The following is a 220599-nucleotide window of genomic DNA, read 5'->3' on the forward strand; positions in this document are numbered from 1 at the left end:
CATACGCTTCTGTTCCTTCATCCAGGTCTTGTTTCAGCATTGCCGTGGCCGAATTGTCACTCGGTGACGCCGTATTGCTGCGTATTGTCGGATCACTTCTTAACCTGTGTGTGTGTGTGTGTGTGTGTGTGTGTGTGTGTGTGTGTGAGTGAGAGTGTGTGTGAGTGTGAGTGAGAGAGAGAGAGAGAGAGAGAGCAGTGGGAAAGTTTATTTTATTTTCTTCATGATTAGTTGCTCTTTATGGCATTTTCTTCATTTTTCTTTTGTAACAATTGGTTTCACTGTAACCTGTCACACAAAAAACATAAAATCAGAGTAGGAAAAAGTATATATATAAATTGTTGTTGCTACATTTGGACTCAAGTTTTTTAAATACACAAAGTTATATACAACTATTTACATTAAGATGCAGGTAATGCCTCAGGCTCAGGTCTCCCTCAGCTCCTCCCAGCTTAAAGAAAAGCTGCACTTCCTGCTCCACATTCAGTAGCCGTCTCATTGTTTTGACACACAAAACAAGAAAACGACTACACTACACACTAAACACACTACACTACACACTACACACACTACACTACACTACACACTACACAACACACTAAATATACACCGCTAAATGTCACAAATCTCTCAACTCTCAAACCTCGCTATCAGTAACACTATTGCCATTGCTGTATCTCTTTTGCTGCTGTCACTGCTGACTGTAGTCCGCTTTTACTTTTTCCTCCTACACCTTTTCCTGTGTGGTTTTACTTGGCCTATCAACACAATCTAAAAACTGTTATATAGTTTGAAGTCTGCACTTTCAACACAAGTTGAAATGGAGACTCAGTGAGGCTGCATCTTGCTGCTACGTCACCTTAAATCGGTCACTTGATTTGGATGCGCCAGTGCGTCCGTCGACCCCAGAGGGTAAATATTATGGAAAACTACTCTGCAAAACATGTTATTCTGCTGGCTAACTAGCAATGAGTTAGATTCAAATACACTATCAAAACAATGTCTGGATGCTTACAAAGCTAGCTTGACAGCTATCAGTACTAGCAGCTATGTTTGTTGTTTACATTCAATATGATAATATAAGGTGTTTACTTACAGGTGACTGAGACATGAGGTAGTTACTTGTAGTTAGATGTTGTGATGAAAACGATGCACTGATCTTCTTCCCACCACTCGTGAGGAACAGTTTGCGTTCATGGTTTTGGGGGAGGGTTTTGAGAGGAGTCGAAGTACAGGGGGCAGGATTTACTGGCTGGATACTTTCAAAATCTAGCCTTTGTTTGATGGTTTTTCCAACTTACTGACCCCAGCTTTAACTACCTTAAGTTAAAATGAATCAATCTCAACAAGTAATTACACATGGAACTCGATCCCTGGGGTCCGTTTCACAAAGCAGGTTCAACAAACTCTGAGTTGATCTACTCTGAGATAGGAAACTCTGAGTTTTCGGTTCCAGAACAGCTGATTTGAGTTAGTTTGATCAACTCGGAGTAGTTTCACCTGGAGTTAAGCGTGTGCACCGCAAGTATAAAAAGACAGCATCAATGGAGCCCCAATTCGACGAGTCACCATGGCAATGGGGAAGAGGAGGGCTACGTTTTTCACCCCACTGGAAATGTAAATATTAATGCGCTCATACGGTGAGTTTGAGCACGTTTTTAGAATGAAGTGTAACACCGCTGCAGCAGCAAAAGAGAGGGAGACGGCGTGGGAGAACATTGTTGCTCGGGTCAATGCGTAAGTTTAAATGTAGTCCTTTGCAATCACAATAATATTACAGGGGGAAACTTGAGTGGTAGCCTATTAATGTATTTCATTTAGGTGCAATCCCGCGGGGGAGAAGCGCACTTGGCAGCAACTTAAGTTGAAACATAAAAACATTGTTCAAACAGGTAAAACCTCGGCATAATCTCATGGGGGTACCTCATTTTGATCATGTTTTACATTGTAAAGTAAATATTAAGTGGCTGTTTGACTGTACAGTTGTTTTATGCCCAACATAATGCTGTTTTCACACACATAAATGTCTTCTCATCTATATCATGTTCTGTTAAATAATTAAGCCTATTTAAACTAACACAGACTTCTACTCAGCAAACAGAAAGAAAGCAGATGCCCGTAAAACGGGTGGTGGCCCAGCACCGCCACCTCTAATGGGGGCAGAGGAGCTGACAATGATAAAGATGGGTAGTAGCCGTTTCAGGGCGAGGCACACTTTTCTGACCGCTCTGCATACAGTTGCCTTGCTCAAGTGCTCTGCATCTCCGACGTTGTATAAAAAAACTCCCATTTGCAAAAAAACGCAGCGCAACACACAATATCTGCTGGGATGTGAGAGCATGACTTCGGTTGGTACTGTTGGAAATGTAAGGACGGATCAGGTTGTGTATGTAAATGATGGACTGTGACGTGAAACGGTACCGCTCAAAAAGATAACTGTCTGGAAATGCAAGAACATCTATGCGCGGTCTGATAATCATCTCCCAACGAATATTTAATTCTCTGCGCAGTAATGCTGCACCTTCATCCACGGGATTATTATCAAAAGGACATGCCATGGTAGTGAAAATAGTCGCCACCTAATATAACTTTTAATGTAGGCCTACTGACTGATTTTTGCAATGATTTTCTCAAAAAACAGACGGCAGAACTATACTACGCCAAAACTCACCTGCTGACTGAATGAATGAGGAAATCAAATACCGTGTGTGGCTGAAAGAGGGCGGAGACAGAGAGAAACTCGAGGTTTGTTGAGAAAAACCTGGTCCGGACCAGGTTAGGTTCAGAGAGTATGTTACCATGGTAACTGACCAAGAGCTTAAATTACCTCTCTCTGTGAAACAGGCTAGAGTTACCCCTCTTTCTCTGGTTTGAGTTACCTCCCTTTGTGAGTTTCCCTCATTTCAGGGTTAACAGACTCAGAGTTTTCACTAAACCTGCTTTGTGAAACGGACCCCTGGTGTCCTGAGGGAAAAGTCCTGTACAACCCCATAATTGAGACTATTTTTGCTTATGTATTATTGTACTAAAGAAATTATGCTAGATGGTTAACTGTAGTGTCTGACTTCAAATCTTAGGGCCACTGACCTGGCTGCTGCAATTGAAGTGTTGCGTGTGCAAACAGGCTGATGTATCATGATACTCCAAATGACCTATTGGTTTTAAATGTTATATGGTTGTGTGGTTGAAACTTATATAAATAATTTGGACCTCATTTGGATTTTGTGAAACCTAGATTTTACTGACCTTAACATGAATTGTGCCTCCAGAAAAATGTTTGTGGACTGTTTAATCTTTGGGAAGAGGTGTGGTGGTTTTCAGAAAGGTCACTCCCTCCTTTGGGGGAGTAGTAAAGAGGAATTTGTCAATAGGAATGGAATATGAGAAGCCAGAGCCTTCTTTGTGACAGAGCACTTAATGTAATTGAAGCCTTTTTTATCAGGACAGAAAAACAGGACAAAGATTGTATAATCCTCATCATTATATTACAACCAGTGACAACACAGGGTACCTGCAAATCTAAGTTTTGTCTGACACTATCTAGGCTGGTTGTCTGTCACTGAGTAGCAGCCTCTCACAGCATATCCAGACATATAATGAGGTGATTTTCCATCTACCTCTTTTATCCTAATGTTTAATTTGCGCATAAAAAACCTGAGTGAAATTCCCAGAAATTTTAAGATGAAGTTGTGTGTTCATGGGTAGGATAACTACCATGGTTGTAACACTATCACGTTTACAGAATCTCTCCAAAGAGATATAAACACCTGCAGAAGTACTAAAGCCTCTATAGTAGTAAGCGCTACAAAAATGCCTCCATAAGCACAAATTTGGGCCAAGGGGCATAAAGGTGGGAGTGGAAACCCTACTTCTGACACCCTCGTTCAGACCATGTCCATCTTTGAACTCAACTACACACCTGTAAAGTCTACTGACTGTGTCCACACTGTCTTGTCTGAGAGACAAGGTGAAAACATTAAAAGCACACAAACAGACAGACAGATATAAACACCTGGTAAAATACTCAAAACCTCCTTTCTGTTAGTTTCCACTGCAAAAGGTGTCACCAATCACATTTTAGATCACACACACACACACACACACACACACACACACACACACACACAATAATTGATCAACAGTAATTGACCCTCATTCATTTTTGCAGCAAATTCATTCAAGACTTTTGCTAAAGTACCTTGCTTTGTTCAAACAATTATTGCCTTTACCAGGATTTAAAAAAACATTAATCTTTCTTTAATTCATGTGCAGCTGATAGGATATAAAGGTCTCCAGCAAAAAGGTATGCAGTATGCAGGGAGCCTCGATTGTGAGCAGATGCGCACCATAATCCAGTAGTTGATGTAATAGCTACTTTTTACATGGCTGTGTGTGTGTGTGTGTGTGTGTGTGTGTGTGTGTGTGTGTGTGTGTGTGTGTGTGTGTGTGTGTGTGTGTGTGTGTGTATAGCAGCAGGAATCCTCTAGTCACTGAGCTCTATATACCTTGAGCAGTTTGGAACTTTTTTCATGTCAAGTCAGGTCATGTTTAATGTACACAGAGTCCCACTGCAGAAATGACACCATAGACTGTGCTGAAAAGAAAAACACATGGCTATCAATTCCATTGATGTATAGTAAAGAACACATAAAAAAAAGAAAAGGACCATCCATCACAGCCATGACAGGACAGTATTCATCACCTGAAGCTCTTTCATAACTACAGTTAGCTTCTAAACATTCGTCTGAGACAGCTCAGAAAGTTTCAGAAATCCAGTTATGCTAGTGCTCAGAACATGTCCTGGTACATTTTACAGGAAGTGTCATGTTGACAAAAGCAGAAGGATGACCTCATTCACACATTTCCATGGAAGCACATGAGATGCTTTAAATAAACACACGACCAGAGGGAACGAGGAAACTTCCCATCATTGTGAGTGAGAAACAGAGAGAGAGAGGCAGGTCACCTGCTAACTAGAGGGTGAAATGAATTAAAATATTCAGTGGTTACTAAAAATAAGCCTGATCCCATACGCCCTTTAAAATTACATTCTTATGTCTTGTATATTACATCATGCATATTTAATCAGCAGCTCTGTGTAGTTGTTCTCAGCTGCTCCTGCTTTGAAGTATCCTTTTTATTTTACATTTTTACATTTGCTTGACTTGTGGGAGCTCTTGCTGTGAGAGTGGTACTAATTTGCACGTGGTAATGCATTGCATTGATGTTCATACAGTAATAATAATAATAATAGATTTAATTTATATAGCGCCTTTCATGGTACCCAAGGACACTTAACAAAGTGGAACAAACATATATGAAAACAAACAAATCAAAGAATAAATGGAGGGCCTGTCAGTCAGTACGGAGGGAACAGCCGCACAGCCATCAATACCGCTGTATGCACAGCAGGGAACAGCACCCTCCGTCTAGATGTGAACTTGCGTCTGGAGGCTCCGTGCAGGCAGCGGGGGGCGACGCAGGAGACCCAGAGATCCAGGCCGGTAGAGACCACATCAGCAGAGGAGTGCGACAACGGAGCCCGGAGGTGAATAACCCCAAGGTTGTGGTGAAGAGAGGACCAGCGGAGCAGCGATAGACAGCTCACAGAACATTGAGTACGTCTGCTTGTAAGTTAGCGTTGTTATGCTAACAGCTGATCGGTGAGGCTAACAGCTGATCAGCGGAGAAAGTGAGTCCATGGAGCCAACTCTTCAGGTGTGCAGGCTTTAAAGGTAGTAGCAGGGCCTCAGCTTGTAAAGACAACTTGGCTTTCTTCTTTGAACAGAAGAAAAGCCATTTTGTCACGGATCGCGAAGCGGCGATATTCACGCCAGCATCCTCTCACATCCGGGTTGCCAGTGTAAGTCACTCTAAGTCACTCTACTCTTCGACCAATGACACCAATGTGACAGAAGTGTCTACGCTGTGACTTGCTGATTAGACTGCGACTGTCTGTCTGACTTTTCATGGAATAATTACATGTCACGACAATTTGTAAAGATTGTATTAGTAATGTCCTGAACCTCTCGGATTGACGTACAGCATATCACGCAGCCTGTTGCTGTCAGCTGTGTATTTCAGTATAGCAGTGGAAGCAAAAGTGAGTGAAAGTGACAGTTATTGGAAGCAGAAGAATGAAAGGGAAACAATTGAAGCTGTGTCCCTCCAGCAGCCTTATTGACCTTTTAAGATGTACTCTAAATTAGTCACACCCGCTACTTTTAACATATCTTGTCATTCTGTGCTATTTAAGGTGCAAGATGTAAAAATCTGTCACCTGTCAAATTCATGCTCAAAACAAATAGGAGGCAAAATAACCTGTAATTGCTGCTCACTGTAGCTTACGTTGGCTAGTTGGTTCATGTAAGGCTCATTTATGCTCCTTAAAAATGTATTCTGAGGGCGCTCCAGTGGCTCAGTTGGTAGTGCATGTGCCCCATGTATAGAGGTTTTGTCCACGCTGCATTGGCCAAGGGTTCGACCTGCAGACCTTTCTTGTGTGTCATCCACCCTCTCTCTTATCCCCATTTCCTGTCATCTCTGTAAGCTGTCCTATAAATGAAAGCCATGAAAAGGCCAAAATATATTAAAGTTAGCCTTTATGGAACAGCCTTCTTGAGGCCTCCTGGGCATGAGTTTGAAGCCCTGTGAGCTAGTGTTCGCTGCTAACCATCTGCAAAGGAAAAAGGAGTAAGTTATATTTTGATCTGCATGAGTAATCAGGTGATATTCATGTGTAGATTCCTATTTAGGGGAATCACAGCTACTATCAATACCCTTCATTTTCATTGCACGTTTTTTTGTTTTCTGTTCCTTTAAGCCTTCTCGTCCTTCTCCTCCTGCTCCTCCTCTACCTGTCTTTTCATTCAGGCTCCCGCTGCCTCACATATTGATGGATCTGGATCGTCATACCTTGGGCTCCCATGGATCCTTGCTCTCTTCTGTTGTACTACTTATATCTGTACTTCTGTAAAATGTAAACCCTTTCACATTTGTGTTTTGTTTTTGCTGATTGTCTTGTTTTGCCTGTCCTCTCCTGATCACCATGGTGGAGTGGAGGCCATGTGCCTCTGACACCACTTGGCGATGCTGTGGCCTGATCAGCCGTCCTCCTGTATCCATACTCTTCACATAACTTTTATTTTTTTGTATCAGATATTCTGTAAATGATATTCTGTACATGCCACATCTATTGCAGGTCTGTCCATCCTTGGTTGCTTCTCCTGAGGTTTCTTCCATAGTTTTTTGTTCCCTGTTAAAATGGCTTTTGTTCAACATGGCAAGTTTTTTTCTTCACTCAAATCGAGGGTCTAAGGACTGAGAATGTTGCTCACTGTATAAATTGTAAAGCCCACATAGACAATGTGATCATAATCTTTGGGCTATATAGATACAACTGATTTGATTTGACATAGCATAGATTGCCACCCTACCCTCTGGTCTCATTTGTCTAAGCAGAGACATAAGCCCAGTCACATAGCAGTGACTCTTCTGCGAGCCACTCAGGACCGTACGACAGATGTTTCGTCATTTAGCTGGAGTTGTTACGTTGGCTTCATTGTAATCAGAAGACTTGATAAGAACACTTTCATATCCTCCACCTATAACAGAGCTCCGAAAGTGTCGAGAGAGAGAGTGGCTCGGGAATAATGTTGGTAGGATAGTGGGAACGAGAGGGTTGCCAAGGCAACTGGTTACTCAGCGACAAGCTCACCATAGAAATACACATATGATACTTATCATATTACGTATTTCTGATTACTCCATTGCTCCCCTCCCCCATCATGTCAGACTGAGAGCTGTTTTAAAGAGCAAAAATCACATGTGTGATTAAAGCCTTTATTAAACCTCATGTATTGTAACTGACCATGGGTACCATGTATTTATACAAAAGCCCAGACCCTCATTAGACACGCCACAGTTTGACTAAACCATAACCAGTTTTAACTTAAAGAATCAGCATAGTTATCTTTTTTTTCTGAGCTCTGTATCAACAGGAAAAAAAATTAGATCTGAGATTGACAAATTCTAAGCAGCGCACACTCCACAGTTGTTTTTAGTGAACTTAAAAGAACAGAAACCTGCAAGGACTGCATTCCTTCACGGCTTGAATAGCATTTGGGTAACCATAGAAACTCGTTGAGCAAAACTGAAATAAAGGCAGTGGAGCAAAGCGACCCTTTACTGGGTGACAAGGGAGTGATACTCTCTTTGTAGAGGAGAGGAATGTGAAATGCCTCATCTGTATTCTGGTATATGAATCAACCCAAAGTTATCCTATGCATAATTGCAGTTGCCCAAGGTTACTTTAGAGGGATAGAGGGATTTTTCTGCTTCATTTAAAGCCTCAGCACTTCATCTTTTAGTACTTCATGCAATTTTCATTAGATCACCATCATTGCGTTGCACCACCCTCGAAGAAGGGAAAAGATAGCCAAGTCACCAAATCAGTTTCATAAAAAGCTCTACTTTACTCTGACTAATAATTAACTTATAACTATAACCAAAAATACTATAACAGCTATTAATAGTCGCAGGATTTCAATATTACATATTTAGCTAATATTAAATAGACATGAAGGTTCAAAAGTCTTTTTTAACACAAAGATGAAAACATACAATCTAACCAACATGTACTATATACAGGTGTGTGTGTGTGTGTGTGTGTGTGTGTGTGTGTGTGTGTGTGTGTGTGTGTGTGTGTGTCTGGAAGAACAAAAGCAACATGGTGGCTAGGGTTCAAGGTGTGTGAGGCATAATTCAACTAATTACCTGAGATCACAATAACACCTAAACAGCGTACATAAATTGATCACATGTGCATTACATCAACCAGAGTTCAAAAGTTTGGTGCTTAGCCGTGCTATGCTATGCTGTGCGCTATCTAGGCCCAGTTCAATGTTACTAGTGCAGAAAAGTTGCTGGTGGTTCCTTGGCTGATGAGCCAAGCAGAAGGTTGTAGTTCCACTGTTGAACATTGTTGTTCTTGCTATGCAAGGTCTGATGAAAGACAGCAGATGGAGGAAACTGTTAAGAACGTAGAGAAGGTGGACCCAAAACACAGGACGAAGATCTCAGAGAAGGTGTTTAATCAAAAAGGGTTCGGTACACAGGTGATCAGTCCAGACAGGCAAACAATACCAACAAGGGTCAGGCAGAGGAAAAAATACACTAGGAGCTCAGGGAAAAATAATGCTGGAACGCTAGACAATCTAAGACGAACTGGCACAGAAGGTGGGGGAGACAGACTTCTTAAGCACACAGGAGGTGAGACAATGAGACACAGGTGAAACACATCAGGACGGGGCAGCTAATCACACAGGAGGGAAGGACACAAGGACCGGAGGTGATGGACCTGGAACAGAGACAACATGGCGAGAAACTAAATAAAATACAGGAAGCACAGGACAGAAACTGACAAAATAAGAGGGGAACACTTAGCTGGGGCGATGTGACAGAAACTGGTTGCTCCTTTCCTTTGCAAGTATAGCAGCTCGATGCTAACTTGCTTCGTGTTCTTGAGATTGTGTAGTTAGCTGGTAAGGTTTGCATTACAGCTTCTGGCGCTAACTAAGCTGGGGTACGAGCAGGACCTCGCGTCGCTGCTCAAAGCTGAATTTACACATAGGCATGAAGACTGGGGAATTGATGGAAACTGAGTTCAGTTCATGTGAGGTGTTGGGCTAGATGAGCCCAGATGTTAATGGATGTTAAACTGTCTGGGGCGAGAGCTCAGTACTGATTGGTGGTTCATTAGAAATGAATGATCACAGCAACTCCTGGTACTTCATAGTTTTTATTGAGTTTGTATTGTGTTTTTATCAAGTTTGTCTTTCGTCATTGTACACAGCACTGTGGATTTATAAACTATCCACGCATCAAGATGCTTTTTCACCGGTTTGGATATCTCCTTGTTACTTTTTTCGTACTTGGGTCTTGAATGGTGACTGTAAGCCATGCCCGCTGTACAGCCGGCACTGTTTACAATCGCAACCAACTGATCGCTCTGAGGCCCCCAACCCTCTTAGCTGGGGAGAGACCCACAGTACCGGAGGAGCTAAGGAGGAGACGGCAAGGCAGCAGAGGGGGGTTAAACAGAGAAGGAAAAGTAGGAAGTTTAAACCCTGCATCCCTGCAGTTATTACGGGAAATGTAAGGTCCCTGGCTAACAAGATGGATGAACTTGAAACACTCACCATCTCTGACTTTTACAGGGTCCGAGCAGACAGAGATACCACCGCAGCAAGAAGAAAGGAGGAGGGCTCACCGAACTCGTGAACAGCAGGTGGTGTCACCCCGGGCACATCTCTGTAAAAGAGCACTTCTGCAGCCCGGACATCGAGTTCCTTGCCATCGGACTGCTTCCATGTTATTTGGCACAGGAGTTAACAAGTGTCATTGGCTAACTGTTTACATTCTGCCATCTGGAAATGCAGAAGCTGCACGTGACGTCATCCAGGCTGTGACCGCGGGACTTCAGACGAAACCCCCCTGGAGCCTTCATCATCATCACAGGTGACTTCAACCCCGCCTCTCTCCCATCCACACTCCCAATGTTTTGCCAGTTTGTTAAATGCACAACAAGGCAAATAAAACTATAGATCTGCTGTATGCAAATGTTGAAGATTCATACAGCTCCACTGCCCTCCCCCACTGGGCAGGGCAATACCTCTTCCTGCTCTCCACATCATACAAGCCTGTGGTTCAGCAACAACCAATGACAGTGAGGACTGGGAGGAAATGGTCTCTTGAGGCCATGGAATCACTGCAGGGTGCCCTGGAAGCCACTGACTGAGATGTCCTGTACAAACTACACGGCAAGGACATTGATGGTCTTACTAGCCCCATTGACACTGCCATTTGGATGCGGGGATCCTGCACCAATTCTCTGCCTCCGCCTCTGTGTGAATGTCTCTGAGGCGGCAAGGGGTGAAATTTCACTCCAGCACTGATCCGCCTCTGGAGGTAGTATCAGAGGCGCACTATTTGTGAACCGAACCAGTGTGAATGGATTAGCCGGCTGCGTGTATCGAGGGCATATCAATCGGACAGTCTGATAACAACACAGGTCCCTTACTCAACTAAATAAAGAGAAACGGTCCCACAAAGCAACGTTACAGGACCAAACAAAAGTAACATTGTAACTGTCTTTGGCAACTTATGAGGTAAAAAATATCCGCGACAGTACGCCCTCCCGACTGAGACTTCAGTGAACTTTCCCCCAGAAAACAGCCTCCATTCCTGCAGGTGACAGTCAGACAGTGTCCTGTTTACTGATGGAGATTATATAATTACATAATTATTATGTAATTATGTTTTTTGTGAAAAACGTAACTCTGTCACTTTCCAGGATGTTTGATGGGTCAGGATCTCAACTATAACACATTATAACAACATCCATATGATTATAAACTATCAGTGGGTTTAGATTGACAGGAGGACACTGGGGAAACACATTGAAAACACACAGATGTCATCATCATGCCGTGTACCGTCACGCCTCTTTAGGAGCAACAGCTTTCTGTGTGAATTAAACAGGAGTTTGTCTTTAAGGCAGAGATGCTTGCTCTGTGTGAATGACCAACAGCGGAGAATTGGCGAACCACCACTGCGGTGATAATGCAGCTCCTTTGTGTGAAAGGGGCTACAGATTGCATCTCAGAATACATTGGGTTCTGCATGGACAACTCCATCCCCATTAAAGAGGTCCGCTGCTACCCCAACAACAAACCCTGGGTTACCAGCGACCTAAAGGGCCTACTCAATGAGAAAAAGAAGGCCTTTAGGTCAGGGGACCGAGCAGAGCTCAAGCGTACTCACAGAGAACTGAGAGACGCATCAGAGAGAGCAAGGAACATGTCAGGATAAAACTGGAGAACAACAACACCAGGGAAGTATGGAGTGGGATGATAGAGATAACTGGCTTCCAGGAGAAAGGTGGAGGAGCAGCTAAGGGAAATGAACAACGAGCAAATGAGTTCAACTAGCTGCTCCTCTGAGCAGCCACTCCAGGACACAACCCCCCCTGACAGCCCAAAATCATCCCCCACAACCACATAGCCCCACACCAATCCCCGCAGCGGACACCAGCTAGCTGATTCAAGCACACCTCAGACCCCTGGTGTGTCCATCACAGGACCCCCTAAAGTTTGCATATCAGCCCCATGTTGGGGTCAATGATGCAATCATCTAACTGCTGCAAGAAGGCTACTCCTCCCTGGATAGACCCAACACCTTAGTCCACGTCATGTTCTTCGACTTCTACAGCGCCTTCAACACCATCCAGCCCAAGCTGTGGAAGGCCAAACTGGAGAACATGCAGGTGGATTCTCCCCTCGTCACATTGGTGGATGACTATCTGACGAGCAGACAGCAGTTTGTGAGATTCCAGAATTGTGTGTCTGACCTATACTGCAGACTTTTAGTACCACACTGAGTCATATCATCTGCAGAAATTCTCTGACGGCCATTGCTGGATGTGTAGAGGGCAGCATTAACTCATTTTCCTATAATATATCCAAGCCCTTAGCCAGCCACAGACTCCTAGTTGCTTGGTAACACTCAATACCACATAAAAACTTGCAGGATTTTGCCAACAAGGTGAGAGAAATGACACTGGAACCAGATGAAACAATGGTTTCTTATGATGTTACATCACTGTTTACATGCATTCCCACTTAAGAAGAGGTTAAGATAGTGACGAAATGCCTGCTACAAGACAGCACTCTGTTCAGCAGAACAAACTTTACCCAGACCACAGATGTCCCTTACTTGACCTCTGTCTGACGACCACCTACTTCCAGTACGGTGAAAGTTCTAAAGACAGAAGCACAGCTGTGCCATGGGCTCACCGGTGTTCCCAAAAGTGGCCAACCTCTACTTTGAAGAAACTGTGAGCAGAGCGACTAAAAACAGTCGCTCCATAAACAAATGACACAACACAGGAGGGCCAACTCCTCAGGTCAAGACTCTGCTGTCCACTTACATCTGAGGGAGAAAAATTCATTCCTTTGAGGATAACGATAGCCGTTTTTAAACTGGGCAGCAAGCCGCCAATTTGGCTGTCTTTTTTGTGGCTAGGTCCGCAGATTTAGACAGAGGGCGGTAAATTGGGGGTCTGTTTTGGTCCCCCAATTTGCTGCCTAGGAGATTACACTTACTTCCGCCTCAACTGCTATCTAAATCCGAGTCATCAGTGTGCCGGCAATTGCTTAAGATGGGTTAGCTTGTTGTTGTAACGGCAAGCTACAAACGGTCACTACTTTCAAATTAAAAGCCCCCCGCTAAGAACCCAGTTCTAAACTCCAATGGGGTGCAATGTAAAGCTCTTATTTTGAAGACAAATTCGTTGTCACTGTTCACAGCCCAAATTCGTGCTTCACGTCACGTCACATGTTTACGCCTACCCCGGTGGCCGCTTTTGGAAAAGAAAGAATATTACGCCTCCCTTTTAGAAAGACAAGGCGGCACATTGCCGCCCTTACCTTGGAGCAAATGTGCCGCCTTTTTATATCTAAAAAGGGCTAATGTTAACAACTTGGGCAGAGAAGACAGATGTTTTTTTAGGGGGGAAGTAAAAGAATCCATCACTATTATTGGGTCCTGGGATTCTATTGGGTTCAGACGAAGGTGATTCAAATTCAGCTAACAATGGCACTGATCAACAACAATGTTCCAACTAGATTTGACAGGCACCATTCGGCAAAGTTGAGTTCTGAAACTCAGAACTAAGCATAAGTAAGTTAAGCAATTTAACTTACCTCAGCTTATCGCAGCATTTTCTTTTCACAGCTACTCACAAGTAGAAGACCACATCTGTGTCCTGTACTGTTCATCACTGGACCTTACTTAAGGAGGGGCAGCACAGTATTACCTCAGCCCTAATCTCATTATTCAATTTTCATTATGACTCTCTCTAAAAAGAAGACAAGCAGAGCTCTCTTTTGTAGTCTACACAGCAAGCATGACCAACACTACTGTGAGGGAATCTTAATCGTCACATTCCTCTGATGGCATCAGTTTGCTCCAGGCAAATTGAAGTGAAACTGGCTCACAGTTGTTTTGTCTATATCGTATTGTAATAAGCCCAAATGAACATGCTGGAATTGGAGCCACTGGAAGCCAGCAATTGTCTGGGTCCAAGGGCGCATTATGTGACATTAACATAAACCCCTGAAAACTTGCCAATGCACAAGAGTTTTGATTTTACTGAGGGTACTGAGCTGTGAATCTGTGTCCTCTGGTCAACTCTGCTTGAGGTAAACACAGCCGGGGCACAAACAGGAATGTCCATTCTTGTGATAACAGTGCACAGATGCCTTGGATTCCAGATATTTTCAGTGTGCCGTATTTAATGGTGGCTTTGACGTCAGGGCCACACACATTCCCTCCTGTACTAACAACTGGAAATGGTCTGTCATGATGTTGCACTTCAAGACTTCATCCTCCTTCTCTTTGCTCTCCTTCCTCTAATATTTTACTTTCCCCTCTGTCCCAGCTCATAGCTGACCCACAGCGCGTAAACTGCTTCTCTGGACACAATACCCTTTGATACCCAATGTTGGGAAAGGGAGCAAAAGGGGGCTTGTTGCACATTCAGCTGAATTTGGGCAGCCAGGGCCGGAGCACTTGCAGCCCTTAAATTGATGCTGCCATGGTAAAATCAATTTGGGATGGTGACAGCATAGCAAGGCTGCAGACTGTAACAATCCCAGATTACAACAGTACTACACCCCTCCCCCAACATAACCTTCCTCCTCCAAGCTCCATCTCCTTGCACTGCCTTTTTAGATAAAGTGTGGGGACGTCAGAAGGGTTTAGAGGGGTGGAGCTGGAGGGTGAAGAGGGACTTTAGACAGAAGGGGAGGGTTTAGAGTGACAAAAGAGAAAGATCTTTAGTGAAACAGAAGAGGATGAGCGGAGAATTGACACATTCAGCGCAGCTCAACGCACAATGCTGTTTCATTCTTTTTTTGAAAAAAAGAAAAGCTGGCACATTACTCAGTGAGAGAGAGCTGCCTCACTCAGCTGCTCTTTCCTCCTCCTCCTCCTTCACTTTCCATCCATTCTTGCTGCTACACATGCATTCATGCATGCATACCAGGACACATACACACACAATATATTTTTTTTTTCCTGTAAGTGATTTGGTAGTTATGGCAGGGGTCAGTAGGGTTTAAATTCCAGCCAGGGACTTCTAGTGCAGGATGGGTGGTCCTACATTCATAGAGTGGGTTGTGACACTGCATTTTTGTGTGGATTTTTTGTGTTGTCAACAGGGCTGCACAAGAACAGGCTCAAGGCTGCCCTCTTCAGACAAAAACTGAAAACAATCAAATTGGAGATCTATTCCGCTATCTAAGCATTTTTCTAATCTAGTTTCTAGAGACAAAATAGTATAAGAAAAATCCACGGTGATTTTCATGTATTATGTTTGACAAATGTACCTTAAATATTTTGATTATTTTGACAGCAGATTTTAAAGGATTTCCCTGCTGATGCTGACAAAGCAAGATGACAGTTTGTTTGTGTGTGAGAATGTATGCGGTAGTAGTGGCTGACAGATGCACTAGAAGCCAGAGGTGGTCTATGGTTGCCATGGCGACTATGCGGGCTGAAGGACATTTGAGCAGATTGAGTATGCATAAAACTGGTCCCCTGAGATCTCATAGTGCATTTAAGATGACCGTCAGAATGAGATGTCTGTGGAGACAAACTACAAAAGGATTAGAACCTAAGCACAGTGTAGACAATCTTTTGATAAATCAAGTTCAGACGCATCTTCCTTTCATCTACAGTGGAATTTTATTATGCTGCTTAAACTGTACTACTGTTGAACACTGCCACAGAAACGACATGACAACGCAAAGGAAGTTGATGATATCTTCTCCAGATGTTGTATATACACACACATATATACACACATATATATATATATATATATATATATATATATATATATATATATATATATATATATATATATATATATACACATATATATATATATATACACATACATATATATATATATATATATATATATATATATATATATATATATATATATATATATATATATATATATATATATATATATATATATATATTTATATATATCTATTATAATTTGTGTATATATCTTCTCCTATCTCTTTATCTCTATATATCTATCTATCTATATCTATATATATACTCGCTTAAACTCTTCTTAACTGTTAGTCTAAACCAGAGCTGTACTGTTACACTTAGAATTCCATTAAGCCTTTTTAGAGGCTTTACCACCCCCACACCCACTTCACATATTCTCCAGGACTTTTTTCCCATTAATCAGTGGGATGATGTTTGTGTGCATGTGTCTTCTTCCACAGAAGGGCTGTAAATATGTTGAAATATGTGCGAAGTACATAGATGATAGTCTGGAGTTTAAGATGCATGAAAAGTAATTTCTTTGGCCCTTTGTAAATGTGGATGGGATTCTCTTTGGTTGAAATCAGGCCCCGCTAGGCTTGAGACTGTCATAAATGAGGCTGATTGAATGTGCCACGATATTTGTTATAGTGACCTGAGTGTGTTCATAGAACTGTTTAAAATAACTGAAAACAGCCTCTCAAATAATGGTGTAGAACTCTGTGAACCCACCTGTGTAGGTGCATCTAAATCTATTTTAAATAGGAGGAAACAGACTGTGGTTTTGACCTTAGACCAGCTTTTTGTTGGTCTATGGTGCTGTCTCTTTCTGCCGTCGAAAGATAGCAATCTGCCTTCAGTGCACCTGACCACACCTCATTTTAATACACCCAGGGGAGCACAGGTGGGTGCAAGCACATTTGTTATTTCCACAATGTGGCCACTGGGCATGAAAATGAAAACTGTGTCTGTCTGAAACTAGCAATGACACTGGTGCTGCACTGTGAGTGTAAGATAGAGCTCCTGGAGTCTAGCAGAGCTGCAGCTATCAAATGCCTCCCTTTTCAGCAGTCATGTGCATTTGTAATGACGCAAGCTCTCCTTTGAGTTTGTTTTTACTGTGACTGAACTTGTAACACTTTAAAGTTATTGCAATAAGGAATTTCTATTTTGGCATCTGAAAAGAGTGACAGAACACTAAAATGACACAAGAGGCCACCTGGATCTTCCCTTCCCCGAGTTCCAGTTTGCTGCAAGTGGCCATTTTTCTAGCACAAAAGGATCAAAAAGGAGCCTTTCATCTAGCGGGCCTGTCTTGAACATGAAAAAGTTGCATTCACACTCCTGTGCATTGCTAAAACAGCTGTGAAGTTATGCAAAACCACAGCTCCCTTTTATAAAGGAGAAAGACAGTTAAGTAGCCAGGACCCTTTTCTTCCTTCTGTTTGTCTGTCCTGCATGCCTGTTAAGAAGAGCAAAGTACAAACTTTTAATATGTAGATTAAGAGCTTCATGTGAACCGTTTACTCCTTGATATTACCTTAGTATAGATTTGCAGAATTAGGCAGTTCAGTGAAAGGTAAATCTCACATTTATCACTTGTCAGTGTGTCTGTTTTGTGGCTTAAAGTTCCCAGTCAGTGGCTAGTGGAATGCTATGTGCCTCAACAAAGTTACGTGTTTCCTGTAAAACAAAGCAGCTAGGGAGGGATATTGATTGCTGTTTACAGTAGCCAATACCACTGACAAAGTAAAACTAAAGCAATGTACAAGAAAACAGAACCTGCTGAGCGTGCATTTAAATATGGAAATACGTATCAAATGTGTCAAGACCTAAACACATGAGATATTAATGCATGGAGACTTGATTCAAAAAGCGGTATTCCTGGAAATACACTACAAAGTAAGTAAGTCTCTTCAGTATAGGCTTGAGTCAAGAAATAGACTCAAAGATGATAACTGGAGAGGTGCAGAATCTGGAAAAAATTAGTTTATTGCATGAACTGAATCCTGGTACATGTATATGGTTTTGATTGGCTCGGTCAACTACACTGTTCAAAAAAGATGAAGGGAACACTTAATCGTCATGGTATAACAGTCAGTTAAACTTCAGGGACATCAAATGGTCCATTAAAAAAGCACAAGTGATTGTGGATCAAATTCACCTGTTTTGGTTCAAACAGTTGCAATGGAGAGGCAAAAGCAAGACAATCCCAAAAAGCAAATGATTTTGCATGTGAGACAATTAGTCTCTCCCTATCCTTTCTGACTGATTCTTCTCTAGTTTTGTGTTCTGCTAGTGTCCTTGTTACAAAGAATAACAACTGTGAGATGCAACAACAGTTGTTTTTCCCATAATCAGAGATGACAAGCAAACTGAGGTTCCTCTGATCGGACAGAAATACGATGTACTGTGATCACACATGGTGGTTGGAGCATAATAACACATAAAATCAACATACAGTGTCCATACTGCCCATGCAAAAGCCCCTTTAGCCTCTACTAGGGTCGCTCTTTGCGACTAGCATGTGTTCCGTCCAACTCGAAACTCCAACTCATTTTGGAAGTGAGCGTGGGGTCAGCTGCAGCTTCCTGTCAGCGAGTGATGGCAGGCTGTCCTCCCATTAGTGGAAGTAAATAGCGGGATTGAACATATTGAAGGACAGTACCTTAGTGGTTCTGTCTCCTTAAGAAGAAAATGTTCTTCCTTCTGCAGGAGGTGAGGAATGACTAGGTTGTACAGTGTTTCTCTTTGGATACAAAAAAAGGTAATAAAGAATATTCTAACAAAAAGAAAAAGAAAAACAGCCTCTGTCTCATCCAGCAAGTTAGGAACTACAGCCCAGGCCATAGCAAACTGAAATGGAGTCTCTTCACAGAATCATGTTACCTTGGAAATGCGATGGGAAGCGAGGCTCCCTGATCTTTAAGCCCTGAGTGACATCATGGCCGTCTTGCCAGAGTTTTATTGACTGCAGCAAATGTGGTCCAATATGGAGCAAATTAAAATTTTGGGACGGACATTGCCTCGAACTACAATTTGCCAGACCTTTGGGGCATTGGCTCAGTTCCTTTGATCTAAAAATCATGCTGGTTTGAGAGGGTCTTGGAGTAAGGCTCCTGGTTTTCCTTTGGGCCCCCTCTTTTGTTTGCAATATGTGGATAAAGCCCAACAACACTACTAAGTTATATTTTAAGTTCATAAGAATGAAGAACGCTGTTTTGGGTGAAAGTGCGGGAAGTCATCAAGAGATGTTTTATTGCTTCACTGAGTTGAAAACTGACACTGGTATAAAGGTGAGATATAGAGAAAGACATATGTGATGCGAACATTTCAATTTTGTTTTAATGGAAATTTTAATGACATGACTCCCAGTGCTTTGTCCTCCATATCTACTCTACCAGTGGTTCCTCCCTGATTCTATTCCAATTACCAACGCTGTGCCCCACAGGGCATAGCTAACATAGCTTAGTCCTTTGAGGTGTATACATACATTTACCTAGGCATAGTTTATGGATTATGGACCATGTTAAATGCCACGGGCCTTGAGTTTAGCTCTCTGCTCAGGTGTCACACTGCATAAATACCATCTCAGCATTAGGCAGCATACCTACTGCACAACTTGCATGGACAGTGCTCGACACTATAAAACCATTATTAGGTAAATCTTTGAGCAAATAAACCTAATACATTAGCTGCAAAAAATATTATTTAGATTTAGATGCTGATCAGACTTTCCCTTCCACAAGTGCAACTGACTTTCATTTTGGGGAGTTCACATCAAAATAGTGCCCATACATTTACAACAAACGACCACATTTTGTGTTCATACTGACAAAGACCCATTTCTTTTCTGTTTCACACAAAAAATAAGTGGATCTAGGCTCCCTTTAAAACTTGCATAAAGGCTTCTATCTCAAGTTTTAAGGCCACAAAACTGTCCATGATTTAATTAAGCAAAGGAGCTACTCTCCTTGAAATCTCCATGACATTGGAGAAAAATGTGCTTTCACAGGCCCAAGGGCAATGTTCAGTCAGTTCCTCTGTCCACCCTTTCACATCCTCCGTGGGCTTGTCTCTGCAGACAGCACACAGTGATCATTACAATTCATACATTCCAAAGTGGTTCAGCTTCTTTCATTGTGTGCACAGAAGTGCCCTGGACCGTAACATTTGCATATTGCTCTTTTTCCTGTCATCTTACCAAAAGGTCTTGTCTAGACTTAGAGTCAGCATTAAAGCTGGGGTCGGTAAGTTGGACAAAATGTCAAGCCCAAGCTAGATTTGAAAGTATCCAGCATGTAAACCCCGCTCCCTGCACTCAGGCCTTTCTCCAAAGCCACTCTCCCTCAACCATGAACTCGCAACCGTCCGATAACTACCAAATACCGCCGTCGGAGTCTGGGTCCTCACGAGCAGCAGGAAGAAGAGCACCAGTGCATTGTTTTCATCACCACATCTAACAACAAATAACTACCTTGTGTCTCATTCAACTTGAGTAAACACCTAATATTAGCATATTGAACATAAACAACCCACATAGCTATTGCTAGCACTGATAGCTGTCAAGCTAGCTTTGTTAGCATTCAGACATTGAAAGTGTATTTTTGTTTTGTAACTCACTGCTGGTTAGCTAGCAGCTGCTGGCTATGGTAACATTAGATATGGCTAAGCTAAAACATAAGAATGAGTGGTGGGCCTCATCTGATGAACATTCCTGTATTTTTTCATATCGCAATATATATCGCAGGATTAAAAAAGAATCGCAATGTCAGTTTGTTCCAATGTGGTGCAGCCTTAGAACAAAGCACAATTAGGTCTTTAAAGAAAAACACACGAAACACTAGATGAACTCTAGTAGTTGAACTAGGTTGAGCCATATACCACACATGACTGACGAAATCATCTGGCAGCAGGTAGCATGGAGAGCGGGGCTTATCAGCATGTGCTGCAGGTATGTGTGTCTCAGCATCTCTCAGTGCACCTCTGCAGGCAAAAACAGAAAAAAATACTAATATTTTTTTTACTTTGGATGGAGCCAGCTAGAAATCTGAAGTATAATTAGAATCAATTCGAAAAAGAGGAGTTTCACATAAAAGAGTTTTACAAGTCAACAACTGATTAAAAATAGGAACATTAAATGCATTAGATCTCTATCATCAAAAGCTGTTTTAGTAAATTATTTAATATCAGATCATAATATTGTCTCACTGAAACCTGGCTGTGTAATGAGGAATATGTCAGCCTTGACTAATCAAATCCCCCAAGTCAAATTAATACTAACACTGGTTGAGGAGTAGGAGTTGCAGCAACATTTGACTCAGTGATATATTGTTCAAAAACCTTATTCTTTGTCTTACACTGTTGCAGACACTGAGCCCCTCTCTCGTTCTCTCTATCTGTACACATTTATTAATACATGTTACTGACTTGGCTTGGCTGATGTCATGGCCTCAGACTTCACACTCAGCTACAAACTGCTCCAATGCCTGCTGGATGTCAGGGGCCGAAGAAGCCAGCAAAACCATGTCATCTGCAAAGGGCAGTAATGCAATTTTGAGGTTCCCGAACCAGATACTTTATTACCCATGACTGCGCCTCCATGTCCATGAAAGTTACAAACAGGATCAGAGACGAGGGACAACCTGGGTGAAGTCCAACACCCACTAAGAACAGGCTTGACTTGGTACCAAGTATATACACAGCTCTCACTTTGGTCATACAGGGACTAGATAGCCCATAATCTTCAGACTCTGCCCCCACTTCAGAAGATGTGTTAGTTGGATTCAGGAGCTCCTCAAAGTGCTCTTTCCACCGCCTGCCAATATCCCTGGTCCAGGCCAGCAGTTCTCCTCCCCTGCTGAGCACAGCCTGGGCTAAGCCCTGCTTTCCCTTCCTGAGTTGCTGGGTGGTTTGCCAGAACCACTGACAGGTTTTTGCTTCTGGCCTCCTGGTACCTGTCTGCTGCTTCAGAAGACCCCAGGGCCAACCAAGCCCATAAGGCCTCCTTCCTCAGCTTGTCGGCCTCCCTCCCTCACCATTAGTGTCATCCAATGGGTTCTTGGATTACCGCCACAACAGGCACCAATGACCTTCCTATCGCAGCTCCTAGCAGTCTCCTCTACAGTGGAGGCTCTGAACATGGTCCACACGAAATCCACTTTCCTAACCTCCACCGGAATGTGCAAAAAGTTCTTCTTGGGATGGGAGTTGAAGACCCAACAGACTGGGGACTTCACCACGCTTTTCCAGTTCCCTCTCACTAATTGTGGGGGTTTACCTGGTCTGTCCGGCAGCCTCCCATGCCATCCGATCCAGCTCATATCCAGCTGGTGATCAGTTGACAGCTCTGCCCCTCTTCCTCCTCCTTAAGCCAAGACTCCAAGACATGTTGCCACAGATCAGATGATACAACTATGGCCTGGTACCAAGTACACTTATGGACCACCTCATGCTTGAACATGGTGTTCGTTATGGCCAGTCCATGACTAACACACAAGTCCAATAGCAAAGCACCACCCGGATTCAGATACTGCAGGAGTAGAACCGGTAGTGTGTTTGGAGCTGAGCCCAACTACAGTATATCTAGTTGGTGCATCTCTGCCTCCCACAACAGCTCTGGTTCCTTCCCATCCAGAGTCGTAACAGACCACGTACCAAGAGCTAGTCTGCGAAGCCAGGCATGAGGATGCTGAGGTCCCCGACCATGCACCTGTCCCCATTTCTCTCCCCTGCAGCTCCATGACATTTCTAAGGGTTGAGCCTGACTGGGCCCCATGGATTAAAGCCCAGCCAACAGGTGGCTTGTGAGAAGAAATATGAAATTCAGCGTTCAGTGACAACTGTGAAACATCTGTGATAGAGGTAAAGTGGAGAATTAGGCTGGGTTCGGGCCAGAGGAGTGCCCTGATGCCCCAATACTGGGTGAGGTACTCCATCCCTTATGTCACAAAATCAGGATTTCTTTGAATCTCTGTCGAGTCTCTCCCCTGAGTACAATTGGCCTTGGGAGAACCTAGAAGGAGCTAATGCTCCTAACAACATAGCTCTCAGGATTACAAGGACATACAAACACCACCACCATGTAAAAGTGACGATTCTTCAATTATTGAAATGCAAAGTGCATCCTGCCGGGATGTTTCTAGGTGTCTGTTAGCACCAGAGGGGCAGACGAGAGAGAGGACCGTGATTACATTATCAGGGGTGTATTGTTATTTGTTTACGTGTGCATGTGCATGTGATGGCCACTGGCATGCACACACATGGTTACTTTCCTTTTAAGAATTAACAATTAATTCACAAAGATTAGTGGCATATTTTATGGTGGAACATTTTCTTGCATGCAGGGTTGTAGCTACGATTTCATAAATACTGAGGTCATGCGTCGTAGAAGGAGCAGCATTAAAAATAAAATAGAAATTATTATAAAGATATTTAAAGACAGACAATTTATGAAAAAGTGAAAATTATTATTTTTACATCTCAATTTTGACTTAGTAATTATGATTGGAATCCATACTTCATCTTAAATTAATCTGATTTTAACTTTTTTAAATCTCATTATTATGGCTTTTTCTTTCATTGTTATGATTTACTGTGGGAATATTTATTAGTCAAACTTATTTTTCATCTTCTGGTTCTCTATAAGGGCAGCAATGGGTTGCATTGCAGGACTGCAGCAGACATGCTGATTTGTTTATTTATAAATGTAGGTTCATGGTCTGGCCCAGGTCCTTAATGCACTTACTGGTGCTGTACAAATAGTTACTTGTTCTGAGTGCAAGTCAGGTGAAATGCAGCCCCTTGGCCTTCTCACACAGAGTGAATGACAGGATAATACTGTTTCTAGCTCGTTTCAAATACTGTATGTCACATAATGTAATGAGTTGCGCATGCTGAGCTGAACTTTGCTAATGTGAAGATGCCGACCTTTGTTTCAAGTATGACATCCAAATTAGCAACAGTGTATAACTTTTATATTCTAACATTACAGTCATAAGGCAAACTGCAAACATTTTAATTCCTCTCTTTGAGAAAAAAAAAATGGTCAAGCGGCATTCCGGTGTGCTCTGGCAGTTTTAAACCTACGTACATTAGCACTGTACCAGCCTAAAATAACCAAGCATAGAACAAATGTTGTCACCATGCCTTGACAAGCTTCAGAAATTTATTTATTGTCTAAATCTGGTGATAAGAGTTTCATATTCTGAAAATTTCCTGTAACTATAATACAATGCAACTCAACAGTGTCAGCGAAAATGTTAGAGTTGATAAGACATGCTGTAACAATATGCTTATGAAATTAAGTTACAAATGCAAGCTACTAGCTAGTGTATAGCTATCATTTGTTTCCCTACCAAATGACCCATTTGTTGTCTTAGGTATAGAGAATTGTTGAGTAATGCACATAGTGATTGCCCAGTTGGAAGAAACTTCAAAACTCAAATTCAGTGAATGCAAAGCAGCTTTTTCACTGAAAAAGACATACGGTATGTCCTTAAGTACAACAAAAGGTTAAGATAATGTCAAAAGAGTTCAATCACACATGTAATAGTTTATAGAGCGGATCATTTAGGACTCTGCTACAAGCATCAAGCAGCAAACTGTCAATAAGCTGTTTGCTAAACTTTTTAGTGGGCTGGCTTTGTTGGGGAGGATTATGGAGAAGTGATAAATTGTAATCTCAGTTTCAGTCATGTACAAAAGGCTTGGGACAAACTCATGAAAGAGATAGTGATTGCTCTCTGGTGACAGTCTGTCAATGTAGAGCACTTCTCACTTTCTAACACCAGACCTGGACAGAAAAGAGAGATGTGAAACTGCTCTGCTTCTTGTCACCACTTTGGCACGGTGCTATAGTTTGTTTCTGTCTAATACATTGTTTGGATTTGTGGTCAGCTCATGTGTTATGGGCGTAGAGATCCATTCACCTCCCCCTAATCTCTTCCTTCACTGCTTAACTCAGCACTCAAACACATTTCCATAAAATGCACTTTGGTAGCTCCTGTCATCATCAGCAGCACTGATTAGACATTAGAGTAGTGTATTAGTATTAGAAATCTAATTCTCAAGGACGCAGTCAGTGACCATCAAATGGAATTTACAAAGACCCACCTTAAAAAATATATATATATATTTATATTCCTGTGTAGTAAAATATCATGTATGTGGAGGTTTTCTCCCTCAGTTTTTCACCACATCCAGTGTGATTTATGCACCACATACATTTTCCCTCTCTTCCCTCTACAGCTGTGAAAATATTTTCTCCGTCAAACATCTGTTGGAGGAATGTGGGGACATAGCCTATCTGCTTCCTGTCAGTAAAGCTGCTGAATGGAACCCTCCCCAAAACACACACACACACACACACACACACACACACACACACACAGCTATCCTCTGCTATTTTGGCTACGTCCAACAGTGTATTCCCAAACCAGTGCAGCATCCTACTTATTTTACTACCATCTACAGTACTGTTCCTTAGTTAGCACCAGTCTGACCCCAGTGTTCTTGACTTAAATCAGATATATCCTCTATTTTTTTATAAAAAGAAACAAAAAAGATACAGAAAACATGGTCACTTTAGGGACAACCAGTTAACCTCCTGTTGCCATGTTACCAAGGATTCATAATTAAACCCTGTTTAATCATATTTTAACTTTGAATTATGCTACACCAAACTTTGAAACAAAAATTAGTAAAAAGTTTGTATTCATCATCAAAACAAACATGCTTCTTCACAAAGTGCATTTCAAATGTCATATGCCTACTTCATTCATGTTTGCTACAATTCTCAGTCTTTTGTGTGTATACATATAACACACATACAAACATACTGTCAGGTCGGGTAAAAAGGGGGAAGCTAATGAGATAGGAGGTGGACCCAAACACAGTTATTCACAGGACACGAGGCAGGATTGAGGGAAACAAAAGGCGAGCTTTTATTTAAATATGTCTGAATGTCACAAAAAACCAAGGGGCAAGAAACAAAATAAGCCCAAAGACCAAAAAACAAAGTAGCAAAGAAAACAGTTCTGGAAGGCACGGAGAAAAAGGCAAAGTTCAAATCAAACAAATGCAAAATGCAAAACTCAAGTCCAAAAACACATACCAAGGGGAAACTCGAGACAGAAAGGACTATGAAGGAACATGAAGATGAACGGACAAAGACAAGAGGGAAAGCAGAGACTTAAAACACAGACACTAACGATGAGACAAGGAACAGGTGAGGAGAGAGAGGCGGGAGGAGGCCAGGTGAGGTAACGAGGGGGAGGAGCACAGAGGAGAAAACATGGAGGGAACAATACTACAGACAGAGGGAGACAGAGGGAAGAACATAGGAGACACTTAAGGGACACAGTGGGGCATGGAAAATCAAAACACAAAAGAGTCATGACACATACAAACAAACAAAAGAACCATGAACCTTTAGGAAATGACATTTTCTTTGTAACCTTATTATTGGTTGGTAAACGCAAAATCAGGCCGATGGGGCTTTACGTAGAAAACCCATTTTTGCCAGCAGGAAGCAAATTGTTCTGATTTGACAAATGCTGTTATTGAGTCCAGTTTATAAATGTCCATCATAGTTTCCATCCATGCATTACCGTGGTTATTATCCTTCTTATTCTGGTAAGAGTTTTTTTTACCAGCTACCAGCAGTGTATTCATTAGGAATCTCCTTTTGACCAGTTTTGAGGTATATATCTAAAATATATGGTTTTACTAGCATAGGGTATTTCACATTAAAAAATGTCTTGTAGGACCTTGTGTATCCCTCTCAAATAGTCTTTAATAACAGAGCAATCCCAGAAGACATGGTGATGGTTCACTGTTTTTCCAGCAAACAGGGGGGTTACTATCATAGTGGGATTTCTGTGAGGGTGTGATAAAATATCTTATGATTCTTAGGTTGATATCTTAGATTTTTTTCAGCCAAATTCCCTCCATTTCTGTAAACTGTTTCACTTCCATTGGTATCTCCATATTGTTGTCCAGTCTTTATCAGATATAATAATTACTCTTTCCCTCTCCCACTTTGTTTTAATATACAAGGTTGAGTCTTTTTTTACGATTTAACAGACGCTTATACAAGCATGAGATAATCTTGCCACCAGTATCTGAGTTATATGCTTTCCTAAACAATTCTATCAAGCACGCACCTGCTTCAGTAACTTTTTTCATTTTCAAACAAATGTAATGCTGCATCTGCAGATACTGGTAGAAGTTTTGCTTTTCCAGTGTTTCTCTTTAAGCATTTCATTGTTGACTCAGCGGGCTCCTTTAGCATTTACCATTTTATCAAAGTCTGTCTGGCGTTAGCTAAAGGATGGAGAATCTGCCATCAGTCACTGTAACTAAAAAATAAGCATGATTTGTCAGTTGATGAGTACATGTTTAGGCTGTTGCAAATTGTGACCCAACAAAGACTTATTTAAGTGTCAGCTCTGCTAGCATTAGCAAGTTCAGCCAGTTAGCTTGATACTCATACTGTTAATTAGAGAACAGTCCATGGTTCCTACTTAACGTTAGTGTTACTGCTAGAAGTTAAAAATGTTAACCTCACTGGTAACCTGCCACCTACTCAGCAGTAGCAGTGAAAATTTAATTTATGACCCAATTTATTGTACTGAGCATAAGAGTAGAAATCCAAGACACATTAAATCTAAAAGGGCTGCAGTATCCAAGATTTGTGATTAATTCATTACATCTTATTCCCCATTTCATATATATAGGAGAGATAATGTGCTTTGTATCTTGGTTCCTCAACTTTGCAGCAACAACAATTAGAAATAATAACAATAAAATAGCAATATAGCAGCACAGTAAAAGTGCTTCCAACTTGGCCTCTAGCCCGACAAATGCACAACGAATGCTTCTTGCTCCATGGCTTTTTTGCTGTTCTCTGCTCACCTGCCATTACCTCTGGAAGGAGAAACAATCCCCATTTTCATAATTCATTATGTTATTCATATGGTCTGAGACAGTCCAAAAATATTAGTGAACATGAACAACTCTCCCAACTACAAAAACTAGTGCAAAAACTGTGTTTAAGGTGACACAGAGTGCCCAGGAGTATATGGAACAAAACTCAGAAATGTAAGATATACATGCTCTACCTATAAATGTTTCCTCCTCCAGAAATGTAAGTTTAAAAAAAATAAATAAACAGTGGTCAGTACTGATATTGTGGTTGGCTGCCACAAATAAACTATGTACGGGTTAAGACTGTATTGTTATGTTCAAATCTCCCCCTAATTGTGTCATTCTTATTTAGGCAAGACTGACAATAGGAGGATGCCAAGAGATACCACAAGATAATGAAAGCTAAAGTAAAGAAACGTCTACCATACAATATCATACGATATCAGCTGTACCTTTCCACATATTTCTCACCCATGTTATAGCTCTCATTCTATGTTCAGCTTGACAAGGATCAAGAGGCCAAGAACCAGGTGGTGAGGGCAGAAGCAACAGACCAGAAAACTCTCCTGCAGCCAGCATCAGAACCTGCTCTACAGCCTGATTAGCCTGGCTTCAGAAAGAGGGTGAAGGCTCCTCCACTGGTACAGCAGATGGCTGAGAACAGGATAGCCCAGATCAAGAGCGGGCTACGGGCTTAGACCGTTGGCCAATGCCCAAGCAGTGTTTTTGAAATGCTTCTCTTGGTGCAAACGGAGGTCAGAACTTGAGACGAACAGGAGAAAAAAATGGTTAGGCTTGTCTAGATACGTCTGCACAGGTGATTGGATTAGAAAAGGCAATTAATGGATGTTGCATGGAATGGACCCAGGTGGTTGTGGTTAGATGGCTCAGGTGGCAAATTAGCCAGGGAGAGAGGCGTGGTCTAGTTCCTGAACTTTAGTTATAGTAGCTTCATAAAAGGAGCACCAGGTACTCAATGGCGAGGACTGAATCAGGGTTAAATAAATATATATGAAGTGCCGTGTCCTGGGGTAGGAGGCTGGCTTCAAAAAGACGCTGTCCTTACTGATTAAGGTGTTTTATGGCATCAGGGACAGACAGTTTTTTATAGATCTGTCTCTTGGCACAGGTGACTCTGTACCTTTTGCCCTGAGGGCAGCAGCTGAACATGGTGGTTTAAGTGATTGCTGCCATGGAGGTTTTAAATCTCAATGAGTTTTTTTTACCTGGTTAAATAAAGGATATTGAATTGAAATTGTCTAAGATTTTGCCACCTAAGCATTGGACTGCATTGCCATGGTGACAGGACACTTTGCAGCCTTAAATTGTACTGCCCAGTCTAATTACTTTGGAAAGCTTTGTCTTGCTTTTGACACTTGAGCACTAACCATTTTACTTGCAGTCTAGAGCCTTGCGAATCTGTGGTGGGACAGAGGCGATCTAATTCAATTCAATGCTTTAATTCGCTGGATGCATACTAAGGCTGTCACTTTTCAATTGAAGTTTGAACTTTCATTCGAAGCATTTTGAAAATTTTGAATTGTAATGATGTGACCGAATTCAAAATTGGAGCACTGCATATAACGCTTGCACCACTAACAATTTAATAACCTGCTTTCCAGAGTCCCGGATTCACTACAGGCAAAAATGTTGCATGCAATGTTTGTGTGAAGGAACTTTTAAGAGCATGATACATATATTTTCTGTTTATGTATTCTCAGGACGAGGCTTGGTGAGATTCATTTCAGAGGATCATCGCCATCGTTGGAACTCTGAAAGGAAGAGGGTCACTATCAATCAGCCATATAAACTTAAAAAATGAAGCATGTAACTAGAGCAGTAACATCACAGTTATGTCCAGTGTCCCTATAAAATGCTTCTCTATTGAATAGCACAGACCACAACGGCTGCATAGCAGCAGCCATAACATTCTGTAAGCGAGCCATGCCAACTCTACAGCTTTGTAATCTGTCTAATTTGCCACAGTTCTTGAATTTCAGAGGAAGGCTGGCAAGGGTCCCATCTTGCAGCAACCGGGAAACAAAAGAGGAAGAGAGACTCCTTCCTCCTCACATGGAGGCCCTCCAGGAGACACCACAGCTTGTTGTTCTAATTCAAACTGAGAGCAACACTGCCCCCTAGAGTGTCTGCTGTGGTTGCTGCAGCTGCTTCAGAGGAGGGGGTGGGGAGGGTGGAACACAATCAGCATGGTGTGTGCTGTCATAGAAGTGGCGGGTTAGAGGGCGACAGTGGTGAGGCACACTGCCAATGAGAGTGTGTAAGCAATCTGATTTGTAATAAGCAAAGAACTGAGAGTTCTGAGGTTAATTGTTAGTTTAGGATGATGTTGATGATAATGATAATGATTTCAAACCATGTTCACGGTTGTGATTGCAATTTTGTCTGATTGGGTGACAGTTGTAGACTCATAAAGATCATTGAGACCTCTTGCTGACAACTTCTACCTTTTTTCTCACATTATTTCTTTATAATGACATTAATGAATGATAAAGTTATAGTTAATCAAACTTCAGTTAATCATTATTTTGCTGCAAACAAACAAAATGGTTTATGAAGCATTTATTAAGCATATTAAAGGTTTATGAACATCAGTAGTGACTTTATAATCGCCATCCAAATAATGTTTATGGATGAACTCCATAGAATTTAGTAAGTATTTATAAAACATTATAAACATCAGTTGCAACTTTGCATAGACATTTGCTTTATGTTTTATAAATCATTTTGTCATGATCCCATCATGGCAGCCCTGCCTTCTCCCTGGTGTATGTGTTGTTTCCCCTGTCTGTATTATTCCTCCTGTGTGTTGTGTGTGTGTGTGTGTGTGCATGTGGGCGTGGTCTCTCTCCACAGGCAGCAGCCAGGTGAATCCACTCTGCAATCAACCTCCTATAAAGCCTCTGGATTCCCGAGTTACACCGAGTGAATACGCTCAAGAAGACGGACCTCACCACGCCGTGCCGCAACACCGCCACTGCCCTGCAGCAGACGCCACATCATGACACCTGCACCCTCGCCCTCACTGATGACATCACAAGCCAAGACGGGACCCCGAGACCTCGCACCACCCCTCCTCTCTCGCACTCATTTTCACATTTTGAACATTAAAGACTTGTTATTCACTGTTACCTGTGGTTTTGAGTCATGCTTTTGGGTTCGGATCGAGTACAAATCATGACACATTTCATTCTTTGATGACAGTGAAATAACTAATAACTAATCAATTCTAAATTTACCATTTATTAATGATGGTTGCTATAAAGTGCAATTGTTTTTTTCAGAGTGTAAGCAGAGGACTGAATGCTGAATGTACGCAGAGTTTACAAACAAAGAAGGTTTTTGGACATTTCACATTAGCAGTAGCACCTCCAACGCGCCACCGTCATGGCAGACAAAAAGTGTTGATTCCCAAGTGCAACCTAACAGGTAGGAGGTCCACCATTACTCTCCTGCCTGTTAGGTCGCACTCGGGGATTGACACAGAAGCTTTTTGTCTGCCTTGACGGCGGGGCGCCGGAGATCCAGCTCCGACGGTGAGTAGTTCAAAAACCTTCTTTTTAGTAAACTCTGCGTACACAAACAATGTGTAGGGACCCTGGTGATACTACGATCAAAGTTTCATGTTGTGTCGAAAACAAAACTACGGTAAATCTTAAAAGTGCCTCTTTTATCATAATTATGCATTTACATGAAGGTTTGACTTATATTTAATCACAAATAAAGCCTTGGTTGCTTTTTGGCGAGAGTTTCACTTTAACTAGGGTGGTGATGTGACATGACCATGATGTTCTCTATGATGTTGATTCCCAGGAACTTAAAACTGTACATCTGCTCCACTTCACCTTTACTGATGTAGTCAGGGGTGTGTGTCTTTGCCTTTTTTTTTTAAATCAACAACCAGCTTCTTGGTTTGCTGAACAGTGAATGGTTTTCTGTGCACCACAAGATAGTTGTTAATATGGCCGATGATGTTGGTGTCATTCGCATATTTCACAATAGAGTTCTCCTGATGTCTGGGAAAGCAGTCATGGGTGTACAATGTGACCAGAAGGGGGCTGAGTACACAGCTCTGCGGGGCTCCGGTGTTGAGCATAAGGGAGGAGGTGTGACTGCCAACCTTAAGTGTCTGGTGTCTGCTTGTGAGGAAAGCCAATTTCCAGTTGAGAGTTTCATGGTTGACACTGTATTGAATGCTCAGGTGAAATCAACAAACAGCATTCACCACTTTGTTGGTGGTTCCCAGATTGATGGAGACAATAGTGTGATTGTGTCTTAGGACTGGATGTAAAACTACAGGACTTGCCACTGTCTGTTTATGGAAGTGCACTGTTTTGCCTAAAACACTTATTCCAGAAGTAATTTGGCCCAAGTCATCTAATCCTCTTATGTTACATAATTGACTGACAGCATTATGTGTATGGCGATAGTCACCTATTGTCATAACCTTTTAGTGTGAAATGATTCATAAATATCATATACTCTAAATGCCTCATTAATGAATGCAATGCTAATGTAAAGGATAACAGACAGTCTAATCTTTTTCATGTATGGAATTCCTGTCACTCATTCAGGTCACTACTGATCTTTTTTGGCCAAATCCATACATTGCCTTATTGCCATCTAAGGAAAAAAGTCCCCCCTCATAGGCTGCCACTAATGAATGCAAAACATTGTATCCAACCGTTTTCTCACTCTTAATGGTGATCGATTTGTTACTTTGTCAGGTGACAGAAGAAGCAACACAGCTGTCCCCTTTATCAGACAGGTGGAGTGGCAGGGTCCCAGCAGCAGGTGAACTTGAATAAGGGCATTGGGTTAATTTAATTTTAAGTGTTAGCTAGTTGGAATATTAAAAGTAGGCCCAGTGAATACTACTGATATTTCATTGGGGTGCTGCAGCAATCTTGCCTGGTTGTAGGCGAGACCAGGTGGAGTTACAGGTGAGGCTTCAACATAGGCTATAACACTGTAATGTAATTCAAATGTAAATTTGTTTACACACAAAATATAAAATGTGTAATTATTAACTTTATAAATGTGATGTTGCCTGCCTGCATATTTTCACATGCAGTCATAGAGAGTGGTTCATTATATAATGTGGTCTATTTCTAAGGAAACTGGTCCAGCTGTAGACAGCTGTTGTTAATGTATGTATAATGCAAAGCTTAATGCAGTGGTTTGCACTATGATGTAATGTAATGCACTATGACTGAAGTAAAGTTCAGACATCGTTTTTACACAGCCTCCTCGTCTGTCATTAGTGTCATTACGCTGCTTAACAATGTATACAATGTTTCTCCCCCTGGTGGGGGGTGACTGGCTATGTCCACAGCAAAATGTCAAAATCAAACCTACACCCTTGTAAATAAGCATTATTTTGGGGGAAACACCGGGCTGTATTTTGGGGGGCTTGTATCCTTTTACTTTGGGGGATTCACCCTGCTGCTGCTCAGGTAAGGCGCCCTTTGATCATGAAATCTCCGTGTAGAGTGTACAGGTTCTTGAAGACGTTTGAGGTCTCATCCAAGAGGCTTCTTCAGTTCTAACTAACTGGAGAGGAATTGGAATCTTTTAAACTCTGTGTGGGTGTTTCCTGACAGAGTTTTTAAGGACACGTGAACTCTGAGTTTCAGAGTCACTAGGGCCACTTGTGGTTTGTTGACCCAACCGGCCTTCATGTGTGTTGCTAGGGCCAGGTGAGCCCAGGTGTGAATGGTTGTCAAGCTGTTAAGGATATATACACGCTGCTCGAAAAATGAAGGGAATACTTAAAGCACACATCTGATCTTGATGAACAAATTATTCAAGTTGAAAATCTTTACTTATGTTCATTGTATCATTTGTTAAGAACAAAATTAGGTTACAATGGTCAATGGAAGAACACTTTGACAAAGCAAACAGAAGTGATGCTATACTGAAGCAAATAAAGTGGTTTTGATAAGTAGGGAAAATACTGTGAGAACTGGACCCAAGTCAAAAACAGATGGAGCTTAAGCTGTATGATTTGCTGCACTTAGTCACTGTAACTGTAAGACAGAAATGGAAAACTTGTTAGTGAGTCCCCTGAGAGCAGATGCCTGGCTGTAATGTAAATCACAGCTCCAGGAGATCCTGTAGAGCCATAGCAGCTGTTGTTGGCCTGGTCTGTGATGCAGTAACTCATCCTGTGGGGCAGAACATACTGTGTGAAAGCTCACATTCAATACAGGATAAACTGCTGGACTATAACATATTATCATAGCAAAGTGTTATCACTTTCGAAACTTTTTGAACATCAATTTTCTGCTTACATTCTCCTCCTAATCATTAAAAAAAAATCCTGTTTTCACATACTGATAGTTAGAAAAGTAATCACACTGTCCGAAAGTTATTGAAAATACTGGTGATATGACTGTAATATTCAAATCTTCAAATAGAAGTATTATACATGGTTGTGCATGATGTGCACATGCACAGGTCACAACATTTTTCAGAACATGCATCCTAATGACTCTGGTGATCCAGTAACTTTTCAATTAACAATAGAGCATCAGCTCTATTTTTAATGAGCACATACCTGTCAAACTAATGATATTCCCATCAGCCTCGGCTGTTCAGTGCTAAATTAGAAAATGCTAATGTTAAATGTTGCATATTGTTCTTAAACATATTCATGGGTGTCCCCTTCAGGAATTTCTCTTGAAAATGTTCTGTGTTTATTGTCCCCCACAACAGTGATGTGAAATATCCACCCAGAACAATTAGAAAGCCAGCTGTTCACAAATTCTAGCTACATTATTAGCTACTAAGTTATTATTTATTTTTTTTTTTTTTGTCTTGTTGTGTCAACAAAAAAATGTTTTTTTTCATCAAAGGGACTTGATGAAGGGATTACGTTTCTTATGACTATTATAATTGAAAGTTGCCAGAACTTGATCTTCAAATAATATTTTCAAGTTTGGGGAACTTCTGTCAAATTTTCACATATCAGGTGATGTGGGAATGATTGAAACTGTGCATCAATCATATTGTCAACATTCAAGGCATGTGGCCTGCCATCTGTGTTCTGTTACTCTGCCAGCAGATCTCAACAACAGGCATACATAGAGTAGTGGAATTATTTCCCCGCTCAGACACCATTCGCTGCACTACTCCTTGTCTGGACACATCCAGTGTGAAGCACTTTCCGGTCTTTTCACGGAGCTCAAGTTGGACTACTGCCATCGAATTAGAAGTAATTTTTTAAGAGCTAAGAGACAGATAAGTCTGAAGCGGAGAAAGGAAAGGCAGAAAGTGAAAAGAAGAAATTGACAGAAGACAGGCAGAAAAAAGACAGCATTACAACAGAAGACAGCAGAAAGAGACAGAAGGCAACACGACAAGCCAGACAGGAAGGTCAATAGTGTGTGTGTGTGTGTGTGTGTGTGTGTGTGTGTGTGTGTGTGTGTGTGTGTGAGTGAGAGAGAGAGAGAGACTTTTTTTATCTTTCACAGGTGCATCAACATGGTAAAAAAGGAATTTGTAATGGTGCCACTGCTGAAGGTAAATTTGTGTCTTTGTATGAGGTAAATATATCTATGCATGGTAATGCAACAGGAAAAGTACCATTAAACCACTGTTCTAGTATTTTTGACTGGGAAAAAAAAGTATTTTCAGATGCTCAACATCCGATATTTGAGGAAGAGGTAAATGAAGACGAGGAAGTGGACCCCGGAGACAATGGGACAGACCATGCAGGAGATGGAAGCAGGCAGGCTCATTCTGCAGCAGGCAGCCTGGAAGTTTGGGGTCCTATAGTCCAGCAGAGTCAGTGGAAGGCAACAGTAGGCATTTTGCAAATGATTGCAATGGGAAGACAGTTAAAGGTCCCATATTATACTGTTTTTCATCAATTTCACACAGCTGTCAGTCGTCCAACAACACTGTATTTGAAATGCATTGCCCCAAACCCATCCATGGTCCTGAATTTCAGCTGTCTAAAAGTCGCTCATGTTAGCTCTACTGAAAGCAGGCTGTTTCTGTGCCTGCACCTTTAAATGCAGATGAGCTCCATCTGTCAACACCTGCCTTGCCTGCTACACGCCTCTCTCAGGGAGACGATGCAGCTTACGGATGGATGTAACCAGTGGCGGCTGGTGAAAAATATTCTAGGTGGGGCTGTGTGTGCCAGAAGCTTACGGTAACTATACCAATAAAAGAACCCAAACCAAAAGATACCATTGTTTTAGGCATAAACAATAATTATTTAATTGCCCTTTAGAAATCAACAGTTTGACAGATAATGACAATGATATGAGATGTATATTAGTGAATACTCTTAATACAAAATGTAAGTTCTTGAGAAACATTTACAGCTGGATGATGATTAAAGATTAACACAGAAAAACTGGCAAAGGAGCATAAATTGTACCAACTGGAGTGTGCAAATGCTGAGTTGTATATGTGTGTTTGTGAGTGAGTGAGTGACAGCTCTTATTTGAACACATACTTTGCTCTTCTGTCTTTCTGAGTAGCAAACCTCTCAGTGATTTTGTGTTAAAGACAGGAATGTCTGCATCAGCTTTTTCTCCATGGAGAGCCAGTGCATTCATGGTGTTCCTAAGGAATGTTTTTATCCTCTTTGAAGTAGAGAAGCACCTCTCTGATTCTGCTGTAGTCATCGGTGTGGTGATGAGAATCTAAAGAAGACTTACAGTCTCACTGAATGTGTCCTGGAGGTTGTTTCCATGAAAACCTGCATGAGAGCCAGTGCACCACTGCAAGCCTTTAACTCTTCATTTTCACAGACCAGGGACAATTCTGTCTTCAGTTTGGCCTCATCCAGTGTCAGAGAGGCTTCCACAGTGGTTTCCAGTGCTGAATCCAGGGACTTCATGCTGTGTTGGGGGAACAAGTCTCCTTGCAGCAGAGTGGCACTGATGAGGTGCTTGGTGAAAGAGAACCTCTCCTTGGCATGCCTCAGAACGGTATCACATACCTATGAAATGATACAGATTTTTTTCACTACACATAATAAACAGTAGAATTAAATGTTCACATCTCACCGTGTAAATATCTTCATTATCTCCTTACAAGCTGACCATATAAAATTGTATGGAAAAACAGGGACATCTTATTGTTAAATATCATAAATATGAAAAAACTACATCTAAACATTTCGGTGTGTTTACGTTCTTCAGTAGCTGTATGGTGAATATTTCAGGATATTCAAATACATAGGCTAACTGTCATAATTATACAGGAATTGAACACAAAGATACCAAAGGCAAACACCTCATGAACTGTACAAAACACTGTTACAGCTTACCTCTGATGTGGGATGTTGCCTGCTGCATTATCAGGATCAGCTGATGAGCGTAACAGCGTACGTAGTGGGGTCTCCCGTAAACGTCCTGAACCTGTAGCTCCTCTCATCACGGCAGCTCCGTCATAGACCTGGGCGAGTAGTTTCCCCCATTGTCCCTCAGGAACAATAGTCTTCAGCCTTTCCAACACCGCAGTGGCGACTGTGTCAGCGGTCGCGTCTGGAAGCTGGATGAACTTGTAAAATGCAACGTAGCACAAGCACCAGCTGACAATGAGTGGCAGTGTCTGTTGTTTCATCTGTCTGGATAGCTAGTGGCCGGCTGCATATATAAAAAAAACACCTAACCCTGAAAAAATTCTAACACAAGGTTTCTCAGCTGTTTTTTGTAGTATTGGGTGTCCTTAATAACATACTAAAAGTTTACCAAAGTTTGACCACAAGAAAGGTGTAATTTTCAAGATGGCGTCCAAAATAGGCAGGAAGCCCTTAAAATATCCTAACTCCTTCATTATTTGACCTAGCCATGTAATCTTGGTGTCTAACCCCATGTTTTCTAGGTCTATGAATCCATTGGACTTGTCTAAATTGCATTGGCATGATTACATACTTAAGGAATACATGATTTTGCGAGATTACTGTAAGGTTTTATCTTTGTTTGGAGTAAACCAGAGATGTAAACGATTTAGCCTATGTCATGTAACGCCTACTCAGTATTTTTTTGACACATACACTTTTTTTTTTGCTCTTCACACACTTGACATTCAATGTAAAAGTTATTGCACCCAAAAGTAACTTAAATTGGAGTTGTATAACTTTGATCATAAACAACTGTGAATTTACCCAAACAGAGGCCTGTGTGTGAACCCTCTAAAATGGTCACTCATTTCAATTTGAATAAGGTAATACATATGTAATGCATCCTCTATAGATGTTTTTGAGTCTAAAAGTGGCATTATATTAAAGCCAACAAAACTAAATTCACAATTTTCAGCAATTCAGAAGATGGCGGAAGAGAATACTGACATTTGATATTGCTTGCCTCATTGAAATTACAGCACAAATGTTTTATTCTCAGACAAATGCTTAGTGTCATTTTATGGGGGTGTCAGAGTTAGAACATTAGGCAGATTTTTTCTTTTCTTTTTTTTTTTTGTTGTAGATTTTATATACAACAATCAAAGAACCAAAATAATACCCAAACATATATCCTCAAAACATAATAGACACGGACAACAAAAATAAGAAACAAATGAAACAAACCAAAAAAAATGACCCACTCACAATAAACAAAAAACTACCACAATAAAACAACAACATAAATTGTTACATTTGGATCACACAATTTTTTGCTATGCCTTATATTGACCCAGAACACTTATAAAGGCAAATTCTATATGAGATTGCCAGATTTTTAAAAAGTCTGAGGATCTGCCTTTACTCCTATAATATATACTGTCCAGTGTGAAAGCTTGAAAGTTCATTCCACCAGTGCACTTTTACTAGGGGTTCGGATTCTCTTCATTTTAAAGTTATACATTTCCTGGCTGCCAACATAGCAAGATCTATATACCTGCTTTAATGTTTATTCCACTTGTCAGACATACTAGTTCCCAAAACACATAAACGAGGTGACAATGGAATGGATACATATAAACATTGAGATATCAACTGGATAACAGAATTACAAAAAAGGAGAGTGAGTCACATGATCAAAACATGTGGAAAAAATGCTCCTTTTTGTTTCTTACAAAGCCAGCAGAGAAATGACATCTCACTGTTCATTTTACGTAGTTTCTCTCGAGTGTAATAAATCCTATGTATCATCTTAAATAAAGCTAGTTTATGCCTTAAATTGTAAGAGCAACTTGCCTACGAACGTAAGACCAATCCTCTTTCTGAATTTCCACATGAAGATCTTGTTCCCACTTTTGTCTTACATTATCAGTATTTACTACAGAACAATCAATGAAGACATGATATAATTTAGAAATAACTTTCTGCTTGTCCTGCTTCTTATTGTTTAATATAGCATCAATTTCTGATGGTGTGGGTTCTTGAAGAGAACCATTTTCAATATTTAATGCATGTTTTATTTGAAAAAATCTAAATAAATCGGAAAGAGGTAATCCATATCTATGTTGCAGCTGAGCAAATGAAAGAAATGTCCCATTATCAAACAGATGACAAAATTCTGGGATACCTTTATCTTACCAAAATTCAAAAGTGTCATCCATACAGCATGTAATATTTGGGTTCTTCCAAATTGGAGAAAAAGGAGAAAAGAGAAATCTTATAGCCAGTTTATGATACAATTTCCAAATGCTGAGGCTGTTTAAAATAACAGGATTCTTGGTAATTTTATCCACTGCTTTGAACTCAATGTATGGTAAATGTTCCAAACTGTATGGATACATATCAAAGGATTCTATTGTTTTCAGTGAACATGAAATATTTATAAACCATTGTTTAAACTGGGTAAGCTGAGGTGACAGAAAATAATAATACAAGTTGGGAAGCTTCAGGCCACCAGACTCATATGGCAAATGTAACACTGACATACGAAATTGTGGGGTTTTATTGTTCCATATAAAGGAAGATACTAAATTCTGTACTTTTTAAAAAAAGGATTGTGGGGGAGTAGTCGGAAGATTCTGTAATAAATATAAAAACTTAAGCAACACAGACATTTTAACTCTTAACTCTACCAATCACAGGAATTGGACATGACAGATTCTCTTTAATTCATCTGATATTTTATTAACTAATGGAAGATAATTCAAATTAAAGGTGTCTTCTTGGCATTATCTCTGTTTTATCCCAATAAACCTTGTAGCCTGATAACTTCCCAAATTTTTCAAATAGATATAACATAAATGGTATAGAATTTAAGGGGTCATGGAGATATAACAAAATATCATCAGCATACTGAGATATGAGAAGTTCCTCCCTCCCAATTGTAATACCTTTAATATGATCATGAGATCTGAACATTGCAGCCAATGGCTTAAGAGCAATGGCAAACAATGCAGGGGACATTGAACAACCTTGTCTGGTGCCCCTTGAGACCAGAAATGGTTTAGAATAGTTGGTGTTAAGGCCGTTTCACACCGGTGCGATACGAAAATGCGGCACGGATTTGCGGAATATCCGTGTAGCAATGTTCCGCATGTAAAGCATGCACATTGAGTCCGGTGCGAAATGTTCGCATTCTTGTGCTCTAATTTCGCACCAAACGTAAAAAAGTCGTGGTTCATTATCTGACAGGAGTGCTCAAGCTCTTCAGCACCTACAGAGTCGGCTAATAACAATAGTAATTGGCTGGGTCCTTGATCAAGCATTTGTGTGTTGTTGTTTTTTTTAATAACTCAAAATAATGACTGTATTTCAAGCTAGAAAACGTGCATCTCTCTCCTCCCTCCATTGTTGTGTGTGTTTGTGTCGCTGCGTGGTGTTACACGTGAGTTATCCTAATGCTGAAAACGTGACTTGTCGCACACGTGACATCACTCCCCGAGACGCAAGAAGAAAGCGAAAATATATATTTTTTACTAAGGAAACTGACAAAAATGATAGTAACGCACAGGGACTTGAATAAGTAACTTTAATCTGATTACTGGTTTGGAAATATTAACGCGTTAGATTATTCGTTTCTGCAAAAAGTGGTAAGATTAGAGTAACGCGTTACCGGCATCACTGATTGTGTAACTTAAGTGCAACATGGAGCTTGAAGATGTAAAGAAAAAAATAAAAACAGGAGAATTAACTTTGAGCAAGTTTGGAGGTAAGTCGGAGGTGTGGAACCATTTTAAACAAATCATGGGCAGTGATAATAACGTGTCGGCTTTGTCGAGTGCATCAAGTGTGGCACTTGTTGCATTAATCATTAAGATAATTCTAAACATATTTCTGTGGTTCAAACAAAATGGAATTGTAGTTGAGAACGTCATTTATAACAGCCCACGTATTAAAAAATAAATCGGGCTTGGGCTCATAATTACAGTTAATGGGCCGGGCCGGGCTCGGACACAACGTGCACAGGCTCGGGTCGGGCTTGATTTTTTGGGCCCGATCTAAGCTCTAGCTGGGACACCAGAATGATTCAACTTTTGCTCATTTTATCAGATAAATCGTTTGCGTTGTATGATGTCACTTCCCGTCTACAAAGCAAGCGATTTCATTGGTCAAGCGTGTAGTTTCGCAGACGGAATTCCGCAGACGACAAAGTGGTTCCGGATTTTTTTTTGCCGCACGAAAGTTCTGCCCCGGTGTGCAAGCTCCCATTATAACCCATGAAGTCATTATTTATAAATTTCCGTGCGAAAAATCCGCACAGAAATTCGCACTTGGTGTGAAACGGCTTTTAGGCTTTACAACAGCCATAGGAGAACTATAAAGAGTTCATGTCCAGTGCCGAAACTTAGGACCAAAATTAAACCTTCTAAGGACAGACATAAGATACTTCCATTCAACTCTGTCAAATGCTTCTTCAGCATCGACAGAGAGAATGACATTTTGAGAATTTAATTCATTTGTATGGCAACGAATATCAAAATACCTGCGTAAAATGTCAGTAGAGGTTCGACCATGAACAAACCCAGTTTGTCATCTAGTTGAATAATACTAGGTAAAACCCTTTCAAGCCGTAGTGCTAGAACCTTGGCAATGATTTTGTAATCTACATTATTAACTGAAATTGGCCTATAAGAGGCACAATGAGGATCTTTATCTTTCTTTAAGAGAAGGGTTATAGATGCCAAACATAAAGACTGAGGGAGACAGCCTCTCCTAAAACAGGCATTGATCATAGCAAGAAAAGAGGCAATAAATCATTTGAAAATTGACTATAGAACTCAATTGGCAGGCCATCTAAACCTGGTGATTTGCTTTTTTGAAGTACTGCCATAGTAGACAGGAGTTCTTCTGAAGATATATCTTTATCTAAACCTTGTCTATCAACTTGTGTTAAAACAGGTAGCAAAATATTATCCAAAAAAGGATTTACACTCATCCGGTTCAGACTGTGATGTAGAGGTATACAGTTCAGTATAATATGATTTGAAGACACCATTAATTTGAAGATGGTCCACTGTAATGGACCCATCTCATTTTTTTTTATTTTAACAATTGTTCTATCTTCTGATTCCTTTTTTATCTATCTAGCTAGTAATTTGCCTGCCATTTCCCTTTGTTCTAAATAAGATAACTTTGATTTCTTCAATGCCATTTCGCTAGCGTATGTATTGATGGAGTAATATTTCAATTTAAGATAATCTATCTGCATTAGCAAATTAGGGTCCTTGGTTAAATAGTGTTTCCTCTCCAAATTAACTATATCTTGTTCAATGCATTTCAACTCATTTGTTGTTTTCTTATTTAAAGATGAGGAAAAGGCAATTACACATCCTCTAACTCATAAGCCTTCAGTGTGTCCTATATTATTAATGGGAATGTTGCACTGTTTTGGTGCACCTCAGAAATAGTTTCTAAATGAGCCTTAATATAAGTTGTGAAATCCTCTTTGGAGGATCTCCAGGTTTTGGGATTTGACATAGTTTTACAAATTCTATTTCGAAACTCAATGCAGAATGATCTGAAAGAATCCTTGCATGGTAAAAGCAGTTTGTAACTTTTGAGATAAAATTAACTGGAATAAAGAAAAAAATCTATTCTCGAAACTGTACTTATTTTTCACATAAATATGCTTGTAACCAATTGCTTTAATATATTATTGTACTTATAATCACTTATCTATCATGCAAATATGCTAATTAGATTATTACATGGCCAAAACATGTATCAGTCACCAGTGTTCCTGGTCTAGGAGGAATACAAAGGAGTAATGCTCATTTTAAGGACCTGACGGCCGCCATTTTGAAAATGGGGCCTTTCTTGGAGTCAAACTTTGGTAAACTTTTAGTATGTTTTTAAGTACATCTGATACTACTGTAAACCACTGAGAAACCTTTTGTTAGAATTTTTTCAGGGTCAAACCATATTTGCAGCTGACTATAGATAATCTGCCGTTTTTACATCCTCCAGAATGCAGTCTCGAAGGACCGATAGCACGCAGTCCAAAAGTTTGTTTTGAACTGTCTTTGAGGTGCATTTTAAGACGGTGGCAGTCTTCAGGTGTTCCTCTAACACACAGTGCAGGGACGCCACAAAATCGACTAATCCCCGAAAAATGCTACAAAAAAAATGCCGGGGTTGTCGAAGGATGCTGTCTTAATTGGCCTCACAATGCCAGCTCAAAAGCTCCACAGAATTTTACACAATCAATGATCTTCGATAAAATATGTCTGTCCATGTCTCCACCTCTTCATTGTGTTTTCTCACCGCAATCCTGTGTCCTTCGTCCAGCTGCGAAGCTATGCTAGTCCTGCCTAGCATGGCTAGCTTGACAGCATTGTTCATGTGTACCATCGAGCATTCATGTTTTTTGATCCACTCTGACAGAATTTTTAGGTCTCTGACTCCTGTTATAGTCCATGTAGTATCTGTCCCCAGCATTTTTAAAAGTAAACATGGGAAGCAGAATACTGCAGTTGCAAAAGTACATCCAGTTAACATTAACCAAGCCGTCCTGTTGCACCAACTCAGAGAGAGGCTCCTCTGGTGCACTTTACCTTTCTCATGTGTCTGCTGTGTTAAATTCGATATTTTCATCGCCCCAAGCTTATCAAATTTGACGACGCTAATTGGCGGAATTATCCGTTGCTATGTGTTTATTTGTCTCAGCAACAGTCTACCATTGGCTGAGCTGCTGCAGTGCTGGGGCGACTTTTCTATCGCCCCAGGAGAGGAGGAAATGACCGTGGACGCAAATTACGTATATATTTGAATCTTTCTTGATAATTAAATACACATTTATTTGTAAAATGAGCGGTAATTATTTATTTTAAACGATTATTTTGGAAAAAATAAAAAATAAATATTTTTTAAAAAATCACTTTCCATCAGGGAGGGCGGCGCCCTAGCGCCCCCTATTGGCCAGCCGCCACTGGATGTAACACTATGGCTCGCCGAGATGCTGTCGTTCAACCAAACCAGTTTGACCCAGAAGGAGAGGCTCCTGAAGAAGTACAGACTCTGTGGCTGCAGCAGGACGTTTCAGAATGGTTAGTGTGTCTGAATAATGTTGGTTTGTAATATGTGTTGTTACAGTTACTACCATGTAGCTAATGGCTAACAGTAAGCGAAAGCTGTGTTTGTCTCCAACACAGTCTCTAAACTCTTGGACACTGTTTGCATCTTCTCTGTCTCCAGTCTGCACATGTTTCCAGACTTTTTACTGTGACAACCAAGTAATATTCGTAATATTATTAACATTAAACTCACTTCAAATGCCATTGCATAGTGGACCGAAGCTAACTAGTTTGCCAATTTCCAGCTGACTTCACCATACTCGTAGACAACTCTAAATACTATCAAAACGTGGCGATGCTTACCTGTGGCTCTGGTGCAGTTGCTGGGTCCCGTATGGGTGGGACTGATCCTCTTACGAAGGTCAGTGTCGAGGCAAAGCCAGCTTTGTACTGACCCTCGTTACTGAAGCAGTCCGATGTGAAGTGGTTAGCATGCACATACCAGCTAACAGGAAGCGTAGTCGGCACTTTGTGTTTAAAAATAAAACGCAAGCACTGTCTCTTCTGTTGTTCTGTAGCTGGGACAGAATATAGGCACTGATGTTGATTTTTACAACCAACAACAGAGCAATTTGTGTGTCTAGCTCTGAGCGACGACATTGCAAAACACTGCTAGCTTACTGCTGGATATCTCCTATCATTGGGCAGAGGAGGCCGGCCTATGAACATCTCTCCTTTCGTTACATTATGACAGGAGCTGAATCTGAACAGCGTGTAGGAGCGCCATTTTACCAGTGGGTGGGCTGCAGAGACCATTCAGAACTTGTTTGCTTTCCTTACTCTGGGGGTTGGTTGGCTCAGGGAAGAAAAGTTTATGTAGACATCAGGGAAAACATGTTTTTCATGATATGGGACCTTTAAACAAAACATCCAGGTGGTATACACTCAAAATGATAATTAACCTGTGTAGTTAAGAGTTGTTGAAGCAGATTAACTTATTTTGAAGGGAGGAGGTACGATGCCAGATGTGTTAGATTTGGGGGGCTTGGGGGCGATTCAAAACCCAAACTAGAAAAACAGTCAAAAGAAAAAGGCAGCTGGCTGTCAATCTGTTCAGCTACCACCATCCCACCCAGTTCAGTGGACAGGTGTCCTCCAAGAAATATTAAACATGATAATAAATCAGCTGACAAACCCACCTGTTATAGCATATCTGGACCAGAAGAAGCCCTTAGAGGAGGGCCTAGGTGCAGTTTTATACCGGCGGCAAGACAGAGTACTTAGAGTCAGCCTACAGGTCCAGAACATAGACAGTGGACAAGAAACTATAAGCTACATTCTGGCAAGTTGGAATTCCTGGCACTTAAATGTGCCATAACAGAGCACTTTCCTGAGTACCTGTTTCATGCATCTCATAGGTATATAGTGATAATAATTCGCTAACATGCATATGTCACCAAATCAGAGAAACTCAATGCCACGGGGCATCGCTGGGTGGCAGAACTGGCAGATTGCAGTTTCACTCTCAAATACAGACCTGGATCAGCAAATCAAGATGCAAATTTCCTATCTTAGAGACTAAAGCCGAGGAAATCATGCAAGAGTGCCATCAGGAAGTTGTTGATTCCATTGGGAGAGCCCTGGAGAGTGAAAAAAAAGGGAGAGGTTCATTGGATCTGTGCTGTCACTTGTAATAGAGAAACACTGCCAGAAGGGGGCAGTATCTCTTAAACAATTAAGTCACTTACAGTGGAGGACATCAGAGCTGCACAAAATGCAGATCCAGCCATAAGCACAGTCTTGTCCATCTAATACCTACATGAGGGGATGGAACATTTAGGTGCAGACTGAATGGTAGCTCTCACCTGAAAATGCTGGCCTAAAATGAGTTAGGAAATGCAGCACTAGCACAGTTGTGTTGCTGCATAAAGAGAAAAAAAACATAGCAACCAGGACAGGTAGTGCAAATAGTAATAAGAGAAGAACACTAGCACGCTGAAAGCATAATTCATTCAGTGTACATGGTCATTTCCTTGTCCATTTGTGAAGATTTGGGGCCCACCAATACTTCTATGGACTAATCACCCTCCTATAATAGTGGACTATGGACATTAAGTCTTGTATTATTGCCATGAGATGTATGAAGAAGGAACAGAGACACTGAAAAGAGATAACACAAACTAACCCTGTAATCCATCTGTATGTTTGGATCATGCTGGTTGGTCAGGCACTCAAACTACAATCAAGCAACATTTCTTGGCCTCTACTTCCTCTTTTTCTCATCAGTTGTCTTGGGAAGAGCCTGGACTCAGAGCAGATGATGGGCTTAATTACCTTTGGGGAAATACACAAGAAATCACACCTGCACTGCCAACATTTACACATGTGATTTGTTGTAATAGAATCTGTTGGATAGTTTCAGTTTTCAGTGAGGACAGATTATGTGAGTAGAGATTGAATACATTTTCCCACCAAGTACGACTTCTGCTCTACATTTTTTAAATCGCTTCCTCTCACACCACCTCCTCCTCCCATCTGTTTCTAATCAACAGTCACTGCCAAGACCGACATACTCCGACATCCCTGAAGAATCAACAACTTACACACTGAGAGAAACTGTGAAGCACTTTGTAACCCAGATTGGAGGAGTAACAGCATCCTACAGGAGAGATGCAGCTAGAAAACACACATGGCAGTTGTAGATGTGAAGAGGATTTGGGGGAAATTAAAGAGGAAGCTACGCAAGAGTTTACCACTTTGGGTGGTTACATGAATAGTTGTGAATCATAAAATATTTCATCCCACAGGAAAAGGACTTACCCCAAACACTTTTGACCACTGATACTAATAAAGTCTTTAAGTGTGTTATTTGTAAGCTAGGTCTACGGCCAGAATTTAAGTTTAAAACATTTGAAAAATGAGCTAATATTATCAACAGAATATAAAGAAACAACATTGTTGATGTTATGTGCTGTGTTGCAGAGATGTTCTTTTAAATAGTAATGCTAGCCAGCTAGCCCTGACCAATCCTGTCTCATAATACCACATGTACCTCCAGAGGCGATAGTCTGACAGCCCTATTCATCAACTAGTCATTATCTAAGAAAGACAGAGAAAGAGTTCTAGTTCTATTTTCTAATACAGAAAGTTCAACCACTCCACTGTGGCATGTCCCACTATGTAGGATCGCATTTTATAAACAAAATTCAAAAATAAATAGCGATTTCTTTACTTTAAACAAAAGAAAAACAAAATAACCAATTGTCATCAAAGAGATACGGAACACAGATGTTAGCTGGCAGGTTGCCATGACAATCGATGAAAAAATAGCCTTGCACTGCATATTGTAGGCACCTTATGTCTATATTTGGCATGATAAATCAAAATACATTAAACACTGTTACAATGAACAACAGCATTTTATGATACAATACATCCTTGTTTTAGTGATACAATAAGAACAGAGACTGTACTCACCAAAATCACAGCCAAAATCTGTGGTTGTAACATAAAAGAACAATAGATCCAGGGTGTTGGTAAATAATAACATGTATAAGTCACTTATACCGTCCACCCTGCCATCCTTTTGGTTAGTTTTGAAATCAGTGTGATCAATGTATAGTAGAGAACATATCAGGATGTGAGGAGGGGAGATTCCCCTTCAGCAAAGGTGTTGGGAGTTGTCAGTGGTAGAACAGGTCAGGAAATCACATGTGGGGCCAACAGGATGGTAGATTGTAGGTTGGCTGACATTTACTGTCCAATGAAACATCAGGGTCACTGCCCTGGAAAAGGTATGATCAAAACAAACATCTTGGGGTCATTGTTTGGGGAAGGAGCGATTAACAACTGTCATAAAGTATGTCACCACTGTTCTGTGGTATTTAAGTCAGAAACATTTGGACACTGTGGGTTTTCTCCTCATGCTGCATGTACTAAAGAGATCTGATTCATCACGCCAAGTTTGTAATTCTTCAAGAAATGTGTTTTGGAGGAGTGGCTCTGAAGCAAGGCTTGAAGGGAGGATGTGGGATATTTATTTTCAGTTGAATAATTAAAAGATGTAGCTTGCTTTTGCTGGTTTCTCTAATCTGATCAACACCAGGTTTAATATTACTAACTGCATCACCCTCAACACCAAATTGGCATACATGATACTTAATTTGATACACAGTTTGCCTTGTATGAATAATATATGTGAATGCTGCTTCACTGCTATGAGCAGTTTCTTCCAACATTTAACAGTTATTCGCTGTTAGTTTTACCACCAAATTAAGTGTTTTAGATCAGGCTTTACTGTTTTTATAAATGATAGAAATGAGGGCTAAAACTATACATATAATCAGTATTAATTTGTAATTTTGCAGCGCAGTTTTACAATTTCTCCTCTTACTACTAGTTTCTTAAAGGTCCTGATGCTAAAGAAATTAAAGCATAGTGTACTTTCACCCTATCTCTGTCTATCCTGATGGGTATGCAGCTAAATGTCTAAAGCTTGAATGTGAATGCAAATCATTCATTTTCAAGCCTAAATACTTCCATTCCAATGTCGGACAGGTATCCTTTGATAGTTGTGCTTTTGCTCAGTTCAGATGGATGTCGAACTACCAGTAAGTGTGTGCTATTAATATGGGAAGGTGTTTGTTGTTATCTAGGTTATAGTTTTCACTGGTATGTGTGGAGAGTGTAAGGAGATACTGCAGGCTCAGTGGAGAGGGCTGACCCACTGAACCCTCTGACCTCCCAGCTTTCTGTAGAGGCAGCCATGGCACTCTCCTTCTGCCCTGATCTGGAGGTGAACCTAGGCTACAGGATGCAAGAGTGGGGAGTAATACAAAATAACTTTCAAAATAAGTTTGAATATGTCATTAATTCCTCACTTTTCCTTTTAAGTATCTCAAAATTAAGTTCCCAGGTTCCCATGGTCTGTAAGCTATAATGGATGTTTACAATGGATAGTTTTACTGTTCACCTTTGTTTTCTCCACATAACTTTGTCTAACGAAATCATATTATTTCCAATATGGATAACATGGCTTAAACTTAAAAAATTAGACTTTCTCGGCGTATACGTCAGAATGGACATAAATTAGATTAGAAGATTAAAAAAATGAACTAACCCTATCAACATAATGTGAATAAGTCACAGTTCTGGCATTACGTCTGAGGCGCTTATGGACTGCACTGCAGAGATATCCACTGCCAAGAAGCCATGGTTTGCCAAAGCTGAGCTAAGTAGCCTCAGCCATAATGTTAATGTAATGTAGCTTTATTTTTTTAGGAACCAAACACCAAGGCAGATTCCTTTAGTGTCCACTATTGCAATATTCTTTGTTTTATTATCATCATTATTATATTGGCCTTTATATGGCTTTTATTGATAGGACAGCTTCAGAGACGACAGGTAACAGAATGAAGGAGGGGGGTGACATGCAGCATAGGGACCCCAGACAGGGACTCTAACCAGTTGCTGCTGCAGTGAGGACAAGGCGTCTGTACATGGGATGACCAACCATTGCAAACTGGTCTGTCTTTGGCAAGAGGGAGGAGGGCTCTATGCATCAGCTGTATGCTTGACCAGCAAGTCAAGTTCATAAACTAGTTCAAATGTATGCTCTGAGCTCTCCTCCTGTCTGTAAATGCTCCAGATCTGAGCAGAATACAATGTGACGCTGGATGTTTATTCTTCTAGAAGGTCTGGCCCTGCACCTGACCCTCTCCTTTGTTGCATCGTACACATCAATTTGTGTCTTTGCGTTGAATTTGTATGCATCTTGCGTGAAATATTTGCCTCACTTTTTGTGGGAACACACCACAACACCAGCATGTACATATTCAATGCAACACTTCAGTGCTGTTTCGACAGATGCGCTCAAAAATGGTCTTATTCCTTATTCCTAAAATTGGAAAAATTAACTGTAGTAACATTATACTCTACTTCATACTTACTTTGTCAAAAAGTGACAAGAAGTCCTTTGGACAGCAACCCTGTTTCTGTTTGGAGTAGTAAATATAGCATTGCCCGAGGCCTTGTGTGGATGACATCTTTGCTATACATAACTGGAATGTGACAACCTGTTTATTAGTCACTTGAGACATATAACTACCACATGGTCCTATGGGCCAGCACCACATAACTTGGACGTATTTGGAACTGCATACAACATGGTCTTTGTGGAGAAGTCCCTTCTGTCTTTGAACCTGCATAACATGCCTGCTTAGAGGCATCAGTTTCAGCATGTGCAAAAGTAATTGTAAGTGGCCTTCATAGTATTCAGCAATTCAGATCTAAGGGAACAAATGTTTTTAGTCTGTGATAATACGTTCTTTGTGCTGGAAGTGTCACACTCTGGCTCTTACCACTAAGAGCCTCACATTATATCCTTAAATTTTGCAGCTCTTGTTGGTCTGACCTTGGAAAAAACAAACATGGAGCTCATGTATGGGACTGTGAGTTGCAGCTGTTTCTTTTCTGCCTGTGAGGTGCAGAGTGAGTGTTGAAGCTTGGACCCTCAACCCACCCCGGCCAAGCAGATAGGGGAGGGGAGAGGGAGAGGGGAGAGGGGACAGTAGCGTGAGGAGTGCTGCCTGTTGAGCTCAGAGTGAAAGGGGGTCCTGGTCGTGCAAATTGAGATGGGGAGCTAACACTCAAGATGTGCAGTTTGGATGGTTGCACTGTCTGCTTCAAGCCTGCCTTCTGCTCAAGAGACAGAAGCCCTCTGTTGCTCATTTGCCTCTCTGCCTGTGGTTCTTTCTCTCTTTCTCTCTCCCACTCTCCCTCTTTTCATTCAGTTTCCAGCCTTCCCATCTGTATGTGATTTAGGCAGAGGCTCAGGGGAGAGGCAAGTCCGCTAGGGGAGTGGAATCAGAGCAGGGAGGGAGGGAGAGAAAGGGAGGAAGTCTGTTTGTTTTACAGGACTCAGCCTGGGCCGGGACGAGGTGCAGTGCCGCATCTGGAGGTCAAAGTAGTGGAACAGGGAAGCCAACGGGAGTAACGGAGCAAGAGGAGTTGCCCAGATAGTTTCCTACAGCCTGGAGACATTGACGGAGGCACTGACGGAGGCACAGATCAGTGCTCCACTTGGCAAACACACAAACATGGCTGTTAAATCTTGGTCCTGCCTCTGCCTTTTCTGCATCCTCTCAGGGATTGTCTATCCAGCTTCTGCCGCCAGGCTTGGGGAACAGCAACAGTCAGTGCTGAAAGTAAGTATGATTGCTTTAATCTCTTTATGGCTGGTAAACCGCAAGCACTAGCAAAGCTATGTTTACTTTATGACTTTTTCTGAGGCTGATTATCATGTATGCATATGTTAAGGTGAAGGATTAGGCAGGTTTGTGAATGTTTTGGGAGGGATTAGTTCTGGCTGTCTGGAGAGCCCTCTTATGACTTCTATGTGACTGTCTGGACTTCACAATGGTCCTGCTTTACATTCACATATCTGTGTTTGTGTCATGAGAGGTACCCCAAGGCAAAAGCTCACATGGCCTCTGAGTTACAGTCTACACCACTGTCATGCCCCTCCTGCCCCTCCCTGACAGTTCCATAATGGAAACCAGCTGCCAAATGTTGAACAACAGTCAAGAGAAAGGAGGAGAGAAGGAGAGAGCACAATAAACAGTAGGGCATTAGAAGCCATCTAAGACCACTGGCAAATGTTCCCATGGCTTACTCTACCTCCAAAAAATTCAGACCCAGAGGCAAAATGTTCAACTGTGCACCGAGTTTTCAGCTAAAATTGTAATTATACCTCATCAGATTAGACGTACTGAAGCTAAACTGTACATTTAAAAAAAAAAAAAAACACACAGATTGCCCAAGTGCTTTTTTTGGTTGCATTTCTTACAGAGTACAGCTTCTCAAGGCAAGTTTGTTGTGGTCAATGAAATTGTCATTTTGAAGGAACTCAAAATGAATTCAATTGTATTACGCAATACAATATCTGTTTTCTCAAGAAGTCAATTGTTTTCTCTGTCTTTTTTTTCACCATAGTTGCGATACAACGTATTTCTACCATCAGTATCCACTGGTGTAGCAAAATCAACCAATACTCACATAGTGAAGGATGTAACTCTTGAGAGCCCCATTTCTGAGTCGTCTATTATCCACCCTAGTATTATTAGAATATTAGTATTATGTATTATAGATTGTGGATGACTGAAAATGAAGAGTGTCCTCAAAGCAGCAAAGGCAAAGTAAGGGCCACAGTGCTGCATAGGCGTCTAGGGTCTCATTCATCTATGAGACTTGAGTTCATATTGTGTCAAAAAACTGCACTTGACATTTGACCTTTACATAGACTTCACCCCATAGGTGTATGAGTCCCTAACCTTTTAAATTTTTTTAACTGCTGGCATTGGACGTGAAAAAAATCTTATTGAATGTGATGTCGGGTTTTGCAGTTGACCAATATTGATGTTATTGTCTAGCAGTATCAGTCAGTGTCACTGTAGAGCACCATTTTGTTCTCCAGATGTTGCGATCTTGTTACACTTGTGAATCTACCCAAAAATGTGTCCTGATTTCTTGCTTCATAATAAAATATATCGGTTGACAACCTTTTTGTACAGTTTTGATGTCATGTTAGTCATGCCATATTTGAACGACAACTTTACCCTTTTACAGAAATGTTTCAATACATTATTTGGCCCATGGTTTGGATGATTTTGGAGTAGATTTTTGTCCAGTGGCCAAGTAGGAAAGCCATGGAAAGTCATGACATTATTTTTAAGTTGTACATTTTTTCAGTCTGTGTTAGTCATCAGTACTTGTGCTTGCTGCCTGTAGCAAGAAATAAGTAGAACACGATGTCAGGCCATAGTTAAACTACAACTTTACCCTTTTACAGAAATGTTCCATTACACTTTAGCTGTCATTATTTGGCTGCTGCTTTGGATGATTTTGGAGTTGATTTTTGTCCAGTGGCCGAATAGGACTGTACTGGAAAGCTATGACTTTTGGCAACAGAGATCTAAGTAACTATGCATTGCTTTGAGTTGATTCGCATGAAGAAACACCCTGGGAAAATGGGATTAAGGTCAAACATGTCATAGAGAATGTGGAGGTTATCAATCCCACAAACAATGCTAATGCTAAATTAGTGCATTTTAAACATCACTACCTCACTTATCTTTGTTGTACATTTCTCAGTCTGAGTTCTTTGAATAGGGGGGTCCCTAGGGAAGAGGCCTCGCCGCTGCATCCAGACAGTCTGTTTTACAGTAATTGACTTATGATGAGATTCTCATGACCCAGGGTCTGTAGTGTCCTGAGGATGTTTGGAGGAGTTACCATGAGTAAATCCAGTATCTAAAGCTCTCTTCAAGGGCAGTATACACAGCAGCCAGCTCCAGTTGGGAGGCAAAGCGGAAATGAGATTCAACCTTCAAGCTTTAACATTTAATCCACTTAAATTCTGGGAACAGTCAGCTAGCAGATGTACTGTGGATATAAACATATGCAAGTACACAAGTGTAGGAACAATCACATTTAAAAGTTATCTTTAATAAACTACATACCAGGGATTTAACTCTCTGCCATAGAGCATTCCCACCCGGCATGGAGAGGGCATGGCTACAGTTTTGGCACTGCATGATTAGAGATTGTGTTGACTTTAGACAGCACTCATTTAGAGAGCCCGACCCTGTTTTTGAGCTCAATACCAGTTCCATTTGTTTGCCTCTGTATCGTTGTAAGCGAACCTCATGGTTTATCCTTTTAGCCAGCAGTCACCTCACAGGAAATACACTGAAAAAAACTAACCAGCCGCAGCAGCATTACAAGAAAGAAGAAGAAAACACAGAGTCACCATCATGTCTAGAGGAAGAAAAATGTCTTCATTAATAATTAAAGAAGAAATGCACAGGGGTTCTTTTTCTTTTGCAATGTAGAGTTTCCACAGTTATTCCAGTTGTTTCACTGTAACCTGGGGATTGCGACCAGGAAAAACAATGCCTCTTCCTGTTTTGCTTCCTTTGTGCTGTAATTTGACCTTCATTTTTCAAGCCCATTGGCAGACTGAGAAGCATAGTAAAAGCAATTTTATATAGGGAATCAACCAAATGCAGATGGTGTTATTTTTCCACAGCCATTGCACTGTGCAATTAGCATTCACTTCAGTATTATAAGTGATGATAAGCTGATAAGTTTAAAGATTTGTCAAAATACATGTATTTGCTGTGTTTCTGAAAATAAGATGAGAAGATTGATATCACCCCTGAATTTGTGGAAGTGTTGAGTTAGAGTGAGCCTAGCTTAGCAACTAAGGAGGAAACAAGTAGCCTGGCTCTGTTCATAATAAAAGTAGACTATGATTAACAACAACTCTAAAGTTGTTTACTGGTATTTGCATCATGCATAAGCATGCATGACATGTTCTGGACATTGTTATGTATAAATAAACAACTTGACTCACTTTCGGGTTATATTCTACCTGATATCAACATATTATAAAGTTTGTATGGCTCATTTGTTATCAAATAGTTGCCTATTTACACACCCACATGGTAAGTAGCAGCATTAGCATAGATTTGCTGTTGTGTTTGCAGATAATAAACCAGTGCTATTCAATATTTATTATCCTTTAAGCTCTTCTTTTTAGTCTCACTTATCAGCTTTTTTCAGCAATGGACTATAGCTGAAAACTTTTTGGTGGATGGAGGAACTGCAATTTATCAAAAAATTTGTTCTAGCATCCCTAAAACCATAAGTAGGTCTTTTTACATTTAATTTTAAGCCCTGGTTAAATAAATTCGATACCTCTCGTTGAAATGAATTAGGAGTGTTTTTTTTCAAAAATGTTTTAACTCCATACAGATTATTTACTAACTTCAAACCATGTCCTGAGTCTGTTTCCCTAAATGTTTAAGTGTCATCCAAACATGGGGTGAAAAAATGTTATTCCACAAGCTGTGGGGTTGTAAACTTGAGATACATTCCTTTAACTTAGAGGAGCATAAAGAGTTTATGTCCTTCCTCAACACCATATGCTACAATTCCCTCTAACCCTCTGCCCGCTCCCTGGACTCCCCTGTGTATACACACTGCAGCTGTTTGACCCATCACAACAGCTAATGGGTCTGAGCCAGGGCTTTACAAATGGTTACTAGCACAGAATCTTAGTGGTTTCCCATACATTTGTGGTTTTATAATCCTAATGGCTTGGACCATTTGGAGCCAAAATTCTTTTCATTTATCTGTGAGGAGCAAACCCGCTCGATTAGCATTATTTTCAGGAATTGTTTACTTGAAGGGTTGATACATTGGCTGTTTATATGGTCGTGATGGATGGATCTAGTATTGTGTGTGTGTGTGTGTGTGTGTGCTCTGTTGGTCAGGGAAGCCACAAGAAAAGGGCTTGCAGGAAGAATGCTGCTGTTCACAGGATGTTTCACATTAGTAAGCTATGGCAGCATATCTTTGTCTCACAGCCCATCTGTGAATAAATCAAAGGAACATGTGAGTCATACTGTAAATAAGCATACAGTGCTGGGAGTCTATGGAATGTTCCATTTTCTGCCATTTCTGGATGAACAGCATCAATGTTGTTCAGTTAACTGGGTGGAACAAGGAGGTCAAACTATTTGAGTTTGACTGCTACAATCAAAGCGCCATTGTACGCCTCATTGAATGGTGCTGCTTCAGATGTTCAAGATGTTCAAAGGGCTGTTTGTGTGTGTGTCTGTGTGCGTGGGGGGGGGGAGTGTTGTCATCCAGACAGGATGCAGGTTTCTGTTAATAGGAGGGAACTGATGCATGATGAATTTCCTCACAACTCAGTTGGTGCAGTTTACAGAATACAGCTTATATTATATTTTTCATACAAGAGTTTCAGCAATCTTAACTCAAATTTCAAACGAGTGACATCCGAGCTGTCGAGTGGAGCCTCACATTGCCACTTTAAATAATCGCAATGGTTTTATATATGAGTTACACTGATTTTTAACTGCCTGTTAAGTTTAGACTGAAAATATAAAATACTATTTCTGGTAGTATTTTTTGATTTAACAGATGGTAGGTCAACAAGGTGGATGAGTTTTGGTCATTTTGTTAACAAGTGGGATGGCATCCCGCCTTGCATTTCCTAAATCACATACTGTGTATAGCCTTGATAATACATTCACCTTGATAATGACCATAATTTCCTCTGGAAAAGATGTTGTAGGTCTGTAAGCCTGCTGAGACACTGTCTGTCAAGTTGAACTAAATGAATAAACATGCAATTAACTAGATTTTTGTCCAGTTTCTAAAACAAGCTGATTTAGTTCTGTGCTGTGAATACCTGCTTGGGCCCTATTTAGACAGTCTATAGTGCATGGGCTTAAGCACAGCAGCTAGTGCATTTAGGGTATGTCCAAGACCATTTTGCCAGGATAATCTGGACGCAAAGTGTAATGCAAGGCACAAAGAGGTAGTATTTAGACTCTGAATTAGTCATGGGTGTGTTTTGGGCGGAACATACATCCAACCAATGTGAGTGTTGTCTCCCATTCCCTTAAAGAGCCATCATTCCCATCAACATCTCTGTTTGACTTCATATGAAAAAGATAAACTGAGGAGGGGGAGGAGTGCTGCTGCACGTCCCTGTGTGTGCGCGGATCTCAGTCCATGGATCAGACAGGACGGCTCATAAAAAGTCATCCTTATCAATAATGGTGGCATGAGAGGGTGAAATACGTTCTTAATGAAATAAATATTACCTGACATGACCTGTATCGATCCTCAGCAGCAGAAACAATAGGCTATGGGTACCTCTACATTTATATGTGCATTTGCACACAAGGAATAGCTGATAAACTTTATTGATTATTTGAAACTCCTGACTTGTTTCCTTTGGTGAGTTTATAACTACAGCTTTTAATTGTGTTGATTAAATGTGCCACAATATTTGTTATAGTGACATATTTAAGATAGCTGAAAGCAGCCTCTCAAATCATAAAACCTGAGTTTATGAGTGGTGTGAACCAGGACACAGACCGACTCTTTTGACTTCAGACCAGCTTTTTGTCTATGGTGCAGTTTCTTTCTGCAGCCTCAAGATAGCAATCCACCAGCAGTGCGCCGGACCACACCTCATTTAATGACCAACACATATAGGGGCACACTGGTGGGTACAAGTACATTTGCTATTTACACAAAGTAGGCACTTGGTGTGAAAATGAAAACCGTGTCGGTCTGAAACAAGCACTGACACTTTGCGCCAAGCGTAAGATAGAGCCTCTTGTGTTTTTTTAGCGAAACTGAAAACGGTTAATGCAAAATTGCTTTGGAAAGAGGCACATGTAACCTGTATCTGCAACAAGATGAGACAAACCTCTAGGATATTGATAACCTGCAGATAAGAGTAAACCCAAGCCAAACGATCTAGCTTTCATTGCAGTATTTTTGCCGGCTGCCGGTCGTACCTAATGGTGATCATTAGTCAGTGGGCACTGCCATCAGGGAAGTCACATCACCTGTCAGGGGTTATAATGTTGTGGCTGATCAGTGTTTACTTCTTCATCCGCTACAGGTGTGTATGAAGGGATTTTTCCTGAGTGAGCGAAACTTATGCTTACCCTGTAACTGCAAAGGCCATGCAGATTACTGCGATGACATCACTGGTGTTTGTAAAGTAAGTTTTTCCGACATTAATTGCCATTTACTGAAGTATTACATCAAGCAAGAAAATGTCATTTGCAATGGCAGATTTTTCAATTGTATCAAGTAAGCCGCTCATTTGTAATATACCTCCTTCCAGAACTGCAGGGACCACAGTGCAGGGGATTTCTGTGAAATGTGTGAAGATGGCTATATGCTGGCTTCCAGCCTGGACGGACGCCACACCTGCCGACCCTGTGCCTGCCCCCTCTCTGTTCCCACCAATAAGTAAGCCAGTACATTCTTGTTTCTGCAGCCACAAGACTGTGTTGGCAAGCAGTGGGTAATGTCTGAAATACTTTCCCCTGTGCGTCTGGACAGTTTTGCAGTGCACTGTGACAGAGGAGGTGCCATTCTGCGGTGCAAGTGTCAAGAGGGCTACGCTGGACATCTCTGTGAGAGGTTAGTGCTAAGACGGCTTTGAACAATCAATCAAGAAGGTAAATAGGTCAATGTAAGCTATGATCCTCTCTTGACACAGTCTATCAAAAGTGAAGATCACTCACTGTGGTTGGGCAGAATTTCATGATGATACAACAAGCAGTTCAAAGTATCTTACAGTAGATTACAGTGCAAGCCACCATAGATTGCCTGCAACATCAGTCTTTGCAGCAACTACTGTATCTTCCATTAGTGATTAAACTTCAACAGCAGCTTTTCTTTTTCCAAAGGTTTTATAGAACTAAAACAATAACAGGTGAATTGTAGCAACGACACTACCCAGGGTTTTATATTACTACTCACAGTACCAACAACAGAAGGCATTCAGATTCATTTTATACCAAAAAGTAGGAGTTAGGCTCAGTTACAAATGCATTAGTTTAAATAGCAAAAAGGTTGATGAGAGCACTGAGAAACACCATTCACTCACAGGATTATTTAGGCCTCATCAGCGACGAGTCTTACTGGTGGAAAAGGTGCATCAGTAAAGAATGAGAGGGATCCCAGAGAGGAGTCACATGCAGTCACTTACTTTACAGCTTGCAGATTGATCAGGCTTGCTGTAGGAAGCTATGCTCAATAAGCCCCCTTAGCTTTTTATGGTCCAACAAATACATGCAAAAAACATCAACTCTGTTAAATGCAACATCCTATAAACACAGGTACAGTTATCTTTACTGTTGTGGCTGTCTGCTTTGTGCTACTGAGTTAGCTGCTGAACAACACTCTGTCCCTGCTGCTCTCACCCACTCTTTCTTTGGCAGTAGGGGTTTGCTGTGTGCTACTCTGTACTCTGTAGCACAGTTATTCCATCTTATGGTTGCAGCATCACTGAAGGCAGCCTATCCATATTCTCTCCTATACCTTAGTGTTTTTAGGATGTTCCAATCTTGAGATCTAGTTGCATGTCTCAGGTTGTTGGTTGAAGAAAAAATTCATCTCCATGGGAAGTTTACCAATTAGTACTTTATAGATAAAGAGTTGACTCTGTTGTTCGTCCACTGACCCAAAGAGGGCCAACCAACAGTTCTATACAGAGAACGGTGGTGTGTATGATAGCTAGTATCCAGTGACTTCAAGTCTGGGACTGGTGCATGAGAATGTGTGTCTCTATAGTCCAAAAATGGCAATATTATTGCCTGCAAAATCTTCTTTCTTTTGAGCATGGTTTGTCAGGATATATTCCTGTAAAGAAAACACATTTTAGGTTTATATATGCTCAATGATTTGAAATATGTGACCTAAAGACAAATTGTGATTTAGCCAAGTACACCAAGTATGTGTAGTGTTGAACATGTTAAATGTTTTCATTGTTTATAGTAAACAGGTATACATTAAATAGTTCAAAATGTGTAATATTGTCCCATCCAGGTGTGCTCCAGGTTATTATGGCAACCCAATGGCTATTGGTAATTTCTGTAAGAGATGCGACTGCAACAGCAACTCTGACCCTAACCTGATCTTTAATGAATGCCACAATGTGACGGGCCATTGCCAGCACTGCTGGGGAAACACTGCTGGTGCCAACTGTGAGAGGTGTGCCCAAGGTTTCTACGGTGACGCCATCAGTGCTAAGAACTGCAGAGGTGGGAGTAACTCTTGCAAACTTAATAATAATAAGAATAAGAATAATAATAACATCCATGTTGAAAGGTTATACTTGAGTGAAGATATTATTACTTAATCTTCTGTGAAACCTGAACAATTCCACCTGTCTATCCTTAAGACAACAATCAAGTCAGAAAAATACACCATTTCATGGTGGAATTTATGAGATGGATTCAGGAGTTTCAGAGACTGAGGAAAGAAGCTGCTCTGCAGTCTGGTAGTAAAAGATACAGAAGTATCATATATCTTTACCAGACGTCAGCAGGGAGAACACATCTGGACTGGGATGGGTGTTGTCTGTAAATATATGCAGCAAGAAATGCAGAGTTCATTTATGTTATTAATCTTGTGTGTGTATGTTACCCTGAAAGCTGTTCAGTAGATAAACTAGACAAGGTCACAGTTTAGGATCAGTGATAACCGAATGCCTTTCAAGGCTGTGCTAGTCCAAAAACAACCTTTTCTACCATGCTTGTGACATCATTTGAGTGCTAATGTTCTCATCAGAGAATGTGTCCTGTGTCTGTCGCAGAGTGCAAGTGCAATAAATGTGGCACCTCTTCATGCGACGACAGAACAGGAGTGTGTCACTGCAAGCCAGGCGTCACCGGGCAACTGTGCGACCAATGTGAGGTGAGAGGAACTGTATGGACACTGCTCAGTCCAGTTTCTTCTAGTAATATCAGGAAATTCACATGAAGCAGCAATATAAGATTTTATAATGACATTTCTGTTTGTTTATTTGATAAATAATCATATATATAAAAAATATAATCAGAAAAACAAACTATTCATGGTGGATGTGTTGAGGATGTGTTTTGGAGTCTCACAGCTGGGGGAAAGAAGCTGCCCCTGTAGTCTGGTGGTATGGCAGTGGATACTGCATCTTTTCTCAGATGGGACTATTGTCATGTATTGTCTTAAGTGACTGTTGTGCAGACATCTCACTTCCCTGATATCACTATTTAGTACTAATAGTACTAATAATGTTCTGGGTGGTTTTAATCACCTGCTACAGAGCTATCCTCTCCAGGGCCATGCCCAAGACCATTATGGAATGTTTGAGTGAGGATCCTTTGAATCCTTTGGATCCTCTGAAAATCTTATGTTTCCTTCAGAAAGTAGACGCTTATTTGGACTTTTTACCAAGGTAGTGATGTGCAATGACCAAGTAACTGGTAATTACTTTAATGTGAATGATGTTTATGTAACATAAACAATGTGAAACATTCAATTATGGCCAAAGCTACCATAATAGTAGTATAGTAACAGTAGGAATTACGCACAACAATGTGTTTCATAATGAACATGATAAAAGGTTCTAACAGTGTTCTTCATTCATGTAATCTAGGAGGGCTACTCTGGTTTCTCCAGCTGTCAGGGCTGTCAGAGGTGTGAATGCGGTCCAGCCTCTATCCGCTCCACCTGCCATCCTCTTACCCACAGCTGTCCATGCCGTCCGGGGGCTGGAGGTCGTTACTGTGAGCGCTGCCTCCCAGGCTACTGGAACTACAGCCCCTCCGGTTGCCAGAGTAAGTCCTCTGTCCGTCACATGCCATGTTAGATGTTCCTGTTCTCACCCTCAGACCATTTGTGGAAACATTCAATGCAGATTACACTTTCCCAGAGAAAAAGGCTGTCCTGAGTATTCATGTTCCCACGCCCACGACCACAGTAGTGCGCATGATGTCAGAGAAGCATCTGCTGGGAGCTGTGGCCCTGTGGCCTGAGACTCGAAGACTTGGGCGGAGAACTGAATGTCATCGCCATGCAGCTTAAATGTATAAACGCACAGCTGCTAAAGCCATAAGTCCCACAATAGAGAGGCTGACCTGTTTCCAGCTAATCAAGTATTTCAGATGATATGCAGAGCTTTCTGTCTCACACTGTGTGCATTGCATCTGCTTTTATAGAGTGTGACTGTGAGAGCGGCCATTGTGATATGCATACAGGAGAGTGCCTTCTGGAGGCTGCAACAGTCAACCTGTGCAACATCAGTAAGTGAAGTGACTGTAGCAGAGATTCTGCTACAGCAGAGTGCCCTTTTTAGACACAAATAGTTTGAATTTATAACAGATGCTGTAATTGACTTCTCTTTTTTGCACTTAGGTTGTGATGAGTGCATTTGGCATCTGATTGGGGACTTGCGACTGTCGAATAAAACACTGGACCAGCTGAAAGTGGGAGTGTTGAATATCTCCACGGGTGCTGCTGCCAATGACAGGCTCAAATACTATAACTACACTGCTCAACGACTGCAGGTTCTGTACATACACACAAAATGGATATGTAAATGCAAAGTCAAATAGAAGAACAACATACATTCAATTAATGCTCATTAGTCTTTTTTTGAACAATGGCTCTGAGGACAATGTGTAATCTGAAAGTTTTCACTTGTAGAGATAGACCCAGAGAGAATTCTGACCCGACTGCTGTTCCCCTCACCTGTGAATGTATTATTAGCTGTTTTTTAGCCCATAGCTGTCACGCATGCAAAAACAGGACCCAAATGCAGACACAGGAGCAGGCAGATTCCACTTAAAAAGCGAGCTTTAATGAACGCTGATAACCAGTACAAATCAGGACAAAACACGAGGAACAAAAAAGATAGAAACATACCACATGGAGACATAGGGAGTCGCTGAAAGACACAGGAACAGGCGAACAAAACATACATATGCACACACACACACACACATACATACAAATACATACATGCAGCGTTCTAAGCAGACCAGATGGCATGCAGCAGATGGTAGAAAGCTCATTACAACCACAGGATACTAAAGACTTGGACTTGTAACCAAAGACTTGAAGCTTGACCTTGCAAAACACGACTTGTGAACATCTCTGGTGAGACTACAGTTTGACAGTGCATGATAATTCTTGAAATGTGTTGAAATGTTTTTTTTTCCTTTACATGTTCCTTAACTACACTGAGCTTTTAACCATTTCCAATCTATTATAATGCGGTCTAATAAATAAATGACTTTGCTTTGATCCCAGACTCAGTTTCTAGGCTGGAGACAGAAGTCCTCTGTGATGAAGGCCCAGACTGGGGAGCTGGAGGAGGCCACAGCGGCTGTAGTGTTGGACATCAAACAGCTGAGAAAATTGGTCAGTTAAGCCATCATCATTCATTTTAAAGCACATTAACCATTTAAGAGATGGCTTTAAAAGGCTTAGCCAATGTTTTCCCCCTTGAAATACATGCATGCACTTTTTTTTAAATCGTGTGCATCCCAGCAATCAGATAGAAACTTCAACACCCAGAGCTTGAGGAAAGTTTTTTCAAACTGCATATTGATTTTCTCCTTTACCGTGTCTCAGTCAAATAAAATGTATAAACTGCAGGGACTTGATCACAAGGTTAGGCCCAATATGATTTAGTTACTTCAGAAAAAACAAAATGCGGTAAAAGTATTTAAATACAAGAGACTTCAGTCACACATTAAAGTGGCATTAATCAACTTTGTGGTGGTTTTCCAGGAGAGCGTGGTGAAGACTCTGGGAAACAAGATGGATAACGACACACTAAAGACCTTTACCCTGGCAGAGCAGCTCAGCACAAACCTCACTGATCTTAACCTGCGCGTTGAAGGTACCAAGCAGGTCTACTCGAGTGAAAATGATTCCTCCGTCCTATAAACGTCTGAAGTGTTTGCTGCAATCATGGTTTTTTCCTGCTGGAGAGATGCTTGAGAGTTGATTTTGCTGGCTGAATACAGTCATTTAAAAAAAAACACATTATAGATACACACAGTATCTATAATGTATTCAAGAGTGTTCAACCATATCAAACCATTTCACCTCTACACTTCTGAGTGACTTATGTATTTTGTTTCCCATGTGCACAGAGATGGTCCATGACTGGGAGCTGTACAGTGATCACCAGGATGTGGATCCAGAGGTGGTCAGACAGAACACTGAGATGGCCCAGGGAATAATGACCTGGATGAGGAAACTGGATCTGTCCCCACGAGAGCCCATCGCCACCGATGAGTCCACTGAAGCCCATGACTGTGAGGACACTTACAGCAATTCACAAAACACAACAGTACAAATACAACAATCGCTGAAAAAGTGCACACAATATTGTTCATATTTGTTCCAGTTCCAGATGATGGAAGTACAGTCGGTAGGGCATTTCAGGGGGGAACATCCCCTTTGTTAGCAAAACACATCACCCCAGTTCACTCGCTATCACTCTCCAACGCCCCAAAGGTTACTCACAGGTGGATCCAAATGACTGACTGACTTTTTGAATTAATCATATGCAACTTCTCATTTGTAAGCCACCAAAAAATTCCAAAACAGCGGCAATATTTTTCAAGCTTGAATGCAAAAAAAAAAAAAAAAAAAAAAGAATAGAAACATGCCTGGAAAAGGTCAATTTGTCCAGTCATCTGTTTGAGTGAGGGAGAAAAATAGTGATCTGATAGTGCTGAAATTACAGTACATCTGTCCCTTGAAAGGCAGTAGGCTAATGGACCACTATGAACATTTACAGCAGCTGTACTTAGGCTTAGTGGTGCATTAAGCCAGATGCTAAACACAACATTGCTAACTTTCTTATTGTTCACAACATAAATCTGACAAATGTGATGTTTAGCAGACAATATTTATCGTGGTCACCATCTTAATTTGATGTGTTAGCATGCTAAGGTTTTTAATTAGCACTAAAAAATAAAGTAGTCTGCAGGAGAGGCTGATTTGTGTATGCTTAGTTTTGCAGATATTTGGTCATCAATATTATTGGACCATTGATGGTAAGATAGTGAAGCCAAAAGACAGTGAGTGTTATGGTTAGTATATGGACAAATGCAGGAAACCAGGAATAGTGACTTGTGGGGCCAAATGTATAAACCATGCATACAAATTAAAAGTGTACGTAGGGCATGTTCGGCACAGGTTTCCAAATGCAGAATACCCTATTCTATATTGGTCTGCAAAATTACACGTGTTCTTCAACTGCTTCTTCACTTCTAACAATTCTCCTCAACACTAAGCTAAATATTTGCCCTTTATACGCATACCAGGTCATTGGGGGAGTGTTGAGAGCCATTTATAGTGAATTGTGGGGATAGTCAGACAGCTCATGCATGTTTGTAAGCATTTTTCCCGTTTTGTGTGTACACAGATTTCTACACCTGAATATACACAGAATTGTATACGTTTAGTCCATATAGTTTAATAATGAGACTCAATAGAAACAGAGCACGACTAGCAATATCACCAAAACATCCCTCTACAAAGCCTCTGGCGGATCCACTGATATTTCAGAAACAGGGCAGGATAATATCTGGATGAGCAGTAGACTTAGTCCAACTCAAATTCAGTGGAGTGGAGTTGGCTGATCAGACAAGAATGGGTGGTGACAGAGCAGGTAGAAATGAGCCTGGTATGCAAAACTAGCTTTATGATATTATTTAGTTTCATTTTGATTAGATTATTTAAAATACAACACTGTTGAAAGATGATAGGTGCTGCTTCAAATGAATAGCTCATAGTAAAACAGCATTGCAGAATTCTCCTTAATGACTTAAGTAGATAGGGACTTAAAATCCAATCTAAAATCCAGACTTAAAATACAAAATAAAGATTTCAAATGATGTTACAAGCTTGTGTCCACATTTTAAACCAGGTGTGCACACGCTTTTAGTTTTGGATGCGCAATCATATATACACATAGATGAAGATGCAGTACACATTTAGATTGCATTGTAGCATCTGCAGGGGTCCAATTACAAACCGATATTTGACTTTGACTCAGCAATGGAGTATCAGATATGGTGTCTACAGCAGAAAGTCAAATCATTCAAATGTGACACAAATTATGATATTGTGAAATAATGGCTTGTGTTTCTGAATTGTGTTTCCAGTACTGAGGCGTGTTCGTCAGTTGGAGAAGAAGTTGATGACCACAGATGGCCGCCTTCCACCTGTCAGGGAGGACCTGTCCGGCTTTTTAACCAAGCTGTCTGACGCTCAGGAGTTTCTCCACAGTGCAGCCAGCACCATCCAGGAGACGGACAACAGGAACAGAGCCAACATCCTCAAATTCCAGAGGAATGAGGTGATTTCCCATGACCCCCCCACAGTCCTGTTAAAGAGCCTTCCTGCCTGTTGTGAGGGAGTGTGCTCATCTTCAGAGTGCTGTCTGCTTTAACTACTCTAACAATGTTCAAACAGGGTTGAGATTTGCCTCTTCACACTGGTGCCTGGCTTGAAAAGACGCAAGAGCCTATTATGAACGTGCATTGTACAATTGCAGAAGGCCGCAGTGAGAGAGAAATCTGGTTGCTGAGAACGAAAACAGAAAGCCATCTGTGGGAGTTTTGGATACTTACATTCAGAGGAGGCAAACACTTGGGGGGGGAGCAATGATGCAATACAGTTTTTTCCCTCATGATGATATCCAGAGCCTTCACACAGAAACATTTACTTTATTTTCCCAGCCCACTGCTCAACACATAAAAAATATTCATCTTAATTTCAAGAAGGAAACCCACTGGCAAGCATTTAGACTCCTTAAAACCACTATTTAGTATGTTAGCTAGACAGCCTGAGGAAAGAGGCTGCTTTGTATTCTGGTGATATTGCAGTGAATACTTCTGTAACTTTTTCCAGGTGGAAGCAGGGTGAAAAGACGTGGCCGGGTGGGCATTGTCTTTTAGAATTCTTTGGGCTCTGTAACAACAGATGCAACAGATGCAACAGACCACAGATGCCGCAGTTCTATGTAGGAACTACTTTCTTTCCATGTCACTGTGCAGAAGGAAGTGTCCATGGTCAAGGCAATAGCTAACCAACACTGCTTTTCCAAAAAAATGTGTGGTTCTAGACAGGTTTTTTAAACGTGGGTACAAAGCTCAAAATTGACTATTGACCCCATTCCCACTTTCGCATGCAAGGTACATCAGTGATGTCATGTTTCATGTCACGAATACACCGGAAACAGTTGTAATAATAGAGAAAACAACAATAGACTGATTTCGAAAGAAGCATCTTTAAAACGGTGGATAAATTATTTTGAGTGTCACAACCCTCGCAAATGCCTCGCTTCAATTAAAGTCTTACAATTAAATGATTTTATCCCCCTTCAAGTTAACCAGGTGAGAGACTGGAAGTTAGCCAACTTGGTCTGTGATCCAGGTATTTCACAGCCGGGAAATACATTTTTGGGCTTCAAAACACCACTGAGCAGCTTTCGTGGGAATAAATGCGGCTCCGCCTCCATCACTGTGTCCAGTAATAAAACATCCATCAATAGGTGCATTTCAAATTCTTTTTAATATAGATTTTTATTTACGCGCAGTGTTGGGAAGATTACTTTGGAAATGTAGTTGGTTACAATTACAAGTTACCCTGTTGAAAATGTAATAGTAGTGTAACTATTTCAATTACTTTCTCAAAGTAATGTAACTAATTACATTTGATTACATTTTGATTACTTTTCTTAATTTTGAATGAAATCTCTCAACTGCTAACCATTTTCACATTTTAAGACCTATAGTGTGATAAGCCTTTCAGTTCAAAGGTTTAACCATATATTATGAGTCTGACCTTAGGCCTGTACTGCGAAGAGGCTCACTTCCTCACTAAATGGAGCGACAACAGGCTGATTTCAGCCAAGAGGAGCAGGTTGTTTTAATGGAGAGAGTATGAGCGATACAAAAAAGCCTGATCACAGCCTGAAGCAACAGTGTTGCTCCAAATATGACAAGAGGAGGCTGATTTTAATTTCTGACAGCTCTACATTGAGCTGCTTTTAAATATGAAGCTTTAGAGCAACAACAACTGTTGTTTTGAACTGTGTTTTATATTGTTTTCATATATTTCACTGATCGCAATTATAAAATGCCAGTGTGTGTTTTATTGAAAGCGAGGCTGGGTGTGCGTATGAAAATAGGTTACAGTGGGTTTTTTAGGTGCTGTAGCTACAAGCAAATCTCATGTTGTCTCTGTACAAAGACCTTCTTAAATGTGAGAAAACAGAGTAGACCTACTCAGGATTTGCGTTTGGGCAACACATAACAGGCGAAACAATTAATTTATTCATCGCCACGACATTAAGTTAAAGTATCTGTCCCGCTGCGAGCGCACAACTTCTTTCAGTGGTGACTGACTGTATATAAAAGTAAATAAATGACCTTCTGACGCGAGTCGGATCAACAGCTGAGCAGCGTATCCCCTCAGCTGAACATCTGTAGGCGGAGACGCTCAGAGAGAAAGTAAACAGCAGCGGATCAGCGCGATCTCTCCCTCCTTACAAATGCTCCGTTCTGATCCAGCTCGACTGGACTTTCAAAGTAAAGGTGACGTCAGCTGTAAATGAGTTGAATAGTGAAATAGCGGCGCTTTTATAACCGATTTTATGATTAAACTCTGAACAGAACCTGGTCGGGACCAGGTTATGAGCTAAGCATAAGTTACCATGGTGATCTAGCCGGGTAAAAAGAGAGCCACCTTTGTAATACGGGGAAGCCTGGCTTCTGTCTGTATTAAGTGTTTTTTGTATTTCCAGCCCAGGAACATCTTGTGCGCCGCCGACACTGTTGCTGCTGAGTCTGACTGCCGCCGTACGGTTTGTCGGTTGAGTCGAATGGCACGTGACCAGAGAGAGCCAATAATAAGCGTCAGATTTGGAAGGAGGATGTTGATATGAAAAAAACTAAAAACAAACATGAATCCAGGGGGGCGAAAAACTATTTAATAAATCCGAGCTTTGGCGGCGATTTTTCAAATGTAACTTAAGTCGTAATCATTGAAATTTCCAAAAGCAACTGTAATTTAATTACATATTTTCTCCCAGTAATGTAACGGATTACAATTACGTACATTTTGTAATTAAATTACGTAACGTCGTTACATGTAATTCGTTACTCCCCAACACTGTTTACGCGCCACCAACAGATTATGATCACACATCATTACTTAGCGCCACAGAATTTACTGTGAGTCCTTTTTGGAGACTTTAGTCTTTAGACCTGAGTCTTCCATTTAGATCAAAGCCGAGCCAAGCCGAGGTGATTGAAACCTGTTTCTACTGCAGAGTCGATTGACCTAGGTGTAAATGCTGAGTTTTCACATTCCCATTGCAAACAATAGCCTGATCTGAGTGTGTTTAAGTGGGATTTTTGACAGTGGAAAAAGGGTTTAAGCTAGCTAATGTCATCTTGCTTTGCCAAGGAGAATGTTATTAATGTTGACATCACACCAGCACAGTTGAATGAGAGTGGTGACACTCCCATAGACTCTTTTTGGAATTGGAAAAAGAAGAAGCGAAGCATGTTATGAGGCTGCCTATAGTACCAAAGACTAAATATTTCCAGGACTGAACCCCATTCATTGTCAGTCCCAAGCATGCTGGCTGGTAATATGATAGGGACTGCATTTTGTTGACATTGTAACACATTAACTTACCTGTCATGAATCTACACAATAATGGTGTTATGTCCCTTTGTTACGTCTACGGGAAACAGGGAACAGCAACACAACAAATCAAGACATTTAGACAGGGAAAGTGGTTGAAAAAATTATTTATTGATGTGAACTTAACACATAACTTGCCAAGGTTTACTAATGTGGGGGAGAAAGATTGAGGTGGAGTGCCAAAGCAATGCAATCAACAAAACAAAACAGACAACCTGTCTGTCTTGTCTAATTAAACGGTTATTCTGTCAGTTATCAGATTTAAGATCATAGTGTGTTAAACAGGCCCCAGCTTTGCTTCCAGCTGTTGTGGTCCAAGAATGAAATGGCCATTTTCATTCCTTGTATGCCTTTCCATTACTTTAGTAAAGGTAAATCTTTGTCTCATCAGCCCATAAAACTTTGTCCCAGAACTTTTGAGCCACATCTCTGTACTTCAAATCCAATCTGGCCTTACTATTCTTATTGCTAATTAGTGGTTTGCATTTTCTGGTGTAGCCTCTGTACTTTTGTTCTTAAAGTCTTCTGCAAATGATGGATTGATACCTTCACTCCTGCCCTCTGGAGGTTGTTGGTGATGTCACTGACAGCTGTTTTCGGGTTTCTCTTTACAGCTCTCAAAATGTTTCTGTAATCAACTGCTGATGTTTCCTTGGTCTACCAGTTCGATGTCTGTCGATTCATTCCAAATGATTGTACTACAATGTTTGTGTGATGGCTCTGATTGATTTTCCATCTTCTCTCAGCTTCAAAATTGCTTGCTTTTCTCCCATAGACAGCTCTCTGGTCCTCATGTTGTATACTGTTTAAACTATAAATGCAGTGTGCAAAGGCAAAACCCAAAGCTGAGACTTAGAGAAGACATGCAGTGCTATTTATTGTTTGAATAGTCAATGTTATAGAACACACCTGGGCAACAAAATACACCTGTCAGTCACATGTTCCAATGTTTTTGCCCACTTGAAAAATGGGTGGGTTTAAACAAAAAGTTTTTTAACAGATCTAGATGTAAATACCTGGAAATGGACGCCAACATACTGATCTCTTGTCTCATATTCATTGTTTGAGTGCTATATGGTGTTGGTGAGTTCAAAGAGTATCACCACTCTTATATTGAAAGGTGCTGCATCACACACTGTTCCAGCACAAGCACCTTGGCCATAAGTAGACGCATTTTTGGGAAATTTGAGCACCATCCAGTTCCATTATATTGGAGATAACGCCAACATGTTTCCAAGCCTCTATAAGTTTCTATTTATTAATAATAATAGTCTAGAGAGGTGTAGAAACCTTGTGCTTCCTGCCAGGTAGGGAAATGGTTTATTTGTTGATTTGTTCTTTTTTATTTGGATCCAGGAACTTGTCATCATGTCCTGGTTTACATAATGGCTCTGTTGTCCACTAGAACTGAATTATGAATTGTGTATGTCAGTATATGTGTGGCTATGTTTTTGTAATTGTGTGAAAAAATGCTGCCAGGAGTGGGGATTTCCATTATCAGGGTCTCGGCTGTAAATCAGTGCCAACCAAACACAGAGCCTCTCCCAATCTGGGACTCTTTCTAGCCTCAGTACAGATTGGTCAACACTAGCTGCAGCCACAGTGTACAAACTGCTGGGTTACTACAGCCAAATGAAATGATCTCATCATTGTGCCATCTTCAGCCGTGCAGTCATATTATCAAAACAAAGATGTTGTGGATATATGCCACAAATCACTTACACTAGGCCACAAGGCTGCCCCATTATTACAGTTTACCTTTAGTCAATTCCACCATGGTGTAATACAAGCTTAAATTGTATCCCACAATTCACCATGGACAGCCAAATACAAACTAAAATTTAAATCTTACTGGAAATCTTAGGCTACTAGAAAAGAAATATGGCGAAAACATGAGTGTGCTCACTTAAACTTACAGCAAGAGTCTCAAACTCAAATTATCTTGGGACCACTGTTGGTATTGTCATCTCATAGGAGGGTCACTAGTTCAAGTACTACAAGAAACATTGAGGACAACAATGTAAACATCTTGGCCAGAGAAGACAGATGGTTTGAAAGAGGAGTAAAAGAATCCATCTATGTCAAACTGGAAAACAAATGTGGTCTGCAGACTTAACACACAGATATGACAGTGGTATCTTTCTCCTCATCAACTCCCTGAAAGAAAGCCAAAACATGTGTTGCCCAAATGATAAACTACACTAAACTTGTGATGATGTGTTTTGAGTCCAGCTGGAGATCCATTTTCTCATTTCATATCTATCTCTACTGTATCCTTTCTATTAAAGACAACAAATAGTACAGTTGAATTGTGGATAAATTTGATCTTGTTTCCTTGTGACCCAGGCTAAGCAGCAGAGGCTGGCAGATGACCACGATACTGTCAACAAAACACTGGATACAGCCCGAGGTTTCATCTCTGAAACAAAGAGGACTGTGGTTGAGGTGGATGCTATAGTGCAGGTGAGGCCTACATAACTGTGAGGAAACAATGGCTGTCAGGAAGACACATGGTGGTTTCATAATCTTGGGTCAACAGTGAGAGCAGAACAATCTCCCTGCTGCCCAATGATGCTTAGGTTTTCTTTATAGTTTACTGAATTAAGAAGTATGTATCATGATATAATAGACGTGATATGGTTCTGCAATATCTCTGCCTCATGCATAGAATTTAGTCATGAAATGGAATCCCGAGATGCACCTTATGTCAGATTCTAAACTGGCCGATCTGATTTGGAAGCAATTTGTGGATTGCTTAAGACTGAATAAGCTGTGTTGTCAAACAGCTCTCTCTTTTGAGTCCTCCACTTTACGCACAAGGATCCTGTGAATGGGAATGAAATGATGAGCAGTAAAATGTCATTGCAAATAGTATGTATATGGATCTGTGTGTTTGCATGTGACTATACAGAACGTGACCGAGTACCATGCAGCAATTGATGGCGCCAGCCAAAAGCTGATAGAGAAGACTGAGAGACTCTCTCTGGCTGACAGAGATCTGGTGCAGAGGGCTGACGAGCACGCTGAGGAACTGGAGAATCAGGCCAACCAACTGGAGGAGTGAGTAATAGGCCTATGAGTTACAAATAATCACACTGATGACAAAAAAGCAAAAGCATCAATCATTTCTCGAAACCTTTCTACCCTGTCTGTGGCACTGAGCACCAAGCCCACTGGATCCTGCCAAAGACATAAACCTTGAAAAAATTAAATATTCCATCTGGTTTAATTTTGAAAAACAGCTCAATATCATTCTGAAATGGGACTGTCATTTGGAGAAAACTTTCCTGAAAGCAACATTATGTAACCATTTTTTAACCATAAAATAAAATCTTCAAAATCATCATGGTGCAGTGTTTTGTAATAGGGGTGAATGGTGTCTTTGTCACAGCCACAGCCACTCTGCTCCCCTATTGCATGTTTCAACAGTATGTAACCTCTGTCAGAGGGTAGGGTCACAGCGTTACATAAATGTTTACCTCAAGAGATAAGTTTTCAACTACATTTACAGATGCTGGATATATGTCAGTGGTGTTGCACTCAGAAACTGTAGGGGGGTTTCTTTAAACAGGAGCACTGTTTATACAACCATTTTCAGTCCCTGATTAATACAAATTTGGTGTACTAGCAACACAGCACACCCACAGTGGAATATAATTGATTATCTTGTCATAATTTCAATGTTCTGCTGGGAAATCTTGGGTCATAGTATTCATCTGGATGCCACTTGACACCCACCCAAACAGCACTCCACAATGGCAGTGCCCCACTAGCAGGATAATGTGCCCTTACACAACAAACCTCTGTGGATTAAAAAAACATTTAACCCTAACCCTAACCCTGGGTAGTTCAACATCTAGCCCCATTCACATTGCCCCTTGAGTCTAGGAATCATGCGCCGATTTTCTGCATCGTCCTCTCTGTTAAAGTTTCAGATGCGGACAAGTGGGAAAGTTTCACTGCGGCTCTGATGCCTCCGGATGTAGTATCAGAGCAATGACTGTAAAAGCAATGTTACATGACCAAACAACAGTAACGTGGTAACTGGTAGTGTCTTCGGCAAATTTAATGAGGAGAAAAATACCATAGATATACGTGGCAAAGCCTCTGTCTGTAATCCTGCCTATCCTACTGACACTTCGTCACATGTCTGCCCGAAAAAAGCGTCTGCCCCTGGCAAAAACTTTAACTCACCATGTGTTTGTCTCCTTCCACTATTGTTTTGCTATAGTTACTGACTTCAGTGAACTTTCCCCCAGAAACCAGCATTCCTCCCTGTGAGTGAGAGAGTCAGTCCTGTTTACTGCTGGCAATTATGTTATTAAGAGCAGGAACGTAACTTAGCCACTTTCCAGGATGCATGGTGGGTAACGATCTCAATCGTCAACACATTATAAATGCATCCATTTGATGATAAACCTCCTGTTTAACAGGAGGACACCGGGGAAACCACACAGACGTGAACATCATGACATGTTCCGTCAAACCTCTTTTAGATCTGCAGTGCTGGCATGCTGTATAAATTGACACACTGTGGTGTGGCTTTCAGGCCAGAGCTGCTTGGTTCTGTGTGAACAAACAAATGTGGAGAATTAGCGAGCCTTTGCTGCGGAGAGAATGTGTGAAAAGGGCTACTGTCTCACTTAAGTCCAATGGTCACCTACTGACCAGCCCCCTGGCACAATGTATACACTGACGTGTCCACATCCACCATCTCTTGAGCTCCACAAGCTCATGCCTACCATCTGCCTCTCTCTCTCTCACTCAAACACACACACACACACACACACACACACACACACGCACACAAGTGCTTGTTTGTTTGATGCCAAGGTGACCTGAATACTCACATGATAATTCTCTGTAGGTTTGTGACTATGAACAAACCTTTAATCATTACTGTAATTTGATCAGTTGTCGATATAAAAATAAAAGTGCAGCTTGAATTCAATATTAGTTCAATGAGCACTGGGGATTCTTGTAGTATGCACAATATCACAGCGCTCACATTAGACTGTAACATCCATCATCCTTTCTCCTCCAGGGATCTGAGAGAGAGTGATGCCAATGGCTTTGTGCAGAGAGCCATAAGTGCTGCCAACGTCTACAACAACATTGTGAAATACATCGATGATGCCAATATCACCTCGCTCACCACCCTCAACTTATCCCAAAGAGCTGAAGATGTATGTAAAATGTCTGAAATACACAGCACGCATACACTGTATAACATGTCTATAACTTTGTTATGTGCTCTGTGTTTTAGGCCATCACTGGAATCAATGTGCAGCTTGGGCATCTGCTGACACGGAGCAACAATGTTTTTAAAGAGTCTGTTTCACTGCGCTCAGATCAAATTGGTACGGGGATTCCATTGAAAGACATATCTGTCAAATATATTATATTATATTGGATGTCCCTTTGATGGTTACTGTATTTCTGTGTGTCAGAGATAGAAACTGAGGTGGAGGACAAGTTGAAATACATTGAGGAGACCAAGGAGACCATGGATAAAAATACCAACAAACTTGCTGAAATAGTGGAGAGCATTAATGGAATTCACAGAGGTAAGACAATATGTAGTTAATATAAAGTTACGGTGTAACATTTGCCGCCAAACCCAGAGACAAATGTGAATATCTAAAAAGAAATAATCACATCTGTGTGTTAGTGCAGAGGGAGGTCGGCACTGTGTTTAGCCTAGCTTAGCACAAAAAATAGAATTAAAATGAAACAGATAGCTCGATGGAGCTTGCTAGTAATTTCCTCTGTCAAGTGCATCCTGTTCTTTTAATGTTGACATTAAAGGATTTTCTCACATACTTCTAGCTATGCTAATGTATTGCTGGCAGTGTCCCATTAACAAGCATAGTTCCAGACATGTCAGAGTGCTCTTTTAATATAACTAGTAAGATATGGCCAGAATTTTAACTTAAAGCTGCATGTTGAAGTATTCTTGAGCAAGATACTGAACCCAAACTTGCCTCTGATGAACAGGTTGGCACCCTGCATGGCAGCCTCTGCATTCAGTGTATAAATGTGTGAGTGAATGGGTGAATGTGACATGTGCTGAAAAGTGCTTTGAGCGGTCAGTAGACATGAAAAGCTCAATTTACTATTTATCACAGGAAACAACATTATTGCCATTATGTTAAAGAGATCCATGAACTGTGTTGCAGACATGTCTACTAAAGTTAGCATGCTAACCAGCTAAACATTGCCCAATCTGTTTACAGCGTTATCTTTCATATATCAGAATTTTGTCTTTCTCATCCTCTGCACACAATTTTAGACAGGACACCGCAGCGACTAGAGTTCACCCTAAATGTGGCTGAGGGAACTCTAAACCGCTCAGCAGAGGTACTTCAAAACATCTCCCCCATCACCAGTAAGGTGGAGGAGTGGGCCAACAACATGAGAAACAATGAATACTCTACAGCTGCTTATGAACAGGCCATCTTGTCTGCTGGGGAAGCAGGTATATTAACCACTGCAGTGTGCTCTGCAACACATATGTACATCTTGGATATTTTAAGTAGCTACCATAACAAACATGTATTAAGCCTGTGATAAATGTCATGCATGTTCTCACTTTCCAGTTTCCTTGTATATATCATCCAGTATAAATTCTTATTTCCTCTTATTCAATGTAATTTACAGTTGACAACCTGAATGTGCTTGTTCCTGAGCTGTTGGATAAGCTGAAGGTAGTTGAGGAGAAGAAGCCTGTCAACAATGTGACTACCAACATCATGAGGATCAGAGAGCTGATAGCCCAGGCCAGGAGTGTGGCCAAAAAAGTTAGTTCATCCCTTTGAACCTGCTTACAATATGGCTGATTTCAGGAAGTCAAATCTGGCTCGCTTTTAGACATGTTTACCACTTACTAAACATCAAGAATTCATGCAAGACCAAAAAAATGTTTTTATTGCATGTCTTAAGATTACTAGTCATCCATTGACTCTGGCTAGCTAGCATTACACTTTGAGTTCCAGTGAGTAATGAGACTCAAAAATTTACTTTTGGCATTGGGATTGTAGGACGCATCCCAATGCATCAGTTTTTGACAAGCTGGAAAACCCAGAGCATCGTTTTTTCACGAGTTGGGAATGACACTCAAAAATCAACTTTTCTTACAAATGGTCATTCTTACAATCTTACATACTTAAGTCATTCTTGTTCGCTTTCTACCCCAGGTCCAAGTGTCCATGAAGTTCAACGGTCAGTCCTCAGTGGAGGTTCACCCTCACAGCAACCTGGAAGAACTGAAGACAGTGACATCCATCAGCTTGTTCATGAGGGTGGACCCTGACAAGGATCCAATAGAGGACCGTTTCATCTTATATCTGGGAGACAGAAGTGTAAGAAATCTTAGGAAAACCAAATTTGTTGGTTTGATGTTTGGTTAATGAGTTACTTTAAAGCAAATGCCTACCAGGAAGAATTCAGAGTGAATATAGATGGAAGCCATTACATCAAGTAAAAAAGCTTTTGCATCTGTCTCTTTAATGACACTTCACCTAGTGATTTCACTGCCATTGTAATTAATGCAGTGGCATTTGCCTTTGTTTCTCATTGTCTAATGGCCTTAGCATGTGCACTATTAGACTTAGACTTAGACTTCTCTTTATTGATCCTTTTGGGATGACTCCCGCAAGGAAATTGGATTTCCAGCAGCTTACAAGTAGAAGATTAGATGTCAAAAATGAAGGATGTTGGTGTCCTCGATCCTTAAGGTGAATTCACATAAAATAATATCATCTCCCTGTTGGTAATTCATGCAGCAGTGGTGAAGCATTGTAAAATCATAGAAAAAAGGCCATTATGGGAAAATGAACAAGGTAGGAACTCACCATGATGCAACATATGATCAGGTTTTTCTGCTGTTTTTGCTTACAGGGTAGAAAAGACTACATTGGACTTGCCATCAAGAACGACAACCTGGTGTATGTGTACAACCTCGGCGGTGAAGATGTTGAAATCGCCCTGAGTTCAAAGCCTGTCAGCCAGTGGCCGGCAGTCTTCAACTACATTAAAGTAGAGAGGTAATTCAATTTAGAACTAATTAAATTAAACTTTAGGTCGTCTTCAAGAATCACTGCAACAAGCAGATTTGTTCAAGAGGCAAATTTAAGTGGTTAATAAAGCTTGTCAAATTATTTTTTCAAACAATTATAAGTTGAATGAATGTGAAATTTAATGTGTAATTGCAATCAACTACAATAGAAATATAAGATAAAATAAAAAAGATCAACAGTAGTGCTGACGTAGCAATGATCATGAAAGGCAGTGGAGAAGAAGAATGCCAATGTGTTTGTTAGAGCTCAAGGACAGACACAATACGTTTTGGTGAGTAATACTGAATGAAGACATAACTTTTGACTGTTTCAAATAAACTCCACAGAGCACCTTTAATCTATAATGTCAAACCATATCATTATCATCATGGCTTGCCAATTTACTTAAAACTGAAGTTTTTTTCTTCTTCTTTGTTTGTTTAGTCTTTCCCTTTGTCTTCTTTTTTTGCAGGGCTATGATTTTGATTGTTCCATTGTGTATCTGCTATAGATATACATTTTTTTGCTTCCTCGGGGCATCTTTTCAGGTTACTTTCCATAAGGGAATATCACCCACTATTATTCTCTAGCCTATCTCGTTCATCACATTCCCCTTCTCCAACCCCTTTTTAATCCCAGGCCACTTTGCTTTATCGTAGCTTCATACCAAATAATTCCTTTTCCTATTTCTGTCACAGCACAGTGCTGCTCTGATAACACATCTATAGCAACGCTGTCCAACAGTTCTACCTGTAGTTTTTTGGTGTTAAATTCTTCTTCCTACTCTTTGGTAACATTTCTGAGGACAAACCGTAATGGAACACATAGCTTTATGTAGTAGTTTGGCAGCACTGATTATAGTAATAATTATGTGAATTATCTGATCTCACAGTAGATGCAGATTGATGCAGCGGCCATTTGCTCAAATTGTGTTACATTGTTGTTTTTTGGGCTTTACTGCTGAAACATGTACAGCCTATGTCAGAAATAAACTCATCAGCTTTGGAGAAGAAAGCGCAAGTTTTGGATTAAAGCAACATTTTGAGACGGTCACTGTCTATGGCATCTTTTGACTATCCTGCTAGACTGCCAAAGGGAGGAAGAGAGTTTTGATAAGAGTATTGCTAGTCCATCTTGGATTTTAAGGCTGCTCCTGGCCTCCCCTCCGGTGGCAGGGAAAAGAAATGGACAAGTGGGACACGCTGGTCAAACTACAGGAAGTCAGAAACTGTTGGGCTCACATCTTCAAAGAGACCGGTCTCCACCACAGCATTCTGAATCAAGCTGTAACACTCAACAGATGGACTGTGCTCCCAGCTGACTGAGCACACATGCTCACATGCACTCACAGTTGATCTGATGTTGAACATTTAATGTGAAATAGCAGACTGTATTATCGTCACAATCTTGTTGCCACCATTTAAAAGAAATCTCCATTGTGCTCTTTGCTTGCAGACTGGGCAGACATGGAAAAGTCTTCCTGACCATCCCCAGTCAGAGCTCTACAGACGAGCAGAAGTTTATTCAGAAGGGAGAGGCTCCAGGCACTGACTCACTGTTTGACATCGACCCAAAGGATATAGTGTTCTTTGTTGGTGGTGTCCCACCAGATGTCAGGGTAATGGCTTTTTCCAAACATTCCTTGATACAAATGAATACTTATAAAATCATCCTGTTCTTCCTAAATGATGACATGTTTGTTTTTGTTTAATTACACAGCTTCCACCTCCACTGAGTCTTGCTCCTTTTGTGGGCTGCATCGAGTTGGGTTTGCTGAACAACGATGTTATCAGTCTGTACAATTTCAAACAGACTAAAAAAATCGATGTCATTACATCAACGCCGTGCCCCAGGTACAGATTTGCATGGCCGAATTAACCAATTGAAATGAAGGGCTCTAGGGCAAATAATTGCTGTTGGGCCCCTACTAGCCCCCCACCTGTCACTTTCTGTATGGTCTTTGCTCCCTTCAATTCATCTTGAATGGCATGCACACAGCAGATCAGAGAGTTAGCCTCTGGTGATATAAATTGATAAACTTTATACAAAATTTGCAGAATGTGAGCACAATATAAATTATGTAATTATTAATACACCATGCACAAAAATAACATTTTACAAGCACCATTAATAACTTTAGTTGATAGTTATTTGACTGTTAACAGACAATGTATAAACATCAGCAACAACTTTATAAGTATCTAAAGATGAAATGCACAGTATTTACAGTATCAACTAGTTGCAAAGTATTATGAACATCAGTTGCAGGATTACATTAAACAGTTGCTTAATGAGTGGTTTCTAAACAAATATTCATTGTTGAACAGGCACATCAAATGACTAAAACGACCCACTGATACTCAGCAAACCTGGAACTTCTGGCTAATTCAGCCCTCTCATTTGACTTTTTATTGTTGTGTTACGGTATAAGAGATGCACACGAATGTATTGTTCGAAAAACAGACAATTTCAGAATGTTTTAAGTGTTAAATGATGTTTCTTCCTCTGGCCTCAGGTACAAGTTGGCTTTTTCCCAGAGTCGTGTTGCTAGCTACCTGTTTGATGGAACAGGCTACGCTCTCATCAATAACATTGAGAGGAGGGGCAAGTTTGGTGTCGTAACAAGATTTGATATTGCAGTGCGAACTGTCGCAAACAGCGGTGTCCTTTTCCTCATGGTCAATGGGGTAAGTCTAAAGACTACAAAAGACACATTTTGCACTGACATAAGAACAAGTCGGACAGCTCCAGTTGACTTTTCCTACAGAGAAGAAAAGAGAATTGACCATTGGTAGATGGAGTGTCACTGTGACCCACTTATTTGACAATATTTGACCTCAGTGTACTTAATTGAGATGATCTACATAAAAATGCCCACATATGCTGTTTTTTTTAAAATGTATACACTATAAAGTTAACTAAGCCGTGAAATTAGGAACATATTCCTGAAAATAAGAAAAATGATCTACCAATAGACCCAAAAATTTCACCTGCCAAGTAAAAATATCTGGTCTTAAAGAACCCACAGTTAAGTAGCTATTACTTGAATCAAGACTTGATTCAGGACAATTACAAGTGAAATACATAAAATATAAGCAACACATTCTTGATTCAAGTATTTCTTAGTTCTTAATCTTAGCACAATCTCAGAAAAAAAAAACATTTTTAAAATAAAATACCACATGTCCACATCTAAATTTGAACCCACAACCCTCAGACTAGTAGATATATTCACTTACCACTGTTGCTACCGTCCTAGCTAATGCGTCATATGGTGGCTTTCATAATAACAATAATAATAATAATAATGTCTATCAAAGGGCCTTACAGTTTGTTACAAATCATAAGATCCCATAAATAATGAGATGGATTGCCACGGCGCACTGATGACGGATTGCTATCTTGAGGCAGCAGAAGGTGACAGTGCCATAGACGAACAGTCCATTTCCTGATATTTAAAGAAAGCATCATTCAAACAATTAGATGCTTCTACACTGGCAATCATGTACTGTAACAAATTTTGTGGCACATTTAATCAACAAAACTGTTCCTCGCACGCAAATGTTGACAGATACACACATCCTTTCTGCCGCTGGAGGATCGCTGCACATAATGTCTTCAATATTTTCCTAATTAAGGACATATTTCACCCATCTCATCCCACCTGTTATTTATGATCCACGGACTGAGACCTGCACATACACAGAGGGACGCGCAGCAGCACTCCTCATCCTCCCCATCGTAATATCAGTTTATCTAATAATATTTAATATCAGATACTAAATGTTGAAGTACACCACATTTCTATAGTGCCGCAGTATCTCAATTGGCAAAGTGTGTGCCCCTTGTGTAGAGGCTGTGTTCTTGCAACAGTGGCCTAGGTTTTTACTCCACCTTTTGGCTCTTTGCTATCACAATATAGCAGTCAAATGGGCCAAAACATTTGAAAAGACATTCCAAATCCCTCAAGATTTATGGTTTTTATTTTACTTTTATTTACACATGTTGGCATACACATACACATTGCTGTCTGACATAGTTGCCAAGAAGTTTGAGCATACAACTCATGCCTATGCACTGAACTGCAAGGTTACTGTTTTGAATGCTGACTTTTGGTAAGGCAGTGTTAGGGAATTTCTGCATTTCCAGTAATTGCATTTCCGAGTTCACACTGCAGTTCTAGCAGGAAATGCATTTTCTAGTAACAACTGATACAGTGTAGAAAGAAACATATATTTATCTTTCTTTGCTCAGTTTAGCTGAAGTCTCACAGATGAATCTTAATGTATTTTGACCTCTACTTTTCAGGATAAATATTTCCTTTTAGAGTTAAGGAATGGCTTCCTGCGCTTAATGTACGACTTTGGCTTCAGCAGTGGGCCTCAACTTTTGGAGGAGAACTTACCAAAGCTGCAAATAAATGATGCACGATACCATGAGGTAGATTCTTTCTTCTGATTTAGCTTGTCAGACAATTTCAACTTGCACTTGTAAATGAGTTATGTGTTACTGTAACTGTTATTGTTGGGTTGTTTGCACAGGTATCAGTGATCTACCATCAGTCAAAGAAGGTTATCCTACTGGTGGACAAGAGCCATGTTAAATCGATGGAGAATCCAAAAACCACTCTACCTTTCTCAGATATCTACATAGGTGGGGCTCCCTCAAGCATTCTTAAATCCAGGTGAGTTTTTCTCCCCAGAAACCAGATGCATTACACTCAACACGACAGTGATCTGTTTCCAGGAACATGTTTCTCATGTGTAGACCAAAACACTGACAAATCCACAAAGAATTATTACCAAACTCTGCAGCTCTGCAGAACTTTTTAGACTTTTTAAGATCATTGAATTGTTTTACAACCCTCCCATTCTGTTCTCATCAACTCTGTTCCCAGCAGCAGCAGAAAGTTGTTTTCACCCAAAAGGAAAGGCCAGAAACATGACTCCAAATGATGTTGCTCTGTCCCTGCTGGATATGTTTGCTGACATGTGTTGTGAAGTTCTTCTGCCCCCAAGTGGCCCAAATTGCAGCTTTTAAAAAGAAATGTTGGAATTCACTTTCATTCACAAAAAAAAGGAAAATTCAATCATTATCTAGTCACCCACATGCTGATAGAAAGTCATCATCATCATCATCACCATCATGATCATTATCAAAAACAACCATTATTCAGGGAAAGAAATGTTTTACAATAATTCCCTGAATTCACATTCATACAGTCAATAAAAACAAAAAAAGAAGAGTAAAACAGCCAGCCATAAAAACAATGGAATACAGAATATAGACAAATAAATAACAGTACTATGTTCCATTTGTTTGATGTGAAAAAACTATAAAGCTAATTTATCAATCACGATATCTATATGTGGGACATCAAGGGACAGAAATCCTTGGGAGCAATTGCAATGACAAGTGGACTGGACACCTAGAAATGCCTTATGAATAAAAAGAAGGGCAATGTCTTTAGCCCTAACCCTTTCTGTTACTAAAAGAAGACCAACCAACAAAGTTGATCAACCAAAGTCGATGAGGTTTCGTTGTCCACAACACAACATTTCTTAAGCTTTACAGCAAAACAGTGTTGTTGCATTGTCCTAAACAACTGAAGAAGGTGGGGACTGGTTTTAAAAAGTAAAAAACAACTGAAAAAAAAAACAAAAAACATAAAATGGCTCCATACAGCTAGTCAGGCATTATCCAAGGCTCTAGAAAACCCAGAGATCCCAATATTGATCTGAAAAGACATTATTTACGTCTTTTCAGACCTCATGCACCAAATTCAGATGTGTGTGCTAACACTTTTTCGAGAGGAGGATTAAAACAACTGAGCAACTCATTTCAACTCATTGGTTCATGTTTGGCAGTCGTAGTTACTTTCCTTGACAGTAATAATTTGAGGCAAATATGTGACTCCTATAGGTTTAGAGCCCAACTGACACCACAAGAAGGATATATTTTACATACATATGTAGAATTTCACTATAAGATATTGACAGTATGTTTATCACCACAGGCCTGAGCTGGCTGCTGTCACAGGCCTGAAAGGTTGTGTGAAAGGTTTCCAGTTCCAGAAAAAAGACTTCAACTTGCTGGAGGAGCCTGGCACAATTGGCATCAGCAGCGGCTGCCCTGAGGAGTCCTTTGTAAGTGCTCCCTCCACCACTACAGACTTTAACTGCATATGTCCTTTGGGATCAGTGCCAAATTTGAATGAGATGAAGATTGCACACATAGGCTTCTGTGTGACACCAAAGTGGCACAATGAGCAGCGCAAGTGTCATTGTGCCACTTTGGTTAGTTTCAGAATGACGCAGGTGTAATTTTCACTTCAGCGCCCATGTTGTGTAAAAAGCAAATGCACTTGTGCCCATCTGTGCGTCACTGGGCATGTTGGTCTCAAAATTAGGTTTGTTCAGACACACTGATGGTGGATTGCTTTCTTTAGGTAGCAGAAAGCGACTGTGCCATAGACTAACAAAAAGCTGGTCTAAAGTCAAAGGCTGCAGTGTGTTTCCTGCTGTATGAAGAGAGTGTTATTCAGATAGTAAGATGCTCGTGCATAGACGGGTTCAAATTGCACGTACACAGATGGTCAAAGAGGCTGTTTTTAGTCATAAATGTTTCCATGTGTGCAGTAATGTCACTAAAGCAAATGTCATGGCACATTTAGGCAAAAAAAAAACAGAATTATGTTTTTTTTTGACCCGTCCTCTCTGATCCACAGACTGAGATTCACACTTTACTCTCACACAGATCGATGCGCAGCAGCACTCCTCCTCTTCTATTTAATATCAGCGTATTTTCTCGTTTGGAGTCAAACTGAGTTGATGGGACAAATGACTGTGAAATGGTGGAGGCGGGACCAGAGGGTCCACTCAGCTGAGACTTCCTCCTTGTCCCTCAGTGTAGACAAGTGTCACTCTTTATAAGCAATGTGCCAGGTCCTAGTGCTCCTGGTTTTTCAAAGGAATGGGAGATGACACCCAGATTGGTTTAATGTATGTTAACACACCCATGACTACTGAATAGTCTACATACAAGCGTTGCCACCCTGTGCCATACTTTGTGCCCTGATTATCTGCCATTCAACTAGCAAAAGGGAGTTGGACACATCCCAAATGCACTTGCACTATGTGCTTCAGACCAGACCATTTAAATAGGGCGCACAGTCTCACAACCATCTGCACACAAACTTTGATTCTCAACTGAGAGAAAAAAAGTGGCCGTTCTGAGCTTCTGCGAAAGTCAATTGATATTTCCTTTGAACTGAACTGTAAGCCTATTGGAGAATGAAAGACAATAGCTGATGTGTTTTTGTTGTGACAGATGTCCCGTGAAGCCTATTTCACTGGAGAGAGCTACCTGGGTTCCACAGCGAAGATGTCACCCTTCGACAACTTTGAGGGAGGACTCAACTTTAGAACACTGCAGCCCAGTGGGTTGCTTTTCTATCACAGTGAAGGGGTAAGTGTCAATCTATGTCTGGATGCTAATGGAAAATAGTTACATTTTACAAAGTGGTAAAATGCTGAATTTCAAATGGTAGGTGGGAAGATTGGTTTTTGGTGCAGTTTTAATTTCCTAAAGAATTTGGGGTTAAAACAAGAATACTCACAATTATCATAAGTCAAGACAAGAATTTACCATTGATATGAGTAAAGAAATCTCTCATTGACTTTCCTGTGCTACTAAGTAATAATTATAATCTAATTTTCTACTCTTCAGTCTGATGAGTTCAGCATTTCCCTCGAGAACGGAGCAGTTGTGCTGAACTGCAGAGGCACACGAGTTAAATCTCTCAAGAAGCAATACAATGATGGAAGGACACATTTCTTAGTGGCCTCAGTGAACAATCAGAAGTAAGTTTTCATCGTCACAGCTGCAGGGTCCTTATGACAACTTTTGTGCACACCTGTGTTGGGTTTTGATTTTAGCAATATCGTGTTTCTTCTTAACTGCAACACATTAGATAGACGTCACTTCACTTAAAGAGAGAGCAGAATTACTGTTTAATAGAATAGTTATTATAGTTATCCCAACATGTGTGTTGAGCAATTAAACAATCTTAAAATGTAATTACAAGATTGTTTAATTGCTCAACACATATGTATATAAGAGGATGATAGCCGCAGTAAAAAAAAATATCTGAAAGAAAAAATTCTGACTTTAAATTTAGAATTCTGTGTGGGGAAAAAGGTCAGAAATCTGAGAAATGTTTGCCCTATTCCTTATCTGTACAGCTGAGCATTTGTTGGGTAGGTCTAGGTTAGGATGGTCAAAATTGGCTGAAAAAGAATTACATGTGATTGCTCCTTCTCACAAAAATGTCCATGTCCACAAGAGAGCAAACCGATACACGAGAGACGTGTCTGATAGTGATAGTGATACGCTAGTTGGGTGGTTAGAAAAGAAGCTGACTATAAGCACTGCTGACTTAGGAAAATAATTGTTAGAATAAAAGAACTGACTGGTTCAACTTTTCAACTTAGGTATTCACTGTTAGTTGACGACAAAGACAAGCAGGAAAAGAAACGTCCATCATCAGCTACGAGATCCTCATCAGGCTCTGCAGTAAAGAAATTCTACTATGGAGGGTCTCCAAGCAGCAGCTTCAAGAACTTCACAGGCTGCATCAGCTATGCCTACATCAACAGGTATGATCGGTTGAAAACTACTTTGTTCTACAGGTTACACCAGGCCACATTATCCCCTTCATATCTCTTCAGACTGCAAGGGAGTTGACACTGAGAGCTCTCTGTCCCATCTCCCTCAATGTGGGGAAGAGACTTAAAATAAAGCTGTGAGCGACTAGTTAGGGACATAGAGTTTGTTGCTATGGAGACATGTTGGTGTGTTAAAAGCGTAAAGTCAGCTCTCTGCCTGTCACTCCTTCTACCTGTATATCTGTAGACAGGACCGGGACATTGAACCAGAGGACTTCCAGCGGTACACAGAGAAGGTCCAGACCTCCCTGCAGGACTGTCCAGTCCAGCGCCCCCCTGCTGCTCTGCTGTCGAGGCACAGAGAACACACCTTGAAAGCCAAATCACACAAGGTAAAAACACTGGTTTTATTGGGATCTTTATTTTTTTCTTTTGGTTGCATTGATCTTAGTCACCCTGACATCCAATAAACACCTTTTTATAGGTGAGCAGGGAGAGGTCCGGCCTACCACTGGGCCTGATGGAACCAAAGAGTGATGAGCAGAAACCATCAGAGGGGAACACTGAGCCCTGCTACCTCTCTACAAGTCCTAGAGCAACTCGCCAAGCATTCCACTATGGTGGCATTGCCAACAGCAGGCAGCACTACACTGACCTTCCAGACTCCCTTTCTGAGAGGTATGTAAAGTAACAAACTCTTTTTAAGTAACCTCAAGGTCAAGTCTTCTTAAAAGCTTGATCTGCACATGTACCTCCAAGGTTCCTTTCTGTCTGCAAATATGACAAAATGCACCTACCACCCCCCAGGTCTCACTTCTCCTTGTCCCTGAAGACACACTCATCCTTTGGCCTCATCTTTTATGTATCTGATGTCCAAGAGCACAACTTCATGGCTCTCTTCCTAGCCCACGGGAAGCTTGTATACACCTTCAATGAAGGAGACCAAAGAGTAAAAATCAAGAGCGAGGAGAATTACAATGACGGTGCATGGCACAATGTAAGTTCTTTCAATCTGTGTGCATGGCTGGATACATGTTTAGCTATGTGTCAACAATTTCTCCTCTCCCCTCAGGTTATTTTTATCCGTGATGGGAGCATGGGGCGGTTAATAACTGATGGGCTCACAGTGCTAGAAGACAGAGCTCAGGGAAGCAACGCCTCTTGGCATGTCAGCAGTCCCATCTATGTTGGAGGAGTTCCTCCAGGAAGAGCCCTAAAGAATGTTCAGGTATTGTTTCATTATAGTTCATGCAGCAGATATATAACATAAAAGACAAAGCAGGATTAACATGAAATGTATGAATATTCAATAAAGGTCTGTAGCTCTGAAATAAAAACAGTAAACTCTCTAATTTATAAACTTTTGGGATCTTCCAGAACATATACGTTCATACCAGCAGACGTCCAGCTCCACTGAGCTTTGACTGCTCTTCCCACAAACAGCAGAAACTACAATGTGACAATCCTAAAACTCAATAGAAAGGCATTTTCTGATTCCTTTCAAATGGTATAAATTGTTTCCATATTACAAATAGTCCTTTGACCCATTGTTAAAGTTCCAATGAAATCTATAAACCAGTTTCAGGCCCAACAATGACAAAAAGGTTCTTTTGTGGGTATTGATGCCTCATCCTGCACTTAGGGATGTTTATACATTTGTATGCTTTAAGTTTTTGTGGTGCTGTTATGTATGAAAAGAAGGATGCTATCAGAGTGGAGTTTATCTAGGGGCCAAAGAATCAAGGAATACAGTACAGAAACACAGTGTCAGAGGATGATGGAGGCCAGTTACAGTACTGAGTGGCTCCGAGTTTCCTGATTGACCGGTTCTGTTGCTTTGTTGCTAAAGTAATCTAAATGCTGCTACATGTAGGATGTGTTTGATGTTTATAAATTCAACTTCTTGTAAAAGAGACAATGCTTTGTTTGTCTTTCATATTTTACACCACTTAAATATCTACTTCCCTGTGTCTTTCTTAAAACTGAGTTTTAAACATGTGATGTTTGTGTCTATATAGAAAAGGTCTGCATACAGCTTAACCGGCTGCTTAAAGAACCTACAGCTTGATGGGCAGTGGCTGTCCTCCATGGCAGGGAATTTTGGGGTCACTCCATGCTACGAGGGACTCTCTGAAGCGGGAACATACTTCTCAGAGGAAGGAGGATATGTTGTGCTAGGTACAATTCTACTAGTTTTTTTTATGAAAAAGAAAAGAGACAGGCTTGTTTTACACCAGCATCTAACTAAAACTATGGAATTGTACAATTGTATGAAAGAAAAGTGTTCTTTTTGTGCAGTCTCTCTTCCCAAATGTGACACCATGTGCATCTGTTATATTACATGGCTCATGAGATTCCCCTTTGGAAATCTCACAAGCCACTCTGGTCTTTTACCATTTTGTGAACATGGAGAGGGTTTGATTGGGAGGGTGGAGACCCCAAGGAACTTCGGTACTCAGCTGTAGCTGTTGCGTGAGATGAGTTATTTCATATGTGCACACACGGAAGAGAAAAATGGTTGATTAATATGACAAAAAGGTGAGGTCCAGAGAGGATCAAGTACCCAGAACTCACCTAGTCTCTCTCTCTCTCTCCTTCTCTCCTTCAGATGAAACATTTGAGCTCGGGCTAAAGTTTGAGCTGGTGATGGAGGTGCGCCCCCGTGTGGCATCTGGAGTGCTACTGCATGTGCAGACAGCAGAGGGCTATTTCACTATCTACATTCATCAAGGGGAGGTAAGTCATCGGTACACTCATCCAGAAAGATATACACTTCCAGGTCAAGTTATGATAATCAACCATGCATCTTCTGTTCAGAAAGTATTGATACAGTATTGGTGTGTGTTTCAGGTGGTTGTCTTTGTGAGCGATGGCTCTCATGAGTACTTCACAAAGGTGTCACCAAGACCTGGTGTGTGTGCTGGCGACTGGCACAGAATCACTGGTGAGCTTTCCTGATTTAAAACTGTGAAAAGAAATAATGAAAAAGAATAACACTGAAAAGCCATGGCTTGGATTTGTTATACAGATATGATGTTTTTGTTGGTAACTTAACATCACATTTTTAAATGTGTTCAGTACCTGATTCCAGTCTGAGCAGGTCACAGTGTTGAATGGATCTGCATATGCACAATTGGCAGAATAAACATTTGCCATGGTGGTCACTGCAAACCACTGATTCGTAAAAACTTTACATTTCCTTATAATGCATTTCTTCAGGTTCACAAACATGTAATGTGAACATGATATGACATGTTTTGTTGAAATTTCAATATGACATGACACATATAAATGAGAACGCATCAGTGGTTTGCAGAAATGTTAATTGATAACATTTTATTTTGGAATCTGGGCTGTAATAGTTGAACCAAATGGAGACCTTTCACAGATCCTGGTCTAAAGCTTTGCAGGAGCATATTCTGCAAGGGCTGGAATATAAGGTTATCATTGCAATGCTTCACTGTTGTTGTTTTTTAAAGTTTATTTTACAGCTCTTAACTTTTTAAGAACTTGTAAATTCTGTAGAGCTTTTTTTCTAATCTGATGCATTCTGTCCTGCTTGATGTCAGTGATCCGGGATGCCAATGTTGTCCAGCTGGATGTGGACTCTGAGGTCAACCATGTGGTTGGACCTCTGAACCCCAACTCCACATATACCAGGAAGCCAATATTCATTGGTGGAACTCCAGGTCAGCCAGGAGCACATTCCTGTTGTTCTCCTGTTTTTCTAACCCTACACCTTTGTGATCATGTGGTGTACTCTTCTCTCACTCAGATCTTTCCCTCCCAGAAAGCATCACCCCCAGAAAGGCCTACGTGGGCTGCATGAGAAACCTGACCATCAATCACATCCAAGTGAGCTTTAGCAAAGCCGCTCTGGTCAGTGGAGCAGTCAGCGTTGGAGCCTGTCCAGCAGCATAACACTTGTGTCCACACAATCACTATCCCTTATCCAGCACTGACCAAACACATTAAAAACTCTCTTTCTGTAAGACATAACCATTGAAAGAATTATTGTCACCGCTCTTTTCACTCTGTTTCAATGATTGTGAACATTTTGTTATTTTACTGTAATTTGTAATTTCTTGCTCATTGTTTGACGTGAAAATGTCTCACACCAAGGTTGTGACCAAATCCCCAAGAAGTAAAGAGAATATAAACTGATTACAGTTTCAGAACCCTCCTAAAGAAACCTATAGTTTATCCAAGATTTAGACTAATTATTTCTTAAATAAGAAGGTCTTTACTGTAATTCTTTATAACCTCAATGGCACATTTTTTTGTACAAGCTCATGTTCAAAACTTTCCTTTTTACTTTTTTATTTCTGATGAATAAAAAAAATTTAACATCCATGTAAGCATAGCATTTTTCTTGTTTCTCTTCATATTACTAGTATTATTATTAATAATAATATTATTATTAATATTCATATTTTAATACATGAGAGGGGAAACGTGTTGTTTTTACACAACTGTTTATGTGTCAGTGGTGCACACAAAGTTGTCTGCTCTATCGTTGATGTTGAATTTTGGTTACATAAACTACTGCCCAAAAAACTCACTTTAAGTCATCAAATGAATTCATAAATAAATACAAAATAAAGTCAAAACACTGGTGAGGTTAGAAATAATGATTTTAACTTGAATTAAACTTGTGTCCTTCAGACTTTGCATTTGTCATAGAATCCTCCATTTGCAGCAGCTACAACCTTGTAGCCCTTTGACATTCCAGCTATCAATTTGTTGAGGTATCTGAAGAAATGTCACTCCATGCTTCCTAAAGCAGCTCCCACAGGATTGGCTTGATAGGCAGTTTTACCATGGTCAAGATGCTCCCACAACAATTCAATAGATTCGAGATTTGACTGGCCACTCCATTAAAGACCAGCTGACTGCTTCTTCCCTATATACTGTAGTTCTTGCATAATTTAGAGATGTGCTTTGGTTCCCTGTTTTGGGATGACATTGGCTCCAATCAAGCAGAAACCCCTGGATTTGGCATGGTGTTGGAAAATAAAATGATGACTTTCTTATTCAAAATCCCATTAACCCTGTACAAATCCCCCTTTACTAGCACAAAAATGTTCCAGACCTTCACATTTTGGGTTAGGGTTAGGGTTCCACCATGTTTAACAATTGGTGTTAAGCACCCCTTTAGCATATTTTCATTTGTTCTGCATCTCATCAATGTTCTAACTTAATTGAACAAGAGTTTTCTAATGATCAATTAGCCTTTAAACACGATAAAGTTGGATTGGCAAACATAATGTGCCATTGGGCGACAGTATAACTTTGTAGAATTATGTAGCTATTCCACTGTAAACCAGCAATTTCCTGCTAAAATAGCTATTTACTACACTAATACTGTTTAGATATATTTATGATTCCCTGAATGTAGTTTTAGCTTGAAAATAGGCTTTTCTTTTGTTGGGGCACAATGGTAGGTCAGGCTTGGTTGTCAATCCCTATGTTTACAGGCTCTGCGTGGAGGCCGCATGTTGGGCTTTGGTTTACATGTAGGCCCCTTGTTAGTGTGGTGGGGTTGCAACATCCCCATTGGTCCAAAGAGTGAGAGGCTGTCCACAGTCTTTGGAGCAACCAAAGGCCGAACAGTCCATGTGGGTGGTAACCTTGGGGTTACACAAGTCCATGTATCCTCTGAACAAGGAAGGTGTTCAAACAGTTCATGTTTATTCTTAAAAACACAAGACAGGTAATCTGCATGTTCTTGAGAGTAATACAAGGGTTGTAGAAGACCATACAGTTACGAGAGGATTGGAACTAGTCAATGATATGGCTGCAGACTCTCCTTGCTGTGTTTAGTGCTGCTTGAAATATGATCTGAAGTGAAATAAGCTGTTACCACTGTTGGTCAACAGTAAAAGGTTATCAGTTCACTGTTCCAGTCACCCATCTTTGATGTTATTGTGTCTGTTGCATTCATTTAAAGTTTTCATTTAAATGTCTTCACAGTTGTTCATGTGAAACATATTATAATATTTTTCTCACTAATATCTAAAGAATACTAAATAAATGTGTATTATAGAACAAATACCCTTTATAAAAAACAAACAAATAAATAGCCTATGTATTATCAGAACATCAAAAACTATGATGTTCATGTCACATTCTGTTCTCCCCCTTTATTGGCAATGATATGGCTAGTATATTTCAGATGCCTTTTTGTACACGGGCCCCCTCGGAAACGCCCACTTCCATGTGCTGGGCAGGTTTAGGAAGTATTAGGGGTGGAGCATCAGGAGGTTGCATGCAATGCATCCTGGTACATGTAGGAAGACTGTGCGAGCTGGAAAACTTTCTAGCCCCATGTTCTATTTCAAGATACCACACACACACACCGAGGGTTGTATTGCCTCAATCAACTACATTTACCATCAACACTAAGTCGAAGTCTAAGTTTTTTGCGGTGGCCCATGCTTTGTAAATAGATTAAGTGAATTGACCAATGAATGAAAGTAGCGAACAGGATATACTTAGGAGCATACAGCCTGTCGAAACGGCATTTGAAGAAGAAGACGAGGAACTCCACAGCCGCAAGTGTAAAACTAGTCTGAGTTGAAGCAGAGACGTTCTACTATTGTAGTGTGTACTGTGTAGGATCGACGCATCGTCTACCGTTCATGCCGTTTCCATGGTTATACGTCATCAATACTCGACCAAACAGAGCGGAGGCGCGAGTCCAAGGCGCGAGCTTGAAGACGTGATCTGAAGTTTTAATAGACAGCTGTGAGTAGCATCAAGTATGCCTCAGGTCCGCATTTTAACTGTATTGTTGCAGCCATGACGCAGTCAGTTGTTGTCCAAGGTGAGTAAAACCCGAGTACAGGTCATTGAAATGGAGAAGTTAGTATCCAAAAACAAACTTATAGCTGAGCTAGCTGTCATTTGCTGTGTTGTTGTATTGTAGATATAACGTTAGTCACGTTAGCGCCAGTATAAGTTGACCACTCAGAGTTTAAATATAGCGTCTCGACAGGTTGAGTAGGTTTACTGCGGATTTAACCAAACATTAGCACAATGCTAACCTATGTTAACTAAAGTATAAATGTGTTGGTTTTTTTTTCAGTTGGACAGTGTGGCAACCAAATTGGCTGCAGGTTTTGGGATCTTGCTTTGAGAGAACATGCACATGTCAATAAAGTAAGTGCTTATTCACACACAATGCAGCAAAGGCACTCTGTCCACCTAGACGTTACAATCATAAACTACCTTCAAACAGAAACCCACGGACAGTTTACTTGCAGCCTAACGTTACACTACGTTTGCCTACATTGTGTTTGATAATCTGAGTTGTTTGCCAGGTCTTTTTATAGCAGACATTTTGATGTGTCATAGCAGCAAAGACACAAAGACAAATGATATTAATGAAGGCAGAATTTCCTTTTTTTCTCATATGGTTTATGTGCATGAGATCAACATGCTCATCAGCCCCTCCACTCTGATGTTCTCTCTCCTACACATTCTTACCCTGCCAGAATTAAGATTAGGTTGGAAAGAAATCTGATACATCACAGTGCAAGTTGAAGATGACGTGGGCCTCTGGGAAATTCATGAGCAATTTTCTGAAATGCTGGAGACCAAACAATCAAATAGTAACCCACAGATTTGACAAAAATGAAATTGTCTCATTTACATTATTGCACATGTATATAATGAATGTATACTAAAACAAATCTAACTATTAACATTTGATGGTGGTGAGCTGATGAGAGAAGCTGCAATTTAAGGGCACCAAACAGGAGAGACTATGTTGTGCTGATATGCTCAGTAAAGCATCATTGTCATGAGGGATAACAGAATCGATCATAGCTGATTATTCTTGACGGCGGCCCAGTTAGTTTACTCACCAGTACCAAGCTTGTAGCTTTGCTTGTTGAATCTGTGTGTGTCAGGGACTGGTCATGTTGCAGCAGAAAGTAGCATGTCACGATGATTGAGATATTAATACAATATGCATACGGTCTGAAATGGTGACCAGCAGATTTTATTCTGTCTTGATATCGAGTTTCCTTTTATAATTATTTAAATATGAGGTCTAGAGGTGTGCATCTTCACTGGCCCGACGTTTCGGTTCAATTACGATTTGAAAGCAAAATGATTCTTCAATGCATTGTTATACATATCAGTGTATGGCATGCTCAATCATGTATATCACTGCTTGTGGCTACTTTCCATCATTTAAATTCCCTTTTATTCAGATAATCCTACCAATTATCAGCCTATAGCAGTCTACAAAATAAAAGCTGCATCTTTTCAATACATAAACATTACAGAATCAAAACATTTATCCATTTGTAGTGGGTTACAAGTTTGTTGTTGTCTACAATAATATTGTTTTAACATAACAGCTTTATAGATGAGGCATGTATCGGCTGCACACACCTCTCTCAGAGTTGGACGGCATAGTTGACAGAGCCTCCACAGATCTTGGCTGATTAGCTGGGCTTGCAGTAACAGTTATTATTTATGGCTGCAAACGTTAGCTTCAGGTGGAAATGGTTAACAGGAATGTTGGTTATGCTCTGTCCCTGCATCAATGCCAGAATCTACCACATCTGCATTGCATTGCATCTTACAATCGAGAAATTTCCACACCTCTAACAAGTTCACAATGTAGCATTATCAGGGACAAAATCATGTGCGTTTACTGGAATCACGGAAAGTGGGTTCACTGCATCCTTCAGGATTTTGATGCGTCAGAGACACAAGACACATCACATGGCAACATCACTGTAAAATACTGAAACATCAGAGTAAAAACAAAAATTAAAGTTGTAAAGGGAGTAAATGCTGACATCAGTGTCTGCGTGAATAACAGTACAAGATAAAATATGATACATTTTGTAAAAAGAAGTAAACTCTGGCAGGCTGCTGCCCTTGACGGTGCCGAAAGATTAATACAAGCATAATACATGATTTAAACTGATGCAGGTTTATTACGAACAGCGTCTTTAGTAGTTTTTGTGGTTTGTTTTCAGAATTTGCTGCAGAATTTAATATGTTCTACATGCCAAGGAAGGCAACATACGGGCACTAGCATCTCCACTCAAAGACTTTCAGAGATTTTCCTTCTTCTATTGCTCTGGAATTTACAGTACTGAAGTCTTCAAGCTCTTTTATCGCTTTTGAATGTGTCGTCCCACAAACCTTGCCATTCAGTAAGGAGGTGCATGAACGGGTGCACCTGCGAAGAAAGGGTACCTGTAAGTTCATGTAGTGTGGTGGTTATCACGTTCGCCTCACATGCGAAAGGTCCCCGGCAGGGCTGTAAACTAACTTTTTGGCTCACCTGCCAAGGGGACTGGTAGATGAAAGAATCTACCGGCCAAGTAAATTTTTTACCGGCCAAATAATAAATTGCCTCTTTTTGTTGCATATACATCTGTTTCAGTACTTTTCATGGAGATAACAGTATTATATAACAATACATGCTTAGAAAAGAGGCCAAAGTATTATTTAGAAATACATTTTAATATTATTAATTAAATTTCACAACATTGCAAATTGAAAACTTGAACAGTGCAAAACTTTGACAAAGGAAACACTCATTAATTAACTATCAGGCTCTGTAATAGACTTGTCAGTGGCGACTGTACCATAATAACATTTACACTGGATTTGATAGACCCGTGGTTCTACACGTTTTGTGACGTGACAACTGTTCTCATATTAAGCCACTTGATTATCATACTGAAACCAAATTGAAGGAAGTCGTTTAGAAATGATGCGCAACTTAAGTACAACTTCCCTCAGCTCATGAGTTAGAGCTGTTGTCATTGCTGTGCTCGAATCACAGTCACTGCGCCAAACTTTTAAGAGCGGTGACGCGCACGCTACGTTGCTTCTGATGGGGAACTATTTTCTACAGCGGTGACGTCTGGGGAGCTACTTCAGTGCGACACACAACAAATAGCTGGTTTAGCAATAATGTTTGCTTCCGTCATAATTTATCACTTTACAGCTACTACAATGTTTTGCTATGTCATGCATAATTTGTTGCAAGAGCACGACTATCAGGACAAACATTTACCTGCCCCCTGGCATGTATCCCTCCAAAATTCAGTCGCCAGGGGAATATTTTAGTCGCATTTGGCGAGTGGCGACCGCTAGTTTACAGCCCTGGTCCCCGGTTCGAAACCAAACAGAAAACGTTGCAGTGTGTAGCACTGGGAACACCTCGACATGTCCTCGTGCTTTTTGTTAACAGGGAGGCTTATTTGTTGGGCACAAGAACATACGTGGTGATGCCGTTTTACAGTTTCGGTCAGTCATCAGTAGCTGGTAGAAAAGACAACTCTCCCCGTTGGGGAATCGAACCCCGGTCTTCTGCGTGACAGGCGGAGATACTGTAGACCATACTAACGAGGATTGATTCTGCTTGTGAGCGGGCTGCTCGGCCCGTTTCAGCACGATGACATTTTGGCGATGGTTGTTTCAAGCGTGGCAGATTTGGACGGGGTGTGAGTCTGAGTCCAACATTTTCATCTCATCCGTGAAATCGAGGAGGGGGGGGGGGAAGAGAGGGAGAGGCTGAGGCTCAGTAGCTGGTAGAAAAGACAACTCTCCCCATCGGGGAATCGAACCCCGGTCTTCTGCGTGACAGGCGGAGATACTGTAGACCATACTAACGAGGATTGATTCTGCTTGTGAGCGGGCTGCTCGGCCCGTTTCAGCGGTTACTGAGAATATGCCGGGATTTACCGGGAAGCGCTTCCGATGAAGTGACAGTGCTGCCATTCAGTAACGAGGTGCATGAATCCGAGCACCTGCAAGTTTCCGTAGTGTAGTGGTTATCACGTTCGCCTCACACGCGAAAGGTCCCCGGTTCGAAACCGGGCGGAAACACAACCGTTTTACAATTTCGGTCAATCATCAGTAGCTGATAGAAAAGACAACTCTCCCCGTCGGGGAATTGAACCCCGGTCTTCCGCGTGACAGGCGGAGATACTGTCCACTATACTAACTGTCAGGCCCCTGCTTTAATGGCAGGTGACAGGTCCTGCACAGACGACCTGTTGGCAGGTGCTCTGCTGACTTCCTCTTTGCCCTCCCCTCTGCCACCTTCTTCCACTCCGCTCCCCTCTGTCTGGCAGCCTCCAGCTCCCGCTCAAAAAATGGAGATGCCGCAAAGTCCGCAAAAGACATCCTGGGGTTTTGGAGGCCTTCGTCCTCATAGGTCTTAAAGACCTTGGTGGAGCAGTAAAAGTATTTGACTGCTGGAGTCTGATAAAAGAAATGAACTGAGGAGCCATCGCCTTGCTAGCGTGATTTTGGCTGACCACAGGCTAAACAGTTCCTGGTCTTTTTCTGCTGCTGTTGTTGTTGTTGTTGCTGTTGTTTGTCCAGGATCTCCTTCACAATGTTCTCCACAGAGGCCCGACTCATTGACTCCTCTTTGGGGGAAGCCACAGATGGAGGGTTAAAAGATGCAGGAGGCAGGGTTGTGACAGGCACACTCACCGTCTGGCTACCTGTAGTCAAACTCTGCCACAGCAGCTGCGTTTTGTGAACCTTCTCCACACTTGTGTTGAGAGAGGAGTTTGTATTTTTTAATTTGGCCACATTTTTGACATATCTGGAGATATGCTGACATGTGGTTGGATGAAGGAGGCTGTTGGGATCAGTGCAGGCTGTCTGTACCATGGCAGCATATTCTCCATCCACCCGCTTCAAAAGATCCTTGGAGCCATGGTGCTTAATCAGGAGCCCGTCGATGGCGGCTTTCATGGGTGGAGTCCACCGGCTGTGGTCCAGGACTTGTATAAGACCTCCTGTCTTGATGGGTCCGGTGCGGGTGGCCCGAGTAGAAGAGGACATAGGCAGCGGTGCAGCGTCTGTCAGGCCTGAAAAAAACAAACAGAAAAAACACATTTATTATACTGTTTATTATAGGTTTTACGTTTTGCACTCATTAGCTCAATAATTATTACAGATTACAATGTTTTTCATGATATTAATTCCAGTGATGAGGTTGATCCTGGGCATGGTGCTGCTGCAGCTCCATGGTGTCAGCAGCTGAGGAGTTGGGCTGTGTCTTGTCCTTATCCCAGTTCAAGACAACAGGACGACAGCTTGGCTCCACATACTCCAGTCCAAATCGCTCCCCTGTGTCCCTGTTTGCTACTTGCAAAATTGGGTATTTTGCCCTCCCTGTCACTCTCAGAGAGGATGTGTTCAGTTGAGCGATTAACAGGGGGTCAAACACAGCTGGAAGATCCACATCTGGCCTCTTAAGGTCCACCAGCCTCTGAAAGTTCCAGCGCACCACTCCAGTCATGGCCTGGGCCTGGAAGAGCTCACTGGACACCCTGCTGCCTGTTACCCACTGGGCTTGGTGAAAGTGGAAGCCCTCCTGCTGAGACGTGCCTCTCACAGGGATCCAGACAGGTACAGCAGCTCTCTCGCCCTTGGTGTAGTTCAGCTGCAAGGTGCCACTATACCTGTACAGGATGCCCTCCTCCACCTCAGGGTCGCTCAGGCAGCCTCTCAGGATGTGGATGCGCTGGATTCTCCACACTTTCAACATGGAGGGCTTGAAGAGCAGCACATCATTGGCGTCCTTCGCCAGGTGGAAGTGACAAAGGACATCTTCAACCCTCTGCAGCAGTTCTCTTGGTTGTGGCACCTTTGTCCGACAGTGCTCTCTGATGTGCTTCTTGGTGGGATTCTACAGAAGGTGTAGGCATCTTCTCTCTTACTGAGAATATGCCTAGATTTACCGGGAAGTGCTTCCGCTGAAGTGACAGTGCTGAGGTCTTCGAACTCTTTTATCGCTTTTGAATGTGTCGTCCTGCAAACCTTGCCATTCAGTAGGGGGGTGCATGAACCCGTTCACCTGCGAAGAAAGGGCACCCGCAAGTTTCCGTAGTGTAGTGGTTATCACGTTCGCCTCACACGCGAAAGGTCCCCGGTTCGAAACCGGGCGGAAACACAACCGTTTTACAGTTTGGGTCGATCATCAGTAGCTGGTAGAAAAGTCAACTCTCCCCGTCGGGGAATCGAACCCCAGTCTTCCGCGAGACAGGCGGAGATACTGTCCACTATACTAACGAGGACTGATACGGCTTCTGAGCGGGCTGCTCGGCCCGTTTCAGCGCGATGGTGGTGTCAAGCGTGGCAGATTTGGACGGGGTGTGAGCCTGAGTCCAACATTTTCATCTCATCCGTGAAATCGAGGAGGGGGGGAAGAGGGGGAGAGGCTGAGGCTCAGTAGCTGGTAGAAAAGACAACTCTCCCTGTCGGGGAAAGGTCTTCCACGTGACAGGCGGAGATACTGTCCACTATACTAACGAGGATTGATTAACAACTATTGGCGTATTACTCGCGAGTGTGGAAATCGAACCCTTGTTAGGCAAACAGAAAACCCTACAATGTATAGCACTGGGAACACCTCGACAAGTCCTGGTGCTTCTTGTTAACAGGGAGGCTTATTTGTTGGGCACAAGAACATACGTGGTGATGCCGTTTTACAGTTTCGGTCAGTCATCAGTAGCTGGTAGAAAAGACAACTCTCCCCGTTGGGGAGTCGAACCCCGGTCTTCTGCGTGACAGGCGGAGATACTGTAGACCATACTAACGAGGATTGATTCTGCTTGTGAGCGGGCTGCTCGGCCCGTTTCAGCCGTTACTGAGAATATGCCTAGATTTACCGGGAAATGCTTCCGCTGAAGTGACAGTGCTGAGGTCTTCGAACTCTTTTATCGCTTTTGAATGTGTCGTCCTACAAACCTTGCCATTCAGTAGGGGGGTGCATGAACCCGTGCACCTGCGAAGAAAGGGCACCCGCAAGTTTCCGTAGTGTAGTGGTTATCACGTTCGCCTCACACGCGAAAGGTCCCCGGTTCGAAACCGGGCGGAAACACAACTATTCGTATATTACTGGTGAGTGTGAAAATCGAAGCCTTGTTAGGCAAACAGAAAACCCTACAAAGTGTAGCACTGGCAAAACCTCGACAAGTCCTGGTGCTTCTTGTTAACAGGGAGGGTTATTTGTTGGGCACAACAACATACGTGTTGATGTCGTTTTACAGTTTGGGTCAATCATCAGTAGCTGGTTGAAAAGACAACTCTCCCCGTCGGGGAATCGAACCCCGGTCTTCCGCGTGACAGGCGGAGATACTGTCCACTATACTAACGAGGATTGATTCTGCCTGTGAGCGGGCTGCTCGGCCCGTTTCAGCGGTTACTGAGAATATGCAGAGATTTACCGGGAAGCGCTTCCGATGAAGTGACAGTGCTGAGGTCTTCGAGCTCTTTTATCGCTTTTGAATGTGTCGTCCTGCAAACCTTGCCATTCAGTATGGAGGTGCATGAACCCGTGCACCTGCGAAGAAAGGGCACCCGCAAGTTTCCGTAGTGTAGTGGTTATCACGTTCGCCTCACACGCGAAAGGTCCCCGGTTCGAAACCGGGCGGAAACACAACCGTTTTAAAGTTTCGGTTAATCATCAGTAGCTGATAGAAAAGACAACTCTCCCCGTCGGGGAATCGAACCCCGGTCTTCCGCGTGACAGGCGGAGATACTGTCCACTATACTAACGAGGACTGATACTGCTTCTGAGCAGGCTGCTCGTCCCGTTTCAGCACGATGATATTTTGGCGATGGTGGTTTCAAGCGTGGCAGATTTGGACGGGGTGTGAGTCTGAGTCCAACATTTTCATCTCATCCGTGAAATCGAGGAGGGGGGGGAAGAGAGGGAGAGGCTGAGGCTCAGTAGCTGGTAGAAAAGACAACTCTCCCCGTCAGGGAATCGAACCCCGGTCTTCTGCGTGACAGGCGGAGATACTGTAGACCATACCAACGAGGATTGAATCTGCTTGTGAGCGGGCTGCTCGGCCCGTTTCAGCGGTTACTGAGAATATGCCGAGATTTACCGGGAAGCGCTTCCGCTGAAGTCTTCGAGCTCTTTTATCGCTTTTGAATGTGTCGTCCTGCAAACCTTGCCATTCAGTAAGAAGGTGCATGAACGATTGCACCTGCGAGTTTCCGTAGTGTAGTGGTTATCACGTTCTCCTCACACGCGAAAGGTCCCCGGTTCGAAACCGGGCGGAAACAAAACCTTTTTACAGTTTCGGTCAATCATCAGTAGCTGGTAGAAAAGACAACTCTCCCCGTCGGGGAATCGAACCCCGGTCTTCCGCGTGACAGGCGGAGATACTGTCCACTATACTAACGAGGACTGATTGTGCTTGCGAGTGGGCTGCTCGGCCCGTTTCAGCGGTTACTGAGAATATGCCAAGATTTACCGGGAAGCGCTTCCGCTGAAGTGACAGTGACGCATTTTTGCTAATGTTCAGCTGATGTTATGCTCCCAATTGAGGTCCTGTTGGCCAGGAAGCGAAAGGACAGAACAGTAGGACAGCAGTAGCACTCACCATGGTCATTGGCCCGGAGCAAGCTTTGTAGTTGGGGATCTGTCTGAAACCTCTCCATAAGGAGGCTGACTCGTTAGTGCGGAGCTGCTGTTGACGACTCTCAGAGTACAGTCGTTTACACCTCTCCAGCAGCAAAGATCCTCCACAGCCTCACTGCTCCACTTCTGTGATATCCTCACCACAACTTTAGGGAGCTTTAAGCTCGGCGCGCATGCAGCAATGAGTTGGACCTGGTCGGGCATTTGAGAAACTGTCCCTATGTGGGGAGTTCATGGATTCGATCGCTTTTTTTGGAAACGTTTACAATAACAACTATTGATGGTTATGAAATTTCGTCAACCCTATTCCTAACATTGAAACATTTTTTATAGCACGGGCAACGTTTGCAAATCCGATTTCCCCTGTACATGTGCAAATCCTGCACCCTTCAGGTGGTTTCCGTAGTGTAGTGGTCATCACGTTCGCCTCACACGCGAAAGGTCCCCGGTTCGAAAACCGGGCGGAAACAAAACCTTTTTACAGTTTCGGTCAATCATCAGTAGCTGGTAGAAAAGACAACTCTCCCCGTCGGGGAATCGAACCCCGGTCTTCCGCGTGACAGGCGGAGATACTGTCCACTATACTAACGAGGACTGATTGTGCTTGCGAGTGGGCTGCTCGGCCCGTTTCAGCGGTTACTGAGAATATGCCGAGATTTACCGGGAAGCGCTTCCGCTGAAGTGACAGTGACGCATTTTTGCTAATGTTCAGCTGATGTTATGCTCCCAATTGAGGTCCTGTTGGCCAGGAAGCGAAAGGACAGAACAGTAGGACAGCAGTAGCACTCACCATGGTCATTGGCCCGGAGCAAGCTTTGTAGTTGGGGATCTGTCTGAAACCTCTCCATAAGGAGGCTGACTCGTTAGTGCGGAGCTGCTGTTGACGACTCTCAGAGTACAGTCGTTTACACCTCTCCAGCAGCAAAGATCCTCCACAGCCTCACTGCTCCACTTCTGTGATATCCTCACCACAACTTTAGGGAGCTTTAAGCTCGGCGCGCATGCAGCAATGAGTTGGACCTGGTCGGGCATTTGAGAAACTGTCCCTATGTGGGGAGTTCATGGATTCGATCGCTTTTTTTGGAAACGTTTACAATAACAACTATTGATGGTTATGAAATTTCGTCAACCCTATTCCTAACATTGAAACATTTTTTATAGCACGGGCAACGTTTGCAAATCCGATTTCCCCTGTACATGTGCAAATCCTGCACCCTTCAGGTGGTTTCCGTAGTGTAGTGGTCATCACGTTCGCCTAACACGCGAAAGGTAACTCAACTCTTGGCGTATTACTGGTGAATGTGAAAATCAAACCCTTGTCAGGCAAACAGAAAACGCTACAACGTGTAGCACTGGGAACACCTTGACAAGTCCTGGTGCTTCTTGTTAACAGGGAGGCTAATTTGTTGGACAAAAGAACCAATGCCGTTTTACAGTTTTGGTCAATCATCAGTAGCTGGTAGAAAACACAACTCTCCCCGTCGGGGAATCGAACCCTGGTCTTCCCCCCGGTAACACACAAAAGGTCCCTGTTTCAAACTGGCCGGAAACAACTTCCTCTCTACGTGCTTGCACTGGATTTTTTTGTCAAACAGGCACAATTACACTGGACAAAACACACACACAAAAACCCCCCAATGCTGCCACTGCGCCCTTAATATGTTCTACATGCCAAGGAAGGCAACATATGGGCACTAGCATCTCCACTCAAAGACTCAAAACACTGGACAAAACACACACACAAAAACCCCCCAATGCTGCCACTGCGCCCTTAATATGTTCTACATGCCAAGGAAGGCAACATATGGGCACTAGCATCTCCACTCAAAGACTCAAAACACTGGACAAAACACACACACAAAAACCCCCCAATGCTGCCACTGCATCCTTAATAATTCTCTTAATTCTCAAAAGTCGGAATTCTGAGTTGTATAAAAAAAGTAAGAACTAGTGAATATGATAATATTGTTTTCAGAATAATTACTGAGAACACTAGCTCTTTAAAATCACCTTCCATGACTTTTAAGGGCACCTCTCATATCCTGTGTCTTCTTCTGTTCAGAGAGGACTGTATGATGAGGCCCTCAGTAGCTTTTTCCGAAATGTGGACTCCAGGTAATCACACCTTCTTTCATCCAATAACTGCTATAAGTGCCTCTGTAGCCCTTTCATATTTGCTGTGCAATTCCAGGAAAAGTGAGGGGGTAACCTGTGGCGTCGGTGGCAAAATCCAACATCTGAAAGCCAGGGTAAGCTCTCCCCATGACCAGAAAACAGCTTGATTGAAAAGTTTATTTTAGAATCGGGGTCAAGGTCAGAGTTGGATTCTGCTCAGTGAACGGTTTGGCATCCATCGGTTAAGGTTAGAAAAGAGGAGTTATGTAATGATACCACGGGGTCAAAGTTGTGTGCTCAGCGTATATTAAAACAAAATATATGTGCTGTCCTCACACTCACATATTTGAACCCACAGGCGGTGCTGGTGGACATGGAGGAGGGTGTGGTCAACGAGATCCTGCAGGGCCCATTGAGAGAAGTGTTCGACAGCGGTCAGCTCCTCACAGACGTGTCAGGTTCAGGCAACAACTGGTGAGAGACACACTAACAACAGGAGGCTGGCATCACAAACATGGCCAACAAAGGTGCCAAAAAATAAAAAAGGACTTCTGGTTATGTCGGCATAGGAGAATGACGCAGGGGCTCCCCCATTTCACACTGACAACTATTTGTACACATCGATAAACCACTTCAGCCACAGTAAGTCAAAACTGTTACTGCTTACATTAAACACTGAAAAAGACATATGCCACTCTAAACAGAAAATCATGGCTGTATGGCCACCCCACCCAACATGTGCTAGCTCCCCCACTAACAACACACCAGCCATGGCGTCTGCTCAGCCCAGCACCAAATCAGAGCTGACTGATGACAGCAGTATACTGTCCCTCAAAAAGGTGGAGGCTGGGTTGGGTTGAGTTTAGTTCAGGACACATGGATTCAGTCGGCTCCATCTGACGCAAATGAATTGGAGGCGGTTGTAGTTACATTCCTAGGAAGGTTTAATTGTACTTTTCAGCAAGGCAGGTTACCAGACTGCTCTCTAAATACCATATAACAGTTGTACAGCTATTTACTTAACTGTGATTCTGTTCAATAATCGGGCCTTATAAATAATCTAAATAGTGAGACACATTTTTTGATACAGCCTATGACGCCCTCTCTTACATCGGTATGAATGTTAGTCTTGCTGCGATGGCTATTGTATACGGGCATGTAACAATATATACTGCTCATAAAATTAAGGGAACTCTTTTATCACACATCAGATCTTGATGAACAAGTTAAAAATCTTGAATAAACCTTCTTGCGACCACATGTATGGATGTGTCACCCTGAAGGAGCTGGACTACCTGTCTAACCTGATAGGGCTGCAGGTATCACCTCATGCTGCCAGTAGTGACAAGGACACTAGGAGAGAGCAATAGTCTGTGGGAGGGCTGCACAATATCCCGTTTGAGCATCGCCGTCGTGATGTTCGTGTGTGCAATAGTCACATCGCAGAGCCTGCCATGTAGGACGCAAATGAACTCATCTAATTTCAAGGGTACCTGACCAACACTGTGCATGCAGACTAGGGCTGGGTATCACCAGGTACCTCGCGATACGATACTATCACGATATTTTGCTCACGATAACGATAATATCACGATACGGCGATTCTGCGATAATCGATATATTGCAAGAAATTTCATCCACGATACATCACGATATCTGTGTCACTGAAGAAATTCAGATTTTTTTTGACTGCACTGCATCCATTTCAAAGGAATTACAAGACACTGTCAATCAATTTCACATGAATGACAGCCAAGTAAACAAAGAGTATATTGCACAGTGTCTCTTAACACACACACTGACTACAGCTATCATTAAATATCTATATGTGTGGGTTTCAGAGCTACTTAAACCATTTTTTTAATTTGATTTGGTTGTATACCTATGTTTGAATAAAGATAAAGCTGTCCCCCGAAGAGGGGTGGTGGGCCAAAAAAAAAAAAAAAAAACATTTTTTTTTTTTATTTTTTTATTTTTTTACATTTTTAAATATCGATATTTGGCACCAGCTTATCGATAACGTACCTCAAGACGAAATATCGCGATATATCGTAGTATCAATATTTTGGCACACCCCTAATGCAGACTCTGCATGCAGACCCTGCATGCACAGCGATCCACCAATCACATTAGTTCTTAATCAGTGTGCCGAAGCAGACCAGCCCCTGCACATGGAGGTAGTCGCTGGTAACAACATTGAAAAATGAGCAACAAACAAGAGAAAATCGCGAAAACGAAGACTTGGTGCCAAAAAGAAAAGCAACGTCAGTTATCTGGAATTATTTCGGCTACAAGAAGCATGATATTGACCAAACACATGCTCTGTGGCAACAGTGCCTTGCATCTGTTGCCACAACGAGAGTTAACACAACTAATTTGTTTGACCATTTACGTCGGTACCACACAGCAGAGTCCTACACAGGTCTTATTTTGAAAACCCGCCAGTACACGCCATACTTAAAACTGCATCCGACCCGTTTTCCTACAGTAGCTCAAATTACATTTCGCACCCGAGCCGACCCGCTATAAATTGTTACCGACGCCCGACACGCACCCAAAGGAAAATTATACGGACATAATTTTTGTAAATGAAAGTAAGCCAGCTGTAGCCATAAAGACAAAGCTAAACACAGGAGTTAGCATACAAACTAACAAGCTAGATTTGCCAACAAGCTACGTAGCTCGACTGCAACATTGTTAGGCAACCATAGCCTTGTGGTTAAAACAGAATGAAACATTTATCAAGCAGCAGTCCTTACTAGTCCAGCAGAAAAGCAGCTAACTCTACGTCGCTCTTGGTTTTACATTTTAGCCATTCATTGATAAGCTTCTTCTTTCTCAGGGCAGTTGGACACATGACGTATGGCTCAGCCTACAGGGAACAAATAGTGGATAAGCTAAGGAAGGCAGCAGAACACTGTGACTGCCTGCAGTGCTTCTTCCTCATTCACTCTATGGGAGGAGGTAAGACACAAAGACAGTTGACCCCGTCCATGTATAGACTTATTTATAAATGAAGAAGCTTCCTGACAGTTTGTTTGCCTCTGTAAATGACTATTGCACAGACGGGGGTGTGTGGATACGTTTACTTTCATTCGAAAAGAAAGTAAATGCGTTCATCTGGAATTTTAGGTACGGGCTCTGGCCTAGGGACCAGAGTGCTGGGCTTGCTGGAGGAGGAGTTCCCTGAGGTGTGTCGAATTGTCACCTCCATCTATCCGTCTGCGGAGGATGATGTCATCACATCTCCCTACAACAGTGTCCTGGCCATGAGTGCCCTCACAGAGCACGCTGATTGTGTGTTGCCTGTTGAAAACCAGGTTTGTACATTTGTAAATTGTAATTTTTTTCCCCCTCTCTCTGCTAACATCTGTGCAGTTTGTGCAGGTCAGTTATAATGATTTTCTGTTCTCCCTCATTTCTCTTCCAGTCGTTGGTCGACATTGTGAACAAGATCAATCGTATGTCTCACAGTGGAAAGCTAGGGTCAGTGATCAAGACAGACAGCACCGTCATCTCTGGTCAGGGTGGCGTCAGTGGGGCAGAGAAGCCCTTTGATGCCATGAATAACATTGTGGCTAACCTGCTGCTAAATATTACCAGGTAAAGTATCAATGTCTGGTCGTATACAGTTGACCCCTGTATGTTTAGGGAGAGGGGCCAGTCTTGCAGTGTTTATTTTACCATTAGACATGCTCCCATTTTTTGCTGTCACTATATTCCTTCTAAACTGAATGTTGTTTAAATCAGCTTATTCTTGGTGGAAGAACTCAACTGATGAGAAAAGATCCTTTAGTCACTCGCTATGAAGAGGGCTTACATGCCACAAATTCGAGAAAACAAACTTTCTAACAATCTGAATTCCTATATTTTTTCTTGTTAATTGTTGAATCACTGAAGGGTGATGTGATATTTTTTTTTAAAAGTTAATAGTCTGAATAATATTTGAACTTGTACCCTAACCTGTAAAAAGGCACCAGGTTAAAATCAAGCTGTTGTTGTAAACTTTTTAAAGGTGAATTTGAAAGTGTAAACGACAGTTGTCAAGGGCCTTAAACCAATTACCTTTACAAATCCAGATGTGAGTCTAACAAAAGGGTACAACATTTTGAATTAAATCAAGTTGTGACCCTGAAATCACAAGTCAAATCGAATCATCATCATTTAGATAATCGCAACACCCCCTACCAATACATAGTATTGGTATGGATGTATTTTGTGTGTGTTTGTGAGCCCTTTTATTTTGAAACGTAACTTAAACATTCCTTTTTGGTTGTAGGAAAATATTGATATACTGCCTAATATACACTAAGTGTAAGTAACCGAATAAAAGTGCTACCACTTTTTCTTTGTGCCAGATTTATACTGTTTTATGAACAATAGCATGAGTCATTTATGAAAAGAAGCATCATTTAATTTTGGAGTACCTCCTCCTGTGTTTGAGCAATTCAGTTTGGAGTCAGCAGTTCTCCTGCTAAAGAACTTTCCTGCTAAATCACTATCACATCATTTTTTCTGTGTCTCTATATGTTTTCTTTGTTGCAGCTCAGCTCGTTTTGAGGGATCTCTCAACATGGATCTGAATGAGATCGCCATGAACCTGGTCCCCTTCCCTCATTTACACTACCTCGTTCCCAGCCTCACCCCTCTATACCCGCTGGCAGATGTCAGTGTTCCCACCAGAAGGTCTGCTGTCTGGCTGTCACTGCAGCTGATTTTACCTCACAGTTCTTTTAATGGCAAAGAGGTCAGGGTACTGAGCTCATATGAGCACCATCCTTCCCTCAAGATGTGCCTCATGTTGACTGCAATGATGACTCTGGACACTAGTTAGAAGGATGTATTTACATTGTTACTCCATCTGTCATTTAAAGATAATATTGAACCCCAGGGGGGGATAAAATGTAGATAAGGTATATCATATCTTGTTCTTGCGGTACAATTATCGATACACTGATGCCAAATATAATTTGTTTTATTAAAAGAAGTGGGGCTCTTAACAGATTCCCATGAAAGTTTGATTTATCAGAGTCACTACTATCACTTCTTGTGATGGACACTTCTCTAAACTTAATTTACACTAACTAAAAAGAATTTAATGGGGAGATGTTGAACCCCTCAGTTAAACATTATTGACAGAACTGGTGAAGTTCAACTCAATTTGTTGGTTTCCTGGCATGAACTTGTTCCGTCAGCACATTCCACATGTTCTCTATGGGGTTCAAGTCAGGACTTGGGAAACCATTCCAAAACCTCAATTCTAGCCTGATTTAGCCATTCCTTTACCACTTTATGTGTTTGGGATCATTTTCCTATTGGAACAACCCAATGCCTTGCATGGCAGCCTCTCAGCCCATGTTGACACACAATTCATTGCAGACTTGTGTTTTAGTGTTTTTTCAGTAGACTCTATTTCAGTTGTTTGTACAGTTGATCTTGGGACCTGTAACTGCTTTGAAATGGCTCCAAATGACTTTCCTGTCTTCTTCACATCAATAGTGGGCACTCTCAGATCAATGCTGAGCTCTTTAGACTTTCGCATGGTAGTGTTTATAGCTGAGTCTAGTCGGTGTATCTGACAAGCCCAGAAAAGTCACCAGCTGTTATCAATCATAATCCGTCAGAAGAAGTTAAGAGGCCATGCTGCAAAGAAAAGGATTCACACAGCTTTCTGTAATCACCTAAATTGATTGTTCAAGTTACTGCACTATATTTTTGAACCAGCAGATTTGGTCACAATTTCAGAAGACCCAAATAAATTCTAATTTGAAGCCAACTTCATGAATAATAAGAAGTATGTGTTTCTTTCATTCCATTATAGAAAAATGAGAGCTGTATAAATCATTGAAAGTGTAGAGTGCCGTGATATACATTTTCTTGTATGTCCGCGACTGTATCTATCTATAACCTTTAATGTGTTGCAGATAGGATTTGATACTTTTTTGGTTTAGAATCACTCATTTAGGTTATTGAATTTAGTAAAATGATAACATTGTAAAACATGACTGATGTGATATGATCTAATCAAATACTATTTGAAAAATATGTACATTACCCTGGTGCTTTATATAATTACATTACATCACTTTACTGTGAGGCAGCCTTTAAAACTAAGAAAAGTTATGCCATAATGTGATATATCCTAAGTTTTAGACATTAAGTAGTCTAATGTTAGAATAACAGTATACATCATATATATTGCCCTGCCCAGTTTTTCCTTCAGAGATGATAAAAATGATCTGAGGGCTCCATCGAAGAACTCACAAAACACAAGCTTTTTTCTTATTTTTTTTCTTGTCATTTATATAAAACATGGTGATTATTTTTGGTCTAATCTAAACCCTCGTGTTATGAACAAGAGGCAGCACAAAGGCGGCTTTCATTTTATCACATGGGAGGGTGGCAGCAGGCTTGTGACAGGATAAGCACCATTTCATGCTCCCACCTCCTCCCCAAAAACAGCTGCCATAAAAGTGGCCTTGTGTGAGCCATATAGACCTGCCACTGAGAAGGTGCTCATTGGTCAAAAAGTGTGGTGGTTGTATTGGGCAGCTCCCAGAGGTGAAAATATGTGACTGTATGAATGCAGAGCAGGGTGTTGCTTAAAAATACCTTGCCCGCTCAGCAGAATGTGCCTGGGTAAATAAAAAATGTAAAATTCCTCTTTTTCACTCATTGCCCTGTTGAGAAGTCTAATTCAAGTCCCTGAAAGGCCATTTAAGGAACTACATCCAGTAAAGCGAGACATTATGTGATAAACAAGCAGACAACAGGCAGTTGTGTGTCATGAAGTAAATGTGATGTATGGAAAGAAGTTGCTGCACTGAGATTTTTATTTCTGTATTGTGAAGTCTTTGTCATGCTGTGAACATGAACTCTCCTCTGCCTGTGCCCTCCAGACTGGACCAGATGTTCAGTGACGCCTTCAGTAAAGACCACCAGCTCATACGAGGCAATCCCAAGCACAGCCTCTACCTGGCCTGCGCCCTCATGCTTAGGGGCAACGTGCAGATGTCAGACCTCCGCAGGAACATCGAGAGGTCAGAGCACTTTCTTCTCACTCTACCTCATTCTGCACCAAAACAGCAGAGGAGTCGGTGCACCCATCCGGATAGGCGCATAGATGACCTTCACATTCACTCTCCCAAATAGTAGCCCCATTCAGCACTGACAGCAATGATTCATGACTGCTCCATTCAGCACCCGGCTCTCCTCTGAAGAGAAACTGAAAAAGAAGCTGTTGTGAGAGCAGAGTGCGTGATCGTGGTGTAATTAATGAATGCAATCACGTTTTTGTCCTGTGTTCTTCGTAGTTGCTAGTCTGAGGAAAATGGAAAGCAATTTGGTTTTCTTCGCAACAGCGGAACCATGAGAAAAATCACTTGGAAAGGAGAGAAAGTTGTCTGTGTCATCATTTAAAGGGAAAAGTTCACCCAAAAATGAAAACTCAGTCATTATCTACTAGATAACAAAACTAGGCAGTATATACCATATACATCGTTACCGTGATGTGAGACGATATGCCTTCTGAGATTTAAGATATTGTTATGTCACGGCATAACTGTTGTCTTTTCTTGGTTTTAAAGGCAGCACTTTAGTATGGGATATCATTTTCTGAACTTACCAACTGACTGTTTTACTGCTGACACTCGTCTTTAGCCCAATACCAATAGAGTCAGCCCGACACTATTGTTGCAACATGATATTGAAGAAGGGCCTATTTGGTAAAACATTTTGTGATGTTTAACTTTTTTCCCCGTCCTAGTGTTATTAAGTATTTGAGGAGACTTAAGGTATATGTCGTTTATCCCAATATGCCCTTAAAAATATTGTGATATAATGATAAGATCATTTTGTCCATCTACTTCAGTTGTTTAGGACAGGGGTTCTCAAAGTTTTTGAGTACATGGACCAGACGTGAGCTATAATTTTCCACAGCCCATGGGCTATAAACCATGGTATAGGAGAATACTGCAATGCTGTTATGTGGTAAATTTTTCAGTCAGCATGGGAGTGAGTAGATAATGACTGAATTGCTACTAAGACAGTGGATTAGTGGACTAGATAGTGTAAAATGTCCTCTTTGCTGCACGATAAACACTGTAATTTGTATTCATCGCCCTGCTCTAGGCTGAAGCTGTCGCTGCCCTTTGTTTCGTGGAACCAGGAAGGCTGGAAGACGAGCTTGTGCTCAGTGCCTCCTGTGGGCCACTCCCAGTTCCTGTTAGCCCTGGCCAACAACACCTGTGTGAAGGCCACATTCATGGAGCTGAGAGAACGCTTCACTAAACTCTACAGGAAGAAGGTGCATTTCGACTCAGTCCATGTTTCTAGAGTGTGAGAATGTTCAGCAAAGGAATGAATCATTCAGCAAGTGAAACTATCATATACTTTATGGGAAAGTTTGTCAAATGTGAGGATTTACTCATGTTTTTCTCCACTATCTTTGATATAATTGCATTCTTCAGACTTTTGTACAGATGGTTAAACAGAACAAGTAGATATACAACATAAAGTAGCTCTCTGCTAGAGTCAAACAATTAGTATGAAATATTATTAAAATAAGAATATGACCAATGCAACATCTGTTTCACAAGAGCTGCGTTTATTTTGAGTTGTGTAAAATGTGTCACAAAATACCATTATAAATAAAATTACATCATCATTTTTATATCATTGTTGAAATAATACGCAAAAAACAGTAGACCCCTCTTCTACAATATGGGACTGTTAAAGAGTGAGAATTCAGAATCTAAACCAGACTGGAATACCTTTGTTTATATTCTGACTGCATAACTAAAAAAGCACATTTTGCTCTTTCTCTGTTTTCTGAAGGCTCACTTACACCACTACCTGCATGTAGAAGGGATGGAGCAGAACACCTTCTCAGAGGCCATCAGCTCTCTCAGCTCACTGATTGAAGAGTACAACCATCTGGATGGCACAAAGGGGAGAGTCATGCCTGACGCACACAGACTCAGCATTGCCAGATGAAGGTCCCCTCTTGTGGTGTCGCTGATGGTCTTCCTCTGTCTGCTGTATAGCATGGATTATCTTTCAAAAATGACTTCACACAACAAAATCTTTTGTACATACCTTTATAAGTTATATATCAACATTGCCTTATTTGTGACCTGATTGAATATGAAAAAAATAAGCAGGAAAAACACGGGTTAAAAAAGGGAGGGTACAGTTCACTCTATAGTACGACCTGATATGCCAATTCAAGTTATTAATGTTAAGAGGTACGGTATGAGGTATAAGTCAACTCCTGCTGTTGCAGCTCCTGCACTGGCCATGTTCCTTGTTGTTATTGCACATACATGTCCTGAAGACAATGTTCATAAAAGCTTTTATTATAACTAAAATATTTCTTCATTTATCCACTTCGCAGTTTTGTCTTTTTTGAGATTTCTTGAGGCACATCTCCGCTGCTGAAAAGATCTTAATAACAAACGTATGTTTCAGTACTTAAACTGCCACAGCAGGGCTTGTCACCTGTGTCCCAGTCGCTGAACTTCTTTGACAGATCCGTTAAAGTAACCGCAGGTCAGAAAACATGTCACCTGGATCATTGCACTTCCTCTGACACACGCATGCTGTTATCCACTGCATCTTCCACTGTGTGTTGGAGCCCCCCTTGCATGTAAAGTTGACCTTGATCATGTGTGACTTGGTAGGGACACAGCAGCGCTTGTCTGAACAAACACCGCAGTATGTGGGCTTAAACTTCTTGGTGCTGGTGCAGCCCGAGAGTGTTAGCTTCTCTGCTTTCTTTGCTTGGAAATTAGGCCGGCACGTCTTTCCTTTTGGCACCTACATGTATGAAGGGAAGACAGTGATATAATGTGTACATTTCTTGATATTACATAAAAACGTGTCTTTTGAACAGGATTTGACGAACTTGTCACCTTAACACTCTTCATCACGCTCTTCTCACATGGCCGCAGCAGACACAAGCGTCGGTCCTTCCTCATGTCACACTTGCTATTGTCATTGTTGACACGCACAGAAATGCCCAGGCCGCAGGTTTTGGAGCATGGGCTCCAGGGAGTGGTCTGGATCAGACAGTTCTTCTTCCAGGCTAAAGGAGGATCCCTGTAAGCTTTCAGTATTACATTTAAAGGGCACTGTGTCAACAACATCCTGCACAAAGAGCTAGTCTGTGTGCCAGCATACTGCCAAGCAGACCACCAAAAGACTCCAGATATCAGTTTCCTTTAACAAGTTAATACTGCAGATCAGGGGTGGGCAACATTTGTTTCTGGAGGGCCATACTGACCAGACTGGGCCATGTAAGCAAAGGGCGACAAATTGAGCAATTGTGTCCAAACATTAAACAGAAAGTGCTGAATTATGTTAAACAAATTCTCAGTACAAAATACAGCACCAAATGAAATGAATGTTTCTGATGGTGAGTGCTGTGCTTTATATTGCCCTATGTGTTTTTAGATTCTAATTAGCTGCGTCACCAGCCTTCTATTACTGCTGCGTAACCAGCTTCCTCCCAGTGCCGCTTAATGCACCGCTAGCACTTTTCTCTCTGAAAACAATCCAATGTGAAGACGGCCCCAACACAAAAGTTCTAACAATTTCCTGTTTCTCGACAAATAATTCTCTGCTACTGAAGAATCAACATCAAATGATAACTCTGAGCATGTGAAGCTTCAGTTCACCTTTTCTTCCTGTAAACAGTCATCATTCTCTCTCAAACAGAGAATAAGAATGGGTAAATAGTCATATGTATTTGTAGTATAGTGTAGAGATGATGTACATTTGTAGACTAACCCAGGAGTTAGCAACGCCCTGGTTCCCTCATCAAAAAGCCTCTGGGAATCTTCTACAGGAATTTACAGGAAGAAACTACATCACTCTATTACCATCGCAACCACTGCCGTTCTGACAAGATCAGCATTAGTGATAGCTGTCACTCAAGCAGAAGTTCTCAACTGTACCCTGAACTGTACATTTACTGCCCATAGACACTTCTCTGCCAAGTTGCCCCCTCTGCACAATCACTGAAGCTATCTCTCCTTTTGCTGGACTGCTCACAGACTACACACTGCCCTGTTACTTCAAGAAGCCAAGAACTCACGAAATATCAAAATACACTGGAGGGGGACTTTTCTGGAGGTGGATTTAGCCAACCTGCACACAAATTTGGCACGGTAATGTGGTTATGCCGAGATTGATCAACTGTGTAAAGTTTGAGATGATATGCAATGGAGTTACATGGACCCTTTGTTTCAAGGTGAATCATTGACCTTTGCCACACAGCCACAGCCCCACCCAAAAGCCTTAAGTCTTTTCTCAGCAGTTCTGAGTTGAATGGCCACTCATCCAGCCCAGAGGAGGACCTCATCGTTTAAAAGAAGTAATTTACTGCTGCCACTGACTGTGAGTGAATATTGTCATATAAATGTTTTCTGGCCAGGACACTTGTCAAAGGTGTTAAGTCTGGTGCAGAATAGATTATGTACAGTAGAGTAGGAGCAACTTCCTGTTTAATGGTTAATCATTGATATTTGCTAGCTACAGCTATGCCCTTCAACAAAAACTCTAGCTTTGGATAACTTTTCATCACAAATGCGTTAATATTCCTGTGACAATTTGACATCCTTCGGATCAAAGCTGTAGGAGAGGTTTGTTAAAATACAATACATGCAAATTTCCAAAAATGAGTACTTAATTCAAAACTGCTGACTTCCTGTTGTGTTAAGCTCATAGCACAAATATAATTTATTGTAGGTCTAAGGGTGATACACATATAGTGTGGACACATAAGTGTCATAAATAAAGTAGTTGCTGGGGCTGCCTTTTAGAGGGCGCTAGCTTACAGGGTATGTTTAGCCCCTCAAAAAAGCAATCTTGTTGAGTAAATGTAAGTGTATAAATTCAGTAAATGTGTGATTTATTATAGGAGACATAACCACCTTGAAATGTATTGCTTTTATAAACAGCACAAAAGCTAATGAAATTTGTTTGGTAGATCATTTCTTTGTTGTAACAATGCTACAAAAATTTGCCAAATCTTCTCTGCCAAATAGTTTATCCTACTATTGACTTTTGTTTGGTGGATTGTATAATTGAAGTCTGTTGAAGAACCATTCACAGCCACAACAGCCTGGCAGTGTGTCCCACGATGGCATCCCATTCTTCAATCATTTGTCGCAAGTCAGCCAAAGTGGTTGTGTTGGTCACTGTGGCACTGACAGCACGCCCAAGCCAAGTGTTCCATGGTGTTTAGGTCAGGACTGTTGGTAGGCCATAGCATCCTCTACAACCCCAAATTCTGGAGGTAGTCTCTGAGAAACCCTGCTCTGTGGGGGCAAGCGTTGTCATCTTGGAGGATAGAGTTCGATCCCAGACTGTGGAGATATGGGATTGCCACTGGTTGCAGAATCTCATTTCGATATCTCTGTACATTGAGATTGCCTCCAATGATGACAAGCCTCGTTTTTCCAGTGAGGGAGATGCCGCCCCACACCAATACACTGCCTCCACCAAAAAATGTTTCTCTCGCAATCAGCAAAGCGTTCTCCACACTTAGATCCTACGATCCAACTGCCTGGACTCATCACTGAACATACTTTTTCTCCACATGTTCAGGTTTTACTACATGTGTTGCTGACAGTAGCGCAAACTGGCCTGATGGTGAAGGGCAGTGATGGTAGCCTTCCTGACTTATGGGACCTGATATTGGCTACTTGCAGTCTGTTCCAGATGGTCTTGGCAGTGAGCCGTCGGCCATATCATCCTGCAAATCCTTCATTGCAAATCTGTAGAGCACTGCCTATGGTTCCTAAGTGCTGACAGGGTAAGGAAAAGGTTTTCTTGGGGTGTCGTCTTCTTGGGACTCCTACTTAGCGGCCTGTCTCTGACATCCCCCGTAATATGGAACTTGGTCTATATTTTGGAGATGGTACTAGGGCTCACTCCAAATAATGCTGCAAAGTGGTTTTGTGGAACACCAGCTTGAAGTTGCCCCATCGCACAGGTCCTATCCAGATCAGTCAAACATGGCATGCCGATTCGTGAAGCAGACAAACTGACCACTGTAGCAGGGCCCATGTTCACAACTTAGGGTACTAGAAGCTCAAAACAAGAGTCAATAGCAACAGCAGAATAAGCTGTTTGGCATTGGCAGAGAAGATTTGGCACCATTCAAAAGGGAAATAAAAGTTTTCCAATGGTATATGATTTATTGCCAAGAAGCACTGTTACAACAACAAAAAAATATAGCAAACAAAAATGTCCTTACTTTTTGTGCTAAGTTTATACACTGAACAAAAATATAAACTCAACACTTTCTGTTTTTGCTCCCCAGACCCCCCCATACTCACCGGACATGTCACCCATTGAGCATGTTTGGGATGCTCTGGATACGACACATATACGATACGTATACGACAGCGTGTTCCAGTTCCTGCCAATATCCAGCAGCTTCGCACAGCTATTGAAGAGGAATGGACCAACATTCCACGGGCCACAATCAACAACCTGATCAACTCTATGCGAAGGTTACACCAGATACTGACTGGTTTCTGACCCCCCCAGACCCCCCAATAAAGCAAAACTGCACATTTCAGAGTGGCCTTTTATTGTGGCCAGCCTAAGGCACACCTGTGCAATATTCATGCTGTCTAATCAGCATCTTGATATGCCACACCTGTGAGGTGGGATGGATTATCTCGGCAAAGGAGAAGTGCTCACTAACACAGATTTAGACAGACTTGTGAACAATATTTGAGAGAAACGGATCTTTTGTGTATATAGAAAAAGTTTTGTTCAGCTCATGAAACATGGGAGCAAAAACAAAAGTGTTGCGTTTAAATTTTTGTTCAGTGTATAATACTTGGATAATAAACACTTGAAAAATATTTTTGTATGTGTTCTGTAATAATTGAGTGCTTGCTTTTTATAAACAATTCTTATAAACACTTGAAACATATTAATGTAGTTATGTAATAAATGAATGTACACATAAGGTTTATGTATAAGTCAGCATTAACTCAAGTTAATTAAACTCAAGTTATTGAGTTTATATGAAAAACTTTGAACGTATGTGACAAAATTAGATGAAAAAATGACATGTTATTGAAATACTTTGTCAAAGCTTTTGGCTAATAATTGTATGAAATTACTCACAATTTGTTAAGAAAAAAATATTTTAATTGCACCACAGTAGGGCTGGATAGTATATACAATATATATAGTTATCTATATATCCATAGTTATTTTGGATATCGTTATATGGCACAACTGATTTTGATTTTTTACTGGTTTTAAAGGTTGCATTGCAGTAATTGTTATAATGTTCCCAACTTACCAGATTGTTCTACTTGTTCTGATACTTGTCTTTACCACTTTAGTCATTATATCCACTTTAATGATGATTATTGATCAGAAATCTCATTGTGTTAATATTTCGTGAAAGTACCAATAGTCACCCCTACAATATTGGTGCAACACTGATATTGAAGTAGGGCCTATTTGGTCAAAAATATGATGTTTGTAATTTTCCCCAGTACTAACAGTTATTTACAAAAATCAAGGAATCACAATATGCCCTTAAAATATTGTGGTATTATTTTAAGGTCATATTTGTCAAAATAAAATGAATAAGCTGGACCTTCTCCACAGGTTTTCTCTATAAACACACCTGACATGTAGGTAGTGTCCTGCTGGTTCTTCTTTGGGCTCTGGGCACCGCGAAGTCCAGCTGGCATGTTGCCCATCAGCGAGGCAGGGCCTAAGAGTCCAGCAGGTTTCTCAATGAAAGCAGGGATACAACCAATGGCTCCAGCAATACAAGTGCATTTATAGAGGGGGCTGGGCTGGAAAGCTTCTCCATTCTCATAGTGGACCCCATTCAGGTCACAGCCTATGGCCATCATGTCTGAAAGAAGCAGGGAATCATGTCAGGGCTCTGTTGATCACTAATGGAGGCAATGCTCTTCTCTGGGTGATCTTACTGTGAGTCTTCATGCATATATAAAGTTAGTCTTTTTGTGCTGAAAAGGAAGCAAATGGAGGCATCAAAGCAGTGTCATCGTGTCATCGTGATTTTCTTATTTTTCAGTGTTTTAAATATTCAGAAACTAACTAATAATATCTTAATTGCTGTCTTGCAGGTATTAGTTAATGATGAATACAGTGTTTGCCCTACCTTTGGCTTGGTGTGCGATGTTACTAGCTGAATTTTTGTCCACCCTGAGTCTAATATTTAGTTGCTCATAGTGACAAAATTCTTAGAAAAGTTTCCTTTTTCTTTAAAATTAAGACCAGCGCCTTGTGAAGAAAAAGATACTAACAAAGCATTTCAACCCTAAAAGTGCTCCTTAATGTCTGGACAAACTTTTTTCTGGGGACCCACATTTTTAAAAATGGCAAACCATCATGACCGATTCACAATGGGCCTTGAATGTGAATTTGTGCATAAATCTACATTCCTGGTCCCTCATTTAGAAAACTGTGCATAGGATGTGCACTTACAAAGATTGCATATGGACGACACACAGAAAGTGCTTACAAACATATTCAGATTTATAACATAGGGTGCCACATGTCCTAAGCCGGTTTCCCCTTATAAATCACAATCAGCTCAAAATGGGGCGCACACTTTTCCAGCCTATAAATAGTAGGTGAAAGGCCCCTAGGTAAAAGGTAATGCTGATGCACACTGATACAGAGAGGCAGGGTAAAAGAAGGACATTTCACACAAACCAAAGGAAAAATCAATTGTCTTGCTGTAGAGGTTGAGTCAAGAAAAAAAGATGTTGACACATTTCAAATGCAAAAAATTCAATGAGTCGCAACATGTGACATAATGTATCCATAGGCACTGTGTATAAATTCATTTGGCAACCAATATATAGTCTTTGGCGACCAATGTGTGTGTTGGGACTGAGTCTTTGGGATTGACTGCAGTAGAAGAAGAACAGCTGAGTATTAATAACTTTAAAGTCATTCAAGCAGAAGTTAGCATAGCAGTGAGACAGAAGACAACAAGGATAAGACAGCACCTGGGTGGCTTTCATGTATGTGGAATGCCTTCAATTGAAACGTTTAACTTTACATAATGTCATTGCTCTCATCAGTGACCAGTCACAGCCTGGACAGTGCAGGACAATTGGGCCCAACAAATGTAGGTTGAAGGTGAAAGTGATGCCTTAATTTAACCATATTTGGACGTATTCAAAGAAAAGAGGCACTCACATGCGCACACTCCAACCTCGTATCTTGGCTGGTCAGCTGAGAAGTCGCAGTACATGCCCTTGTGCGGGTCACAGATGTCCCTCTCATTGCAGGGCTGTCCAATCTGCCTGGCACAGCTCTTGCAGCAGCCACACCCATCCAGGACGGAGCTCACCCCCGGGGCACAATAAGGTCTTTGCTGACATTTGCAGGGCCACTGGCAGAACTGCCGCCTCTCAGCCGCAGCCCTCCTGTCTCCAGAAGCTAGCTGCCCATTGTTTTGAGCCTTGCTGAAGCACTGTGTGAGGAGGAGGACAGAGATCTGTTTTGAGTGTCCTGGCAACCATTCGACTGGGTATTTAGAATGGAAGATTTTGGAAAGCTATTAAGCATGCTAAAAGTAACGGTCTGAACTCCACAGTACTTTCTGCAGCCTTTAACCAGGTCTACTTAAATGTCAAAATTGGCAGAGTTTTAGGTGGTATATAGAGTCTGTTTATTCTTGACATAGCACTGCTGCTACTGTATTACATTTCATCACATAACTAGCTTTGAGAAATAAAGATTTGATTGATGTTTATCAGGATCTCCTTACGCTAACTGGCTAATCTTCCAAGAGTCCGTGTTGAACACATGTAAATGTACTTCAGAGAGATATTTTTCATGTTTTTATTACTCTTATCAACATGGGAGTGGACAAATATGCCTGCTTTATGCAAATGTATGGTTATCATTATTGCAATCCAATCCAAAACAATGACAAAGACTGTCCAGAATATTCTCCAGAATAACCTCAAAGGTACTGCATGCTCAGAAAATATGCATAACATGGCACACTGAAGCCCAACAAGCACCAACAGATGGACATATTGACCTGAATTTAACATTCCTTAGCAATACCAACACAATTTAGTGTCCAACTTTACACTTGTAAATCGACCTACACAATGTTAATTGGCCTTGCAAGCTGTAGCCACCCATTTATCTATTGCTGTTGAAAGTTTGTCGCATGTCGAGCTGTCCAGACATCTCCGTTGCAAACTATACAGTGTGGTCTGCCTTTAAGGGGAAGGAGGGCTCTTGCATCAGCTGTGTGCTTTAACAACAAGTGGTAGTTGAGACTCGACATACTCTTGTGGTTACTCAATTTTAATTCGCATTAACTCAGACAGGCTTAAAAAAAAGGGGAACACTTTAACCACAGATCAGATCGTATGAATTAAGTATTCAAGTTGAAAATCTTTGCTGATGAACATTGTACAATTTGTTGAGAACAAAATGACAGCCAGTCAATGGCATCAATCCCTTCATCCAAGAACTGCCTATACACTCTGACCACATGCTCCACAGTGCACCAATGAAGGAACTGACAGTTCTGATGTTCTCTTACGAATGCCAGTCAAGTTGGGCTGTGAGCACAGGTCCCACTAGAGGACGTCAAGCCCTCATGCCACCCTAGTAGGGTCTGTTTCTGACAGTTTGGTCACAAACATGCACACCAGTAGCGGGCTGAGGTCATTTCCTCCTGTTCCTCCTCGCACAAAGGAGCAGATACCAGTCCTGCTGCTGGGTTGATTCCCTTCTAAAGCCCTTTTTAATTTTAAAATTAGGACACCCTATGAAAGCCTCTGTTTTTTTGAACATATTTAGACATATGGATATTCAATGTCAATTTTAACAATACTTATAGAATCAACTAAACAATTTAAACTGAAGAAAATACTTTTTGAAACTGGAGAAAATAATTTTCATTCTGTAAAATGTCATTTTAAAAAATGCAATTTCTGGTGAGGAATAAATGAGGACATGCCCACATTTATTCCCACTTTACATGGCACAAATCACATACAGGTGTATCACATCAGGTGCACATGATTAGAGCATCGTTACTAGCAGCTTATTAGTCTGGTAAGGGATTTAAAATGTTCTCAAAAGAATTTGAAATCAGCCATTCCACTGTCTGGAAAATGGTCTACAAGTGGAGGACCTTCAAAACAACTGCCAACTGGTGTCCAAAGAGGGTGCTTGAGGAACATGTGAGACTATCTGTAAAAAATATTAAAGCTGATGCGGAACTGGACCCTGCAAAATGAAAGTGACCCAAAACATACCAGTAAATCCAGGGACTGGCAAAAAAATAAGAAATGGAGAGTCCTGGAATGGCCAACTCAAAGCCCAGATCTTAATCCCTTTGAGATGCTGTGGAGTGACTTGAAACAGGCTGTACATGAAAGAAACTTCTCAAACATCTCACAGCTGAAAGAATTCTGCGTTGAGAAGTGGGGCAAACTTTCCTCAGACTGATGTCTGAGACTGGTAGATGGCTACAAGAAGCGTCTCACTGAAGTCATTTCAGCCAAAGGGAGGGAAGAGAGCCAGCATCACAGCTAAGCTGACTTAACTTGAACCAAGAACTGTTCTTCAATCAAGCCTTCTTCTGGCTAATGTCCAGTTGCAGGAGAATAAAGAGGATAAGGTGCATCTGAGGCTTACTCAGCAACGGGAAGTCAGAGACTGCTGTGTGCAGATCTTCACAGAGAAGTAGTTAACGCCTAGTGTACTGGATCAAGCTATTGCATTGGATGGGTAGACCTTGCTCAGAGCTAACAGGACAGAGGACTCATGTAAGAGGAGAGGAGGAAGGCTCTTTGTCTAAATGAATAATGCTTGGTGCCAAAACACAGTTAAAGTGGATTGACAGTTTTCACCAGATATTGAAATTCTGAGGCTAAGATGTTCACCACATTATCTGGCCAGGTAAGTCACCAGTGTGGCACAGTCTGGCAACTATTCAAAGATGCTGCAATTCATCAATATCATCATATCGTCTTGAAGAATATAAGTTTTCAGTAACATCAAAATTATACACATCCATTAAGCCAGATGACACTGTTTAGTGAGCTAAACTTCAAGGATATAAAAACCTGGATGACCTGCCATTTTCTGCTTCTAAACTCAGACAAAACAGAAGTTATTGTGCTGGGCCCGAAACATCTTAGAGACACAGTCATTAGTCTTTAAAGAAACTCCAGCTGATCCAGAATGCTTCTGCCATGTCTTATTAGAGAACACATTTCTCCTAAATCAGCTTCTATGCACTGGTTTCCTGCAAAACCCAGAATCAAATTGAAATTTTAATGGCCAGGCACCAGCATATCTTATAGAACTCAAAGTAACGTATTACCTCACTCGAATGTTGCACTCTCAGGATGCAGGATTACTTCTCCTGTGGAGCCATCCTCCCATTTTCATTTGGGAGGCAGACTGTGTGTAAGAGTGGACTTAAAACTTTCCTTTTTGATGAAGGCTATAGTTAGGGCCTACACAGGCTCTTAGCTATGCTGCCTTAAGTTTAGACCTATGATGCACTAAGCTCCTCCTTCTTTCTCTCTATCTGCACACATTCACGTCTCATTATTGAACGTCACTGACTTGGTTTTCTTTTTTCTCCTGCTCTCTCATTCTGCAGGTTCCCATGGATGGAGCTTGACCTCTACCTATCTCTATCTTTATCATAATAATAATGATAATAATGATAACAGTATCAATTGTATTATTAATATATATATATATATATATATATATATATATATATATATCCCTTTGAGATATATATATTCGTATCCAGTATATGAAATGAGTTAATAAATTACTAATGGAATTTAACAACATTTTCCATGATAAAATAACTTCAAGTTATGATGATCTTTAATGAATCCTGTCTAAATAATCATTAATATCTGTGAGGAAATCTGTCAACTGTAGTGGATTGACAACAGTTGCGGTCACTGTACCCCAAGATGAAAGATTAAGAAAACAGTCGGTTTATATTGAATGCTGACCGTCATCAATATTGATCAAACTTTCCAGAGCTTCAATTGTCCAATTAATCCAGTTTACTTGGATCCTGGTTGGTGTTTTTGGCCGAGAGAGAGTAAATAACAAATAACCAGAGCAAAAACTGCACATGACACACCACAGCAACACAAACATATGGCTGGAAGTGAGTCAGAAAGAGTCAATATTATGCATATGTAGTTCAGTATGTACTATGTATTTTTATTGGTTGATCTATTCAATATCTTCAAGCCCTCTTCTGTCTGCCCAACACGTGAGATATTTTGCTCTCCATTATCATTCATATCATTCATTAAAATCTGCATCATGGTTGAATTCAGACTGTAAATCCAAAAATGATTTAAGTAGAGGGTAGTGGCACATGGAATTACCCTCTGCATGTAACCATTTCCACTGTGCTCTGGGGGATGGAAATGAGATATTGAGAAAGCGCTGATGAAATCTAACATTTGAGTTTGTGTAAATCTTTTACAATTGAAAGGTTTTTATTGAATAGTTATTCAATTTATAGTAAGTGCAACAACAAATGACACTGCTAGTTTGAATGTTTATTATGATAACGTGGATCTATAATTAACATTTGATATTGAATCAATTAAATCATAATTTTCGTATGCATATTTCAAGCCCTTTGTTCTGCAACATTTATAAATGAGGCTAGTGTCACATGTCACTATTCTTATAGTTCTTCGTTCGATGTTGACGGAATAGTAACCAGTATGTAAACCGCATTTTGACAGGCTTTTTGTCAAGAGAGAGAGAGAGACACAGAGGAGCGCAAGTTAGTACCAGCAGGCAGCTCCAAAGCAAGAAATCAGAAATAGACGTTAAATTAATGGAGTAGAAACTAACTAAGATATGTAAGAAGACATTCTTGGAAGCTGGAGAGAAGAGTTATACAACAGCCACAGAGCTGCCGACCCGTCCAAACAGCGTGTTTGTTGAGTATCCCAGTGAGTTAGCTAGCTTAGCTGCTACTAAGCACCTCGACAATTGCTGATTATTTTATGTTAAAAAATAAGTCGGGATAAGCTTATAACCTGATTTAGATATTAATGGTGTGATTTTATGTGTAATTTCATGAATATTGTGCACTTAAAGAAAATGTGAAGTTGATATCTTATTCAGCTAACTTCTGGGGCAATCACATGAATGATCCTTTTGTTGTTATGTTCCCGGTAAGCGAGTTCATTGAACGGCACAGACAAGGTTAAATTCATCTTTGAAATGTGTAAGTGAAATGTTGTAAAAACGGATGGTTATTCAGATGTACGTCACGTCACGTTAGCTGAGAAATAATGGAGAAAAACTAGTGAACTGTCGAAGTAGATAATTAAGTGAGTACTCTGCACGTTTTGTGCAGGCTGTTTTTTTTTTTTTTTTACTCCCATACAACTGACAACACACATACACAAGAGTTATTTGGAAGTTTATCTTCAAACAAGGTAACTGCTGCAAGCGTTTCTTTTCTAATGACTGGATTATTACCTTTGAGCGACGAACATCAAGCAGGCCACATTTTTGTGAATACTTGAGCCGTTGCAATTTAACATTAATGGAGCCGCAGTAAGAAACAAGACCAGCTGACACCCACTGATGAGCTAACAAACACACAACGCAGCATTCAGCATGTTAAACAAACTCTGTTGTGAAGAAAATAACTCTGCCCTGCTCAGCATCGTGTACAAAGATAGAGCCCTCTGAGCTCACAGTGCAGCAGAGAGGCTGCTCTCACTGATGGACTTATAACATTAACAACACAGCAGAACACATTCCCTTATTTTGATATTCCCATACATGCATGCGTGATTTCAAATCAATTCAGTCAGGCACCAGATTATTTATCTTAAATTCCTATTGTGGTTCATATTTTATTTCAGCAGAATAAAGACCCAAATTAAGCAAAAAAAACAAACAAACAAAAAAACAACAAAAAACGTTTTGTAAGCACTATATTTTTGTTTTTCTTTGCTTGGTATCTGCTGTAGTGCAGTCTACACATAGTGCTGCCTGTACTCAAATTCCCCTGACTGCTCAGTGCATCCAAGGGTCACTGAAAAAATCTGATGCCTGTCTGCGAGGTTTATTGAATGAGCTCATTTCAGGGTGTGAAAATGGGTCCACGGGTCCAAGACTTTGCTCCCCTTTTGCCAGCTTTTACTCTTGAAAGTATGGCTCACTTTGATCCCAATAAATAACACTACAAAAAAAACAAAAAAACAATCAAGATTCTAATAATATAGCTTTAAGAATTGATTAATGAAAAGGCAAATCCTGAAAAATACACACATTTCTTCAAAAACAAGATAAGAGAATTTTTCATTTCGAGAACATTTTAAATAGCTGGTTCTCTACTTCTGAGAACACCCAAACATCTCAGACATGTGTTTTCCTGTTGCCCTATGTATGGCTATGGTTGAGTGCCTTCAAGTGTTCTCTCATCAGAAACCCCAGCTGACTGTAGCATTAGAATAGAAAACGATTATGCTGTTACCTGTTGAGCAAGGAAAAGCAGGAGGGAACGGCAGAGAAGCGATGGCATCTCTCAAGTGAGAAGGTTGGTGTGATCTGCAGGAAGCGCAGGGGGACGAGGGGAGATGGAAGGTGGGATTTAGGGAGGAAGACTTGCAACGGCAGAGGGAGAGAGGAATGGGGGGGAAAAGATTGGGGGAGCTGACCTGTCAGAGAAGGGGACAAAGCCCCCTCTGTCTCCACTCCAAACTCACCTTTCCCCGCCTTCTGTCTTTCCTTCCTCGCCCAGTGGGGAAATATTTGTCTTCATAACTGCTGGGCTGCTCCAAGGCCTTGAAATCCTGCCCACTTGTTTATTCTTGTATGCTGGCTCACATTTATCTGGGTGCAACTAACAGTTAAATCTGTGGCAGGCTGCTACATAGCACTCAGTAAGGTCAATTTCAAGAAATACCGCTAAGTTCATTCATCAATGGACAAAACCTACATTCATGAGTAGAATTCTACTTCGTAGATGTATTCACTGTGTGTTGTTTGTATAATTTGGTGCCTAAGCTGTAGGGCCCCACTTAATGCGGACTGACATGTATCTGAGTTCACATTCCATTATTATTTACACTGAGTAAAGAGGTCCCTCTGCGAGCTAGCCCTCCACCTCCATCCATGTAAAGTCAACACTCCTTTGAGAATTCACATGGACCAGAATGAAAGCTGCATATTTGCAATTATCTTATTGCTGCGATAGATACTATTATGACTGCATGTATTACTAACAAAGTGAGCTAAACCAATTACGTTATTTAGCATGACTAAATGCCACTGAGGCAACACAATGAACATTTCTCTGTGTAGAGCTATGTTTTACTTGTGATTTACTTATGGTTTGGATTTCTTCCCCATTTAAAAACACATAGTAATGATCTGCCTGGCATCCTGGTTTTTTACTGTTAGCTTGTAATCCATCAATGTGGTCAAGTAATCACAGATGGGACCAGAATGTTAGTAGCATAACACAATAGCAGCTTCTCTCTTCGGCAAACTGATCAGATGGGATTCCCAACACCCCACACACGGACCATGGAGTAACACTCCCACACAGCCACACAAGCCACCGTGCAGCATTGCACTGCACAACCTGATTTGGTCTGAATGTATCCTAAAGTGCAAGGAGGGTCCAAGTCAATATTGAAAGTTAAATGCCGAATAATCTGGGTGCAAAGTAAGACGCACAGCGCAAAGGGGTCTTTTTTTAGAATCTTTATTGGTCATGGGTGTGTTTTTAGCGTAATAAAAATTTAACCAATCAGGGTTTCAATACATGAAGAAAAAAAAACATTTTAAAAGGGCTCAATTAATGAAAAAAAAAAGTTTGTAAAAGGTCTCGATATATGAAAAAAAGAGTTTCACCCACGAAAACATGTTTTCACTTGCCTTGACACATGAGAAAATACACTTTTTTAACAGGTCTCGATACATGAAAAAAGGAAACGTTTTTAACAGGTCTTGATACATGAAAAAAAAGTTTTTAACAGGTCTCGATACATGAAAAAAGGAAACGTTTTTAACAGGTCTTGATACATGAAAAAAAAGTTTTTAACAGGTCTCGATACATGAAAAAAAAAGTTTTCAACAGGTCTTGATAGATGTAAAAAAAAAAAAAAAAGGTTTCACCCATGAAAACATTTTTTAACAGGGCTTGAAGTTTTTGTATTATGCTGTTGAAGTCGGCTAATGGTTTTTGGGGATGTTGGGAAGTTAAGTGGTCCATGATTTGGTCCTTGGTTTGAAAAAGTTTGATAAACACTGATTTCAGTCGTGGCAGCATACAGCAGCAATTGAATATTAGATAAGGAATAATGCTGATTTAATGTTTGTTTGATGAAAATAGCAAGAGAGACTACGGCTGTTTTAAAAAAATATGTTACTGTTAAGTTACATGAAGCTCACTTCAAACAAAATCTGGTGCTCGCAAAGGGGGAATTCAATTTTATATGAAAATCTGCTTGTGTGAGTACAGATGCCGTGTGAAAGAGCCGTGTGTCCCGTTCTGCCCCAGATGAAGACATCCTCAAACATGCGCTGGCTTCACCTTGCAGCAGACAGGGGGAGCTCAAGAAAGCATGCTACTGTTGGCAACCCTTCCCCAAGAAGATAATTCTACTCTCCTGTAATGTCATGGTTGTTCTGGTTGTTCTGAATAATTAATTACTGTTTTAATTAACTGTTATATAAACAGTTCCATGTATTTTTTTATAATGTGTATTTAAAGTTATGCCAAAGAAATAAAACAGTTATTGATTCTATTTAGGGTCGCATTTAATTTTTCCAGTAATACAAGTTCAATGTATTTGCATTTTGTGATGTAATGTAGTTATTTCTGTTGCTAGTTTCTGAAAGGTGAGCCATTTTGAACAAGGCATCTGGAATGGGTCTGGAACAAATAAGCCACTTATTTCAAATGGGATCTGGGTCGGATAAACCATGTAATTAACAGATCCTAATCAGATCTGGGTTGGGTAAGCTACTCCAGTAGAGTCAGTTTGCTATCCGGGTATGAGGCTAGAGTTCAGAATATGTCTGAGTCTGCTGGGGCTATGGCATTGACCTTGACAGTCATTCCGCTCGGCAATTCGCACATGAGACCTTTCCAGCTGTGGGTGGCGTCGCTCAACCTAAACCCGACGCATCATGGACATTGCCAGAAGGGATTGAGATTCCTGGCTTTGCACCCATGTAGAGGCTCAACTTTTCTGAAGGCAGGAGTCACCATATAGTAATCTGGAGTAATAATCGAATGGGCTGGGGAGCCAGGATGAAAAATGGCAGATGGAGCTCACAGCTGGGCTACACCTTATACTTTCTCTAGATTCTATAAATTGGATGTTACTGCACCTACACTGTCTCACACAGTTTTGCACTTGGGTTCAGCAGCAAATATGATTGTCTGATTGGCAGTTTATTAATTCAGTTGTTTTCAAATATGTTTCCTAGCATTCATTTGTTCTGTAATTCATTGTAGGCCAAAACTCGCATATGGGGATTTTGAGTTTCTAAGTGAGAGAAGCGTCTTTTTGCACTGAGAAATGATATGCTGTATTTCACCAAAGAAAGGTTTTCAGGTAAATCCCTATATTCAAGAAACTCTGGATTTCTGATTTTCCTGAATATATTTCAAAAGAATGCATCAATGAATAAAATGTCATATTTATATCCATTACACATATCGAACTTATAAGTAAGAACATTTGGGCAACATTTGAAGAATAACATCTTAACACCTTTAATTATGCAAATCCAACATTTATTTTCAAAATAACCAGCATGATGATGAGATTCATAGGTTACAACTGGGGAAGCAAGGAAGGGATCCTAACTCTGAATATCAGATTCCAGCAGTGCGCCTATGAAAGTTGGTTGAATATGCACAGGCTGCTCCTCACTCTGACAGTTCGGCGCACCGCAAAGTACTATTTTGAATCCTACACAATGTTGATGAGATTCCACTGGGATGGGTGTATATGAAAGATTCCAAAGCATTGGTGCATCTGATTTGGAAAGCGCCGTGCCCTGGCCTGTTGGCTTTATTAATTCATTGGCATGAAGAGAAGGGCTCAGGTGGAATGGGGCTGTTAACACTTGAGAGGGCCTGAGCGGGGAGAGGGAAGATCAAAAATGTATCTTTCTTCCTGGTGGCTACACCTATTGGGTTTTTGGGAAATATCTAGAAGGAGACGACTGAAATGGACCAATAGCATACCTTTTCTGACCTCATTCTTTAATAACTGAAAACTGTTTTATTTTGAATTCAAGACTAAAGTAAAATTTAAGGTCATTACAAAACAGCGTCCTGTGAGAATACGTCAGAGTCCAGTTTTGTTATCTAAATAAACCTTAGAGTGGAACTCAATGAAAAACATGCTAACCATCATATTTATCAAACTTTACACATTCCTGGGCAGGAAACTTGCTGATATCAGAAAAAAGGGAAAGGGAAATTTTCACCAGATTTCTCCTTTTATTATTAGGTGATCAAGGTTACTTTAGCAGGACTAATGCTGGTTGTCTTGGATATACTGTAGATGTAGGAACAGAGTCATAAAAGGAACCAGTGTGGGAGTGAATTTTACAAGTGGTCGATAGATAAGGATGGGACCCGTAGGGCGTTTATCTTGTGTGTTGTTGCTTATGATGTGCCATAAAAGGCAGTCACATGTCCTGAACATTAGCAAACACTGTATTTATTGGTTCTGGCACATTCGTGTTTACAGACAGCAGCATCATTCACAACCAGAGCTCCACTGACACACACTGGTGTGAGCAAAAATTATTTATGTCAGGTTTGTTTAAAAAGCTTAGAGAGTTGATATAGTCTGTGCACATTGATAGGGCACAAATGATGATGTTCAGATCCACACAGCACAGGCTTATCAAGCAGCTGGTGTTCAACATATGGACAGACTTCCTGTGCCCTGTCTACAGATTCTTTATCAAAATGTTGCTCTCATTAAACCTCTTTAACTTTGTTTGTAAAGAACCACAGTCATAATGAAAATCAGATAACCTCACCAGTTAGTCAAAATAATGGCATTTATTCCCAAGTAATGTCAAAACAAAACATCAATAACATAAACTTGTGCTAACTGAAAATTAAAGCCATTTCCAAGAAGTAACCACGGCTGACAGTGTTATCATTATTTGGAATATGCTGCCACCTTCTCGTTCATCATAGGCTTCTTCAAAAAATACTAAAATCATGTACTGGAGCCAAGAGTATGCCTCTGGAATAACTACAGGCTGTTACAAACTTATTAAGATATATTACAAAATTGTTGACAAAGCTATTATAAATATTCAATTTCGCAATACATTTGTCATCTGCTGTAACATTTAAAGTTACCATTTCATGATATCTATGATTCAACAATGTTTCTAATTAAAGCTGCGTTATAGATAGATAGATGGATAGATAGATAGATATAACAGCTATAGCTATATCTTAGCTATAGAACACACTAGCCTACTTTTGTTCTGGTTTTATCTTGAATTTTTTATTTTGCTTTCTTTTAATTGTTATGGATACTTTTGTGGGTCTTCAATAAAGTTTGAATTGAATTAAAATAGCTAGCTAGTCAGCAACCGAGTCATCAGCACATTATTGTCTTATGCTTGTTATAAAGAAAAAGAATATAATATACTGAGGGCCCAAGAGGTTCAATGCGACTAAAAGAAACACATTTAATACAGCTTCAATTTAACAAAGTGTAAAAAATGTACTGCCTCAAATTAAATGCGGTACAACCTACAGAGCAGCAGCAGAGCTTTGCCTGGCCAAACTCTAAACAACTCCTGCCAATACATAACAGCTAGCCCATGAACATTATCAGGGCAAAATAAAACAATCAATGTATAATAGCTTTTTAAAATGTGTCAACATATAAGTCTAATTAAACACCGTAACACCAAAGTACTATAAATATTTGAGTTGCAACCTCCAGGCTTTATATTGTGCGTGATGTTTTTTTAAAGCCAATATTCTGTGTTCTGTGTTTTCATTTTAAATGCTGTCATCAAGTAAGAGGACTGAACAGTTTTTTAAAGTATGTCGTGAGATTAGAATCAGGGTGAAAAATTAATTATAAATCAACAGAACAAACAGCAAAACAAACCATTTTCTTTAAACAGATTAATTCTCCAGTGTCTGTCCTTTTGACTTTTCCTCAGAGTGGACGGACAGTGAGGGTGAGGTCAGCCGCTCGCTGTGGGATGATGTAACGCTCCTCCCTGAGCAGGCGCAGCAGCAAGTCCTGGGTGTCCTGGGGCCAGCGGTAGATCCTGGTGCTCTGGAGCCAGTTTGGGACATGTCTCTGTAGTACAGACAAAGTAGCAGCACAGAAGGTCAGCAGTGGACATTTAGGGAGTCCCTCTGAATGTGAGCTTAAAGATCAATTATGGATGTCATTCGGAAAGATGGAGCCTACATTGTCAAAACTGTCAGTAGATTTTACGGTGTAAACTGAAAAACTAACATAGTAAAAAAAGGTTAACTCTAAAAAGGTCAAATACAATTTTTAGAACAGTGAAGTACCGTAACTTTATATATCAGTCAAAACTGATCTTTTTGGAAAGAAATATATTGCTCCACTGTTAAACTGCACTGTGTTTTTTAACAGAAACATGCTGTTATTTATGTAATAATATTGTACAATACTATAATTTTTGCATCTATTTTTTGCTAAATATACAATTTGTGACTGTTAAGTTTACTAACCTTGTGTTGATAACAGATGCCCTGTCTATGGGGTGCTGATTGTAATGCTTGTTGCATTAAAGAGCAACTTTTCGCTACATTTAGCAACAAACCACATTTAAAAAACATATGTGATTCATTTTAATGTTACTTTTGACCCGCACTACTGTTATTATTCCCATATTGTCTTCAGATGGGCGCTAAACCAACGAGAACAAAAGAACTCAAAGTAAATAGTATTCTTCATTGGCAACAATAATGAAAAAAAAGGGGGTAAACAGAGAGGTGAAGTGCGCCATAAAAAATGCCAAGCTGAATAAGAACAAGGTGGAGGAAAATCTCCCACAACGGAGCCTCTGCCCAGCTTGGCAGGGATAATGAACATGGCTTCTGTGAACGCTGCTCCCTCCCCCCACAGGACAATCCAGGTGGCCGGCAGCAGCCCAGCATCACTCCCGGACAACCTCAAATCCTTTTTTTTTAAGATTCAAAACAGACAACACCATCTGGCTGGAAGTAATCATCCCTATCATCCCTAAAGCCTGCAGCAGCTGAACTCTCCTTCAACACAGAGGAGGTGGTGAGATCCCTCAGGAGGACCGAGGACAACAGAGCAGCAAGGGAGTGTATTTCACCTCCTGTTTCAACGATCCATGGACAGCGGCACAGTTCCCCAGCTATGGAAGAATTCCACATGGTCTCCATCCCCAAGAAGAGCTCAGTCAAAGCCCTATGAGGCCTGTGGCTCTCACCTCTCTCGTGATGAAGGCTATAGAAAGGGTCATAAACAGACACATCTTCATGCTAACTGACCCACTGATGGACCCTCTACAGTTTGCGTACTGTGTAGGCAGAGGGGGTGATGATGCCAAAACACTCATGGACACGGTACACAAGCACCTGTAACACCTCTACACCACGGCCAGACTACATAGTAGGTATCCAAGTAGGTAGCAGCTTGAAGAATTTGTTTAAATTGAACTACCCTGTGCTAATTCAAAAAAGAGAAAGAGTCAGCTGTATGGAGATGAATAATTTGCCCAGAATAATCTTCTTGTCTCAGTCGTCCCCAATCCCGCTCCCACTCTTAACAAAATCACAAGTGGAGAGGTGAGAAGTGACTTCATTTAAAATGGAACCCAAAAAATATTATGAGTATGACCAAGAACTCACTTACTATCCACCTGGTCAGGTCATGGTATGAGGTTCAGAAAATTACTGGAGTGAGTAATGATTTGTCACCCAAAAAGCATGACAAAGGGGGAGAAGAGCATTCCTGAAAAAAGCTTGGGAGATCAAATGACACTACCTGTCCAGACAAAGGTGGAGGAAATAATTCATAGTAATAAAGGTTCAAAACAATTTACTAGGAAGGTGAATGATGGAGGACTGTGCATGACAAAACAAAGAGAGAGGTGGAAATCTGACCTCGGCATTACTATAAATGAGAACCTATGGTGTGACTTCTGTCAGAATAGCTTATTTGCTACTCTAAATGCCACATTCAAACTGGTCAATAATAATTTTCTTCAATAACTTCACCTCACCACCACAACAATTATACCAGTATTATCCTGCAATTCCGGATGTCTGTTTCAGATGTGGGGTTGCTGAGTGTACCATGTTACACTGCATTTTGGTAGGATTTATGTGACACCCTGACTAAAATCACGGATACATCAATTCCATTAGACCCCGAACTCTGTCTTCTAGGAAACGTAACAAACTTGAAACTCAGTCAAAGTCAGAATTCCAGAAAATTCACTGATATAGCCCTTGCTGTTTCTAGAAAGTGAATTGCATTATCCTAGAAGTCATATTTCCCCTTCTCTATATCAAAATGGATATCAGAAATGTAGATCTGTTTGCCCTTAGAGAAGATCACCTATGTCAAGAAGAACAGATATAATGCCTTTTTAAGGATGTGGCAGCCTTATATTGAATATATAGAAACATTACCTTTTCTCAATTGTACATCCGCTATAATCTTCAAACTGGCTCCATTGTAAATGAATGATAACATCCAGGCATCATGGTTGAGTTATTTTAGTGCCAAATGTGTCACAATGTGATAAATGTATACTCGCAGTTAAAAAATGTATGTTTTGTCTTATCTTATTACAATTATTTGTTTCATTAATTTTATTTTATCTATTTAGTTACTATTGTCATTACTCTTTTATCTTACAGTGTTGGTTGAGTTTTTAGGGGGATCAGTTGTATTGCCCTTGCATATTTGAAAGCTTTAAAATAAAGTATTCAAAAAAAAAAAAGATTTAAAAAATGAGGAGCTTCTCCTCTCTCATCTCACCCGTTACTGATCGGGATGATACCTTTTACGACCCATCCCGTCTGATCCACAGACTGAGATCCGAGCAGGGACTCACAGCAGGACTCCTCCTTTCTTTAGTCTCAGTGTATTTGTTTCATATGCAGTCAAACAGAGATGTTGATGGGACAGATGATTGACAAACAGTGGGGTGGAGGTTCCTTTGTACCGTGCATCGCACTTTGTGCCCAGATTATCCACCATTTAACCAGCAACATAGACTTGGACACACCCTAAAAACACTAGCGCTTTGCTATTTTATACTATCTAAATAGGGCCCACATAAGTATCCACTGCTGTAGCACCAGACCAGAGACTGTGAGACTCTTGAACTCATCCACAACAAAAAATGACTATTTAATCAATTAGTCTGCATAGTTTTTGTGTTCTCTAAAACAGAAAATTAGTTGTACAATCTGTGTTGTATAATGACAACATATATAGTCTGAATCTGCCTCACAATGTAATCAGTAACCTCATGTGGTTATCATTCTGAAAAGCGATCTTAAAGAACACTATTAGGCGTTGTTGAAAGTGTAATCTTAAACTCAGATTTTTGTTTAGTAAAACAGGCTGTTTGCTGAGTTGTAGTCAAACAGATAGTGTTGTATTTACCTTGGTTGCATTTGGAAAAAGCACAGGTACCAGTCTGAAGTTCAGGCAGCCTTGTTGGATGAACTCGTTTTGAATCTAGCAACAGAATGAGAGGATAAGTGATAAAACACAAGCTTACACAAGTGCTTTACTTAATAATACAGGCAAACAAGCATTGCACTGCCCCTTCTTTCTTTGGTCAAAAGTGTTAGCTATGTGCCATTTTTGGTCAATTTCCTGGTAAATTATGTTATCTAGGAAATGATTTGCAGTATTTTCAAGTCCCAGGACTCATTTCCTCGTCCTTTTGTTCCTATTGGCATGTGGGAGGAGGGAGATTAATGACATAACCATGCCACAAGAGGGTGATATTTCACACAGACATATCTGCCTCTATTGCCAACAGCTGCCTTGATAGTTATGTAAGTTCCCACCTGATTGTGAATGTACTTGGTGTGCAGGCCATGTTCATCATCTCCATCTCCCTCCACATCCTCCTTGTACTTGGGGCTGATGACCACGATGATGAGCACTGATTTCTGTAGAATGACATCTCATTGTCAGCTGCTGCAGGAGACCAAGATCGCAAGATGAATCAAATTCTGCTCAGACTCAATAGTCAGACTTACATCATTAAGATATCTGTCCATCCATTTGGTGATGCCCATTCTTCGGAGTGGGTTATCAAATATGTCAATCTGTAAGGAGAAAGACAGAGTGTGAATGGTTGTCTGGAGAGTCACTCAGAAACAAAGGTGATGGAGACATGAAAAAACTCACTGCAGGTTCAAATCCCTGATCAGTCAGAAATTTGGCAAAAGGAATCATTTCTCCAGCTATGTCCACAGAATATGTGATGAAAACGTTTCCTGTCAACAAAAAGTCAGTATAACATCTTTAATCAAACCTATTACATTCTATAAGAATATAAAAAGATCATTACATACACATTTTTAAGAGGGACCCCATAAGACTTACGACACTCCTCCGGTAGACTGATTGTCTTCCTGATCTCCCTTGTTGCTGGTCCTGGATCAGCCTGGAAGGAGCGTTGCACGCTGACCTCATGTATCACATCACTAAGAGGGGCCACACACTGATGGACAGATCCATGGGGGGCATTTGGACCACCCTTAATTTGCGACCTATTACGGGGAGGATTCCTGTGAAGGGAAAACATTATCAGTAACAATCTGAGGTTTGCATACATATCCAATGAATCACTGGCAATCAACAGGACAGGACTTGTTCTCATACCTTGACTGCTGATAGTGTCGAGGCTCCTGGTGTGGATCAATGGGGTCATCATTTTTATAATCACGATATTTATTATTGAGACGGGGCAGATTTGCCTGAGGGCAGCATGCACACTGTCCAGGAAAAGTCCCCTGCATGGGAATGGGGCCTGCAGAGAGATGTGTACGAGCAGAATTAAAATTCCTAGTTTGGATAGTATCCAATTCAGCAGTAATGACCTCACTCAACAGATTTGTGGAGGGATCTTGTAAAACAAAATTAATCACAGTTGTTGCAATTACTGGTCTGTGAAGAATCAAATAAAATGTTTCAATTATGGAGATTTAGGTTTCTGAAGGACAGTACTTATGCTTATAGAGTGATATTGCCTGCAGATAACTGTTAAAACAATTATCTATAACCTCCTACACATGACACTAGCGATTAGGCTACGTAAGTGTCACGGGACACTAAAAGTCTCTATTGAGACCCATGAAAATGAAATTATTTTATGGTGAACAGCTCATTAGATGTAACAAATGAAAACCCATCTATTTAACAGTAGGGACAGATTAGAAAATAATTTACAAAACCAAAATATTCTTGCTAGATTATTCTTAGTTTAGCAAACATGTTAAAATGTACTTATTACCACTAAAGTCTAAGCAAGTTATTACAGTTTCTTTTGTGTGGAAAATGAATGAAAATGTCATGGAAGTCCATCCAAATTAATTAATCTAATTATTTCAGTCCAGTGATGGAGTGACTGTTCTTTAAATCATGCTGCTAGCATAGCTAAACCAGCAAGTTCATAACTGTGCACAAAATAGGTTACCTTTTTTATATGGAGAGTAAATGGTTGAAACAAGTATTATCAAAGACAAGCCTGCCGTATTTAATAAAAGGTTAATATCTTCACTTACTAAAGCAACGTGTTACTGTAATTAGATAATAGATTCTATAGATAACATGGGAGTGTCACAGGTCAATGGGGCTCAGTTCATCCTGCTTAGTCTGGAAACCAGACTGCGACTGAAGACTACAAGACTAACAGTGGCCAATATGAAGACAGGGGATGTAGTACGGAGGTGATTTACAGCACCTTTCCGTTTTTCTTTCCGCTTAATTTACAGCACCTATGACTAGAAAAGAGACGCCTCAGACAAGAAGGCGCAACAGGCGGGAACAAGAGAGGCATGAAGCAGTGGGAGCAAGAGAGAGTCACGCATCAACAGAAACACAAGTGCAGACGAGTTATGAAGCCAGCTAAGTGACTCAGTAATAATTAACGTCCTTGTTAGTATCTTAGTCTGCCAGCATTAGCTAACATTAGCCACAACAGGCTAGTTGGACCAGTCTAACTGTGGCAATAATAGGTGTGCTGCATTGAGCAAGGGTGTGTTTATTGCTCATGAATTTACTTTTTCATTTTTTAAGAGGGAGCATTATTCTTCTATCAAAATTTAAGTAGCGGACCAAAGATAGGAATACATGATGAAACTTAATTCTTTTATTAATATTTTGGTGGTTTAATGGAAAGGCTCTTTGTGCCTGTGTTGGAGTGCACAGAGACACACACAGACCCACTGACCTCTGACCTCAATTGGATGGATGTCATTATTTGGAATCTTTATGCAATATTGGAAAATGAGAAAGATCGCTACTGAGCAGACCAGTGCGAGGGCGGACAACGCCAATACTCGGAGTGCTGTGGTCGGGATACGCTCTGACATCTCAACAATCCGCGACTTCGTGATACAGATGCGAGTTGATGTAGCCACCAATCGGGAGGACATGGCGAAGCTAGCAGCGATAAAAGCTGCAGAGGAGACTGATGAATAACATGAAAATGCATTAAAGGGCTCTTACACCATCCCAACACCATCTCAACAAATAATAAATACACTGGACTTTTGCTCTCTCTCAATTGGATATTCTGACTTTGTGGCAAGCCTGGCTATAAGATGAGGCCATAAGATGAGACTGTTGTTCACTCATGATGGACTAATATGGACACATGTGCAGACACACATGTAATCTGTATGTACTGTCTAGAGCTTGAATTCAGCTCTGTATGCTACTGCTGTAATATGTTTTGTCAAAGGTCATAACAAAAGAAAAAAAGAGAAGAAAAGAAAAAAGTAATTTGCAAAAGACAAGAAAAGATCAGAATGAAGATTTTATACTGTGGGTAATGGGGGCGGGACTTGATAAGCTTTGGCTTCTCCCGCTTTTCCCTTTCGGCCATGTGTGTTGTATTATTTGAACAATGATGAAATGTGATGCTTATGAATTGACATGTCCGAAACAAACAACATAAAAAAAAAAATAAATAAATAAAAAAAAAAAAAAAGACAAGGAACAGAACTGGGAAAACATGCCCTGTTCCGCTTATCAAGACATATCAAGCAACCTATCAAGAGTTATAAATATGCTGCATTCCTCATTAAGTTGGTTCCTCTTTATTTAGTCCCCTTCTATTCATCCTAAGTGTCTGAAATGGTCACAACTATCTACTTGAATGTGTAAATAAATATATCTTGTGTTTCAGAAAATGTAATCATTTTGATATTATGAAATGTTTTCTTCAAAATCTGCTAATTTACAAAATACAACTGTGCTATCTAATGAGATTTGGTAATAACTTCAAACAAAATAATATGAGGAAAGACCAGTACCACATGAGTGTATTTGAAGTTTTATATGACTTACTTATGATTTGACTTCTATTGTAATAATTATTTTTAGATGTGCTTCGCTTTTATATAATGCTAAACTACGGTTAGGAACACGTTTATTGGTTATGCTACTTGTTACTCTGTGTTCTTTGATTAATTAATCTTACAAGCTCTAAGTGGCTCCATTGTATCTTATGATATGTTTATTATATTGACGACAGAACGAGTAGGTTTCCAATTTGCCAGCACATATAATTCAAATATTATTTAGTCAAATTAAATTACTCCCCTTTAGGTAGAGGCCAGTTCTCTTTCCACACAAAGGAATTGATTAGTATCAGTAAAAGAAAACATGCTCTTAGACTACAAAACTTTACAACACATGCTGGCTGCCTCTCTTACTGCCTCTTGTCCGGACTCTTGGCTTTTGCTCATCACTATTAATCAATTAATCGATTAACCAATGGATGCAGTGCTCAATAACTTTATAATACAAATAGAATCACATATATTTGTTACCTCATTTAGTTTTAAAGGTAAGTCATCAAAAAAGACAGATCTTCACACTTCCTCCCCTGGTCCCTTGCTATGGAGATTATTTTGGTTATATATTTTTGAGGTTTTGAGATATCAGTCTCTGATTTCTGATTCCCTAGCAACACAGTGGAAATTAATAACATTAAATATCTGTTCAATACTGCATTGAAAGATTAAACAGAAGTGTCTGTCAAAAAGAAGTGTTTGATTTATATACTGTTTATTTTGGAATTTGAACAGCATTCACTGCAGGTACCTCTAGAAAAATGAGAGACACTGCTGTTGAACTTTTAAATATTACAGTGCAAAGATGTAAACACCTCCAACAAAATTCCTATCACCTGTATTGCAGTGGAGCATAGATAGATACTACTCTAGTTGAGAGAGAAAATATTTTATCAGGAAGTACACCTTCGGAATAGAGTTGAAATATGTGCACAGGTAATCTATTTCTTGTACACTAATTATATTTGTTAGCTATTTCCTGTATGACAAGTTGTTATGGTTGTTGTTGCATCACACCAACATACCAAGTGTTTTTCTCTCCTTTTATCTAACCAAGTGTTTTTGTTGCCGAAACCTAACCAAACACTTTTCTTGGCCAGACCTTACCAAGTAAGTTTGTTGCTTTAAACTGTAACAGAAAACTGAAAAGAAACAGAAAATTGAAGTGAACTTCTGTACTCAATCCATTCAGCCACAAAAACGTGCGTCTTTGTCCATATTTCGTAAGTTGAAATGATGGTTCTGGAGCCACATATATGATGTTCTAGGAATAACACCAACCCTGCGCTATCAGATACACTAACAAAATATAACATATAAGGGTCATACACTGCTCAAAATAATTAAGGGAACACCATATCAGATCTTGATGAACAAATTTTTCAAGTTGAAAATATTTACTGACGTACATTATATAATTTGTTGAGAGCAAAATGACATAACAACAGTAAATGGAAACCAAAATCATCATCCCATTGAGGGCTGGAATCAAAATCACACCCAAAATCAAAGGAAAAAATGAAATTACAGGCTGATCCAACTTGTGTGAATTTTATCATGGCAACTCATAATGAGACACAGTAGTGTGTATGGCCTTTATGCACTCTGGACAACATGTGGCCATGCTCCTGACAAGTCGGTGGATGGTGTCCTGGGGGGTCTCTTCCCAGACCTAGATCAGGATATCAGTGAGGTCCTTGGACAGTCTGAGGCGGCAATTGGCATGTGGGTGCCCCGATAGATAATGTCCGATAGGTGCTCAATTTTATTTAGGTCAGTGGAAAGAGAGGGCCAGACAATGGCATCAATTCTTTCGTCATCCAGGAACTGCCTACAAACTGGGTAGCAGTCCGGGTACTGTTGACTATGACATGGAGGTCTGTGAGAGCCTCCAAAGATATGCCTTCCGAGACCATCACTGACCCAGCACCAAAACAATCATGCTGGATGATGTTACAGGCAGCGTTCACCACAGCGTCTCCAGACTCTTCCACGTCCGTCACATGTGATCAGTGTGAACCTGCTCTCATCTGTCAAGACAACAGAGCGCCAATGGCGGACCTGCCAATACTGGGGTTCTCCTGCAAATGCCAATCGAGCTGCAGAGTACTGGGCTCTGAGCACAGGTCCCACTAGAGGACATGGGGCCCTCGTGCCACACTCATGGAGTCTGTTTCTGACAGTCTGGTCAGTACCATGCACACCAGTAACCTGCTAGCGGCCATTTTGTAGGGCTCTGGCAGTGAGGAGGAACAGGAGCCTCCTCACACAAAGGAACAAATAATGGTCCATCTCTCCTTGTGTAACAGATTCCATGCGCTTGAGACTGTGCTGGAAGACACAGCAAAAAGCAAAAAAAATCAAAAAGTAAAAAGTATCTTCTGTGCACGAGAAACGTTTTAGGTTTTTTTCTCATGCTCACAAACTACTTTCTTGTGAACACGCGACACTTTCTCTTTAGAAAAAACCTAAAACGTTTCTCATGCGCACAAGATACTTTCTCATGCTCACGAGAAACGTTTGAGTTTTTTTCTTTACCACCATGTCCCTTTAGGGGCTCTGTACGTTGGAGAGGGCTGACTATCCTGGTGTTTTTTTCTTCAAGTTCCCAAATTATGCGTGACAGTCAGTGGTATCCCTCAGCCTGGAATATCGTTTGAAAATTGAAGTTTGATAAGTGAACACTATTTATTCATTGAAGCGTAGTTACGGTGGACTCTGCCTGCACCATGATTAGGACTAACAATGAGGATATGGAGTGTGATCATTCTGTAAGTAGGGGCGTCAATCTGATGGCTAAACAGATTCTTCATTAATCAGATCAGAGAAGAATCACCCACACAGCAACGCCACAGGACCAGACAACATTAATGTGTTGAATAAACTACCGCAGTTATACATGGAAAAGCCTCTGTCATCCTGTATGTTCTACTGACTCTTTGCCGCATTTGTGTTTCTCCCCGTCAACTATTGTTTTGTTATAGTAACTGTCTTGAAAAAAATAATAAAAAAACAGCATCCCACCCCGCGAGTGAGAGAGTTGGACAGTGTCCGCTGTTTACTGATTTAGACCAAAAAAAGTAACTTTGACACTTTCCAGGATGCATGGTCAGGATCTCAATCGCAAAACATTATAACAGCATCCATATGATTATAAACTGTCAGTGGGTACATGTTTGGATTAACAGGTGGACACAAGGGATTACAATCAGTTGAGTGTAACCGTTTTTGTTTACAGGGCAGACCTGCCACATCCAACAGGCAACAGGCCAACACAGTCAATGTGGCTTCTACTTATGTCAATGTCCCCACCCATCGCTGCCCAGAGATCACGCCTTGGTCCTCGATTCTTGCTCCTCAGATCACAAATAAGAGATCTAGGACAGCCTTCAAGATGGTGGACAGGACAAACTCCCGGTCCAGCCAAAGATCGAGAGGATCGATCAATCAATGGAATGGCCTTACAAGTCTGAATTCCAAGTCAGAATCTTGGCACAATCCGCATAGCCTGAGTTTGCCATTATCGCAGATGCACAAATGCTTTCTACCGCTACAAAACTTTTTCACAGATGTGCAAATTCAGATACATGGATGCACATTTTCTTTATATGCACAAAAAAGATGATGTACAACTGTAGGCTGTGTAATCATTATTCTTTAAACAAAAAAAAATCATTTTACATACAATACACATAATATTTTTTTCATTCGAATGTTAATGCAAAGCCAACACTGACCTGCCATACGTCCTGCAGAATATCGCGATCGGACATAGTGGGTGTAGTTACCGTCAGAGACAAGCGGAAGAGGAGGTTCCAAGCTTTCTGCCTCCTCAGGAGAATGATGTTGGGGATACTTTGAAGGGCTTGCAAATTCTTTGCTGTGGTGCGCCATGGAGTCCCGTTCATAGCGCAGCAATTGCTCACTTAGACCATTAGGCCAAAAGTCTGCAGGGTGGGGGTGTCTCATCTGTCCTGAGTGTGTAGGGGGGATCAAGCAAGGTTGGGGAGCAGCATGAAAGGCTTCTTTGGGTTCATGGTGGTACTGGCTCTCTGGGATTCTCCATCGCCCAGCATTGTGTGCTTCCCCCCTGACTTGCTCATCACCATGTTCTTGCAGCCTTTTGCTGGTTTCTGTATGTCCACTACACTGTAGGCAAGGAGGAGGCCAGGCCAAGTCCAGGTTGGAGGATGTCATGCTCTCATCCATCTCAACAGGAACACTTTGATGGCGGCAAGGCCCTGAGATCAGAATTCAACAGATGAACCATGCAGTTTGCACAATATTTGATAGTATTAGATAGGCTGGACAAATTCATATCTGCAGCAAGTCTGAGAAAGTTGTTTCGTACCTTTAAAAGAATCCATTTTGTCATTGAAGTTAAGTGTCTGTCACCTCTGTTGAAGTGAGAATGAAAATAATGTGAAAATAATTTAACCGAGTATGACAACTTGAAGAGGCACACAGTGTGCCACATTACATAAGCATATGACCGGGAAGAAAATCACTGGTTTCAACTAAAGGATTCAAAGTTCACTGTTGACAACAAAGCCACTACCAACAAGTACAAACAACTCAAGAAAATGCTAATTTTACAAAGAAAATAGCAGTAGTAGTAGAATAGCAATAGAGAATGAACTTACTTATACACTTTGATCAAGAGTAGAGTTACTCACTCTTGTATCTCCCTCACTGCGTAGGTAGCAAACTGCATGTATCTTTTAGAGGTGTGTTGATTGTAACATGAACAGAAACTCCTAAAACTAGTACAAAGGTCAAAATCACTGAGGGTATGTCAGGCATGCCTTCTAAAACAACAGTTAAAACTTACTCTCAAAAGTTTTCAGTAGGTTTTTTTCTGTAAATCGACACACAGAATAAAGCAGACCTTCAGTGTAATCCCACACCTACCTTTTCTAAGGTGTGCTTATCCCCGTCAACCACAGCACAAACCTGTTCTGAAGCAAACAGGAAATGTTCCCACTATGACTCATGACCCATTTATGCAAATAATGCGGGGCTTAAAACTGCAGCTGCCAGATTATAGGTAGATATTCTGTTGCCAGTTGGGTTTAACTGTCTCTTTAATTTGAAAGTTGGCAGTTCATGTTTTCATCCAAAGAAGAAAAGAAGGCATGTGTGCTTCCTCAAGCAGAACAGTGTTATCAGTCACAAAAATAAACAAATGTCTTGACAAGTACATGAATATAATCCAAAGCATAGGTTATTATTACAGTTGTGTTTTTTGGGATGGATCCACTTTAGTATTGAGTGCCATGTAGAGAATAATTTCTAATGGCATTTTCTGTTTGCCATTATCTATTGTAACAATAGTCCAGACACAGGCTTGGGGAGCAACAGAAAACATGTTACAAGAAAACACAACTGTATACTGTTAAAGTTAAGGAAAATGTATATTACGAATACATTTAAGAAAAAAAGGAATTACAAACAGGATTACATTTGTATAATAAAGAATGATGTATTAGTCTGTAACCATACACATGTGCACACATGACAACGTTAAGATATGATATGCGACAAACCAAAAAGTCACAGAAAGTAATCAAGTTACAATTCTTTAATATTGTGATACTTACACATTATTACATTATTAATTACATTACAGGTAAATATTAACTGTATCAGAATACACTTTTATCGTAACCTTCCCAACTTGGTCCAGCCACGTCAAATATATATATATATATATATATATATATATATATATATATGCATATATATGTATCTTGCAGTTTTAGGCTAAATGCTAACATTATAATGCTAACATGATTATAATGATAATGCTAACATGCTTGTATTTACCATTATTCACCACCACTAAACACAAAGCACAGCTGACACTTATGATGAATATTGGGCGTTTGATCATGAACCTAAGCATTTTCAACCTAATGGTGGCGCTAGAAGAACAGGAAAGGTTAACTCAAGTTAATACAGTTCATCCTCAGTGGAACATAAATGTCTGAACCATATATGATATCCATCCATCCCGTAGTTGTTAAGATATTTTACTAAGAACCATGTGTCAACCTCATTGTGGCACTAGAGAAAAAGTAAGCGGATTGTTAAGGAACATCGTCTGGGAACCATGGATGTCTGCACCAAAACTTATGCCAATCCATCTAGTGCAGATATTTTGCTGGATAAGTGAACATTTTGATGCTGGACACTATCTGGGGCATCAAAGTCATTGGGATTCATTCTCTGGGAACCATGAATGCCTGTTCAAAATTTCATGAAAATACATTGTTACAAGTGTTTTCATAAATGTCAGTCTGGACCAACATGATGCACTGACCAGTGTTGTGATTCCTATAGCTATGAAGCTGGGTGGCTATAAAAAAAACGCATGCACAAAATTTTAAAAAGTTATTAAAAAAAAATTGCTTTTTTTTTCTAATATACATTGCTTGGTGGCGATGAGTGTGTATCCAGTGATGAAGACCACAAAATGTGTTGATAGCCCTTAAAAGAATGCTAGTACCTGTGACTCAAGTTAAAAATACTTTGTCAAAATAAAAGTCGAGTGGTTAGAACGCATGCCACAAACGCAGTGGACCCTGGTTCGAATCCAGCTGTAGGACCTGTACTGCATGTCACACCCCCATCTCTCTCCCCTTTGTGATCTATCCACTGTCAAATAAAGGTGTCTATGCCTCAACAAAATCTTAAAAAAAAGGATAATTACATTTAAAGTGTGATCTTTATCTATTGTTCCAGATCCTTTCTACACTGTTTGTGATTGGTTAGGACTACTGTCACGGGGCGACTGGATGGTGAAGCTTTATGATCCACAACTGAGAAAACCTTCATGGTGGCGTGTGTGAGGACAGAGCCTAGTTCACATGCTTTCACCTTACAAGTCACCACATGGACCAGCTCCCGCCGGAAGCGCCGGCTGACCATGCAATAGAGCAGGAAGTTGGTGGTGGAGTTGAGGTTTTGCAGCATGTTGGCCAAGTCTCCAGCCACATTGATGGGAATGTTGTAGTTGTTCCTGTCGAAGTTCTCCTTATTGTACTTTGTCCTCAGGATGCAGTATGTGACAAAGCGGGGCAGGCTGAGCACAACAAAAGCCACAGAAACAGTGCCCAGTAGCAGGATGGTCCTCCTCAACATGCCCCTGGTGCTCCTCCCATGCATGATCCGACGCTCCTCCTTGGTGAAGAGGTTGCTGGCACGACAAAGATAGTACCCAATGAGGTAGTTAAAGATGATGACCAACACAATTGGTATCCCCCCTGAGAGAAAGGTGGTTATCCACACTGTAATAGTAGAGTAGGCTGCATTACGGTAACGACACCTGGGCACCGTAACATTCTGCCCGTCCAGCGTAAAGTTGATCGATGTGACGATGTTAATCCAGCCCAGTGGCACAGAGACAAGATGTGACACTAGGATGATAGCCACACATGTCAGCTTAGTGACCCATGCTTGGGAAAAGTGCTGCTTAACCACCGTGCTACGGAGGACGAGGTAGCGCTCAATGGTGAACACTACCACTATCCAGGACGAACTGTAGAGCGATCCATACTGCAGGAATCCCAAGATGCCACACCAAGGGTAGGAGTGCCAGAAGGGCTGCTGTAGCCAGAAGGTAAGGGTCAGATCAATAAGTATCACCCACACCAGGTAGAGGGTGTCCACAATTGCCAGACAGCTCAGGTATATGATGGTTGTATTTGACATCCCGCATTTACGAAAGCAGATCATATAGAACGTAAAGATGTTGGCTGGAAGACAAGAACACAAAAGCCCAGATGGCTACATTAAATTTGACTGTCAGAGCCTTTAAATGATTATCAATGACTATAAATACATGTGTTGACTTTGTTTTGGCCACTTTCGGGGGGTCGGGGTTGTTTTGTTTGTTTGAATTTTCCTGCTTGCTAAAGGGGGAACAATAAAGCAACAACATATCTTGTATGCTTAAAAATACACACATAAGAAGTTATCATTTTAAAGATATAGTAAACAATTGTTAAACAACAACTATTTCAATCAAAACCATCTTTACCTTTTTTTTTTTTTTTTTTCCTTGAATCTTATTTGAATGTGGGTTTTTCCTGCCAGCGTATATTCAAAATTGCAGGACAATTCCTTTAACAGCAGACTAACTGTATGCTTGCAGTAATGTTAGCAGTTGAATAAATAAACAGTTATTGACCTAGATAGGTCAGCAGTGGGTCATAGTGTGCAGGAAAGATACAAGATGATCTACGAGTGATTGATTATCAATAATAAAGTCAGTAATCTATAAACGTATGCCTGATCATGACTTGTTTAAACATGCTGCTGTGTTTTGTGTCTGTGTACAACATCTCCACATGCCTTAAATTGTCCCCCAGGCACAAATTAAGTATTTTGAACTGAACTGAATTGAATGGATAGGTACCTGATAAAGCCTATTTGAGCATGGACACTCAAAGATCAAACAAGATGACAAGATACATACCAGGAATACCTATAATGCAAAGGAGCGGGTAGTAGATCTTCTGAACAGTAACGAGGATGGTGGCACTGGCTCCCCCCATGGTTCACTGATCACCAGGAGGTTGCTCACGTGCTAATACCTGCAATAAAGCCATTAAGGAGGTGGAAGAAAAGAGGAGTACAAGAAATAGATACTGGGGCTACTTTGTACATTTTGTACTATGAAATTAGTACTAGTGGAGAAATACTGGGAACAATTATCAACTCAATTACTAAAATGTAAAATGTGAAGTCAGGACAACCAGTGCACATGAGGACATTTAATCATACAGCTTTGCTTATGGATCTATTTCTTATTGAATTGACTTTGAAATGATCTGAGAGAGGTCACTCTCTGGTCAATCTTTCCCAGAATGAATATTATTTTGTTGTGTTATGTTGAGATTAAACTCCTAATTAGACATTAGAAAGCTTTGTAAATGTTGTAGAAGACATATTAATCAGCTCCAATGTTAAACTGAACCATACAGCTGACTACTCACAATCAGTGCAGGCTGGAAGCAGTTGCTTGTGTTTGTTATTATCTTTTAAATGTAATTTTACAATTGTCTTAATGTCTTGTTATTTTAATTAACATATTTTTATTGATTTGAACACCCCTGTAAAGCAGCTTGCATTGTCTTGTGTCTGAATGGTGCAATATAAACTTCTATCAATCTCTAACTGCCTGGAAACCTGCTGTCAGATGTTACATAATAACAGTACATAAAGATCCACTGTTATCTTGATCACACACATGTGATCCCCATAGCTTTCTGTCTAGTGGTTGTTTTATTCAGACTTACTTGAAGATATAAAAAAAAACCTTTACACAGAAAGCTAAAAATCCTTCCTTCATCATATTGTTTAATCACAGTGCCTGATCAATAATCTGTTCTAATGTCTGGACTGATCCAGGGTTAATATCTTTATCTGGGTAAAAATCTCAGTTGTTAATATCAAAATGGATCAGACGTACCTGGTGTTCATAGGACCTCTGTGCTGTGTTCATAGCTATGAAGGTGTCAAACAGAGGAGGCTGCTTTCACAGAGCTGCTACCAGCTGGTTGTCTCTACAAGGATAAGAGCATCAATGAGCTCCAGCTGCTTCCTATGAAGCCTCAGCAGGAGGGAGTCACATCACCTGACCAGCTGATATGAATGCTCAGTTGTTCCTGAATAATACTCAGTCTGATGCTGATGAAATGAAACCTAAACCCAGAGTGGTTAGATACTGTTTTTGAAACAATTTCATCATTTTGAATAGTGTTGTGTGTCTTGTGTCTAGGTTGGTTAATTCTTTTATATTGTCTTTGTTTTATATGTATCCTGAGGCAAATGTCTGCCTTTTAAATACCACAGTGGATTCTCTGTTGAAACTTACATTTTATGCTTCAGTAAATTTTCTGTTACATTGTGAAGATAGTCTAGACACGGGTCCTGTTTTTGGTGGAGCCCAGACCCAGAGAAAAGTCACACCACAAGCCTCAGTTACTCTTCCCCTCACATTTAGCCTGTCCACAGTACAATAGTAATTTAACTAACACTGAAGTGTGATGTTTTACCCAAGAGGCCCAGTGTACTGTACAATTAGCCTTTGGCACGTTGACAGTTGTGTACTGAGTCTATGCAAATCAACCCACTTTAGGTCAGAGTCTACTAGACACCCTCCCCAGTGTTGCTAAGCCCAAACCCATTCTTTCTTAACTTTGCAGCCCTGTTATGAACTTTTGTCTTGACTGACCGTTGAATAAAACTCACCTGAACCAACCACAGAATTGGGCCTGAAGGATTTGTTTTTCTGCTACAATATGGCGTTGTCGGCAACTCGCTATCCCTGGGCTTTGGACATCCGACGTCTTGGAAAATTGGTAACCTTTTTTTTTATTCTTCTTTAATCATTTATTTACTTTCTCACAATTTCATTGCTGTTTGTTTTCATTTGTTGTTTTCTCAAAAAAAGGTTAAGGGTTTTTGTTCATTCTTTTTCTTAAGGTTTTGTTTGTTTTGATTTGTTTTGTTCCTCTTAGTTGTTTATTCTTTATTTTGGGGATCCTCTTTTGTTTTTAGTAGTTGAGATGGGTAAAAACCAAAGCAGACAGTGGGATCCTAATAGAAGAACCCTGACCTGGTATATGTCCGTGAAAACAATGTAAATTTGAGAAAGCAGTTAAATTGGGTATGATATATAGTCTCGTTGGAGGAGGTTTAAAGTCAAAACAATGCCACCAAATTAGCCAGTATAAAGGACACAGTTGAAAAACAGCGATAAAGGGACAACAATACTGGAATAATTACAGAGATTGATAAGAAAGTTGATTAAAAGAACTATAAAGACCCACATAAGACAACACATCTATCAACACCACACAGCAAGCGTGATGATGAAGAGTTTTTCCTGCCCCCCATGCACCCTCAGCTAATGCAGACGATCAGCCAGTTCAAATAGTCGCATAGTAGCAATTCTATTCCTGTATGTCTAGTCAGCACAACAGCAAACAACCTTTGTGTACTTAATTCACAGACTAGTGGACAGAGACCGCGACAGAGACCTCGCCTGGTCATCATCCGTCTGCACCGCTACAAGACAAAAGACCCTCTGACCTGGGAGGCTTAACGGAGAGGGAAGCTGGATTACCGCGGCCAACAGATTCACAACCCTGTCCGAGGTCTCCAAATTTCCTCAAAGTCTAAACTGCATGCCAGCAGAGTGAACAAAAGAACTGCGATGTCAAAATAATAATCCACAGTTGTTTGGAAAAAATGGTTTATCCTCTGCTCTGTTATCCTTGGATCCATCTGTGAATCTCTTTCATTCTGCGATGACAGGCTGCTCACATACTCCATCTTGTAGGTAAATCCAAGGTTGGAGAGCGGAGGGAGAACATCATCTCCTCTGTTGCTGTGTTTTTTATACTCTCTCAGCTGACCATCTATTGCTTAAGAGGGAGATTTTGCTTACTTCTTTATAAGGCCATGCAGCCTCTTTCGGTAGCACAATGACATACTGGTCAACTGTTGTTCCACTTTTTTTCTTGCAAACTCATTGTGAAATCTGGACTTTTACCCCACTTCGGCTTTTATATTACTTTTGTCTTCAGTCAATTCCGTAACTGTTTCTCATTTTTATATGTAAATTCTTTGTAATCATGACAACAATCACTACACATTTGATTATTGATACAATATGCTAATAGCATAGCTTTTATATATTTCTTAATCACTTGTTAGAACTAGGTATAATGTCTTTTTTACTTTCTGATGGTATATGGCCTGTGTGTAGAGATCTCAACTCTTTTGACTCTTCAAGTCAAGGACTATTGTAAAATATGTCCAGAATGCCAGTTGACAGCTGGAAAATCCACTGCCCCAGTACCTGCAGTTCCACTTTCCATCATCAGCACTCTGTTTGAGCACATAAGAGTATAGTATAGTATAGTATAGTATAGTATAGTATAGTATAGTATAGTAGACTCAGTGGAGATACCCTGAGACTTTCCCTTGGAGGGATGTGACAGTTAAGCAGATAAGTTCAGCCTTGTTAAGTTCTACTCTCAGGTAGGGATCCCCAAGGTAGTGTTGACAGATTGGGGCCCCACCTTCATTAGTCGCACACTCTCTGAGGTCTATATGCCTAACCCCTCCCACAGTCAGACTGTTGGTTTGGTGGACTGTTAGTTTGGTGGAATGTTAGTTTGGTTTCAACCAAACTCTAAAAGGAATGCTCAAGAAGTTTGTATCAGAGACTAGAAAGGACTGGAACAAATGGTTGCCATTTCTTTTGTTTGCATACCAAGAAGTTACCCAGGCTTTACCAGGCTTTTCACCTTTCGAGGTGTGTTATGCCCACCAGGTCAGAGGTCCCTTGGATGTACCCCGTGAAACCTGGGAGGGGCCTGGAAAGTCTCAGGACATGAATATTGTCTCCTGTGTCCTGAGAGTGCGGTAGCAGCTCATGAAGTCCACAAGTCCGCAAAGTAGAAGCAATGGTACCATCGGTCAGCCAGACAGTATAGTTTTAAACCTGATGAGGAAGTCCTGTTGTTGCCTACATCAGAGCACAAATTATTGGTAAAGTGGCAGGGCCCCTACTAAGCCTACAGAAAACGGGTCTTCTTACATACCAAATCGACATGCCAGACCAAAAACAGCCATTGTAGACTTTCCATATCAACATGCTGAAAAAATGACACTCTCAATCCCACAATTCCACTGCCAGCATTCCACTCTCTGTTCATCAAAGCTGTGAGTGAGGAGGAGGAGCCAGTGGAGCAGTACCTACCAGGATCAGGGTGGGAACCACAGTTGGTCTTGGACCACTTGGAGGATGAGAAGAGGAAGGAGCTTTTTCAAATCCAGCCCTGCACCTGGTCTGGAAAACGCCTGGCTGCACAGAGGTCAAACACTACCACATAAGAGTCCCCGAGCACCTGCAGCCAGCACTAAGGAGAAGGCTAGAGGTGACGAGGGAACTTGGGGTTATTAAGCCATCTTTCAGGGAGTGGAGCAGCACAATCATCTTCGTGCCCAAGAAATATTGAAGCCTGAGGCTCTTTTAGATTTCAGGAAGAAGTCGTGTGCAGCAGCCTACCTCTATGATGTTGTAGAGTTCAACAACTCCTCGGAGGAAAATCTGTACCATCTACAGACGGTATTGAACAAAAAATCAGAGACAGGCCTGACCATTTGTCCTGACAAATGCTCCATAGCCAAAGAAGAGATCCAGTATTTGGGTTTTGTACTGAGGAAAAGGGTCATCTGACCACATGCGGGGGAGGGGAATACCATCCAGTTGGCAGAGACCTCTAAATATAACACACATCACACATCATCACACAACCCTCAGTGACTTTAGCTGGTATGCTCTAATGGTTGTGTTATGTTGTTTTGTCATAACTTCCAGAGTCAAAGAAACATATAAAATCAAAAGAAACTTCTGACAAGATTAAGTGTTTGAAAATATTTCAATATTTTGTTTCCCCACCTCTCCTCCAGCTAGCACTTGGCCTTCCTCTGATTTGGACCCAGTAACTGCAAAAACATTCTTTGCCTGTTCAGAATCTTTTCATCATCAAGTTCCTGGGGAAATGTGCCAAGTGTGGTATGGATGAAGGGGAGGTTAGGAAGTTTTGGAAGAAAGGGGCTAAATTGATGATGTTGTCTGTTTGGAAGATATGTATTGATGTTTTAAATTGGTAACTTATAGATGTTTTCTAACCTGGTCGTTAATTCATTGGCTAATTGTCATCTCCTGCAGTAGGAGGAGTTTCTGCTTGTATAAGCAGGAGGTTGGAGTGGCTTGTAAGAGTCAGTAAATGCAGGTGAGCAGGCTGCAGAGGCTAAAAGCTGCAGGGGCCCCAACTTAAAGGGGGCATATACCGGTAAAGAGTTTTTTCGCCTAAAGTTTTACCTTTTTTTTTCCATTTGAAAATTTCCAATGTATTGTTTATTTGGTTTCATCAATTTGGGCCAAGCTGATCAACATTGTAAATTGTAAATATGCTGCACAGTACTGCTGAAAAGGAAAATAAAAGAAACGGCTGAACAGTTAAAGAGCCTCATTGTTGCCTCCAACCCTCAACCAACCTTACAATTCAAAAACTTAAACAAATTGTGATTTAATAGAAGCCCACAGCAGCTGAAGTCAGCTGCTCTTTGCTGTACTGGATAATGAGTGGCCCCCCATCAAGACCAATATTAACCAGCCACAGACTCTCCAACTGACCAAACTAAGACTGATGCTGTATTTGATCATCAGTATAAAACACTGCGCGAATTTGCCCCTCTGTCAGCAAACTGGAAGAAAAAATGTATCAGTGTCAACAAAATGAGAATAAACTGCCTTAAGAATACCAATTAAGGTTGACTTATGAGTTCAAAGGATACTCAGGGTTGAAACCAGATCAGAGGAGTACACTTAAATTATAATGTAAATTATTATGTGAATGGATTGTTGCGGAGCATATCTGAGTCTTTGAAAGAGTTGTGTGTGTCATGGCAAATTAAAGAGAGTAGCATAAAAGCTGAACATTTACAGATGAAAGAGAAAGAAACCAAAATAGCCCAAAAGTTGTTAGATGTTCAGACCAAAGCATATGAAAAAAATGGGAGAAACAACAGTCTAGAGAGACCGGCGCAATAGAGGAAGATAGATAGGATAAACAACCATTTAAACGGTACTCAAATCCTGGCCAAAACAGACCATGTCAAGGGTGTGGACAATGTGGACATTGGAAGCTGTCCTAATCAGCAACAAAATACTCCACCACCTGAATTTGCCCCCTGGACAGTTGCTAGGCCTTTTTTTAACACAGAGTTTAAAAACCTGCAAACGTCCCTCCAATTAATTAGAACTGAAGAGGTCTCTTGGATGAGAGGTGAAACGTCTTCAAGAAACCCCAGTCCAGTTTCCTACGATGCTGCACTTAGGATCACTGGGAACTTAAAAGATGCATGTAAGAATTCGCCACCACCGGCAGCATATGACTAATGTAATTGTTAACTGCTTTTAATCGTGGCTGCTGTTAACTTGTTAGCTCTACTAGCCATGCAGCTAGTAGTCTGCACAAGAGGTAAGCAGCACCATGGAAGTGACAGTGTTTATACAGGAGCTTTGGTACGGGACATGCATGCACAAATTATTAAAGGAGTCTTCAGTGTGTCACAAGTCTCATGTGCACGTGCACAAATTCCACTAAAAGAATGTTGTCACACAACTGAATGCGGTCTAAATGTCGGAGCTCAAATGCATCCTTCGGAGCATTCACACCTGTACTTGGAGCACACCCAACAGCATGTTAAAGCAAAGTCTAAGCATACAAACGTTGTTATATGGAAAGAAAGTGTCTTGGAAACAGTGTAAAATATTTATTTTTCTTTTCTGAATTGAATGCCAAATCACCAAGATAACAAAACAAGTTATGTTAAAAAATGAAAATGAAACCATATAAAGGAGGAAAGTTAGCGACACTTAAAACCTTTAGCTGTACAACTGAAAAAAGAGGACTTTCCATCGGCCATGAAACCATATGCATTAGGACAAATTTTTAATTCAAAACTTCAGATCTATCCATCCATCCTGAATTGTAACATGAATTGGCTCTGAGCCTCCGCTGAACATACAGTACAACTGACTCTTAAAAAGGTTAAATAAAAACATACTCTGCAAAAAGCAAATACTCAAATACTGATAGAATATAACCTAGTCAGTAAAACATAGAAGACGAAATAACTCAAGAGATGAGGTGGTCCAGGTTCAGCTGCAGGCTCAAGTGGAGGATGGGCAGGAGACAAAGAGAAAGCCAATGTCCACGCCAACTTCCCAAAAACAACCGAGGAGTGGCCTCAGAACGACTGCTCTTATCAGACATACATACTCTCATCTTACATTTACTCAGTATTTCTTTTTGCAGGCTACAAAAAACACTTGTGGTAGAGAGACAAAAATATTTCCACCCACATTTTCTTAAAATTGGAAGCGTGGAAGCATATGATGAAAATCGTTACACGGTGTGAGATATATCATTTGTAAAAGAACCTTGTTCCATACAACAGTTGCCTAACAACTAGTGCTCTGAAGAAGCTTCATGGGGGTGCAGTAAAAGAAAAGGAAGCTGAACGAGGACTGCCTCCTGCTCATCTCCAGAAGCTTTTGCAATACTACCAACTAAAAAGTAATCAAGCAAAAATCTTGGGGTGCGTCTTTTTACATGTTATGGAAAACCAGAAAAAAAATATATAGTGAGGCTTTCAGTTCAATCTCTAGAAAAGAACAGTGGAGCTACAGTATAATACACTTACGGATTAACTGTGCTGAAATAGTTCTCTTCCCTTGTCTTCAGCAGTTATTATTATTATTTTGTTCAGGAGAAAATACAATCTGAAACAGAAGCAAACAAGTCAACCCAAACAAGCCTTTCTTATTTACACTGAATACAGGTATTTAATTTCCTTATCACAACCCCAGTTTAGTCTATCGTCCATCCCACCCGCTCAACTTCCCATTTCTTTATCGCATTTGCAGAGTTCAGACACTAGGGCCGTGTCGGAGACTGAGGTTTGTGGTTTAGGGGTTGTTGGTGGAACTGAAAAGCTCGGTTTGAGCTAAGGAAGCTGTAGACATCCCTAAAATAAAAGTCCTGGCAGGGAGAGCTCCAGAGTTTTGTAACAGCACTGTTTTTTCCCCGGCTCTGGGTCGACCATGGGCGTGCAGGAGAGTGGTTTAGAGGTTGTCCCCAGGCTGGTACTGGGGCTCAGTGGCTGTAAAGTAGTCTTCCAAAAACGCTTGCAGGTATTCGAAGGTAGGCCGCTCCTCAGCGTCCTTCTTCCAGCACTGCAGCATCAGCTCGTGCATTGAGCTGGGGCAGTCCTGAGGGCACGCCATCCTGTAGCCACGCTCCACCTGCTCAAGCACCTCGCGGTTGTTCATGCCTGAAAAACACATGGTGAAGATGAGTCAGTACACCAAGGGCTCTTAACTGCTTTGATTCAGCCTTTTAATTATTATTATTATTATTATTATTATTATTATTAAAATTATTATTTCATTATATTATTTACTCCATTAGTACTTGTTGGAGTAGCAGTAAAGTATACACCCCTTTGGATAGTGTCACCTTTTATTGATTTAGGAATCATCAGCTTTTTGACTAGAATTTACAAAAAAAAAACAAAAAAAACATGTCAACTAATAAAAAAACATACTGTAAAATAAGTGATTGCATATTGTATTCATCCCCTCCAAGTCAGTATTTAGTCTATGCACCTTTGGCCGCAATCACAGCACTGAGTTTATGTGGAAAAGTCTCAGTCAGGCTTGCACATCTGAACACTGCAATGCGACTCAATTTTACTAAATGGAATGTATTCCCTCACTGTCTCCAAGTTTGGGCAGAGCAGTTTCGTGCATCTTCAAATGCTTTATACGGTTGCTGGTGTTGAAATTGCCCAGACTCTTGCGACCCCTTCAGGCGACAAGCCTTGGCTACTAACCATGTTGCCATTTTACTAGTGACATTATCCAGAGAAAATGTTTCCAACCAGCTGATTTGTTGCTCACACCGATGGACTCATGTGAAATCAACTTCCTCTTCGCTGCTCTAAAAACAGTAGTTGTTAGGGGCAGCACAGCTTAACTTCCTATGTTGGCTGTTAAAGCAGCGAAGAAAAATTGAATTTCCGTGTGTAACGTTAAACCAACCTAGCTGGGAAGGGTCCCGTTTCTTCATAGAATTGCCCATACTGACAGCTGCAATTTCGGAAGAATCTGCAGTATTTCCGATACTGGTATTGGAATCAGAACTCTATAATCACTGAACTAGGATTATGTAAGCTAAATGTGTACCCCTTATGATGTTGTAAGACTAATTAAACTTATAAACTACTTTACTATGCTTTTTTAACTTTAAGTACTATTTGGCCACTACCAAGCTGTGTGAAGGACCCACAGCCTGTAGTTCCTGCTAAGCTGCTACACATCTGTTAGCATCATGCTGCTCCTTCAGCTCATTGTGTGTTAACCTTACTCTCCTTCTCCCTGAAGCACATACAGCCCACTAGCACCATCTGGACAAACATGCGTTTCCCTCCTTGCTTGTAGCTGCACTCTGAGTCCACTGTGACTCCCCTTTGCTTTCTCTTTTAGTTTCTGTCTCAAATTCAACTACCACAGGTGAGCAGTGGTAATTAAAGGTTATGTCACCATCAGTCCATGGAAGGTTAGCCGCACCATTAAAGAACCTTTCACTCCCATTAACAGGAGGAGGGGGCTGCCAGTTGTCACAGACAGAGCTGTGTGTGCTTTGGTAACAACACTGTATTTCATACAGAAGAGCTTCCTACTTATCAGGATCTTTATCGTCACTCAGGTTGAAGGCTACATCACACAAGGCCTCTGCTGTCTGTTTAACCCTTCACTCTCCTCACCTGGGTATGGCACCCGACCCTTGGTGACCAGCTCTGTCAGTAAAATGCCAAATGACCACACATCCGATTTGATGGTGAACTTTCCGTACAGCGCAGCCTCTGGGGCGGTCCACTTGATAGGGAACTTTGCACCTGGAGGAGAGCAGATGACATGCGCATGAATGACCCTGCTCATCTGCAGGTGACGTTACATGTTACAATTCAAGATCAGTTGACTTTGTGGGAATCTTATATGTGGGAGCACCAGATATGTGCATTTAACATCATGTGTGCTCATTGGGGGAGGACTGAGAAGACCCACCTTGCCGAGCGGTGTATTCGTTGTCTTCTATGAGCCTGGCCAGGCCAAAGTCAGCAATTTTGCACACCATGCTGTCTCCCACCAGGATGTTGGCGGAGCGCAGGTCTCTGTGGATGTAGTTCATCCTCTCGATGTAGGCCATGCCTGCTGCCACCTGGAACACAGCACATTGAGAGCAGCTGCATCTCACTGAAACATCATCTTAGTATTATTTCTGCTGGATACTGCAACTACGATATGCTCGAGGATACGTGTGGATAGAGCTCTTCTTTCATAGTTGTGGGAGCGCGTATGTATTTTTCAGTGCATCAAAATATGAATAATTATTGCCTGGCAGTGTAAGTTAGAGCTTGAGTTACTTTTTTTTTTTTATTAAACATACATTTCTAATTCAGCATTATATACTCTTCTACAATGCAATAGTTGTGTTGTACTCACTACTATGCTGCTCACAATGTTGTCTTTTATACCTATTTTCATTCACTTATTTGTATGCAAGAGGATCAGAGCCACTGTAAAAAAAAATATTTGAATTCAAAGCACTCTGGTCAGAATTTAAACTGACTTTGCACAACAAATATCTGCAGTATGGAAGTCCAAAAGGGCAGATACTTAATAAGTAAACCAGCAAATACATTAAATAATATTTAATAACTGATAAAACTCTTACTTTTGTACTCAAAAACCATTCGTGTGAAAGTCTTTGGCGATACAAGAGAAATCCTTTAGCCTGTAAGTGTCTAGTTGGGCTATGTATGTACTTTATTGGGGGGGTGTCACAGTCACACTTCTTCTGTACAGTCCATTGTCAGCAGATACAGTATAACATGAAGTGTGTTGATCCAGGTGTACCTGTGCTGCCATGTCCACCAGGTTAGGCAGCTTCAACCCTCGTCCCTCTCCATCTTTCAAGAAGTCCAGCAGGCTTCCTACAGCGAACAGAAACACATGTCCTGTGTCAGTCCACTCTCACATTTAGACATTTTTAGTTTTTAGTTGCAACTTTGTGTTTGTCCTCGCGACTCATTTTGTTTTTTAAGTCTCCTGGTTTTTGTACCTTCCCGTGTGTGTCTGCAGTTGGGTCCTCAACTAGTTTCTCCCCTTGAAGCGTAACAAACTGTCTATAATTCAGTAATTACCAACCACAAGAGCGATGTGACAGCTAAATGTTTTGGAGACATGAGCTTTGTAATTTGCCTACTAACTTCTACTTAAATCAACAACGATGACAGTTGATGTAAATACAGGATGGAGCAACTTGATGATCAACGCAAAGGCTTAAGACATTCCTAAAATTTTACACTGGATCTGCTGTTTGAAAACACTTTCTCCTCTCCAACTCAATGGGCTGACCTAGACGTGGCAGCATCTGCATGCAGCAGATACATTGATGCAAATCACTGTTTCCATTCCACTTTCCACTGTGTGTTCTCTGATGTTAAGTGTGCGTCCACAGCTCGCGCTTGTGAGGTTTCTCGATTCCATTGTTATGGAAGATTGTTTTGAAGGCTGTAATCATGTCTCGTTACTTAATCCGTCTCTTTGACAGAAGGGTTTTTCTAGTATGTTATTCTGACTAGAATGGAACAGTTAAGTTAAATACATTCTGCAAAGTCTACATGCATGCCTGTGCACAGCGCAATATGCTTCAATACACACTAGCACATCAACACTAGCCTTATATTTAGACCATTTTCCACATTGTACTGTGCATCAAATTTTGCTATTGTAGCAGTTCAGGTCAAAGTTTTAAACACCGTGGCCCAAAATATATAAAAATATAAAGCACATTTACTGTGGCCATTCATAGTCCCCAGTGGAACATTCCAAGTAAGTTGTCTTCTTGTACCAAAATCAGGGGGAAATTTCCATTGGTTCAAACATTAACATCTAATGTGCAGATTTCGGTTCAATTTAGTTTAATACATTGCTTTGCAGATTCCTGTTTCATCAGTTTTACTCTTATTTCACTTTACGTGATAAATGTGTAGTCAATTTTCAGTTGTAATATCTGTGACAATGTCGACAATCTCGGTAGGACCAGCATGCTAAATTACCTATCCCATTATGGTGAAGGAATAACCTGCAGATTGAATGCAGAATATAAGGTCAGTCATGGGTATAGTAGCATGGCTAAATGCTACTGGGGGAATACAATTTTCAAATTCCCAAACCATTATAATATACCTTGCATCCTTGGTTGTTATTTTAGTGGACAAGCAAACAATCGCTCGCAGGACCAGGATGCTAGTAGCACAACAGCATAGCAGCTTCTCCTCTGTTGCTTAATAGCAGCTGGCAAACTGCTTTGAGGTGCAACGTCGCCACACTCTGGATTGAGGCACTTAAAGTTAACGTCACACAAACAGGCCATGGAATGACCCTCCCTCACCAATGCATGATTTGTTCTGAATAAGATCTAAGAGTAAACCCAATGGGTACCTACTGTGTCCATATGTGTCATGTGTTATGCATACAGATTCACAATGGGCTGAAGTTTAAATTTAGCCAAAGTTTAGACAAAGGTCTTGTCTTGTCTAGTACATGAATTTGATGGTACAGTTTTGTTAAAATAGAAGAACATTTTTTTACAGAATTTATGAAATGGCATAAAACATTGGCAAAAACTAATTTGGAAGAAATCCTTTTACAAAGATCTGTGTGAATGCCTGTTAATGAGAAGTGTGGACATGTGCATGTGTTTGTGTTCATCTACCTTTGCCCATGTACTCTGTGACGATGTAAATGGGCTCCTCAGAAACCACAGCGTAAAGCTGCACCAGCTTGTCGTGGCGGAGTTTCTTCATGATCTGAGCCTCTTCCAGGAAGGACTCAGGGGACATGGTGCCAGGCTTCAGAGTCTTCACTGCCACTTTAGTGGTGCCATTCCACGTTCCTGACATATGCACACACATGCTACCATCAGTACAGCAGGAACATCAATTCATATTCCAATTGACACTGATTTGACAATCCTGCCGTCTAACCTGAAGACATGATTTACAGCTGAGAGGCAACTGAAGTCAAAAACGGGGAGAAGTTTTTCTTTGAAATAACAATGGTTAATAGTAATGGATCAGGATGCACTCAGAGAACCAGTTCATGTGTAATTATCATGTTGTGCTAAAGGATGATTAAATGGGTATGAGATTTAGAGTGAACCTTGATTTGAAATGGCTTTCACAAACCAGGAGAGCAATCCATCAGTCCCAGCATGTTTGAAATGTGTTGCTGCTATGAAATTCACAATAAGCAGGTATTTTTAAAAAATCAATTGAGTATATGTCAAACAGATTGGCGAATTCTCAGATTCTCTTTTAGTTTGTTTCAAGCAGAGCCCCAATATTTACTAAATCAGTTTTGTGGCAGGAATGCTTGAGAGGGATAAGGTAGCATTTGTAATCACCACTTATTAGGAAACACAATTACAAATTATTTGAAATGAATCAAAATCTTCACATTTATTTCCAGGATAGTCCAAGGGGAAAACTCCCTTACCGTAAAACACATCAGCAAAACATCCTGTCCCAAGCTTTAATTCCAACTCAAGTTCGTCTCTGCTGATCTCCCAGGCATCATGACTCAAGCCCAAAGTGTCAGGGATGTAGTTCACACACACGCCCGTTAAATTAAAGCACAAACCATCCGCACTCTCTACAGGGGGAGGGAAGGCAAGGCACACAGGGTTAACTACTAGAGCATGCAGTGAGGAACACAGAAGGGAGCCATCTTTAGACTGTAAGAGCAGAGCCCCTGAGGTACTGGATGTTTTTCAAGATGATGTTGGGAAGGAGGGCTTAGAAAAGTATTTACCTGGCAAAAGCCCCTGAGGATTATTAAAATGTAATTTCCCCGTCTCATTTGATCCATTCCCCTCCCACGCCAGATTATCTGATGTCTCTGCTGACTCAGTGTGGTCCCTTCCATGTGGCCTCTTTTTCTGGAGGCGACTAGACCCGTACCCATCCAAACCTCCCCAAACTGCCCGTTCCCAAGACGCTTGATGAGCTGCAGCGACTCCCGCGGGATTTCCCACACATCTTTGGTTTTGACAGACAGGTCAGCGAGACGGGGCATTCCTTTGTGGCAGGGAACCACCAAGCGACAGCAGAGCCCAGCCGCTCGGTCTACAGAGGCCACACAGCAATGCACAAATAAGAACAAGAACAAAGAGGGATGTACAAAGAATTAGCAGAGCATTCTGCAAGAGGGAAAGGGTCAAAGCAACTCAGCTACTAGAAACAAGGACGATAAAGAGCAGAGTAAACAAGAAAGCCGAAAATCGCGTCCTCTGTTTACTTCTCCACCTTATGACGACTCCCTGTAGTCAAAATAATTCAAGTCAGATGCACAATAAATAAAACTTGGTGACGTGGGCCCATATTTTTCTGTTTTACCTTTTAAAGTTACTCACTACTCAAGTATCTTTTTTAGTTAATGCTTTTGTACGCAAAACGTCATTTAGTGCTCGACTGTTCCTTTAATTATTTTTCTTATAGCTTCATCTTTATTGAATGAATACACAGTAAAAGTATCTCATAGTGCTGCAAAAGCTGAAGTACCAAAGCAGCAATTACAGATCATAGGAAAAGTATAGGCTCTCTATTATGGCTCACTTTTGTTGATGGCATTTGCGACTCATGTACACTTTTTATACTAATGACAGTAAATAATGGAAAGAGATAGCTTTGGGTGTCAGTCACTTATCTGGGAAACACACATCTGCAGTTGTGGTTAAACACAAAGATGGAGTTCAGGGATTTTATGCACCATAAGATGCATTAACAACCATGCTTGTTTAGGCGACAGTGTGTTGCTCCATCTGCTTCCATTGTAATCCTCTCTATTGGCTGTGTAGGACTATCAATTTAGCTGATGATATCGTAACCAGCGTCATGAAATCACACACCTCCTGCTTTTTTTTCTGGAGGAAACGCTCATGTTTGCCTGTATCGATTAGGCCAATGGATTAGGGCAGAGTTTCCATTGGTACTTTAGACTGTCCTTCCTCACCACTAACAGTGATATGGCCCCAGGTTGTTTGCACAGGGCAGTAAACAGGAGATAACAGCCATGGGAGGATTCAACCTGAAACTTGGCCATCAAAGCCCATCTGCTGCCTCAGATGCTCCACTCACATATCAATACAGCACTATGTTCACTCTACTAGCTGTCATAAAACCTGTCAATACGCGGACTGTATCCTTGCAACCACCATCAAAACAGGCAGTGTTTTCTAAAAAGGTGTGGCTTGATCAGACTTAAGTTCAATCCATGACTCACAGATGAAACCTTGAAGAGTAAACCAGTACACAATTTTTGTGTTGCTGCAGTCAGGGCAATATATTCAACTTGCTTAGTTATGCAATTAATTCGTCAGTTATCTAAACAGTGCTCATTTCTGACTGTGGTGCCACCAACAAAAACCACAACCGGAGAACAAAGGATGAATGAGCTGGATGCAACACACTGACTCCACCAGTTATCGCCAAGATTTTCTCACCATCTTGCAAAAAAGCTTCTGCTATAATCATCATTTGAAAGGTGCTATGATCACAATACATTTAATACTTCAGTATTTAACTCTTGCTAAACAGTGGCCACAAGTAGTGATAAGAGGATTTAACCAATTCAAAATTATTATTTTGTGTGATTTAGCAGTTTCTGAGCTGAACACTACTGTTGTGACTACAAAAAAATAAATTTTTATGACGTAATAAGTTTTATCTTATAAACTTGTACTTTAAGTTAACAAGTATGTAACGTAGTGATCCTGCCTTCTCAATGAAGTGACATGGTGCAGAAACAAGTGGTTATGCACTTAATTTGCATTTAGGGAAATTGAAATTTGACTTACAATCTCATAATTTTGACTCAAGATTTGAAATACTGATGTAAAAATCATAAGATGGTAAGTTTGACTAATTTAGTATCTCAATATTTTTCTATTATTTAATTGTTAGACTTGCAGAAAAGGGGTTTCAAGCACATTCAGCGAAGAGTCATAAAGACAGCAAGCTCTCAATTTTGCTTACATTAACTAACATTAGCCACCACTATCTGCTTGCAATAGCAGACCAAGTGGCTGTAGCAAGAGGTGTTTTGTGATTGTAACAAGAATGCTTTATTACATTCAGATTTGCAGCCTAGTATAGCAGATTTTCAAGGTGCTATGTCTTGTTCCATTCTCATCATTTCACTGGCATGTGAGGAATAGCTACATTATACAGTGCATCAGAATATGCCCTTTAGCTCTTTAGACATGAAAATGGGGGAAAGCGGAAAGCAATAAAAGCACCAGCCTCGGAGAGAGTCAAGGTTATTTAAGTCTTATTGTCAGCTCCATGCGTCATCCAAGTGATAAAATGTAGAGTAACAGTTAATGTGCCATGACACAAATACATACAGAAAATCCATAGTGTTGATTTAAGGGCTTAAACGTCAATATGTCAATGTGCTATTTAGAGCATGACAGAAAAAACACCCTTTTCTCAGTGGGAGGAAACAGGATGTGAGAGATAAAACAGAACAAATGTGAAAATAAGATCACAGATATACATCATCATCACTCCTGGACACGGGGTTATAGAAACAAAGGAGAATAAACTTAATGAAAGGGTCATGTTTCTTGTTCTCTGCTCAACAGATCTGTATTAGGAATGAATGCGAATCTAAATCCATTAAAGGTGCCTGTAACTAATTTGACTTCATAGTAGTTTTCCATTTTTTATGGTATGTGTAACTTTTTAGACTTGTATCTAAAAATGTGCTGGCAGACCATATTCAATTATAGTGCAGTGTTTTCCAACAGAATCTGACTTTATCTGTGGCGGTGGCTTTCCAGCTGGGGTGACATAGAGCAATGCGCACTCGAAAACGCTGCCAACCGAGTTGGCTAACTTCCGGTTTAGCGCCGCACTAATTTGGGTGGGGATAAAATGTGATCGGCGGCTCCTCTAGACTCTCCAAATTTTATTGGATCGAATTTTCCAAATTCTTACAGTAAAACGAGTCATCTTGCGGGGGTTGTGGCGCTTTTATTACCATTTTACAGATGCATTTCATGCATGACGGCCTCTCAGCCCATAGTGATGCAAATCACTTTCTACATTACCAAAATTGGTCATCCAATTTGTTGTATGTATGTTTTTGTTCCCACACATTTGGTCACAGTTTCAGAAGTACCATAAAAAATTCTGATTTGCAAACATTTAACTGGCTTGTCGCCTAATTTTGGGGTAACTCAGACATTCAAAGCTGCTAATGTGTACATTTTCCAAATGCAGCTTTCAGTCTGTCTTATACATGTCTTTAATGGCTGTATTTTCCAGCATATTCCTCTGCTTCTGTGCAGAATATTTCCTCAGAACCATGAGGATAAAGCCTAGATTTAACGACAGTACGTTAACTGCAATACTTCCTTACATTGCCAGGGATAAATCCAAATATTAACCAGAATATGTTGCAAAATTAACTGAAAAAAATCTTAAATTTAACCACAATGTATTGTCAACTTAACCATAAATCTTCCTGAAAGAGAAATGTACAGGTTACATTCTGAAACATAATCAGAATTAGCACTAAACATTCAAGCATTAGTCTTCAAAAACAAATGGTAGTATGTGGTACAGTAAGTGATAAGCTCTAAAATAAACCAAAACATTTGACATAAATAACTAGAAAACCTCATATAATTCTCATCTAAATACAGAATTAGTATAAATTTCATTAAAAAGTGTAGTTGTACCCGAGTAGTGCTGAACCAGCTGCTGCAGCGTTTCAAACTGAGCCCTGGTGGTGATGTAGTAGCCACCGCTGTCCAGCTTACGTATCTTATAGTGCTTGACATGGTCACCTTTCACATCATCCCAGTCTCGTATGGACAAGGAGAAGGCCCCTGGGGGAAACACAGTTGAGTTGAGTTAAGTCTCTGAAAATCAAGAACTTGTCTCAATAAAACTGACAATATCTAAATCAGAAATAACATCTATTGATATAAAAAATTGTAAAAATTGGACTAGGCATTCAGCACTCACTTTGAGTCTTACAACTTGCTGCTACATGAACAGTTCAGTAGCTCACACAGCTGGAGCTCATGCAGGAAATATCAGGTTCTACTTAATTTTATACTATCAGGCTGCTGCAGTCAGGTTGATAGACAGCAGTGACGATAAATCAACATTTTTAACCTAGCTTAAAAAGTAGAAGCAAAAAGCTGAGATCAGTAAAGAGTTACAGTATTTTTTACTCACACTAATACGCAAATGTACTAATTTCACATCAGTTAACATCAACTGTGTCACTTGCCCCACCCAGCTTAAACTGATGCAAATGTACGTTAATTTGAGTCTTTGCACTGACTTCGTATGGAGTCTTGACTTGGGGCAAATATGCATGCCTTCTATTTAAACACACCTTTGCAGTTAGAGTCACACAGACTGATAGTGTGAGTGTGTCTGTGGATTTACCTTTAGTGGTTTCACTCTCCCGGATGAGATAGGTTCCTCGAGGGTTGCCAGTGGACAGCAGCTGTCTCTCTGCATCCTTACGGCCCAGTTTACCAAAGTACCAGCTGCAGTTACAGAAGGAGACAGGTTAACTTAAACAGCAGATTTAAAGGACCCTGAATCACTGGAGCAAGTTTGCTTACTCTTGCTCCATTCCCTATTTTGTTCTAATCGTGTATAATTGGATTGTACTTCCATTGTTGGTCAGAGTGGTTCTGAAGGTCATTCTAAGAAAAACACACAGACTGAACATACTGCACAGTCCCACTCACCAGTAATCATTGTGGTGAATTTAGTTTATTAGGATGGATGTTAGCAGTTTGACTCTGACCCAGCAGCCAGTCTGTAATATGGGCTGTGACAAGTGCATGCCCTGCTGTCAGACCTGTGCACAAGTGATTGATAACTCACAGTCTCTAGTCCTGGAAAAACATCTTCTTTTTACTTTTGATTCACAGCAGGGTCAGTAAAAAGTAAAACTTTGGAGCAAGAAAAGAGAGCAGCATGACACATGTGTGTGTATTTCTCAGATGTAGATCTCACACCTCCTCTATGTGTTAAATCCCAGCATGCTCCTGTTGGTTCATAATGAGATTCTACCTCACAGTGATCTGAATGGATCTTTATTCATAATCCTTCCTGACTATGTTATGTCTGTAGCAGCATGATGCTACACGCACAAACAAAACTACACACAAAATGAGGAAAATTTAAATATTTGTATTTCCTCATTCTTTTTCATTCATCATGTGTCAGAGTGAAACCTAATGGTTTAGGGGTGGGTACATGTTCATGCCACAATGTGTCCACTCAATGTCATTTACATTCAGGGCATTAAGCAGACGCTTTTTTCCAAAGAGACTTAGAGTAATTCAGACATTCAAACACTGATGGCGGTGGCTGCCATGCAAGGCGCTGACCAGCACATCAGGAGCAGTTTGGAGTTCAGTATCTTGCCCAAGGACACTTCAATAGCAAGACGCTGGCTCTACCACTAAGCCACAAACTTGACCTCTCACCTTTGGCTGACATTTTAAATTCTAAATTCATCTCTGCATATAAATGTTGTCATATAGAAGGCAAGTAGAGACTGTGGGGCACACACACACACACACACACACACACACACACACACACACACACACAGTATACTAACTCCTCAGCCTGGATTGAGTCCACTGGAGCCACGTAATTACTGGGAATGTAGCCGCTGCCACCGGTGGTAAGCGAACGAGCATCCCACCAGTCCCCTTCACTGAAAAAGAGAGGGAGGATTGGGAGAGAGGGAAAAGACATCAAAACAGAAGAGCACATTAATGCACTTTATTACATTTATGCAGACATGCTCTATGCCACTGAACACAGGTTTAGTTTGCCTTGCTGCAAATACTGTCCATGTCAAGTATGTAGTGAGTAGGGCAGAGGGCAACATGTGGCTGTAGAAAGGTGGTTTTTAGCCCTGTAGCCAACCATACTCAAAATCTATAAACACATGTTTACACTGTATGAGTTAATGAACCAGTGAAGGGGAATTAACTTGTTAAAAGAACAGGTTAAACATTTGGGAATTGTTAACTCATTGTTCATTTAAGGTCACACCAATGTGTACTGTATGTATTAGAGCCCAACTGATACCAACTATATCATCCGACTTATATTGGTAAGGCAACATGCAAATTATGATATTTATGTATATTATTATTGAAATGTAGCAGGGAGAAGAAGAAATCTTGTACTACCCATTTCCTTCTTGGGTTAATAGATGACACAGACAAGTGTAAACTGCCTTTAGCTACAAAATCCACTTAAGCTACAAAGTTTAAAAAGGGTCCCTCCTAGATGTCTAGAAATGAGAAACCAAACGTTCGCAACATTATAATGCATGGAAATTCTGTTGTCATCTTCTTAGTTAGGTTAAAGTAAGAAACTTTAATTCAGGAGGTGTGTCGTTGTATTTTTCTGTTTGGTAAGGAAATACATAAAAGAGGCTGTCTCCTCTTGACATTATGCAAGTTTATTATGCAAGTGTATTACACTAAAAGCTAAGAGAGCTTGTTAAACACTAGCAAAAAATCACCACTTGCATTTCTCCCAGCTGAAACGATGAGCCCATTATACTAGCACATCTTGAGGCACAAAGTGGGATTGGGAGACGGGGTTAGCATGCTAAATTGACATCTCTGCAACACAATATATAGAGGTCTTCGACACAGTCCACAAGTACAACAATACAGTATGACATCAAATTCTTTACTGAGGTAGAAGTGAATAAGGCAGTAGACAAGCTGAGGGTGTTGATTCCTGTGGTGGTCCAATTATAAACATGCAATTATATTTACCACTCTCCTACAGACACAATCTCTGTCTCAACAATCGGCCTTCTGAGAGAGAAAAGTATGCACAAGCAAGAGGATGTGCTTGTGCAGCGCAAGATTTGTCGGTATGTGTGTTTGTGTGGAGCCGGAGAGACATAAACAGATGTGGTGGGGTGGGCGCCGGTCTGTTCTGCTGCCTCTGTGTCCAGAAACAAACCCCCAAAACCAACTCTGCTCTGCCGCAAAAAGACAGACAACAACAAGAGCAAACAAAGACCTTCCCTCCTATCTCCAAAGGGATTCAAATCCTCTCTCCCCATGGTGACTGCTGATGAGAGAATAATGAAACACAGGACTGTGCTGAGTGAGAGGAGTCATACAGTACGGGCAGCCATTCACAACACCACAGTGGGTCAACTAGCGTTCTGGACCTACTGCAGACGATGAATAAGTCAGTTTACTAACAGTGCAGTCTTGTAGCATTCTGTTAAAACAGTACCCATTTCCTGATTATGTCTGATGGAGCCCCACAATAAACACACTTGTGGTGGGTTATAAAAAGCCTGAACTGAATACAGTGCCTCATAAACATTCAGGGATGGACGTTTCCAAGAGGACACCATCACAAAATAAGAAGGGTCGACCGTGCAATTCTGTCAGCTGTGGTGGTGGAGTTAGGATTGCTGGTGGTGCTGCTTTGCGAGCCTCATCTGCTCAGGCGTCTGTCAGATACTTCCTGCCAGCTCAGACAGGCTGGAGCAGCAGAGATCTTAGGCTTTAACTGCCTTCATCCAGCAGGGGTCAGTGTGGCCTGCTGGAAGAAGCCCACTCCATGCTGGAGGCTGGTTGAGGCGTGGGCAGATGGAGAGGAGAGGACAGAGGGACGAGAGATAGAAGGGGTGAAGATACAGCTCTGTCTGGCCCCTGCTGCTGCTGCTGCTGCTGCTGAGGAAGACAAAGAGGGGAGGAAGAGGAGGGAGAAAACGCTCTAACGACAGTGTCTTCCTGCTCTGGCTAAGGCCAAGCAGGGGCTGGGGCGTGTCGTGGAATGTGGAAGACGCTGGCCGGGACAGGATGCTCACTGGGTGTGGTGAGGAGGAAGACTGACCTTGCTGAGGTGATAAGGCAGCCGTGTACAGTAGACAGTTTTCATTATTCATCAGGAGCCGACTGATGGCAGAAGCATTAATATTTAAGGTACTGCACGTTTGTGTAAAAGCACAGGAAACATCAATAAAGCACATATCTCTCACCACCCCCCAGAAACAACATGATTGCACCGGACCCTTATTCAGCAGTGAAACAGTTAATTAACTCAATGAAACAATGGAGTAACATTCAAACTGCTTTCCCCCCTGCAGTACTGTGCAGTACATGCAACAAGCAACCTAATCACTATAAAATGTAAAGGAGACTAGGGTCGACCCAGCATTCTCCTTGCCTCCTCAAATGCCTCTGCACCACTGCGGAAACCTAGACGGAGAGGGTCACTGCAGCACTCTGAGACACTGCCTCCTGTAGTCAGAAGGAAAACCAAAACCATCCGTAGCTGAAGCCAGGATGTTGAAGAGCTGGGACATGCTGAGTGCTGCCCTATTCTCTCACTCAGTCACTGGTATCAGGGAGCATCACACACACAACATTTACATTTTTATATTTCCCCAGACTGGAGGCCAAAATTAGTCTGGTTCACATCAAATTATGAAACCTAAACACTTTCCCCCCCCCCATGTGCAGGGTTCCACTTTTACCTCAGCTGAAATACGATGCCCAGTCTGCTCCCCTCGCAGCAGCACCGTCAGGGATCAAATTGGAAAGTCACATTTTTTCCAAGGGCAGGCTGTGTGATAAGCAACTGTAGTGACTTACGTGCTGTTGATAATCTGGAACCTTTCTCCTTTCTTGAAGCTGAGGTCATCTTCTGTCCTTGCCTCGTAGTCATAAAGTGCCACAAAGAGGGTGACTCCTGCAGGAGGGATAAAAACACAGTGTCACCACTCCGCAGATCAGCCAGAGAAAATAAAGCTCAGAATCATTTTTTGACGGATGCAGTAGTAGCTGCAGCACACTGAGAAAATAAGGACCGGTCTGAAGGTCATGTTGAATTTAATGGGAACTTCCTTTTGTAAGTAATGATTGATGATCAAAATAAATGGAAACACGCCACCAGGGAGGCAAAGGATATTCAAAAGATGTTTCCCAGAAATGACATTTTGATGTCAATTTTAACTGGTCATGTATAGGCATTGAACACTTGTTTCAAACGAACTGTAGTTGATGGTGAGCCACTGCTGGACTGAAGAGCTCAGAGCCAAGGACTGCAGACCTTATTCTCCCTTCTGCCATGGTGGTATGATAAACATCAGAAACTGTACAAGGCCAGCAACTTATAGGCCAAAAATAGGTATTCATAAGCATTTTTTGACTGGTTTATTCATCTCACACACAACGCTGTCAAATGCTGCAGCATTCATCTCCACCACAAGTATACGCTCAGCCTGTGGAAAACACTTGATATCGTTTCTTCAGTTTGTTCAAGAGTGATATATCTTGACAAATGTTGGATGTAAAGCAATTATATTTTGCACAAACATCCTTGTTCCCCAAAGGATGAATCATAATAACTTTGGTGAACGCATGTCAAATTGTTCACTTATCCAGTGCAATAATTCAACATCTACATGATGCATTGGCACATCATTCAATACAAATATCCACTGGTCCCAAGATGAATCGACTTGTTGATCCTGTGACTTTTCTTCAAGATCCCCCACTAAGTAGCATTGTTGTGAATTGTGATAACTTATCACACACTTATCACGTTCCCATCGGGAACCTGTACTATGCATTTACTGCCACTAGACAGCTCTGTTAAACATTCCCTCTGCTCTGATCGCCAACATCTGTCTGCTCCAAGCACTACAGCTGTCTCTCTCTCTCTCCCTCTCTCGCTTGCTCACCCACACACACAAACCCAGTACTGCCCTGTTTCATAAAAAGAGCCACGCCACTCCGTGTTCTCAGTATTTCTTTGCCACTACAGCTTTCCTGTGGTAGAATTGGCTCCATACATGAAGTCACCTCATCTTAGCAGCAAAAAATAATTAATTCCCATTTTAATATATCTTAGTTCCACTTCTCAAAAATTATTTCTCACCCTCACACTCCTGCTTAGCGCTTTAATTTATCTAGGCTCACTGAGGGATGTGTGCACAGATTGAAGCATTATTATTAACCTCAATTTTCTAGGGAGGTTCGAGGAAAACTCAAATGTCAAACTGCCATTTAGGGTGTTATTCTTAGAACATAAACTGGTCAATGGCTGCTACACTACCAGTTAGAAGTTTGGACACACTTTCTCATTCAATGGTTTTTCTTTATTTTGATCATTTTCTACATTGTAGATCAATATTGAAGACACCAAAACTATGAAAGAACACTTGTGGAATTATGTAGTAAACAAAAGCTAGAACCTGTTTTATATTTCATATTCTTCAAAGTAGCCATCTTTTGCTTTGATGACAGCTTTGCACACTCTTGGCTTTCTCTCGATGACCTTCATGAGGTAATCACCTGAAATGGTTTTCCAACAGTCTTGAAGGAGTTCCCAGAGGTGCTGAGCACTTGTTGGCTGCTTTGCCTTCACTCTGTGGTCCTACTCATCCCAAACCATCTAAATTGGGTTTAGGTCAGGTGATTGTGGAGGCCAGGTCATCTGGCGCAGCATCAGCCATCACTCTCCTTCTTAGTCAGATAGCCATTACAAAACCTGGAGGTGTGTTTGGGGTCATTGTCCTGTTTAAAAATGAATGATGGTCCCACTAAGCGCAAACCTGATGGGATTGCACGTCGCTGCAGGATGTTGTTGTAGCCATGCTGGCTAAGTGTGCCTCCAATTTTGAGTATATCACCAACAGTGTAATCAGCAAAGCAGCCCCACACCATCACACCTCCTCCTCCATGCTTCACTGTGGGAACCACATATGTAGAAACCATCTGCTCACCTTTTCTGCGTCTCACAAAGACACAGCAAGTGGAACCAAAAATCTCAAATTTGGACTCATTAGACCAACGTTAGATTTTCACTGGTCTAATGTCCATTCCTTGTGTTTCTTGGCCAAAGCACTTTTCTTCTTTTTGTTGTTCTTCCTCAGAAGTGGCTTCTTTGCCGCAATTCGACCACAATGGCCGGATTTACGCAGTCTCCTCTGAACAGTAGATGTTAGTGGGCTCTAATTTGAGTTAACCTTCTGTTAATTTGCTGTTTCTGAGTCTTGTAGCTCTAATGATTTTATCCTCTGCAGCAGAGGTAACTCCGGTCTTCTCTTCCTGGGGTGGTTCACATGAGAGCCAGTTTTTATCATGTGTTTGATGGTTTTCAAAACTGCACTTCAGGATACATACAGTTCTTTTTTTCATTTTCCAGATTGACTGACCTGCATGTCTTAACGGAATGATGGACATTCCATTTCTCTTCACTTAGCTGAGTGGTTCTTGCCATGATATGGATTAGAACAATAGTTGCATGGGGCTATTTACTGTATTGAACTGTGTACCAACCCTACCTCAGTACAACATGACTGATGATCTCAAACACACTAGGCAACAAACTATATATCGTCACTTCCATGTACATCCAAAATGGCGTTGCTATGCGGCATAAATGATTGGACTGGACTGGAGTAGACTTCGATGCATGTTATATTTGTTATTCATGTTATATATTGTGTTATATATAAATATCATTATGTCATTTATGTTGTATTGGTACATATATATGTGTGTGTTATCAATGTTCCATAACAAATGTTAAAATAAATGTTCCTTTAAGTCTATATGTGTTTTTCTTATATTTCTTATATATACAACTTTTAGAAAATGTTTTTATTTCAATAAGTGCCAGATAAAGGGTTACAAATGCAAGACATTCCAAAAATTAACTCTTGACATGGTACAACTGTTAACTGAAGATCATTCCAGATGACTACCTCATGAATCTCACTGAGAGAGTGCCAGAAAAACTGTGCAAAACTGTCATCAAAGCAAAAGTTGCCTACTTTGGATGTATTCAGGATTGATCTACAGTGTAGAAAATAATAAAGATAAAGAAAAACCATAAATGAGAAGGTGTGTCCAAACTTATAGACTGGTACTGTAAATACAACAAAATAGTTCATGATAGAGACATGACAACAGAAAAACATAGTTTTTATAGAAATAAACTCATTGGTATGGGATTGTGGGGTAAATGTTAACCAGTTCATCCAGGTTTTTCCATTCTGCTTTAATTAAATTAACGGAAAATGTAAAATTAAACTGGATGGATCGTTTAATTCTGCCTGTTTTTAATTGGGATGAAAAGGTTATTTAGTAGTTTGAATTAAATTCACTGTCTGTGACCGTGCTGTGATTTAGTTGCTGTGTTTCTGTTGACATCTAAACAGATCCTTCACTCATCAAATAAAAAGAGAAATGTCCTACACTTCAACCCACAAAGAAATGTTACAAGACCACACAACAGTAATGTGGTAGCTCAAAACAATCAAAACACTGTATAACAGCATCCATGTGATTATAAACACACTAGAAAGTATTTTTCAGTGCTTTTTATTTTCATATTTCAGGTTTCTTCACAATTCCCATGAAGCCAATATCCACAACCTCCCTAATGCGTTTGGCCTCTCTAGTGACAAAACAAGTTACACACTCACACAGCAATAGAGCTGTTGTAGAAAATTCAAAAAAAAAAAAACTTACCAAAGAGTGAAACAACAGTACTTTGATTACGTAATTCATTTAAATCCACTAAATACTAAGACTTCATCGGTTAGTAGAAGAGATGTTATATATACTGGTTAAATTATCAGTAGGGTATGGATGGTATTTATTAGGATATGTATTTATTTATTTATAAGAAATTCCCTTAAGGCGATCTTGCGATATTGCGCTCACACAAGAATGAGACTGAGGGATGAATGTATGTATGGGTGGAAAATCCTGTAAACTCTATTGCTTCTGGGCAGGGCAATCACCAGCGCGGAGGCATACAAGTGACAAAACAGGACAGCGTGCACACACAAAGTGCAAAAAAACCCTCACTGCCAAGGCAAACTATTTCTGCAGAGATACTTGAAGTACGATTTTTATTGTTCACCTTGTTTGTGTCGCTTCAGAATTAGTTTGACTTATCTGTGGGTTTGTATCCAACCTGTCTCATCGTCTGACTGCTTGTAGTTCTTGGATCATTGTCATAACTCATTCTATTAGAGACTTGCATCTCTGTCTATCTCAGTAACTTAGGTAAGTTTAATTGGTCTAATCTCGTAACAGAGCATTATGAGCAGCACAAAGCAACAAAAGTGTTTTGCTTAGGCCTGAGGTGACTGCAGCTGCTAAGCTGTTTTATGTCTCTGAGTGTTTGACAAATGGAACTAGAATGGGCACTTCTTCAAAGTACACTTAAACTCTATTGATTGCATTTATTGAAGTTAATTTCACTTCAGATGCTCTCACCTGGCTGAAGCTTTGCAGGGAACAGTGCTGACATGAAGAGGCTATGTCAGGCTCCTGCTGATTAAATTGTAGATAGAAAAAGATCTGCGGCTATTCATGTGATAACTAACACAGAAAAAGGGAGCGAAGACTGTTATAAAGACACTGCTAGAAAATTCCACTTGGTGACATCGACTGCAAATTAATAAAATGTCTGATGCCCCTTGTAGTTTGGGCTCCTCTGTAGTGTAACTGCGTGGAGTGATTGTGACTATAGCTGTGTTATAGCAGAGGTTGAGAGGCGGTTTATGTCCAAATTTCCCCGCCAATAGAAAATTCAAAAGCTAGACTCCTCTCTGCTCCCTTGCCACTGTGTGGATTTGGATTATACAGCGCAGAAAATAATCCACACTATGAGGGCAAGAACTCCTGCTAAATTAAGTGGAAAATGCTGAGCTCCTACGCAGAGCAGCTTGGGCGCAGTGAAACATAAAGGATATCCTGAGTAGGAATATTCCCCACCTGAACAACGAGCACAGCACACACAGCTGTGTTAATACCAGCCGGACGTTCTTGACCGGGCCAGGCTGAGGTCAGCAGTGGAGCTGTAGTGGGCTCTGTGAGGTGAGGATTTTGGGATACCATAGGAAGTCTTTAACTGCACAAAGAATCCTGAAGAGCAGGGTTTTTGCATATGAGGGTGGATGTGTGTGGGTGGGTGTGGTTACATAGAATATTTAAATTGCGTGGGAATAAAGTGAAAAGAAACAACCTTCACACTTTACTATGTATTGCAGATACTCTCCCCTTCTAACAAACAACTAAGACACATTAATCCAAGACATACCTGTAGGAATTATTATTTCCTTCACCAATCTCTTAGTGTCTCTCAGAGCACTTGGTATTGAGTTATCAATATTCATTGATATCTTTGATGGCTTTTAAGTTTTGATGCAGGAACTCACAAATGTCCTACTTTGCTTTGCACAGCCATGACAAACAATGACCTGAGCGTCTGTGGCTACAGTTTTAGCAGCGTGTCCTTCACCGTTGCCCCTGGTCTGCACTTCTTAGGGGAATTTTGGCTGACTGAGCACATTGAATATGATGAGAGAAATCATTATGATTGGCATGCATGAGAAAAGACAAAAAAAAAGGAAAGCCCTGTGAGCATGTCACTGAGGTATCCATGATGCCATACATTTAGTCCAAATTTAGCAGTTTGTCCTTAAATTCTTATTTAGTGATAAACTTATATTCAGAGATATATTCCATTAATTGGCTACATTAGTGAGAGAGGTGTGAAAATCGCACAAGCACATGCACACACACACACACACACACACACACACACACACACACACACACGCACGCACACGCACACACACACACACACACACATACACACGTGGTACCGTTGCCTTGGGTGTTCAATCAGTGACTTAATTTGACTTGATTTGATGCTGACCTTTCAATGTGTCCCTAAAGAGATCAGAGCTGTCCAGGACAGGATTGGATTGTTGTGGACTAAAATGCCTGATGTCACAACAGCTTTTTTAAAGATTTCATTGCATTTTGTAATGTTGTATGATACAATACAGAGGTGAATTACAGCAGTTCTAACCAGGATTATGATCATATCCAGGGACGAAAATAAAAGTCAGCCAGGGGAAAATTAGAGGCATGAAGCAACAGAGAGACAGAGAGAAGACAGGCTGTGGCTAGCTGGTTAGCATGCCGACTTCAATCAACATCTCTGAAACACAGTACATAGATGTCTTTGACAAAACATGAACACTATTGTTCATTTTTCATTCTGATTTTCATTTGAATGTTTGAAACTAATTCTGGCTATATCTTACAACATGTTTATTGTTTTTACTCCAAAAACAGAGACTGGATTTTAGTTGAACCTTTAAACCTTTTAGGGAGCATTTTGATATTGCATATTTGACTAGAAAGTGCAAAAAAGCCCAACATGCATATATGCATAACATGCACTTCTGATCATGACTGTTTCTAACTAACATCACGTGACTCTTACCTGTCCCACCACGACTCCTAAGAGTTCCGGTATTAGAGGAAGTGCTGACCCCCCCAAAGACAGTCAATCCCTGTCCGACAGGGGCATGGAAGTTGTTGTAATTGGGGATGGCGGTGACCCCGAAGCTAGGGTAATGCTGAGGTGTGGGGTCGGCCCCATAGTGGTAGCCGGCTCCCTGGGAGGTGCTGGTGTCTCGGTTGTCAGTGAGTTTGGCTGCTTCCTTATCCTTGCATTGCACACAGCCCATTATCTATAATCTGTCGACAACAGGAGAAAGAAAAGAAGTCAGGGTGGTTCAGATGAAACTGGTTGACTTGAGTGAACAATCATAGAAAAACTGCAAAGAAACAGAATGACTGCTCAGTAAACATAAAAGACAGCAGATTGTGGTTGTGTAAAGACCCATTTAGATCATAGCTCTTAAGTGAATGTGACAGTGGAAGATTACATCAACAATAAATAAAATGTCATAATGGGCAAGAGAAATAAAGATGAAGGACTAAAAGAGCATTCCAGGCAGTGAATTCAATTTATATACTCTAAGATCAACTGAAGGATTGATGAGATGAAACATGGTGTCTCGTAGAAGAACGGACCAATTGAAAGGTGCTTAGCTGGACAGCAAACCAAACTGAAAGGAATGAACCACTCTGTTCAAGGACTTGTCACTGCCTTCTCTACAGATGACGTCCTTCCACTGACGAGTCCTCTGTCCTGGGGGGCAGGGACATTTTCATTGCCTGATACAGTAGCTCAGATGACTCACACAAACAATGTGTCTCTTTCTTGGTCACAAGGAGGCAGCGAGGCTAGTTGCAGTGACAGGGAGACATGGAGGTGCTGCACTGTGCTGCCCTGCATTGTCAACATCCCCCTGTTGATCTCAGTAGAGACTGGTGGGAGGACAGAGTGTTGGCAGCTAGAACCCTGGTTTTACATGAAGCCAAACAATCAATTACAAATAGTGCACATGATAAAATGGAATGGAATATAATAAAATGGACAAACTGACATATAATTGTCTAAATACTGTACATTTATGCTACACAGACTTTATACAGTTTAGACCCAAGAGCTGCAACGATTAATCGATTAGTCAATTGAAAGAAAGTTAGCAGCCAACAACTTAATAATCCATTAATCACTTAAGTCATTTTTCAAACAAATATTTTTAAAATACGTGCTAGTTCTAGCTTCTTAAATGTGATGGTGTGCTGCTTTTCTATATCATCTATGATGGTAAATGAAGAGGTCTTGGGTTTTGACCATTTCTAAAAATGTTTTAACATCTTATAGACTAAATCAGCATCTTAACCGTTTCTCAAGCCAAGGAGCCCTTAGCTGATAGAGATGAGGAGCAGGGAGCCCCTACTACATATATTGTAAAAAAAAAAATATTGAATACTAAACTAGGCCTTACAATGTGTAGCAATCAGGTCAACATGTTTTAATAATACATATCATATCTCATCTTAGGTAATAAAATATTGGCACCACTCTGTCATGCTCCTAATACATCATATTCCTGCCAGAGAGTTTTATGGGAGATGACCAAAAGTCAGTATTTGACTGACCTGCCTGAGTAAGCCAACTAGTTTTTTGAGCAGGTGCTAATGTGGGGTTAGCTAGCGATTGCAGTGATTGCATTAGGAATGATAGTAGCCTAAAATCAATGTCTGGTCTATCAAATGATTTTTTTTTTTTTACAGATAGATTTTTGCTAAAATCACACTGGATTCATGTTAATGTGAACTTTCAGACACATTTAAAAAAAAAACAAAAAAAAAGATTATGTAACATTTAAATATTCAAAATATCAAATAATAATTTGGTATCCCACTTGCTATAATGCTGAGGACCCCCTAGAATCCCTGATAAAGACACAGTGACTAAACAATAAGTTGATGAATGGTATAAATAATCAGAGGATTAATCAAAAATGTAAATAATTGTCAATTGCTGCTATAAGTATATTATATTACTTTTTGTCACATGAAAAAATGTCACATGAGGTATTTTCACATGCACACCAGAAATGGAGTTTCTACTATTTAGACTTGGCTTTTCATTTTGCTGTATACATGTGCAAACTTTCGTGTCCATATTATGACATTCACAAAATAGTTGAGGGCATTTATGGTTGTGTCTTTGTTGATGCCAGTGCAGCCCCTCAGAGAAACCTTCTCTACGAATTAGAGGAACAGCCTCACACTGACTGACACACCATGACCACTTTTTCAACATAATTATAGACTGTTCCAACAAATTGCATGCTGGCGCAGACAGAGGCTGAAATGCCCGTCAGCTCAATCGGAGGTTGTCCAAGGAAGTGGGTAGAGAAATCTTACCATATTATTTGGTTTAAATAAAGTAAGATAATAATGTGTTGTCTGTGCCAAGGACCAGCATTTTAGACCGGAAGATCCAGCCTTACTTTTTGTATGGTGTTCATTCTGTCACCTTTTTAATATTATCATGTTCCAAGTGCTTGGTATGATATGCCTGGTATGACTAACTACTAGCGGTGTCAAAATTCTCCAAATCCTCAATTCGATTTGATTTAAAAAGTTAACCATTCGATACTGAATCTTTTTTTTTTAAGCACAGATGGCTATGCCAGATGGTTTTTATGCCATGATAACTAATTTATATTTTTTAATTCTTATTACAAAAGATGGTCTCTATGATGTAGTGAGTGACATAACCCATATCACTTGTTTACAATGGACTAAGGACTTGTCAAATTTAAACAATGTATTAATAATATAAATGTAACAAAAACTTGTTTCACCAGTCAATTGAAAAATAGTTGTAAACATAAAAACAGAATACATAGATGTTACCTGCCACCTGGTGACCCTTGTTAGTAACTGAAGTGTGAACTGTTCATTCAGATGAGAAGAGTGTACATTTAATGTAGTGTGTTGTGATGGTCATGTAGCTCTGCGTTGCTCTTAAAGTTCAACAATATGTCTTGAAGTTATTGCTTTAGCGGGCATTATATTGTGGAAATTTAGCTCTAAATGTGGAGTTGGCTGTGTTAACAGTGTTCTTTTCTCAGCTCCGTCTATTTCTTTGTGATGCCTGTGGAGATGTCCTGCCACATTTGTTGTGTTGCCTGTGGATGTGTATGCTACATGCACATAGAATAGCTTACAAACTGTGGTTTCCTTTTTTACATCTCGAAAGTTATTAACCCACTGGTGATGCAAAACAATTCCACACCCCTGATTTCAGAGAAGCGAGAGGGGGTTCGAGTTCAGTTCATGTGTCTACTATATACCCAGTTGCCATGGTGTCTTCTAATTGGCTGTAGCTTCAGGTGAGAGGAGCTAATGTTTACCTGCTGCACTACAACATGCTATGTGTGGTTTTTTTTTTACCTCCTCTTGGCACGCCTACTGGACATGACACTGGTGGAGTGGCAAAATCCTTGGTTTCTCAACACCTTTGATCTCTAAGGTTGGGATTGTGATGTCATTTCAATAGATTTCCACCTTACAGTCGAGATTGTAACGCCCCTACCAACTACAGTGTAAATGTCTACTGGCTTAAAATTGGGTTTGTTTGGAAAAATGTAATTGTTGGTGCTGGCGATTCAGCAGTGGTGAAGAGCTGCAAAAGTGATTGCATGGAAAACATTGCGTTAAATAACATATCGTTAACATGCCTTGTGAAACCTTTGTGCTGACTTCTGCATTAAGGAGATAAAAAGGGGATCAGGATGAGCGCAATATCACGTCCACGATCTGTTTAATGGCATCTGTTTGATCCATGTCAATGACCTGGCATCAAACCAAGCAAGTGGAACAAAATGGTCGGTTCACTCGTGAAGCAGCAGTGCAACAGCACACGCCACATCCACTATGTGTTGTTATCCTGTGTAACAGTACACGGGGCAGGCAGGGGGGCAGGCAACAACAGCAGCAATGCACTACTCCGTGCAAAACTGCAGAGCATCTCTCATCTCCACAGCAGATTGCAGCACCACCTGAGAACACCAAACCCTTTGCATTCTGACTCTTTACATAAGCGATGACTGGCAGAGGGAGACTGAATCAAACTTTTGGAAGTGAAACAAATGTATTGATCCCTCTGAGCCAGATGGAAAGCTGTTCCTGTGCAGTTGTTAAATGATAATCTTGTGGGGTAATGATGGATCAACCTGTTATCAGGGAGAAATATGGTTTAGCATTACAGCTGGTCAGTTGGATGTAGATGAAGTTGGTTTTGGTGGATTAATGAAGCTGATTAAGGGCAGATCAGAAGTGATGACAGCAGCAACAACAGCATGTAAACACACACACACACACACACACACACACACTCACAAGAGGAAGATTCATCCGTGGGGGAAGATATGAAGTGAACAGAACTGATAACATTACCAGTATCGGGAAAGAGGATTTGAGAAACAGAACCTTATCACATTAAAAAAACAAACAAACAAAACAAAAAACTTGTATTGTTTATTGCTGGACTTTTGTTTCGGTGAATACAGTTTGAACTTCCCTGACCCTTAAGAAATTTCTGAAAAAGTAAATGGCAGAGATCGACAATGCAGACACCGATTAGTAGTAATCAAGGAGATAAATTACCAATATATGGAACTGACATACATTTGCAGTGAAAAATAAAAAAAAATGGAAATACAAATCTTGGTGTTAAAATTAAGGGTAACCAGTGATGGGATGTAACTAAGTACAATTAACAAATGTATTGTACTAAAGTATAATTTTGAGGTTTTTCTGTTTTCCTGCAATATTATACTTCCATTCAACCACATTTATTTATCTACTTTAGTTACTAGTAACTTTGTAGATTCAGATGATTGAGTGCTGATAGACCATTACTTGTAGGGATGCACCAAACCGATACAGGCATCAGGTATCAGGCTGATGCTGCTCTGGAAAAAAATTAACAGATGACACGCACCGATACAAGTTTATTGATTTTTTCGAACTATTTCGATGTTAAATGACTTGCGCATTCGAAATATAGGTGTGGCTCATTTGACTACGCAATCGCAAATGGTGGCTGGCTTGACCATGAATTTGGAATACGTGTGTGATCTTTTGTTGTGTAGGAGTTTCATCCACCTACATTCCACCCGCAAATGATCAGAAAGAACAGTTTTATGACCCATCCTGCTCGATCTACGGACCGAGATCTGCGCACACGCAGTGTCCTCCTCAGCCAAATATCTGTGAATTGTCTGTTATGCAGTCAAATGGAGTTTTTAATGAATGTGAGGCGGCAGAGGGTCCAGCAGCGGTGGACCACATACCTGTCCTTCAGTGAAAATGAGTGCCACTGCTTAAAAGCTTCAGGTCCTGGCTCACCTGGCCTTTTAAGGCAATGGGAGATGGCACCCTGATTGGTTTACTTTACACCCAAAGCAAACTCATGACTAATTAAGGGTCTAGACACAACACCTTTGCGCTCTTCGCCTTACTTTGCGCTCAGATTATTTGCCGATTCACTAGCGAAATTGACTTGGACAGGCCAAAATTGATTCCTGCCATGCCCTTTAGACCAAGCGCTATATGTATCATATACATAGGGCCCAATGTGTCTAAGACAGGGGCTATTCTATCACTAGCTTCTTTAAAAACTTAATTTGTCAAGCAATTAAACCATGTTTATTCTGTGCTTTTTCTGACCAACTGTAATCAATCAGAACAATCATTTTAGCATTACTGGATTCATGTTGAATGCAACCTGCTTCAGTCCAAAGACAGCTGTGACAGTTCGAAACTCTGTTTGCCTGACTCCTTTCTCCAAAGCCTTCTGTAGGCCCAGTAACGGCCAAGCCCATCATTGAATGCTCTCTTTGAACTGTCTGCTCTTTCATCTTTTTATTTCCCCCTTCCTTCCCTCCCTTTCAAGCAGCCCTCTCTTCTGATTAATTATTCCTCCTTCGCAGAAAAAGCTGGCACTAGCTTTTTTCTCTTTATTCTCCCAGTCTCCCACTCGTCATCCCAGAAGGCTGCAGGAAAACAGAGAAAAGCCACAACTGAGAAAACTGAGGTGGGTCATGACTTGATGAACAGTTGTGAAGAGTCTCTAAAATTCATACATTGTTTCTAGAAGAAAACATACATTATACTCCCACTGCAAAAAGCTTTCAATGTGCTCTCATGATTCATAACATACCAAGTACTTCCCCCCATGTTCCAGCCAGTTTGAACATTAAATTAATGAACCCTCAGGGAAAATCCCATAACAGAGCAGAATTTGACCAGTAGTGGAATGATATCTATAATTAGTTAACACAAAAGGCTATTCATATAACACTGGATGGACAAAATGTATTTGATTCTTTAATTGGAACTAAAGACCTAAAGCATTTGAATGTGTAAAGAGTGTGATTAAAAGAGCAAATGGGACGAAAAAGTGATTAAACCACATGAACTAGGGTGCCATCCACCTATGCTCCATGTCTTAGAGAACATGTTGGGATAGAGAAGGGGCCTGCCAGAGGCACACCCACGACCACGTGCTACTGTGGGTGAATACATCATGCCAAAGGTATGTCATGGTGTTTAGTGTCAGCCGCCAAGTGAGATGCTGTATTTACAATCATGGTCAAAAGTTTACATGCAATGGTGAAGAAAATGTGGGCAGGCAGGGCAGATTCACTTCCAATGATTTCCAGGGCTCGCATTATTCTGAGATAGAATGAGTGGAACACACAGTGCTTTGTCACAAAAAACATTCATGAAGTTTGCTTCAAATCTGAATCTATTATAAAAAATGTGAAAATGTGACCAAATCTGCTGGTTCAAAGATATAGATACATTAACTTGAATGATCAATTTAGGTGTTTATTGAAAGTTGTTTATATCATTTAGCACAGCATGGCCTCTTAACTATTTCTGAGTGATTAGGACTGATAACAGCTGGTGACTTTTTAGGCCCATTTTAATAATGCATAAGTGATACAGCCACAAACATTACAATGGGAAAGTCTTAAGAGCTCAGCCTTGATCTGAACGAGCGCATTATTGATTTGAACAAATATTAAAGTGCATAGCACAGTAATGTCACTGCCACGATTGGAAAGAAAACACAAACTATCACCTGCTGCTGAGAGAAAACTGCTCAGGATTGTCAAGAGTCAACCACAAACCAACAAAAAAGAAACTCTGTGATAAATTAGAAGCTGCTGGAAGACAGGTCAGATGTGCTTTACATTGCTCCGGGCTGAGAAGCTGCTGTGCAAGAAAGAAGCCCCTGCTCCAGACACAGCACCTTAAAGTTTTACTGAAGTTTGCTGCTGATCACATGGACAAAGAAAAAAAAAAAACCTTCTGAAGTTGTGGTCAGATAAAACAAAACTTTAGTGCTTTGGCCACAATGACCAGCAATATGTTTTAAGGCGAGAAGGTGAAGCATTTCACTCAAAGAACACCATATCTACTGTCAAGCAAAGTAGTGGTATTTTTATGCTGTGGGGGCTGTTTTGCTGCCAGTGTATCTGGAGCTCTAAAGAAAGTAAATGGAATAATAAATAAGGAGCAGTAACTAAAATTATCATCCACAAGATCGAGTGCAGTTCGGTTTTCCAGTAAGACAATTATCCCAAACACACATCAAAAAGTGGTGAAATGCTAAATCAGATTAGAATTGAGGTTTTGGAATGGACTATGTGACTTGAATCCCATCGAGAACATGTGGACTGTGCTGACGAAACAAGTCTGTGCCAAGAAGTATATTATTGGAATTACTGTATTTATATTTTTGACCCAGCAGATTTGACCTTATTTTCAGAAGACCTATAACACATTCATTACTATTCATTACTGAACCCTTACTACCCGAACCGAACATAATTAATGTTTTTTGTCGCAAAGTAGTATTTGTTCTACTCATCTTATCACAGAACAATTAGTTGTGGAAATTATTGGAACTGAAAACTGACATGCTATGCATGTTCTTTACAAGTGTATGTAAACTTTTGACCTTGACTATATATTTGATGGTGAGATGATGGGGCAGGGCTCATAGAAGCAGGAGATGAGGGAGGTTGTGGTGGGTGATTTGTAAAGGAGAAGGAGGTGGCTGAATCAATCCATGTTGGATGGTGTCTGAATGAAATCACCTCATGCTCCAGGAGAGTGGAAACAGGGTGGGTGGATGAATTTGGTTCACACAGATTCAGACATACATGTGGGAGCATTTACACAGGTGGGTATATACATGTATGCTCCCACATGTATATATATAGATATGTATATATGTGCTCCCATTTATATATATATATATATATATATATATATATATATATATATATATATATATATATATATATATATATATATATATATATATATAAGCTAAACTATATATCTTACTGTGTTAATATTTACCAATAACTACCAATAGTGATGGAGGTATTTGGTCTAACATATTGTGAAATTAAATTTCTTTGCCAAGTCCTAGCATTTAAGAAGTGTTTTTAGAGGAGACTTCAAAATATCAAGATATAAAATGTGTATAATGATACAAGCAAACATTGCAATATTATTTTAAGGCCATATCACCCAGCCCTGATTTAAAATTTCACATAGTTGTCACTTGTGTCCACTGCCCACATAAATGAAGCATAGCGCAAATTCATGCAGGACACGGAACTCATAAGCCCCAGCTGTAGTCAGCTGATCAGATCAGCATCAGTCACTTAACAATCATATCCATTCTTCCAAATTACGCGGTCTATTTAAAACTAAGCTGTCACACACTGATCTCTCCTTCAACACTGCTGCACTCACAACACTGCTGCCGGCAAAGCTTGGGTATGCAATCTGTTTGAATATCTTTTTCATTACATTCTTTTCACTATACATACACATACACACACACACACACACACACATATCTATATCTATCTATCTATCTATATATATATATATATATATATATAGATATACATACGAGTCATATTGTACACTTATTGTATCAACACTATATTTTGTCTGCTCTGTTATGGACACTGCACATCACACTGTAAAACATAATTGAATGATCTACTCATAAGGAACACTCTAAGAACAACTCTCTAATGGCAGCCCGAAATTCAAGCAGGTCTGAGTTCATGTTGTGGTTCAATGAGGTTACCTGGAACATCACACAGGAAAAGCTGCCGACACAACACCACTGCTGCAGCAGCTGTGATCTTTGCCTCACCAAAACACTCCTGCTGCTTCAGGGTCAGCCTTCACCAGGCAAGCTTCCAACAGGCCAGCCTAACCACAGTGAGACAAAGTGGTCTCGCTTTTCCAGGGAACCACATATTTGCTGTGGTGAGCAAAAGGGAAGTACACACAGCTGACCAGAGACACCAAAAATTGGACAGCTGAGACTGAAAAGGAAAAACTTGGGCATGGCTATTTTTAGTTGGCCTATAAACAGCTCTGTTACAACTGAAGGAAAGATTTGAAACCTGGGGTTGTCAGTAAGTAGGAAATATTAAAATCCTTCTCAGCCTGAAAGAGCCATAAAGCACAACGATGATGGGAGAGTTTAGGTTGAATGTATTTGTTCTTTAAGCACAGCTGTTTATGGTTAATTTCAGTCAGCAGCATCTCCTCCCCTTCAGTTGGGATTTTGAGCTGCAAGCGATGATAACTGGAACAAACCTTCCTCCTGGCTTGTCTGTGGTTCCACCAAGGGAAGCAGGGAGGCCACATGCTCGTCTAAATCTCTTCTTGCTGACTGAGCAATGATCACACAACATAGGCCTCAACCATCTCTACTCCCATGTACCTCTCTTCCCTCTCACTCATCTCTCTCCATCCTGCATAGCAGATTGCTTGCCTCAACCTTGCCACTGCCATCAGTCAAACTCAAGCTGGGCGGGGCTGGTGTTGACACCATTGTGTCAAGCCAGCTCAGTGTCAGCAACAGCAACAACAACAGCAGCAAAACTGGTACGACAGAAGGAGGATGACAGTGGAGACCTTATGATCCACCAAGGTGGTGATAGAGAAGGCAGACAGCGTATAAGCAATATAACTGCTGAGTCATTAGCCTCTATCAGTGCATTCCATTTACCTTGTCAGAAGAGCTGGGAATGACATCATACACGAGTTGACTGTGGTCAAGCACAAGTTGGAATACCAGTTCTAGTCAGGTTAGCCATTGTTACACAACAAGCTGATGACAACACATAACTTGGTATTTTGCACATAAAACCATTCATGCAACATGTCAACAGAAAGAAGCTGGACAGTACTGTGTGTACAACTGATTTGATGACACAAATAAAACAGCAAAACTAATAAACAGTTTATTCTACAACTTCCACAGCTGTTGATGTGTGGAGGTGCCATCTTGGAGTTGGGTTAGTGATTTGCATCTGAGTTTTCTGAGTCAGAAATCTGTGTGAAGGGAGCTTTCCACCCAAGTTGCTGACTGGAACTCGGAAATTCAGACTTCCCTGTTGGAGATTCTCAAATGGAGTTGCCTCTACGACTGTGTTCTCAATGATATTAGGACAGCAGTAAGCCACCAACTGGCCTCCTTGGTAAAACTGAAGGGATGACAGCTACTTGTTCGAAAATGTTAAGTTCATCAACAGAAAACAAAGTGGTGTTAATTGTGCTCACTGGTTCACCATATGTTTGGTTCTTGCGCCCAGGCTACTGGCATGGGCAGGGAATATGGTTGTTATATAGACCATATTCACATGGTGGCAATTTTCTTCTGACATCACATGCGCATCACATGAGGATCTCCAAAAATGTACTGCTCTGTTCCAGGGTGTCATACAAACATTGCGGATCTGACAAATTGTTATCATTGCACAGCTTTCTGATTGCTTAGAAACTGAAAGGACAATGACAGTGAAAATCTGGGAGACAATGGGTCATATCTCAACAAAAAGGGTGATGAGCAAAAGCCAAGAGTCAGGTGGAAAGAGGAAGAGACCGGAGATAATATATTGTTAAGTTTAATAGTCTGGGTATGTGTTGTGGAAGAAAGAACATCCTCTGCACTATTGATTACTTGTTGATTTGAAACTGTCCTCTACTTAAAGAGGAGTAGTAGTAGTAGTAACCAACTTCGCAGTTGTTGAAAGATATAACATTATACTATGTAAACAACACCACACACTAAAACCAACCAGGAAAGCCAAGTCTCACCCATCAATCGAAATGTTCTGATAGTATACAGTCAGTATGTTCCATCAATTCTACAGAGAAATCTGACTACAGTGCCTGCCATCTTTGTTAAGTTATGATTTTATATTACTGTTGTTGTGGGTTTTTTTTTTGTTTAACCTTTAAATATTTTACTTATAATACTCCATATATCACGGTGCCTTATTAAATGTCATGTCCCATCAGGAGAAAAGCTATGCAATATGTGTACACAATGCTGTCATGATGCTTATGTCCTTAGTTTGTTATTGTAACTTTGTCATTGGTAAATGATAAATAATTTGAGAAAAAAAAAAGTTCAGTTAAGAGAGAAACTTAAGTAAGTGTAAACATATTTCCTTTCTTGGCATTTTTTCAAGAGATTACTTTTTACACTAAAAGCTTCTGCTGTACATCTCCCTGATGAATCTAAAGGGGCTATCAGATTCTCACCTCTTGCAAAATTTCTGGGTATTACAGGACATGATGGGTTGGGGCTAGCTGCTTAGCATGCTAACTTCAGTAGTCATGTCTGAACACAGTACACTGACATCAACACTACTGTTTTCTTTAGGGATGAGCCTATTGATATTTTTTCATCAATTCATCTATTGATTAACTTTTTAATTATTCTGATTATCATCCTGACAAAATACACATAAAGCACATTGTAATAATGACAATAGTGGCATATTTTAAATGCGTTTACTGGGTAAACTACATGCCACAGTTCCGTGTGGTGACACCATTGTAACGTAGAGGACAACAAGAGGACCAATCGCATTTCTTGCGGTTTGTGTTACTGCAAACATGCAGATAGATCCCCAGAGAGGTACACATCATGCTATGGCATAGGATATGCATCTACACTTGCAAAAGCATAATTAAGCCTGCTTATAAAGTCTAAAAAAGCTTCTAAGTGGTATATCGTAGCAAACTTGGACATGTTTCAGTATCTTGAAGACGTTTTACCTCTCACCCAAGAGGCTTCTTCAGTTTTAACTATCTGGGGGGATTTGCTCTGAGTTTCAGAGTCATTAGTTCCACTTGTGGGTTGTTGACCCAGACAGCATTCATGTGTGTTGCTAGAGCTAGGTGAGCCCAGGTGTGAATGGTTATCACACTGTCTGGGGCGGGAACTCAATACTACATTGTAGGTGGATGATAAGTAATGTTATAGGCCGCCTCCTCTGTTCAAGGATGGTCGTTCCAGTTTGACATAGATGGATTCTTTTACTCCTCTTTCAAACCATCTGCCTTCCATCTGCCAAGATTTTTACATTGTTGTCCTCAAAGGAAAAACTGTTCAGATGTAAGTGGACAGCAGAGTCTTGACCTGAGGAGGTAATCCCGCTGTGTTGTGCCTGTGTTGTGTTACATTATCAATTACTTTAATGATGATGATCATGTCCATGCATTGCACCAGCGGTAGTTTTCTTCACATTCTGTTGATCATATTAATTTGCTCTATGTCAGGTACAGACTAATGAATTTCCATGTAATTAAATAAAAGACTGTGGCCTCTAGTGAGCCCGAGAAAGACAATAGTGTAATTTCAGCTTGTCCTAATGAATGACATTTGTAGGAATACCCTAGTGTCAAGGAGTCCTCAGATCACTGAGCATCTCCTCAAATGGCTGTGAAACTGATTGCATGCTCCACATTAAACAAGAGCACATAAACCACTGCATTGCATCAATATTAGTAAAGAGGCTTGTGACAATGATGAGCACATCCAGACAGATGTTTTCACTGAAGCTGTTAAAACATATTTATCAGCCACAGATTTACAATACACTGCTAGCGTGGTTTAAATGCCAAAAGGAAACTCCAGTGTGAGGCAAGAACAAACTTATGGTCAAAACTGACAAACAACAAACAGTGTACCAACTGTGCATTTCATCTTGTGGCTGCTGCATCTGCCTGCAAATGTGCTGATGTAGAGAAGGTGTAACACACGCCGAACCTTCCTGGCAGAGAGCTGATATACTCTGAGAGTGTTCTGAGCATTGTCTTTATATGACTGTCTGCAGGATGTGGGTGAAAGCCTCAAATACACTTGAAGGGTGTGAAGTTTCCATTCAACTCACTCAGAATTATGCTGTGGGCGACTGTGTCATAATTTTGCTCAGCCACCCCCCCCCCCAAAAAAAAAAAAGAATCTAGCCAGTTCTGCCAGGTGGAGGAAGGCAGTTCTGCTGATGAAGTATCTAATGCCAATTGGCCGGTCATTCTATAAATAGGCCAGAGGAAATAAGGACCTTTGCAGAATATTCCATTTATAAGGTGCACTGTAAAAAAAAATTGTAATTTTACCTAATGACATGCTGCTAATGGAGTGTGGAGCAACACCCGATTCTGTGAGTGAGTACCACCATCAAGTGAGTTCAAATGGAATGTAATATAGGGTGGAAGCAACTGTATTAATATATGAATAGAAACCAATGCTGATCCCTTCTAATCACCAAAGATGGCTAGCCAACTTTCTGGTTATCTTTTATATTATAACATAAACAACATCTATACATGTACCATTTGCGGAACAAATGGTTAGAGATTCATGGTGAGGAGTACATTTAGTTAAAAGCATCCGTTTCTTCTGTCCATTGTGCAGTTGGAATTGTAATGAAATAAATGATGACTGCAGACATTCAATAGATGATTGATCAGATGCTGCAATACTATATAAGATTGTGTCATCCCCACAAAACGAACATATAAACTCACTCGCACACACACGCTCTCTGAAGAGGAATGAGGATAAAGGACTTCGGAGACCCTGGCTGGCTGTATTGTTTGTACAAGTTGAGCTCACGTTCTTGCACATGCACGCTCACAAACGTTCAGGACCATGGGCACGGCTTCAGAGACGGACGGAGAGTAGAAAACAAAGAGGAAAAAGGAAAAGTGACGGACAAGGCAGGAAGCTATTTTTAATGCCTTATTATGTGTCCGTGCTTTGCTGGCAGAGTCCGAGGAGCGCAATTGGTGCAGCAGCTATGACAATTAAAGACCCTGTGAATGATGGAGAACAAACTGTTCTGGCAGGCATCATTGCTTCATATATATCTTTGGTAAGGAAAACCTCAGATGTCTGTTTATGTGTGCGTGTCTGGTGATGTGAGAATATGTTGTGCCTCTGAGAAGACAGTGTGTATCAGCTGTGACTCCCTGTGCCAGTGTGTGCAGCTGCCTGCCTTGGTACAGCAGTAGCATTGGCTAGACAGCAGCCAGGCTTATAAACGCCCCCACTGCTCAGCACCACCAAAGAGGATTGTGTTCCGGCTGGGGATAATCTTTAAGGCTCATCATTCTGATTTCAGCTGTAAGCCTGGATGATGTTTAATTTGCTATGATTGTTTATTGATCTCAGGTGCAATAGCAACACATGATTGGTATGAGTTTGTTCAAAAAAAATTGCATTACCTTATTGTCAATAAATGTTAAAATAGTTATTGTTGTACACATGGGAAGTTGTGGGTGATGTAATACACGAGAAACACCTTTACCTAGCATTAACAAAACAAAACAACGTTTTTTTTTTTCATTTCACAGTTGAGTGATTTTCTGTTAATCTCTACATTATGGTCTGAATGTTGTTTCAAAGCCTTCTCTTGATCACAAAATATGAACTATTTTTATATTTATTATCAATATATTATTAAATATTGGCTACAGTTGGTCTCTCCACTTTAGTCATTGATTTGATAACATTAAAGAAATCATTACAACAGAAATTGCAATAGAAATAATAAAGACATTCTCATCCCAGAGTTCTGAATGTTAAAGATGGCTCTGAATGACTTTTAGCTGTTTCATATCTTCAAATATGTGGTAAATGGACAGAAACTTCCTCCGGGTGAAATTACAAAATGTACCCAAAAATCTCTTGCAGATTTAGATATGTTTTATTTGACACTGGATTAGGCATAATTGAATTAAAGGGGACTGTTGAGCCTTGGCAGAGGTATGCTCTCTACTCAGTGCCATTCTCGCATTTAACTATATGGTATTTGTCTTGCGTGGCTACCATGCCCATACATATCTAGAAAAAAAAAAGAGTGTCAGAGAACCTGTTTGAATGATTGGTCAGGAGGCTTCCTGTGTGATTGATTGACCATCAACCATGTTTGAATGATGTCAAACCATACGGAACAAACACAGACTGACAGTCTTGTTACCTGACAGCTTGGTCCTCTAACATCAGGTTGACAGGTGTCAGGCTTAAATATCAATGTACCTTCTCTTGTGGAAGCATTTGTTTAAACCATGGTCCATATTTTGCCACTCTCAGACTTGACAATGAACTAGGTAGACTTTTGGTCACCACAGCAATATCATATGTGAGCTGTTGTCTTTTCATGGTTTGTAGGCTACAGCACAAGACAGTGGGTGGGCTCCATTAAGAAGAAGATAGTGACTGTCACACAGTCAGTCTAAAATTAGTCATCTAAAATTGACAATAAAATAATGGAAACATCAGGTGTAAGCTGGAACACTGTCAGACTGACATTCTCATTTACTCTAGCCCACATCCTGCTTCCTGTGTTTTCATGCTGCAGCCGGGTTACTTCTGCAAGTCTATACATTTTTGAGATTTTAAAATCTGATACATAAGCAGCTGACTGTGGTGTGACGGTGTTAACAGTAAGCACTATAGTAGTGATTAGTATATACACTTTGTGTGTTCATGTAGATCAACAGCTGCAGTGTTAGTGGCATATTTTAAACTTCAGCTTGTGTGCTTTGTTTACCTGATGATTAAAAGGTATATCTTTGGCCTGCAACAAAGAATTATCTTTATCATGGATTGATTTTCAGGTTATTCACAATTTATCGGTTTATTGTTTGGTCTTTAAAATGAAAAGAAAAACATAATATGGAAGTGGACTGGTAGCTGAAGAGGTGCCAGTTCACTTCCTTGACTACTGCCGAGGTGCCCTTGAGCAAGGCACCAAACCCCCATATGCTCCCCGGGCGCTGTCACAGCAGCCTACTGCTCCCAGCTTGCAGTGCTACAATATATATGCAGCTAGTGATGGGTCAAATGCAGAGAATAATTTCCCCCTCGGGGATTAATAAAGTATGGGAAAAAAATAATAATAATAAAAAAAAAATAAATAATAATAATAATAATCATCACAATATTCCAGAGCCCAAAGTGACCTCCAACTGCTTCTTTTGCCCAACCAACCATTAGTTAAACACTCTTAATTTAATATCATATGATTAATTTTTATTTGATCGACTCATCTTGGCAGCTAATGTAAATATGTATCTTGGCAGCTCTTGTTTACCCCCAATGATCCTGGACTGAAAAAAATATGCTCTTTACTGATAATTTTCAATATAAAAACATAAATAAAATTGACATTGACATTTTGGGATCAAAGAAGTTATCTGGTCGGACCAGACATACTTCGAATCTCAATGAGGTTATTCTGTAGAAACATAACGCTGACCTTCAACTTCCAGGTATTTAAGTATTGAGAGAGACTTATTTACCTTTCAGTATCGTCTGGGGATTTTTCAGGGTTCTTCATCATTTGACATCCTGTCTGATAACATGTCTATAATTACCTTAAATGCCTCACAAATGACTTGAGATTGCTTATTTTCTGAATGACATTGGCTGACTGTCAGTCTTTTGAAGGCAGAGTGCTTGTACAGCTGCCTATTGCTGAACTTCTTAGACTGAAAAAGGGGAGTAAGATATCAAAAAAAGTAGACTGCTGTTACCAGAACTGTATACTTGGCATTGTATTGGCACTAGCATTGAAATATCAGAGTGCTCAGGCAGAAACAACTTTATTAAATCTCCATCCTGAAGCAGTTGAGAAAGAACTTAGAATTAACTCACAAAGAAGAACCTCCTCCTATCTGGGAGCACACACAGACAGGATGAGGTTCCATCCTCCTCTGCTGCTCCCCCTTTCTTCTAGCCATCAGCAGCTGTAAATCAGTTGAGCAGCAGGCCTCACTTAGAAGTCGCAACACTGAGGTTAAAGTAGCACTAATTCCTGCAGGGCTGATCATTAAGCCACTGGCTTAGTCCCTTGGGACCCAGGGCTGGCGCATGGTCACAGCCCAACACCCACCCTCATCCCACCCTTATCCCTCCACCCATAATAATTAAACCCATGTCACAGCTTAACCTCTAACATGTGGATCCCAGATGGAAACTGTGGCCCATTATTGACCAGCCAGACTGCCCCGAGCGGAGGAAGCTAGAGCTTCATGAAAAGTGCTCTCTTCTTAGCACTGGTGTTTGCATCATTTAACAGCATTGAACCACTGACCTTCAACCCTGCCACAGCCGAGTGAAAAACACATTTTTATCCTTTGTGCAGCCATGTCCATTATAAGCCCATCTGAGTGTGGAGTCATAAGAGAGTCTCTCACAGCTCCTGTAACAATTTACCTGTCACAGCTCTCGTCGGGTATAGCAGTAGGTCTAAACCTCAGAAATGAGGAGCTACAGCTGTTGTTCTAGCCGTCTGGCTCCCCACCAACTGCCTTTTTACGCCAGCCAATATAAATCTGTGTTCATTCTCTTCAACCTGGCCATATGGTGGCCTAGACACTGAGTCTGCATGCATGTAGATGAGGAGCTCACCTAGTATCTAATTTTTCTGTTATGTTAGAAACATACAGCAGAAACTAACAGAAGATGAGAGGGTGCAGTTGCATATAGAGAGGCAAGGTCTCGGCCTTACCAGTGGACTGCCATGGGACCTTACTTCAGAAAAAATATGTACGGTAGTGAACGGGAAGAGACAAATATCTTTTTGATCTTGTTTGAGTTGAGCCATTAATAACACATATGACATTTGTCAATTTAAAAGATCATTTCACAACCTGGCAAAGTTACATTAATGTTTGTCATGAAAACGGATGAAATGTGAGACTGTGAAAATATGTAACTAGAACGACTACATACCAAACAGTTCCATGGGTGATGTTGCCTCGTTTACTACTCACCAAAACCCAGAACTAAACCTTATAGAGTTGTTCCTGTATATTAGTTAGCACACAAAACTGACGTGTGAAACTTGTGATTTTCACCTTTTATAATATTTCTTCTGTGCTGAGGTGAAAGCCATGTTGGTGTATATATTGAGACAATGTTGTTCACTAAGTGGTTTTACACAAAACTAAATGGCATTTTTCACTATCTTTAAAACAAACTGTGACTTTCTTGACTTGCAAATGTATTATGACAAATGTTATGTTTAATAAGTGGCTATGGGAAGAAGGAAAGCCGACGGAAGCAGTGTGATGCTTTGGGCATTGTTCTGCTGGGAAACCTTGGGTCCTGCCATCCATGTGGATGTTACTTGACATGCACCTCCTATAGTAGCATTTTTTGCAGATCATGTACATCCTTTCATGGAAACGGTATGGCTGTGGTCTCTTTCAGCAGGATATTGCGCTGTGCCACAAATCAAAATGGTTCAGGAATGGTTTAAGGAGCACAGCAACAAATTTGAGGTGTCTCAATCCAGTTGAGCATCGGTGGGATGTGCTGGACAGACAAGTCTGATCCATGGAGATCCCACCATGCAATGCCGGATACCACAGCACACCTTCAGGGCTCTAGTGGAGTCAATGCTTCAATGGGTCAGGGCTGTTTTGGCAGCAAAAGGGGGACCAACACAATATTAGGCAGGTGGTCATAATGTTATGCCTGATCGGTGTATGTCCCTGTAAAGTCACATTTCATTCAAACACACACACACACACACACACACACACACACACACACACACACACACACACACACCAATAGTGCTACAGCTGAAATACTGTACAGTTGTTATTGTTAATGATATAACTTGCTCTGTGTGCGTACTGTATTTGTGTGAGGGGTTGCCCCTGCATTATAGTTATGTGAAAGAGTCTAATATGGCGTGATATTTGTTCCACATTTGTGAAGGAACAATGGGAGATGTATCCATTCTAACGCACAATAAATACCTCTGCACTCTCAAACTCTTGCTGGCAACATGCACACACAATTATTGAGCACACAATATATTGGTGTTTGCTTAAACAAAAGGATGTTGTGCTTGAGTATAATTTCTCTTCAAAATATAATGTAGGTAATTTTCTGTGCTCAAAATCTCCCGTTGCTCCTTCACAAATGTGGCACAAATATCATGCCAAAGTTTAAGTGCCAGTTCTTATGCTACTCCTTTGCCAAGTGTGATTGTGGCTGACAAGTCAATAATAAATAATATTCCTTTTGGGAATAACTTTGACTCCTGTTTGAACTACATTTAGCTGAATAGGGTTGTCTAATACTACTACTGTATTTCTACATGGGTCATAATGCTGTTACTTGGAGAGAATATTAATAATAATAATAACTATTATTATTTTTTTTTATTATTATTATTTTTATTATTATTATTATTAGTAGTAGTAGTAGTATAATTATTATTATCATTATTATTATTATTTTTATTATTATTATTATTATTATGCATATTTCTGGGACTTTGAATGGGAGCAGCGTAACGCAAGCAATTTCCCCATGGGAATCAATGAAGTATTTCTGATTCTGATTCCAATTCTGAATGAAACTTCCCATTCCACCACTGTAACTTTCAGACATTGAGGCAGAACAATACTCCCGCCTTGAAAAACATTGTGAAAGGGGCTAATATTAGCATACCAAACAGACACGACACCGACACACACACACACACAACAAACACACACACATACACACACGTTTGTGTCCTGAGAGCTGCAGAACAGCATGCTACAGCTCAGCAGAGTCAGCTCATAAACTTCAAACCGTGTTACTTCCCCAGTCAAACAAACAAAACAAATCTCTTTAAGCAGGCAACATTCTGTGCAAATATCAAAGTCTTCTCTGAAGTCTTCTTCCAAACTACAGCCCTCTGCACGTGGCCTCCACCCACCCAGCCAACAGTAGACACATGGGGGTGTTAAGTGATAGCTCATTAAAAAGCTGTGATTGAACCCCTCCAGCCTTGGGTTCTCTAAGCCCATCCTGCCCTCTTTTATCTGAGGTAAGTTAGAGGAGAGATCAAAACATCAGGTGTACTGTGTGTAGAGGTATAGACCACTCAGAATGCATGCTTAATAATCCCACCTCCTCTTGCTCTTTCCTCCTCGAGACCTCATATAGATTGTTCACCTCTCCCGCTGTTAATAATAGTTCATAATAAAAATGTAGTTCCAAAACTAAAGAAGGTAGCATAACTGCTGATTATTTTACTCTTTGCTGTAGCTATCTTTGGTTGTAGTGACTAGCTGCCATTAGTAATTAGCTAATTGAGGCCTTACTGCAATATTGGATGATGGGGGGGAGTCACTACAGGCACCAGGGCTCAGCTCAACCAGGCCTATTGACAGCGTCCCACTAAACTGGGACTGGACACAGACGCTGACACCAACAGAGAAGAGTTGGATAAAAGGGGTTACAGAATGGAGGGGATTTGGAGCAGTTCTGATCAGCACTATGACTTTGGGAAAAAGAGGACACAGCAGGTGTGGTCATGAGATATCAGACACGAGCAGCGGGAGAAACGGGCATTTAAAACAGAAATATTTTTACCTCCTACTCTGTGAATTGAAGATTTATTTCGACCAAACCAGAGGTGACGAGTCAATATAACTAGTCTTAGTTCAGTAAAAGAGAGAAACAGCATTTTTTCTGTTTAGTAAGAGAGAATGGTGAAAACTATCTCCTTACTGGACCTTTTGTGATTTTATTCTGTTTACTTATTCTGTTTACTCATCAGATTAAATGGAGAACTTTTACATTTCCCGGCTGAAACATACAGAAGCTATCAGACTGTCACCTCTTGAGGTTCAAGCGGCATTATGTTACAGAATGCTCTGGGACTAGCTGGTTAGCATGTTAACTTTAGTAGATATATCCTGGCAACACAGTAAATATACGTCTTTGACATAATGCCAGCACTATTTATGATGGTAGTTCTTTTTAGAATATCATAAAATAACATTTTGCCCAGATCTTACTAATTACTCCTTTAAAGGGTGAGCAAGAGCTTTAACTCAAGTCTAAAAAAGAACCCATAATTATAGCCATGAAAGTTGGACCAGGCTACTAAGGAAAAATCCACACTAAAGAGCCAACGTCATTGGCAAATTGGCCTGCATTTTTGGACCCGTTTGCTGTTTGTGTGTATATTTCTATCTTGGGATATTTCTAGCAGATTGTTCTATAATCATGTATGGGGATACTCTATCATAGAAGAAACACACATACCAGTCTTTCACTGACAGTAACGTATGTAGATCAGAATAAAATGCAGCCTTCCTACATTTTTCAAGTCAAGAGTGCTTTTGTACAAGAAACGAGGGCTCACTGAATGCTTCTGGGCTGAAACTCATTTGTTTGTTTTATTATTGATTTAGATGATTATTTTCTTATTTAAATTACATTTAATTGACTGGGGAATTTTTGTTTTTCCCACACATTAATTAATTTGATATTGGCACAAAACCAACGAAGAAGAGGAGGAGGGGTATTTATCGAGCTCCACTTTGATATTTCCCAGCGCCAGTGTCTCTCAGCAGGGACGAGCACTGCTGCCACTTCACAGACCTCTCTCCTTTTTTTCTAACACAGGCCCTTGACAGTGTTGTGATGGTGAAGATGAGGTGTTCTGACATGAGTGGATCTGATGGTCAAGATAGAGTGCTCTCTTTACTGCAGGATGGAAATGAGTGGAGACAGACTGGGGGATGACCTGCACTCAGATCCTGCTGCTGGAGGCTGGTGCTGTGTCTCTCTAAGGTTTTAAGAGGCCACTTTAAATTTCAAGAGGCCAATTTAGTTTTGTTCAGACTACTAGCTCAAATCCATCTTTGGCATAGCAAGGTATCTCTGTCTGTCTGTTATTTGCATTTCTCCAAGACCATTAATCACCCTTGGGCAGGTCAAAGGAAGTGCAGTGTCGAATTTGGTGCAATTTGGACATGTTCAATATCAATACATTTTGAATAAACAGCACCAATAATACCAACAGTACAACACCAGCTGTTGCAGCAGTGGGCGTGGCTTCATGGCTCTGCAGACTGCAGCTGGGCTCACATGTGATCCCTCTCACATGACCTCACAGGAAAGCAGACGTTCACAAAATGGAGATAGGTGTGTGCGGCAGCAACTTGCCGTGGTGACATCCTAATGAGTCTGTGGGCATGTCAGAAGGCTTAACACAGGATCTGTAAACCCCCTGAATTATCAGATCAGCTGGGCAGAACAGTTTGTTTCAAACGGGCAACGCACTGATTCACGGGATGGCAAAAATGCGATTCAGATTGGGTTTCTACAAACCTTCTCAGTGGAGATATTCTTGTGCTCACAATGAATTTAAAGTGTAAATGTGGCACATAACGATGAGTCGAGAGTCTCAGAAGTGACAGATCTGATTTGCCTATAGACTCAACACAGCCTTTAAGGCTCGGTAACGAGCGCAGTGACGCTGCAATACTTCTTGTGAGAGCCGTCGTGGGTACTCGTCAGATCATTTAATTAGGCAGAGGAAGAAAAACATGACAAATGCCACCATTTGTGTCGATATAACAGAATGAGCTTCTACCCACTGACTGCATATCTTTACCATCAGGCAAACTGAAAACCACAATGGAGCCACAGTTTGAGGGGAACGCTGACATTTCAGCAAAAAGCTGCACAGCCCACACTAACAGTCATTACTGTGGAGGTAACAAGCTGGGAGGAGGAGAGGGCCAGCAGTCAGCCCCAGAGCTGCCAGGAGGCAAAAGAGGAACTCAAGTATGTGTTTGTCTCACGCCTCCAGCAGTGACGATCAGCGTCGAGGATATCTAATTGCCGCTGTGCTCTTTAGCTCTACCTTTCTGCACAAGGCACAAACTCTCAGAGAGAAGTGGAAACATGAAACATAATCGTAATCGGTGACTCACTTTCTGTTTCTCACCAGCCTATAATGCCGCCCACCCAGCAAGAGCGCTGGGGCACACACACTCTCACCCACACACACACGCATAAAACTGCTCCATGTTCCCACAGTGCTCTGGATGTGCTCGCTCTGCAGAGTTCCCTGAGTCACCTGAGTCACACGTAAACCTGTGGTTCCACTCTGCCACATATCTGAATTTATTATGTTGAATTATTTTCTTTACTCTTCACTCATCGGGTTGTACGAAAAAACAAACCAACAAGTAGTTCTTTATTGGTGTTCTTGATATTTGTCCTCTAGCTTTCAAAAAATACATGAGCCAACATGTCACTCTAAGTCAGGTCCAGGGTGAACCTGAATCAAAGGCTGAAATAAAAGTACATATCTCTCCCAATAGTCTGCAACACATGATGGATGCTCACCTTTCACTGCTTTATCTCAATCCTAACTCCTGTGGTGACAGAGTGCATCTCACTTGATGTTGCACTGTTGATATTTTTACATAAGTAATAAGTTGGACTTGTGTACACTGTGGACTCTGACTTGGGAAGCAGATGACACTCCCGCTGCTAGCTGTCGATAACTAAGCTGACATCAGTGCCAATGTGTTCCAAACTTATCAAGCAGGGACCTGGCACACTAACACTTGTATTATGAAGTAAATGAAACATCTCTCATCTACTGCTATTTGAATAAATAAGATCATATAGTGGCTTTTAAGCCGGTTGCATTTTCTGCCCTGTGGGTCAACCTGAACCAACACCAACATTCTGCTCAGAGAGACAATAGGCACACAGGGTGGCAGGTAGCTGTACATGCAACCCACAGTACTGCACCACAGGTATCAGCAGGCTGGCCTCTGGCAGACAGACTCAGATAACAATGGCTAGCTAATGTGATCCTCCAAAAAAAGCAAGTTTTGAAGCCCATTCATATGCTGTCAGTAACTACAACAAGTTATTCTCACATGCCAGTGAACACACATGGATTCATCTCTAAGTCTGTTTTTGTGAGCTTTGAATGAGCTTGACTTGCAGATTCCACCAGGCACGTCTACGACATGTTAATGGTGCAAAATGGTGGACGGAGCAGTATGTGGACGTTCAGGACGACGCTCGTGTTTCCACCACGGCACATTTCAGGAGTGTCCTGGAAGTGGTGCTCGTGGAGGACGGAACAAAACAGTGTTGCACACGACAGGCTGTGCAATACAAACTCTACACATAACCCATTTACCATTTTGGTTTGAACTATTTGAGCAATTTTTTTTAGCAATTCTCATACCCATATTTATTATCCATTAATAACAAAACACTGCCACACTGTTATAACACTGCTCATATTGTACATATTATCCAATATTTATACAAGCCTATTTCTATTACTTACCTTTTTATTATATTGTTTATTGTTACTATTATTATTGTTTATTGTAATATTGCTGTCCTTTGGCTGCTGTGTAACAGAAATGACTCCGTTTGCGGGACAAATAAAGAAATTCCGATTCCGATTCTGAAGAGATCTTCCCAGTGGAATCAGGGGCTGACATATGAGTGCAGTGGTGTGTGAAGTGTCTTACCTCTGGTTCTCAGTGTAGCAGGATTTTTATTCCCTCCACATTGCTTTGTCCGCCACCGAAACAGAGGCCCTGAAGGGATACAAGAGATGCTCAGTTTTTCCTTATTCCATTCAATACAATACAATATAAAAATCAAGTGCGCTGTGTCAGCCACCATCATTCACACATCATCGCGAAAATGAATCCTGATATTTTTTTTCTTGAGCTATTGACAAAAAGATGTTTTGTGAGGTCACAGTAACCTTTGACCACTTCATCTTTGAGTCCAGGTGGACCTGTTTGCCATAGAATGGAATGGATGGAGATATGGACCTACATACAGATATAGCTATGGCTAGTGTGGATACATTTCAGGGCCTCTCTAGTAGCTGAATGTTACAAACACATTGATTCAGGGCTTCACAAACAGGTGCGAAAAAATAACTACTCAACGGCAGCTGGTTTACAAATGAACCCAATTTAATGCATTGAATCTCTTTCACAAGTAGGATGCAAAAATAATCTTTTCATCCACCGGCCAAATGTTCAGATTTCACCAGCCACTCGAGTGATTATTTTGGGTGGTGAGTGAAGCAGTTCTACCAGCCACCTCCATATTATCCTGGCTGGTGACAGTCCAAGTGGACATTTGGGAATGTTGTGCCCTGTTAAAAAGCAAGGAGAAAAAGACCACAATATATCCAAGTGAAAGAAAAAAAAGTCACTCAGTGTTAAAACAAAAGTGACTCCAGTTTGCTTCAACAGTTTCAGCATTCAGCTCGTTCTCTCATGTATCAGTCCTTCAGGATAGAGACTGCTGTTTATGTCCAAAGAGACACCAGAATGCAAAGGAGATTTATCTAATTAACTTATTTAGTTAAGTTACACCACGCATATGAAGTAACATTCATATGGTATATATGTATGTAACTTAAAGGAGGAGTTCAAGCAAAAAAATAGAAAGTCAGTCATTATCTACTTACAACCAGGTCGAAAGGAAAGTTGAGTTTCATAGTCCAAACATTTCTGGAGCTTCACAGCAAAACAGCATTGCAGCATTTTCCCAAACAACTGCAGTAGCTGGGGACTTGTTTTAAACGTGATAAAAAAAACTTAATTTAATTAATACAGCTCTACTGGTGTGGTCCAAGTTTCCACAAGTCACTGAGTTCCTAAATTGAATAGAATTTGTTTGAATTGAATAGATTTTTTTCCACTCTTTTTTTAAGCTGAAATCTTCACTGTAGCTGCTAAAATAAAAAGCATTGGCGCCTCGTCTGTGGGTACACGAGCTCGACCACACGTCAAAGGTGCTAATATGTCATTTCAAATCAAATTGGGATTGCAGGCTTCTGGAAACATGGTTAACACCAGATGAGCCTGATGGAGCATTTGTTTTTTTTTTGTTTTTTTTTACGTTTTCCAAAGAAGATCCCAGCTACTTCAGTTGTTCAGGAGAATGCTGCAACACTATTTTGCTGACTTTCACTCAGCATGGGGTTGAGCACATAATGACAGAATATTCGTTTTTTGGGTGAACTTGTCCATAAAGTTAATTATTTTTTGTACCCAAACCATGATGATTTTCTAAACATAACCAAATAGTTGTTTTGCCATAACTGAACAACGACAGTGAGGTAACTGCAACAGTGCATTTGGTTAGCTATATATTGTCTCATGCAACATTTCCTAATTTTCTCATTTATTATCATCAGTTTTCTTTATGATGTATCCCGTTATGTTATTGTCTTGTCTGATAACTGTCAGTATTGAGCACCTTCATCAACTCCTCCATTAGAAGTAGTGCATTGCAAATCTGACCACGGTGGAGAAAAACTTGCAGAACTAACCCATATGAGACTTGTTTTTTTCACAAGATAAATCTTAGCCTGGCGCGCATAAACTTAACAGTGGCTGCCAGCTCTTTGACTGACAGCAGAACTGCACAATGGAATCATTGTGAGGCAGGAGGGTCGCAGTTAACTGCATGGCGTGCCGCCTAACTGCCCTTTATTTACAAAAGACACGCTGTCACCACTGACAAATATGTTAGAACCCTTTAACTGCTGATTTGACTGTAAAGCTCAGCTCTGCTAATCTAATTCAGTCTGTGTCTGTTGCTCTCTGATTGCTGGAGCAGAGCTGTAATGACGCTGCAAGTGCACGCCGGCTCGGGTGCAGTGATACAACTGTTTGTTCTGCAACAGCAGGCTCCCATGTAGAAAGCTGCTGCTACCCCTGTTGCTGCTGGTGGTTTATGTACAAAGGGGTCTATTACATGATCATTTCCTGTTACTGGCTGAATTAGGTCGCAGCTAACCTGACATTCAATTTGACTACAGTGGTGTGATTTCTTTCTGCGCAAGATCAATAAGGGGGAAGTAGGCCTACCTACTAGTTTTTTTAAATAGTTTTCAATTGCTACTCTCCGAGCTTACAGTAATAGCTGAAAGGCAGAGGTGTGGGTGGACACAGTAAGGTGGTAGGTGACTGTTTTGGCTTCTCTGTCTCTTCACAGACAACACAGGAAAAGAAGAGGTAGAAGGAGAGATACACAGCTAATTAGAACGAGAAAAACAGCAAAGATAATAAGGGCAACAGGAAGAGAAGAGATCTGACACACTTCCTTTCCAGTGAAGCCTGCTATGTTATTTTCTATGTTATGCTATGTATGAGTGACATTAACACATGTATCATGAAGTACCATTAAAAACAACTATCACCGTCGTGGGATGTCTTCCTGTCACAGGTGACAGCGAGTTTATTCTGGGGATGTGGGGGCGTCTGACCTCAGTGTGTGAGAAACATGTCTGCGTCCCACTCCTCGCCCTCCTTCCTCTCCTCAGCTCTCTTCCTGCCTACTAGCAGGTTTTGCTGTAAGGGAGCGCTGAGTGACGTTCCCTTTTCATCAGCAGCGCCCCTCCATTGAAACATAATGGCACTGGGTGGGTGTGGGGAAAAGTCACTGACCTACACAAAGCTGTCACCGTCTGAGGCACAACGGGTTCAGTCATTCTGCTGCTGACGCTCGGCTACAGGGACACATGAGTGGGCTACAGGGACACATGAGTGGGCTACAGGGACACATGAGTGGGCTACAGGGACACATGAGTGGGCTACAGGGACACATGAGTGGGCTACAGGGACACATGAGTGGGCTACCGATCCGGGCAGACACACTGATCCATAGAGCTCTCAGTCTGTGGAGCTGCTACAGAGAGACAGCGGGCAGGGAGGCAGGCACTGCATGTACTGAAACGCACAGCCGAAGTTCAACCAGAACAAACTGGCTGAGCGTCTTCTCTGACTAGATTCATTGCCAGTTTCATAAATGTGTTGATCAGACCTCCTGTCTCCTGGAAAAACTACCTAATAGCGCCTGTCTACACACACAGCACATTCATCCTTTGAATCCCTCTGTCCTTCCCCACTCTTTACTTGACCCAAAGCCTTTGACCCCTTATTTCATGCATTCATTCATTCACCATTACCAGTCTGTAACTCAGGACTTGTTCACATGTACAAGGGTATTTCTTAAAAAAAATACTGGGATGTTATATTGTTTGTGTTTAATAAGACACAATGGGATCATGAAACACAATACATGTTTTGTTTTGCTGTTCAAAAAAGCATTATCAAGCAGGAGTCTGTGAAGAGCAGTCACGTTTTTCCTCTTCTCATCACCACTGTCTGAGGTTGTGTTTTTTCACTGTGTCCATTTCTCTGGTCTGTTGGTTGGTTTGCCAGCAGGACGAAACCAAACTACAGAAATCATTTTGAAACTTGGATGGAGGATGGGTCTCAGCCCAGAACAGTCCCCTGTAACACTTGGTGCAGATCCACGATCTTTTTCTCACTTTACTTACATTAAATGATGTAAGTTCCATGTAAGGTGGTTTTTTTGACATTTTCTCTATGGGTGGTTTAGATTTAGAGTAGGGATGTATGATGTGGATATTTTTTTCAGCCAATACTGATAATGACCTGCCTCTTGCAACTGATGGCAGACAAAAAAAATTAAATTTCTTGTTATTCAAAAAGTTCCAAACATGTGGTTTATGTACACCTGAGGGTACATGATTGAATATACCAAAGCTCTAACCATCTAACTGACATCACTGTTAACCACAAAAACAAAGAACAGTTCTGACTCTTCAAATGCCCAGAACACACTGATAAACATCAAACATACTTTGGCTTTCATAGAGTATTTTGCTCTTTTAATACAAATGCTGTTTCACAATTTGAGAATGGTAATTGCATTGATTACTCAATACTCCTTCTGAGTGTCTCGGGGCCAGAGATAAGAGACAGAGTGTGTGCTCACAGAACGAACTGCCCCTCTGTGAGCAGCTCAGTGGCAAATCCCACCTCGCCAAAAACAAGTAGCGTTTCCTGCATTTAAGATCGGTGCTTGTGAAGAGAAAGTCGGCCATGTGTACACCTGGCTTTTCCGCTCTGCCTAGCCCAGACACACATCTGCGAGCTCTCTAAGCTAGCTGAGGAGGCCAGCAGGTTTTCTGGGAAAAGTGAAGCTGTAATACAAACAAGCCTCACACTTTGTGGTGTCACTGTAAGCTACTGATGCGGCAACAACCAGGTCGCAGCAGAACGCAGGGCAGAGTGTCTCTCTTGTCCCTCAGGCCCATCCATCCTACTATCAACCTTCTGATCCCACTCCCCACAGTCTTCTTTGTCTTCTAGTTGTTAGCGCTGGATAGCAGACTAACTTTTAAGAGGCATAGCGCTTCTTGCTGTATTGGAAGAATTATCAATTCAATTATTGGAATAACATATAATGATTAAAATTCCCCATTTTCCTTAATTAAGAGTGATGCAGGTCTATCCAGTCTGATATAGAATTAGGCTTGATGGAATTCCAGAGACACGCTCCCTCACCAGCTTCCTACGTTATAATCAGCGTAGGCCCGGGCCGGGCTGGAGGTGGCCCTGCTAGGAAAATAACCCCAGGTCTCTGTAGGTGGTCGACTGCTCTCCCTCTGCACAACTCTGACGCACCATGCATTAAAAAGTTCAACAAAAAACTTACCGCCGGCTACCCACTCATGTTTCTTTCAAGGCTAGTCTCTGAAGGGTAAGTGGGGCACTTTGTCACTTCAGTAATAGCTGCATTAATAAAGCTTAGAGCTGCAGGCTACAGCCTTTATATGGATTTAAAGCAACCTGGCATACTGTGGGTAAGTTGAGTAGTGATAACATATACCAGCTGCCTGTGTTTTTCTGAAACATCTTAAGATATGCCATGCTAGACCTCTAATAAATCCAAAATATTACATCCACATTCCCATTAGCCCTGACAGATGGGATTTGACTGACAGGTCAGGACTCCCTGTAAGCCCTTACTGACAGACACTGCTCAGGAGTGGATTGAAAGGTTCTCCATCTACACTGGCTGTCTGCATCTACACTGCATATGGTCCCTTTACCGAGCTGCCTTTGTCTTACTTTGCTTAAAATTGCCTTGTGCCTTGTATCAGCAACCACCTTCATGTGCCAGGTTTCTATGCTCAGGCTAGTGGCTCGTGGCTCATAGCTCGTGTGGCGCCTGCCAAGGCCCTTGCCACGGACTCTTGCGCATGTATAAACATATCAAGGATGCATACGTTATGCACGTCACTCCAGTGAGGAGCTGGAGGCAACATGACACATTCACAAGAACAAGGTGAGTGATGAATTGCCGTTATTCACGAGGCAAATTAATGTGTGGTTGTAATTAAAGCAAGGTAAGCTTGAAGCAGCGGTCACCAAGAGGCGGAACTTGGTTAACTTGATATTGGGAAGTTTAACACACTGTCTCCTACTGTCTAGTTTCTCAATAAACCACTCTGAAAGGTGTGCACACAAACCTGCATGCCTTGCATGTTATCAAGCCTTTGCCACCTTTGTCTCAAAGAATTCTGGGAAACCCTGTGTACACTGGTTGGTAACCACTGTCCACTGGCAAAACCTAAACCTAACCTCACCCTAGTGGGACGGATCCAGGAATTTATTTATTTATTTTTTTTAAGTCATTGCAAGATTGGATGTTTTCCGCATCTTCGTTCATTTCTCAGAGCATAATGCGTGGATCTTGATTAAAAATTAGTATGTACAATATGATCTAAATAAAAATCTGGATCCAGTGGATGTTGGACGAGGCTTGCTTGAATGAGAGGGGACTATCTGGCCTTGGTGGAGGTATGTGCTCTACTGAGAGCCATTCTAGTTTCTAATGTGTTATGTTTTCATGTTTTCACATATGTAATGATGACGATGACATTAGATTCTAAAAGTTTATGTCTTATGCATACTCAAACCATGATCATAATGTATCAACAATTGCCATAGTAGGAATGCTTTCTCTGAATTTAGGGGATATTTAACAATTGACAGGGAGCCCTTCCACAGTGACAGCCCATGTCTGGTGTGCCAGCGTAATGCCACTGCCAGGATGAGCAGCCGCATCAGCAGTGCACAGTTAAACAGAGAGCAGAAAGGCTGCAGACTTCAGCCCTCAAATCTGAGTAGCATTTCCACAGAAACAACACTTCCAGACAAGACAGAGTCTTAGATAGTACAATGCATGGAGTCAGTGGGCTCTCCCAGCTGCTTCTCTATCCACCACATGATTGCGTGAATTTCTGGAAACCCTGTTATAGGAACCTCTCAATGCTATTCCACTGTTTCAGCAGCATTATAAACGTTCAGCTTGGGCTGGGCTGGCAGAATGAAAGGATTTCTGCTCAATTTCCTCAGTGGTGAGGTTTTAAATACAGACAGAGGCACTCCAGTGCATTATTGAACCTTGGGATAAAAGCTAAATGGACCTGAGAGCCAAATGGAATTGGAGAGATTAAGAATAAAACAGAGAAAGATTAAAATGGAAAAATACTGAGCAGGATATGAGAGAGAGCCACGCTTTGCCGGTGCTCTCATGTCTTGCCTGTGCTCCAGATGCAAATGAGCAAATTGGATTATTTTCAGAGCAAAGAACGCCACACTTGAAGACCTGTAACTAACTTTACACATAATGGGCCAATGCACATGTAAGCAAACACAAATACGAGCTGTGGCGGCTGATCGAGGTTAAGTGTGATGCTATCAGCCTGATAGGATCTGTTCCAGTTCCAAGACAGACAAAGCAAGTCAAACAACTCCTGCTACTTGAATTCCTCTGAAGAAACACCCCTGAAACGGACTTCGCCATGGGCCTTGTTTTGACAAGCTTTATGCAAAGTGTATGGGCTTCATGCATTATTTCCTCCCTTGTTATTGCGACTCATCTGCACACGCAGGCTCGCAAACAATCCTGTTTTTAAAATGAGGCTGATGTATCAATTAAAAAGACAGTGACAGACAGTCGGTTAAGTTGAGTTTAGGCTACATGATGGCTTTTTGACGGTATCATGTGTAATTGTCTGGCGGATGAAAATATCAACAATGAAAATATCCGGTGGGTAATGTGCAAAATAATTTAACACATATTAAATAAACTAATAATGGGTGACCTGCACAAGACAACTTAAATAAAACCTTGTAGGCCTAGTATCCCAAGTTTGGTTTGACCACAGCTGTTAAGACACCGAGAGAGTTTTTCTTTTTCTCTCTCTCCGCACAATCACTTTATTCCAACCTGCGCACTGCCAATGATTTCTGCCTGAAAACACATGTATGTACATGAGATTCTACACGTCACGTTTTTGTCAGGTCAGTTCTAAGGGAATAAATGCGTACACAAGCAGTGGCACTGATCGTAATAACCAGTGTGTTTTCTTGCCAAAATTCGCTCTTGGCAAAGTAAATAGAACATATGATGAAATGATCACTACAGATTGCAAGCCATCCACGGAGCTCCCCACCAAGGGAGGTGAAAGGCGGGTAACACTTCCGTGCACTCACAACTACGTCAGTAAAGGCCCACTTAAAGCACTGACCACAGGTGCACACAGACAACATGTTTTACACCAGCGGGTCATAGGTTTTGTCCGTTTTGTGTTGGAACGCAATTACACTGTACAATGTGTATGGCTATATTCAACATATTGTTTTGTATCATATATCAGCTGTTTTTTAAAGCCGGACTTCTGAAACATCCAAGGCCAAATTAATCATACATTTTTTTTTTCTTAACTGTAGAGTAAACCCCGAGTGAAACCTCTGGGTTTTTAATTGTGTGCAAAAAAAAAAGTTGTGACATAGAGATGCTGGAGGGACTGCGGGCATTTCAGAGGGGATCATATGATCTGCAGCCCCTGCTCTCACATGTGAGTGTACGTCCCGCCCAGCTCTTTCATAGCCTGCATTCATCCGTAGCTCAACATTTACTCATGTGGAACAACAACTCCAGTTCAGCCTACAAGTGCCTCGCGACTCAGCCACCCGGAGTGGAGGGAGAGGAGAGAGACGCTTTTCATCCCTCTCCACTGGAAGTGTGACACAAAGGACGACACTGTTGTGGCGTCTTTCTGAGCTTCTGGTGTGATGCTGAGTGGCTGACCGTACTCCCAGTCCCAAACACATGAGCCAGGCCATCTGACCGACCGTAAGCTCCATATGATAACACTGACTCTTGGAGTGGACCGTTCTGCAGAGGCCATACGGACAGACGGAGAGAACATATCAGGACCTGGGAGTCACGCTTCACTGCGTCACAGCCGGCAATCCCACTTCCTGGTCCTCCGTCCTCTATTGGGTCGAGCATGTGCGCAATTCCCTGTCCACCTCTGCCACAGGAATGACCCCGTTTATGGCTGCATATGGCTACCAACCATCTCTTCCCTCTGCTCAGAAGAGCGGCGTCGCTGTTCTCTGCGTTCCAGGCTCACATCACCCGTTGCACGGCGGTTTAGAGGGCTGCTCAAGATGCTTTTACCCCGTACTATCTGGCAAAGTCAACGGTTGGCAGACCCTCACCACATCCCTGCTCCACAATAACCAACGGGGACAAAAATTGTGGCTTTCTTTCCGTGACCTCGCACTTTCAAGTGGAGTTCAACAAACTGGCTCCATGCTTTGTTTTTGTTTAATCAAATGAGCACATGGCAAGCTTGAGGTGGGTAAGCAGTGCACATTGCATAGAGGGATGAGAGGAACAGGGGACGACAGGGGGGCACCTGGCAGAATGTTCTGATCATGAATAAATAATTCAATGATGGAAACAAAAAACACATGTTCCTCACATCAAAAAAATGGCCGCGGTGTGGAATAAAGTCAAAATCAAACTGACCAGAGCATCTCAAACATGTTCATACACTAATTACTGCATTAGCTGTGTTGTGCTGTCCTCACATCCTCTTCCCCAGCTCTGTGTAATAACCTGCCTGCCAGCGAAAAATCCATCAGTCAGTCAAGTGACGGGGTGAACTGAGATTAGGAACACGGTCCTTTGGCAGCGCTTAACCACGGAGCTGTTTAAGGCTGTCTGTCAAACTGGGCCCAACAAAAGGGACTTTCATCAGCGATACCCTGTATGCCTCATCCTTTCAGATAACACCAGGAATAAAAAAGGAGCAGTCCATAACTCATAACTCATCCTGACAAGAGCAGTGTTTTTCTGCAAAAAAGCCACGAGTCGCAAGGGCCACCTGCAATACAGCACTTCACTGCAAAAAAACCCCCCAAAAGCAAGCAGCCTTGTCTTCTTTCTTCAAAGACTAACACTTAATGTCTGTCAACTGCTTAGAACCCGGGGAAGCCGGCCTTTTTCTGGATATAATAATAATAGTACTTCTGCAGCAAAAGAATGCAAGGGAAATTACAACTCCACATTACACCGTGCCACTCCAGTTTCAGCAGTTTTCCCTTGAGTGTCACACAGATTACAAGCGACACGTCTTGGTGTCTGCCACACGTTGTAAATAGAGGCGGCTTCATTGAGAGACACTTCTTAAAGGAGAGAAATGCTGATGTAAGAGAGAATCTGTTAGGTGTCTATAAGCAGCGGCAAATGGCAATAAGTAATTACACAAATTTTGCAAAGACAAAGTGTGACATAAATGGCTGAGGTTAAGACCTGGCCAGGCTCAGATTTATCTGGATGAATGGAGGGATGCTCGTCATTGTTTTAAAAGGTGACAGAGGTGACGAGAGCGATTATAAAAAAGTAAAAGATGGAGAAAGGTTGTTTACATTAGGAGGATGAGAGCCAGCATTACAGCTGTGACAGAGTGGAACACGTCTGACTTATTGATATAAAGTGTAAATATATGTTTAAGGATGCACTGATACCGATACTGGCATAGGGCATCGGGCCAATACTGCGCTCATATAATTGTACTCGCAAAGTTTACCAATACCACGTTACTGCACTAGGCCTTACGTTGCATGAAACTGAAGACCGCGATCAGAGGGCGGCTTGTCATTTCTTGTTGTCATTTCGGATTTTAGTGTCTAGGGCATAGGTCACTACCAGGCAGACCGCGGAGCAAGTCCCGACCCACTGACCAATTGCATGTGAGTTAAGCCATCCCACGTGATTATAACCAGCCAATCAAATCTGTGCATGTCAAGGAGTGCATGAATGCAGCAGCTGAAACCTAACTCGAAGGGAAACAGATACAGAAATGTTATCTTTTTTAAATTAAGCACTTTATTTTAAGATGCACAATTTCAGAAAGCTATTTTATTCATTTTTACTATTTTATTTTTAAATGCAGCCCTTCTTTTCCTTAAAGAGAATTGAACATAAAACACATCTACAGTATTATCTGTATTAAATGTTAAATGACAATAAATATTGTGGCAACTTCAATATACATCAAACTGACTCAAATGTGGAGACTGTGCAATAGTCTAATTGAGATATTAAGTTAACTGTGTTAACTTTACAATAAGTTTCATTGTTTAATTTGTCAAATAAGTTTCATTTTGTCAAATGTGAAGACAGTGCCAATGTGGAGGCTTTTTGTTGACACAAGAAATTGTGATTGTTTTTATTCATTTCTATTTAATGTATAATCATTTGTTGTTACAAGCAGAGAAGAAAATGCATTTGTAAACTACTAGTTATTTTTGTGGTAGAAATATCGGTATCGGCAGATATTATAAATACATTTACTCAAGTTACTGTTTTGAGTAGTTTTTTTTTGTGTATTTTGTGTTTTTTAAGTCGTTTTTAAAATAGGTCATTTTATTTTCACTCGATTACGTTTTGAGTGAAGTATTGCATTTCACGCCATTTAACATACCATCCGCTACTGAGTAAAAAAATCCTAACAGAAAAAAAACAAAAAACTACGCAGTGACGATTGATCAGCAAGTATCAAGCTGGCACAAAGTCTTCTTCAACGAGATGGTGATGGAGGCTGATCATGAGACAGGCTCTGGCTGTGATGACGGTTCAGAGACAGTGGACCTAGAAATGTTAGCTACACCTGAAACATTGAATTCTGCTGAACTCAATACTGACGACCACATTAAAAGAGGGTTTTTCCTTCAAATACAAGAGGGCTAACAGCATCGTGATGCAGTGCAAGATGTGGCCTGCCTGCCTCTGCTGCTTTTCAGTTGTGCTGGTTTACTGTTCACTGCAAAGCAAGCAAGGATGAGCGCAACTAACTTTGAAAATCAACTGCTGCTCAGACCTAACAGGATGTTTGTAGACTGATGCTCTATCTTTTACGCAGACATACAGTGGGATAGGGCCATTTTAAGTTTTTAAGTTTACAGCAGCTGCCATTGAGTTCATAACAAGTTAGCAGTTTATTTAAACATGTGTTATCAGGCGCGCAGCCTGCCATCAGAATATGCCCCTGGCAAATTTTTGTTTTATTGTGGTAATCTATGATGAAATGATTTGGCGTTGATTTGTATTAATGTTGTTGATGTGTTAGAAGAAAAGAAGGATGGCACTCAGAACTAACAATTTATGGCACTTTCAATTGACAACATTTGAAAATGTTTTGTGGGATGGTCTGAACTAAAAGTTGTACATTATACTTTCCCGAGGGTCTTAAATGTCCTGTGTTGACAACTTGGCATGTTTTATGTTGTCACTGCACTTACATGTGTATCGATTTTTCTTGAATTAAAAACAAGATAGTTTTGGATTTATGACCCCTTGTCCTGTTTACACCACATGACCTGGTTTTATCTTTTTTTTTTTTTTAAATGTACATAAGTAACTTTTAATTGAAGTGGATTTTAAATAAACCACTTTTTACTTTTACTTGAGTAGATTTTGAGACAGGTAATTTCACTTGTACCTAAGTAATAATTCATCAATGTATTGGTACTTTCACTTGAGTACAATATTTTAGAACTTTTTCCACCTCCATTTCATTGCACCTATAGGCACTGGATATCAACAAGTACACAAATGAAAATACTCGAACTCGTACTCGGTTTGTAAAAAAAGGGTATCGGTGCAACCCTATCTGTAACCTGATAGTTATTTTTGTGGTAGAAATATCGATATCTGTACTCAGTATTGACAAGTACACAAATTAAAATACTCATACTCGTACTCGTAAAAAATGGTATCAGTGCACCCCTACAAATGTTCATCACAGGGCACCAGGGTGCGACTACAGGTGCCCAGAAATCTGTCAAGTGCGGCCAAACATTTTCATTGCAACAGTTAGCCTTGACTAGCAGTTTATCTTTTAAACAATTGAGATTACCATAATTTCTTAATGCATGTGCTGTGATTTAAAGGAAGAAAAATGTATTTTCACTTTTATTCCTCTTTAAAATTATTTACACAATGTCAAGAAATAGCATTTAAAACATATTTTTGGTGCACCTTAATGAAAAAATAAATAAATAAATAAAATAGGCACACCAGTGCAACTAGTATGAAAAGTTAGTCTTGATCCCAGTTCTGACATTATGTTATGTTATCCTTCGCAAAACACCAGCAGAGACACAAAAGCACGGGCTAATACAATTAAAGTTACGCCAACACACTTCACCTGCATCACACAGCATCTCATGTGGAGGAATGCAACCTGGTCCTCAAAGTTAACTGGGCACTATTGCGTGGAGAGGAGCCTAAATGCACCCCAGATGACAGAGCATCTGTCAGCCACGTGAGGTTGCGTCCTTCATCTGACTCCACGAAGCAGTGATACTAAGAGATGCCACTGCTGCTGCTGCTGCTGATGATGATGATATGGGACGGTCAACAAACCAATGCGTCGAGATGCTAACAGCCTCCTGTGTGTGATATCAGTATATTGCTCCTGTGCTCCAATTTTGCTTTAACATAAGTTCCAAATTCGCTTCGGGTGCTGTTTCTTCAGCCCAGTGAAACAGGCCAGATGTATACTAATGTGTATGTTTCACATTCACATAAGGTATCGCATTAAAACCAGCCGACGCCTCAGCCACAGCCTCTCTATAGAATGGAGCTGGATGAAAGGTGAAGCTAGCAAACAGGCTAAGCACTGTTACGTTCAGGAGATGTCAATGACAGTTGTACCTGGGAAAATCAAAATAGTTCATTCGGCTTTAAAGATACAAGCGGGCTGAATAATGACTAAAATGGAAATCAGTGTCTCTTACCAGTTCAAACGCGTCTAGTAATCTGCCGGACTATATTCCATTGCCGTAATGACGAAATGATTAGACAGTGTAAAAAAAAAAAAAAAAAAAAAAAAAAAAAAAGAAGGTGCTGCTTTGGTGGCCCTGATGTCTCCCTGCTGCTCGTCGTAGCCGCTGCTTTTGATAGCGTTAGCTCTGCAGGGCCACAATGACACTACTGTTGCGTTCATGAGCTGTCGGATATATCAAATACCAGTCATCAACAACGAGATGTAGAATTGCGTAACAAGTGCAGCCAGGAAATTGGAATAGTGATGCTTTGAGGGCAGAGAAAATCCGGCAAAAGTATACATTATAACTGTGGGGTCATTTTGTTAAAACGGCAAAAAAGAGACTGTAATTTCGGAGCTTTTTAGGGGCAATGGAAGAGAGCCTGACGGGACCGATCCATTGACTGACACGACCGTCGTCCAATCAGAGCATAGGTGGGACAGGGACGGAAATGTTACGTGTGTTTGTGTACAAACAGATTTCTTCGATTAAGGTGTCAAGTACACCTATGACAAGTTCAGGAGGATATTTTAAGAGCTGTAAAAGCGAAATCACCAGGTCGTATACCTTTATTAGCCTTCAGAAGCTTAGGAGACAAAAGGAAAAAAGTATGACAGGGTGTCAGGAGGATATTGATAGAAGGTATAATTCCAGTTGTGGTATTAGAAATGGTCTAAATGTAATATTGTTATAGGTGGACGATGACTTTCTGTTTAGTGTTTGAATTCTAATGAAGTGATAAACTGCTGTATGAATGGCAGGGCTTATTTAGTTTGTTAACCTATGCTGGGGCGCCATCTTCTGCCAGCATGCAGACAGCACTTTAATCTCAGTGTCACAATGGGCACACAGGGAAGACGTCTCAAGAATCAGAAGACAAAGCTTAAAACGCATTTTTAGATATGAAATCTTGTTTTCCGTTCCCATTTCCCTTCTCATTGCCGGTGGAATTACGATATGAAATGAAATTCTGAAGTTTAATCAGTGACAGGATTAGACTAATAGAAGGCATATCTATTTACTGACTGGAATATTCGTTTTAAGAGGTTCTTCATGTTTTCATTTATTTTAAAACACCAATTTAGTCTTGCCTATTGTGCTACTCTATTCTTTATTTAGTATAAATGTATAATATCTTATAATTCCTCCATACAACTCAATGACAGGATAGTTTACTCAGCTGAAACAGTGACAAATCATTTTGAGCAACCATTTGGCTCACAAGTGAAGCAATCTCATTCTTCCCAAACATATATTCTATGTTTCTATGTTTCTATGTCAATCTCATTCTTTGTAAAGTAACAACAATAAGTTGCTATTGCGGATTTCTGTAAATTACATTTAATCATTAATGAATGATATGTCTCGAAGGAATAGACATATCTACGGGGTGTTGTTTAGCTTAGTTGGTAGAGCGTGCGTCCCACGTGCCGAGGCTCTGCAGCGGACCCGGGTTCGACTCCCAGCCTGGGTCCCTTTGCTGCGTGTCACTCCCTCTCTCTCTCCCCCTGCTTCCTGTCATATCTTCAGCTGTACTATCAATAAAGCAATAAAAGGCCAAAAAAAAAGACATATCTATGTGTGGCATCCAGGAAAACAATCCCATGTTGTAGCCTTATCAAATAAAATTCAAAATAAACACATTAGCTGCCATATGCTTGTGCCTGATCAGAATTTGAACCTCCTTCCACAACCCAGTGCTTGTGTATTCTAACAAAAGAGCACCACATAACTTCAATTAAAGTTATAAAAGACACATCTCGCAGCAACTTGAGTCACAAGAGTTGGTTCTGTGGAATCGCTACATAACTGTAAAAGTCTGGATGAATCAATAGTCATTTCATACACAACAATAACATCTAAAAGACCAAACGTAAGTGCTAAGTCGAACACTGAATTATTTTCCCTCAAAAAAGTGATTTAAGTGGGATGAGCTGTCACAAAATGTGTAATACTCATGTACACGTGTTGCTTAAAATGAATGCTGATAAACCAGAGTGCAGTTCAAGTTTGGCATACAGCTCACTTCACGTTCTGTGACAGGTGTTATCACTAGAGTGCCAGAAAGCAGGGATTCACTGCATCAACATCGATAACCTTTAATTACCTTATTGTCTGAACTTCCTGACACTAAATGGAATCTATATGTGTCAATTCACACACACCAGACTCTGACGGTGACAAATCACAAAGCACTGGGCTTGCATAAAATTCTTTTTCTGATAATACTGGTACCAGCACGTACGGTTTAAACAGCTTTCACTGGCTGCACTAAGCTGACACTGACAGTGTCCCTCAGCAGTGATCCCTGTTTGTTAAGATCACAGAGTAAGACCACAGTGCTATTAAACATTCAAATCAGTTATTTTACATGGGTATGAAACAGGATTTAAGTTTATAGATTTTACAGGCCAAAAATAAAAAAGTAATTATATACAAAAACATGCGCACATTAGAGGGGTGTCGCAAGGCATAGCCCTATTACACAGGAATGTGTCTTGCATAAGAGCTAGCTTTGTGTTTAGGAGGATTGTCATGTTTAATAACATGATAAGAAAGGGCCAGACACAAACGCTTGACTCAAAGTTGGAGGAACAGTATTGTCTAAATTTCATTGTGCGCTGTAGCATTAAGATTATTTTTCTTCCCAATAAGAAGTGCACAAAAATATGTTGACAGAGGTATCCAGCTTTTATGGTGATTGAGGTTGGAAACATTAAAGCCGCAATAAAAAACGTTTTAGTAGTATCAATCCTTAATATAAATGTGTGTAAATATGTATTTGTGAAAAGAGTTGTATAGATTTATCCACTGAAAATTTTCCAATAGAAATTTTCCCTAAGCTCTATGCAGCCTTTTACTCACTTTTAGCACATTGTTCAGATTGTCGTCTGCAGTTTCACTCCCAGCAGTCTTATTTCATGGTAAGACATGACTACTACTTCATATGTTCTAAGTTTACTTTCTTACTGTTCTACTTTCCCAAGTATAACGTAATACCGATAGACAGATACCAGATCCTTTTACTTTTTTTCCTGGCCTCCGCCCAGCTGCCCCCCTTAACAAGCTAGCTGGCTAGCAAGTAGCCGCAGAGACGCATTAATGCACAGATGTAGAAACAAAAATTCTTTCTCTCAGAGGTGAGTAATTACCAGTTTCATTTACTGCATTATGTTCTCTCAAGTAATGTTAGCCTAATGACATTACATTCTGTTAAAAGCAGTATACCTCTCAGCTTTCATACATTTTGGAAGAATAGTCTGTACGTTTAGTGTCCTTACATCCCTGCTGGAAAAAAAACAGCATAGACCAGCATAGCTGCTTACCAACATAACCAGCATAATGCATGCTGATCATACCAGCAAGACCAGTTATGGTGCTGGTATGCTGTCACCAGCCAGCATGGGATAATGTGCTAGATGTTGAGGATGGTAGCCTGTTCACCAGGGTGGGATGCTGGTATGCTGGACAACCACATTGGCATTGACTTAAATTTATCAGCAGATATGTATCGTACTTTCATACAAAATATGTTGTCCCACTAAATTTCACATATAGTACCAGCACAACTTAAGGATGTATGCCCCCCATAGGTTCGCTTTAGCTGCCGTCCTGATATCTGGTCAATATCACGTTATTTTTCCTACTGACAGCACTCGGTAACCTCGATCAACAGGGATATGAGTTAGTTCTCCTTTAAGCAACAATGTGCTAAAATATGGGTTGATATAATTTATGGTATTCAGTGAATCCAAATCATTTTTAGGCAGATACTTACTAAATAGAAACCAATTTAACCCAGGTAATTAATAAACATAAATCAAGATATTTAGTAAATATAAATTACGTTGGCTCAGATACTAAATAAGTAAATATAAATTAGTTTTCCTTCTGATTTGGATTTACTAAATATGTTTGGGCTATATAACTCATTATTTGTCATGCTATGTCTAAATCGAACACTGTTGCTTTAATTACCATGTACTTCATTTTTTGGTTAAAATTTAGTTAATTTATTCAATACTTTTTAACTAAAGTTGGAGTACTTAAAATCTATTCAATAATATTAAGTCATTTTTTTCACAGTGTAGCAGACTTACCTGACTAACCTTTTTTTCAGTGAAATACAGCTTAATCTATTTCACAATTCAAAAAGACGCTTCTCTCACTGAGAAACGGTTAAATTTAAGTGAGTTTTGACCAAAGAACATCTGAAACCATATCATCCATGATATTTATCCAACTTCAAACATTCTAAGGTAGAAAACTTACCTGAAAATTTTTTTTTTCACTGAAATACAGCTTGATCTATTTCACAATGCAAAAAGACGCTTCTCTTGCTGAGGCACGCTCAAATTTCCCGTAAGTGAGTTTTGACCAAAAAACTAATTGAAGGACAAATGAATCCATGTTTGCTATAACATTTATCCAACTTAAAATTCTAAGGTAGGAAGCTTCCTTGATTGTTTTTTTCCAGTGAAATACAGCTTAAGACTGCTTGGTATGTACTGATTAAATTGTCTAATTATGGCATTTAAAATGAGCTTTTCGGGTCTCTCTGTCCTCTGTTTTCCAGCACAGAGTTGGTCATCTTTTCAGAAGACCTATAATAAATCAATATCTAAACAAAATTTCATGAGTTTTTTGTGACAAAGTAGTATGCGTTCCACTCATTCCATCACAGAAACACGAAATCTGTAGAAATCATTGGAATTGAAGACTGTCATGATATACATGTTCTTAACAAGTGGATGGAAACTTTTGGCCATGACTGTATTGTGTAGATGTATATACACAATACAACATTTCTTTTTCGCGTGATTTCTTGATTTTACTCTTTTGTGCGGATGTGCACCAGATTTCCACAAAACGTTGCTTGCATCATATATGTATCAACACCATATATATATATATATATATATATATATATATATATATATATATATATATATATATATATATATATATATATATATATATATATATAGATATGGTGTTGATACGTATATGATGTATGTATGTATGTATGTATGTGTATATATATATATATATAATATATATATAT

General features: G+C 40.8%; 6 protein-coding genes, 3 long non-coding RNA genes and 11 other non-coding genes across 31 annotated transcripts in view; 9 read left to right on the top strand and 11 right to left on the bottom strand.

Moving 5' to 3' along the window:
* LOC115574633 (uncharacterized) overlaps positions 1–30989 on the top strand; it is a 31594-nt gene extending 605 nt beyond the window's left edge. Inside the window, exon 2 of the long non-coding RNA XR_003982530.1 lies at positions 29562–30989. This is a non-coding gene — a long non-coding RNA (uncharacterized LOC115574633). The remainder of the gene's footprint in view (positions 1–29561) is intronic.
* A 5070-nt stretch (positions 30990–36059) lies between these two features.
* LOC115574462 (uncharacterized) lies at positions 36060–37369 on the bottom strand. Its single transcript, XR_003982496.1, has 2 exons — positions 37148–37369; positions 36060–36817 (listed from the first exon to the last, which is right to left on the bottom strand). It is a non-coding gene; the product is annotated as an uncharacterized LOC115574462 (long non-coding RNA).
* An 8075-nt stretch (positions 37370–45444) lies between these two features.
* LOC115574457 (uncharacterized) lies at positions 45445–47358 on the bottom strand. Of its 2 annotated transcripts, none has more exons than XR_003982493.1 (5): positions 47285–47358; positions 46836–46908; positions 46418–46566; positions 45981–46047; positions 45445–45872 (listed from the first exon to the last, which is right to left on the bottom strand). It is a non-coding gene; the product is annotated as an uncharacterized LOC115574457 (long non-coding RNA). The 2 variants fall into 2 exon arrangements; XR_003982492.1 differs by having other exon boundaries at positions 45981–46111.
* Positions 47359–50831: 3473 nt separating this feature from the next.
* Positions 50832–90435, top strand: lama4 (laminin, alpha 4). 2 transcript variants are annotated; one of them, XM_030405786.1, is made up of 40 exons: positions 50832–51437; positions 57743–57844; positions 57971–58098; positions 58192–58272; positions 59683–59897; positions 60452–60552; positions 61271–61451; positions 61833–61916; positions 62029–62180; positions 62926–63036; positions 63409–63520; positions 63777–63941; positions 65802–65995; positions 71701–71817; positions 72266–72414; positions 74399–74540; positions 74621–74714; positions 74805–74921; positions 75647–75832; positions 76015–76154; positions 76551–76715; positions 77254–77399; positions 78867–79029; positions 79131–79264; positions 79927–80098; positions 81720–81851; positions 81953–82095; positions 83428–83557; positions 84741–84878; positions 85140–85273; positions 85904–86068; positions 86325–86469; positions 86562–86755; positions 86885–87074; positions 87150–87305; positions 88096–88255; positions 88686–88813; positions 88928–89021; positions 89647–89766; positions 89868–90435. In XM_030405786.1, the coding sequence occupies exons 1-40, from the start codon at positions 51330–51332 to the stop codon at positions 89996–89998; spliced, it is 5619 nt and encodes a 1872-aa protein (XP_030261646.1). In that variant the 5' UTR covers positions 50832–51329; the 3' UTR covers positions 89999–90435. The 2 variants fall into 2 exon arrangements, with proteins under 2 accessions (XP_030261646.1, XP_030261645.1); XM_030405785.1 differs by having other exon boundaries at positions 50833–51437; positions 89853–90435.
* A 2250-nt stretch (positions 90436–92685) lies between these two features.
* Positions 92686–113007, top strand: tube1 (tubulin, epsilon 1). 2 transcript variants are annotated; one of them, XM_030405519.1, is made up of 12 exons: positions 92686–92903; positions 93165–93238; positions 103573–103625; positions 103702–103759; positions 103984–104099; positions 106468–106589; positions 106758–106945; positions 107056–107228; positions 108171–108311; positions 110525–110665; positions 111756–111930; positions 112461–113007. In XM_030405519.1, the coding sequence occupies exons 1-12, from the start codon at positions 92879–92881 to the stop codon at positions 112617–112619; spliced, it is 1425 nt and encodes a 474-aa protein (XP_030261379.1). In that variant the 5' UTR covers positions 92686–92878; the 3' UTR covers positions 112620–113007. The 2 variants fall into 2 exon arrangements, with proteins under 2 accessions (XP_030261379.1, XP_030261380.1); XM_030405520.1 differs by having other exon boundaries at positions 92708–92824.
* trnav-cac (transfer RNA valine (anticodon CAC)) lies at positions 96871–96943 on the top strand. The gene has a single exon. It is a non-coding gene; the product is annotated as a tRNA-Val (tRNA).
* trnav-cac (transfer RNA valine (anticodon CAC)) lies at positions 98957–99029 on the top strand. Its single transcript has one exon. It is a non-coding gene; the product is annotated as a tRNA-Val (tRNA).
* On the bottom strand, positions 99082–99153 carry trnad-guc (transfer RNA aspartic acid (anticodon GUC)). Its single transcript has one exon. It is a non-coding gene; the product is annotated as a tRNA-Asp (tRNA).
* On the top strand, positions 99887–99959 carry trnav-cac (transfer RNA valine (anticodon CAC)). Its single transcript has one exon. It is a non-coding gene; the product is annotated as a tRNA-Val (tRNA).
* On the bottom strand, positions 100167–100238 carry trnad-guc (transfer RNA aspartic acid (anticodon GUC)). Its single transcript has one exon. It is a non-coding gene; the product is annotated as a tRNA-Asp (tRNA).
* Positions 100445–100517, top strand: trnav-cac (transfer RNA valine (anticodon CAC)). The gene has a single exon. It is a non-coding gene; the product is annotated as a tRNA-Val (tRNA).
* Positions 100570–100641, bottom strand: trnad-guc (transfer RNA aspartic acid (anticodon GUC)). Its single transcript has one exon. It is a non-coding gene; the product is annotated as a tRNA-Asp (tRNA).
* On the top strand, positions 101080–101152 carry trnav-cac (transfer RNA valine (anticodon CAC)). The gene has a single exon. It is a non-coding gene; the product is annotated as a tRNA-Val (tRNA).
* Positions 101205–101276, bottom strand: trnad-guc (transfer RNA aspartic acid (anticodon GUC)). The gene has a single exon. It is a non-coding gene; the product is annotated as a tRNA-Asp (tRNA).
* On the top strand, positions 101907–101980 carry trnav-cac (transfer RNA valine (anticodon CAC)). Its single transcript has one exon. It is a non-coding gene; the product is annotated as a tRNA-Val (tRNA).
* Positions 102033–102104, bottom strand: trnad-guc (transfer RNA aspartic acid (anticodon GUC)). Its single transcript has one exon. It is a non-coding gene; the product is annotated as a tRNA-Asp (tRNA).
* A 19-nt stretch (positions 113008–113026) lies between the features above and the next one.
* ccn6 (cellular communication network factor 6) lies at positions 113027–126302 on the bottom strand. Of its 2 annotated transcripts, none has more exons than XM_030405529.1 (5): positions 126175–126302; positions 119844–120120; positions 118288–118524; positions 113537–113709; positions 113027–113441 (listed from the first exon to the last, which is right to left on the bottom strand). In XM_030405529.1, exons 1-5 carry the CDS (start codon positions 126220–126222, stop codon positions 113160–113162), a joined length of 1017 nt encoding a protein of 338 aa, XP_030261389.1. In that variant the 5' UTR covers positions 126223–126302; the 3' UTR covers positions 113027–113159. The 2 variants fall into 2 exon arrangements, with proteins under 2 accessions (XP_030261389.1, XP_030261388.1); XM_030405528.1 differs by having other exon boundaries at positions 113537–113730.
* A 4419-nt stretch (positions 126303–130721) lies between these two features.
* traf3ip2a (TRAF3 interacting protein 2a) lies at positions 130722–144214 on the bottom strand. 5 transcript variants are annotated; one of them, XR_003982439.1, is made up of 11 exons: positions 144110–144182; positions 143630–143675; positions 143016–143519; positions 136580–136727; positions 136301–136485; positions 136103–136191; positions 135952–136020; positions 135757–135861; positions 135344–135418; positions 133035–133168; positions 131886–132016 (listed from the first exon to the last, which is right to left on the bottom strand). XR_003982439.1 is itself a non-coding variant. In XM_030405525.1 (10 exons), exons 2-10 carry the CDS (start codon positions 143643–143645, stop codon positions 131870–131872), a joined length of 1338 nt encoding a protein of 445 aa, XP_030261385.1. In that variant the 5' UTR covers positions 143646–143675; positions 144190–144214; the 3' UTR covers positions 130722–131869. The 5 variants fall into 5 exon arrangements, 4 of the variants coding, with proteins under 4 accessions (XP_030261385.1, XP_030261381.1, XP_030261386.1 ...); XM_030405525.1 differs by lacking the exons at positions 133035–133168; positions 144110–144182 and adding an exon at positions 144190–144214 and having other exon boundaries at positions 130722–132016; XM_030405521.1 differs by lacking the exon at positions 133035–133168 and having other exon boundaries at positions 130722–132016.
* Positions 144215–145036: 822 nt separating this feature from the next.
* On the bottom strand, positions 145037–148846 carry LOC115574186 (probable G-protein coupled receptor 139). Its single transcript, XM_030405527.1, has 3 exons — positions 148754–148846; positions 147758–147875; positions 145037–147035 (listed from the first exon to the last, which is right to left on the bottom strand). Exons 2-3 carry the CDS (start codon positions 147834–147836, stop codon positions 146011–146013), a joined length of 1104 nt encoding a protein of 367 aa, XP_030261387.1. The 5' UTR covers positions 147837–147875; positions 148754–148846; the 3' UTR covers positions 145037–146010.
* Positions 148847–154626: 5780 nt separating this feature from the next.
* On the bottom strand, positions 154627–215622 carry fynb (FYN proto-oncogene, Src family tyrosine kinase b). 4 transcript variants are annotated; one of them, XM_030405515.1, is made up of 14 exons: positions 215505–215622; positions 202023–202091; positions 177358–177614; positions 170691–170787; positions 167663–167761; positions 166468–166571; positions 165747–165896; positions 161962–162126; positions 161498–161653; positions 160716–160895; positions 158852–158928; positions 158000–158153; positions 157699–157830; positions 154627–156204 (listed from the first exon to the last, which is right to left on the bottom strand). In XM_030405515.1, the coding sequence occupies exons 3-14, from the start codon at positions 177602–177604 to the stop codon at positions 155996–155998; spliced, it is 1770 nt and encodes a 589-aa protein (XP_030261375.1). In that variant the 5' UTR covers positions 177605–177614; positions 202023–202091; positions 215505–215622; the 3' UTR covers positions 154627–155995. The 4 variants fall into 4 exon arrangements, with proteins under 4 accessions (XP_030261375.1, XP_030261374.1, XP_030261371.1 ...); XM_030405514.1 differs by lacking the exon at positions 161962–162126; XM_030405511.1 differs by lacking the exon at positions 161498–161653.
* Between the last annotated feature and the right edge of the window lie 4977 nt (positions 215623–220599).

Source organism: Sparus aurata, chromosome 22, assembly GCF_900880675.1.
Source record: "Sparus aurata chromosome 22, fSpaAur1.1, whole genome shotgun sequence".
Classification (NCBI taxonomy): domain Eukaryota; kingdom Metazoa; phylum Chordata; class Actinopteri; order Spariformes; family Sparidae; genus Sparus; species Sparus aurata.

Bases quoted from the DNA above. Each gene is read 5' to 3' on its own strand.
- LOC115574186 (XM_030405527.1), bottom strand. From the start codon at position 147,836: ATGGGGGGAGCCAGTGCCACCATCCTCGTTACTGTTCAGAAGATCTAC. The intron at 147,036-147,757 runs GTATGTATCTTG...CTTGTCTTCCAG, and splicing joins TTGCATTATAGGTATTCCTG to CCAACATCTTTACGTTCTAT.
- fynb (XM_030405515.1), bottom strand. From the start codon at position 177,604: ATGGGCTGTGTGCAATGCAAGGATAAGGAAGCAGCCAAACTCACTGAC. The intron at 170,788-177,357 runs GTAAGAGTCACG...TCCCTCCTGCAG, and splicing joins TAGGAGTCGTGGTGGGACAG to GAGTCACCCTCTTTGTGGCA. The intron at 158,154-158,851 runs GTACACCTGGAT...GCTGTGTTCCAG, and splicing joins TGGTGGACATGGCAGCACAG to GTGGCAGCAGGCATGGCCTA.
- lama4 (XM_030405785.1), top strand. From the start codon at position 51,330: ATGGCTGTTAAATCTTGGTCCTGCCTCTGCCTTTTCTGCATCCTCTCA. The intron at 77,400-78,866 runs GTAATTCAATTT...CTTTGCTTGCAG, and splicing joins AACTACATTAAAGTAGAGAG to ACTGGGCAGACATGGAAAAG. The intron at 86,470-86,561 runs GTAAAAACACTG...ACCTTTTTATAG, and splicing joins TGAAAGCCAAATCACACAAG to GTGAGCAGGGAGAGGTCCGG.
- tube1 (XM_030405519.1), top strand. From the start codon at position 92,879: ATGACGCAGTCAGTTGTTGTCCAAG. The intron at 103,626-103,701 runs GTAATCACACCT...GTGCAATTCCAG, and splicing joins TTCCGAAATGTGGACTCCAG to GAAAAGTGAGGGGGTAACCT. The intron at 108,312-110,524 runs GTCTGCTGTCTG...TGTGCCCTCCAG, and splicing joins GTCAGTGTTCCCACCAGAAG to ACTGGACCAGATGTTCAGTG.
- traf3ip2a (XM_030405525.1), bottom strand. The intron at 136,021-136,102 runs GTGAGTTTTTTC...TTCTCCTTACAG, and splicing joins ATCAGGGATTTGAACCTGCA to ATTGACATATTTGATAACCC. The intron at 132,017-135,343 runs GTAAATACAACA...TCTGTACTACAG, and splicing joins TTTTTCCAAATGCAACCAAG to AGACATGTCCCAAACTGGCT.
- ccn6 (XM_030405528.1), bottom strand. From the start codon at position 126,222: ATGCCATCGCTTCTCTGCCGTTCCCTCCTGCTTTTCCTTGCTCAACAG. The intron at 113,731-118,287 runs GTGTGTTTATAG...TAATACTGAAAG, and splicing joins GGACACTACCTACATGTCAG to CTTACAGGGATCCTCCTTTA. The intron at 113,442-113,536 runs GTGACAAGTTCG...TCATACATGTAG, and splicing joins GCGTGATGAAGAGTGTTAAG to GTGCCAAAAGGAAAGACGTG.